The sequence below is a fragment of the Salmo trutta genome, chromosome 10 (genome assembly GCF_901001165.1).
Source record: "Salmo trutta chromosome 10, fSalTru1.1, whole genome shotgun sequence".
In the NCBI taxonomy this organism is placed as follows: domain Eukaryota; kingdom Metazoa; phylum Chordata; class Actinopteri; order Salmoniformes; family Salmonidae; genus Salmo; species Salmo trutta.
In genome coordinates, this window is record NC_042966.1 from 33,152,491 (window position 1) to 33,420,415 (window position 267,925).

Here is a 267,925-nt window from a genome sequence, read left to right on the forward strand (position 1 = left end):
GCCGGAGGTTCCGGGCTGCAGGCTGTCTCAGGAGGTTCCGGGCTGCAGGCCGTCTCAGGAGGTCCCGGACTGCAGGCCGTCTCAGGAGGTTCCCAGACTGCAGGATGTCTCAGGAGGTTCCGGACTGCAGGCCATCTCCGGAGGTTCCGGACTGCAGGCCATCTCAGGAGGTTCCGGACTGCAGGCCGTCTCAGGAGGTTCCGAACTGCAGGCCGGCTCAGGAGGTTCCGGACTGTAGTACGTCGCAGGAAGCTCTGGACTGGGAACTGTCGCCGGAAGCTCTGGACTGGGAACTGTCGCCGGAAGCTCTGGACTGGGAATGCGCACTGGAGGCCTGATGCGTGGGGCTGGCATAGGTGGTGCCAGACTAGTAACACGCACCCAGGGCGAGTGCGGGGAGCAGGAACAGGGCATACCAGGCTGGATAGACTCACTGGAGGCCGGGTACGTGGGGCAGGCACAGGATATACTGGACTGTGGAGGCGCACTGGAGTTCTCGAGCGTAGAGCTGGCACAGCCCGTCCTGGCTGAATGCTCAACCTAGCTCGGCAAATGCGGGGCACGGACACAGATCGCACCGGACTGAATGCGCACTGGCGACACAGTGTGCATCACCGCATAACACGGTGCTTGCTTCTTCACTTGCTCCCCACGGTAAGCACGGGGAGTTGGCTCAGGTCTCCAACCTGACTCTGCCAATCTCCCCGTGTGTCCCCCCCCCCCCCCCTGCCTCTCAGGCTTCTGTCATTGCCGTGACTTCCTCGCTGCCTCCACCTGCTTCCCCGGTAGGCTGTTGTATCTATCCAATACCTGCTCCCAAGTCCAGTCTATTCTTTCCTCCAACACCTCCAGAGGCCAGGATGCCATCTCCTCACTGCTTGATCCAGTCCTCCTGATCACGCTGCTTGGTCCTTATGTGGTGGGTGATTCTGTCACGGGTGTCGAAAGGAGAAGAGGACCAAAGTGCAGCGTGTGTGTCGTTCCACATTTTATTTATACTGTGAAACTATGCAATACATAAATACACTGAATGTAAAAAAATAAAAACGTGACGCAGAGATGAAAACATACACAACTCAAAATAAATCACCCACAAAACCCAGGTGGAAAAACCCCTCTTGTCTAAATATACAAATACTTTTTGAGATCAACTGACACTAAACAAAGAGTTTATCAAATTGAACAACTCCTGTTTAATTTACGTTTTGTTGATCTCCAATTAGAGACAACAAGGACCAGCTGCCTCTAATTGGAGATCATCCCAAACAAAACCCCAACATAGAAATACAAAACTAGAACCTAAACATAGACAGAAAAGATAGGGGGAAAACCTGTCACGCCCTGACCTACTCTACCATAGAAAATAACATCTTTCTATGGTCAGGACGTGACAGATTCCCACCATGAAGCATGGAGGAGGAGGTGTGATAGTGTGGGGGTGCTTTGCTGGCGACACTGTCTGTGATTTAATTACAATTCAAGGCACACTTAACCAGCATGGCTACCACAGCATTCTGCAGCGATACGCCATCCCATCTGGTTTGCGCTTAATGGGACTATCATTTGTATTTCAACAGGACAATGACGCAACACACACATCCAGGCTAAATAAAGGCAATTTGACCAAGAATGAGAGTGATGGAGTGCAGCAATCAGATGACCTGGCCTCCATAATAACCCGATCTCAAACCAATTGAGATGGTTTGAATGAGTAGGGCCGCAGATTGAAAGAAAAGCAACCAACAAGTGCTCAGCATATGTGGGAACTCCGTTTGATACTTTTGGAAAAGCATTCCTCATTAAGCTGGTTGAGAGATTGCCAAGAGTGTGGAAAGCTGTCATCAAGTCAAAGGGTGGCTACTTTGAAGAATCTAAAATATATTTTGATTTGTTTAACACTTTTTTGGTTACTACAGGATTGCATGTGTGTTATTTCATAGTTTTGATGTTTTCACTATTATTCTACAACTTCAATGGGTAGGTGTGTGCACATAAGTGATAATCATCTAGGGACTATGCATTCTATGGAAAATAATGAACGGCATAGAAGGTGTGTTTGACCTTCCACGGAGTTGCGTTATTTTCCAAAGAACGCATAGAGCCGAGGTGATAATCCCTTTTATACCGTGTCTATAATTTAACACATTTGCCACTAGAAATGTGTTCATTTGCCGGAAGAAATGTGTTCAACATCCACTGAAGTAGCTAGCAAGCTTACTAGATAGCTACAGTAGTTGCCGTGGTAACCAAACAAACAGACTTGCTAGTTTAGCTAACCAAACCATCAGCCCTAACAATACCAATACTGTTTTCTATTCAAATTTTGCTTTCAAACGCAGCTCAAACAAAACATGTAAAAATTAAATATAGCCATTGAATTCAACCGTGCAAATATACTGTGTATTATAGGGAAATAATGCACACTTTAGAATGCCCTTCAAGCCAATCAGAAAGGAGTATTCAACAATGCCGTAGTATAATGTCTGATATACACACGTCTGATCAATTGCAGAAGTGTGCAACTCCTAGTTTGGGAAACGTAAGCAATAACGCCCAAAGGGGTGTGGCATGTTGGCCATATACCACAAAACCCTGAGGTGCACCACAAACCCTGAGGTACACCACAAACCCTGAGGTACACCACAAACCCCTGAGGTACACCACAAACCCTGAGGTACACCACAAACCCTGAGGTACACCACAAACCCTGAGGTACACCACAAACCCCTGAGGTACACCACAAACCCCTGAGGTACACCACAAACCCTGAGGTGCACCACAAACCCTGAGGTACACCACAAACCCCTGAGGTACACCACAAACCCCTGAGGTACACCACAAACCCTGAGGTGCACCACAAACCCTGAGGTACACCACAAACCCTGAGGTACACCACAAACCCTGAGGTACACCACAAACCCTGAGGTGCACCACAAACCCCTGAGGTACACCACAAACCCCTGAGGTACACCACAAACCCTGAGGTGCACCACAAACCCTGAGGTACACCACAAAACCCTGAGGTACACCACAAACCCTGAGGTACACCACAAACCCTGAGGTACACCACAAAACCCTGAGGTACACCACAAAACCCTGAGGTACACCACAAACCCCTGAGGTACACCACAAACCCTGAGGTACACCACAAAACCCTTAGGTACACCACAAAACCCTTAGGTACACCACAAACCCTGAGGTACACCACAAACCCTGAGGTACACCACAAACCCTGAGGTACACCACAAACCCCTGAGGTACACCACAAACCCTGAGGTACACCACAAACCCTGAGGTGCACCACAAACCCCTGAGGTACACCACAAACCCTGAGGTACACCACAAACCCTGAGGTACACCACAAACCCTGAGGTACACCACAAACCCTGAGGTGCCTTGTTACTATTATAAAGTGGTTAGTTACAAACAAAAATAGAAGAGTAAACAAGTATTTTTGCATCAAACCCGACCTATATTGTTAATCAAATCCAGTTTCAGCCAATCAGCATCCAGGACCCAAACTACCCAGTTTATAATAGTTTATGACTACCATATCAATGTTCTTTCCCTTGCTCTTAGATCAATCATCCAGAACATCCAACATATCTTTCTAATCACATCTTCCATTCCTATCAAATAAACCGACAATATCCCTTAAAGCTGTGCCTCCTCTCCTCCTGTGTTATTTTCGATACACCACCACAATAGCCCACACCCAAACCACCAGCAAATTCACCACCAGATTATTTTAACTGCAGTCATTTCAAGTCAACCACAACCCTGATTAGTTTTTACACCAGTGTTATTTCATACATGCAGCTAACTTTTCTCTTTCTTTCATTCAGTTTCTTTCGCACTGTTTTTGGTTGCTTTATGTGATGCAATAGATTGAAGATGAACTGCTTTTCTGAACTTACAAGGTAGGCCTACTTCAATGACAGTATCTGGCCATTGGAGGGCATCATATGCAAAGAAATTGTATCGGTGAAGCACAGCGCTGTAAGGCTTACCATCATTGGATTCAGTACCATAACAAAATACAAAAGAATAACCCAATACAGAGACAATCTAAATGCAATGTAATTTCCTGGCGCAGCAGCTGGGTAATTCTGAGGTGGGTGTATGTTTAATTTCCTCTTTCAATCTATCTACCAGTAGCTATGAATTTTACACTGAGTGACAGGTTGAATATTGAATATTCATCATGTCGTTTTCCATTAACGTGTTGGATGCTTCATTTACAGCAAATGTAATAACATGGCATTAGCAAGAGTTTGAAAGGAATTCCTCATGAGATATACTAAACTCAATCAAATGTTGTAGGCCTACTTTGCACATTAAAGTGTGGCCTATTTGAATTGTGTTTCAAATAACATGAGAACATGAAATCCCAAGTTCATCCATATCTGAGAAACATAAGACTATCATTTGATAGATATTGATGAGGCAGTGAGTGTTTAGGCCTGGTCATTTCCACGTAAAAAAGACCTGTGAGCACCAACATGTAAAGTTCTTAGGAGCATGTCAAATTAGATGTCACATGCAAGCTGAGTCTATATAAAAAAATGTGGAATAACCAAAGGAATTTATTTCCTGTCAAACAGGAAAACATCTACCAGGATAAAGTCTTAAAAGTTACTAGAAATACATCAAAACACAATGTTGAAGTCAAGACCCCTGCCAACTAACATCAACACGTATATATGGTTTTTTGATAAAATGTTCTGCCTTCTGTAAACATTGCCTTGTGCCTTGAAATTTCATTTGTGTTTTTACTGATATCAATTTTGTTTTTGAATTATGAAATGATTAAAACTAGAAATTCCATTACTGAATTTCCCCCCAAAAATCAGTAACGGAATTTCTTCAATTGAATTGGCTTCAATGGGAAATCATAGAAGTCACACACCACAGTTGGATTTACAAGTTTGGACAGCACAGTACAGTATATTACTGTAGAGTTCAGTGCAGTACACACCAGAGTTGAGTACACTATAATTTACTGTATTGTACTATATTCTACTTTACTGTACTCTCCTGAACTCTACTCTAGTGTTCTGTGCTATGCTGTACTGTACTCTACTGAGATATACTGTGCTTTACTTTGACGTCCAAACTTGTGAAACATATACCCCTATGATTGGTTCAGATTTAGTCCGGGAACAGACCAACCAAATTGGGTCTTGTTTGGGGGCAGAGCGCATTCAAATAATAGCCAATGTGTAGAATAATACTCAAATATGCAAAGGAGGATATTGAAATGTATACCTTTGCGTACATAATTAGGATATACCACCATGAAGGGAATAACATTTCATATACATAATTAGGCACTTACGTATGTGTAGTGCAGGTGAGGGACCAATGATCAAATTCCGTTACCGGGTGTAAATCAACTTTACTTAGTGTAGTTCAATAACCAAAATTTAGTTTTTTCTAAGTCAATGTGTCATGTCATAGCTGACACCCCGTTCCTTCTGCAGACATCTTTGAATTTTAATTCGGAGCAGATGTTTAATCATTTCACACCACCTTTGATAAGAAAGACACTGGGGCAAGGACCACAAAGCCCCAACTATTAATGTACCAATTATGGTTAGCCCAAGCTACAATCTAGTGCGTTTTCTGATAATCTCCCTCTCGGAAGACATGAAAAGATAAGGTTTCCCTGGGAAGAACCCTCCCTAGATGCAAAGGATTCTACAAATATTTAAGAGTTTGGGGAAAATGTCGACACAAAAAACGGAGGGCGATTTTACAAAAATTCTGTTACCAAACTTAGCATTCTTCCAGTAAATGTGTTTTGTAGAATGTTCAATGTAAGTTGTTAAACTTAGTCCTTGTGCATAGAGTTCCATGGTTTGTTAAAGTTTGAAATCAATGGTTTTTGTTTGGCATACATTCTCGGCGCAATTCCGTTACCATGGAGTTGCCCGCCTACAGAACAAAGACTATAAGAAAAAATACCACATTGACAAATTATTCTCTGGGATTTTCGGGTTGGGTCCAATGTGGAAAATGGCCTAGAAAGATAGAATAGTGAACAACTCTTACTAACATCAAAATTGTGTTGTTTTTGACCCACTTATGAATCCCGCAGTGTAATCTCACTATTCTTTGTTTAATAATGTACAGTAGGTTTATCTCTGACTTTGTTTTTGCTTTGATCCATATTCCCTATCAGATGTGTTCTTAGAAGATGTTCTCAAGTTTACACTAGTCTGACTCCATGCCTCCAGATCAACCAGGACAAAATAAGAATTGAGGCAACACTCAATGGGGGGGAGGGCTTCATTATAAAACATTAAGACACCATGGAGACAGAGATTTGTTTACAAAGGAATACAAATCATTGATTGTGTGTTCTGCGTCTATGCTAAAATTATGATTTTGATTTAATACATTTACATTAACCTAGACACAGCCTACTTATGGGGTATCAAAGTAATACATGCTTATCACAGATGCTGTCACTTTTGGCCAATAAAAGACATCCAAGGTAGGACAAAAATAAACATATTTGGGTGATTGAATGATCCCATTAAAAAAAAGTTTCCTTGAGAGTTGTCTAAATATGATACAAGCAGAAGAGTTCTGCTGCAGAACTTGTGTTTATTTCCAGAAGATGTGGCCATAATCTATTCACATTTTCTGGCAATACTACTGCAATTACAGTCCAATATAATTGTTGGACAGTGCTTTAGGGCATTTCAATTTCAATCTCTTACTAGCGAAGATCAAATGTGAAATTATGGATCTGAGATTCATGTATATTTGATCAAAAGCTGTATGAGCTGACAAGTCTTAAAAATCCTGCCTCTAAGCGTTTATCACACTGCAGAAAAAAATCCTTGTGAATGTTTTTTTTATGCTATAAAAAGAGACCTTTTAATGAAACAATGAATAACAATTATCTAAAGGACCTTTTGTTTCATATCCAGCATTTCGTCTTTACTTCTGATCAAAACAGATACATTTTCTTTCAAATCTTATCAATATGATGAAACGTGTGTAGCAGAACAACATTAATAAATGCAGTAAACATTCAAAACAACATTTGCATATTACTTTCAACTTCCCAATTATATCACCATACACAGAAAATGCAAACATGAATGCATAATGCACATGCTGCTAATCCATTGTAATAGTTGTTCTGACTGAGTAACCTACAGTTAAACAGTTTCAAGTTGGGAGATAAACAGTGACTCACAAAAGTTCTCAGCCTTCCCTGGCAAGACATCAGACTGTGATTTAAACAGTAACTCAAAGAGATGATGGTTATGATATGGCAGCCCCTGAAGGGATAGAGGCAGGTACGTTATCACAAAAACACTGTGCTTAGCTCTTCCACCACCGCAGGCCATGCTTTCAGTGAGATTACTGATAACCTACAGCAGTCTGGGGCCCGCTCTCTCTGCTTACATATGCACCTTTATTTTCCCCATGATCTGGCCAGGTGGAACAACAATGAAAGCCTTTATTTATTTATATTCTTTATTTTGGCTCTGCACAGCTGCCATGACCTGGGGACCAGTAACAGCAGTGGTTGATATCACAGTCTGGAGAACGGGTGCCAAGTGCCTTGAAGATCGTAGCTAGGGAGAGATAGGCATCAGTTATTAGGGGGGTGCCGATGGGTGGCTGACAGGAGAGACAGACAGGAGTAGACATCAGTCACCAAGGCTGTGGGGATGGGTGGCCAAGAGGGGAGACATACAGCAGCAGACATCAGTCACCACCACACAAAGTTTGTTGTAGGCCTATTTTATTTTTCCTCTACATTTGGTCCTTGAAGTGAATGGGTATAGAATAATAATTGCAATGTCAGAACAGTTGATGAAAGCAGCTTTGTTCAGAGTATCCTGGCTGTCTTTACTAACCTTTAGGTGAAACCTCACACATGCTCCCCAAAGTGTCCATTTCCAGAGGAATATAAATACCATCTGACACACAGTCTTTTCATTATTCAAATCAAAATCAAATAACTGTATTTCTCAAATGCTCTGAATACAACAGGTGCAGACTTTACCGTGAAATGCTTACTCTCGAGCCCTTTCCCAACAATGCAGAGTTAAAAAGTAATAAAGGTTTACAAAATAAAGGAAATAGTAACCCAATAAAATAACAATAATGAGGCTATATACAAAGAGTACCAATACCGAGTTAATGTGCAGGGGTACGAGGTAGTTGAGGTGATTGAGGTACTTTATGTAATAGGTACAGGTTGGGTTAAAAGTGACAAGGTAATCAGGATAGATAATAAATAGAGTAGCAGCCGCGTATGTGAAGAGTGAAAGTGCGTCTGTGTGTGTGTGGCGTCAATACGCATGTGTGTGTGTGTGCATTGTGTGTGTGAACATATGTAGTGTGTGTGTGGGGGGGGGAGGGGGGGGGTAGAGTCCAGTGAGTGTGCACAGAGCCAGTGCAAGAGAGTCAGTTAAAAAAAGGGGGTCAATGTAAATATTCCAGGTAGCTACTTAACTAACTGTTCAGTAGTCTTATGGCTTGGGGTTATAAGCTGTTCAGGAGCCTTTTGGTCCCAGACTTGGTCCCGCTAGCCATGCGGGATCAGAGAGAACAGTCTATGACTTGGGTGGCTGGAGTCTTTGACAATTTTTAGGGCCTTCCTCTGACACCGCCTGGTATAGAGGTCCTGGATGGCAGGGAGCTCGGCCCCAGTGATGTACTGGGCAGTACGCACTACCCTCTGTAGCGCCTTGCGGTCCAATGCCAAGCAGTTGTCATACCAAGTGGTGATGCATCCAATCAAGATGCTCTCAGTGGTGCAGCTGTAGAACCTTTTGAGGATCTGAGAGCCCATGCTAAATATTTTCAGTCTCCTGAGATGGAAAATGTGTTGTTGTGCCCTCTTCACTGTGTTAGTGTGTTTGGACCATGATAGGTCCTTAGTGATGTGGACACAGAGGAACTTAAAGCTCTCGACCTGCTCCACTACAGCCCTGTCAATGTGAATGGGAGCATGCTCGGCCCTCAGTGTAGTCCAAAATCAGCTCCTTTGTCTTGCTGATGTTGAGGGAGAGGTTGTTGTCCTGGCACCACACTGCCAGGTTCCTGACCTCCTTCCTATAGGCTTTCTCATCGTCATCGGTGACCAGACCTACCCCCGCTGTGTCATCTAAAAACGTTTGGAGTTAGTGATTAGTGTCCCGCTCCTTGAAAGTGGCAGCTCTAGACTTTAGCTCAGTGCGGATGTTGCCTGTAATCCATGTTTTCTGGTTGGGATATGTATGTACGGTCAATGTGGGGATGACATATTAATGAAGCCAGTGACTGATGTGTTAAATTCCTCAAAGCCATCGGATGAATCCCAGAACATTTTCCAGTCTGTGCTAGCGAAACAGTCCTGTAGCTTAGCATCCGCTTCATCTGACCACTTCCATACTAAGCACTTCACTGGTACTTCCTGTTTTGAGTTTATGATTGTAAGCAGGAATCAGGAGGATAGAGTTATGGTCAGATTTGCCAAATGGAGCGCGAGGGAGAGCTTTGTAGGCGTTCGTGTGTGTGGAGTAAAAGTGATCAAGTTTTTTTTGCCTCTAGTTTCACAGGTGACATTCTGGTAGAAATGAGGTAAAACAGATTTCAGTGTTCATGCATTAAAATCACCGGCCACTAGGAGCGCCGCTTCTGGGTGAGCATTTTCTAGTTTGCTTATGGCCCTATACAGCTCGTTGAGTAAGGTCTTAGTGCCAGCATCGGTTTTTGGTGGTAAATAGCCACCTACGAAATATAGATGAAAATTATCTTGGTAAATAGTATGGTCTACAGCTTATCATGAGGTATTCTAACTCAGGCGAGCAGAACCTCGAGACTTCCTTAATATTAGAGATTGTGCACCAGCTGTTGTTGACAAAGTGACACACACCACCCTCCTTCAGTTTACACGACACTGCCTTTCTGTCCTGCTGATGTATAGAAAAAACAGCTAGATGTGCAGTATATTTATATTTCCCCTGTCCTTCTTCAGCCATGTCCCGGAGAAACATAGGACATTACAGTTCTTCAGATCACGTTGATACGATAGTCTTTAGCGAAGCTTGTCCAGTTTATTCTCCAGTGATTGCACATTCGCCATTAGAATAGAAGATAGAGGCAGTATATCAACTTGCAGACGGAATTTTGTCAAGTAGCCCGCTGTCATAATCTTCTCCTTCATCTGAAGATATCTCAAAGTCAGAGTCAGAATAAAATGCAAGTGGAATGTGGATACTCATCTTTTAATGTAAAGAATAAAGAATACACGGAAAAAACAATAAACACGAACGACTTCCGACAGGCCAACAGGCTATACATACAAAAAGACTAGCAGTGTTAGCACAACCACCCACAAACCCAAGTGACAAACATACTCCTAATTATATGACTCCCAATCAGGAACAACGATCACCAGCTGTCCCTGATCAGGAGCCACACAGACCCACATAGAAATACAACACCCAGAACACACATACACAGACATACTCTGCCACGTCCTGACCAAAACTACACAACAACACCCTCTGCTGGTCAGGACGTGACACCCGCACGCCGGCCTCTATAACGGCGCCTCTTCCTTCTTCGAGTGTCAGTGATTTGGGCCGGGTCCGGTATGAGCAGTACAGTATGTCCTTCGCTGCTGACTCATTGAAGTAGAAATACTCATCCAAATTGAGGTTAGTGATCGTTGTTCTGACGTTCAGAAGCTGTTTTCGGTCATAGGAAATGATGGCAGAAACATTATGTATGCAAAAAGTTAAGATCAGCACAAAAAAAACATGCAAAATAGAGTTGGTCAGGAGCCCGAAAAAAAGCTGCTACTCCCTCCAGCTCCATTCTCCCACGTATGAATCAAGTCTGAAGCAATGTCACACTCCCATGTGATTTTTATTGGCAAAATGTAGAGTGCAAAGCTTTTTTTCTGCAAAAGAGACACTATTTCCACTCCATCGCCACAAAATATACCCAGCTTCAGCTGATAAAAGATTGACTGAGTTTTGTGCAAATGTGTGGAGAAACAACAATAGCAGTCAGCAAGACAATATGCAGTGATGGTGATGCACACTATGTCAGTCTACTGTACTTACAAATAATATGATAATTTAAGGGATACTTCCATTCAAACCAACCTGCATGTGTCTTATCCAGGAATCAAACCCGGATGTTTGATGTTAGTTTGATGTAGTAAAACAACAGATATAAGAACTATGATATAAGAACTATCATATGATGCGTGCAAGAGCAGGTACTGGTCCACAAAAAATACACTAAAGCAGTAAAGAGCCAAAGGTTGTTGGCTACTGAAAGTGAAAAGTGTTGCCTTGCCAACAACAAACCATCCAAATGGCCATCTGGGTAACTATAGAATTGCTCATTATTTAAGTTTAGCACTACCTTCCTCAAAACAAAATAGTCTGTCATTGGCTAGGGACAGGATCAATGAAAACAGAGAGAACAGCAATGGCTTTGAGAAAGAACACCGTCTATAGATCTGACCCATCTGGTTGCCGTAGAGCAATGTCATCCAATTAGTCATAAAAGAGAGTGAGACAACAATCTCCAAAAGAAGAAACAACGCTTAACAAGGGCAGACATTAGCATAAACCCAATGTGAACCCAATCCCAAACTGATTAAGGAAATAAAATCCAGGAGCCGGGGTGTTATCATTCTGATGGATTGCTCTTGTGGAATAAAAGTTCCCCTTTCCTGGTGGACCTTAAGTGGAATGGTGTTTATATAGTGCTTCAGTTGACACCTGGAGTACAGTATGGATAGACATTGTAATATGTGACAGGGATAGAAATTTGTAACTTCATTTGTGTCAAGTTTCTGCAACTGTTCAACTAGGGATGAAAACTATGGATTAATAAATTATGTTAATTTAACCTTCCAAATATGAGTTTGAAAATACGCTGTGTACAAAACATTAGGAACACCTGCTCTTTCCATGACATAGACTGACCAGGTGAATCCAGGTGAAAGCTATGATCCCTTATTTATGTCACTTGTTAAATCCACTTCGATCAGTGTAGATTAAGGGGAGGAGACAGGTTAAAGAAGGATGTTTAAGCCTTGAGACAATTGAGACATGGATTATGTATGTGTGCATTCAGAGGGTGAATGGGCCATTGAATGCGGTATGGTAGTAGGTGCCAGACGCATCGCTTTGTGTGTCAAGGACTGCAACGCTGCTTGGTTTTTCATGCTCAACGGTTTCCCATGTGTATCAAGAATGGTCCACCAACCAAAGGACATCCAGCCAACTTGACACAACTGTGTAGTCGAGATGGGCCAGCATCCCTGTGGAAGGCTTGACACGTTATAGAGTCCATGCCCCAATGAATTTAGGCTGTTTTGAGGGCAAAAGGGGGTGCAAGTCAAATCAAATGTTATTAGTCACATGCGCCGAATACAACAGGTGTTACGGTGAAATGCTTACTAATCAAGAGTGCAGTTAAAAAAAAATACGGATAAGAATAAGAGATAAAAGTAACAAGTAAGTCAATATTAGGAAGGTGTTCCCAATGTTTTGTACACTGAGTGGATACTCAAACTTATCACTATGCTTTGTTGTGATACATTTGTATCTGTTCTATTACAGTCACTGAAGGAGGTCAGGTCAAGGGAGAAACACAAACACGCAATTCAGTATAACCATGTTTGCCAGAAAGTAGAAATGAGTACTGAATCAGTCATGAAACCAGTTATACAGCGAGACTACATATCCAAGGCTACGTATCCAAGGCTACATATCCAAAAGGCAGGCCTTTTGTAACGGGTGTCGTAATGATTGGACCAAGGTGCAGCGGGAACGTGTATACTCATCTTCTTTAATTGGTTAAAAGAAGGAAAAACAAACAAATCACGTATACAAACACAACGAACGACACTAACAGTACTGTCAGGTGCACAGACACTAAACAAGGAAGTAACTACCCAAATCCCATGACAAAAACACCCCTCTTAAATAAGACCTTCAATTAGAAGCAATGAGGAGCAGCTGCTTCCAATTGAAGGTCAACCCCATCAACTAAACATAGAAATAGAAAGACTAGACTAGAACATAGAAATATACTAACATAGAACATTAACCAAAACCCTGGAGCACTCTAAACAAACACCCCTCTACATAAACACATAACATAACCCAACAATCCCCGAACCACATAAAACAAACACCCCCTGCCACGTCCTGACCAAACTACAATAACAAATAACCCCTTACTGGTCAGAACGTGACAGTACCCTCCCAAAGGTGCAGACCCCGGATGCACCTAAACAAAAACACAAAAATAACCCCCCCCACAAAAAAAATCCCAAACTAAAGGGAGGGAAGGGAGGGTGGCCACCGTCACCGACGGTTCTTGTGCTACACCACCCCTCCCCAACCCACCTACTATGGAGGTGGCTCAGGCTCCGGCCTTACTCCCCAACCTAACCTGTCCACCCCCGCTAAATATTTATTACATTTTACCCCTCCCGAAGTCTCTGGGCTATGGCGCATCGCTGAAGACCTCGGGCTGATGTACGTTGCTGGAGACCACGGACTGATGCGCGTCGCTGGAGACCTCGGGCTGAAGGGCGACTCTGGCTGCGCCGATTCCGGACTGTGGGCTGTCTCTCTCGGCTCCGATTCCGGACTGTGGGCCGTCTCTCTTGGCTCCAGACTGTGGGCCGTCTCTCTCGGCTCCAGATTGTGGGCTGTCTCTCTCGGCTCCGGACTGTGGGCCGTCTCTCTTGGCTCCGGACTGTGGGCCGTCTTTCTCGGCTCCGGACTGTGGGCCGTCTCTGCTGGCTCCGGACTGTGGGCCGTCTCTCTACGGGGCACTGTTGCCGGAAGCTCTGGACAGGGCACTGTCGCCGGACACTCTGGACGGGGCACTGTCGCCGGACACTCTGGACGAGGCATTGTCACCGGACACTCTGGACGAGGCATTGTCACCGGACACTCTGGACGGGGCACTGTCGCCGGAAGCTCTGGACGAGGCACTGTTGCCGGAAGCTCTGGACGAGGCACTGTTGCCGGAAGCTCTGGACAGGGACTGCGCACTGAAGGCCTGATGCGTGGGGCTGGCTTAGGACGCGCCAGACTAAGGACACGCACCACAGAGCTAGTGCGAGGAGCAGGAGCAGGACGAGATGGACTGGGCTGACGTACTGGAGGCCTGGTGCGTGGGGCTGGTAGTGGAGGCGCCAGACTGGAGACACGCACCTCAGGGCTAGTGCGGGATGCGGGAACAGGATATACTGGGCCGTGGAGGCACACTGGCGGTCTCGAGTGCACCTCCTGCACAACCCGTCCTGGCTGGATGGTAATAGTAGCCCTGTACGAGCGGAGTGCTGGCACAGGTCGAACTGGGCTGTGCAGAGGCCTGATGGTTGCCGTGCGTAGAGCAGGCGTAGGGTAGCCTGGGCCTAGGAGGCGCACTGGTGGCCAGATGTGCTGCGCAGGCATCCTCCTCCCAGGCTGGATGCCCACTCTAGCATGGCACTTGCGAGGGGCTGGGATCGCTCGCACCGGACTGTGTGTGCGCATGGGCGAGATCGTGCCCCGGCGCTCTCCACTCCATACGCCCCACATAATAAGCACGGGGAGTTGGCTTAGGTCTACGACCTGACTTAGCCATACTCCCCGTGTGCCCCCCCCAAAAAAATTATTGGGTCTGTCTCTCAGGCTTCCTTGCCAGCCGTGTTCCCCTGTAGCGTTCCCGGTCCTCTTCAGCCTCTCGTATCTCCGCTCTCCTGGCTGCCTCAACCTGTTCCGGTGGGCGACGGTGTTCACCAGCCTGGTGCCATGGTCCAGCCCCGTCCAGAATTTCCTCCCATGTCCACGGCTCCCTGTAGTCCACCTGCTGCTCCTTCCTCCGCTGCTTGGTCCTTTGGTGGTGGGTAGTTCTGTAACGCGTGTCGTACGGAGTAGACCAAGGCGCAGCGGGTTGAGTGCTCATATTTACTTTTATTGAGACATGTAACAAAACAAGAAAACGAACGAACGACAAACAGTCTTGCAGGCTACACACAGCAATGCAAAAACAACTTCCCACAAAAGACAGATGAAAAAAGGGCTACCTAAGTATGACTCCCAATCAGCAACAACAATGTACAGCTGTTCCTGATTGAGAGCCCTACCAGGCCAACAAAGAAATACACAACATAGAAAAACCATAGAAATACAAAGACTAGACTAGAACATAGAAATATACTAACATAGAACATTAACCAAAACCCCGGAACACTCTAAACAAACACCCCTCTACATAAACACATAACATAACCCAACAATCCCCGAACCACATAAAACAAACACCCCCTGCCACGTCCTGACCAAACTACAATAACAAATTACCCCTTACTGGTCAGAACGTGACACCTTTCTTCTAACTGATAAATGGACATGTTAACCTATAATGAATACACACACCTTAATTATTGGACACACAGGAATACAGAGGCCAACTTGATATTGATTTCATGTTTTATGTCTCCTTCCTTATAGTCTCTTCTACATTAACCCCTCCCATTGGAGAAACTTGGGCTGATGTTAAACACCTTCCCCTTGGAGAAACCCCCTTGGGTTGATGTTAAACACCTTCCCCTTGGAGAAACCCCCTTGGGCTGATGTTAAACCAATGAACAGTATTTAAGGTTACCGCAGAGACCGCAAGAAGTCTGATTGAATGATTGAAATTAAATAGTTACACACCATCGGTTACACATTTTGCTTCAGACATGGATTAAGCTGCCATGAGGGGAACTAAGGCTAATGACTGGCCTGTGCACCTGACATGAAGGAATGATGAGGCTGTCTGGGCTCATGTGTAGGATTTGTTTCCTTTCCTCCCAGAGTTATTGTAATAACTCAATCATTAGCTAGATATAGACACAGATACATTTGTGTCATTCAGCAGACGCTCTTATCCAGAGCAACTTACAGGAGCCATTAGAGTTAAGTGCCTTGCTCAAGGGCACATCGAGAGATGTTTCACCTAGTCAGCTCGAGGATTCGAACCAGCGACCTTTCGCTTACTGGCCCAAAGCTCTTAACCGCCAGGTTACCTTTGATGTTTGTTTATAATTAACAACCTGATATACTGTATCAGTTATTAATTACTGACATGTATTGTTCAATCATTTAGAAGATGGATGAAAGGATTGATGGGAGGAGCTGATTTATTTAAAATTGCTTTATTGAGGTTCATTTTTTTTCTGCAGGTTGTTATTATTACAAAAACCATATTAATCATGACATTTACGTAAAACAATAAACAAGTTTAAAACTCTTGTTCTCTCAAACTGACCAAGATATTATTACATTTATTTGGTGATAAAATGCCTCAAATGTTTGAAAACACTAAGAGATAAAGATTTCTCTGGTCCTTCGAATACTCTTGTCAACAAATTACAGAAATTATGCTCCATTTGTCAATCTGACACTGTGTTTCACAATAACACTTAATATGATTGTGCCGTAATGGATGGCTGCCATTTTGCGAGGTCCTATACAATGTCTATTTGAACTTTATTTTCATGAAATGTATCCGGTATAATTTCTTATAACCGACAACAACTTTTAAACATCAGATCGGCAGTTACTTACCTCAATTCCAAATTCCACTCATCTGTCCTGGGCGTTTTATGGAATTCCGACCCAAAGTTTGGGATATTCAAGAGAAAAAGCCGTCGTTACAGAGGCAGGAGAGGAGGAGGCCTGGCGAGATTAAGGCGAAGAGAAAACCGGCCACCTCTTCCCTCCATTCTATTGGTCAATGGTCACTTGATAATAAGATGGATGACCTTCAATCACGGATTTGCTCCAAAGGGGCCCTTGTAACTGCAATATTCTCTGCTTGTCTGAAACATGGCTTTCAGACAAGATACCCCCATGGCTATCCAACGTGACTGTTGTATACATTCCATCTCAGGACAAGAAATATAACAAGCTGGCACTTAACGAACTTCATAAGGCTATAAACAAGCAGAAAACGTACACCCGGAGACTAACTTTGTCACGCCCTGATCTGTTTCACCTGTCTTTGTGATTGTCTCCACCCCCCTCCAGGTGTTGCCCATCTTCCCCATCATCCCCTGTGTATTTATACCTGTGGTTTCTGTCTGTCTTTTGCCAGTTCGTCTTGTTTGTTCAAGCCTACCAGCGTTTTGTGTCTCAGCTCCTGCTTTTTCCAGTTTCTCTTTTCTCGTCCTCCTGGGTTTCTGACCCTGTACCCGCCCGCCTGACCACTCTGCCTGAGCCTGCCTGCTGTCCTGTTCCTTGGCCTCTACTCTGGATTATCGACCCCTGCCTGCCTTGACCTGTCGTTTGCCTGCCCCTGTTGTTACAATAAACATTGTTACTTCACACAGTCTGCACTTGGGTCTTACCTTGGTACCTGATAGACTAACTTGTCACCGGCGATTTTAAGACACGTGATGCCCAACTGCTATCAACACGTCTCTTTTGGCACTAAGGGCGATAAAGTTCTAGACCACCCATCAAACAAACAAATGGGCAATATAGGAATAAGGTGGAATCATACTACACAGGCTCCGACGTGGCGCTACAGAGGGTGGTGCGGACAGCGCAGTACGCTGGGCCGAGCTCCCTGCCATCCAGGACCTCTATATCAGGCCCCGAAAATTGATAGACTCCAGCTATCCAAGCCATAGACTCTTTTCTCTGCTTCCACACGGCAAGCGGTACCGGCGCATCAAGTCTGACACCTACAGGATCCTGAACTGCTTCTGTCCCCAAGCCATAAGACTGCTAAATAGCTAACAGAATGTCTACACAGACTATCTGAGTTGACCCTTGTTTTTCATTTGTATTTTTGCACTGTCTCTATTCACACTAACAGGACTCTACACATTCACAGGACTCTACAGTACACACTCATGCACACTGACACTACAACACACACATAACATGCTCACACATTTATTCTGACTCTACACACACGCAGACACACTCACATACAATCATAATATAAACTTCTGCTACTCTGATTATCTTATCTATTTTGATGCCTAGTCACCAAATCCCTATACATACAGGACATTTGGAAAGTATTCAGACCCCTTGACTTTTTCCACATTTCATTACGTTAAAGCCTTATTCTACAATGGATAGAAAAAAACAAATCCTGATCAGTCCACTCACAATACCCCATAATGACATCACAATACCCCATAATGACAAAGCAAAAACAGGTTTAGAGAAATTTTTGCAAATGTATTATGAATAAAAAACTGAAATATGACATTTACATAAGTATTCAGACCCTTTACTCTGGCTGCTGCCTCAAGTCTTCTTGGGTAAAAATTTGGCACACATGTATTTAGGGAATTTCTCCCATTCTTCTCTGCAGATCCTACTTTATCTAGCTCTGTCAGGTTGGATGGGGAGCGGGGCTGCAATGCTATTTTAAGGGCTCTCTAGAGATGCTCGATCCGGTTCAAGTCCGGGCTCTAGCTGGGCCACTCAAGGACATTCAGAGACTTGTCCCGAAGCCACACCTGTGTTTTCTTGGCTGTGTGTTTAGGGTCGTTGTCCTGTTGGAAGGGGAACCTTTGCCCCAGTCTGAGGTCCTGAGCCATCTGGAGCAGGTTTTCATCGAGGATCTCTCTGTACCTTGCTCCGTTCATTTTTCCCTCAATCCTGACTAGTCTCCCAGTCCATGCCGATGAAAAACATCCCCACAGCATGATGCTGCCACCACCATGCTTCACAGTAGGGATTGTGCCAGGTTTCCTCCAGGTGTGATGCTTGGCATTCAGGCTAAAGAGTTCAATCTTGGTTTCATCAGACCAGAGAATCTTGTTTCTCATGGTCTGAGAGTCTTTAGGTGCCTTTTGGCAAACTCCAAGGGGGCTGTTATGCACCTTTTACTGAGGAGTGGCTTCCATCTGGGCACTCTACCATAAAGGCCTGATTGGTGGAGTGCTGCAGAGATGGTTGTCCTTCTGGAAGTTTCTCCAATCTTCACAGAGGAACTCTGGAGCTCTGTCAGAGTGACCATCAGGTTCTTGGTCACCTCCCTGACCAAGCTCCTTCTCCCCTGATTGCTCAGTTTGGCCGGGAGGCTAGCTCTAGGAAGAATCTTGGTGATTCCATGCTTCTTCCATTTAAGAATGATGGAGGCCACTGTGTTCTTCGGGACTTTTAATGCTGTAGAAATGTTTTAGTACCCTTCCCCAGATCTGTGCCTCAACACAATCCATTCTCAGAGCTCTACAGACAATTCCTTTGACCTCATGGCTTGGTTTTTTACATGAACTGTCAACTGTGGGACCTTTTATAGACAGGTGGGTGCCTTTCAAAATCATGTCCAATCAATTGAATTGGACTCCAATCAACATGTGGACTCCAATCAAGTTGTAGAAACATCTCAAGGATGATCAATGGAAATAGGATGCACCTGATCTCAATTTCGAGTCTCATAGCAAAGGGTCTGAATACTTATGGAACAGCGCTATTTCTGTATTTCTGTTTTTTATTTTTTAATAAATTTGCATACATTTCTAACAACCTGTTTTTGTTTTGTCATTATTTGAATGTTTGTATTTGTATTTATTATGGATCCCCATTCGATGCTGCCAAAGCAGCAGCTACTCTTCCTGGGGTCCAGCAAAATTAAGGCAGTTTATACAATTTGAAAACATTACAATATATTCACAGATTTCACAACACACTGTGTGCCCTCAGGACCGTACTCTACCACTAGCACATATCTACAGTACTAAATCCATGTGTATGTGTAGTGCGTATGTTATCATGTGTGTGTGTATGCATGTGTTTGTGTTGCTTCACAGTCCCCCCTGTTCCAGAAGGTGCTTTTTTTTATCTGTTTTTTAAATCTAATTTTACTGCTTGCGTCAGTTACTTGATGTGGAATAGAGTTCCATGTAGTCACGTACTGTGTGCCTCCCATAGTCTGTTCTGGACTTGGGGACTGTGAAGAGACCTCTTGTGGCATGTCTTGTGGGGTATGGATGGGTGTCTGAGCTGTGCGCCAGTACTTCAGACAGACAGCTCGGTGCATTCAACATGTCAATACCTCTCATAAATAAAAGTAGTGATGAAGTCAATCTCTCCTCCACTTTCAGCCAGGAGAGATTGACATGCATATTTTTTTATAATTGCTCTCTGTGCACATCCAAGGGCCAGCCGTGCTGCCCTGTTCTGAGCTAATTGCAATTTTCCTAAGTCCTTTTTTATGGCACCTGACCACACAACAGAACAGTAGTCAAGGTGCGACCTGCCTTGTTGATAGTGTTGTTAAAAAGGTAGAGCATCACTTTATTATAGACAGACTTCTCCCCAGCTACCTCTGCATCGATATGTTTTGACCATGACAGCTTACAATCTAGGGTTATTCCAAGCAGTTTAGTCATCTCAACTTGCTCTATTTCCACATTATTTATTACAACATTTAGTTGAGGTTTAGCGTTTAGTGAGTGTTTTGTTCCAAATACAATGCTTTTAGTTGTGGAAATATTTAGGGCTAACTTATTCCTTGCCACCCACTCTGAAACTAACTTCAGCTCTTTGTTGAGTGTTGTTACGCACGCCTCTAGAAAGAGGGAACGCAACACCCTGCTACAACTTAACTCTCCGTGTTGTGAATAAGGTAGGGAAGTGTAGGTGTGAGCAAGGATGACAAATAGGCAGAGAATACCGTTAACAGGGAATTTATTCCTTCACGCGGTAAGGTTGGGGAAAAGGGGCTGGACGGAACCAAAGCAAAGAAACTAAATATCAAAGCCCCCTCTCCTACCTTACCTGCCTACCCACTACTTACCTATCTAGCACCACCTGGTGCACTAACCAAAATACAGGGGATGGTCCGCCCAGGTCTTTCCTAGTGTGCATAGACAATAAATTACTACGGGTATATGTATGCCCGCGGGCCTCTTGCCTAAGCACTCCCTGGGTGCCTTCCCCTTCCCCCCTGGGAACAAAGGAAACAGAATAACAAACCATTTCACAACTAAACTGAGAAAACCTCAGGACATTAAAGAAGCTCTCTGAGCAACAAACTAACACAGAACATAATAAGGTTTCTCAGCAACAACTAACTAAGTACATACCAAATTCTCTTTCTGAGAAACAACCAACATATATAACCCTCTGCCATCAACCTCCTCTCTCAGCAAATATCTCTCTGCAATCATCTCCGTGTCTCCTCCTCTGAGCAACAGCACACTGGCTTTTATAGCTTTAGGTGGGGTTGTTAATCTTACATCTAGATGTTCCGCTAGCGGAACACCTGCTCCAATATCCAATGATGGACGTGGCGCGAAATACAAACTCCACTAAAATCCGAAAACTTCAATTTTTCAAACATATGACTATTTTACAGCATTTTAAAGACAAGACTCTCGTTAATCTAACCACACTGTCCGATTTCAAAAAGGCTTTACAGCGAAAGCAAAACATTAGATTATGTCAGCAGAGTACCCAGCCAGAAATAATCAGACACCCATTTTTCAAGCTAGCATATAATGTCACAAAAAAACAAAACCACAGCTAAATGCAGCACTAACCTTTGATGATCTTCATCAGATGACAACCCTAGGACATTATGTTATACAATGCATGCATGTTTTGTTCAATCAAGTTCATATTTATATCAAAAACCAGCTTTTTTACATTAGCATGTGACGTTCAGAACTAGCATACCCCCCGCAAACCTCCGGTGAATTTACTAAATGACTCACGATAAACGTTCACAAAAAACATAACAATTATTTTAAGAATTATAGATACAGAACTCCTCTATGCACTCGATATGTCCGATTTTAAAATAGCTTTTCGGTGAAAGCACATTTTACAATATTCTCAGTAGATAGCTCGGCATCACAGGGCTAGCTATTTAGACACGCAGCAAGTTTAGCCTTCACCAAACTCCGATTTACTATTAGAAAAGTTTGATTACCTTTGATGTTCTTCGTCAGAATGCACTCCCAGGACTTCTACTTCATAACAAATGTTGGTTTGGTCCAAAATAATCCATAGTTATGTTCCAACAGCGGCGTTTTGTTCGTGCATTCAAGACACTATCCGAATGGTAAAGAAGGGTCACGCACATGGCGCATTTCATGACAAAAGATTTCTAAATATTTCATTACCGTACTTCGAAGCATGTCAACCGCTGTTTAAAATCGATATTTTCCACCATAATTTGCAAATGAATTCATTAAAAATCCTACAATGTGATTTTCTGGATTTTTTTTCTCTCATTTTGTCTGTCATCGTTGAAGTGTACCTATGATGAAAATTACAGGCCTCTCTCATCTTTTTAAGTGGGAGAACTTGCACAATTGGTGGCTGACTAAATACTTTTTTGCCCCACTGTATACTATATTAGGCCCAGCCTTTGGAACTTTGGTTTTCCTAGATATGGCTACTATATTGTGATCACAACATCCTATGGATTTGGATACTGCTTTAAAGCAAATATCTGCAGCATTAGTAAAGATGTGGTCAATACATGTGGATGATTTAATTCCTGTGCTGTTTGTAACTTCTCTGGTAGGTTGACTGACAACCTGATCCAGGTTGCAGGCACTGGTTACAGTTTGAAGTTTTTTCCTGAGTGGGCAGCTTGATGATAGCCAGTCAATATTTAAATCACCCAGAAAATATACTTCTCTGTTGATATCACGTACATTATCAAGCATTTCACACATATTATCCAGATACTGACTGTTAGCATTTGGTGGTCTATAGCAGCTTCCCACAAGAATGGGCTTTAGGTGAGGCAGATGAACCTGTAGCCATATTACTTCAACATTATTTAACATTAGGTCGTCTCTAAGCTTTACAAGAATGTGGTTCTGAATATAGACCGCAACACCGCCTCCGTTGGCATTTCTGTATTTTTGGTAGATGTTATAACCATGTATTGCTACCACTGTATCATCAAAGGTATTATCTAAATTAGTTTCAGAGATAGTCAGAATATGAATGTCATCTGTTACAAGCAAGTTATTGACTTCATGGACCTTGTTTCTTAGGCTACATATGTTAATATGGGCTATTTTTAGCACTTTTCTGGGAAGCTTGATTGTTTTCATGCTTTTCTGGGAAGCTCATCAGAGTTAGACTTACTCATGTTATGTACATTGGAGCTAATAGTGCAGGGTGAGCGGCATAAAGTGGTCTTCCTACTATTGCACACCACCTCAGTACTAACAGTGTAAGTGTTAGGTTTATAGGCTCATGATTGCTGCTTACAATAACTGTAGGATAAACATATGAATTCAGTGTAATTAGGGGTACATAAATTAAATGACTTACATTGTGTTTGCCAATGCCCCTAAGATCATGTACATTTGATGCAGCATTATGAAAACTCATTGTCACAATGGTAGGGATTAACTGAGCTGGTCTAGGATAATTTACCAGTCATTGTTTCAACACAGCCTTGAAATGCGTGGACAGAGTCCAGGAGCCAAGATGACATCATTCCTGTAGAGTATCTTCTGTTTCCAGAAGGTGTCAAAGTTATATATAAAAGTGACTCTAGCAGAGCTACAGTTGCCTTTTAGCCAGATGTGTAATGCCAGCAGTCTGCTGAATCTTTCACACCCGCGGCCCAACGATGGTACTGGACCTGAAATTATTGCCCTTTTTTTTTTGTCTTTTAATGCCAAAATCAGTTATTTAAAATCCATTTTCAAATGTTCCGAGCTAGCCCTCCTGATGTCGTACGACAGTGTCAGCTCCCGGCATCTGTGGTAGAACAGTCGGAAGCAGCCTTGTTATGTCCTGTACTCGTGCTCCTGTGTAGCACAGGGTTTTTGCCTTGGGGACTGAGATGTTAATCACCATAAAGCTGCCTATGATGACAGCTGGTGATGTTGAATGGGCCATTCTCTCAGGCAGCCTCATGGTCTGGTGTGGCTGAGAGCTCCGAGGATCTGAACCCGAAGTAAAAGCCACCGGAGAGGGAGACAGAGCCGAGGATAAAGGTACCTCCGGATCCGATCTTGATTGGGAAGTCACCAAGGATGAAGGTGCCGGAACCTCTGGATCCAGGGCGGCAAAGCTGTTTCTGGTCTGTGTCAGTTCCGGGCTCAACATCTCCATGCAGACCCCCGTTGCCAGAGGACACCTTCTTCGACTTCCACGGCGAGTGACGTACCTCCATGGCTGGTTGGTTGGGTCGAGATCAGCTCCGTTCTCCAGGGAAGGTTGAGACCCCTTCGGGGATGGAACCCTGCCTAGCACCAGCCAGTCGGCTGTGGAGAACCGGCACGACGGCAAAACTTCCACCAGTCCAGAGCGGCGTCCGGCTACTGGGGTGGAAGAAAAATAAAATGTAGCTGGGCGTGGATTCCCCAGAAGGTTATGTAGGTTTGCTACTTGCTTGCTAAGAGTAGGTACTTCGCTCCTGTAGTCCTCCACAAGCATGCAGTTGCTACATTGAAAGTCAGTGCGGTCCTCATTGTCCCAGAACAAAGCAAACTAAGCACAGCTCCTGCAGCACTGGAAACGTTCAATAGCGACCTCTATTTGAGACCGCCGAGCCAGCTAGGCAAGCTGGGCTTTCGCGTCTCTCCCCCTATACAGAATCTGGCAGGATCCCGGGACAGATAGCAGCGCTCATAGCAATTTAGCCAAACAGAGCTGCAGGATTCAAAATAAAATAAAGTATATAAAAACACTGTCAGCTTTAGTTCAGGTTTTAACGTTTGACAGGTTTCAGTTTTGGCGTTCGACAGCGTTCAACAACAACGCTGGGATATTGTGTGTAGCTTGATGAGGAACAACATTTACTTAATCCATTTAAGAATAAGGCAGTAATGTAACAACATTTGGAAAAAGTTCAGGAGTGTGAATACTTTCCGAAGGCACTGTATCTACCTTTATCACTTCTGAATCCCTGCAGATTATAAATATGGGATTGGAACTGACCCTGTATATATCTTCTTACTTCTCGCGTTTTTCTTATTTCTTTATTTATTGTGTGGTTTTATTGTACCTTATGTTATTTTTAGTGCTACATTGATATTGATTACTGCATTGTTGGATTTGAAGCTTGCAAGAAAGGCATTTCACTGTATTTCTGCACATGACATTATAACTTAAAACTTATTTAAAGTCTATGCCCCCCCCCACCCTAACAAATATAGATTAAGCTGTTATTGTGTTAGTGTCTACCACAGAACCTCTCTCCACTGCTGCCCACGCCATTCACTCTGTGGTGAACTTCTGGTGCAGAGAGACCTCTACAGACTCAGAGAAACCTTTACCTTAAAGTGGAAAGAAAGTGAGGGTTGGTCACACATACAAACAGATTTGATTCTTACTGTAGGGTTCCGTATCGTGTACCATTGCAGGCCTATTCAGATATAACATTCACTTTCATTGAAGTGAAACATAAGCCAGCCTGACACTATTGTCAAAACACATTGTTATGGAAGTTAAAAACAACCCCCTGCACTGATAATAAGGGTGCGAGATCATTTTGTCCATGGGGAGAAATACTTTAGGAGCTAGGCTACTTCTAACCATAAACAACCATAAAAACATTTCCTAATTCAAAGCTTGGAGAAAGGAACGGCACTGTCGCTGTGGACAGTGAAGCCATTTGACGAAGAAGAAAAAACATCTCAGAAAGCGCAGACAGAGCAGACGTTCTTCCCATTTCCCAGAGGACACAGTAACAAACACTGGCCCCACTGAACCTTTTATAGACATTATCTCATTATCAGCCCACTGCAGCCCCATTCTGCTCAGTCACCTCTGTCTACCGCGCGCCAATTAAAAATGATTGGCAATGGCAATGTCAAAACTTCACAGTGTTTGCATTCATTTAACATGGTCACGCACAAGCTGTTTGTGTTAACGTGCAACTCCATGTAAAAAAAAAAGATCCAATGTAACGTTGCTGTGGCGATGCACAACAACAGGTGTCGTTAAGGTAGTTCGGAAGAAATAATGAGCACTGCTTGAAAACAGCACATCATGAAGAATATATTTGCAGGATTCATCTCCTGTCTCTGTGTCCGAGGTTCCATTGCTACATAAGAAAATTGGTGTAAAAGTCCAAGACTATAAGTGACATTTTGAGGACAGGGGAAAAAACAGCAGTGTTGCCAAAACAAAATGCTTTACTTGCTGGATGCATGATCCAACCACGATGGGACTCTGCTGTCGTGTGAGACAGATTGTTAGTCAATTTTACCATAGATTCAATACTGTTAGTCTTTCTCAGAGATCCTATGTTAAATAGAGCTTTGTCAGGTAGAAGTAGGAACCAGACATACAATGGTACATCAATTTGTCTCTTGTATCAGTAGATTATCTATTTGTTCTCCAGTTTCCCAGAGCCTCCAGACATTCTGTTCCTCCAAGACGAGCTGCTAATTAACTATTTAAATGACAAAATTGCTTTAATTAATGGAAGCTATTAAAGAGAGGAGAACGTAACCCAGCCTCATTAACTATTCATTTAACTATTCCTATTGTGACATGTCTGTAATTGACAGCGCATTAGTTTCAAATGCCTCTCAATATCAAATCTGACACTGAACTGTGTTCGCATATGAGTTTTTGGTTATAGAATAATTCGATGTCCTAATGCAAAGACCTGCCACATCCATCACGTCACACTGTCTGGCAAGAGGAGGAGTACCAGAGTGTCTGGCACTTTGCTAATTAAATTGCCAAGAGTAAAGTGGGCCAATTATGTGGTAGGGAAAACTTTCAGCTCATAATCGATCTGATCCACCATTCATTAACCAGACCCAGCAATTAAGAAGTTGATAGTCCAGTCTCAGGATTATCCTTAATTGGCAATCAAAACGATCATCAATAGCAGCAATTTATCAAAGCCTACTCAAAGCCTACCTCACATATCAAAGCGTAGAAATATTCCATTCAATATTAAGATAATTGTGACTATGATAACCATGTGGCTTTGTGAATGATTACAAAGTGCTTCCGATTAGGCTTACATTACCTTGCTCCACGTGGAAGAAGATGAGTCTGTCCGGGGTTACTTTCAGGGTGGACTCTTCATGGCCAATAAAGGATAGCGTACCACTCAGGTTGTCTGCATACCCACCAGACCCTTTTTTACCAGAGACAAGAGAAGGACAAATGAAACTTCAATCAACATTAACTTTTTAGATTAATTCAGTTCAATTATGGCATGAAAGAGGATAGGTTAGAGGAACTCTAACATGATATGTAAAACAGTGCTAACAAGATCAAGGTGTATAACTTCGCAGTCAAACAGGTTGAACAAACTTTTCTGTCAGGCTGGCATTTTTTGGACTGTCCATACAGTATATGCATTTGAACAGTTGGGATAAAGAAAGTGAGCCAAACACAACTGTCAAATTAAATCAATTAGTAAAGTAGAGCTCTCACACCAAATAATAGGCCTTATTACTGAGTGTTCGCCAAAACAATAAACAGCTACTTACTGATGATTGGAGAATCTCCTGCTCTGCCCACCATTTTGTTTCTGATTCCTCCAGTGGAAGTTGCACATCAAATATTACCAGAACAGTCTACAGCAACGGCTCCAACAGTATCAACATTACCAGAAAAGTCTACAGCAACGGCTCCAACAGTATCAACATTACCCGAACAGTCTACAGCAACGGCTCCAACAGTATCAACATTACCAGAACAGTCTACAGCAACGGCTCCAACAGTATCAACATTACCAGAACAGTCTACAGCAACGGCTCCAACACTATCAACATTACCAGAACAGTCTACAGCAACGGCTCCAACAGTATCAACATTACCAGAACAGTCTACAGCAACGGCTCCAACACTATCAACATTACCAGAACAGTCTACAGCAACGGCTCCAACACTATCAACATTACCAGAACAGTCTACAGCAACGGCTCCAACACTATCAACATTACCAGAACAGTCTACAGCAACGGCTCCAACAGTATCAACATTACCAGAACAGTCTACAGCAACGGCTCCAACAGTATCAACATTACCAGAACAGTCTACAGCAACGGCTCCAACACTATCAACATTACCAGAACAGTCTACAGCAACGGCTCCAACACTATTAACATTACCAGAACAGTCTACAGCAACGGCTCCAACACTATCAACATTACCAGAACAGTCTACAGCAACGGCTCCAACAGTATCAACATTACCAGAACAGTCTACAGCAACGGCTCCAACACTATCAACATTACCAGAACAGTCTACAGCAACGGCTCCAACACTATCAACATTACCAGAACAGTCTACAGCAACGGCTCCAACACTATCAACATTACCAGAACAGTCTACAGCAACGGCTCCAACACTATCAACATTACCAGAACAGTCTACAGCAACGGCTCCAACACTATCAACATTACCAGAACAGTCTACAGCAACGGCTCCAACAGTATCAACATTACCAGAACAGTCTACAGCAATGGCTCCAACAGTATCAACATTACCAGAACAGTCTACAGTAACGGCTCCAACACTATCAACATTCCCAGAACAGTCTACAGCAACGGCTCCAACAGTATCAACATTACCAGAACAGTCTACAGCAACGGCTCCAACAGTATCAACATTACCAGAACAGTCTACAGCAACGGCTCCAACACTATCAACATTACCAGAACAGTCTACAGCAACGGCTCCAACACTATCAACATTACCAGAACAGTCTACAGCAACGGCTCCAACACTATCAACATTACCAGAACAGTCTACAGCAACGGCTCCAACAGTATCAACATTACCAGAACAGTCTACAGCAACGGCTCCAACACTATCAACATTACCAGAACAGTCTACAGCAACGGCTCCAACACTATCAACATTACCAGAACAGTCTACAGCAACGGCTCCAACACTATCAACATTACCAGAACAGTCTACAGCAACGGCTCCAACACTATCAACATTACCAGAACAGTCTACAGCAACGGCTCCAACAGTATCAACATTACCAGAACAGTCTACAGCAACGGCTCCAACACTATCAACATTACCAGAACAGTCTACAGCAACGGCTCCAACACTATCAACATTACCAGAACAGTCTACAGCAACGGCTCCAACACAATCAACATTACCAGAACAGTCTACAGCAACGGCTCCAACACTATCAACATTACCAGAACAGTCTACAGCAACGGCTCCAACACTATCAACATTACCAGAACAGTCTACAGCAACGGCTCCAACAGTATCAACATTACCAGAACAGTCTACAGCAACGGCTCCAACACTATCAACATTCCCAGAACAGTCTACAGCAACGGCTCCAACAGTATCAACATTACCAGAACAGTCTACAGCAACGGCTCCAACACTATCAACATTACCAGAACAGTCTACAGCAACGGCTACAACAGTATCAACATTACCAGAACAGTCTACAGCAACGGCTCCAACACTATCAACATTACCAGAACAGTCTACAGCAACGGCTCCAACACTATCAACATTACCAGAACAGTCTACAGCAACGGCTCCAACACTATCAACATTACCAGAACAGTCTACAGCAACGGCTCCAACACTATCAACATTACCAGAACAGTCTACAGCAACAGCTCCAACAGTATCAACATTACCAGAACAGTCTACAGCAACGGCTCCAACAGTATCAACATTACCAGAACAGTCTACAGCAACGGCTCCAACAGTATCAACATTACCAGAACAGTCTACAGCAACGGCTCCAACAGTATCAACATTACCAGAACAGTCTACAGCAACGGCTCCAACACTATCAACATTACCAGAACAGTCTACAGCAACGGCTCCAACAGTATCAACATTACCAGAACAGTCTACAGCAACGGCTCCAACAGTATCAACATTACCAGAACAGTCTACAGCAACGGCTCCAACACTATCAACATTACCAGAACAGTCTACAGCAACGGCTCCAACACTATCAACATTACCAGAACAGTCTACAGCAACGGCTCCAACACTATCAACATTACCAGAACAGTCTACAGCAACGGCTCCAACACTATCAACATTACCAGAACAGTCTACAGCAACGGCTCCAACACTATCAACATTACCAGAACAGTCTACAGCAACGGCTCCAACACTATCAACATTACCAGAACAGTCTACAGCAACGGCTCCAACAGTATCAACATTACCAGAACAGTCTACAGCAACGGCTCCAACACTATCAACATTACCAGAACAGTCTACAGTATCATGGCTCCTACATGGAGAAAGAGTAATATGTTTAGGTGCTAATACAACACATAGTGTAAATCTATTTGTGGAAACCCTGTGGGGAAAAAAATGATCAACACAAAGAAAGAATGTGGTTGACACTATGGTACATTTTGTTTTCTCAAAACCTAATAATGTCCTTTCACAAAAAGAGAAATAACATTGACTATTCTGGTTCTGTACAGGCAGAGGGAACGGCAATACTTTGTTTTTTCCAACAAATATGCAATGGAATTTCAGTTCTGACAAGAAAAATGTTTGCTATGAGTAAGCATTTCCATAAATACTGCCTTACCAAAACTGCAATTCAGAAAGCCTTCCTTTATAAGTCCTATCATCATCTGCCTACATACAAGGTCCTGTATCTTGCCTACTGTATGCATTCGTGCTGCATACCCAGAAATATACTAAACCCATTTAGTGACAACAATAATACAAGCATACAAAAGAAGTGTAAAAATGACACACTAGTAGACGATTGACCTTGACCTTAAAATAATGTATTTTGTATTTTTAATTGCAAGGTGCATGAATGAACGCCATGTTTTCTGTGTAGCTTCAATGTGTTGTTCGTTCATGCACCTTGTAATGAAAAATACGAACTAGATTGAAGTCAGCGTCGGTCATTTTTACACACTTGTTTCAGATACCACACTGAACTAAAATATAAAAGCAACATGTAAAGTGTTGGTCCCATGTTTCATGAGCTGAAATAAATGGTTCCAGAAATGTTCAATACGCAAAAAAAGCTGATTGCACTCAAGTTTTGTGCACAAATTTATTTACATCTCTTTTAGTGAGAATTTCTCATTTGCCAAGATAATCCGTCCACCTGAAATGTGTGGCATATCAAGAAGCTGATTAAACACCATGATCATTACACAGGTGCACCTTGTGCTGGGGACAATAAAAGGCCACTCTAAAATGTGCAGTTTTGTCACACAATACAATGCCACAGTTGTCTTAAGTTTTGAGGGAGTTTGTAATTGGCATGCTGACTGTAGGAATGTCCACCAGACATTGCCAGAAAATTTGAAATTAATGTTTTTCTCTCTACCATAAGCCACCTCCAATGCAGTTGATGAAACTGTGGGTTTGCACAACCAAAGATTTTCTGCAAAAACTGTCAGAAACCATCTCAGTGAAGCTCATCTGCATGCTGGTCATCCTCACCAAGGTCTTGACATGACTGCAGTTTGGTGTCATAACTGACCAGTGGGCAAATGCTCACCTTCGATAGCCACTGGCACGCTGGAGAAGTGTCCTCTTTGCGGTTTCAACTGTACAGGGCAGATGGCATTGTGTGGGCGAGCCGTTTGCTGATGTCAACATTTTTAACAGAGTGCCCCATGGTGGCGGTGGGGTTATGGTATGGGCAGGCATAAGCTACGGACAACGAACACAATTGCATTTTATCGATGGCAATTTGAATGCACAGAGATACCGTGATGAGATCCTGAGGCCCATTGTCGTGCCATTCATCCGGTGCCCTTCATCCGCTGCCATCACCTCATTTCAGGATGATAATGCACTGCCCCAAGGATCTGTACACAATTTCTGGAAGCTGAAAATGTCCCAGTTCTTCCATGGCCTGCATACTCACCAGTGATGTCACCCATTGAGCATATTTGGGATGCTCTGGACTGACGTGTATGACTGCGAGTTCCATTATCCGGCAACTTCACACAGACTTGTTCTCAACTCACAGAACTTGTTATCAACTGGCCAACCTGGTTAAATAAAGGTGAAAATAAAAAAAAACAGACATTGAAGAGGAGTGGGACAACATTCCACAGGCCACAATCAACAGCCTGATCAACTCTATGCGAAGGAGATGTGTCGCGCTGCATGAGGCAAATAGTGGTTACACCAGATACTGACTGGTTTTCTGATCCACGCCTCTACTTAAAAAAAAAAACTTAATTGTGACCATTAGATGCATATCTATATTCCCAGTCATGTGAAATCCATAGATTAGGGTCTATTAATTTTCTTATATGATCTGTAACTGTTCTCCACTAGTCAGTGGAAAAGGTGGAAAGTTTTAAGTTCCTGGGCATGCACATCAATGACAAACTGAATTGGTCCACCCACACAGACACTGTAGTTAAGAAGGCTCAATCGCGCCTCTTCAACCTCAGGAGGCTGAAGAAATTTGGCTTGTCACCCAAAACCCTGACAAACTTTTACAGATGCACAATCGAGAATATCCTTTCGGGCTGTATCACAGCCTGGTATGGCAACTGCACTAGTCACTTTAAACAATGCCACTTTAAATAATGCCACTTTAATAATGTTTACGTATCTTACATTACTCATATCACATGTATATACTGTATTTTATACCATCTACTGCACTTTGCCTATGCCGCTCGGCCATCACTCATCCATATACTTATATGTACATATTCTCCTTCACCCCTTTAGATTTGTGTGTATTAGGTAGTTGTTGGGAATTTTTAGGCTACTTGTTAGATATTACTGCCCTGTTGGAACTAGAAGCACAAGCATTTCACTACACTCGCATTAACATCTGCTAACCATGTGTATGTGACCAACAACATTTGAATAGATTTGATTTTATGTTGCGTTTATATTTTTGTTCAGTGTAGTTTCCTCTGGTTTTAACGATCCTATCACTCCTCTATCTTAGACATATAGGCTGTGAGACCTGGTTAGAACCTGTTCTCATTAATATTATTTTTCTCAGGAAGTGGAGCCAATTACCCCTTATCTCTTTTGTCTGTAAACAGCTCTTTGAGTAGACAAAGTATATAAAGAATGTTTGATTGTAAAATCTTTGAGATCCTTTCCGGTATATCCTGAAGATTATTCTTCAGATTCATCCTAAGAGTGATTTTCCTTGCAATTGCTCAAATAAACCTTTTACTGCTGATAAATGAGGGGCATCAAGTCTATTGTCTATAAAAATTGGCATATAAACTCAGCAAAAAAAGAAACGTCCCTTTTTCAGGACCCTGTCTTTCAAAGATAATTCATACAAATCCAAACAACTTCACAGATCTTCATTGTAAAGGGTTTAAACACTGTTTCCCATGCTTGTTCAATGAACCATAAACAATTAATGAACATGCACCTGTGGAACGGTCATTAAGACACTAACAGCTTACAGACAGTACATTTACATTTTAGATTTAGCAGACGCTCTTATCCAGAGCGACTTACAGTAGTGAATGCATACATTTCATACATTTTTTTTTTTTGTACTGGCCCCCCGTGGGAATCAAACCCACAACCCTGGCGTTGCACACACCATGCTGGCGTTGCAAACACCATGCTCTACCAACTGAGCCACAGTTGGCACGGTAGGCAATTAAGGTCACAGTTATGAAATATTAGGACACTAAAGAGGCCTTTCTACTGACTGAGGGCATGTAGGCCTGTTGTAAGGCAAGTCCTCACCAGACATCACCGGCAACAGCATCGCCTATGGGCACAAACCCACCGTTGCTGGACCAGACAGGACTGGCAAAAAGTGCTCTTCACTGACAAGTTTGCTGTACACCAGCAGGAACTCATCCAACTTGAAGGAGCTGGAGCAGTTTTGCAATGAAGAATGGGCAAAAAATCCCAGTGGCTAGATGTGCCAAACTTATAGAGACATATCCCAAGAGACTTGCAGCTATAATTGTTGCAAAAGGTGGTTCTACAAAGTATTGATTTTCGGGGGGTGAATAGTTACGCATGCTCAAGTTTTTTGTCTTATTTCTTGTTTTTTTCACAATAAAATAGGAAAAGTGCCAAGTGGGGTGAATACTTTTGCAAGGCACTGTAGCACCATAAGGAAATGCTCTGACTTTGTTCAGTGTAGTTGACCCTGCCAAAACCAACACCTGCCACTACTTTAGGATTTTCTATTTCTTTGTTCCAAAGAACATAAAATACTCAAGACAGACGCTATTGTATGTATGACATTGCAAATGTACGGGAAAGTGATATAGGTCAAGCGCAAAACAAAACAAATAACATCCAAACAAATGTTAGGATCAAACAAATGTGAAGTGGGTTACAACCACTTTGAAAGGAATATTTGTTAGGACCAGTTGGGGGAGAATTACTTGTCAGTGTCCTGATGGCAGACATCAATCAAATGTGACAGGTGGCTGATTGCTCCATTAAATCACTACTGATGGCTGGATCTGGCTCATCGGCTCAGGTGAAAACATCTCAGAAAGTGTTTGGTGGGCTCTATTCTCCAACTCCTGTAACTGAAGAGGAGTTCTGTGGTAAATCTTTAAATATATATAAGCAATCTGTTGGAGCATGCAGACACTGGGACCCTCAGGGAAGATTGATGTCTTTATCTGACATGGTACTCTATGAATCAATACTACTTTTGAATCCCCACCCAGCCATTATTCTGGTTTTATTTGAGTATATATACAACTTGAATAATCTAATGTCTGGTGATCTTAGTAGTGACCTCCGTAATAAGTCTAACAATTTATACAAAATCAAAACTGATCCCCATCAACTTCCAACAGGAGACATTGGTGTCTTTAGCCAACAAGGTCATAACGTGACAGGGTTGAACATGATGACCTGTAAAAGAAAAGGAAGACAGTGCTATTCAACCATTGTAATTATTGTGATGAAGCCACAGTTAAGTGTAACGACAACTTGGGGCACCATGATTTCCAGGGGCTGTGTAGCTAGCTGCCTAGCTAGCACATATGGTTCCTTGGAAGTTGTGGCAACTTATTTTTTTTTTCCCCCATTGGGTCTGGGGATGAAGCCATACATTTCCTGACCAGTAAACCAGATTTTTTGTTTTTCTTATGAAAGGGAAAGTTACACCTGTTCTGAAAACGTTTTACTATGGTTCCCTGAAAGTTTTACCTGTTCTGAAAAAGTTTCCCTGAAAGTTTTCCTGGGAAGTTTTATTATCGTTCTGAGAACAAAAATTAACGTTTATTTGAAGGTAATTAAATAACGTTCTGAGAACATGTTTCAATAAGATTTTTAACAACACTGCTAGCTTAGTTGAACTGTTTTGAACTCCAAATGCAGATAAGACAAATGAAAATTCATTTTCTTAGGAATGAATCATGCAAACCTATTTATTTTTTATTGTGGCATGGCGTCAATGAGATTCAAACCTATGATCTTCTGTTCTCTAGCAATAGAATTAGTCCACTGCGGCACAGGATGGAGCTAGCATGCCATGTTTTTTAACTCATACAAAGCTGTTCATTTTTGTCTATTCAAACAGACCCCATTTCAAAAGGAAACAAGAAATCATTAAGATGTTCAGGTGGCCAACTCACCTGAACATACTTAACAAGACAGAGGATAGAGAGAGTTTTATTGATGCTGTGAACGGAATCTAGATGTTTTTAAATAACATTCTTAGAATGTTCTTTGAACATTACTAATGTTTCCTTGTGGTTTTATGTAAAGTTTTCTTAAAGGTAGACTCAGCGATATGACGTAGACGCAGAAAGTAAACAGCATAGTGTCACAGCTGTCGTGGAAGATAGAATGGGACCAAGGCGCAGCGGGTTGCGTGCTCAACATATTTATTATAAAAATGAGAACACCACGAAAAAAACAATAAACAAACTAACGACAGGAACAGAGTAGCAGGCTCAACAAAAAGCAGTGCTAACAAATAACTACCCACAAGTGACAAACAAAACACACACCTACTTATAGGACTCCCAATCAGAGGCAACTAGAAACACCTGCCTCCAATTGAGAGTCCAGCACCCAACCTACACATAGAAAAACTAACCTAGAACATACCCATAGAAATACAAACCTAAACCAGTGACCAAAAAACCCCGTAATACATAAATCAACTACCCTCTGCCACGTCCTGACCAAACTACAATAACAAAATATCCTCTATACTGGTCAGGACGTGACACATAGTGGGTAAATTGCAGCAACAACTAAGAGCTTTGAAGCGTGAGGCTAAACTTCTCCACTGTTTTTGTGCCAAGGCTACCACGCAGTGAACAGCGTAAAGCAAACCTGTGCACGTGTGCAGATACTGTGTGTGAATGGGTGAGAGCGAATTCTTGCATCTCGCTCGTCTCAATATCTGCGGTGCTGCTCGTGGCAATGTAATTTCTCTGAGAATATGACTTCAAATAGAACCATTATGAGAATAGGACTTCAAATAGAACCATTATGCTAAAGTACTGAAATGCTCACCGAAGAATGTTGTTTCTTTTTTTCTTTCTTTTCTTGAAGGGGTAGATCAGCTTTAATATTGCAGATTGATTTCCATCAATGTAATTATCTTCATAATTTCCAATCTCCCATATATTTTTGGGATAAATATATGTATTTATATACACTACTTCAAAAGTTTGGGGTCACTTAGAAATGGCCTTGTTTTTGAGGAATGGAGAGTAAGGTGGGAGGAAACGTGACACCATGTGCTGCAAACCACTCTGGGATGGGCTGCAAACCACTTTGTGACTGCACGGGAGTGGTGAAATGCCACGTTGTCCCATACAATTACGTTGGCCGATTTGGCCTCACTGCAACCCTTTCCTCACCTGGCACAACCCTTCCATAGAAGTCATCCAGGAATGAAATGAGACGCTCGGTTTTGTATGACCCAATTAGCGGTTTGTGTAACAGCAATCCATCAGAGGATACTGCTGCACACATTGTGATGTTGGCACCCCTTTGGCCCAGGACATCCACTGTGACTCTTTTCCCAATCACATTCCTTCCTGTGTTTTGGCCAAGTTGAAACCAGCCTCATCCACAAAGATGAATATGTGGGGTGTTTGCCTTGCTTTGATCTCCATGACTCTCTAAAATAAATCCACAAGGCAACATAAGAGTTAGGCTATTACAGTAGTTTACACTATACCTAAAAGCATGCCATTGTGTGCCTCTGCCCTGTTTGGTTTTGTTCAAAACCAGTTCTGTATTTTATAGTCATCTTACCTGGACATATTGGTTCCTGAGTTGCTTGACTCGTTCAGAGTTCCTCTCAAAGAGGACAGTGTACAACTGCTTCATCCTGACTTGATGTTGTTTCAGGACTCTAGAAATAGTTGTTATGCTTACATTGTGAATATTTCCAAATGTAATATTGTCTGCCAACACTCTGTCCTGAATCTCTGTGAGTTTTATGCCATTGTTTCTGTTGACCACATCAACAATTGCAGTTTCCTGCACAGCAGTGAAAATCCTACCTCTCCCGCCTGTGGGTGGTAACTGTTGGGTCCTAAGTAGATATACAAAAACAATTACACACAAGTGGGTTTGGAGGCTTTGCTCAATTTACTTCTGTAATGTGCAGTTCAGTCAGATGCCCTTGCAAAATGCACATCTTACCTGTTGTTTTCCGGAAATTTCTCAGAATACATGCCACTGTTGAGCGTTGCAGATCGGGCTGCACTCTCAGACCAGTCTCTCTCATTGATAGACCATGATTTATTACATGATCAATTATATTAGCCCTAATCTCATCTGAGACTACAGCTCTTGATCTTCTTCTCAGTCTTCTTCCACCACGCATACGTACTCCTCTCCCTCTCCCATCCACTCTTCTTCCTCTGTCAGCCACTTCTCTATCTCTGGCTGGCTCCATGTTTACATTACAGTACAGCATTATTCTTAAGATGTCCTCTTTTGTAAAGATGGTAATGAATTTGAAAGACTAACACTGTAACGGCTGTCTGAGGAAGAAGTGGACCAAAATGCGGCGGAGTGAGGGTTCGTCATATTTAATTAAACGAACACTATGCAATTTACAAAACAACAAAACTGACAGCCAACACAGTCCTGTCAGGTGCAACCACAATGACAAGAACAATTACCCACAAACCACAAAGAAAACGTAGGCAACTTATGTGTGACTCCCAATCAACCACAACCCTCTACAACTGTGCCTGATTGGAAGTCACACGGCCCAAATCAATGAAACAATAAAAAACACACACTCCCTTCTGCCACGTTCCTGACCCAACTACCCCCTCTACTGGTCAGGACGTGACAGTACCCCCCCCCCCTCAAGGTGCAGACCCCGGGATGCACCTAAAAAAAGAAAACACAAGAAAATCCCCAATACCCCAAACAAAAAATAACCCCTAAACAATAAGGGAGGGAAGGGAGGGTGGCTGCCGTCACCGACGGCACTGTGCTACACCCTCCCTCCCCAACCCACCTATCCTGGAGGTGGCTCAGGTGCAAGACGTGGACCTCGCTCCACCTTCGGCGTCGCCCACTTTGTTGGCGCCGATAGCTGCGCCGGGCAGACGGGCCACTCGGGCTGACCCTGGCAGACGGACCACTCTGGCTGGGTCGGAAGACATGCGGGCCACTCGGGCTGGGCCGGAGGACAGGCGGGCCACTCGGGCTGGGCCGGAGGGCAGGAGGGCCACTCGGGCTGGGCCGGAGGCCAGGAGGGCCACTCGGGCTGGACCGGAGGACAGGAGGGCCACTCGGGCTGGACCGGAGGACAGGAGGGCCACTCTGGCTGGACCGGAGGACAGGAGGGCCACTCGGGCTGGGCCGGAGGACCGGAGGGCCACTCGGGTGGGCCGGAGTACCGGAGGGCCACTCGGGCTGGGCCGGAGAGCAGGAGGGCCACTCGGGCTGGGCCGGAGGGCAGGAGGGCCACTCTGGCAGACCCGGGCAGTCGGGCCACTCTGGCAGACCCGGGCAGTCGGGCCACTCTGGCAGACCCGGGCAGTTGGGCCACTCTGGCAGACCCGGCTCAGGATTCACCAGGCTGGGGAGACATAACGGAGGCCTGGCTCTGGGCGCAGGCCCTGGACTCACCAGTCTGGGAAGACCCGCTGGAGGCCTGGTTTGAGGAGGTGGCACAGGAGAGACCAGGGTGGAGAGACCCACTGGAGGACTGGTCCGTGGAGGAGACACGGGCTTGACCAGGATAGGGAGACCCACTGGAGGACTGGTCCATGGAGGAGACACGGGCTTGACCAGGATAGGGAGACCCACTGGAGGACTGGTCCGTGGAGGAAACACGGGCTTGACCAGGATAGGGAGACCCACTGGAAGACTGGTCCGTGGAGGAGACACGGGCTTGACCAGGATAGGGAGACCCACTGGAGTACTGGTCCGTGGAGGAGGCACGGGCTTGACCAGGATGGGAAGACATGCAGGAGGCCTGGTTCTGGGCGTAGGCACAGGACGTGCAGGGCTGGGAAGACATGCAGGAGGCCTGTTTCTGGGCGCAGGCACAGTCCTTACCAGACAACCAGCACGCACCTCAGGACGAGTATGGAGAGCTGCCTCAGGTGACATCATTCCCACGACACGCTCATTAGGGTGAATGCCGTACTTTATGCACCACACTAGCAGCTCTCTCATCTCTCTCTCTCCTAATTTCCCCATTAACCCCGTCACAGTCTCTGCCTCATATCCCTCGCTCACCTCCAATGTCATCCCGACTGGCTCTGGTTCCGACCTCAGCTCCACCAACTGTCCCGTGTGCCCCCCCAAAAAAAATTATTGGGGTTGCCTCTCGCGCTCGTTGCGCTCTCTTTCCTCGTAATAGCGCCTCTCCGCTCTCGCCGCTTCAATCTCCCACTGCGGGAGGCGATAATCCCCAGCCTGAGTCCATGGTCCCTCTCCGTCCAGGATTTGTTCCCAAGTCCATTTGTCCATAACGCTGTAGTCCTGCTGCTCCTTCCTCTTCCGCCGCTTGGTCCTGGTTTGGTGGGTAATTCTGTAACGGCTGTCTGAGGAAGAAGTGGACCAAAATGCGGCGGAGTGAGGGTTCGTCATATTTAATTAAACCAACACTATGCAATTTACAAAACAACAAAACTGACAGCCAACACAGTCCTGTCAGGTGCAACCACAATGACAAGAACAATTACCCACGAACCACAAAGGAAACGTAGGCAACTTATGTGTGACTCCCAATCAACCACAACCCTCTACAGCTGTGCCTGATTGGAAGTCACACGGCCAAAATCAATGAAACAATAAAAAACACACACTCCCTTCTTCCACGTCCTGACCCAACTACCCCCTCTACTGGTCAGGACGTGACAAACACCTGGGTAGGTGTTCAGCTAAAATGGGGATCAGCTGTGGTTGGTCTAATTGTTTTGATAGTATTTCGTTTTTTAGATTTGGAATATATTTCAATAAGGATTTACTGTAGAAATGTAGCAAATTGCTGTCTTATTCACATTTGTGTTATGTTAGGTTTTGAACTTCAGTTTAACAGTTTTGAAAAGAGTATGTAAACATGTACAAATTTGCCTGTAGGCACATAGAGTTTTGGTGGTGGTTGTGTCTGAGTGAGAAAATAATTCATGAAATTTGAAAGATATAGTCATTGTGATGTAGTCATTTTGTGCCAAAGCAATGAAAAATGATCCACAGTTTAACCCACATAGACTGCTGTTGTGCTTACTGTGTGAAGAGTTTTGAAAAAGTGACCTAAGTATTGAGAAATGGGTCCTAACGATTGTCAAAAACTGTAATATTTAATAATTTCTGCTCTCTGAATTCATATTCATTATATAAATAGGCCCTTTTAATTTTGTCTGGCTTGCCATTCAGGTCGCTAGGTGTATGCAAAACCATAAGCAAATAGGTAAACTGTGATATGACTAGAGAGTTAATCAGGATGTTTTTCCACAAATAGACAGGTATTTTTCTTTCCATGGTAGCAAGATCTTATCTATTTATGCTAATTTTCTATAAAAATGTATTAGAGTGAGATCATTTCTTTCTTTCAGGATATGTATACCGAGTATGTCCACATCCCCGTCAGACCATTTTATTAGTAAACTACACAATAATGTAAAAGTTGTATTGTTTGGTGATCCAATGCGTAATATAGTACACTTAGCATAATTTGGTTGTAATCCAGAGAGGTTAGAAAAAGTATCTCGATCCACTATGTGGCTGTAGAGGGATTCTAATTGTGGATTTAAAAGAAATCAGGAATCATCAGCGTACAATAAGACCTGGATTTCTAATCCCTTAATAATATTGTTGGATCTGATTTTAACAGCTAACATTTCGATGGCAATAATAAATAGATGTGTCGATAGTGGACAACCTTGTATTACTCCTCTTGACAGTTTAACATTTTCTTGAGATGTAGCCATTATTTGCTATTTTACACCTAGGGTTACTATACATAACTTTAACCAATTTTATAAGAGATTCAGTCATACTTTATCAAAGGCCTTTTCAAAGTCAGCTATGAATACCTGGCCTGATTTCCCAGATATTTCATAGTGTTCTATTGTTTCCAGTACTTATATTATCTCCAATGTATTGTCCATGTAAAAAACATGTCTGATTAGGATGAATAATTTCCGACAATACATTTTAAATTCTATGTTGCTTCTTAATGTTCTCTGAACATTCTGCGAATGTGACTTTAATTAAAACCATGTGGAAACCTATAGGAAACCTTATTCTGAAGTACTGAAATTCCCACAGAAAGACGTTGTTTCAGGCATCAGCATGCTTTAGTTCGGCTGTCGTCCAGGTAGTCGAACTGAAGGAGTGTGCTCGCATGCTCCCTAAAAAGACGTTCACTTGAAAAACGAAAAAAGTGTGGGAAAGTGGCAATATTACCCCGGTACAGTAGAGGGCGATGAGCTGGTAATAGCCATCTACGGCCAAACAAGGAAGTGACGACACACCCAAACAAGGAAGACGCGCGGAGAATAAAAGTGTATAGAGAGACACTTGACTGAAATGCAAAGGATATGCGTGAAGAATTGGATAAAGTGGTTGGTGCACAATGACTGACTCGCATGGTAGATGGAGAGTGGAAGCCCACTCCATCCATTCTATTGGAAGAGTCTCTCCCTTCTCACGTTATATGAGATTCCCTTTAAGATCCTTCATGCTCAAACACATGCAGTGTGATGAATGTAAAGTATTTGTTAATGTGTCAAGTGTGTGTAGACGGGAGGAGTATTATATGCCAGCTGAGCCTAAACGCTGCAATTGTGGTGGTGAACATGCACCTGAATTTCTGAAGTGTCCTGTTAGGGTGAAGGAGATGAAGGTGGTAATAATAAGGCCTGTCCAGAATGTTTCCTATCCGGAGCCGTTGAGACGAGTGAAGTTGAAGAATAAATAAATTGTATTAGAAGTAGACACCAGATGATGTTCCTTGTCAACAGAGGATCCTGACATGTTGCATGTTAAGAAGGTGGACTTTGTAGAGATTATTACTTGTCAACAGAGGATCCTGACATGTTGCATGTTAAGAAGGTGGACTTTGTAGAGATTATTACTTGTCAACAGAGGATCCTGACATGTTGCATGTTAAGAAGGTGGACTTTGTAGAGATTATTACTTTGGTTATCAATTGAACAGCGCAAACGGAGAGGACATCTGAAAAATAATCATCATTGTGAGTGCGGCTGAGCATTTTTTGGGACTCTGCACATGCATTACAAGGAATCCTGTCGATGAATGGCCTGTGTAGAGATTTGATTTGAATGTGACCGAAGGAGTGGGATGGTTGTTGATTGAATTAAATATTTTGTATTATCTCGGCCCCCCCCCCCCCTTCCCGCAATGGAATATATTATTTTTGTTTCAATACACTGTACAGTAGGTGGTGGAAATACACCAACAGGTGTAGTCTTCCAATAAAACTTTTAAAAAGAAGAAGACACTTGACTGGCGAGAACATTTTATTTGTGAGAATTGCCCGGGACCAACTAGATTTGATGTGCCTAGTAACACATACAATAGGCGAGATACGGAGACAGAGAAGATGCCTGTTACAGGTTCACAATGGTGGATGAAGGGGCATACGGCCGAGAGAGCTATGGTGGAGTGTTTCTAGAGAGTTCTTTTAGTTCCAAATTGCTGCAGAAGAACCTGGATGTAACACCACCAGCTGTACTGCCACAACGCTAAGTCCTTATGTTTCCTGGGACATGCAGCTTTCCCCCTATATGAGAACCTCATGTGCCCTTATCCAGGTATGTTGATAATAGAATGTTGGAATCAATTTCACTTTTTCTGTTTTTAATTTTCTGTTTCTAAATTTCGCTTGTTACTGCGTACATGTATGCACCTCTATATGAGAAGTGCCATTTTATCTAGGCTTTTGGAATATGGTTTCTGGAAAATGCTATGTTTTTGTTTAGCAAATATATATATATATATATCTCAATGAACCTGGGCATACCTGGAACTACCACCACTCTCGTTATCGCAGAGTCAGAATGCATTCAGCATCATGGCTGCAAGGATGAGGATTCTTGATGGACACAGACTCAATTCTTTGTGTGCATTGTGAACCAGTAGAGTTTTAATCTTGTTTATACAATGAAACCTGATTCTATGATGTCTCAGTGGGCAGTAATTTAAATTAGATTGAACTACACCACAAGTAGAAGAAAGCCCGTAGAGTCTGTGACACACAGCTGTTCTGTACGTTGTCAGCAATTGATATTCAAATATAATGCATTGAAACACCTTGTATTGAGATGAAGAAATGTCAACTGAGCTTTCAGCACACAACAATAAACCTTTATTCTTTCTTCTGGGCTCTGAAATTAAACCACAATAGAAAAGTGTCTGCTGAGGACATACGTAAACAAGTGTCTATGGAATAAAATGTAAGTGTCAGAGTGTATTTACAAATATTTCTAACTATAAATAATTCTAAACAATAGTACAACAGATTCTGCCATGAACAGATATGTAAACAACAAAAGTGTTAAATATAAAGTGTCAATAGTGTAGACACTATTATTTATGAGCAATATAAATATTTTGGAACAATAGTAAAACAGTGTCTTATGTAAATAACAAAATTGTCTATGGAATATAATGAAAGTGTCTGACTTAATTTCACTGTGATCCCAATCGTTCGGTCCATGTCCTCTTCTTGAAGTCATTTACAAACTCATGCAGCTGGTGATCGAAATCCTCCCAGAGTTTTGGCAGGGGTTCATCCAGGAAATCAGCTAGAGGTGCCAGGACCCTGTGGAGAAGATGAGAAGAGGGGGGAAATTAGGAGTGTCTGGAGAGCAGTGTGCATGGTGAGGAGGAATAAGGACAACAGAAGAGAGGGAAGGGGATCAGAGTAAAGTCTGGAATTATTTTTTATTTATTTATCTCTGGGATGAGCTGGTGGCTCGGTGCCTGACGTTCTCCAGATGTTGAGATATGTCTTCAATCATTTGCAATGCCTTTGTGAGTACACATCACTGACAAACTGAAATGGTCCACCCACACAGACAGTGTGTCAGGAGACTGAAGAAATGTGGCTTGGCACCTAAAACCCTCACAAACTTTTACAGATGCACAATTGAGAGCATCCTGTTGGGCTGTATCACAGCCTGGAACGGCAACTGCACCGCCCACAACCGTAGGGCTCTCCAGAGGGTGGTGCAGTCTGCCCAACGCATCATCGGGGGCAAACTACTTGCCCTCTAGGACACCTACAGCACCCAATGTCACAGGAAGGCCAAAAAGATCATCAAAGACAACAACCACCCGAGCCACTGCCTGTTCATCCCGTTATCATCCAGAAGGCGAGGTCAATATAGATGCATCAAAGCTGGGATAGAGAGACTGAAAACAGCTTCAACTATATCTCAAGGCCATCAGATTGTTAAATAGCCATCACTAACACATTAGAGGCTGCTGTCCTATACATAGACTTGAAATCACTGGCCACTTTAATAACTGTAACACTAGTCACTTCAATAATAATGTTTACATATTTTTCCATTACTCATCTCATATGTATATATTGTATTATGTACTATTTTACTGTATCTTAGTCTATGCCGCTCTGACATTGCTCGTCCAAACATTTACATATTCGCAATTCCATTCCTTACTTTAGATTGTGTGTATTGTTAGATATTACTTGTTAGATATTACTGCACTGTTGGAGCTAGAAACACAAGCATTTCGCTACATCCGCAATAACATCTGCTAAAAATGTGTATGTGATAAATAACATTTTATTTTATTTCGATTTGATGTGTCAAGGGCTGAGTCTGCAGCTCTTTTCTCCCATCTTCTCACACCATTGCTACTACTGCTGCAGCTCTGTGGCATTGGTGAGGAACAAGCAAGTGGAGTAGGTCTTGGAGGTGGGCCCAGGATAGAGCTTCCCAGGTCTTGTACAGAGATTGTTTCTAATTCTGCACTGCAGCTCAGTGCGGGAGATAGGCTGGGGTCCGATCACCAGTCAGAACTGGGGGCAGAGGTAGTGCTTTGAGCCGGTGAACAGGCAGTGTTGGGGAACAGAGAACAAAACCAGGTGCTGTCTCCTTTCACTGGTGTTTGTGCCTTGAAAATAAAAAAGTAGAGGGCTATTTAGTACAGATCCAAAACAATAATGAACATCAAATATCATTAACTGAGACTACAATAGATTATATAATGTTGTAAACATTTGAGTGGAGTTGAGTAGGCTTGGCCTGGCCTTCCTACTCAACTCTGTTCAATTGTTTGCAACATTTTGACTAGCTGGACCTTTCTACTAAACTTTGACCTTTCTACTAATCTTGAGTTTGTTGGCTTGCTTTCCCTGCACGAGTATGCTGCTGGGCCAGCTAACCACTTGCCAGCCAAGTAGCTAGCGCTAGCTATTGTTAGCAAAACATGGTTGCTCTTTTCGATGACTACAATAAAAAATACAACAATGTAGCCCATCCTTTGGTGAAGATGGCATGTTGCTTTCAGTTCTTGAAGAACTTGTTGCGAACCCTACCCCACTTTTTTGATCAAGTGGTTGGGTCAGACTCCAGCATCTCCGCAATCTCCCTCCATGAATTGGCATTTACATGCTGGTCTTTATATAATGCATGGCTAGAATCGTACTGGTGAAGGTACTTTTGTACCTCATCGGTCAATCAATGCTCTAAGCTGCCGTTCGCCATGTTGAATCCACACTGAGTTTCGGGCTGAATCGACAAGAAGCAGAAACTAGAGTCACCACTACAGTTGACCAATCATGTATGAAGGGGCGTTGACTTCGGCTTCCGAACTTCGGCTGGCCCTTGAGAAAAATGGTGTGCCCGAACACCTGACAAAACCCTAACCAAACTCCAAAACGAATATATGCACAAATTGTACTGACCTGTTTCGTTTGGGAAGCATGCAGCCGCCTTTAACGTTCTTAGAACTATTTGAGAACATTCCCAATGTCAAACCAGTTGGAGAATATTCCTAGAGCATTACCACGAATGAAATGAAATGTAACCAGTTTAATATTTTAGGAAATGTACTGTTTAAGTAAAGAAATACCAAGAATATTATGTTTTTTGTCAAGTTCCTTAAATGTGCTGAAAGTGGATAGTCAAGCAACTATCCTGAACCATTCCCAAAAAGTTTTGGCAATGTTGTATGCAAAAGAACCAAAGGCCAACAATGCTTTCACCAAGCTCTAAGAAACATATGGTTCTCAGAACGTTAATGCGCTAGCTGGGTGAGGTCCAAATGTTACTGATACAATTTCCCTGAAAGAAAGATTGCTTAATGGGCCCTGAAAGCCACAGCTAATTACCATTGTAGTTTAATACAGCCACGGAGCATTCTAATGGCCTTGCCGACTTCTGTCAGCAGCACACACCTCGCTGTGTGCTGTCATTTCCACTCTACCGATGTTATATATGGACCAGGGTCAATTCGTCTGGGCAAGGGTCTCTGCATAATCGCCCTAAATGAAGGCAGAGAGTAATTGAGTTTCAAGGACTCTGTATTAAAACACATAGAGAGCCAATGCCATGGACTTGAACACCAGGACACCATTAATAACGAAGCAGAGGGTGAGGCAGCGAGAAAGGAAAGGCTGTATCTCAGCCAACTGTCACTTAGCACCTCCAGAGAGTGCACTATTTTTACTGCTTCTTCCCACCGGGCTTTGGGTTGTTGGAGTTAATCCCCGCCATGGCTCCAGTTCCTCTTCCCTTCAGCTCTGCTCCGTGGGAGTAAAGGTGACAACTAGGGGTTTCTGAGGTGTTAGCCATGTTCTGGCTCTGCTAATAAGAGAGCCTCTCATCCAATCACAGGCCCAGCCTGAGACTGGTGGTGGCTGTTGTCTTGCAAGCCCCAGAAGCTCATGTTGGTCACACAGTCAGTTATAAGACCTGAATAACAAGCAGTAATAACACCCCACTGTTACAGTCTGGCTGAATAACAATCAGTTCTTCAGTTCTCACATGGTGAAGATCATGAGAATAAAGCCAAATTAGGCGGAAAACATCAATACATGTCAATTGATTATCAATAAATCTTTGCCTTAGTATTATATCTGCTGAATCAATAATGTCAATCTGCAGAACCCCCAGTGGACTGAGTTTTTCCATATATATTCTCCTCAATGTTAGTTTATAAACCCCAGGCTATGTATACCTCCAACCTCTCAACACACTCACAATTGTCCAATAGTCTAGTGCTTCCACCATGTCATGCTGCCAGAATGACTTTACAGATAACTGCAGACCCTGAGAAATGGTGAGAAAGGGAAATGGGTGTGGAAATTGCAAGGTAGTGAGTCTCTGACCAGACAATTCTAACATCAAACTTTACAACCAGGCTCTTCCCATCTCCTTTAGGGAGGAAGCTATTAATTCAGCATTAAACTAAGGCTTTGACTGGGTTGTGTTGCAGGTGTATTCCTATCCTACTGTTTAGACACATTTACACACAAGACCAAAAACATTCCACAACCACTTTATCTCATATTGTCAGCTTTGAATTCAGGAACATCTCGGATTTCTACTGTACTTGCAGATTTTCTTAAGACCGTTACATTCCCAGCTTCATCTTTCTCCCCCCCCCCTTCTCTGTTGTTTCATTTCTCATACACTAATAAGCGTATCACTCATTGTCAAATGTCAATGGAGTTGTTTAACAATGACTCCATTTTGCAGCGAGTGTTGCTGAGTTTCTTAGCGCTGACATGTTACTCAGTGAGAAGTCTGAGAATGGAAGCCTTCTCCAGGATTACCACACCGTAACTGTCAGATCATCTATCACAGAGTCCACTGCTGCGTCGCTCGCATTCAGCCTGCCTCACAGATTGCTTATCCTACAGTGTCAACTGGTCTTGTCCCTTGGCAGTGTGCAGTGACGGAGCAGCTGTCTCCATAGGGAGGGAGTTCATTTAAAAGGATTTCTGGGTGGTTGTTACACATTTCTTCAGTGATCAGCTGCATGGCAGGAATAATACCTCAGTGATGTTGTTTTGAGTTACTGCTGTTACTTTGTCATCTTTAGGAGGATGAAAAGCCTAAATTAATCTGAGTACAACTCGTCAGAAAGGCTATATCTGGTCTGGCTTTCTTTACAAAACATTAGGAACACCTGCTCTTTCCATGACATAGACTGACCAGGTGAATCTAGTTGAAAGATTTGATCCCTTACTGATGTCACTTGTTAAATCCAATCAGTGTAGATGAAGGGGAGAAGACAGGTTAAAGAAGGATTTTTAAGCTTTGATACAATTGAGACATGGATTGTTTATGTGTGCCATTCAGAGGGTGAATGGGTAAAACAAAATATTGAAGTTCCTTTGAACAGGGCACAGTAGTAGTTACGGTAGGTAGTAGGTGCTTGTAGAGTACATGCCCCAACGTATTGAGGTGGTTCTGAGGGCAAAAGTGGGTGCAACTCAATATTAGGAATGTGTTCCTAATGTTTTGTTCAGTCAGTGTATGTGTCAAAGCCATGGTATAAAAAATGAATGGAGATTGTTCTTACCATTGAGAGTTGAAGAGCTCCTTCACTCCAACAACATACTGCATGGCCTTCTCCCATTCTTTTCTCTCCCTTTCTGTCACCAAGGTCAAACTGGGCACAGACATAATTTCAATGTCTACGTTTAATTTACACTGAACAAAATATCAACGCAACATGCAGCAATTCTGAAGCTTTAACTGAGTCACAGTTCATATAAGGAAATCAGTCAATTGAAATAAATTATTTAGGCCCTAATCATTGGATTTCAAATTACTTGGAATACGGATATGCATCTGTTAGTCACAGATACTGTACCTTAAAAAAAAGGTAGGGGCGTGGATTAAAAAAACAGTCAGTATCTGGTGTGACCAGCATTTTCCTCATGCAGCGCAACACAGTATTGTCCCACTCCTCTTCAATGGCTGTGCGAAGTTGCTGGATATTGGAGGGAACAGGAACACAATGTCGTACACATCGATCCAGAGCATCCCAATAATGCTCAGTGGGTGACATATCTGGTGAGTATGCAGGCCATGAAAGAACTGGTACATTTTCAGCTTCCAAGAATTGTGTACAGGTCCTGGTGACATGGGGCTGTGCATTATGCTGAAACATGAGGTGATGGTGGTGGATGAATGGCACGACAATGGGCCTCCGGATCTCATCATGGTGCCTCTGTGCATTCAAATTGCCATCAATAAAATGCAATTGTATTCGTGGTCCGTAGCTCATGCCTGCCCATAGCATAACTCCACCGTGACCATGGGGCACTCTGTTCAGAACATTTTTATTTTTTCATTTAACCTTTATTTAACTAGGCAAGTCAGTTAAGAACATTTTCTTATTTACAATGATGGCCTACCAAAAGGCAAAAGGCCTCCTGCGGGGACGGGGGCTGGGATTAAAAAAATAAAAATATAAGACAAAACACACATCACGACAAGAGAGATACCACAACACTACATAAAGAGAGACCTAAGACAACAACACAGGATGGTAGCGACACCATATGACAACAACATGGTAGCAACACAACATGGCAGCAGCACAACATGGTAGCAGCATAAAATATGGTACAAACATTATTGGGCACAGACAACAACACAAAGGGCAATAAGGTAGAGACAACAATACATCATGCGAAGCAACCAGAACTGTCAGTAAGAGTGTCTATGACTGAGTCTTTGAATGAAGAAACTGCCCAGTTTGAGTGTTTTTTGCAGCTCGTTCCAGTGGCTTGCTGCAGCGAACTGAAAAGAGGAGCGACCCAGGGATGTGTTTGGGGACCTTCAACAGAATGTGACTGGCAGAACAGGTGTTGTAAGTGGAGGATGAGGGCTGTTGACATCAGCAAACCGCTCGCCCACACGAAGCCATACACGCTGTCTGCCATCTGCCCGGTACAGTTGAAACCGGGATTCATCCATGAAGAGCACATTTCCTGTGCCAGTGGCCATCAAAGGTGAGCATTTGCCCAATGAAGTTGGTTTCGACGCCAAACTGCAGTCAGGTCAAGACCCTGGTGAGGGAGACGAGCATGCAGATGAGCTTTACTGAAACTGTTTCTGTGCAGAAATTCTTCAGTTGTGCAAACCCATAGTTTCATCAGCTGTCCAGGTGGCTGGTCTCAGACGATCCCGCAGGTCAAGAAGCCGGATGTGGAGGTCCTGGGCTGGCATGGTTACACGTGGTCTTCGGTTGTGAGGCTGGTTGGACATACTGCCAAATTCTCAAAAACGACTTTGGAGGCGGCTTATGTTAGAGAAATTAACATTTAATTATTCTCTGACAAAATTTCTGGTAGACATTCCTGCAGTCAGCGTGCCAATTGCACACTCCCTCAAAACTTGAGATATCTGTGGCTTTGGGTTGTGTGACAAAATTGCGCATTTTAGAGTGGCCTTTTATTATCCCCAGCACAAGGTGCACCTGTGTAATTATCATGCTGTTTAATCAGCTTCTTGATATGCCACACCTGTCAGGTGGATGGATTATATTTTGGCAAATTTGAGAGAAATAAGCTTTTTGAGCGTATGGAAAATGTATTATAATTCAGCTCATGAAACATGGGACCAACGCTTAACATGTTGGGTTTATATTTTTGTTAAGTATAATTTTGGTTGAGTTGTCAACTAACGTCAATTCAACAAAACATTTCAACATGACATTGGATTTAAGGTAAAATAATTGTATAATAAAAATATGAAATTCCCTTACGTTGATGACTTTTTGCAAATCCAATCAGTTTTCAACATTGATTCAATGTCATCACATACAGTATACATTTTTGGTTGCAATGACATGGAAACAATGTTGGTTGAATCAGTTTTTTCCCAGTGGGGTGTAGTTGGGACTGAAGGTACAACACTTTCAGCAAAGATGTTTACACCTCTGTCTGTCAACATGATGTGGTCGGTCTGAGTAAATCCCCATGGCAACAAGCACAGAGGATAAACTAGAAACATTTTAAATGACTGTTTAGGTTTTTTAAGCATTAGACATGTTACATGTGTTAGCGTATTTAATTATTGGAGCACGCCCCTATCCACATCGAAAGGGCCACAGTGGAGAAGGTGAAAAGCTTTAAGTTCCTCGGTGTACATATCACTGACAATCTGAAATGGTCCACCCACACAGACAGTGTGGCAAAGAAAGTGCAACAGCTCCTCTTCAAACTCTTGAGGCTGAAGAAATCCGGTTCGGCCCCTGAGACCCTCACAAACTTTTACAGACGGTCCGTTGAGAACATCCTATCAGGCTGTATTACCGCCTGGTACGGCAACTGCACCGTCCTCAACCGCAGGGCTCTCCAGAGGATGGTACGGTCAGCCCAACGCATCACCGGGAGTACACTGCCTGCCCTTCAGGACATCTACAGCACCCGGTGTCACAGGAATGCCAAGAAGATCATCCAGGACCTCAGCCACCCGAGCCACAGCCTGTTCACCCCGTTATCATCCAGAAGGCGAGGTCAGTACAAGTGCATCAAAGCTGGGACTGAGACACTGAAAAACAGCTTCTATCTCAAGGCCATTAGATTGTTAAATAGTCAACACTAGCCGACCTCCACCCAGTACCCTGCCCTGAACTTAGTTACTGTCACTAGCTGGCTACCACCCATTTACTCATCCATGCACCTTAGAGGCTGCTGCCCTATGTAAATAGACATGGAACACTGGTCACTTCAATAATGTAACACTGGTCACTTTAATAATGTTTACATACTGCTTTATCCATTTTAAATGTATATACTGTATTTTAGTCAAGTCTATCCTATTCAACTATTGCTGTACATATACTATTCTATCCACGTATTCATCAGATATACTATATATTCTATCCCTGTACTGTCCATATTGTATATATGTCCCATCACATACTGTATATACAGTATGTACCAGTCAAAAGTTTGGACACACCTACTCATTCAAGGGTTTTTCATTATTTTTTACTATTTTCTACATTGTAGAATAATAGTGAAGACATCAAAACTATGAAATAACATATATGGAATATGTAGTAACCAAAAAAGTGTTAAACAAATCAAAATATATTTTAGATTTTAGATTCTTTAAAGTAGCTACCCTTTGCCTGAATGACAGCTTTGCACACTCTTCGCATTCTCTTAACCAGCTTCACCTGGAATGCTTTTCCAACAGTCTTGAAGGAGTTCCTTCAGTAATTAGGTCTACATTGATTAGGCCCACATTAATTAGGTCTACATTGATTAGGCCTACATTAATTAGGTCTACATTGATTAGGACTACATTAATTGATGCGTCTTGCTTACAAATGTACCTTCTATGCAGCCTGAAAAGTCGGGACAACTGAAATGGGTGTGAAACTGTCACCCTAACACACACTGTCAATTTACTAGTCTGGACTATAATGTGTATTACCATGAACTTCTACTAGGCCTACCGGTAGCCAGTGATGTAGTGGTAAAGAATTGGTGGGTAAACTCTGAATTCCAGTCGCTGTAAAATTAAGTTAGGCTCCCTGTACTTTCAATGGATTTTACTGAAAAAGGTGAGTACTTGCGTTTACCCTCCACTAAGTCTACACCACTGCCTGTAGCCTACCCTCTCAGCTGAGGCAATGTTACATACATGAACACACCCAGAACAGGTAGCCTACAGTACATTCAATATAATACATGAGTTCTTCACCCTAGTTTATGAGTTGTCCATAATTCACAAGTTAATGCTTGGGGTTTTCACAGATCATGTGACATAAAACACTACCTTTATTTTCTTACATTATGACATTTATGACAGTGTTATTTGTAATTATTACGCATTTAACAAATTAATTAGATTTTGAAAATTAACCCTGTACGATACCTGGATCTTTGAGATCTTGGAAAATGCACTATAAGTGTAACTATGCCTACGTAACATTGTATTATGCTTCGCCGTGAAAACAGTTCTCATGGGCACACAAATCCAAAATAATGTAATTCTATACCACTGCAAAACTGAATGCTTCTAACCGAACTTGAACCTCTTCTAACTTAAAGAGTCACCTTGTAGGTCTACTGTCAATAACATGTAACCTACCTTTTGGATGGATTGGATGCACATTTGTGTCTAGCTGTAGGCTGGTTGTCTAGTGATATTGTCGACCATCATCAGCTGATCCAGAAAAGAAAACAAATATTGATAGGAAATAATGGCTAAATAAACGGTCTACTACTTCTAGCCATGGATGGCATGAAGAACACCACTAGCCAACCCGCGCAAAACTGAAAGCAATGAGCGCTCTAAACAGCTGACTGACAAAAGCGAACAACAATAAATCAACAGATAAATCTAATGCATTGGAATGAAGGCTATTTTTATCAAGGATGCATGGCAAACAAATTACATGAATTAGAAAGCAACAAGGAACATCTATGCTTAAAGCTGCAATACATAACTTTTTGGGCAAACTGACCAAAAGCACATAGAAATGTGTGTTATAGATCTGCCACTTTCATTGAAAGCAAGTATAAGAAGCGGTAGATCTGGTCTATGTGCACTATTTCTATGCTTTCCCTTCTTAAGTTTCGTTTTTTGCGTCTTACTTTCCATGTTGAACACAAGCTTCAAACAGCTGAAAATACAATATTTTTGGCTATGGAAAATATATTTCACAGCAGTTTAGATAATACAATGATTCTCTATACTATACTTGCTTGTTTTGTCACACAAACTGAAATTAGGCAAACTATTAGAATTTTAGCAACCAGGAAACAGAGGAGTGATTTCTACATAGTGCACCTTTAAAAGAGCTCAGCTGAGGCCAAAAATCACCATTATTGAGTGGATAGCGCCACCACAAAGAAATAAATTGTTTATACTATGACAGAGTGGTTTCATTTGGAAGCTTTTATTTTCATATTTACAACTGTAAAAAACATATTTACCACTACAATTTAAACAAATAGGAGAATGGTTCAATTAGCATTATTTAGAACCCCCCCAAAGTTAGACTTTTGTTACATTTAAGGGAGCTAACATCTCATTCAGGGGAGTTGAGCCCCCCCTCCCTCCCCCGTAATTCACACCTTGCTGTTAGCCATTATACTAAGTCAACATTTCCCTCAGACCTATCCTGGTGATTTACCGATACCGTATCTTCATTTGATCATCCTGTTGTTACAGGAATTTTTCTGCACTGCAGGAAATGCAAGCTTGTAGTTTATTCAAGGTTTAAAAAGGCTTCCAAAGTTTGTAATTTCCACTTTAAAATGCCAGACTTGATTTGCCATATAATGAGAAATGTATCAAATAATTCACATTTCCTGTTTCTACAGAAATGTATCAAATAATTCAGATTTCTTGTTTCTACAGGAATTTTTTCCTGCTGTAAGAAACTGGGTCAAATGAAGATACGGCATCTGAGGCATCACAGCCCATTTAAGCATACCAGCAAGCCTGGCTCACAAGACTGGCAGGTAACCTTGACCTGCCTGTTATGTGCCGTAACACTATCCATAACATCTGAGCCACATCTGAGCTTAAATCCATACCTGCTGTGTGAATGCCATGAGTCTGACACCTTCCCTTGATACAAAACCGCGAGAGGCCGTCATTCATCCAAAGTGCAATTCCATCTCTTTCAATCTAATATTTATCAGCCTTTCTCTGGGTATTTCCACTGATATAGCTGACATGGCATTTCTATGGACGACAAGGAGGAAAGCAAAACAGCCCATTTCTTTGTGATAATGCGGAGGAGGATGTTGATAAACGTTTATGGGGGATGGAATTGATTGTAATCGTGATGTCTATTTTCATCGTTAGCCAGGAAATTAGGGTTATATTTCTTCAGTGTTTAGCCATTTGCTGCACCTACCAATTTAGCAACATCTATCTTTATATTGTATTGAAACTATGAAAAGAAGTGCATGTTTCTAGAGCCACACTTGTAACCAATGAGGCCAAAGCTGTGCTTTTTTTATTGCTCTCCTACATCTCTCGTTTTCTCTTGCTGACACTGTTTTCATTTCCGGCAATGGAGGGAATGTGAATCTCACACTCTAGAGAGAGACTAAAATTCCAGTACTTTTACTAAGCTGATGCATACTGTACATTCTCAACGGTTCTCAACAAAGCAACGGTCTTAATGCTCTGTTTTGTCCCATGTGTAATGTAATGGGAGATGGGAGAACATCATTAGCCCTATTGAGAATATTAAATATTAAAATGGTTATTCATGTCATTTTTCTCTGTCAGGCCGGGTGCACTCTAGATAACAGGAAAGAACACAGGGTCAGTGAAGCTTGATCGCTGCATTGATCATGCCCTGATAAATGTTTAATTCCAAGCTGTTAAATAGATCTGCCAGTGAGTGCCGAGCAGAGCAGGACCAAGGTCTTTCAGGGTGGTGACAGGTGTCCAAGATCATCTCAGAAATTTGGCCACTGTGTCTTTTGAAGCTTCATTGTGTTTTTTTAGGTTTCATAAAAAATGTGTCCGTATCTTATCTTTAATTGTCAGGGTACCAGAGTACCACAATATGAGTCATAATACCCATAAAACCTAGCGGTCAAACAAGGAAATGGTTCCAATAATCTTTACACCATGAATTTTTCCCATGTGGGATTTTTGAAACACTTAAAACAAAGGCTGTACTTAGTGTAGGCTTACCCTGTAAATCTCTCTAGCACAAGGTGACTTTTATCAATATATTCGCCTGTATTTACCCCCGAAAAATGAAATGTAATTATTTGCTAATGTGGCTAACATAAATTACTATAAATGCCATGACGATCTGGACGAGACTGACTAATCGAGGCAAAGGTAAGAATCTCTGGATTAACTATCTAATATTAGCTACATTTAGCAATTAATAAATTGGCTACATTTCTTTAATTTGACATATCTGTGAACTGTCTTGTGCAAGTTTCAAATTGACACAATACCTATTAGTAAAGGTGTCAGCTGAGAGATGATGTGCAGGAGCTTGCAGGGAGTTTTTCATACTAATTAGCATTTTCGAATGCTAATCGAGCATTTTCGTCCCACCAGGATACACGAAACACAGACCTTATTTTAAGTGCTTCAAAAGGCACCTACGTGAAAAATGAATGGTGGAAAAACGATTGGAACCATTTCCCTGTTTGACCGCTAGGTTTGTTGGTTATTATGACACCTCCAATGTGGGGCTCTATGCAAGGAAAAACAACCACACCTTGAGAATGTAAATCCATGCTGAAAAAAGGGGTAAACTAGGATGGTTGGAATCTCATCGTTATAAACACGCTGTTCTTGCTGGGTGAATTGTCAGGCGAGGTATTAATTCAATGATTTGTTGGGTAGAAACAGGAGACAAAAATACTTTTATTTTTGTCTGGGTTTGCCTAACTTCAGGGACTCAGAAGATTAGATTATTTACAGTGGCTATTCAGAAGACATGTATGGTTATGTTTCGAAGAGTAATTTTCACAGAGGGGACTAATGAGATAAAATAATTGTGTGTGTATTTCACTGCAGCTGAGCAGACTCTGAGCAGAATCTGTATACCGAACAATTAATTATGAAGCCAGTCTTATTTTGAACGAAGTACATGGTACAGATTTAGGATCTTCATTTGATCAGTTTCTCACAGCAGGAAAATAATCCTGAAAGAACAGGTAATGCGAATTATAATGTGGATTATAATGAATGGACATTTTTGTAAGGTTTGATACATTTTTTGTTAGGGCTAACGAAGTCAGAAATGTTGAAGTGGAAATTACAAACTTTAGAAGCCTTTTTAAACCCAGGACTAGGCCTTCATCTCTGTTGTGTTGCCCATCCATTTTCAAATAACATCTTATTGAGTGAGGTATTAGTTGGCAGCATTACAAGATTACCAAGCAGCCAAGTGAGTACAAAGATGTCTCCCAACACATTCTACCTGGTAATAACCCCCTAGCTGTTAGACCAAATCCTTCTGTTTCTTCTGTCCTGTGAAATCAGAAACAAACACTATAATGTGGCCACTTTTCATCACCTTCAGTGCTAAATCAAATAATAGATCTGCATTCTTCAAGGAGCAAGTCCTTACTGTGCCTGAGGAAATAATATAATCAAATGTTCATTCTCTTCACTTGAAAGGATGGAGATTAAAATCAATATAAACCAGCCTCCATTGATTTTCCTTTGATTCCAGCTAAAATTAAATGTTCAAGGATGGCAGTAATATTGTGCAGAGAAGTCACATGGAAGTATTGAAGTCAATACAATTAAATGTTTGTAGGTTCCCACTTTTAGCCAAGAGCTGAGATAAGAACTGCTTTCCGTAGAAAGTAGATCCTGTATAGCCATGCAGCTATTTTATTCATTGCGTTCATACCAAATCCATTCACAAGTAACTGGCCTTCAAGTTTAAAGATGGAATCCATAATGGTGAAACTTCCACGTCTATTGGTGATATTTCAACAACAAAGTTATTGCAAACAACAATCAATGTTTTTCCCTCTGACATCAATGCACGCGCGATCGAACAGCAAAATCAATTTTTTCATACCACATTGCGTGACGCTCCTCACCTCTGCTCGTCAACAAAACAAAAACAATAACAGCGGTGGTGGGGCGGACAGTGGCGATGTTTCCCCTATAATGCGGATTCCATCATTAATGTATTTTACTTTTATAGGTACGTTATTGAATTGCAACCGTAAAACAGGAGAGCTACCAGAAAATGGTATTCACACTGAAAATGGTGTCATTGACAACCATATCAGTTCTATCCAAATTCATAAATATGTAAAGACTCTCCACCTTTCAATCATGTGATGTATCAATAAATCACAATGTCTAACTCTCGTCAATCAGTATGCCTGATCAACGTGATTTATCTACACAGCTTTGCAAACGTTTTCAGAAAATCATTGCCTGGCATTATACCTCTTCCAGGAAATGTTCTGACCTGGCACTTTGCACTTTCAGCAGCTCAGAAGAGTGAAGTGCTATATTTGGTTAGCAGAATAAAATCTATTTGTTACTGAGTGGAAAAGCAGCACAAAAGGTGTTAAAAGTGTGCCATAAACAAAGGTGGGATGTTTCTAAAGATGGTTAATTAACCTGGCATCAGGACAAAGAGGGAACAAAATCCACCATTTCATAGTGTTCTTCCAAACAAACCAAGGCTCCAGCCAGATCAATACTGTACCTAGCATTCCGACTCTTCTAGGAGACTTAACTGACATGCATTGTTCAGCTGAGAGAAAGAGGAAAGAGAAAGAGGAAATAAGAGAAAGAGAACCTTTTCCGTCGCGGCGCGGGCCTGTGATCCAGGGTCCAGCTCCACCTCTTGCCATTAGTGTTCAATACCACTCCATGACGTTAAATGAAAATGATGGGTCACATTCATCAGGGGTCAGGCTCTCTCAGACCCATGACCAAAGGAAAGAGTTGGTCAAGAATTTGTCATGCAACCCCAACATAAATTGTTTTTGTTTTTGCCATTCCTTACTTCAGCCAAAGTGCAAATGTATTGATATTGTGGAAGCGTAGTTGCATATTTTGAAACACTTTATTTTTCTTAACAGTGTATTGATAAAAAAGTTACAATGAGCTGCCCATGGCTGTGTAATATCACAATATCAGTTCTCTTCACTAAACCCAGAGGTCATTCAACCCTGCAGTCTTTCCTCCCAAAGTGAGATTGCATTAGTAGTCTATTGATTAGACCTTGCTCCTGAGTGCCGACTGCTTCAGTGTATACAATTATCGTTTGATGAAGTGCTGATTTTGCTCCAATGCCTTAAAGAGGATCTGGCATTTCACCCAATGTGGCAGTTAGCCATCACAGACGAGATGGGTCCTGACAAGCTGAGTGTGTTAATGAAGTGTCTTGTTGTGCTCCCTATGGTTCGGTGTATCCCAATGATTGCTCCAAACCTTTCAATGCCATCTGATTGTTAAGTCGACTCCTTAGAAGTACAAATGGAAATACAGTGGAACTTGAAAGAGTAGCGGACGTGTGTTACATACAGTACCACTTATCAAATGTCATGATGTCCTTCTAATATGAATACTACCATATTCTACCATTGGAAACTATATCATAAAATGACATGGGAAAATATTCAGGCCCTATGTGAAAAAAATTGCTTAAGATTAAAAGTTAAATAGTGTCAGTGGGTAAAGTGTTTTAAATGTGGCACTTGCTGAAATCCAAGAGACGCGGAACTTGAATTATTGATTAAAAAAATCTCTTATCGGTCCAGAGCAGCTCCCTAACTAAAATGCATCTCAATATGAAATAGAGAGAATTCACTATCCCTAATGGAGTTTGCAAGCTGCATATTTAGAATTGAAGCTTAATTAAAGTTAACGTTTATGTTAAACCAATGTACCAGACAAAATTGTAACACATTTGATCTCTGAAAAAAAATGTTTTGCTACTGTAAGTTTGAAAATAGAACTATGATCATTGGAGATACAATTCAATTCCCAAGACACAGGGCCAAATCAGTCGCCACACCAGCAGCGCAGAGAGATCTACTTGGAGAATAACTGGGTGAGCTCTGAGTCTGAGCAGAGACAGAGCAGTGATTCTGCAAAGCTTACCAGCATCAAATGCTGGGTCATCTTCTAAGGCCCTAACTGCCAGCTCAACAGGATCCAATGTACTGCCCAGGGCCAGCTTAAAACCTCTCTAGGGGGTGTGGGACGGTAGCGTCCCACCTGGCCAACATCCAGTGAAATTGCAGAAATACTCATTATAAAAATTCATAAAACATACAAGTGTTGTACATCGGTTTAAAGATGAACTTCTTGTTAATCCAACCATGGTGTCAGATTTCAAAAAGGCTTTACGGCAAAAGCATACCATGCGATTATCTGAGAACAGCGCCCAGCAGACAAATCATTACAAACAGTTACCAGCCAAGTAGAGGAGTTACACAAGTCAGAAATAGCGATAAAATTAATCCCTTACCTTTGATGATCTTCATATGGTTGCACTCACAAGACTCCCATTTACTCAATAAATGTTTGTTTTGTTCGATAAAGTCCCTCTTTATATCCAAAAACCTGCATTTTGTTAGCGCATTTTGTTCAGTAACCCACAGGCTCAAAGCCAGTCACAACAGGCAGACAAAAAATATGGAAAGTATCAGTAAAGTTCGTAGAAACATGTCAAACGATGTTTATAATCAATCCTCAGGTTGTTTTTAGTCATAATAATCAATAATATTTCAACCGGACAAAAGCTTCATCAATATAAAAGGAAAACAAGAAAGGCGCGCTCTCGGTTGTGCACATGAAAAACCTCTGGGACACTGCAGTGTCCACTCATTCAGAGTGGTCTTACTCCCTCATTTTTCAGAATACAAGCCTAAACAATTCCTAAATGCTGTTGACATCTAGTGGAAGCCATAGGAAGTGCAATTTGAGTCCTAAGTCAATGGAATCTGTATAGGCAGTCTATGGAAAACTACAAACATAAGAAAATCCCACTTCCTGGATGGATTTTTCTCAGGTTTTCGCCTGCCATATCAGTTCTGTTATATTCACAGACATTATTTTAACAGTTTTAGAAACTTTAGAGTGTTTCTATCCAAATCTACCAATTATATGCATAACCTAGCTTCTGGGCCTGAGTAACAGGCAGCTTACTTTGGGCACTTTTTTCATCCGTAGGTGAAAATAGTGCCCTCTACCGTAATGAAGTTAATGCAGGTGCTTACCGGGGCTGAAGACCCTGGACCCAGGCCCGTGGGGGGCCCAAGAAGCATAAAAAAACACAATTAAAATGCATATATACCGCAGTTGTGGGCGGTGCCATTTAAGATGAGGGAGGACGATTCTTTTTTTTATGAGCATGGCCTTATTTAGTATATTACAGCATATTGGATGACTGTCATTCATATTCTATTCCCCCAGCTCAATGTAACATCGATACGTTTAGGCTACTACATGATACTCAAATTTTCCATATACCCATTATGAGGTTGTTACAACATAGCCTATCAAGGAAAGTTTACAATGTAGATGCAGAAGTTGAGAGAAATGTTAGTAATCATAGTGACAGACATTTACACATTCTATACCACCTTGCACATTCTTACCTGCATCTAGCTGATCTAGGGTGTAATCATTAGTTGAACAGCTGCAAGCAAGAGTTTCTATTGGACAAATTCACGTGCGTTTCGTTCCGTTTGCTTCCGTTTAAGAAATGTTTTGAATACACCTCTGATAACATGCAAAAACAGTTCACTTCCATAGCAGCTACATACAAACAGCATGATCCCTTCGATCATTGGATAACTCCTTCTCACATCCACGCGCTCTCCTTCTCTCACTTTTTCCTTTCATTTTTGGACTTCAGTGCACAACAGGCGAAAACTTTTCCAAGCCAAACCTTCATATCATATACGCTAACCACTGCACACAGCCTACATTGTTGTCACCATATTAGCTAACATCAACTCAATATAGCTACTAGAACTAACGCGTTAGTAAACCCGCTACAATCATGCAGTACAGTGTATATTTGGCAAGCAGTTTAGCAGTTACACTGGTGGATGTATTAGTAAAACCAAAAGCTTACCTTGACTTGGAAAGGTTCCAGTGTTAGATAGCCATAGCCAGCTGGGTAACATAGCATCCCTCTCTGTTTGAGCCAGGTTTTTGAGTAGGCTAAACTAGCTAGCTTCATTCACTAGCTAAGTAAGTGAAAGTGAAAAGAAATATAGCTAGCTCTCTCTCTCTCTCTTGCTAGCTGTAGCTTATGCTTTCAGTACTAGATTCCTTCTCTGACCCTTTGATTGGGTGGACAACATGTCAGTTCATAATGCAAGAGCTCTGATAGGTTGGTGGACATCCTCCAGAAGTTGTCATAATTACTGTGTAAGTCTATGGAAGGGGGTGAGAACCACAATCCTCCTAGGTTTGAATTCAAGTCAATGTACTCAGAGGAGAATGGAAACTAGCTGTCCTCTGGCTACACCATCGTGCTACCCTACAGAGTGATATTGAGGCTACTGTCGACCTTCATTGCAAAACAGTGTGTTTTAATCAATTATTTAGTGACGGAAATATATTTTGTATCGTTTTATCTAAAAGGCTAACTTTTTTAATGTTTCACTATTTTTATTTTCATGAAATTCACTGAGGAGGATGGCACTCCCCTTCCTCCTCTAAAGAGGATTCACTGATATACAGTAAATATTAGAAATGTAGTATACATGGCCAAACTGAGCAATCGGGGGAGAAGGGCCTTGTTCAGGGAGGTGACCAAGAACCCGCTGTTCCCTCTGACAGAACTCCAGAGTTCCTCTGTGGAGATGGGAGAACCTTCCAGAAGGACAACCATCTCTGCAGCACTCCACCAATCAGGGCTTTATGGTAGAGTGGCCAGACAGAAGCCACTCCTCAGTAAAAGGCACATGACAGCCCACTTTAAATTTGTCAAAAGGCACCTAAAGGACTCTCAGACCACGCGATACTTTGGTCTGATGAAACCAAGATTGAACTCTTTGGTCTGAATGCCAAGCGTCACGTCTGGAGGAAACCTGGCACCATCCCTATGGTGAAGCATGGTGGTGGCAGCATCATGCTGTGGGGATGTTTTTCAGCGGCAGGGACTGGGAGACTAGTCAAGGTTGAGGGAGCGATGAATGGAGGAAAGTACAGAGATTCTTGATGAAAATCCGCTCCAAAGCACTCAGGAACTCAGACTGGGGCCAAGGTTCACCTTCCAACAGGACAACGACCCTAAGCACACAGCCAAGACAATGCAGGAGTGGCTTCGAGACAAGTCTCTGAATGTCCTTGAGTGGCCCAGCCAGAGCCCAGACTTGAACCCGATCGATCATCTCTGGAGAGACCTGAAAATAGATGTGCAGCGACACTCCCCATCCAACCTGACAGAGCATGAGAGGATCTGCAGAGAAAATACAGGTGTGCCAAGCTTGTAGAGTCATACCCAAGAAGACTCAAGGCTGTAATCACTGCCAAAGGTGCTTCAACAAAGTTCTGAGTAAAGGGTCTTAATACATGGTATATTTCAGTTTTACATTTTTAATACATTTGCTGAAATTTCTAAAAACCTGTTTTTATTTATCATTATGGGTTATTGTGTGTAGTTTGATGTGGGAAAAAAAGCTATTTAATCCATTTTAGAATAATGCTGAAACGTAACAAATACATTTTTTTAATAAAAATAAAAACAAATTTCATAATCCCACCCTGGTACTGCCTCCTCTCTTCACAGCTAGAAAGCCTGCAGAAGCTGCAGACCCTATCCACAGATGCTTTAGCACTCTCATTAGGGGTGAGACTACTTCTGGCTTCATCTTCAAGTCTGACAAAGCCAACAAAAACAAGTAGCTTTTTTGGAAGGTGTTTGAGATTTTTTGAAGTTATGTCTTAAAAAAAAAAAAGACATTCATTAGAGATGTATTTTATAATTTTGATTTTGAACACTATTTTTTACAAATAAAAGCACGGTGGGGGGATGGCTGTAACAATGTTGAGGTGTGAGTATCAGGATAACTTAATGGCATGTCTCAGGCTGGACACATTGGCAGTCAGGATCTACCCCCCATGGTTCCCGTTATCCAACAGTCGGCGGAGAAACAAGCTTTTGAGTGTTCAGAGATAAACCACCTAAGTTCTTCAGACTGGCATGGAAGTGGCTAGATTCTTTAGAGGTTTTAGGATAATTAGGAGTCTGAAACTAGGGTATTTGGTGCAATGTACTCACTTAATGGCTCCGGAACAAAACCGTTTAAATTGAAGGTTTACGGCGCATTTTCACTACGTGAGAAAAATACAGTGGGTGCATTTCATTTAGTTTGCTTGGCACTTCAGCTTGGCAGAGTTCACCAAATCAAACTTGACTTTAGGTTGACAGATTGGCCTGTTCTTGCAGATAATTTTGTTGGTTATAAAACAAATCAAGATTACATCAACTATTTCTAGCTTTTTCAATAATTACAGCTGTACAAAGACCTACATAGGCTTCTCCCAAATGTTTGTTTTAAAAATGATGACATTTAAAATACCCCTATTGAAAAGTCTATACAGAACTTACAATGGCTTTCTCTCCTTTTGAAATAGTGCCTTTAATGTCTCTTTGAGTTTTCACTTCTGAGAGCATCCCTGGGACTGTGAGTAAGAGAAGTGCAAGCAAAGGCATTTTAAAGAGTCAAGTGTCCTACGTGTGCGTTAGCACAATCTCAGTGGGATATGATGAATAAAGGCTTCATATTTCTTCTGGTAGACCTTAGTTATTGATCTAAACCATTCTGCATTTAAGATGCCATCTGGGGGATCAAACACTTAAGCTATGGATTCCTTACGTAGATGTGGTTCTTCTCACTAATGTGTTGAGTAACACAATCTGGTGTTGTTCACAGAGTGACAGTAGACTCATTTCCTACAGCAAGTCTCGGTTGAAAATATACTTTAGACCTAGCAGCAAGTTTCTCCCAGTGAGTATTTGTTATTGTTGTTATTGTTGTATCCAAATACAACGTGATGTATGAGTACTGATACATGGCTCTAGCTGCTCCTTCCAACTCATTTGCACTTCAAAACAATTTGTATGTCAGAATCATTCGCACATTTTCTCAACAGAACCTCTCATAGCACCTGCATGCAATTCATTCTATTGCATTTTGTTTAGGAGTAATAAGACATAGTAAACTAAGTCATGATATTGATCAGGCCATCATCCCTTCGTTTTCCACTTTTCATCATGCATGAGCAAAGAGATTGTACACTCTTAGCAAAAGGATTCCAAAGGGGGTTCTTCGGCTCTCCCCATAGGAGAACCGCTTTTTGGTTCCAGGTAGAACCCTTTTTGGTTCCAAGTAAAACCTATTTTGGTTCCAGGTAGAACCCTGTTAGGTTCCAGTTAGAATCCTCTGTGGAAAAGATGGCACCCATAAGCGTTCTACGGTACATGGAACCAAAAGGATTCTACCTGGAACCATAAAGGGTTCTTCAAAGAGTTATCCTATGGGGACAGCCGAAGAACCCTTTTAGGATCTAGATAGCACATGTTTTTTGTAAGAGTGTAGTAGCTCAAGCTCACTATGTAATTTCATTGAATTCATTGTGTAAGAAATTGAAGAGAATCATGAATCATTGTGTCAAGATGAAGACTACAAAGAAACTGCAAGTGAGAGATACAGCACATTCATTATGTGAAATTGTTGAACCTTCAATGCACAACATCTGTACCCAGGTCATTATGAAATATGTAAAGTAGAGAATAGATAGTGTTCACCTTTTGGATACTGTTAGTCTGTTCTTCAGCTCTTCTTCAGAGTCATCGCAAACACACTGCTTCTTGAAAGGATAACAACTTCTTGAAAGGGCCATACCACTATTTTTCAATGTTCCCATTGCTTTTCATTTCCTGGAAATGTTCATTGGAGTGATTTTTTTACTTTTTCTAAACACGTATGTTTCATGTGGAGATGAGCAGAGATGTTCGGCCTTCTTACCCTAGAAGGACAGATAGAGGATAAACTATGACTGTTTACGCTGTAGAAGTCAGCGAAGATCATACATTTCAGGGAACCAAGTGGTCAGATACATTAGTTTTACTTCTCAATCCATGGCTAAACTGTATATCCCTTAACCTTTATAACCAGAGCAGAACAGCCTTGAAACAACCTTTCATACCTGATTTCATGGCAGCACTAACAACACATGATTGAGTTATATGCTTTAAATTTGATTTAAAGTGTCACAAATCACATTCTAACAGCTGCATTCATATACACTATATATACAAAAGTATGTGGACACCCCTTCAATTACTGGGTTCGGCTATTTCAGCCACACCCGTTGCTGACAGATGTATAAAATTGAGCACACAGCCATGCAATCTCCATAGACAAACATTGGCATTGGAATGGCCTTACTGAAGAGCTCAGTGACTTTCAACGTGGCACCGTCATAGGATGCCACCTTTCCAACAAGTCAGTTCGTCCTATTTTTGGCCTGCTAGAGCATCCCCAGTCAACTGAAAGTGCTGTTATTGTTAAGTGAAAACGTCTCAGAGCAACAAGGGCTCAGCCTCAAAGTGGTAGGCCACACACGCTCACAGAACGGGACTGGCGAGTGCTGAAGCGCATAGCGTGTAAAAATCACCTGTCGTCGGTTGCAGCACTAACTATCGAGTTCCAAACTGGAAGCACTGGAAACAACTAGAAGCAGCGTCAGCACAATAACTGTTAGTCGAGAGCTTCTTGAAATGGGTTTCCATGGCCGAGCAGCCGCACACAAGCCTAAGATCACGATGCGCAATGCCAAGAGTCGGCTGGAGTGGTGTAAAGCTCGCTACCCGCCCCAATGCATAGAGCCAACTGTAAAGTTTGGTGGAGGAGTAATAACGGTCTATAAAGCCTGTTTTTCATGGTTTGGGTTAGGCCCCTTATTTCCAGTGAGGGGAAATCTTAAAGCTACAGCATACAATTACATTCCAGATGATTGTGTGCATCCAACTTTGTGGCAACAGTTTGGGGAAGGCCCTTTCCTGTTTCTGCATGACAATACCCCTATGCACAAAGCAAGGTCTATACAGAAATGGTTTGTGGAGGTCAGTGTGGAAGAACCTGACTGGCCTGCACAAAGCCCAACCCATCAAACACCTTTGGGATGAATTGGAACGCCGACTGCAAGCCAGGCCTAATCACCCAACATCAGTGCCTGACCTCACTAATGATCTTGTGACTGAATGGAAGCAAATCCCCACAGCAATGTTCCGACATTTAGTGGAAAGCCTTCCCAGAAGAGTGGAGGCTGTTATAGCAGAAAGGAGGGGACCAACTCCATATTAATGCCCAGGATTTTGGAATGAGATGTTCAACGAGCAGGTGTCCACATATTTTTGGTCATGTAGTGTACTTCTCCCAAATGGAGGCACAGTTTAACTTAGTTTTACTGACAAAAAATACATCTTGATTTTATTTTTCATTCTCTGATGCTTTATCCAACAATAAACTGGGTAACGCACTGAGCTCATTCCATCTACCACTAATCTGTCAGTTATATTAGACAACATATGGGCTGGGCTTTAAACAGAGTGTTTGTATATCAGTAGCCAACTGGTTTGCACACAGAAAATGTGAAAAACAATTATGCTTTAGGAAAAAATGCCTTATCAAATTCCCTTGCAAGGCAAGGTGTTACCTTTCATTCTCATAGCTGTTTATTTTTCCGTTGCTTCAAAGGAGAAAACAATTTAACACAAAACAAGATACACAGCTTTTGAACAAGGAAATAGAATATGGGAAATGTTTATGCCCTTGAATTTTTTGCCATAAATGGATGGACCATGGTCCATTGTAATTGCTGATATGCAATGTAGCACTCTGAAGTACAATTTTTTTAAAATTTCAATTACCTCTGTGAGGTCTAATATCTTATTATTTCCACATTTTCTGTCTTACCGGAGGCAATTATTAAATTCACTTTTACCAGGTAGCTAGCACTGAAAATAATTGCGGGTCACAAAGGGCATTGGCTTGTCTGAATCCTGCAAGGCTGCACTCCAACTAGAGCTGGTGGTGTTGCCACTTTTAGCCAAGAGCAATAGCAGGGATTATTAGCTCAAGCCTGTACTCTGAACCAGCCTAGATTCAGAGGTATAGCCCTGAATCTTGACCATGTTGCTGTGATTCACAGCACTGTACAATGTAGGCTACTTCCATAAAAAACACCAGCAGAAACAGTGCGGAGCTTGATCCGTATACTGAAGTCTGTTACATTTCATATCACGGTGTAGCAAAGACATTTATTTCAATGCAATGATTGTGTTCCAAAACATTAGCCATTGGTAGCTTACTCTTGATACTTATTGTACAATGCTGTTGATACAACACCTTAGATCACTCCAGAAACCACCTCAGTGATTTAGTCAAATCAAATTAAATAGCATTTGTCACATGCTTTGTAAACAACAGGTGTATACTAACAGTGAAATGCTTACGTACAGGCCCTTCCCAACAACGCCGAGAGAAAAAAAGAGAAATAATAGAACAGTAATACCACAAGGAATAAATACACAATGAGTAATGATAACTTGGCTATGTACACAGGGTACCAGTACAGAGTCAATGATTACTTGGCTATATACACAGGGTACCAGTACAGATTCAATGATAACTTGGCTATATACACGGGGTACCAGTACCGAGTCTATATGCAGGGGTACGAGGTAATTGAGGTAGACATGTACAAATAGGTAGGGATAAAGTGACTAGGCAAAACAGGATAGACAATAAATAGTAACGTATGTGATGAATCAAAAGATTAAGTGCATTTCTCTTGCAAGTGTTTTTCAATTATATAAAAAAAGTGTTTTTAACCTTTATTTAACTAGGCAAGTCAGTTAAGAACACATTCTTATTTACAATGATGGCCTACCAAAAGGCAAAAGGCCTCCTGTGGGGACGGGGGCTGGGAATAAAAATAAATTAAATATACAACAAAACACATCATGACGAGAGAGACAACACAAAACTACATAAAGAGAAACCTAAGACAACAACATAGCAAGGCAGCAACACATGACAACACAGCATCGTAGCAACACAACATGACAACAACATGGTAGCAACACAACATGGTACAAACATTATTAGGCACAGACAACAGCACAAAGGGCAAGAAGATAGAGACAACAATATAACATGCAAAGCAGCCACAACTGTCAGTAAGAGTGTCTATGACTGAGTCTTTGAATGAATGGATTGAGATAAAACTGTCCAGTTTGAGTGTTTGGTGCAGCTCGTTCCAGTCGCTAGCTGCAGTGAACTGAAAAGACGAGCGACCCAGGGATGTGTGTGCTTTGGGGACCTTTAACAGAATGTGACTGGTTGAACAGGTGTTGTATGTGGAGGATGAGGGCTGCAGTAGATATCTCAGATAGGGAGAGTGAGGCCTAAGAGGGTTTTATAAATAAGCATCAACCAGTGGGTCTTGTGACAGGTATACAAAGATGACCAGTTTACAGAGGAGTATAGAGTGCAGTGATGTGTCCTATAAGGAGCATTCGTGGCAAATCTGATGGCCGAATGGTAAAGAACATCTAGCCGCTTGAGAGCACCCTTACCTGCTGATCTTTAAATTATGTTTCTGTAATCTAGCATGGGTAGGATTTTCATCTGAATCAGGGTTAGTTTGGCAGTTGGGGTGAAAGAAGAGCGATTACGATAGAGGAAACAAAGACTAGATTTGATATGCAGCTTTGATATGTGCTGAGAGAAGGACAGTGTACCATCTAGCCATACTCCGAAGTACTTGTATGAGGTGACTACCTCAAGCTCTAAACCCTCAGGTAGTGATCACACCTGTGGGGAGAGGTGCATTCTTCTTACCAAAACACATGACCTTTGTTTTGGAGGTGTTCAGAACAAGGTTAAGGGTAGAGAAAGCTTGTTGGACACTAAGCAAGCTTTGTTTTAGAGCATTTAACACAAAATCCGGGGAGGGGTCAGCTGAGTTTACGACTGTATCATTTGCATATAAATGGATGAGAGAGCTTCCAACTGCCTGAGCTATGTTGTTGATGTAAATTGAGAAGAGCTTGGGGCCTAGGATTGAGCCTTGGGGTACTCCCTTGGTGACAGGCAGTGGAAGAGACAGCAGATTTTCTGACTTTATACACTGCACGCTTTGAGAGAGGTAGTTAGCAAACCAGGCCAAAGACCCCTCAGATACACCAATACTCCTTAGCCGGCCCACAAGAATGGAATGGTCTACCGTATCAAAAGCTTTGGCCAAGTCAATAAACATTGCAGCACAACATTGCTTAGAATCAAGGGCAATGGTGACATCATTGAGGACCTTTAAGGTTGCAGTGACACATCCACAACCTGAGCGGAAGCAGATTGCATACCAGAGAGAATACTATAGACATCAAGAAAGACAGTCAGTTGATTATTGACAAGTTTTTCCAACACTTTTGACAAACAGGGCAAAATAGAAACAGGCCTATAACAGTTAGGATCAGCTTGATATCCCCCTTTAAATAAAGGACGAACCGTGGCTGCCTCCAAGCAATGGGAACCTCCCCAGAAGGTTACAGGTTAATACGGTTGGAGATAGGCTTGGTGATGATAAAGGCAGCAACCTTAAAGAAGAAAGGGTCTAAACCATCTGACAATATCGTTTTTTGGGGGTCAAGTTTCAGGAGCTCCTTTAACACCTCGGACTCATTGACTGCCTGCAAGAAGAAACTTTGTAGTGGGGCAAGGGAAAAAGAGGGAGAAGCATCGGGGATAGTTGCATTAGAAGGGGTGGGAGATGAGGAAATGTTGGACGGGCAAGGAGGCATGGCTGAGTCAAATAGGAATCCTGACTTAATGAAGTGGTGATTAAAGAGCTCAGCCATGTGCTTCTTGTCAGTAACAACCACATCATTTATATTAAGGGACATGGGCAGCTGTGAGGAGGAGGGTTTATTCTCCAGGTCTTTAACCGTTTTCCCGAACTTCTTGGGGTTAGACCCACAGAGAGAGAACTGGTCCTTAAAGTAACTAACTTTGAACTTTTGAAAAAATATGTTTGAAAAAAAGACAAACCATACAGTGAGAAATAAGGTTAAAGTGATTGTAGGACCGTTGTAGAAAGTGAGAAGTTCTTAGAAATAAGGGTCCCAAAAGGGTTCATCCCCATAGATGCGGTGCAGAGGTCAATGGAACTCGACCCAGACAATGGAAATGCATGTGGGAAAGATGACGAATCTCCTCATTACCCCCCAGAAAAATGAGCCTACATTTAGATTACTGTTTATATGTGTATTTCACACTATTTTGAGGTAAAAATGGATGTCAATCCCAATACATGTTCTTGTCATCGTCACTAATCAACTGTATTGCAGTTAAAAATGACTTTGATTACCCTACCACCGATTTCTGTATGCTAGTTATACTACTAGCTTATACTGTACAAACGGTAGTCAGCATTTAGCAGTCACTTCTTCTAGACCTGAAAAGGAACAACTTCTAAATGTTAGAAAACAGCTATATACATCCAAATAGGACTTAGTAACCACATTGTGGATCTGTTACAATACATCAGTCATGACGGAGTTGACGAATATCCACTTTGTTAGATCAGGTGTGTTGAATGGGCGCCAGTCCGGCATCCTTCTTTTATCCCCCACGGTCTGCGTTCCATTGACCTCTTTACCGCATCTATAGGAGAACTCTTTTTGATTCCATGGTAGAACCTTTTTGGTTCTAGATAGAACCGTTTTGGGTTCCATGGAGAACTCTCTGTGGAAAGGGTGCTACATGGAACCCAAAAGGGTTCTACGTGGAACCAAAAGTGTTCCACCTGGAACGAAAAAGGGTTTTTCAAAAGGTTCTCCTATGGGGACAGCTGAAGAACTCTTTTATGTTCTAGATAGCACCTTTTTTTTCTAAGAGTGTAGGAGAGCCATTTGGTCCCAAATTGACCATACCTTAATATTACCTTCCCTTCACTGACCAATTCTAGTTAATAATTCATACACAGGGATATTGGATTTCCACATTCTGGGTCCCTGCTAAAATAACAAATTCATCATCTCCTTTTCTGTTCCATTCACACTGGGTTTTTGACACATATATAAGGTTGCACCAGGTTGCACCTACCTAGTGAGAACATTATGACTTTACAGAGGTTAAAATTATACTGCCAGATCTCATTATAAGATGTCATTTTGTAGTGCTTGTAATCATTTGACATTTTCTTTTACATTTTTAAAAGTGTGCCATTTTTTATTTGCAATAACAGTGGACTTTAATTTGAGGTGTCTTTTATACAATATAATGAAAATACAAGAAGAGTTAAATCAGTTCATAATGTTCAGCTTATAGTAAAAAGAAAATAATTTGGTTTGTGATTTAAAAAATTCGCTGCTGACATGGTTCAGAGCTGTTAGTGCTGTAATTGCAGGCCACAAATGCATAAACTGCCTGTTTCTGAATCTTATGGACAATATAAATGCAAATCATCAATCAATGTGGACTGTCTGTCATGTTAGGACTCTGAATATGCAGTTTTATGTTTTGGCCACCAGAGAGCTGCAAGAATCCATCCATTTCATATGACTATGCAGCTGTGGCAAACTAAAACAGTACATAAATGCATTTTAGACTGTGGCAGTGTAAGTGATTTTCACATACTTTCATGATCTTATTCTTGGAATAACATCCATTAAAAAGTGTTTTTAAAGATACATTTTAACTTTAGTAAAGTATTTGCAATATGTCTGCAACCTTCCTGCCTGCCTAACTTGGCTAACCTGCCTTTGAGCACACTACTGGAATTCGGAGATAATTTTTATACCTTGTAAAAGTTACACCATAGCACACCCTTTCAAGTATTGTACTTTGAAAAAGGCGCACTAAAGGTACTGTTAGATCAAAGTTCAAATAAATTCTTCATTAATGGGTGTTTTTCCTTCTCAGAGATGGTTGTTATAGTCCCTTTTGCTATACTTGACCCTTTCCTCTAGTCTGTGCAATCTTAATGGCCCATTGCAGTCAAAAACATTTCCTGTGGTTTATATATACTTCCACGCTATGAGGTTGGAATAATACTGTGAAATTGTGAAAATGATGATAATGCCTTTTTGGTGTAAGTAAGAGCTGTTTGAAAGGACCTCCTAAATTTGCCGTCTGTTTTGGTGGGATGGAGTTTTGGCCTGGCAGTAAATTAGTAAATAGACCAATAAGACAGAGGGTTCCAAACCTCTCTGCCAATAACAGATCCTTTTCAATTTTCCCCTCCCCACTCAGACAACTCTCAGACAGTCCTAGCAAAATGCTTACTTGAGAAATTGTTCTTTGCTAAGAAGATAGAGTGTTTTTGTTAATTTTTTTTACCATTTGAATTGAAAACAATCACAGTAAGGTACTTAATTGTTACCCAGAAACAGCTCCATTGGACCTTTTAATAAATGTTGGTTCTGTTATTCATATGGTCATACATGTTTTAAAATGGAACATTATATCCCTCCTAACATATATCGTACCACTCTGTCTTTGGACTATACAACCAAGTAGATATTTCACAGGGGAACCAATCAGAGAAAAGATATCGCAGGTATTTTGCTGATATGGTTCATTAGGATAAGTAGCCTGTACTAGAGAACAGTGAAGTTTGAAATGTAATACTTTTGCTAATATGGGTGATTGTTCATGGAACAATAGATGGCTACAGCCATCGCACTAACAGTAGTGGTTTAAGGATAATACAAAAAAATGGTGTCCCACATTAATGTTATAAACTTATCGTTCTATTTATCGTTATCACATCAATTCAGGCAATTTATTGTGATATGGATTTCTGTCCTTATCGCCCAGCTCTAATCAGTACAATCTCAGCAGTCATCTCACAAAATATTCCTTTTTGAAAGCTGCTGACCATTATTCCTAACTTCCTGAGAATATTAATTCCCTCAATCCCACCTGTGGATAATTCTTAGAAATCACCAAATTGGCAATTAGTCTCCCTCCTTTGATTATCCTATCCACCAAACATAGAACGTCAACCAATGTCAGAAAGCATACAGCTTACAGTTTATACCAAAACATAAAGATCAGTTGGGAACAAACAACCACCATTTTGTCACTGCATTGAAATACTGTTATCATTATAATAACAATGCAGGTTGCTACAGTATTTGTTATACCCAGGAGCATGCAAACTACACAACAAATCGACTTGGTCTTGTCGTGCAAATACACATGATAACACTAGCTCTCCCTAAGTAAGCTCTCCCTAAGCTATGAGATCAGACAACCTTTGTGTTTTAGTGAGGATGTCTTTGTCCTTGGGTTATGGAACATTCTCTCTTCCTCTCAGCCTCCCAGAGAGAGCACATCATGTCAAGAAACCAAATCCAATACGACTGAGCCCATCTTGTAATGGACATTGGTATAAGCTGCTGTATATGTGGCCTTGAGGAGGACAAGGATAGCTGTTAAAAGACTAATGCTTCTACCATTTAGAATGTCTATAAGTGTATCCTCTAAGAGGCTGTAGCAGTATGTAGAATGTTTCATAATAGAAGGGTTGAAATTATATGATAGGTGATTATGCTCAGTTACGTTCATGACACGCAGGTCTATAATCCATTCAATCATTAATGAAACGAGCTGGATTTATACAGTTACTAAAGTGTGTGTGTGTGTGTGTGTGCGTGCGTGCGTGCGCACCTGCATGCGTGTGACCCTTCTGGAGGTTTGTTGTCACCACATTCTAATCCAACTTGGCAAGTAGAAGCTCGCAACAAATCCATTGATTAGTATTCATAGGCATACCAAAATAAGCTCACTCAAACCACAAGGCAGGCTTGAGGAAACATTACATGCAACATTATTTTTCACATGTCCTTCCTACACTCTTAGAAAAGAAGGTGCTATCTAGAACCCAAATGGGTTCTTCAGCTGTCCCCATAGGAGAACCCTTTGAAGAACCCGTTTGGTTCCAGGTAGTATAACACTTTTGGGTTCCATGTAGAACTTAAAAAGGGTTCTCCTATAGGGACAGCAGTAGAACCCTTTAGGAACCCTTTTATCTAAGTGTGTACGGATTGACAAAACATTTTCACCCAAGTGTGTGCAGTCTTTGGCCAGCATGTCCCGAGTATTTATGATATTTTCACATATAAAATGGAGATGAACAAACACCTCTTCTCACTTAATGTTTCATTGTGTTGGAACAAAGCAAGTCAAATTTAAATTGTGACAATCAACTTAATGTCTCATTTATATTGTGTAAATTAATTTTAGAAATGCCTTGAGATGTTTGATCTGTACCATCTACTTTATTTCCATTTCAGACCAATTTGTGTAAGACAGCTGTTGCCTTAAAGAGATTCAACCTAATTCCATTTTGGCCATTTTTCTAGCCTGCCACAGATGTATTGTCAAAATACGTTTTGTCTAGTAAAAGGAATAGAGTTGTGACAATACATGGACACTAATGCCCAGTAGCCTAAGACCTTGCATTTCATTCATATTAACAGGTTTATTGTGTTGCCTATCTAACGTCACCGCATTTATGTCCGGTGTAGATCAGTTGGTAGAGCATGGCACTCGCAACGGGAGACCAGTATGGGTAAATATGAAAACGTATGCACTCACTATTGTAAGTCACTCTGGATAAGGGCGTCTGCTAATTGACTCAAATGTGTCTGCTTCTTTCCACACGTGAGAAATGCTCAGCACCAAGGACAGCGGCTGAAGGAAAATATTCGCTGTAGCCTACTACAACAGGGCATTACCATAACAGTGTTGAGATTTGTTGTTTGCGAATAGTCTGTCTCATATGACCAATCGTGTTTCAGAGGGGCGGGGAGCGCCACGCAGTCTCTCTGTAGCTAAGGTGGCTGATTCTCCAGGAGGGAGTGGGATGTGGAGAGATGTGTTTATAGCTCTGAATTTCTTTCAGTTCTCAGTCAAGCATCACGTGTAATTGAAGAGATTACTTACGGATTTTTTTGCGGTAGCCTACCTATAAAGAGAATTACCAAGTGGAAGAGAGACGCGCATTCCGACCCTCATCACTTTTGTCGTCTCACCTGCACAAGCGGTGAACAGGAGAGGTACCTTATCATGGATCAGGAGAAATGCTTACCGGAGCTGATGGCCGAGAAAGATACGCTGGACTCCTCATTTGTTCATGCAATGCGTCTGCTTGCCGAAGGTAACGTGCCATTGTTTTGGCCTGTCTTTATCGCTACAATTATCAATGTGTTGTAGATTATTTTATTGCTTTTGTCTACCAGTTCATTGTGTCCACAGGCATCACATACAGTATGTTGGGAGATGAAGGGGTGGATACCTGTACTGATTAGCTACTGCGTATACAATTACGCACAAGACTGAAAAGTGTGGATTTACTGGTTCAATTGAACCAAAGGTGTGTTAAAATACATTAAAACGAGCTATATAACTTATCTATTCAAATATTCCTTGTTGGTGTTGGTAGTGCCATCCAAGAGAAAATACAAGACACTTTAATCATAGCTTGTGTTACTGGATTTGTAAGGGAGACAGACAGTCAGAGAAACTTTCCCCAATAAAATTCAGCCTCGACCTCAACTCCATTTTACCAAATAGTAGGCTACAAATGTTTCCCCCAAAATTGCCATGCTTGTCACTTCATGTCAGACTATCATTAGCGATCCTCAGATGAAGATAAGACAGGGAATGGTGCGCACACACACGCACGCGCACATACACACACATACACACACAACAATATTTAGAGATTTGACTGTGTGAATAGCAGGTCAGGGTGTTCTTACACCTTGAAAGGGGCGTGGCTTTGTGTTTCTACACAAAGCAAATATGACCTTGGTAGTCCTTTATAGTGGGGCTTCGCCATCCTACATTCCCATCCCTGGACCTGAAATAGCCGAAATATTGCCCCCAAACCATACCCTGGAAGCCAAGCTTTTATGGTTCAGTGATGATGACCGTGAACTTTGGGAGCACAAATTATCTGTTTTAAACTAAATGGAATCAAAGAACATCTACAGAAATATATCGGGAGAGCTTCAGGACTGTATTTTGCTGAGTGGTTTTGACTTCAGTGAAACCGGGCAAGAGGCCAACAATAAAACTATTCAGCTTGTTCAGCTATTTAAAGGTGCACTATGCAGAAATCTCTCTGCCATTTCCTGGTTTCTAAAATGTGAATAGTTTGCATAAATTCAGTTTATTTTACAAAACAAACAACTATAGTGTAGAGAATTATTGTACCATCTAAACCACTGTGAAATACACTACCGTTCAAAAGTTTGGGGTCACTTAGAAATGTCCTTGTTTTTGAAAGAAAAGCTATTGTTTTGTCAAAACAAACAACTATAGTGTAGAGAATTATTGTACCATCTAAACCACTGTGAAATACACTACCGTTCAAAAGTTTGGGGTCACTTAGAAATGTCCTTGTTTTTGAAAGAAAAGCTATTGTTTTGTCAAAACAAACAACTATAGTGTAGAGAATTATTGTACCATCTAAACCACTGTGAAATACACTACCGTTCAAAAGTTTGGGGTCACTTAGAAATGTCCTTGTTTTTGAAAGAAAAGCTATTGTTTTGTCCAAAAATAACATCAAATTGATCAGAAATACAGTGTAGACATTGTTAATGTTGTAAATGACTATTGTAGATGGAAACGGTAGATTTTTTATGGAATATCTAAATAGGTGTACAGAGGCCCATTATCAACAACCATCACTCCTGTGTTCCAATGGCACGTTGTGTTAGCTAATCCAAGTTTATCATTTTAAAAGGCTAATTGATCATTACAAAACCCTTTTGCAATTATGTTAGCACAGCTGAAAACTGTTGTTCTGATTAAAGAAGCAATAAAACTGGCCTTCTTTAGACTAGTTGAGTATCTGGAGCATCAGCATTTGTGGGTTTGATTACAGGCTCAAAATGGCCAGAAACAAATAACTTTCTTCTGAAACTCATCAGTCTATTCTTGTTCTGAGAAATTAAGGCTATTCCATGCAAGAAATTGCTAAAAAACTGAAGATGTCGTACAACGCTGTGTACTACTCCCTTCACAGAACAGCGCAAACTGGCTCCAACCAGAATAGAGTAAGTACATTAGAGTGTCTAAGTACATTAGAGTGTCTAGTTTGAGAAACAGACGCCTCACAAGCCATCAACTGGCAGCTTCATTAAATTGTACTCGCAAAACACCATTCTCAACGTCAACAGTGAAGAGGCAACTCCGGGATGCTGGTCTTCATTTTTAAGTAACCCCAAACTTTTGAATGGTAGTGTATATTTTCAATAACCAAACAAATTGTATTTTCAGCTGTTTGAAGCTGGATTACAAAACCAAAAGTAAAAGACGCAAAAACAAAACTTAAGAACGGAAGCATAGTAATAGCGCATATAGAACAGATCTTCCGCTTTGTATACTTGCTTTCAATGAGAATGACAGATCTACAACTGACATTTCTATGTGAATTTGTCAGGTCACCCCAAAAAGTTACATATTGCAGCTTTAATCAGACAAAAAAGTTGATGTAATTTAGAAGACCTCTAAGCCATGTGTCATTACTGGCTTTAAAAAAGGTTATGCCCCAGTTAACCATGGTACAAAAGTGCTATTACCTCCACTGCTACCACTGTACCAGCAAGCTGCCGCTGCTATAACTGTACCACACCGTAACCACAGCTGCCAATACGACTGAAATTATACCAATGATATCACCAATACTGTCACGGATCCCTCCATAACTTTCATTACGCACACCTGTCCCCTATTCCCACTGATTAGTACTTGTATAAGTGTGCCCTTTGGTTTCCATTGGGCTGTCGACTATTGTTACAATGTCCGTTGGTGCGTGTGAGTACCTGTGCTGTGTGTTTTGGGCTTTCGTGCCCTTGTGGATTGTGCAGATGATTACGGGTCTCGTCCCGTGTGATAATCATTGTGCGCGTGTGTTATTTATTCGAGGTTCTCCTCGCTCTTTTGTTTTGGGTTTCAACCCTGTGTTTTGTATAGTGTTTATTTGGTCTTCGTCCCCGTGCCTTTACACGGCACGCCGTAATTTGGGTGCAATAAAAAACCCTATTACGCATTCCTGCATCTGTCTCCCGATCATTCATACCAACGTGACATATACCTCTTCAGTTATATGTTTTCCTTGCGTTTGTGTAGTTTATGCATTACGAGTATGTGTACATCATGTACATCACTGCACATTTAAAACAAATGCATGCCTAGTCGGAATAATCTATGGGAATTTGTATATTAGACTAGCTATTACTAATGTCTGAAGGGAAGAAAAAAGTCCATATGTGTGTGTAAATTCCTCCTTCCCATTAACTGGTAGAAATAATTAGCCGGTGATAATCTACATGGTTGATTGAGATGATATCTCTTCCCAAGTTGAAGTAATTGAAGGATTTCCACAAGGGTTCTAATCAGTAATTTTCATGGAGGCACCAGTGAAATTAATTAAATTGGCAATTGACATTTGTCTTAAGGTGCATGTGATAAGAGTATATCTCATCATAATGTTTTAAAAGTTTTACTCAAAGGGATATAGACATTTAGGGCTATTTGCTGGTGGAGTTGTTGCATAGAGCACAGGGTTGGTTTTGTTGTGCGTGTCAGGTAGTGGTAGATACTAGTGTCCTACAGATGAGAATGCTGTTGGTTATCTGCCATGTATGTAAGATGTCTTTTCACCTGGACTAGTTTTTTATCAATGCTCACCAGTATTCTTCAGTATAGTCATAGATCTTGTGTGGTATGCTTGTACTGTATCTGTAGGCCAGAGCCTTTGAGAAAATAAGCACTCACATTGAGAGAGCCAGTGTGCATTGTCAATTTCACATTCTCAGGCAAGAGGTCGCATACCTCTCACTGAAGCAGTAAGTGTTTCTATGTTCTTAGCAGAGGACCTGGGGATAGTGTGGCGAGTTATAGTGTATTGAGTTCACAGGAGGCTGGTGATGGGAGGAGGGCTCTTAATAATGTCTGGAATGGAGTGAATCGAGGGGTATCAAACACTTGGAAACCTTGGTGCATTTACAGTGGATGGCTGGCCTGGCATTCAACCGTTTGTGCCCCTATAGACGATGACAAACATAGTGAACCTCAATTACTTAAGGTGTATTATAAACTGGTTCATGACGCACTACTGGCATTTCTGTGAATGAATAATACCAAGTTAGTATTAATTACTGCATATTAGCATGCACTGTGTGTAGTTCTACACTATTATACATGTTTACAGTTATATGCATCATGCCAGGAGCTGCCATTCCCTCTTGTTTGGTGGTCAATGTTTGAAAGAGGTGTGGGAAAAGGTATCATGGAATTCTTACATTTTAGTAATTTAGCAGACACTCCTATCCAGAGCGACTTGTGAGTGCATACATTTTTGTACTTCCCCCCATATTGGTCCCCCATGGGAATCGAACCCAAAACCGTGGCATTGTAAGTGCCATGCTCTACCAACTGAGCCACACAGAACAACAAATTAAAGTACATACAGTGCATTCGGAAAGTATTCAGACCCCTTGACTTTTTCCACATTTGAGAAAATTGTCATCAATCTACACACAATACCCCATAATGACTAAGAAAAAACAGGTTTTTAGACATTTTTGCAAATGTATAAAAAAAAGAAGGAAATATCACATTTACATAAGTATTAAGACCCTTTACTCAGTACTTTGTTGAAGCACCTTTGGCAGCGATTACAGCCTTGAGTCTTCTTGGGTATGACGCTACAAGCTTGTATTTGGGGAGTTTCTCCCATTCTTCTCTGCAGATCCTCTCATGCTCTGTCAGGTTGGATGGGGAGTGTCGCTACACAGCTATTTTCAGGTCTCTCCAGAGATGTTCGATCGGGTTCAAGTCCGGGCTCTGGCTGGGCCACTCAAGGACATTCAGAAACTTGTCCTGAAGCCATTCCTGCATTGTCTTGGCTGTGTGCTTAGGGTCATTGTCCTGTTGGAAGGTGAACCTTGGCCACAATCTGAGGTCCTGAGCGCTTTGGAGCAGATTATCATCAAGGACCTCTCTGTACTTTGCTCTGTTAATCTTTGCCTCGATCCTGACTAGTCTCCCAGTCCCTTCCATTGAAAAACATCCCCACAGCATGATGCTGCCACAACCATGGTTCACAGTAGGGATGGTGCCAGCTTTCCTCCAGACGTGACGCTTGGCATTCAGACCAAAGTGTTCAATCTTGGTTTCATCAGACCAGAGAATCTTGTTTCTCATGGTATGAGAGTCCTTTAGGTGCCTTTTGGCAAACTCCAAACGGGTTGTCATGTGCCTTTTACTGAGGAGTTGCTTCCGTCTTGTCACTCTACCATAAAGGCCCTGATTGGTAGAGTGCTGCGGAGATGGTTGTCCTTCTGGAAGGTTCTCCCATCTCCACAGAGAAACTCTAGAGCTCTGACAGAGTGACCAGCGGGTTATTGGTCACCTCCCTGACCAAGGCCCTGCTCCCCCGAATTCTCAGTTTGGCCAAGCGGCCAGCTCTAGGAAGTGTCTTAGTGGTTCCAAACGTTTTCCATTTAAGAATGAGGCCACTGTGTTCTTGGGGACCTTCAATGCTGCATACATTTTTTTGGTACCCTTCCCAGATCAGTGCCTCCATACAATCCTGTCTCAGAGCTCTAAGGACAATTCCTTCGACCTCATGGCTTGGTTTTTGGTCTGACATGCACTGTCAACTGTTAGACCTTCTATAGACAGGTGTGTGCCTTTCCAAATCATGTCCAATCAATAGAATTGACCACAGGTGCACTCCAATTAAGTTGTAGAAACATCTCAAGGATGATCAATGGAAACAGGTTGCACCAAATCTCCATTTCGAGTCTCATTTTCGCTTTGTCATTATGGGGTATTGTGTGGAGATTGATTAGGAAAAATTTAAGGCTGTAACGTAACAATATGTGGAAAAAAGGAAGGGTTCTGAATACTTTCCGAATGCACTGAAGACCTTTATAGTAACTACCGTATAGGAAATGAGTCAGGATCATTGTGAAATATGTCATTACAAACACTTTGATGTTTCATCTGACTCATGACATCAAGGCATGTAATGGCAGAGAGAAATAGACAACCGCACCTTCAGAAAAATGGAGAACAGTCTGAAAGTGATGGATATTGTTGCTAATTTTGGATGTGCATTTTTCAGGATTAGGCATATAAACCAAAAATCATTGGCATCCTGTCATCTGAGTGCTAGTATTCTGCATTTCTGGGTGACTATTTTGTTTCTGGGAAAATGAAGGTGCAGCTTACCATTAGCCAATAATTATTCGACAACATTTGTATCAGTTGAGGTATTAGCTGAATAATTCACTGTAATATTATCACCAGTCAATTGAACGTGATAGCCAAGGAAATTATTGTAAGATACACCTCTAATGTTAAAGAGCACACATCATCTTTACATAAAACATTTTTAAAAATGGCATTATGGGTTTTGAACATAAACTCATCTTCTTGTCACGACTTTAGTATGCTAATGTTTCAAGTAATAGTCTACTTCTACCTGAGCTGTATGCGCAGTAAACGCTGTAGTATGAGAAGTTGTATAGCGCATGCATGTTCATTTCCTCTGATCTGTAGCTAACTGCTTCTGGAAGAAAACTGTACCTGGAGACAGTTGCTGCTCCATTTGGTGGACAATATATTATGGATTTAACGGGTGACAAGGAGTTATGATAGTCTGTTAAATATTCTGTATTTTGTTTAATTTAGTTTATATGTGCAGTGAAGATTAATCATTATGTCCAGTGATACAATCCAGAAATTTCATAATGCAGCATATTTTAGCAAACCATGAAGAATAATGATCATGTTTTGGGCCAAATTCATTTTCAGGTCCATGATTGTATAGAATGAGTCAGTGGCACAATTACAATCACCCCCCCCCCCAAAAAAAATAAATAAAATAAACTGTATGTGAGCTGTGAGTCACACCAGCATCATGTTGCCAATGGAAATGGTTAATGAGTGTCATTTGTAACTATAGGCTAGATGAAAATGAAATGAATAAGATTCCTCAGTAGTTGATTCACATTTGTACAACCGCAAATACTGTAGGGGAATCACAACACCTGCCTCTCCAAAAGCAACAACAACACCCCAGACAGACCCAGCCATCATTGTCGTCATAAGATGTCTTGAGATGTCTTAAGACATACATTTGAGACATCTTGAGACATTTTGAGACATAAAGCCTTGAAGATGTTTCTTAAGTTGTCTCAAGATGTCTTCACAAATATGTCTTAACCTTTTACCTCAGTGGGCTAAGTCAAGGTCAAACAGTGTTTCTTGGTAGTCTTAAACAAATCCACTTTGAAACAAAAGTATACACCTCACACACATGGTTATGGGCTTAACAGAAAAAGACATCAGATATAGAGTTGAAATGTATTACATTTTGAGTTTGCATTACAATATTATACTTTATATACATCACAGAAGACTGAAATATAACAAAACCGTTTGACATAGAAACAGGATTTTCAGGAGGTTTTTGGAAATAATATTTAGTAATTATGAAATTATGAAAAATGTTAGTAACGTTCTACCCAAGTGTCCACTAGAGGGTGATTTGGTCATTTGACTGCAAGAAAGGTCTACAAGTAGACTCAGCGAAAATACGTTTCCACAAGCAGCACCACAGATATTGAGGTGAGCGAGTGGCAAGACTTTGTTCTCACACAGTCCCACACAGTATCTGTGCATGTGCACAAATTCGCGTCACGCTATTTCAGCATGGTTGCCAGGGCACTAAAACAGAGGAGAAGTTGAGCCTTGTGATTCAACGCTCTTAGTTTTTGTGGAAATTGACCCACTGTGATGTTTACTTTCTGCATCTATGTCATATCGCTGAGTCTACCTTTAAGACCTGTCTCAAGCCATGGTGAGGGTTCCCTTCTTTTCCAGTTCCTCTGTGGCACTAGTGAGAGACCTTGAGCCACATTTACTGTAAATCTAGGCAAAAAAACTGTTAAAATGTTGTATTTAGACTAGAGAATCAGTCAATTATCATTTCCCCCTCATATAAATACAAGGTGTGCAATCCCCGACCTAACTGGGAATTTGAAATTTGACCATTGGTTGTATAGCCTGCAGATATGGAGAATACCTTGGCCTTTAATTTGAACATAAAAAAGTATAACATTTGTAAATGATCTCCATGGATTGAAGTAATCATTTGGAAATGGCACATGCTTAAGGGCATTTGAGCTGTCTGCTTATATTTGTATCTTGCATATTTTACCGACCACGTATCGATCCCAGGTCATTCACTCAAAACCGCATTATCTTACTGTTATCCCACTGGGAGCTAGCACAAGATTTCAGGTCGTAGGTAAGGTCAGGGTTTTTTTCTGGATCAAAATGGGGCTTAGGTGGTGGGCATGGGGGTAGTGGCTAATGATGCGGTTGCCGACCAAACATTTTAGAGGCCCTCCTGTTGGCCGAGAGTGACAAAATGTTGCTTTTTTAAAGCTAATGTCCTGCAATTCAGTATATTTTGCCACGTTGCTGAGATAAAATTGAGAAAAATGTGCAGTTTTAAAGCACATTTCCTGCAATTCTACACATTTTGCCATGGCTTATGTTGTCTGAGTTACTCGAACATTAAAACAAAATCAATGGGGGACCCAGGCCATAACAAAAGCAATCCTTAGATTCTCCATGACTATCTACCTTTTATTTTGGTGATTGTTTTGTTCATATATGATCTTATTTAAAAAATATATAGGTCCATTATCCTTTCTACATACTTTATGTATTACTCTTTAAAAAAAAAATTCTGTTTGGACATAGGTGGCCCGAAAAAACACTTAGGTGGCCTGCCTGCCCAAAACTATTCTGTGCAGAAAAAACCCTGAAGGTTACTTTTCACTAGGACTGCTGCGGTGACCATATTACCGCCACACTGGTGGTCACGAGTCATGAAGGCAGTCAAATTCCATGTGACCGTTAAGTCACGGTAATTAAACTTCTCCAAGCTCTGATGATGCTGATGGTCATTAGTAGCCTACCAAACTTGCAAACCCTCTAATCACTCTGACATCAATGCAAAAGTAATCGAAAATCAAATCAAACACTGAGAGCCCATGAGCTCATGTTGCACAACATTTCTATAGGCCAAGAGAAAACAGAGTGATTGCCTCTATTAAAAAGAGGAGGATCACATGAGTTTTCTATAGGCTAGGCCTACTATGTTTATTTCTCAACTTTCCTAATATTAAGCACATTGCTTATCTTTACAACAGGAGTATAGCCTACCTGGCTGGTGTGAAAATGAACCACAGTAAAAGCATCCTCCATTCTCTGTTTAAGTGCATAGATGACATGTATTTTTTCCCCTGCCCCTGCTTCGAGACAGGTGCATAATAATGGTCCATTCTAAATCCAAACTTATTTCACACATATATTATTTAGTATATGTAAAGACAAGATTAAATCAAGAAGAGTGTGATGGGTGAGAATATTAGCCTATCGCTTGTGAATTATATATTTATCCCTTGTGAATGATGCCCAGCATAAGGCAAGAAACAATGTATTTTTTGTGTGACTTTTTTAATCATAGTAGCACATCTCATGTAGCCTTGCCTATAGGTCTATATGTTTTGATAAGGTTTATAACTAAAGTGGCCAAATAACTTCTTAAAAAGGGGTGTAGAGCCTAACTGGCATACATAAGCAGCGCATGAGTTTCAAGTTTGGGGAAGATCATTTTCACCATAACAATGCACCTTTATAATAAAAGCATTACATGCATAATTGCATTTGCAGTCACTTTTGATAATGGTGTTTTCCCGCTAATGGAAAACTGCAGTGTGCGCATTTCTGTGCTTATAATGTGAAGAAATAGCCTAATAGTTTATCAAATTTTAAAAGCTCAACGTTGTGATCAGTTTGTCAGCCTCATAGCGTAAAAAAGTTTTTTTGAATGTAGTGGTTGTATTAATTTGTAACATTTGTTTCTCGCATAGAATAGAATAGATCAACTTTTGTACTATGGGGATAGTAGATTGACATAGGCTAGCACTTTTGCTGTTCGTTAGACCTACTCATCTTGTGGGCTGATGAAAAGGATGCGCGCTGTTGCGTCCCTGAAGTGTCTGTCTTCACTTGTAGCTTGTGAGAAAGACCCAATCACGTGATGGAGAGCCATATGAGTGAGAGGTGCTTCAGGGCACGCAGCACACAGCACTCAGGGAGAAGGGAACAACAGCCACTGGCCGCAAAAGGCATGGATTTTTTGGGGGTGCATTACGGCCACACAGGGGATGCCGCCAGGAAATTCGAGGCATTATCAAGTGCTTGTCAAATTGTGAATGAGAGACTGATGAAGAGTGTACAGCCTGCCTTCAACCAACTTTTTCAAATCATCATTAGAGTTGCATCATTCAGCCTTTGAATGTATTAAAAATCAAAACATATTGGCCAACGTTTGTAGAACAACTAAAGTTTGATTAATAACTCTAAATTAAGCATATAGGAGTACCTATTTATTTGTTAACCACTCAACATAGAATAGCAGCATGTTCACACTCCCTCAAATTGTTTGGAGAAAATATCCTTTCTATTTTATTCAGCTTTGTTCAACTGTATTCTTCATACTATAAAGTAATGTAAAAGATGCCATGGAATTCTAACCAAATCTTGTCTGCTAAATGAACAAGTGCAGCCTACAACTCAGAGTATGCTATTCTGTTCTTCTGAAATAGACTACATTTTCTTCATGTCATCTTTCTTTAGAAATGTCTAAAATAAATAATGATTGCTTGACAATCACCGGCTGACGAAATTACGTGACTGCCACAGCGTTACTCATCACACAGGTGTAGTTCATCGAACCACCTCCGCCACACTTCCTTACCTGAAAATATAGTATAGTAGATATTGGATATTGTCCATTGAAGCATGTCTCATGTTACACATAGTGTTGCACCTGTTGACGTGTGTAGCCTGTTGTTGAGAGGAAAAGTGTTTTTGGTCCAGAGCTAAATATTGGAGGTCATAAGTGTTTCTGTTGTTTTCTTCTCTGCTACATGATAATGGTTGTACCAGATATTCATCAGGCCAGGAAGATGGATGTGTTCCTGCGCTGTTAAATAAATTATACAGCCATAATGATAGAAGCAGGCACACTGAAATCACACAGGAAATCTGATCAATGGTGATGACAAACTCCCTGGATGTCCTTCCTACAGAAAGTAAAACACTTCATGATCGAATCACTGTCCCTTTTGATATACAATACATGTACTGTATGATATATGAATGAATGGGAGGTGAATGGGAGGTACATGAGACAATACTACCTCTACCTCTCCAATTGTTCAGAAAAGTTATGTTTAGACCAAGATCCCCAAGCAAAGCATAATGCCTGAAATAATTCAATACATTGACTATGCCTGAAAGGCAATCTGTATCATGCCGTCACACAGTAGATGTACACTCTTAGAAAAAAAGGTTGCAAAAGGGTTCTTCGGCTGTCCCCATTGGGGAACCCTTTTTGGTTCCAGGGAAAACCATTATTGGTTCCACGTAGAACCCTTTTGGGTTCCATGTAGAACCTTCTGTGGAAATGGTCCTACATGGGACCCAAAAGGGTTCTACCTGGAACCCTATTAGATTCTAGATAGCACCTTTTTTTTCGATGAGTGTATGACATTTTAACATCGATATGTGAAGTTGCTGAAGTCAATTCACAGCAACTGAAAGCCTAAGTATGTGGATTTGAGGTTAACAATAGTGTTTGCTGAAAGCAGTGACTGAGTGTGCAGACTACACAATTAAGATAATTATTAATTTTGGGAGATTCTTTATCCTCTGGAAAGCTAATAAACGGGAGACCACAATGGACAGGTTCACAATTAGATGTTTCCAATAGGAAAAATATGAGGAGCATATGCATAACCATGGTAGCAATTAAAAGGGAACAATTAGAAGATTATGGGGAAATTCTCAGAACAAAGGTGAGGACGCAACAGTTCACCTGAAACAAGACTGAATTTATGTGCATTTTACTGTACTTTCTGCAGCCATTTGTCGATAACTAAATCTGTAAATACTCTGGATATATTCAGTAACATTACAAGAATATTCATCCAAAATTTGGGGCAGACACAACAATTACAAGGGCTTGAGCAAGTGGTCTAACGGTAAACATAAGCTCATTCTGTTCAGAACAATCCAGAACAATCCTGTGTATGATCATTGTAACTGTGCATAAAACATAGTTATCATGAACATTGATTCTGTAAATTACATTTGTTTTATAATATGGAAATGTGAAGTGCACATTTGGGCTAAACGGGTGTGTAGTGTGCATGTGAGTTTAAAGGGCTACAGCACTTAGGGAAAGCAAATTGGCTTGTCCCAGTAGTGACCCAGTAGAGTTGTAGTGACATGTTTGGGGGATTTAGAAATATCTATTATTTTGAAAGCTAGAAAGTAAACAAAAGTATTTCATATGTTGTATAAATTTATAAAACAAAGAAGGCTATTTTTTTTCACTAGTATAATGTCTGTCCCTCAGTTTTATGTCATTGGTGTTACCACCTTGAAAATCAGGAAGTACAAAGATATACAAGAACCTTTGTCTACTCCCGCTCCTCCTCTCTGGCGCTCGTTGTCGCCAGTTTACTCATTATTACGCACACCTGTCACCATCGTTACGCGCACCTGCGCCTCATGAGACTCACCTGGACTCCATCACCTCCTTGATTATCTTCCCTATATCTGTCACTCCCTTTGGTTCTTTCCTCAGGTGTTATTGTTTCTGTTTCTGTGTTTCATGTCTGTACGCTGCTTGTGTTTGTTTTGTTCCATGTTAGTTTATTTATTATTACATTCACTCCCCGTACTTGCTTCCCGACTCTTAGCGTACACGTTACAAGCTTGAACATTTCCTCCAGTGGCAAACTGTTATGGGGGCGGGGTCTTTATTGAATACAGTTATTAGCTAATCACACCCTTTTAGTATGTCACAGATTTGAGGATTCCATTGATAACTTGTTGCGTCTAAATTCGAAGTGTCATTGGTGATACTCAATTTAAATGAAGGGAAAATACATTGTGAACAAAATTATTAATCATATAACTTAAATAATAGATTTTTAAAGGGTTAATGACATTAGATTTGAGCATCTGTGACCTCCATTTAAGAAAATCCTAAATTACCTCAAATGTGTCATTGGTGTTACCATCATTGGTGTTACTACTACTGGTGGCACAATGTTATCATAATGGTAAAAATAATTAAGTCATTAAGCGAACATATTTAGATGTACCAAAATACACTTTACATTTTTTTAAAATAATGAATCCCTTTTTTCCAAAATGCCATGCCCCAAATGCCACTGCAATTCAATAACGACCCGTAGACAATGTTGTTCTAATGGTACTGCATCTATCCCACACAATAACTTAGCACGTAAATCTAACTGACTAACATAATTAATTGCGGCAAATTGGGTTCATGAAACACCTAAATAGTGTGCTAATAAAACCCCAGAATATTCCTAATTGCAATTCAGAAAGTCAGTTCCGATTTATTTTTCATATAACATACGCTTTTATCCAAAGCGGCTTGCAGTCATGAGTGCAAAAAGCTTTTCACATGGGTGGCCCTTGGAATCAAACCCACCGTCCTGGTATTGCATGCGCCATGCTCTACCAACTGAGCCGTAAAGGACCACCCAGGACCATCATTGGTCAACAACAGCTCCCTTTGCCAAATTTACGCAAGGCTGTTTCATACGCACAGCGTGGGATCGTACCTGTAAATAATGGCATCCTAATGGTGCTGCATATCTACCCCACCCAATAGCTTAGCACCTACATTTGATTGACAAACATAAGTAATGCTGGACGACCCTTTTTCATTACATTTTAATGTTATTGAATTCGAATTTGGATAGATTGTTATTGCCAGTAGATCAAAAGAGTCCGGTGGACATATATCCATGTTTGATTTCTAACTTCAGTCTATTTCATTTATCTGTCATAAATGTGAATACATGGTTTGGATGAAATTTCAGTTCTGTTTTGTTGAATGGTGAAATGGTGTTGCAGAAGGCTCACGGTGGTTCATTTAGCTGCTGGTGGAGTTGTGAAAGCAGGAAATGAAAGTGTGGCTGTGGCTGTAACCTCACATCTGGCAGGGGTACCACCTGGGATGGTGCTGGGCTGCAGGCTACTTCTAGGTAATACATACGGCTCAGTAACGCAGAGCCCACAGTAGAAATGTCTGCTGTGCAACACAGCAGGTTGTAAGCTTAAATCCCTTAGCATGGTCATTTACCTCCAGCAATATGACAGCTCCATGTTTCCCTCTCATCACTCTCTCAGTGAAGCCCAAGGCAATGGTTCAATGAAGGAATTGTATTAAGATGAAGAAAACAATTAGCTCTTGAGGGAGAGAGTACAATGTAATGCTTAAAGTGGTATATGATATTATATGATTTGTTGCTGTTCTTTGTCATACTTTTTTTTTAAATAAATTTAACTAGGCAAGTCAGTTAAGAACAAATTCTTACTTACAATGACGGCCTACTGGAGAACAGTGGGTTAGCTGCCTTGTTCAGGGGCAGAACAACAGATTTTTTGATCCAGCAACACTTTTGGTTACGGGTCCAACGCTCTGACCGCTAGGCTATATTTATATTTATTTAAGTGTTGTGATGTATTCATATCAAAGCAGGTATAATTTACAATTAAATCCGATCCAATATTGGCACTTACTTTATATGGTATATAATCTATGCTTATCAATCTGCATACCTCTACCTACTTGCAAGGTAAATAAAATGGCCTGTTGAATGATAATGCTTTTTGTAAGACAATGAACATATCAGGAGTTATATCTGAATAGGAGGGATGGAAGGAGAAAGGGAGAGAGGGAAAGAGGGGAACAAGGGAGAGAGGTAACTCACATAAGACACATTTTCCACCCACAATAATGTCAAATGAATTATGCAGTATCTTGTTAATGTTGTACATAACTATTGCATGCACAGGTACAGTAATTCACTCAAGTCACCTTATTGGGGTCACTGAGGTTGCATTTACTGTATACTTTGGCATATTCATTTTGACCATGAATTGCTTCATTTTTGGTTTGGTTATATGTTTTAGTGTGGATTCTTTTGTGAGATAATAAAAACGTATGCGTCAAATTGGGTGACTGCTTTTGGACTTGTTCTGGCTGTGTTTGATGCATTGAGGCTGGTCGGATACCATTCCCTTGGGGTCAACTACATCGATTCAGTAACATGCACAAAGACGTGGCGCCATAATAAAAAATGACCTCCAATAGGTAGGAGGCATCAGAAGGAAGACAGAACACTTTAATATGCAGCACAGTGGAACAGTAAGGTGAACCCTGTCGTCTGAAATAGATATTAGGTTATACATATTCATGATTGGGGAAAGAGATGCTCAGTCAGACACTCACACACATGCCAAATGAGTCACAGTTTTCCCAGTGAACATAGTTAGGATGCTTCAAGTGAGAAGAACTGTCAAACACACTATGTGTTTCCCTTCTGACTGGTTACAGATTAGTGTGTCCAACTGTCAAGCACTGTTTCCTAATACACATGTCAGTACAATGTCCTCAGTTCTAAATTCTAATGGTTAAGAGGAAAATGGTAGATTGGAAATTGAGTAACTATCTGGCCTTTTTTCTGGTTTGGTGATTGGACTTATTATCAACAAAGATTGTCATGTTAATGCAGAATTCTTTTCACATTTGACACATGTAACTGCTGCATATGACCTTGTTTTACAAAAATAACAGTGCAAGGCTTATTTGTTTGTTGCTTTCACATTGTGCTTTAAAAAAGGAATAGATAGGCTACAATACTGTACAATCAGAACTAATCCATATTAGGGTTGCACAATATATTATGATCGATATCGCAATGGTTGTTGGTAAAGTTGTTTTCTATAAAATCATTACGACTCAAGAGAGTGGGTGTGTCACAGCTGTCTTCAGAAATGGACCAAAATGCAGCAGAGTTAGTATTCATCCTTCAATTTAATTAGAACGAACACTATACAAAAACAAAAAAACAAGGAAACTGACAGCCAACAGTCCTGTCAGGTGCAACCACACTAAACAAGAAACAATTACCCACAACCCCAAAGAAAAACACACACTACTATATAGGACTCCCAATCAAAGGCAACTCAACACACCTGCCTTCAATTGGGAGTCCAATCACCAACACAACACTTAACACACACAAAAACCCTGCAACGTCCTGACCAAAACTAATACAATTGCTCCCTCTGCTGGTCAGGACGTGACAGTACCCCCCCCCCCCCCTCAAGGTGCAGACCCCGGAATGCACCTTAACATAAAAAAATCTCCAATACCCCAACAAAACCAATAAACAATAACCCCTAAACAATAAGGGAGGGAAGGGAGAGTGGCTGCCGTCAACGACGGCACTGTGCTACACCCTCCCTCCCCAACCCACCTATCCTGGAGGTGGCTCAGGTGCAGGACGTGGACCTCGCTCCACCTTCGGCGTCGCCCACTTCGGTGGTGCCGATAGCTGCGCCGGGCAGACGGGCCACTCGGGCTGACCCTGGCAGACGGACCACTCTGGCTGGGCCGGAGGACAGGCGGGGCACCCTGGCAGATCTGGGCAGGCGGGCCACTCTGGCAGATCCGGGCAGGCGGGCCACTCGGGCTGAACCGGAGGACAGGCCGGCCACTCGGGCTGGGCCGGAGGACAGGCGGGGCACCCTGGCAGATCCGGGCAGGCGGGCCACTCTGGCAGCTCCAGGCAGACGGGCCACTCGGGCTGGACCGGAGGACAGTCGGGCCACTCTGGCAGACCTGGGCAGTCGGGCCACTCTGGCAGACCCGGACTGGCGGGCGGCTCTGGCGGCTCCTGACTGGCGGGCGGCTCTGGCGACTCCTGACTGGCGGGTGGCTCTGGCGACTCCTGACTGGCGGGCGGCTCTGGCGACTCCTGACTGGCGGGCGGCTCTGGCGACTCCTGACTGGCGGGCGGCTCTGGCGACTCCTGACTGGCGGGCAGCTCTGGCGACTCCTGACTGGCAGGCAGCTCTGGCAGCTCCTGACTGGCAAGGCTGGGCTGAAACACTAGACGCCTGATGCGTGGGGCTGGTACTGGACATGCCAGCCTGGAGACACGCACCTCAGGGCTAGTGCGGGGAGCTGGCCTGGGGCTCCATTCTTGCCCCGCAAAACTGCCCTTGTGCCCCCCCCAAAAAAATTCTTGGGGCTGCCTCTCGAGTTTACTAAACTCTTCCATAGCCCTGGAAACGCTCATCCTTATCTCTGCCCACGTCCATCCTTCCTCCTCGTTCCTCTGCTGCTTGGTCCAAGTTTGGTGGGTAATTCTGTCACAGCTGTCTTCAGAAATGGACCAAAATGCAGTAGAGTTAGTATTCATCCTTCAATTTAATTAGAACGAAGACTACAAAAAAAAAAAAAGGAAACTGACAGCCAACAGTCCTGTCAGGTGCAACCACACTAAACAAGAAACAATTACCCACAACCCCAAAGAAAAACACACACTACTATATAGGACTCCCAATCAAAGGCAACTCAACACACCTACCTTCAATTGGGAGTCCAATCACCAACACAACACTTAACACACACAAAAACCCTGCCACGTCCTGACCAAAACTAATATAATTGCTCCCTCTGCTGGTCAGGACGTGACAGGGTGTCCTTGTGTTTATTGTTGTTAAATTCATAGGCTCTTATTCAATGGTTGTTCAATACAATGGCTCATATTCAATGGTTGTTCAATTCAATGCTCATATTCAATGGTTGTTCAATTCAATGGCTCATATTCAATGGTTGTTCAATTCAATGCTCATATTCAATGGTTGTTCAATTCATAGGTTCATATTCAATGGTTGTTCAATTCATAGGCTCATATTCAATGGTTGTTCAATTCAATGGCTCATATTCAATAGTTGTTCAATTCAATGGCTCATATTCAATGGTTGTTCAATTCAATGGCTCATATTCAATGGTTGTTCAATTCATAGGCTCATATTCAATGGTTGTTCAATTCAATGCTCATATTCAATGGTTGTTCAATTCAATGGCTCATATTCAATGGTTGTTCAATTCAATGGCTCATAGGCAGTTAAAAGCTGTCTTTTTTTGGTGAATAACTTTTTATTTAGATTTGTAATTTTTCTTTTTCAGAGTGGGATTACAGGTACATTTCCTCCCTCTCCACCTGGAAATCATGCTTCCCACCCCACATCCCCCCCTTCCCATCCCAACCAGCAAGAGAATAACTACTCAAACCTGTCTTCACAAAGGCCCGCAGCAGGGTATATAGATTGTCCATGCCCTCTTGCCATCTAAGCATGCCTTTTCAAAGATTTCAATAGTTTGATTTCTGTGCGAGACCTTCCTGCTAGCGGGCTGGGGTCACCTGGCTACTTTACTGCATCCTCCGGAGAAGGCAGGTGTCACCGAGCCAGCCACAGCATATGCAGTCAGCAGATGTTAGGGATTAAAGGGACTAGAGAGGTCTTGGAGCAGTTCACCTGGGGGGTCAGTAAGGAGTCTAAGGGGTACAGAGTGGCAGGTGTATGAGTAAGCGTTCTGATTTCACTTAGCAGTGGGTTGCTACATTCAAATCACTATTCTCCCTGTTCAAGGCTTTTCAACTAGGCCTCTGTACGAGTGTGCAAGTGGAGAGGAGGGGATTTAAAAAAAGAAGAAGAAAAAAATAAATCTGGGTACCTCAGCACAATTTCATTTTTGTGGAAACGATCCTATGTAAGTCCCTGGCACAATAAAACGTTCACAGTGTTTAGAAATAATACTATGGACAAGTCTCACTCCAAAGTAGGAAAGATCTCTAAACCCTATTCAGTTTGATACCCAAAGGTAGTTTATAATTGTGGTGTTTGCTGGAGCCTCAACACTCCTACAACTTGACAGTAGCTTCACTGCATCAAATTCACAACATCATTATTAAGTGGCGTTTTCAAAACGACACTCACTGGAAGTGTCTCATTTTGAGTTCAGTTTAGCTCCTTTATGTGAGACTCAGTTGAAAGGAATGAGATTATGGGAACAAGACAGCACCGGCAGTGTGTTCCAATCCAAAGAATCTCAAAGGGAACCTGTCATGTTTGAAAGAACTATGCAGTTCAATCTGCTGAAAATCTCCCTGAATCAACCAAGTTACTGGGACTTTTCTGTCAGTCTGGGAAAGTCACTATCTGCAATGTCGGATAAATGCGTTCAACTAAATCCTAAGTATTACCAACGTTAAATCCACCCTGAATCCAGCCCTTGGTATCTAGATGTAAAGCAACATCAATATTTTTCAGAGGGCATTGATGACTGTAAAGGATCAAGGACTGATGCAAAATATAAGGATCATTAAGCCAAGATGTTTAATATGCAGGGAAGACATCAAGGAAACCCAACTTCCTTGGGACCAGTAGCTGGAAACAAATTGAACCATAATGAGTTGATTTCTTTACAGCCAGACTCTTGAAATTCCATGTGGTTCCTTCTTCACACGGGGAACTGCATAGCCTGAACTAGAGCCAACATTCCAGACTTTGTAAGCTTAGCTTGGCTGTCTCTATGGAGACACAATGTACAACGCTCCCCAAAATACTGTTACACTCGCTAACAGTTAGGGCCACAAGAGGCGCAATTCAATCAAACTTGTTTTTCAACATGTATGCAGTGCCGTGCCCCATGGTCAAACAAAATGACAGTTTGAGAACACAACTAGACACAGGTACTTCTACTTTGTGTGTGTGCTGTGGGCACAGGTAGATTGTGAACATTGGTACGGCATAGCATGAGAGAGGCATTGACTGAATCCACCCCACATGGTCATGCAGTACGTGCTCCAGTATGTATTCCTCTCATGACCATTGTTGTACCCTTACAAGCTGGTAGCCCAGTGCTTAAGAGCACTGGACAAGTAACCAAAAAGTTGCTGGTTTGAATCCCAGAGCAGACTAGTTGAAAAAATCTGTCACTGTGCCCTTGAACAAGGCACTTAACCCTAATTGCTGCTGTAAGTCACTCTGGATAAGAGTGTCTGCTAAATGACTAAGCAATAGGCTATTTTACATTGCTTTCACTATTCATTCTTACATGGATATCATAACTATCATCCTACACAGAGGCTTAAGGCCTGAATGGAATGTAGAATGGGAGCAGCTTTCTGTTGGAGAATTCCTGGAGTTCATTGAAAAGGAACAAAGCCTTTCAGGTTTGCCTGTTATCTGAGACAAACGCAGCAACACATACACAACCAGCCAACAGCCTCCTGCTGTGAAGCTCTGCCAACAGAGTGCACTTTACCCTCATCTTACTCACAGCTTTGTTTGTCATAATGGTGTATAAATAGATAGAGCTGAATCGCTCCAGATCAGAACCGTTGAGAAGGAAAGGAGGGGGCTCTCCGAGTGAGAGATCACCCCCCCCCCCGCGCTGCCTTGTCTTCCTATCTCTCCCATGCCCAGGTCTCTCTAGTATTGTTCTACAAGAGTGGCGCAGGTTCATCATTCTTAATTCTGCGGAGCATTAATTTGCCAGTGACAGAGGGGGATCCCCAGAGAGGACAGGTGACAGCTTAATTTCCAGCTCCTTAATGTTTCCTGGCTGTATGCCTTTCAGTCAACTCTCCCAAGTGCTATAAAATGTATCAATCAACAAATATCATTGTTCGGCGCAGTGGTTCTCCAACTCATGACTGTTTTGTATGCTTAACCTGGCAGCTCATGTCAACTACTCCTCTCACCATTCAGGCACTATAAATAACTTTGATGATGATGATCAGCTGCAAGTTGTGCTTAGGGACTGAATTATCCTGGTTACGCTGTAACAGACCTGGGTTCATATCATTTTACAAATACATTAACTGCACTAGATCGAGCCTGCCTGGCACACTACTTACCTGGAACACTATTGAGCTTGCCTGGCACACTAAAGTTGCTATCTAAAACCCTTTGAAGAACCCTTTTTGGTTGCAGATAGAACCCTTTAAGTTCCAGGTAGAACCCATTTGGGTTACATGTAGAATCTTTTCCACAGAGGGTTCTACATGGAACCCGAAAGGGTTCTCCTATGGGAGAGATGAAAAACAATTGTTTCTAAGAGTGTAGAACCAATGAAAACAAATAAGATAGCATAGGAAACCGGATCTTCTCTGTCAATGACAAGGATGTTGAGGAACCTTTCCTTTGAAGTTCTGTTTCCTGTGGCGTTCTGCATTAGCATCGAATAGCCCCCGTAATATGCAACTTTTCAGGGAAGTTAGGAAGAAATATACACAGGCAGTTAGAAAAGCTAAGGCTAGCTTTTTCAAACAGAAATTTGCATCCTGTAGTACTAACTCAAAAAAGTTCTGGGACACTGTAAAGTTCATGGAGAATAAGAGCACCTCCTCCCAGCTGCCCACTGCTCTGAGGCTAGGAAACACTATTACCACCGATAAATCCACTGTAATTGAGAATTTCAATAAGCATTTCTCTACGGCTGGCTATGCTTTCCACCTGGCTACCCCTACCCCGGTCAACTGCCACAGCAACCCGCCAAAGCCCCCACCATTTCTCCTTCACCCAAATCCAGATAGCTGATGTTCTGAAAGAGCTGCAAAATCTGGACCCATACAAATCAGCCGGGCTAGACAATCTGGACCCTCTCTTCTAAAATTATCTGCCGAAATTGTTGCAACCCCTATTACTAGCCTGTTCAACCTCTCTTTCGTATCGTCTGAGATTCCCAAAGATTGGAAAGCTGCCGCGGTCATCCCCCTCTTCAAAGGGGGTGACACTCTTGACCCAAACTGCTACAGACCTCTATCTATCCTACCCTGTCTTTCTATGGTCTTTGAAAGCCAAGTTAACAAACAGATTACCAACCATTTTGAATCCCACCGTACCTTCTCTGCCATGCAATCTGGTTTCAGAGCTGGTCATGGGTGCACCTCAGCCACGCTCAAGGTCCTAAACGACATCATAACCGCCATCGATAAGAGACATTACTGTGCAGCCGTATTCATCGACCTGGCCAAGGCTTTCAACTCTATCAATCACCACATTCTTATTGGCAGACTCGACAGCCTTGGTTTCTCAAATGATTGCCTCGCCTGGTTTACCAACTACTTCTCTGATAGAGTTCAGTGTGTCAAATCTGAGGGTCTGTTGTCCGGACCTCTGGCAGTCTCTATGGGTGTGCCACAGGGTTCAATTCTCGGGACGACTCTCTTCTCTGTATACATCAATGATGTTGCTCTTGCTGCTGGTGATTCTCTGATCCACCTCTACACAGACGACACCATTCTGTATACTTCTGGCCCCTCTTTGGACACTGTGTTAACTAACCTCCAGATGAGCTTCAATGCCATACAACTCTCCTTCCGTGGCCTCCAACTGCTCTTAAATGCAACTAAAACTAAATGCATGCTATTCAATCGATCACTGCCCGTACCTGCTCGCCCTTCCAGCATCACTACTCTGGACGGCTCTGACTTAGAATACGTGGACAACTACAAATACCTGGCTGTCTGGTTAGACTGTAAACTCTCCTTCCAGACTCACATTAAGCATCTCCAATCCAAAATTAAATCTAGAATCGGCTTCCTATATCGCAACAAAGCATCCTTCACTCATGCTGCCAAACATACCCTCGTAAAACTGACCTTCCTACCGATCCTCGACTTCAGTGATGTCATCTATAAAATAGCCTCCAACACTCTACTCAACAAACTGGATGCAGTCTATCACAGTGCCATCCGTTTTGTCACCAAAGCCCCATACACTACCCACCATTGTGACCTGTACGCTCTCGTTGGTTGGCCCTCGCTTCATACTCATCACCAAACCCACTGGCTACAGGTTATCTGCAAGTCTCTGCTAGGTAAAGCCCCGCCTTATCTCAGCTCACTGGTCACCATAGCAGCACACACTCGTAGCACGCGCTCCAGCAGGTATATCTCACTGGTCACCCCCAAAGCCAACTCCTCCTTCGGTCATCTTTCCTTCCAGTTCTCTGCTGCCAATGACTGGAACGAACTGCAAAAATCTCTGAAGCTGGAGACTCATATCTCCCTCACTAGCTTTAAGCACCAGCTGTCAGAGCAGCTCACATATCGCTGCAGCTGTACATAGCCCATCTGTAAACAGCCCATCTATCTACCTACCTCATCCCCATACTGTATTTATTTATTTATCTTGCTCCTTTGCACCCCAGTATCTCTACTTGCACATTCATCTTCTGCACATCTACCATTCCAGTGTTTAATTGCTATATTGTAATTACTTCGCCACCATGGCCTATTTATTGCCTTAACTTACCTAATTTGCACTCACTGTATATAGAGTTTTTGTTTTCTTTTGTTCTACTGTATTATTGACGGTATGTTTTGTTTATTCCATGTGTAACTCTGTGTTGTTGTGTGTCGAATTGCTATGCTTTATCTTGGCCAGGTCGCAGTTGCAAATGAGAACTTGTTCTCAACTAGCCTACCTGGTTAAATAAAATAAAATAAAATAAATAAAAAATATCTAATCATTTATTCTTGAATACCTTTTCCTACAGAAATTGAAAAGTATGAGGGGGATGAGTTGAGAAAAGACGGTGACGTCAAGAAATACCTTGATGTCATCAGTAACAAAAACATCAAGCTCTCGGAAAGAGTACTCATCCCAGTTCAACAGTACCCAAAGGTAAGACGACCACACCTGCACTGTTTTGTTTGATTTTCTTATTTATTCATCAAATTAAAACAGCCAACAAAGAAGGAATACCAATGCTTTAAAGAAACACCAAATGCATATTTGTTAGAAATTCTATACAACATCAACATGGGGTCTTGGCAGGGGAAAGACACAGATGGAATTGGGACCATTTCGGCCATCTTGAGGGCTAAGAATAAATAATTACTGATGACATGTTGTGGTCCCTACATCTGTGCATCTGGCTGTGCTGTGGGATTGACTGGCCAGTGTGTGTGTGTGTGTGTGTGTGTGTGTGTGTGTGTGTGTGTGTGTGTGTGTGTTTTTGTGTGTGTGTGTGTGTGTGTGTTTTTGTGTGTGTGTGTGTGTGTGTGTGTGTGTGTGTGTGTGTGTGTTGATGATCACATTGCAGTCTTCTGTCAGGAGGAGTGGGACAGTGTGGTGAAAGCTCCAGGGTCTGATCCACCGTGTCTAGCCGCAGATGGTGGGTGTGTTAGGCACGGCGAGAGGAGCATATGATTGCAGCTGACTCATATGGGATCAGGGTGGGTCCTGCCTGCTTCCCTCCTCGCTGTCTCTGTGCTGGAAAATAGAGCTCACTGACTGGGAGACATGCTGAGGCTATTCATTCATGAGTCATCATCATGTTTGTTTGTCGCTTATTGTGTGCTCACCCACAGTCATCATTAGTATGCTGTTGAAAGGCATCTCTTCAGAGATAATGTTGAGAATTGATGTATCTGAGTCAGGGCCGGCTCTAGCCTTTTGGGAGCCCTAAGCGAAATTTGACTGTGGGGCCCCCACACCAAGCAGCCAAAATAAATGTGTGGACCCCTTTTGACTGAAAATGCATGTTTAAAAGTACCTTTCCTACAATTCTACACATTTTGCCATGCTTGGTGTGGGAAAATGTTGCAATTTTAAAGCAGGTTTTTTGACCGCTTGTCGCTTATGGGCTTATGCCCTGATTAGAGTTATGGTTTTAATCCCTTGACATGCATTTATTGTGCATTCAGCTGTACATTTATTGGGTAGAAGAATGTCTGTGCTATGGTCTTTCAGAAACACTCAAGCCTTAGTGTTAATTGGGAAACAAAGTAGAAGGAAAGTCAAACCCTGAAAATTGTGATGGCAGTCTGAAGTAAATTGGGATTTAGTTTTTTTTGTTTTGTTTTGTTTGGCAAAGGATAAACCAACTATTTTAAAATAAAATCTTTGTTCTGATGTGTCACTTTGAGTCTCTGACAAGGAGATATCAGTGTAGTTACATAGCGCCATGATGTTTAAAACATTACAATCCCACCCTATTTTTCATCTGTAGATCAGCTCACTGGAATTTGCTGAAATAAGGCCATACAGATGTAGGATCTTAATTCGATCACTTTTTTGTTGCTGACTTGTAGTGTATTTGAGTTTTAAAAAGGCTTCTAAAGTTTGTAATTTTCACTTTTTAATGTCAGACTTGATTTTCAAAATTCTAGCTTTTTTTTATTTATCCTTTGTTTAACTACGCAAGTCAGTTAAGAACAAATTCTTATTTACAATGATGGCCTACACCAGCCAAACCCGGACGACACTGGGCCAATTGTGCGCCGCCCTACGGGACACCCAATCACAGCTGTTTGTAATACAGCCCGGATTTGAACCAGGGCGTGTATAGTGACACCTCATGAACTGAGATGCAGTGCCTTAGACCACTGTGCCTCTCAGGAGCCCTTACATCAGCTTGCATCCGCTTACATCAATGCACTCTCTACAGATACTAAGCAGTACATTTTTTACAGTTGAAAATAGTAAGTATTATAGTTAAGTAGTTTACTGCCCTTGATACATGCTTTTATGCTACTCTTCCAATATAGAATGAAGGAAGAGGTGCTCAATGGTCACAGATTGGAAATATAATTGATTCTATGAAACATTTTGACCATATCTTTGAAGGACACTAAGACCAAACACCTTTCCTTTCATACTTTTCTTTGTCTGCCACCTGTGACTAAGGGGCCCTCATTCATCCAACTTCTGGGAACTACTGTAGCTGCTGGCAACCAAGATCTTAACCGACTGAAATGAGATTGAGAGTTTGCATTGTGGGTTATTATTCTGTTGCATGTCTTGAAGGTAACTGTACTGAGAATTTTAAATGTAACCTTTATTTAACTAGGCAAGTCGATTGATGTTTTTAAGACTTTTCCCTAAATTGAACAAAGTCTGAATGGTGATTAAGGAGGAATAAATTACAACTTGTCCTTTATCATGTTGTATTTATCAAATTATAACAAAAAAAATCTAAATTGTATATCAACCCATTTTAATTACCACAAGTCATTGAGAGATCTGTTGCCCTAAGTGTATGCACCTGGGCCCAGTTTTTCAGAAGTTATTTATCTAGATTTCGCCTATCGGATAGGGTTAAATGCATAGAAATCAGTGGCGTTCAGTGCCGTTTAAGATAAGGGAGGACAATTTTTTGTTTTCATGAGCATGGCCTTATTTCTATTTCTATTGCAGCATATTGGATGACTGTCATTCATATTTCATTCACCCAGTTCAATGTAACAGTCAGAGGTTTAGGCTTCATGATACTCAAATTTTCCCTATACCCATCATGAGGTTGCTACAACCTAGCCTGCCAATTAAAGGTTACAACATAGGTGTACAAGGTCAAGAGAAACATTTGAGGTGACAGACAGTGACACATGGACAGACAGTGACACATTCAATACCACTTTACACACTCTTTCCTGCATCTAGCTGATCTAGGACGTGAGGCCTGATCACCGACAACGATGAGACAGCCTATAAGGAGGAGGTCAGAGACCTGGCAGTGTGATGCCAGGACAACAACCTCTCCCTCAACGTGAGAAAGACAAAGGAGCTGATTGCGGACTACAGGAAAAGGAGGGCTGAACACGCCCCCATTCACATCGACGGGGCTGTAGTTCAGCGGGTCAAGAGTTCTAAGTTCCCTGGTGTCCACATCACCAACAAACTATCATGGTCCAAACACACCAAGACATTTGTGAAGAGGGCACGACAACACCTATTCGCCCTCAGGAGACTGAAAAGACTTGGCATGGGTCCCCCAAACGTTCTACAGCTGCACCATCGAGAGCATCCTGACCGGTTGCATCACCGCCTGGTATGGTAACTGCCGGCTTCCGACCGTAAGACGTTACAGAGGGTAGTGCGTATGGCCCAATACATCACTGCAGCCAAGCTTCCTGCCACCAAAGACCTATATAGGAATCGGTGTCAGAGAAAGGCCTAAAAAATGGTCAAAGACTCCAGTCACCCGTCATTGACTGTTCTCTCTGCTACTGGATGGCAAGCGGTACCAGAGCACCAAATATAGGTCCAAAAGGCTCCTTAACAGGTTCTACCCCCTACCTCCATGTACAGATTTCCTTGACTAACCTATACCCCTGCACATTGACTCGGAACCGGTAACCCCTGTATATAGCCTCGTTATTGTTAATTTATTGTGTAACTTTTTATTTAATGTTTTTATTTTGTTTATTTAGACAATATTTTCTTAACTCTATTTCTTGAACTACATTGTTGGTTAACCCTAGGATGCATATGCTGGGTCAAAATGATCCGATAATGAAATATCTGTGTTTTATTTATATGGGTCTAAAATATTATCCATTTTGTGGAACATAATTATTTTGCGTAATGATTTGGACCTTTCAATAATTATTCTATTGTTTCAAAGTTTTTAGTCACTATTCAACAATTTGATACACATTTCAAGGAAAACATATTATGAAATTCAGCTATTGAAAATATTATCTTACAATAAATCTTACAATCAAAGTTTCACATTCAACCTTTTAGTGTGAAGAACAAAATAAAATCACCTTAACCTCCCTGGCCAGTGGGACGTTTCAAAAACCAGTGGAATCGCGTGGCGCGAAATACAAATACCTCATAAATGCTATAACTTCAATTTCTCAAACGTATGACTATTTTACACCATTTTAAAGACAAGACTCTCGTTAATCTAACCACACTGTCCGATTTCAAAAAGGCTTTACAGCGAAAGCAAAACATTAGATTATGTCAGGAGAGTACCCTGCCAAAAATAATCACACAGCCATTTTCAAAGCTAGCATATATGTCACAAAAACCAAAACCACAGCTAAATGCAGCACTAACCTTTGATGATCTTCATCAGATGACACTCCTAGGACATTATGTTATACAATACATGCATGTTTTGTTCAATCAAGTTCATATTTATATAAAAAAGCAGCTTTTTACATTAGCATGTGATGTTCAGAACTAGCATACCCACCGCAAACTTCCGGTGAATTTACTAAATTACTCACGATTAACGTTCACAAAATACATAACAATTATTTTAAGAATTATAGATACAGAAGTCCTTTATGCAATCGCGGTGTCAGATTTTAAAATAGCTTTTCGGCGAAAGCACATTTTGCAATATTCTGAGTAGATAGCCCGGCCATCACGGCTAGCTAATTTGACACCCACCAAGTTTGGCCCTCACCAAACTCAGATTTACTATAAGAAAAATTGGATTATCTTTGCTGTTCTTCGTCAGAATGCACTCCCAAGACTTGTACTTCAACAACAAATGTTGTTTTGGTTCGAAATAATCCATAGTTATATTGAAATAGCTCCGTTTTGTTTGTGCGTTGAGGTCAGTATCCGAAGGGTGACGCGCGGGCGCATTTCGTGACAAAAAAATTCAAAATATTCCATTACTGTACTGCGAAGCATGTCAAACGCTGTTTAAAATAAATTTTTATGCGATTTTTCTCGTAAAATCGTGATAATATTCCAACCGGGCGATGTTGTTTTCGAAAGAAAAACATGGAGTCCTCTCGTGCACGCAAGCTCCAGTGTCAGTGTTCCCTGCCTGACCACTCACAAACACTCCTGCTGTTTTTCGCCCAGAGACTGCAGAGCTCTCATTCCACTTTCTGGCGCCTTCTGAGAGCCAATGGAAGCCTTAGAAAATGTCATGTTACAGCAGAGATGCTGTATTTTTGATAGAGATGCCCTAGAAGGACAACAAATTGTCAGACAGGGCACTTCCTGCATGGAATCTTCTCAGGTTTTGGCCTGCCATATGAGTTCTGTTATACTCACAGACACCATTCAAACAGTTTTAGAAACTTTAGGGTGTTTTCTATCCAAATCAAACTAATTATATGCATATTCTCGTTTCTGGGTAAGAGTAGTAACCAGTTTAAATCGGGTACGTTTTTTATCCGGCCGTGAAAATACTGCCCCCTAGCCCCAACAGGTTTAAGCATGTTTTATAATATTTCAAAACATTAATTTGAAAATCCAAAGATCATCATCAATATAAACAACAACACTAACAATTGTGAATTTACAAAACATGAAAACTAAAAGGAACAAAGTGTGCATGTGTGTGATGCTTACTTATGCTGTCTTACTCCATGCATTTGTTACAAACCACAAGCATGTGACTGTGCTCTTTGCAGACGGGTGTTTTGCACTGAGAACACCAGCAGCTGACTTTTCTATCCTTTGCATTTGGGCAGAGCTGGCACCACTTCCTCTTCTGGCCCTGGCTGCTCTGAGTGGTGGTGGTTCTCTTTCATCACCCCACAGCTTTCTGTTGCCTCAGTTCCTCTGTGGAGATGGGAGAATCTTCCAGAAGGACAACCATCTCTGCCGCACTCTAACAATCAGGCCTTTATTATAGAGTGGCCAAACGAAAGCCACTCCTCAGTAAAAGGCACATGACAGCCCGCTTGGAGTTTGCCAAAAGGCACCTAAATGACTCTCAGACCGTGAGAAACAAGATTCTCTGGTCTGATGAAAGATTGATCTCTTTGGATGGAATGCCAAGCGTCATGTCTGGATGAAAGCTGCTCATCCACTGTGACCCAGTCGCTGGGAATGAACCTTCCTCTACAGTTTGCTAGGAAAAGGTCGCACACATACCAGAAGGCTGCCAGGTGATCCGTTGCCTCTCTGAACACTCTGGTCCTCTTGTCATCAAGCCTCAGGCAGTGACGGATATCCTCATATCTTCCGACCGACATGGTGGCCTTATACATTGGATTTTGCAGTGGATCCAAAAATAGCTCCCGTATGGAGACATCCCACCTTTAATTCATGCCGGCGAGGAGGGTTAAGCCAATGAAGGCCTTTAGTTCCTCTTTGTTGCCTTCTCTCCACTCTGTCCCTTTTGCTGTCGCTATTCTCCGTCCTTCTAAATTTGTACACTTTAGGACCTCCTCAATGATGTTGTCACTAATGAACAGCTTCCAGACAACTTTTGGTGACACAACTGTTGACCCCGGCCAGAATGTGCATTGTATCCCGCCACCCAGAATGTTATGGCTTCTAGTCCTGCCTTTAGTGGGCGGGGGGAGGGGGGTCACTCCACTAAGACCCTTTTTTACTCACTCCCCTCCTCAGAGGAGTCCTCCCCATCTGTAGAATCATCTAGGACAGCTGGACTGCCAGGTGCTTCCACAACTCCAACTTCACTCACAGACTATCTGAATTGGATACCTCAGAGGCACCAACGGCTTCCTCATCCAGCATCTGTAAAACCATTTTGGTTGTATATCTGGCAGCATTCTTATGAGCATCCTTATGAAACTCCTTTTACTCAATGAGTTAAAAAGGAGAAATGAAAACGGTGATTAATGAACATTAAAAACAAGATATTTAATAAATATGTTATTCATTACTTTGATTTTATTGTTGTAGCAAAAAAAGGTCAGTTTGACCAGTGCAGTGCAGTGAGTTCCATAGGAAATACATACGGGTCATATTTGACCCACATGTCAAACTTGGGGTAGTGATGCAAAAACAAGTCAATTTGTGACAAGTCAATTTTGATTTGATTTGATTTTGATCATTAGTCCAAAAGTTGCAAACAAAAGTTTCTATTGGAAAAATTCAGGTATGTTCATGTTCCGTTGCCCTCCGTTTAAGACATTTTTTTCAACAGAATCGGCAGAATGAATACACCCCTGTCACGCGTCATCACAGTTACTTTCATAGCAGCCACGTTGTATTCCTCCTCGCATCTATGCACTCTCCTTGTCTTACAAGCATTGTAATTTTGAATTAAAGTCAGTGTGGAAGAGGTGAAAAAAGTATTGTTGTCTATTAACAATGACAAGCCACCGGGGTCTGACAACTCGGATGGAAAATTCATGAGGATAATAGCGGACGATATTGCCACTCCTATTTGCCATATTTTCAATTTAAGCCTTCTAGAAAGTGTGTGGCCCCAGGCCTGGAGGGAAGCAAAAGTCATTCCGCTACCTAAGAATAGTAAAGCCCCCTTTACTGGCTCAAATAGCTGACCAATCAGCCTGTTACCAACCCTTAGTAAACTTTTGAAAAAAATGGTGTTTGACCAGATACAATGCTATTTTACAGTAAACAAATTGACAACAGACTTTCAGCACGCTTATAGGAAAGGACAGCACTTACACAAATTACTGATGATTGGCTGAGATAAATTGATAATAAAAAGATTGTGGGTGGCTGTTTTGTTAGACTTCAGTGTGGCTTTTGACATTATCAATCATAGTCTGCTGCTGGAAAAACACATGTGTTATGACTTTACACCCCCTGCTATATTGTGGATAGAGAGTTACCTGCCTAACATAATACAGAGGGTGTTCTTTAATGGAAGCCTCTCCAACGAGGCAGGTCCTACAGGTCCTAGTTTTGTCACACCTGGACTACTGTTCAGTCTTGTGGTCAGGTGCCACAAAAAGGGACTTAGGAAAATTGCAATTGGCTCAGAACAGGGCAGCAATGGCTACCCGGACTATTTGCATTGTGTGCTCCCCCAACCCCTCTTTTACGCTACTCCTACTCTCTGTTTATCATATATGCACAGTCACTTTAACTATACATTCATATACATATGTACATACTACCTCAATTGGCCCGACCAACCAGTGCTCCCGCACATTGGCTAACCAGGGTATCTGTATTGTATCCCGCCACCCGCCACCCACCACCCGCCAACCTCTCTTTACGCTACTGCTACTCTCTGTTCATCATATATGCATAGTCACTTTAACCAGATCTACATATACATACTACCTCAATCAGCCTGACTAACCAGTGTCTGTATGTAGCCTCGCTACTGATTTTCACTGTCTTTCTACTGTTGTTTTTATTTCTTTACTTACCTATTGTTCACCAAATACCTTTTTTGCACTATTGGTTAGAGCCTGTAAGAAGGCATTTCACTGTAAGGTCTACACCTTTTGTATTCGGCGCACGTGACAAATAAACTTTGATTTGATTTGATTTGATCTCTCCTGGCTCAAAGTGGAGCAGAGATTGATTTCATCACTACTTGTATTTGTGAGAGGTATTGACATTTTGAATGCACCGAGCTGTCTGTTTGAACTACTGCCGCACACCCATGCATATCCCACAAGACATGGGGTCTCTTCACAGTCCCCAAGTCCAGAACAGACTATGGGAGGCACACTGTACTACATAGAGCAATGACTACATGGAACTCTATTCCACATCGAGTAACTGATGCAAGCAGTAAAATAGATTTTTTTTTAAACTGATAAAAATACACCTTATGGGACTTATGGGACTGTGAAGCAACACAAACATAGGCACAGACACATGCATACACACACACAATAACATACGCACTATACACACACGTACAAATGGATTTTGTATTGTCGATATGTGGTAATGGTGGAGTAGGGGCCTGAGGGCACACAGTGTGTTGTGAACTCTGTGAAAGTATTGTAATGTTTTAAAAATGGTATAACTGCCATAATTTTGCTGGACCCCAGGAAGAGTAGCTGCTGCCTTGGTAGCAGCTAATGGGGATCCATAATAAATACAAATACAAATACCCTTTCCCTTCGCTTGTGGACTTCAATGTACACCACATCAGCTGTATGTGACCAGGCGAAAAAACCTTTCCAAGCTAAATCATATCAATACTGCTACACACAGCCCACATTGTTGTCACCATATTGGCTAAAGTAACGTCATAGTCAACATAGGTAATAGAACTAACACGTTAGTAAACCCACTACAATCATGCAGTAACGTTACAGTGTAGAGTCAGTAAGCAGTTAAGCAGTTTAGCACTTACACAGGTAGGCCACGGTGGCAATAAATTAATAAAAACTTAATCTTACCTTGACTTGGAAGAGTTCCAGTGTTGTGTTGGATAGTCATAGCCAGCTAGCTAGCATAGCATCCCTCTGTTTGAGCAGGGTGTTTCAGTAGGCTAAACTAGCTAGCTGCATTTTCTAGCTATGTAAGTGAAACTGAAAGTGAAAAACATTACGAAATCTCTCTTTCTCTCTATTTCTCCCTTGCTTCGCCGTCATTTTATTTTGTTCAAAACTGTTGTCTTCCTCTCTCTTTGAGTCAACTACTCACCCCATGTTATGCACTGCAGTGCTAGCTAGCTGTAGCTGATGCTGCAAGAGCTCTGATAGGTTGGAGGACGTCCTCCGGAACTTGTCATTATTTATTTTTAAGTCTATTGAAAGGGTGAGAAGCATGGGCGTCCTAGGTTTTGTTCCTTAGAGGGAGACGGAAGTTAGCTGTCCTCCAGCTACACCATGGTACTACCCTACAGAGTGCTGTTGAGGCTACTGTAGACCTTCATTGCAAAATAGTGTGTTTTAATCAATTATTTGGTCAAATGTGATTACATTTAGTATAGTTTTATCTAAAAAGGATAACTTTAAATGTTTTACAATTTTCTTTTAATGAAATTCACGGAGTAGGATGGTCCTCCCCTTCCTCCTCTGAGGATCCTCCACTGATGGAAATAGCATCAATAGTACGGACAAATCATTGACTTGAATTGGCACCCCTGTTCTAGTCATTCTATTTCTATGCATTTAATCCTGTATGATAGGCAAAATCCGTAAAGATAACTTTTGAAAAACTAGGCGCAGGTGATTTATGTTAAATTATACTGACTAACTGGAGCCAAAAATGATATTCCAAAACCATTGCCTCAATAATGTCAAAACCACATAGTGTATCTCATTTAATATTGTAACACTTTCTGGGCCTGTCTGGGATAGATAGTAGTAGTGTTAGCATCTGGCTCATCTGTATTAGACACGGTGTCCTGCTATCCAAATCACTGGACCAGCTATTCAATTACCACACAGTTCACCTCTCTAATAGGGGAAACATTTATCAGTCTAAAGAATGGGAATATCATGCAGTAATAAAACACTTGCTGGAGGAAAAGAGGGACTGTTGATAGTCTTGACAATTAAAGCTGCTAGTGAAATATATTGAAATGTTTGGCTTAGGTTTTGAATAACTTGAAAACGTGCAGAGTCTAAATTAATCTATTCAATCAGATCTGTGGAGTTGACAGTTGGTGCAGCTCACTAGCAGAGCTGTGTACTATCTTGACAGGGTGGCTCCTGCAGAGAAGAGGTAACACTGTAGGACTGACCTGGCTCAGTGCTGCTGCTGGGGTCATGCCCTCTTCTAAATAATTGGTGCTGCGAGACAGACAGGTGCTGAGGTGAAGAGGGGGAGGGCGAGACCCAGAGACAGCCAAGTGACCATCAAACACACACACACACACACACACACACACACACACACACACACACACACACACACACACACACACACACACACATGCATGCATGCAAGAACACACACACATGTAGGCACGCATACACATGCTAAAGTGTATTTTTGCTGCATCGTAAGTGTCAACTTTTGACACACTCAACAGCTGCTGGTTAATATTGTCCCTTCTTGCTTCCATCCTTGTGATAGTACTTGAGTATTCCTTGGAACGCTTTAAGGAGAGGCTTGACTGCAAATACTGTTATTAAAGAGCATTATTGGTGATCTATTTAAACATAATGCATATACAGTAGATGGTTAAGGGGCCTTTTCGAAGTTACTTAGAATGTAATTGGTCAATGTATACAACATATGAATGGCCTTTTACACCATGGGTTGATTTGCTTGGTGTGAAACCTTACAGTAACACAGTCATGACTTAGTATAGATGCAGTGTTTCTCATCTTCGGGTTGACCATCTGTGAGAAAGTACATTTTGGCTTGCTCAGGAACTCCTCTCTGTATTTAAACGTGTCTCAAATCTCTGAGAGCGGGAGCCAAGCTGCCCTGTCTCTCAGGAAGTGTAAAATAGAGCTGGCTGTGGAGCAGGCTCTCTCTGGTTCTGCAGTCGGGGACTCAGGCAGAGCTCCAGTTGCATGGGGCCACTTCCTTTGATGTCCTCATTAAAGTAGGTTGATTTTAATTTGTGCATTTGCATAAAGTAGTGCAGGCTGTTCCTGTTTGGGACCCCATCTGAGATGTGCCAAACTGATCAGCTCCCCCACACAGTACTGTATTTCTGGACAGCTGTTTCCACTGAGACATCTTGACTAATTAAAGTAAAAAAAAGTCAGCTCTTTAGTTTTGTCCTTTCATTCATATTATATTACATAAAGGTGAAAAACACAGCTTTAACTTAAAGCATGTATACTCTTCCCAAGCCATATAAAACTGCAGCTGTACAGATGTAGGATCTTAATTTGACATACATCGTCACAGAAGAATTATCCTGCAGCAACAGATTTAATCCATAATGTTGCTTGATCGGTTATTAGGCTATTTCATTGCCAAAAGTAGACTACATGAAAAGTGCAATACTGTTCATTTAACAGTGTTTTAGTGTGGGTTTTCAGTGAATTCATGTAAATCACAAAGCTCATATGCATTTCCTGCAATAAAAGAGCGCACAAATTAAGATCCGACACCTGTACATTGGAATCTCTGGAAAATAAGGTGGGGTCAGATAGGCAAGACATTGATGAGCAGTTCACTAAATACCAGACTGTCTCGAGTTACAGTAGAAAAGGAAATCCTTTTGAGAATTATAAGAATTCCAATAATCTTGGCCAATGGCCAATCCTGCAGCGGATTTACACTCAGAATGAGATAATACAGAATGAACTGCCTGTCCTTACTTCACTCTAAAGTAATCTGTACAGAAGCCCAAAGGAGGAATACGAAAAGCCACTCAATACTATACAGTAGCACAATATCAAATTACTGCCTCCCATTCACCGACCACATTAGAAGATCACATGTGACTTCTTTGTTAACATCCCTCTTTAGCAGCAGCTAGTGTAAGGCTACTATTGAATGTTTTTTGCAGCAGTCTATTTTTCTAAGAATCCCCAAGAAGAATTCTAAGAATTTCTAAGAATTTTTGGTATGCCACTACCAGACTCTGCTGGCTACCACTGGAAGAGATGGTCCCTGCTGACACAGACTCCTAAGGCCTCAGAGGCCTTCGAGCAGAGATATAAGTCAAGGTGAAAGACTTCCCTTAGAGCAGAGATATAAGCTTTCCCTTAGACTGAAACTGGGGCTGAGAAACGAATGTGGCGCACAAACAACTATCTAGTAATTTCAAGAGATAGGGTTTCATTGAAAACACTCATATTACGGTTGGAGATTTAAGAATGTGTAAGGGGCGTGGGGGAAAATCTATCAATCACTGGAGAAGTTCTTGAATATCTCAGTATTTTACCCAAATTGTTTTATTGTATCGTGGTTATCTCAATCCAGGGTAATGAATCTCCTTTGTCACAGTCAGTCATCAGATTATCTGTGTGGGAGATAATTATCTATTTCACTTGCTTTGGCAATGTAAACATATGATTCCCAAGCCAATAAAGCACATTGAATTGAATTGATTATGGGGAATCAAATTTTATGAACTAATTGCCATACTGTTATCTGTGCCTTGATTGGTCGAGCGAACGAGTGATATAGCGTCTGGACTATTTGAATTGATAAAGATTATTATGATACTGCAAGACACCACCACAGATGGAATTTGAGAGAGATTTTAGAACATGTTATCTTTGGCAGTAGGGGTGGCATCAAAGATAACTGGGGTGCCATCTATCACAATGGCTGCATGTAGAGATGCAGCCCAATTCTGATATTTTTTCCACTAATTGGTCTTTTGAACAATTACCTAAGATCTTTTCACTGATCTGATAGGTAAAAAGAACATTTAGTGAACAAAAATATCAGAATTGGGCAGCCTGTCTAAACGCAGCCATAATTTCATCAGCTGTGTCGTGTTGAAAGAATTGTTCAAACATTCCCCATTAGTTATTTTGTTCATGTTAGAATGCCTACTCCACCCTGATGGATACAGTAACATACAGTGCCTTCAGAAATTATTCACACCTTTTTACTTTTTATGCATTTTGTTTTGTTACAGGCTGAATTGAGATTTTGTGTCACTGGCCTACAAACAATACCCCATAATGTCAAAGTGGAATTATGTTCTTAGACATATTTACTGATTAATTGAAGATGAAAAGCTGAAATGTCTTGATTCAAAAAGTGTTCAAACCCTTTGTTATGGCAAGCCTGAATAAGTTCATGAGTATAAATGTGCTTAACAAGTCACATAATAAGTTGCATAGACTCACTCTGTGTGCAGTAATAGTATTTAACATGATTTTTGAATGACTACCTCATCTCTGTACTCCACACACACAATTATCTGTAACATCCCTCAGTTGAGCAGTGAATTTCTAACATCAGATTCCACCACAAAGACCAAGGAGGTTTTCCAAAACCTTACAAAAAAGGGGACCTATTGGTATATGGGTAAAAATAAAACAGCAGACATTGTGACATGGTGAAGTTTTAGACTACACTTGGTAAATCAATACATCCAGTCACTACAATGATACAAGCGTCCTTCCTAACTCAGTTGCCGGAGAGGAAGGAAACCGCTTAGGGATTTCACCATGATGCCAGTGGTGACTTTAAAACAGTTAAAGAGTTTAATGGCTGTGATAGGAAAAAACTGAGGATGGATCAACAACATTGTAGTTACTCCACAATACCAACATAAATGAGAGTGAAAAGAAGGAGGCCTGTACAGAATACAAATATTCCAAAACATGCATCTTGTTTGCAATAAGGCGCTAAAGTAAAACTGCAAAACAAAATTGGAAAATAAATTACATTTATGTCCTGAATAGAAAGTGTTATGTTTGGGGAAAATCCAACACAGCAAATCACCGAGTACCACTTTTCATATTTTCAAGCATGGTGGTGGCTGCATCATGTTATGGGTATGCTTGTCGTTGGCAAGGATTTGGGAGTTTGTTAGTATAAAAAGAAATTAAATAGAGCTAAGCCCAGGCCAAATCCTAGAGGAAAACCTGGTCCAGTCTGCATTCCAACAGACACTGGAAGACAAATGCACCTCTCAGCAGGACAATAACCTAAAACACAAGGCCAAAAATACACTGGAGTTGCTTACCAAGACAACATTGAATGTTCCGGAGTGGCGTAGTTACAGTTTTGACTTAAAAGGGCTTGAAAACCTATGGCAAGACTTGAAAATGACTGTCTAGCAATGATCAACATCGAACTTGACAGAGGTTGAAAATTTTTTAAAAGAATAATGTACAAATATTGTACTGTCCAGGTGTGTAAAGCTCTTAGGGACTTACCCAGAAAGACTCACAGCTGTAACCGCTGCCAAAGGTGATTCTGTATTGACTCCGGAGTGTGAATAATTATGGAAATGAGATATTTCTGTATTTAATTTTCAATAAATTTGAAAACATTTCTGAAAACATGTTTTCACCTTGTCATTACAGGGTATTGTGTTTAGATGGGTGAGAAAAAAAAGATGTAATCAATTTTGAATTCAGGCTGTAACACAAAATGTGGAATAAGTCAAGGGGTATGAATACTTTCTGAAGGTTATATATGTATTGAAAATACCATATGAATTATATCTAAGCCCAAGCAGAAAAAATTACAGTCCCTATGGGGCACTGCATTGTAAGTGAGCACTGTGCATTAGAAGGGGACTGATCACTTGATTGAAAAGTTGTCTAACAACAATTGTTGTACTGCAGAAGAGTTGTCTAGCAACAATTGTTGTACTGCGGAAGAGTTGTCTAGCAACAATGACTGTACTGCAGAAGAGTTGTCTAGCAACAATTGTTGTACTGCGGAAGAGTTGTCTAGCAACAATGACTGTACTGCAGAAGAGTTGTCTAGCAACAATGACTGTACTGCAGAAGAGTTGTCTAGCAACAATTACTGTACTGCAGAAGAGTTGTCTAGCAACAATGACTGTACTGCAGAAGAGTTGTCTAGCAACAATGACTGTACTGCAGAAGAGTTGTCTAGCAACAATTGTTGTACTGCGGAAGAGTTGTCTAGCAACAATGACTGTACTGCAGAAGAGTTGTCTAGCAACAATGACTGTACTGCAGAAGAGTTGTCTAGCAACAATGACTGTACTGCAGAAGAGTTGTCTAACAACAATAACTGTACTGCAAAAAAGTTGTCTAACAACAATTACTGTACTGCAGAAGAGTTGTCTAGCAACAATGACTGTACTGCAGAAGAGTTGTCTAGCAACAATTACTGTACTGCAGAAGAGTTGTCTAGCAACAATGACTGTACTGCGGAAGAGTTGTCTAGCAACAATGACTGTACTGCAGAAGAGTTGTCTAGCAACAATGACTGTACTGCAGAAGAGTTGTCTAACAACAATGACTGTACTGCAGAAAAGTTGTCTAACAACAATTACTGTACTGCAGAAGAGTTGTCTAGCAACAATGACTGTACTGCAGAAGAGTTGTCTAGCAACAATTACTGTACTGCAGAAGAGTTGTCTAGCAACAATGACTATACTGCGGAAGAGTTGTCTGACGACAATTACTGTACTGCAGAAGAGTTGTCTAACAACAATGACTGTACTGCAGAAGAGTTGTCTAGCAACAATGACTGTACTGCAGAAGAGTTGTCTAGCAACAATGACTGTACTGCAGAAGAGTTGTCTAGCAACAATGACTGTACTGCAGAAGAGTTGTCTAACAACAATGACTGTACTGCAGAAAAGTTGTCTAACAACAATTACTGTACTGCAGAAGAGTTGTCTAGCAACAATGACTGTACTGCAGAAGAGTTGTCTGACGACAATTACTGTACTGCAGAAGAGTTGTCTAACAACAATGACTGTACTGCAGAAGAGTTGTCTAGCAACAATGACTGTACTGCAGAAGAGGTGTCTAGCAACAATGACTGTACTGCAGAAGAGTTGTCTAGCAACAATGACTGTACTGCAGAAGAGTTGTCTAGCAACAATGACTGTACTGCAGAAGAGTTGTCTAGCAACAATGACTGTACTGCAGAAGAGTTGTCTAGCAACAATGACTGTACTGCAGAAGAGTTGTCTAACAACAATGACTGTACTGCAGAAGAGTTGTCTGACGACAATTACTGTACTGCAGAAGAGTTGTCTAACAACAATGACTGTACTGCAGAAGAGTTGTCTAGCAACAATTACTGTACTGCAGAAGAGGTGTCTAGCAACAATGACTGTACTGCAGAAGAGTTGTCTAGCAACAATGACTGTACTGCGGAAGAGTTGTCTAACAACAATTACTGTACTGCAGAAGAGTTGTCTAACATCAATGACTGTACTGTAGAAGAGTTGTCTAGCAACAATGACTGTACTGCAGAAGAGTTGTCTAGCAACAATGACTGTACTGCAGAAGAGTTGTCTGACGACAATTACTGTACTGCAGAAGAGTTGTCTAACAACAATGACTGTACTGCAGAAGAGTTGTCTAGCAACAATGACTGTACTGCAGAAGAGTTGTCTAGCAACAATGACTGTACTGCAGAAGAGTTGTCTAGCAACAATGACTGTACTGCAGAAGAGTTGTCTAACAACAATGACTGTACTGCAGAAAAGTTGTCTAACAACAATTACTGTACTGCAGAAGAGTTGTCTAGCAACAATTACTGTACTGCAGAAGAGTTGTCTAACAACAATGACTGTACTGCAGAAGAGCTGTCTAGCAACAATGACTGTACTGCAGAAGAGTTGTCTAGCAACAATTGTTGTACTGCGGAAGAGTTGTCTAGCAACAATGACTGTACTGCAGAAGAGTTGTCTGACGACAATTACTGTACTGCAGAAGAGTTGTCTAACAACAATGACTGTACTGCAGAAGAGTTGTCTAGCAACAATGACTGTACTGCAGAAGAGTTGTCTAGCAACAATGACTGTACTGCAGAAGAGTTGTCTAGCAACAATGACTGTACTGCAGAAGAGATGTCTAGCAACAATGACTGTACTGCAGAAGAGTTGTCTAGCAACAATGACCGTACTGCAGAAGAGTTGTCTAGCAACAATGACTGTACTGCAGAAGAGTTGTCTAACAACAATGACTGTACTGCAGAAGAGTTGTCTAGCAACAATTACTGTACTGCGGAAAAGTTATATAACAACAATTGCTGTACTGCAGAAGTTGAGATTGTTCATATCTCATCACTTCTCAGATTACTGTGAATGTTTTGAAAACAATCAATAGCTGTGGAAAGAGAGATTTAGCTTGTGTTGTATTGACCTTTATTGCATCACCATCAAACCAATTGTTTTCAGAGGCCTTCCACATGATTGGCCAAGCTGTCAGATACACAGCGTGATCAACCAAAAGCTTTTGTAGCTAACGTAGTATGTTATTTCTTTCCCCAACCTTCCTGCACAACAGCGAGAAACAATTATAATGTCAGTGTCTGACGGTCAATCTTCAGCGCGTGAACGGACCAAAATCGTCAAATGAAGCACTTTTCTGTTCTACGAGTGATGTCAGTCTGGGTCTTTGAGAGAAATGAATTACCGCGTTAGCTACCCCTGATTGATTCACTGAAATCTATAAGCATATGGACAGCACTCCCTGAAGATGATGAAAAAATACACCCATTTTACAAGCTGCGTCAGGCATAACAGGCTTGTTTGACTTCTTTGCTGATGCTGCACCTTCCACTAATAAAGCCGCTCTAACTTTCTCATGACATGTGCAGTCTTTTTACAGGTCCCCAAGAGGCAATCCGTCCCATTTGTGAAGTGCTTTTTATTTGTCTTTTCTCTCCAGCCCAGATGGGAGGATGAAGCTTAGGCTTTAATGCTGCAATGCAACAAACAGTCACCACGTACAGATGCTCGGGGCTCTGTCTACACCACATACCTTTGCCATGATAATCAACAGCTCACTGGGCTTAATTGACATTTTGAATGCTGATTATTTATTTCTACCATTGCTTGAATTTAGTTTGTTTTTATTTCCCTTCGCTGTCTTAATGAGATTTAATTGATTCACATCAAATACCCCCTAGGCTTGGAAAAGATTTTCAGGGGCTTTGCTCTCCACGAAATGGTTGATTCTTTATTGTTTTCTGCAGACAGGGTTTTGGTTTGGAAGAGCACACAAACCTTGTATGTCAAACCTAGTATGACATAATATGGATGAAATAATGTATTAGACAAATGTAGATAAATGCAGTAAAACAACTGACAAGCAACACATATTTCTATTTCCTCTTTGATTCAAAATTGTAATATAAACTGGGTGGTTCGAGACCTGAATGCTGATTGTCTGAAAGTCGTGGTATATCAGACTGTATACCACGGGAATGACAAAACATGTATTTTTACTGTTCTACTTTACTGGTAACCACTTTATAATAGCAACAAGGCACCTCGGGGGTTTGTGGTATATGGCCAATGTATATTGGCCATATACCACACCCCGCCTGGCCTTATTGCTTAAATAAACCTGTGGAGTTTTACTGTCATCCTGTATGCAGTTTGATCACAGCAAGATCCCGCTATTCACCTACAGATTCAAGATTCATCCATGTGAATTAGTTCATGCATTAATCTCATCACGCCTGGATAACTGCAATTAAAGCAGCCAAAACAGTAACGAAAGTCTCAACATACACAATGTTGCAGACTGTGTCCACACTAACCACACTGCTACCTATACAATGACACCATACCTGCACTGTTTAAACTCCATTGCGTATGTTACTCAGTTAGGACGTTAACACGGTTAGCCTCATTGTCATACACGTTGCATATACTTCTCCATGTCTGATCGGCTGGTTTATAATTGGCTTAAAAGTGCATATTCCTGATTAGAAACATTCCAGCGTAGAGAAATATAATTATACTGCAGATTAAAAGCTGTAAAACCTGCAATATTAACAAACTGTGGTAGTAGTGATAAAAATGTAACGTGTATTATCTCAAAATTGCATTAACTGTTTGCCATGTGTCATGACTTGACTTTAACATTATTCTGATGACTGTTATTTATCTAATCAACTAACTATGTTTAATTGTTACCCGATTAAAGTAATCATGTAACAATTAACTCATCAGGATCTGGGGCACCACGAGAATGTTTTTTTAAAGAGTTACCATCTCCCAAATTAAACTCTAAAAGGTCTTTACCTATCACATCTATAAACAGTCAACTTATTAATCATAACATTGTATCATATCATCATTCTGAACAGTTGTAACCTCCTTGCATGTTAAAAAAACCAGAGCCTTACTTATGATTCAATACTAGACAAATTGGTTGAATTATTTATGTACTAGCTAATTAATGGTAACACAGGATAAACATACATACTTAGTACATTAAAAACAGGTCCCTAGCAGAATGACACAACATTTGTTACAAAAGAGATGGAGAGGGGGGGCAGAGAGGGACAGAGACACTTAACATTGGTACATTTAGAAACTTCTCTCACTTACAGTAATCATATACTTTGCACACGAACCACCGCCCACTTTGAGTAAGAAATCAAGAATGTATTTACGTGAAATGTCTTGGTTCACCAGATCTCTCTAGGTGGACACGGCCGCCTTGGAAAGGGAGTTGGGCCTTTTCACAGCATGCTTGTAAGGCTCTGATTGTCCAAAATGGTTCTGACAGTTTTCATACTGTTGTCCTTCTTTGTAGTTGTCCGCTATCTGGTGACTTGTTGTGTAGTCCTGAACAGAACTACAGAGTTTATTTTCTTTCCTTTCGCTCCTGAATATGCTTCTTTGAAGATAGGCTAGCCAGCCAGGTCGATGGTTCCCAGTGGGGTGATGAGAGTAGCATAATGCAATGACTTGAGCAGAGTAGGATAGTCCTACTTAAATTCGCTTCCGAAGATACTTTAATCACTAGTACGGCTAATCAGCCGTACTAGTGATTGTCCGGTAGGTGAGATAAACTTCTCTCCCTCGTGTTGAGATTCAAAGTTCAGACCACCTTAAACATGCAGCTGCAGCTTGATGTCTCTCTGGTCTGCTATTTTAGTTTCTTACCCATCATTTATACAGTTTGCAGGAAAGGGACGGACACGCTCTCTGACCTCACTCAGTTGTACAACGTAATGTAAAACAATTATCTCTTATAGTTTCTCAAATCACATCCATCTCTTAACAAAAACACTTTCATAATTTTTCATGTTACATGCACCATGCAGAGTATAGAAACTTTGTACATGTAGTGGGTATACTTTCCAAGTTACAGTATTTCCTTTATAACATTGTTAATGACATCACAAAATAACAAACAAAATGGCACTAATGTTCAATAGATGGCCTCTGACCATTCCCCATATTTTAGGTTATAAATATTGTTCCAGTAGTTGCTTTTAAACGTGTTAGAGTTTCAGCAGGAAAAAGGTCTGTTGAGATAAAGCACATTCCTTTGGTGAATTTGGAGAGAGAGACCTGCATCTTCTCCCCTTGATTTACAACAAGACGTGAGTTGTTAATCCCCCCTAGTTCTCCCCCTGATTGAAGTTATTCATTCCAAACCTGATCTGACCTAATTGAATTCTCATGGACAGCCATGACACATGATAAACAAAAACCCTATCTTCTTGCCCTTGAAGTTTTCCCAGTCATGTGTTTTTGGCTTTTAAATTGCCTTTAAAGTGGCTACATCCATTTTTGGACATAAATTAATTATGATTCTTGAAGACTACAGTACAACTGCTTCACTGCTTAGTTCAATGGTTGTACCCCATGAGAACTCAAAATGTAAACTTGTTTTACTCCAATGTTTGTAAACAATTTAAATGTAAACACTGTATATCCTCAAAACCTGGTTAAAACTCGGCTGGCCATGCTTTCCACCTGGCTACCCCTACTGCAGTCAACAGCACTGCACCCCCCACAGCTACTCGCACAAGCCTTCCCCATTTCTCGTTCTCCCAAATCCATTCAGCTGATGTTCTGAAAGAGCTGCAAAATCTGGACCCCCTACAAGTCAGCCGGGCTAGACAATCTGGACCCTTTCTTTCTAAAATTATCTGCCGAAATTATTGCAACCCCTATTACTAGCCTGTTCAACCTCTCTTTCGTGTCATCTGAGATTCCCATAGATTGGAAAGCAGCTGCTGTCATCCCCCTCTTCATAGGAGGGGACACTCTTGACCCTAATTGCTATAGACCTATATTCATCCTACCCTGCCTTTCTAAGGTCTTCAAAAACCAAGTCAACAAACAGATTACCGACCATTTTGAATCCCACCGCACCTTCTCCGCTATGCAATCTGGTTTCAGAGCTGGTCATGGGTGCACCTCAGCCACGCTCAATGTCCTAAACGATATCGTAACCGCCATCGATAAGAAACAATACTGTGCTGCCGTTTTCATTAACCTGGCCAAGGCTTTCGACTCTGTCAATCACCACATCCTCATCGGCAGGTTCAATAGCCTTGGTTTCTCTAATGATTGCATCGCCAAGTTCACCAACTACTTCTCTGATGGAGTTCAGTGTGTCAAATCGGAGGGCCTGCTGTCCGGACCTCTGGCAGTCTCTGTGGGGGTGCCACAGGGTTCAATTCTTGGGCCAACTCTTTTCTCTGTATACATCAATGATGTTGCTCTTGCTGCTGGTGAGTCTCTGATCCATCTCTACGCAGACGACACCATTCTGTGTGCTTCTGGCCCTTCTTTGGACACTGTGTTAACAACCCTCCAGACGAGCTTCAAAGCCATACAACTCTCCTTCCATGGCCTCCAACTGCTCCTAAATACAAGTAAAACTAAATGCATGCTCTTCAATTGATTGCTGCCTGCACCTGCCCGCCTGTCCTGCATCGCTGCTCTGGACGGTTCTGACTTGGAGTGTGTGGACAACTACAAATACCAAGGTGTCTGGTTGGACTGTGGGCTCTCCTTCCAGACTCACATCAAACATCTCCAATCCAGAGTTAAATCAAGAGTTGGCTTCCTATTTTGCAGCAAAGCATCCTTCGCTCATGCTGCCAAACATGCCCTCGTAAAACTGACCATCCTACCGATCCTCGACTTTGGCGATGTCATTTGCAGAATAGCCTCCAATACCCTACTCAACAAACTGGATGCAGTCTATCACAGTGCCATCCATTTTGTCACCAAAGCCCCATGTGCTGCCCACCACTGCGACCTGTGCGCTCTCGTTGGCTGGCCTTCGCTTCATGGTCGTCGCCAAACCCACTGGCTCCAGGTCATCTACAAGACCCTGCTAGGTAAAGTCCCCCTTTATCTCCGCTCACTGGTCACCATAGCAGCACCCACCTGTAGCACGCGCTCCAGCAGGTATATCTCTCTGGTCACCCCCAAAGCCAATTCCTCCTTTGTCCGTCTCTCTTTCCAGTTCTCTGATGCCAATGACTGGAACGAATTACAAAAATCTCTGAAACTGGAAACACTTATCTCCCTCACTAGCTTTAAGCACCAGCTGTCAGAGCAGCTCACAGATCACTGCACCTGTATATAGCCCATCTATAATTTAGCCCAAACAACTACCTCTTCCCCTACTGTATTTATTTATTTTATTTTGCTCCTTTGCACCCCATTATCTCTATTTCTACTTTGCACTTTCTTCTACTACAAATCTACCTTTCCAGTGTTTTACTTGCTATATTGTATTTACTTTGCCACCGTGGACCTTTTATGCCTTTACCTCCCTTATTTCACCTCATTTGCTCACATTGTACATAGACTTATTTTTTTACTGTATTATTGACTGTATATTTGTTTTACTCCATGTGTAACTCTGTGTTATTGTATGTTGTCGAACTGCTTTGCTTTATCTTGGCGAGGTCGCAATTGTAAATGAGAACTTGTTCTCAACTTGCCTACCTGGTTAAATAAAGGTGAAATAAATAAATAAATAAAAATAAAAAACTATACATTTGATATCATGGATGGTTAGTCCATGCATCCATATCCCTGTCTATGTATTTAAGAGTGTTTACATTTCTCCAGGCCTATCCCTCAGCCTTATACCAAAACAGAAGCAGGGTGACCGCTTTGGCATTTTTTTCAATTAAGGATTCTAGCTTTAAAATACATAAACCTGCAATATAAACAAATGTGGTAAAACTGTAACATATATATTATCTCAAAATTGCATTACCTGTGTGCCCTGATAAGCAAAACCCCAGCTTCTTGCCCTTAAAGTATTCCGAGTCATTTGTTTGGCTTAAAGAGCCTTTGAGGTTTTTTCCAAAGGAGAAGTCTCCCTCCAGGTACACATGCAATGACATTTGGTCCTGTGAGCCTCACCCATTCAGGCTTATCAGTCTTCAGTTCTTGTGACCTTTACATAGCGGTGTATCTGCGCTTTGCACATAGAATAATCCCATTGTATTGCCAAAGAAATCCATTGTCCCAAAGGAGGACCGACCTTGTTGAAAGGTGTTAAACATAGATAAGGCCCTGAACAGGACCTTACAACACATTGTAGGAAAAGTTAAGTGGATGTAAGATGGTATCTTTGGTTTTGCTTCGGAAACCTGCTGAGACAGACCTGTTGGTTACTTTGTTGTACACAAAGCTGTTTATGAGAGAGTATACAAAAGTAATGATACTATGTTTTTGCTTGCTGCAGAGAGGCTTCAGGCATAAATTGTTTTCCTCTGAGAGCAAAGCAGAGGTCTTGAGTGTTTGCTTCTTCCTCCTAGCTTGTAGTTAGCTCAGTTGAACATCTGCCTCCGGCAGAAAACTTGTACGCCCCCAAACATTCTGATCTAAGGAGAAGGGTTGCACTGCAGAGTGTAATCTTTTGACACTGCATAGGATGAATCATTAGTAAGAGCCAGGCAGTTCTTTCTGGATACTAACAGCTTGTCAAAGAACTAGGGCTGCAAAGCTACTGGTAATTTACCAAAGTTTTTCAAATAAAATCTATGGCAATCCATTGTAACTTTGGTCATTTATACTTGAATAACTTATTTTTTTATTCATATATAGTGTTAATTTATTATATCTGTGTCCATATTGTTCAATGGTGTATAGTAGATAGACCATATGGGTCAAGAGAAAATAGCCTAATTCATGAAAAAAGCTGCCACCAGTTTGACCACAAAATATTGACAGCCAGTACATATTGACATAGTAAAATAAATACAAGTTTGTAAAAAAATATATAAAAGGATATTTCATGCTGAAAGTGTAATGAACACGAGGGGAGACAGAGAGCTGGTTTCAAGCGCAGGGCGCAGAAGGTGTTTATTGCGAAGGACCACAGGTGGAGGCAGGTAGCTGGGTCCAGGGGCAGGGAGAAGGTCATACCCAGGGGGTCCAAAAGGGCAACAGTGGTGTGAGCTGGAAAGTGGGCTGGAAAGTGAGCTGCGTTCAGGGGATCTACATGTTTGAGGGTGTGAGTTGGAAACCCTCATATTTAACAGCAATGGTATTCAGTAAGTTGATGGTTTGTGTTTAGGATAATGTTTTAGAGCTTTGTCATTCAATTTTATTTTTAATAAAATGTATCTTATTCTATTATTTCTTATATTTTACATGTGATAAGGCCATACAGTGGGCCAGAGATCATTACAGAGACCTGTGATAATCTGAAGTACCCAAAAGGGCCACTAGATGTCTTGTGATAGATTACATAAAATCCTTGAAAGATACCAAAATTTTGGTAGTTTACTGGTAAACTTTGAAGGTTTCCAGTAATATACCCTCCTTTGCAACCCTACAAAGAACTAGTAAATATACGCAAATGTTGAGATAGAGCAAGTTATAGACACACATTTCATCATCGTGTTTTTTATTTCTCCTTCAGAAAACTGTGTGACTGACTGCTGATCTTAGAGAGCGTAAGACTGTCACGCTTGACTCTGTTTCACGGTCCAGATTAATTTAGTCCAGTCAGACCGGGAGGCAGCAGCATTCACTGTGGGGTTGTTGAGTCTCATCTGTAGGGATAATGGCTTTAATAACCTGTCAGCTATTCTCCTTCACAGGAAGCAGTCCTAATGTCCTGTTTGTTTACACAATATCTGTGCTGCTGGCCCCCTGTGCCAGGGCTCCACGACTATATCTGTGCTGCTGGCCCCCTGTACCAAGGGTGTCTATATCTGTGCTGCTGGCCCACTGTGACAGGGCTCCACAACTATATCTGTGCTGCTGGCCGCCTGTACCAAGGGTGTCTATATCTGTGCTGCTGGCTCCCTGTACCAAGGCTCATGTCTATATCTGTGCTGCTGGCTCCCTGTACCAAGGTTCATGTCTATATCTGTGCTGCTGGCCCCCTGTGCCAGGGCTCCACGACTATATCTGTGCTGCTGGCCGCCTGTACCAAGGGTGTCTATATCTGTGCTGCTGGCTCCCTGTACCAAGGCTCATGTCTATATCTGTGCTGCTGGCTCCCTGTACCAAGGTTCATGTCTATATCTGTGCTGCTGGCCCCCTGTGCCAGGGCTCCACGACTATATCTGTGCTGCTGGCCCCCTGTGCCAGGGCTCCACGACTATATCTGTGCTGCTGGCCCCCTGTACCAAGGCTCCATGTGTATGTCTGTGCTGCTGGCTCCCTGTATGTTAATGCAACAGATTCATCACAAACTTGTTCCTGCTGTGGCTGTGTCTTTACATCCCTGTTTCATTGGGGAACAATGTGTGAAAACGCAGCATCCCCTGAATGTTAAACCACACAAACACACACACATAATCCCCATGATTGTTTAGTTTTTACCATATTTTTTCCAAGTTCAGGATGAAAAGTCATTGAATCTCATTGATTTTCATGATTATTACTTGCACTAAGCATTATTTGAGGCATTTCCATTTGGCTTTTTTTAGTTCTGTTGATAGAATGTAGCCTTCAACTTTCCTTTCAAAATTAATTCCAAGTATAGATTTCAAATATAGTATTGCCAGAACCCTTACAATAGCATTACGCTGTCAGTAACATTTCTCCAAACAAATACAGTACATTTCATCCATTCCCCAAACCCAAGACATTTCTTCCTGGAGGCTCATTAGCCTTGTAGTCTCAGCTATCTCTTCCTGGCCTCCACTTAGCAGAGTGCTTCTCTCTCTCTCTCTCTCTCTCTCTCTCTCTCTCTCTCTCTCTCTCTCTCTCTCTCTCTCTCTCTCTCTCTCTCAATTCAAAGGGCTTTGTTGGCATCGGAAACATATGTTTACATTGCCAATGCAAGTGAAATAGATAATAAATCAAAACGGAATAAACAATTAAAAATGAACAGTAAACATTACACTCACAAAGGTTTTTAAGGAATAGAGACATTTCAAATGTCATATTATGGCTATGTACGGTCTTGTAACAATGTGCAAAGTCTCTCTCTCTCTCTCTCTCTCTCTCTCTCTCTCTCTCTCTCTCTCTCTCTCTCTCTCTCTCTCTCTCTCTCTCTCTCTCTCTCTCTCTCTCTCTCTCTCTCTCTCTCTCTCTCTCTCTCTCTCTCTCCTCTCTCTCTCTCTCTCTCTCTCTCTCTCTCTCTCTCTCTCTCTCTCTCTCTCTCTCTCTCTCTCTCTCTCTCTCTCTCTGCCAGTGTCTAAGCTCTGTGGAACTAATGCCGCTGTCCACTGACGCCCAGTCATCCCTCAGCCATTAAAGTGCAGGCGGGGAGACAGACCTCCGCCTCAGGCTATAATCCCCCTATCAGAACAGAACTGGGTTTACCCAATAGCACAGCTGGCTAAACAAGCAGGGACTTTCTGACTGTCTCAGACCATCTGCAGATCTCATTTGGCCTCACAAAACTGGAGTGGGGGGCTAGGGTGCAGTGCACAAACACACCCCTGAAATCCATCAAAGAGGAACTCCTTTTTTGAGGTGTAATCCTACATTAGGATTACACCTCCAATTGTCTGCTGGTATGCTGTGTGAAATTATGTTGTGTATGTGTATTGTAGCCTAAGTGTGTTGTAGTCTGACTCTCCTCTTTGCTCTCCAACTGAGCGTAATGACAGTTTTAGCTGTCTTTAAAAAACATCCTTCAGCTGAGCGTAATGACAGTTTTAACTGTCTTTAAAAAAACATCCTTCAACCAAGCGTAAAGACAGTTTTAGCTGTCTTTAAGGAGCGTAATGACAGTTTTAACTGTCTTTAAAAAACATCCTTCAGCTGAGCGTAATGACAGTTTTAACTGTCTTTAAAAAAACATCCTTCAACCAAGCGTAAAGACAGTTTTAGCTGTCATTAAGGAGCGTAATGACAGGTTTAACTGTCTTTAAGGAGCGTAATGACAGGTTTAACTGTCTTTAAGGAGCGTAATGACAGGTTTAACTGTCTTTAAGGAGCGTAATGACAGTTTTAGCTGTCTTTAAAAGAGCCTCCTCCAAGGACAGTACTCTCTAATGTTACTCTAATGTTGCCTTGATCTGTTAAGTGTTTCATAGGGTTTCCATTTTTTATTGTTGTTTCTTAAAGATGGAATTTGCAGTAGGGGGAAACAGCGCCACTGGCTGCCCCACCCACCGTTATTATTGTTTTTGTTGCCGAGCTGAGGAGCGCCACAAAAGCATGGTAAAAAAATTGCAGTACATATTGTGCCTTTCTATTGCGCATGCAATGATGTCAGAGGGGAAAAAACTGTGTTCGTTGTTTACAGTAATGATTTTCTTATTGTAATATCGCAAACGGATTAAAATAGTACTCCAGTCTCCTTTTCACCTCATTTAACACATGGTTTACTTAACAAAAGGTACATCATTACATTAATTTTAGTCATTTAGCAGATGCTCTTATCCAGAGCGACTTACAGTAGTGAATGCATACATTTCATACATTTTTTTTCTGTGATGGCCCCCCGTGGGAATCGAACCCACAACCCTGCGTTGCAAACACCATGCTCTACCAACTGAGCTACAGAGAAGGCCGTACATCTCAATAGGTGGTTCAAGTAAGTCATGACATGGCAGTGGGGGGGTGGGCCTTTCCTATTTTGTTCTCTATTGCTCCTCTATTGTTCTTCAGGCAAAGGGGAAGGCTGGTGACATCACAGATTCCCATCAGACCAACTCCTTGAATGCCCCACTCGATTAAGTTTGCAGTTGTGTCTAAAAAACTATAGTTTGATCAAAACATATTTTTGAGGGGCCTTTAGTGTGTGTACTTTACTGTATTTATACTTGTGATATTGCTTTTCAAACAGTAAAAGTTCAAAAATCGCTGGAGGACAATTCCAGCTTTAAGAAGAGGCCTAGTTCAAACCTTTGCTCTTGAATAGGCAAAGAGGATTCGGAATATCAATGACTTCTTCGTAACATTACCATCAGCATTGCAGTGAATTCACTGTTCAACAATACAGTAAGATTAACCACTATATTGTTGTAATATGAGGTAAACAGCTCTTTTGCTAAAGGATAATGCCATTTTAAACATCAACCAATTCACCGGCGAGATGCCGCCACATGTTAAGTAAAAAAATGGGGGGGAAATTGTTGACAGGCGTCTTCTGCTCTAAACAATTTGTAGTCTACACAGAAAGCATAATTTGCATTAATCCAGCTGTAAACATGGGCAATGAACAACAACATGGAACAGCTATTCAGAGAGCAGCAAATGCACTAAAGGCAAGGACAGCAATTTACTGCAGTGGGCTAAACCAGAGTGATTCTTGGTAGTGTTAAACAAATCTACTTTGAAACAAAAATATACACCTCACACATTGTTAAATTACACTGTAAATGCATCACAGAAGAGTGAAATATAACAAAACTGTTTGACATAGAAACACTGAAATTTCTGCGTAAAATAAAATAAAACCTTTATTAATTACGAAATTATGAAAAACATTAATACCATTCCACCCATTAGACCACTAGGCCATTTGACTGCAGGATAGAGAATAACGCATTTCAACTAGTCCAAGTGTGAAGCGCTGAAGTCGGAAGACAAATGTGCTGTACGAGAGGCTCAATAGATTACAGCCATGTAAACTTCCTTTGTGAGCTGCATGACAAGATAGTCATTTGCAGCCGTTTCCGCTCAGTGTGACATTCAGTGGGAAGGTTGCCACAGTGTTTATTGAGGACGTTTCACCTTTTGTTTTATTGAAATCTCAGGGCTTGTCTCTAAGGAGATGTGCTCTAGCTAGTAGTGATTGTCTCGGTTATGTCACTGTGATTCTTTTCTTCATATTTCAAGTGTGTTTAAAGGCCACATCAGTGACTTCTCACAAAGAACATCTGTTGATGTGAGAGCATACATCTCAATCCAGGATCTATGGGCAATTTTAAACTTGCGACATGACACTTGAAATATTCACATTTGTGTTAGATGAAGAGCATGCAGACATTATACTGGTTAAATTACAAAACTAAATGTAAGTGGTGTATTAGCAAGGAGACATAGGATTGTCAATCAAAACATTTTGGATGAATGAAGATGAAGATGAGGGGGGTTCTCGAATAGGCACCAATGTGATAGCAGCTGGGTCTGGTTTGCTTGGTTCATTGACTGTATATGAACCAGAAAAAATGAGGGACTGGGATGTTTCGCTTCCTCTTCAGTCTGTGGTTTAAATTTTTTTTTAGTAAATGGATTCTAATAGATTTGAAAGAAAATCGGCCTGATTCGAGTTGAGTGGTCAAACTGGTTTGCAGCGTACCATCTGTAAAAACATTTAGAAGAACAAAAATGTCACCCACTTAAAAAAAACATATGCCCTCGGAGCAAGTTCTCTGTCATGTGTAAAAAGTAATTTACTCACACATCCACAGGTACTCAGATTCACAGGAGCATGACTGACCTGAGCTGTACACTCTTAGAAATAAAGGCTATCTAGAACCTAAAAGGGTTCTTTGGATGTCCCTATAGGAGAACCCTTTGAGAACCCTTTTTTGTTCCTTGTAGAACTTTTTTGCGTTCCATATGGAACCCTTACCACAGAGGGTTCCACTTGGAACCAAAAAAGGTTCTACCGGGGACTAAAAAGGGCTATCCTATGGGGACAGCCGAGGAACCCCTTTGGAACCCTTTTTTCAGAGAGTGTAGATGCAACACATCCTGATTGCCTAGTCAACATTACCCCTACCCACATGTACATACTCTATTACCTCAACGACCTCAACTACCTCAACTACCTCCTGCACATTGACTCGGTTCCGGTACTCCTTGTATATAGCCTCTTTATTGTTTTGATTGTGTTACAATTTCCTTTTTATTTAGCAAATATTTGTCTTACTTTTTTAACCCTGCATTGTTGGAAATGGGCTCGTAAATAAGCATCTAACCACTATGCTACCTGGGGTGGCAAGTAGCATAGTGGTTAGAGCGTTGGACTAGTAACCAAAAGAGTGCAATATCAAATCCCTGAGCTGACAAGGTAAAAATCTGTTGTTCTGCCCCTGAACAAGGAAATTAACCCACTGTTCCTAGGCCGTCATTGAAAATAAGAATTTGTTCTTAACTGACTTGCCTAGTTAAATAAACATTTAACTGTGAAGTCTAAACCTGTTGTCTCTAGTTGAAATATCCCAAAAAGACCACCATAATTTGTGACGAATGGCCACCAAGCCTTTAATAAAAACTAAGTCTGAAATTGATTTGATTTGATTTTCCCTTACAAAACCCCTACAAAAATGTCCACCTACAATTATAATCCACATAATAATTAATGTCCTGTTGCTGCAAGATTATTATCTTGCTGTAGCAAACCGTCTCAAATTAAGATTCTACATCTGTATGTTGTCTCATGTCTGTCTGTAGGTTGATTGTGGCAGGTCTGTCTGTAGGTTGATTCTGGCAGGTCTGTCTGTAGGTTGATTGTGGCAGGTCTGTCTGTAGGTTGATTGTGGCAGGTCTGTCTGTAGGTTGATTCTGGCAGGTCTGTCTGTAGGTTGATTCTGCTGCTACTATTGGATAGAGCGCACTCAGCGCAGCTGTTTCTCCGTGCATGACCATTCCCCCTAGGCGTTACCATCCTGTGCTAGTGGGCAAGTGGGCATGACTGAGCATGATTGAAATCAAAACCCAACCCTCAAATATCCAATGATTTGGGAACGTCATAGTTTTCCCTAATTCTCGCAAATCTCTGTTTTGGAAGATACTGACTTTATGCCCCAAATTATTCTATATACACTTTGTAGTAAATTCTGGCACTAGAATCAATGTTTCTGACTAAAATCGATGCCACATAGGCCATTTTCAACCAGATTAAAGTTATTTTTTGGTTCAGCTCCTCTTTAAAGGAGCTCAGTCCAACTGCTGTGTCCCTAGTACTTGGTATTTATCATTTTGAACACAGAATTTGAAGACAGGATTTGAAGACAGGATTTGAAGACAGGATTTGAACATAGGATTTGAAGACAGGATTTGAACACAGGATTTGAACACAGGATTTGAACACAGGATTTGTAACGAGTCAGTACTAGAAAGTGGACATAATACTTGTTTTTGTTAACCTGCATCAACAAACGTCACATCCTATGTGCAGAAAATCATAGTCATACTCTTGATATAAACACAATCTTCCCATAATTTTTTTTCATTTGTGCCTGCGTAATTTCCACAAGTAAAAAAATAAAAATCCCCATACAAATTTGCTGCTTTAGCAACACACCCAGTTTCAAACATCCTCAGCCTTATCGGTGTTGGGGCTGCAGGGGGTGGCTTGCATCATTTCAAACCTCATTTAACACTGAACCATGCCCCCTTCTAAAGCCGAAATTGCCCACCACGGAGCCTAAGAGTGGCTCCAGACATTCATTAGCGTAATGAGAACAGGCCACTGTTCTGCTGCCGCCCAGCGAGCTACTTCTCACTGTAGCCGTGGCGACCATCTGCTCCAGGGCTCCCAGCCAGCTGTAGGATATTCCAGTCAAAGCAGCCACAGAGAAGACAGAATACCCACCAGGGTGCTCAACTCAATCACCTTAGAAAGAAGAGATGGATGGAGGTAGAGTGGTGCTCTGTTGGCGATGTATGTTGGAGTCTTCCGAACCGTATCCTTTTGCTTTTCATGCGGTCCTTCATGATGTCAGAGATAAGATAAGCTGAGTACGCAGTCATGTGCCACTTCGGTATCCGTCAGTTGCCCCTGCAATACAGAAAACAGCTGACCATGGCTCCTGGTGGCTGAATAGGCTATAGAGCCTCAGTGGAGGGGGAGGGGGGACATCCTGTAGTGTTATGAATAGGTTATAGTAATTTGTGAGGCCAGGGCAGGAGATGTCTAGATGTGTAGTTGACCAACTGTTCAGCTCTGGAGGAGGTTGAGTTATCAGCTGGTCACAACAAACATTTGAAGGTCAAGTCATTCATTTGAAAATGTTGGCGGAGTGGTCGAGAAATGAGAACAACGGGAGAGACCTCAACAGGATTTTTGGGGATGGCAGTTGTAAATCTAAATGACTTAATAACCCATGGGGTGTTTCAAATTGGTGTTCTGATTGTGGTTTTATTGAATGAATAGTCCGAGAATAATTACTTTTCCATTAGCAAATGACTCAACTAAATTACTTCTATTATGATGTTGAGGGTCACCATTGTGGTCACTGCCAATCTCCAACAGTGACAAAGAAAAAAGACAGTAACAGTAATATCCCGAGGGCTAGTTTTTTGTCCAACAGCAAGTCTACAGTCTGTGAGATGAGTTCTGTTAGCCTGTGCCTGAAGGCAGGCGTTTGATAGTTCCTCATCTGGATAGTGATTCCTTGATTTCCCACTGGGAAGAAAATCATTATTTCTCACTTTCCTGGCTCTGACCTCTGGATCATTCCCAGGAATTTTATTGGCTGGTGCACTTTTTTTATTTCCTCTCCGTACAACATTGATGACCCTGAGCAATAATAAGACATGACTGACTAAGCCTCAGCGGTTTAACTAAGGGATGGAGCTGATAACTGTCTGTGTCTCAAATATTCCCCATATTTCATATATAGTGCACTACCCTATGGACCCTGGTCAAAACTAGTGCACTATAAAGGGAATTGGGGGGCATTTGGGACACAAAGGCTGTTACGTTCTACCTCAGATGAGATTAAGACCCATTCACATGGGTATTGTGCAGCACACATGGCTGAACATTGTTGAATTGTTGCAGTTTTTTCCATGTGTTTTTTTGTTTTATTCAGCAATTGTTAAAACTTCTTCGGGATCGGTGTCCCTTCCACAGGACGGTTGAGCTAACATAGGCTAATGCGATTAGCATGAGGTTGTAAGTAACAAGAACATTTCCCAGGACATAGACATATCTGATATTGGCAGGAAGCTTAAATTCTTGTTAATCTAACTGCACTGTCCAATTTACAGTAGCTATTACAGTGAAAGAATACCATGCTATTGTTTGAGGAGAGTGCACAATTTTGAACATGAAAAGTTATTAATAAACAAATGTGGCACATTTGGGCAGTCTTGATACAAAATTTGGACAGCAATGCAATGGTTCATTGGATCAGTCTAAACATTTGCACATACACTGATGCCATCTAGTAGCCAAAATCTAAATTGCACCTGGGCTGGAATAATACATTATGGCCTTTCTCTTGCATTTCAAACATGATGGTACAAAAACAATACAAAAGAACAGTTGGTTTTTTCTTTGTATTATCTTTTACCAGATCTATTGTGTTATATTCTGCTACATTCCTTTCACATTTCCATAAACTTCAAAGTGTTTCCTTTCAAATGGTACCAAGAATATGCATATCCTTGCATCAGGGCCTGAGCTACAGGCAGTTAGATTTGGGTATGTCATTTTAGGCGAAAATTGAAAAAAGGGGCTAATCCTCAAGAGGTTCTTTTTAAAAAGGTTGATTGTTAGCCAACTGTAATCTATATTTTCCTCTAATCTTTTTTTCCCTTGCAGAATGTAACCTAATTTCCATTTACTTCGGTATATAATAGGTATATAATTGAAAACTGTCAAGGAAGCTGTTTTAGAAACATTGCTTTTCCTCTCCTCTGTTGCAGTTTAATTTTGTTGGGAAGCTGTTGGGTCCTCGGGGCAATTCCATGAAAAGATTACAAGAAGAAACAGGAGCAAAGATGTCCATCCTCGGAAAAGGCTCCATGAGGGACAAAGGAAAGGTATGATGACAACACCTCCTTGGAATGTAGTCACTGACTGTCTGTATGTTTTCACCTTCAATTAAATACCTACTGTATGATGTAGAAAACCTTTTTTGGTTTGTTTTTACCTTTATTTTGACAGGGAGTCATGTTCAGACCAATGTCTCTTTTTCAACTAAGCCATGCAGAATACAAAAATACATTTACTCATGGTCAAAAATGGTAAGAACAAACATCTTTGGCCTCCCGAGTGGCGCAGTGGTCCAGAATATTCTGGTTCGAGTCCAGGCTCTGTCACAGCCGGCCGTGATCGGGAGACCCATGGGGTGGCGCACAATTGGCCCAGTGTCATCCAGGTTAGGAGAGGGTTTGGCCAGCAGGGATGTCCTTGCCCATAGTTCTCTAGTGACTCCTGTGGCGGGCATTCACACTGACATGGTCGCCAGTCGTACGGTGTTTCCTCCAACACGTTGGTGTGGCTGGCTTCCGGGTTAAGCGAGCATTGTGTCAAGAAGCAGTGCGGCTTGGCAGGGTTGTGTTTCGGAGGACGCAGGGCTCTCGACCTTCGCCTCTCCTGAGGCCGTACGGGAGGTGCAGCGATGAGACAAGACTGTAACTACCAATTGGAAACCACAAAAATTGGGGAGTAAAAGGGGGGTAAAAAAAAAACATCTTTTGAATTTTCTGAATGAGGCTCAATGACATTCGTTACATACAGTATATCCCGATATTTTGTCAAATGCTAGCCTGATGCACAATGTTTCAGTGAAAAGTCAACCTTAAATGCATTCAAATACAAAAAGATGAAAGTAACTGTGCCACAGTATGTCTGTATGTTAACGCTACTATAGCCAAGATAAATGTAATAGGGCTTTACGTATAGAGAGCATTTTGCTTCCCAGCCAGGCTATTCATTCTCACTGACTCGTGGTCCCCTGAAACCAGCCTTATCTGAGGATCAACACCGGCCTAGAGAACAAAGTCAAAGGTCTGGGTGGTCCAAGTAGCTCACTCAGGACATTACTGGGGCTTCAGTAGGTCCAAGTGTACTGCTGCTGTATAATGTTACACAGCTATTGTTAGACCTGGACACATGAATACACACATCTATAGAGGATGATAAAAGACCTGCTGAACTGTACAACCTCAGTGATGGAAAAGGAGAACTATGTTCTCTAACACCCTCCACAGTAGACACTTTAATTCTGGTAGCTGTCAGAGTTATTGAGCAAAAACTTCTTTCTACTGAGTATTGAACCTCTAAATGTTTTACGTTTAGTGAATGTTGGCCCCTTATATACTAGCATTTGGTATTTAAAGAATGTATAATAGTCAGAGCATTTTATGAGAGGTTGCCTTCATTTAGATTGTCCGTTATTTGAGACATACTGTACAAGCACGTCATTGAGTTATCTCCTGTATTTCTTACATTTCACATTTTCTTACGTCTTGTGTAGACGACCATCTGTATCACCATGGATATGCACACAGCAAACATGCCTATAAAACAATACACCTGTTGTTACTATTTTCAGTGGTGAAAAATTGACATTGTAGCAAGGCAATGATGATGCCTTTGAGTAAACATGTTTTGCTCTTTTTGGAACAAAATCAAATGTCCCTTCTTTATGAGCACAACATTGCAATAACCTTGCAGACACGTTTACAATTGACTTTATATGAAGTGAGCGTGAATAGAAAGTCTGAGGGAAGGAGGTGAATTGGATTGCGAAAAGCTCACATCTGATATGCTCATATTGCAATGTAAACACCCTTGCAACATATTTGTTTTCACCTCAACTCCAACAATAGGATCATGTATGAATAACCTGATGATTATCTTGGACTTGATCCATCGTTTTGACCACAATCGAAATTGACAGCCTTGATCTGCATTCTTTCTGGTGGTTTTTCCATGGCAGGGCTCAGGAAAGCTTGCCGTGCAGTAGTACACCCTAAAATGTCAACACACACAATGTTTACTGTTCTTGAGACTTGATTTGAACACTGATTTATGTATTCAAAGGAGATGCTGCTTCTTGCCTTAATACTAAACAGTCTGACATCTCTCCGACTCAAGTCTGCAGTGATGCATGCGAAGAGTAGATTGTGAAAGATAACATCAAGGCATTACAGCTCCACACTCATCAGTCCCTGTGTATAAACATGTTGGTTTTGCTTGGTTGTAAGATCATTTCAGCTCCACAACAGAACTTCACAGACATTTTTATTTCATATCTAATTTGATTATTGAGGCTGCACTTGCATATTTTTGCATATATTACCCAGAACAGATCCAGTATCAATTGGTATGTCTCCAGATCAGTTTATTTTGAAAACTTCATTCCGTGTGTACAACAGAGGTGTACTGATTCTCAAGGTGAATATTTGAGCATGCATATATTTGCACAAATAATTATCTTGGGAAATTTCAGACAATCCAACTGACCCTTGTTTGAGTCATGTAATACAAACTAATTTGATTTCAACAGAGACCACTGTGTTGTTATGTCTGAGGAATATGCCGTCTGACTGAGTAAGTATTTTCAAATGGATACAGAAAACTTGAAAATATCAGCTACAATAGTTTTCTTGAATATGTTTCACAACTGTTTCAGGCAAAGTAAATCCAATAGTGAACCAATAGAATCATGAGGGCCCTATTTTGATTGAGTCAATATAAATGGTTCATTCTATAAACCAGGGTACCAGTGAGGATTTTCAACTTGTTACAGCTGTTGATAAGTCATTGATAATAATCTTGCAATATTTTTCACATCATTACATCTGGGTTCTACGCCGTTCTGAAGACAAATTCATTGTACGCCGAGATGTCCAAGATGTTGAAGAATATCACAAGTGTCCAGTGTAGGGTTCTTCTTCTGCAGCTGTAGCCAATCACCAGCTTGTCTAAATTATCCACCACTCCTTTTGTGGCATTGTAATCCATTATGATTTCTGTTTTTTGATGTTCCTGGCCACAGATTCTCCCATCCCTATGCTGCGTACTCACGAGTACCACATTTTTGCCTTTCTTTGGCACGTAGGACACTAGGGACGTGTCAGCTTTGAACACAAACTTAGAGGAATTGATAGGCCCGTGTATTCAACAGCTGAGCTGGGAGCTCTGGCTTGTTTTTTCGTACTGTTCCTACCATTCCAGAGACATTGTTGCATGGAAAAGTTCTCTGCCAGTTTCTGCATCCCGAAGAGATTCTGTGGATTCCCCATTGGATCTGAAAACACCAGTAAGGATAAGAACCCCAAAGTGAGTTTGGTCCATCTCCTTACATCTCTCTCGAAAAATACACCTTCCCTCCAAATTAGTGCAGTCCAGAATGATGTTCTGGATGGTGTCTGGGATGAACAGTTCAAAAGAAGACTTCATGTCCTGCACATGAGCAACCGCCATCCGCGTCGGCCCTGATTGCATCCTTATCACATTGGCAGCCATGTGGGATGGCTCATTCCTTGGGCAAGAAGACTTGCCCATATTTCTCTTCCTGCATGCTGCTGATGAGCTGGTTGCTGACGGGCTAGTCCTGGGGCTGGTTGCTGATGGGCTAGACCTGGGGCTGGATGAGGGTTAATCTCATCCTCTTCTTCCAACTCACTGTCATACTCCGAATTGACAGAGACATGATCCTCATTTTTGGAAAATTCTTCATCTTTCAAAATGGAAGACGTTCCTTACACACTAGCTTCTCTCTCTGCAAAAATTATTTTGAATGCCCTCAGAGCAGAGATTATTTTTACCATACTGATTGATTGTGGTAAGGAGCCACACATGCAAAGCTATTTATTTGTTTTGTCCCTCCACCAATTTGCACCTGGCTGGGCTAGAGTGTGGGAAAATAGATACTTTTTTACAATGTATCGAAATAATGTACCGAAACAATGTATTGTAGTAACATTGTGCAGGTTCCCGCACTACAAAGGGTAAAGAGTGCGAGAAAAGTGGGAGACAGGCAGACAGGCAGGGAGACAGGTTATTGGTGCTATGTGGTAACAGCAGGTCCAGGGAGGAGGAAGACAGAGTGAAGGCACATAGCAAACCTTTTTGTTTCATTTTTACTTTTTTTCACCAACACACACACTTTTCCACACTTTTATTACTGCCGGGTCCAGTGGACCTGAACACCATATATGTAAAATAAATGTGTAGGGGTGTTCTTCACAGAAAATGAGCCAAGGCCAATGAGTCTCAGGTTGAACAAAATAATTAATTGTTTCATTTTCCTTTTAGTAAACATTGAAAATGGGTCCCACAGACCCGAACACCACACAAGGGTTAAGAATGATGGAGGCCACTGTGTTCTTGGGGACCTTCAATGCTGCAGAAATGTTTTGGTACCCTTCCCCAGATCTGTGCCTCGACACAATCTTGTCTTGGCGCTCTACGGACAATTTCTTCGACCTCATGGCTTGGTTTTTACTCTGAAATGCACTGTCAACTGTGGGACCTTAAATAGACAGGTGTGTGCCTTTCCAAATCATGTCCAATCAATTGAATTGACCACAGGTGGACTCCAATCAAGTTGTAGAAACATCGCAAGGATGATCAATGGAAACAGGATGCACCTGAGCTCAATTTCGAGTCTCATAGCAAAAGGTCTGAGTACTTATGTAAATAAGGTATTTATTTTTTATTTTTAATACATTTGCTAAAACAAAATAAAAAATAAAAACTGTTGCTCAGTTATTATGGGGTATTGTGTGTAGATTGATGAGGGAAAAAATATATTTTTATCCATTTTAGAATACGGCTGTAACGTAACAAAATGTGGAAAAAGTCAAGGGATCTGAATACCTTCCGAATGCACTATATGTTTAATCCTTTCTCATGGTGGTTGTCTTGACGGATCCAAAATCACAGGACATAGAGCATTACTTTTCTGTCCTTGCATTTATGGCGGTGTAAGTTGTCATTATATCATATACTAATAATTAATCAGTTAAATTAGACATTGAACTTGAACCTTGTAGAGATCTCAGAAAGGTTGTGTAACTACATAACATTTCAAACCATTTTCATGGGCACACAAATCCAAAATAATGTATGCATTGCAAAATTGAGTGCTTCTAACCAAAAGAGTCACCTTACCTTGATACTTAAAACTTAATTCGATACTGTCATTCATGTGGTTTTTCAATAATTATGCATAACACATGTTGGATGCACATTTGGTGTCCAACTGATTAGTTACGCCCTGATATTTTCACACTGCATCATATGATCCAGGAAGGAATTCTCAGAATGACAGTCAAGTGGTGAACAGCTGTTGTGATAGGATACAACAACAGCCCAAGTGCTGGAAAAAAATGTGTTTGTGAGGCATGTCCAGAATATTTTGGAGTCTCATTAGTTATGCTGGTGAAGACAGTTGTGCCTGGTAGTGGTGCTCGGGTCAGCTTTTTGTTCACCCACACCTGCCTGCAATGTCTAGTAAACCATCCTAAAAAATCCATCCGCAATCGCCAGACTATACAGTGCATTTGGAAAGTATTCAGACCCCTTCACTTTTTCCACATTTTCTTACGTAACTACCTTATTCTAAAATTAATTTTTAAAAGAAACTCATCAATCTACACACAATACCCCATAGTGGCAAAGCGAAAACAGGTTTTTAGAAATGTTAGCAAATTTATAAAACAGAAATAAAACAGAAATACCTTATTAACATAAGTTATCCGACCCTTTGCTATGAGACTCGAATTTGATCTCAGGTGCATACTGTTTCCATTGATCATCCTTGAGTTGTTTCTACAACTTGATTGGAGTCCACCTGTAGTCAATTCAATTGATTGGACATGATTTGGAAAGGCACACACCTGTCTATGTAAGGTTGACAGTGCAGTTGACAGAGCATGTCAGAGCAAAAACCAAGTCATGAGGTCAACATTGAAGGCCCCCAAGAACACAGTGGCCTCCATCATTCTTAAATGGAAGAAGTTTGGAACCACCAAGACTCTTCCTAGAGCTGTCCATCCGGCCAAACTGAGCAATCGGGGGAGAAGGGCCTTGTTCAGGGAGGTGACCAAGAACCCGCTGTTCCCTCTGACAGAACTCCAGAGTTCCTCTGTGGAGATGGGAGAACCTTCCAGAAGGACAACCATCTCTGCAGCACTCCACCAATCAGGGCTTTATGGTAGAGTGGCCAGACAGAAGCCACTCCTCAGTAAAAGGCACATGACAGCCCACTTTAAATTTGTCAAAAGGCACCTAATGGACTCTCAGACCATGAGTAGCAAGATTCTCTGGTCTGATGAAACCAAGATTGAATTCTTTGGCCTTAATTCCAAGCGTCACGTCTGGAGGAAACCTGGCACCATCCCTACTGTGAAGCATGGTTGTGGCAGCATCGTGCTGTGGGGATGTTTTTCAGCAGCAGGGACTGGGAGACTGGTCAGGATCTAGGGAAAGATGAACGGAGCAAAGTACAGAGAGATCCTTGATAAAAACCTGCTCAAGGAGCTCAGACTGGGACGACCCTAAGCACACAGACAAGACAAACTAGGAGTGGCTTCGGGACAAGTCTCTGAATGTCCTTGAGTTGCCCAGCCAGAGCCCGGACTTGCATCCGATCGAACATCTCTGGAGAGACCTGAAAATATCTGTGCAGCTACCCTCCCCATCCAACCTGACAGAGCTTGTGAGGATCTGCAGAGAAGAATAGATGTGACTCCCCAAATACAGGTGTGCCAAGCTCATAGGGTCATACACAAAACATTCTAAAAATTATTTTTTGCTTGTCATTATGGGGTAATGTGTGTAGATTTATGAGGGGGAAAAAAACAACTTAATCAATTTTAGAATAAGGCTGTAACGTAACAAAATGTGTAAAAAATGAAGTGGTCAGAATACTTTCTGGATGCTCTGTATGTGGTTAAGTGAAAATCTGATGCCCGCACCCAACCCTAATCCGATAATATAGAAAATGTGCTATTAGACTACAGTCAAAGATAGAAATGTGCTATAGACTAGGGTCAAAGATAGAAAATGTGCTATAGACTACGGTCAAAGATAGAAAATGTGCTATAGACTACGGTCAAAGATAGAAAATGTGCTATAGACTACGGTCAAAGATAGAAAATGTGCTATAGACTACGGTCAAAGATAGAAAATGTGCTATAGACTACGGTCAAAGATAGGAAATGTGCTATAGACTACGGTCAAAGATAGAACATGCGTTATAGACTACTGTCAAAGACGGCAGAACAATTTTTTGACGGGGTGCAGGATTTGTTTTGCCTGATTTGGATATGTTTCTGCTTATAATTTCCAACATTTTGATAGGCTATTTGTTAGTCAACTTGTCTATAATTAGATCGATGTAGCTTCTCTTCTGTCATCTGTTGCCCTAGAAGATTAAATAAACCCTTCCTCAACAGAATAATGTAATAGATTGATAGAATGAATGCTTCAATCTAGTTGACATCTGTAAAGTTTCGCTGTCATCTTTCGCGAAGCAAAGACTTTTATGGACTGGGAGAAAATACAATAATGCAATTTATTAGTTTTTTTAACTGGAAAGATTTTACTTGCAAAATGACCAAGTGACATCAGATTGACCGGTTGTAAGGTAAAAGAAAGCTGTGGAAACAACCCAATGTGTTTGTGATCAGATTTCAGTTTGGATTCGATCCATATTTGATGTGGTTGAAGTACTATCAGCTTTTATTGTGCTTTTATGTTGAAGACAGCACCTCTAAAGATGGTATCTAACTAAGCATTGCATTCTCTCAATTTGCAGAAAGAGAGAAATCATGTTTCTCCACTCCTCTTCCCAAGACCAAATTTTGCCTACGTTTGGTGTATTGTTTTACAGCAAGAAATGCTTAATTCTACAGGAGTTATTAAGGCTATGTGAGAGCTTATAAACCTACAGTCAGTCTCCATATTTCAGTTTCCACTTAACATATCTAAACAGTAGGCTACAGTTAGTTCCCTTGACATGCCATAGTCCTTTTTAAAGTCCCGTCTTGTGACTGTCGAATTTGTATATAGCGCCTCACAATCATCACACATAGCAGCCTGCTATCATCCTCTTTTACCACTTCACCAAATCTTATCCAAAAATGTATTTCCTGGCCCTCCTTCTCTTTATTTTCAACTCTCCTTTAACCACTTTTGTTTTATTGAATTAAACTTTGACAATGTCATTTTTTTTCCTCTGTGGATTGACGTGAACTTTTTCTGCCCCTTCCCAAAAGCATTACTTGGCAATTGGCTGTGTAGGCTATTTGTTGTGCATAGAGTTAAGCCCTAAAGCTTAGGCTTATGCACTAATACCAAACCTCAAGGTAGCCTATAGATATAAATTGCACAATAATTATGCATTTAAGGATTTTTTAAGGTATTGTTTTCTCTTTATTCAACCAGCCACACAATATTTAATGACCCTAAATCCGTCCACCCCGCTGATATAACCGAGGGGACAGCGGGTTATGGTTCGACCCGCACATCACTAGTGCCTGGATCCATGTTGGACCCAATATCCCTAGTGAATTTATGTTGATCATCTGTTGTTGTCTGATTGATTAATAGCAGGGTCTCGTTAGATTTAACAGAGAAAGCATCAAGGTAATGAGTTCATGTTTTCATGTGTTTTTGTGCCTCGTAGTCTACTGTGGCAATCGAGTAGGATAGACTATTGCCCAACACCCAACACTCTTCCTATTGATTATTCTGGATATAATGACAACAAATTACATAGCTTAGTGGTCTATTCACAACACGATCTGGTAATGATATAACATGACAAATACATTTTGTTTTCCAGGTTACACATGCAATTTTAGACAATACTTGAAGTAGATTACTTGGAGCTCAGAAATTCAAGTACTGGAATAGGCCTACCTTGAAAATGTAATATTTCCTAAATTTGGTGCTTGAGAAGTTATTGTAATTATTGCAACCAATTTATAAGTTCTCCTGCTCCCTTATAATTATTCGTGATTTCATTTTTGATCTGTTTTTGTGAGAGATGTGTCCACTTCAGTTTGTTTCCTGTCACTTCATTTGAAGGATGGTGTTTTGCTACTCTGTTGCAGTGAATCCACATGCGGTTATTACGAGTAAGACATCTGTTGGCTTCAACTTGGCTTTTCCATGCAAATCCTTCCATTAAGAAAGGAACATGGTTTTTGCTCACTTTCTCATTATAAAAACAGTGATGGTGAGATTCAAATAGTGAGATTAATGCTTCCGCTATTCATAGCTTTATCATGTGTGCCTGCGTCAGCCACATGGGGTACAGAAAAATCTCCATGCATCCAATCTATTTAGTCACCATGTCCACATTATTGTTACATATTGTAGAATGTAATAATAATTTGAAAATCAACGCATTGGCAAAGCCCAAAAAATGCACCATTCTTAAAGTGATAATGGCTACTTTTTTGACACTTGTTGCATGCTTTTTGAGGTGGAGGGGTTTTATATTAGGCTCTATATCTACAATTATATAAATGACACAATTGTATAACATTGAGGTCCTTGAAAAGTACAATTAAGTGCTAGAAAAAGTCCTTGAAAGTCCTTGAATTTGACTTGTCAATGTCTGTATGAACCCTGCTTAAAGGATGTTGTTGTATAGATGGAATTATGGGCCAGTTTGCATGTATTCACTTTTATTCCTCTAAGTAAATGTGTAACTGCATGAAAATCCTTTTATTTTTGATTCAAACCATTTTGAAATGTTGATGCCAATGTCACACATTGGCCTCATTATTTATAGAAAGACCCAAATCTGCAACAACCTGCAGATACATAATCTTGTTTTTTTTTCTCTGGGGTAAATACCACTTACTAGGATGATAGTGTGTGTCCCTGCAGTATCTACAGTATCTCTATTTCTAGTACTTCTCTGGTAACATGAGACAAGCTTATTCTAAAGGGAGGAAATCAAAACAGCATGACAATGTAGCCTATCTCAAAACCTATGGGCAGCCACACAAACAGCTATTCATGCATTGTGCTAATAATAATGACTACACACCAGGGGATTCTAGGGTGTCTTGTTTGGTTTTGATGAATATTCTGCAATGAAAGCCATTTTTAATTCCATACAAGTTGCATTATTTATGCTTAAAGTCTTAGGGAAGCATTTTCAAATGCTACTCTCCGAGGCTGACTAATTGGATGTGCGTAGCGTAGATATTTAGAGGTCAGCTGTCGGCCCACTTGTTATATCTACAGTTGAAGTCGGAAGTTTACATACACTTAGGTTGGAGTCATTAAAACTCGTTTTTCAACCACTCCACAAATGTCTTGTTAACAAACTATAGTTTTGGCAAGTCGGTTACGACATCTACTTTGTGCATGACACAAGTCATTTTACCAACAACTGTTTACAGACAGATTATTTCACTTATAATTCACTGTATCACAAATCCAGTGGGTCAGAAGTTTACATACACTAAGTTGACTGTGCCTTTAAACAGCTTGGAAAATTCCAGAAAATTATGTCATAGCTTTAGAAGCTTCTGATAGGCTAATTGACATTATTTCAGTCAATTGGAGGTGTACCTGTGGATGTATTTCAAGGCCTATCTTCAAACTCAGTGCCTCTTTGCTTGACATCATGGGAAAATCAAAAGAAATCAGCCAAGAACTCCACAAGTCTGGTTCATCCTTGGGAGCAATTTCTAAACACTTGAAGGTACCACGTTCATCTGTACAAACAATAGTACGCAAGTATAAACACCATGGGACCACACAGCCGTCATAACGCTCAGGAAGGAGACACGTTCTGTCTCCTAGAGATGAACATACTTTGGTGCGAAAAGTGCAAATCAATCCCAGAACAACAGCAAAGGACCTTGTGAAGATGCTGGAGGAAACAGGTACAAAATAATCTATATCCACAGTAAAACGAGTCCTATATCGACATAACCTGAAAGGCCGCTCAGCAAGGAAGAAGCCACTGCTCCAAAACCACCATAAAAAAGCCAGACTACTGTTTGCAACTGCACATGGGGACAAAGATCGTACTTTTTGGAGAAATGTCCTCTGGTCTGATGAAACAAAAATAGAACTGTTTGGCCATAATGACCATCATTATGTTTGGAGGAAAAAGGGGGAGGCTTGCAAGCCAAAGAACACCATCCCAACCGTGAAGCACGGGGGTGGCAGCATCATGTTGTGGGGGTGCTTTGCTGCAGGAGGGACTGGTGCACTTCACAAAATAGATGGCATCATGAGGAAAGAAAATTATGTGGATATATTGAAGCAACATCTCAAGACATCAGTCAGGAAGTTAAAGCTTGGTTGCAAATGGATCTTCCAAATGGACAATGACCCCAAGCATACTTCCAGAGTTGTGGCAAAATGGCTTAAGGACAACAAAGTCAAGGTATTGGAGTGGCCATCACAAAGCCCTGACCTCATCCTATAGACAATTTGTGGGCAGATGTGAAAAAGCGTGTGCGAGCAGAGGCCTACACTCCTGACTAAGTTACACCAGCTCTGTCAGGAGGAATGGGCCAAATTTATTGTGGGAAGCTTGTGGAAGGCTACCCGAAAGGTTTGCCCCAAGTTAAACAATTTAAAGGCAATGCTACCAATTACTAATTGAGTGTATGTAAACTTCTGACCCACTGGGAATGTGATGAAAGAAATACAAGCTGAAGTGGTCCTGTGTGGCTCAGTTGGTAGAGCATAGTGTTTGCAACGCCAGGGTTGTGGGTTCGATTCCCACGGGGGACCAGTACGGAGAAAAAATGAATGCATTCACTACTGTAAGTCGCTCTGGATAAGAGCGTCTGCTAAATGACTAAAATGAAATAAATAATTCTCTCTACTATTATTCTGACATTTCACATTCTTAAAATAAACTGGTGATCCTAACTGACCTAAAATAGGGAATTTTTACTGAGTTTAAATATATTTGGCTAAGGTGAATGTAAACTTCTGACTTCAACTGTATGTATGAAGTCTTACTACAGTTGTAGGATCTTGATTTAAGCCAGTTTGCTACAGCAGGAATATAATCCTGAGGCAACAGGAAATTTGAATTATTATGTGGATTATAGATTGGAATGTCCACAGTGCAAGGTGTTCTACATTGGACGGACAAAGAGACGCCTTCAAGATCGCCTAGCGGAACACAAGTACGCCATACGGGTAGGCAATGAAGACTACCCCATGGCAAGGCACTACAAGTCCTTACACCATGGCAACCCTGCCTCCCTACAAGCTATGGGTATTGATCATATCCCGGCCTCTATTAGAAAAGGGGACCGCCTTAAACAGTTAAACTAAATGGAACGTTTTTGGATTTACAAACTACAGGCCACTAAATACCCGGGTTTAAATGAAGATATGGATTTCTCACCCTTCCTGTAGGGTTGCGATGGGTACATTTGCTGTCATCTAGTGGATATTTTTGCTCAATTGCCCTCAGCTATGTTTAGACTCTTGTTGTTCATGTTTTGCTGTGTTCTAGTGTACTATGGAATGTATTGCTTTCTTATTCTTGACACTTCGCCCAGACATATTTAAGGTTAGAACTACCTTTCTAAGTGTTCTGATACTTCTAGTTTGGAGTTACATTTTTATGATAACATAGCTACAGCATTTCACTTTAAAGTGTGTATACTATTGCTTACTAGGTGTGTCCAATCAATTTTAACCACTCCCCCTTCTAATTAGGGTTCATTGGAAAAGCTGTTAAACAGAGAACATTGTATTATTTCTTTGTACACCCTGATGAAGGCCATGCAGCCGAAACGCGGCGTTTTTTTAAAAACATTGTTTCTATTGAACATGCCATACTAATAAAGGCATTTTAATTAATTATATGAAGAGTGCCTTGGTCCTCCTTTCTTTTTGAAGACCAACTCAACCCTTTTATCAAAGAGCACCTTCTGTCTACCAACATTTACTATTGTGTACCTTAGTAGCGCTTCCCTTCCTCCTCTTTCTACTAGTTTTAATAGTTACTTTAATTAGCCAGATTAATTTGTTACATTTATAAAATGTTAGCGGGTTGTCTTTTTATTTTGCTCATTCCTGTAATGTTGCATATCAGATCACAGTGAAATTCTTGAGGGAAACCTGTTTCAGTATTCAAGAGATTTGACTGGGACAGAGGTTCACCTTCCAGCAGAACAATGACCCTAAGCATACTGCTAAAGCAACACTCGAGTGGTTTAAGGGGAAACATTTAAATGTCTTGGAATGGCCTAGTCAAAGCACAGACCTCAATCCAATTGAGAATCTGTGGTATGACTTAAAGATTGCTGTACACCAGCGGAACCCATCCAACTTGAAGGAGCTGGAGCAGTTTTGCCTTGAAGAACTTTCAAAAATCCCAGTGGCTAGATGTGCCAAGCTTATAGAGACATACCCCAAGAGACTTGCAGCTGTAATTGCTCCAAACGGTGGCTCTAAAAAGTATTGACTTTGGGGGGTGGATAGTTATGCACGGTCAAGTTTTCAGTTTTTTTGTCTTATTTCTTGTTTCATGTTGTGTAAATCAAATGATACCAACCCCCCAAAAATCTATTTTAATTCCAGGTTGTAAGGCAACAAAATAGGAAAAATGCCATGGGGGTGAATACTTTTGCAAGCCACTGTATGAGACCTATTTATTTTTGCCTTCGACTATCTTCAACTTCAGCTGCACTCAAGACCAGCCATATCCTTAAAGTCAAGACTTTAAAGCTCGTCCTGAAAACTTGTCATTTTGTCATTTCTAAAAGGATTCTGCTGTACTCATATTGAACCACTTCAAAAAAATCATGTTGAAAGACAGGCCCCGGCTTTTAAAACAACAGAGCATTTTGCTCATCGGATTGTCTTAAAACCTCTTACATCTAGACGTTCCGCTAGCGGAACACCACTCTAATATCCAATGATTGGGTGTGGCGCGAAATACAAACTCCTCGAAAATCCGAAAACTTCCATTTTTCAAACATATGACTATTTTACACCATTTTAAAGACAAGACTCTCCTTTATCTAACCACACTGTCCGATTTCAAAAAGGCTTTACAACGAAAACAAAACATTAGATTATGTCAGCAGAGTACCCAGCCAGAAATAATCAGACACCCATTTTTCAAGCTAGCATATAATGTCACAAAAACCAAAACCACAGCTAAATGCAGCACTAACCTTTGATGATCTTCATCAGATGACACTCCTAGGACATTATGTTATACAATACATGCATGTTTTGTTCAATCAAGTACATATTTATATCAAAAACCAGCTTTTTACATTAGCATGTGACGTTCAGAACTAGCATTCCCACCGAACACTTCCGGTGAATTTACTAAATTACTCACAATAAACGTTCACAAAAAACATAACAATTATTTTAAGAATTATAGATACAGAGCTCCTTTATGCAATCGCGGTGTCCGATTTTAAAATAGCTTTTCGGTGAAAGCACAATTTGCAATATTCTGAGTAGATAGCTCGCCATCACGGGCTAGCTAATTTGACACCCACCAAGTTTGGTACTCACCAAACTCAGATTTACTATAAGAAAAATTGGATTACCTTTGCTGTTCTTCGTCAGAATGCACTCCCAGGACTTCTACTTCAACAACAAATGTTGGTTTGGTTCCAAATAATCCATAGTTATATCCAAATAGTGGCGTTTTCTTCGTGCGTTCAAGACACTATCCGAAGGGTAACGAAGGGTGACGCACGGACGCGTATCGTGAAAAAAAATGTCAAAATATTCCATTACCGTACTTCGAAGCATGTCAAACGCTGTTTAAAATCAATTTTTATGCGATTTTTCTCGTAAAATAGCGATAATATTCCGACCGGGAGTCGTTGTTTTCGTTCAAAGACTGAAAAAGGCAAAATGGACTCTTCACGTGCATGCGCACGCCCGTCTCATTGTTCTCAGATCGACCACTATCCAAATGCGCTACTGTTTTTCAGCCATGGGCTGCAAAGTCATCATTCAACGTTCTGGCGCCTTCTGAGAGCCTATGGGAGCCTTAGAAAATGTCACGTTACAGCAGAGATCCTTTGTTTTGGATAGAGATGACAAAGAAGGCCAAGAAATGGTCAGACAGGGTACTTCCTGTACAGAATCTTCTCAGGTTTTGGCCTGCCATTTGAGTTCTGTTATACTCACAGACACCATTCAAACAGTTTTAGAAACTTTGGAGTGTTTTCTATCCAAAGCTACTAATTACATGCATATTCTAGTTTGTGGGCAGGAGTAATAACCAGATTAAATCGGGTACGTTTTTTAATCCGGCCGTGAAAATACTGCCCCCTATCCATAACAAGTTAAAAGGATAGTTAAGGCTTTCAGACAAAATACAGAAAAATGTCACCCAGTTCTTCCTCCATTCACGAGATGAATCACCTGAAAGGCTTTCAATTGTCTGTTTGAGCACAGACCTAGACCAACCACTTACATAAAGACACATATTGACTCACTAATTGAAATGGTGATTACTGTACTTTGAACAAACAATGACCAATCTGAGAAAGAAGGTAGAATTTCCAACCATCCAGCATCCATTCTAATTAAATTCCCTTTCCTTGTAAATTCCATTTAATTCAATTCAAATTCCAGGTCAGTCTTTGAATTCAGAGATGCAGCAATTAAATCCCTCTCAATTCCAATGTTAGGTACATTCCCAAAAAGTAATACTCAATATTTCCCCCCAAAATTTCACAAATTCCAATTTGAATGCAATTCATTCAGGCTTTCAGGCTGATCATGTCACTGTTCAGGCAGCTTACTGTAACATTAGAAATATAAGTTAAATGATTTAAAACAAATCCTGCAGTCCATGTTTGATACTAAGTGCATTAATTATATTAATTGGGAAGTGTACGAATATTTAATTCCAAAGATTAAAGTTTTTACAATTTAAATTCCAATTCAAACGGTTCAAACAGTCTAATTCCAAATCCATAACTTGAAGATTGTTGATATTCAAATTAAATTCAATGTAAATTCTCCACCTCATGAGTGAATTCTAGAATTGAATTGGAACTTCAAATTAATTTGGAATTGACCCCAACCCTGCTATCCATTGTAGTTGGAAATATAAAGATGTTTCAGTGCCAATTGCCATTGTTGTTAGATGTACAGTTGAAGTTGGAAGTTTACATATACCTTAGCCAAATACATTTAAACTCAGTTTTTCACAATTCCTGACATTTAATCCTACTAAAAATCCCCAGTCTTAGGTCAGTTAGGATCACCACTTTATTTGAAGAATATTTAATGTCATAATAATAGATGAGAGAATGATTTATTTCAGCTTGTATTTCTTTCATCACATTCCCAGTGGGTCAGAAGTTTACATACACTCAATTAGTAATTGGTAGCATTGCCTTTAAATTGTTTAACTTCGGGTAGCCTTCCACAAGCTTCCCGCAATAAATTTGGCCCATTCCTCCTGACAGAGCTGGTGTAACTTAGTCAGGAGTGTAGGCCTCTGCTCGCACACGCTTTTTCAGATCTGCCCACAAATGTTCTATAGGATGAGGTCAGGGCTTTGTGATGGCCAGTCCAATACCTTGACTTTTTTGCCTTTAAGCCATTTTGTCACAACTTTGGAGGTATGCTTGGGGTCATTGTCCATTTGGAAGATCCATTTGCAACCAAGCTTTAACTTCCTGACTGATGTCTTGAGATGTTGCTTCAATATATCCACATAATTTTCTTTCCTCATGATGCCATCTATTTTGTGAAGTGCACCAGTCCCTCCTGCAGCAAAGCACCCCCACAACATGATGCTGCCACCCCCGTGCTTCACGGTTGGGATGGTGTTCTTTGGCTTGCAAGCCTCCCCCTTTTTCCTCCAAACATAATGATGGTCATTATGGCCAAACAGTTCTATTTTTGTTTCATCAGACCAGAGGACATTTCTCCAAAAAGTACGATCTTTGTCCCCATGTGCAGTTGCAAACAGTAGTCTGGCTTTTTTATGGTGGTTTTGGAGCAGTGGCTTCTTCCTTGCTGAGCGGCCTTTCAGGTTATGTCGATATAGGACTCGTTTTACTGTGGATATAGATACTTTTGTACCTGGTTCTTTGCTGTTGTTCTGGGATTGATTTGCACTTTTTGCACCAAAGTACGTTCATCTCTAGGAGACAGAACGTGTCTCCTTCCTGAGCGGTATGACGGCTGCGTGGTCCCATGGTGTTTATACTTGCGTACTATTGTTTGTACAGATGAACGTGGTACCTTCAGGTGTTTAGAAATTGCTCCCAAGGATGATCCAGACTTGTGGAGGTCTACAATTTATTTTCTTAGGTCTTGGCTGATTTCTTTTGATTTTCCCATAATGTCAAGCAAAGAGGCACTGAGTTTGAAGGTAGGCCTTGAAATACATCCACAAGTACACCTCCAATTGACTCAAATGATGTCAATTAGCCTAACAGGAGCTTCTAAAGCCATGACATCATTTTCTGGAATTTTCCAAGCTGTTTAAAGGCACAGTCAACTTAGTGTATGTAAACATCTGACCCACTGGATTTGGGATACAGTGAAATAATCTGTCTGTAAATAATTGTTGGTAAAATGACTTGTGTCATGCACAAAGTAGATGTCCTAACCGACTTGCCAAAACTATAGTTTGTTAACAAGAAATTTGTGGAGTGGTTGAAAAACGAGTTTTAATGACTCCAACCTAAGTGTATGTAAACTTCTGATATCAACTGTATGTTCTTTGCACATGATCTGTGGTGAAATAGTGTTTTCAGAGGCCTTTACAGTCATTATTCTTCCTCATATGTGCTCTACCTGTGTAGAATACAGATCATTTCAGGAGTTTATTATGTCATTGCCAACCCTACAGTAGCTCTATATTTATATTCTTTCTCATTAATGATAAGTTTGCCCCATTGACTTAGCAGTAGAGACCTTCCCTTCAAGGAGGCTATGGGTTTCAAAAATATTGTGATTGCTCAAGTACATCCTCCACCTTGGAGCCAAATGAGGTTGTCTATGCCGTATAACATATAGCCTGTCATGTCGTACGGTCTGGAGAAGAGGGCTGATGTGATAAGAGGAGTGCACCACACCACTAATCAAGCATCTGGGAGAATCCCTCACATCAAAGCATCTCCGGTGTCTGAATGTGTGCCAGAGCCCAATGTAATCAACATAAGAAGGTAATGCTGGCTGTCATAATTACCGGCTTTCCAAATTTCTTTTGTAGTGGCGACCTTCAGCAATCAGGCCACTTTGGAAATCTTACCTGGTGTGTTTGCATTGTTGCATATAATTGATTGACATTTGTTTTCTGAGTTAAAACCGAAAAATCAGCAACATGAAAATGGCCTGGGTTTTAAACCCAAAAGAGAAATAGAAAAAGAGAAATAGAAAAATGACCTGTTTTTTGTATATAAACAACAAACTTGATATTTAAATGTTCACGTGGGTGGTTTTAAATGTGGAATGCCTGTCATTGGCCAAATGCACCGCCAACCCTTCCTGTCCCTTCAAAATAGAAGTTCATCCTTCTAACTTCATTCTATTAATCTACTATCTATTTGGTAATCTATTAATAGCTATTAATTAATATATTAATGTCAACATAAAGTGATATTTCTCCATTTCTATTTAGATTCAAGATTATAAGAGAGGGATTGATGGGTGGTGACATGGTGAGAGCTCCACCTTACCCTCTGATAAGCTTGGTGTAATTTTGTTCGTATTGCTTACACGTCTCCAATCCTCTCAGATCTCCACAAGTGTCTAGGGTGTTGGTTGTGTCGGACAGGGCCTGGGTATCACAGCTACTCACTCACTCACTCACTCACTCACTCACTCACTCAGAGCCCCAAAAATTACTACCTGTCAAATCCTTGCTTCCTCTGTCCTTATTTCTTATGTAAGTCGCTTTGGATAAAAGTGTCTGCTAAATGGCTTACAGTGAGGGGAAAAAAGTATTTGATTCCCTGCTGATTTTGTACATTTGCCCACTGACAAAGAAATGATCAGTCTATAATTTTAATGGTAGGTTGATTTGAACAGTGAGAGACAGAATAACAACAACAAAATTTGTAAAAAAATACATGTCAAAAATGTTCGAAAATGATTTGCATTTTAATGAGGGAAATAAGTATTTGACTCCTCTGCAAAACATGACTTAGTACTTGGTGGCAAAACTCTTGTTGGCAATCACAGAGGTCAGACGTTTCTTGTAGTTGGCCACCAGGTTTGCACACATCTCAGGAGGGATTTTGTCCCACTCCTCTTTGCAGATCTTCTCCAAGTCATTAAGGTTTCGAGGCTGACGTTTGGCAACTCGAACCTTCAGCTCCCTCCACAGATTTTCTATGGGATTAAGGTCTGGAGACTGGCTAGGCCACTCCAGGACCTTAATGTGCTTCTTCTTGAGCCACTCTTTTGTTGCCTTGGCCGTGTGTTTTGGGTCATTGTCATGCTGGAATACCCACCCGCGACCCATTTTCAATGCCCTGGCTGAGGGAAGGAGGTTCTCACCCAAGATTTGACGGTATATGGCCCCGTCCATCGTCCCTTTGATGCGGTGAAGTTTTCCTGTCCCCTTAGCAGAAAAATACCCCCAAAGCATAATGTTTCTACCTCCATGTTTGACGGTGGGTATGGTGTTCTTGGGGTCGTAGGCAGCATTCCTCCTCCTCCAAACACGGCGAGTTGAGTTGATGTCAAAGAGCTCCATTTTGGTCTCATCTGACCACAACACTTTCACCCAGTTGTCCTCTGAGTCATTCAGATGTTCATTGGCAAACTTCAGACGGGCATGTATATGTGCTTTCTTGAGCAGGGGGACCTTGCGGGCACTGCAGGATTTCAGTCTTTCACGGCGTAGTGTGTTACCAATTGTTTTCTTGGTGACTATGGTCCCAGCTGCCTTAAGATTATTGACAAGATCCTCCCGTGTAGTTCTGGGCTGATTCCTCACCGTTCTCATGATCATTGCAACTCCACGAGGTGAGATCTTGCATGGAGCCCCAGGCCGAGGGAGATTGACAGTTCTTTTGTGTTTCTTCCATTTGCGAATAATCGCACCAACTGTTGTCCCCTTTTACCAAGCTACTTGGCGATGGACTTGTAGCCCATTCCAGCCTTGTGTAGGTCTACAATCTTGTCCCTGACATCCTTGGAGAGCTCTTTGGTCTTGGCCATGGTGGAGAGTTTGGAATCTGATTGATTGATTGCTTCTGTGGACAGGTGTCTTTTATACAGGTAACAAGCTGAGATTAAGAGCACTCCCTTTAAGAGTGTCCTCCTAATCTCAGCTCGTTACCTGTATAAAAGACACCTGGGAGCCAGAAATCTTTCTGATTGAGAGGGGGTCAAATACTTATTTCCCTCCTTAAAATGCAAATCAATTTATAACATTTTTGACATGCGTTTTTCTGGATTATTTTGTTGTTATTCTGTCTCTCACTGTTCAAATAAACCTACCATTAAAATTATAGACCGATAATTTCTTTGTCAGTGGGCAAATGCACAAAATCAGCAGGGAATCAAATACTTTTTTCCCTCACTGTATATTATTATTTAATTTAATTCATTCCTCACCTTCCTCCCAAAACACATTGGGGTAGAGTATTGAAGGTTCCTCACCTCGGGCCTCCTCCTCCAATGTACTTTGAAAGAGAGGCGAGGAAACAAGGACAGAGGAAGCAAGGATTTGACAGCAAGTGGGTGGGTGGGTAAAATGCAATACAACCGTAAAGAAAGCATGGTGATACAAAAGTCTGACTGCCTTTCTTTTTAAAGATGTGTGTGTGTGTGTGTGTGTGTGTGTGTGTGTGTGTGTGTGTGTGTGTGTGTGTGTGTGTGTGTGTGTGTGTGTGTGTGTGTGTGTGTGTGTGTGTCACTCCTAATTATCATCTCTGCCATTTGAAAGCTTTAAATACCAACAGGGTTCAAATAGACTCCAGGGTTAATTGCTGCTCATTATTGCCATCTAGTGGAATTAAAGATCCTGCTACATACCATTCAATTTATTAAATAGTCCTTTTTCTGAAATGTTGAGTACCCCCTGGACCATTGTTTATATCTATGAAAGCACATCTCTGATTGTCAATACTGATTAGTTTTAGGTCTGCATGATATACAGTGTCATATATAGTTCCATTATATTCCCTATAATAAAATGTTATACACATTTTGGAATAAATAACATGAGCTGGTGCACACCCAGAAAAAATATTTTGTGTGGAGGTGCTGACTAATAGTGAATAAACTATCAAAATAAAGAGAGTTTGGACACAACAATTCAATATAAAGAGAAATAATCTCCACAATAATTCTATTAATGGGCCTTTTCCTATAATGATGGCTCAATCAGAGTCCGGTCCTAAGTGCTGAAATAGAGTCGGCATCTGCTGATTACATGAACAAGGGGAACCTGATCAGTAATCCTAGACCAGCAATGCTACTCTGAAACGCTTGGTGAATACAGACCTAGATCTTCCCTACATTTTAGGTGTGTGAGCAGGTACGTGAGCAGGTACGTGGCAGGCAGGAGAAGGGTACAGGAAGAGGAGTGCACTGCAGATGTATGTGTGGTGGCCTGGCCTGGCCTGGCCTGTGTATGTCATCTCTCTGTAGCCTCAAGCCTTTTGCTCTTAATCTGAATCTCTCAGCATGCTTTTGCCTCTTCATTGTCACTCTGTTGAATGATGTAATTATCTGACTCCTCCATTCACCTCCCATTCTGAGCCCATGCCCTCAACAGACAGAATAGCAACCCCAGCAGAGCTACAGTACCCCGACTTTCTGAAATGACATTGTTAATATGAGCATCGTAGACTATGGTTAACAAGGGAGCTAGGATATGTCAGTTATCTAACCATTTACAGTAACAGCAGTTCATTAATAACTTGATTAACATTGTCATTGTTGTGATCTTATCTTAAATATAAATGGAGAAATATCATGATCTTGTAATTAAGAGACTAATTAATAGCTATTAATAGATTGCCTAATAGATAGTAGATACATAGAATGAGGTTAGGGTGAACTCCTATTTTGAAGGCATAGGAAGTGTTGCCTATGCATTTGGCCAATGACAAGCATTTCACCAGTGGAGGCTGCTGAGGGGAGGACAGCTCATAATAATGGCTGGAATGGAGGAAATGAATGGCATCAAACAAATCAAACGTGGTTTCCATGGACTCCATTCCAGCCATTATTATGAGCCGTCCTCCCCTCGGTAGCCTCCACTGCATTCCACATTTAACCCCACCCACTTGTGAAAATCTAAATATGAAATAGTTTTTTGTTGCTTTGTTTATATCCAAAAAACGAGAACATAAAATAAGCAATTTCTCATTATTTATTTTTAAAACTGTCTGTTTTCACGTTGCCGATTGCTCTGTTTTAACTCTGGTCAAAAGTACATGGACCATTAACACATCATTCAAGTTTGTAGTATCTTGTTTATAATGTAAACCAAAACCTTCAATATGATTCAGCCACAGCTTCATGGTGTAAATCCCAGTGGGTGGTTACAGCCTGACAGGCTGGCTGGCATGCAACTGGGACGTCTCACTCCCAACTTCCCCAATGCTTGAGGGAAGAAGTCAAGACATGCTGATGAGATTTAATTTATTAATAGGCAGCTGTGGGCTACAAATGATTCTTGTTAACCCTTCATGCTTCACTTGATATATCCATCATACCAACTGTACTGTTTGATATCACTTCCTCCTTTCAGACAATAATACTTGACCTGATTTTTCCTTCTCTTTTTCTCCTCAGGAAGAAGAGTTGAGGAAAAGTGGAGAGGCCAAGTATGCCCATTTGAGTAACGATCTCCACGTTTTAATTGAAGCCTTCGCTCCTCCTGGAGAGGCCTATTCCCGCATGAGCTATGCCTTGGAGGAGATTAAGAAATTCCTAGTTCCAGTAAGTTTGTTTAAACCATTTCATTTACTCTAATTGTACATTGAGATGGGTCGGTGCACCTCTGCTCTCGTGGATTCCTCTACCGGGTCTTATTTGCACTTTCAGATGTAATTGAAAGTTGCTACAAGGTTAAGCAAGTGATTAAAACAGCTCCAGACAGACTGATTGAATGTTGGAAGGTCGACACTGACACATTTTGTTACAACCCCAACTGAAATCTCTCAAGAATGACAATGTAGTACTTTTTTTCACATAACTTGCAATATATTCTGGATGGTTGCTATATTACAATGTAAATAAAGCGTTTGCTTTGCTCTGTACCGCCCCCCCCCCCCACTCCATCAACCTAACGAGTGAGTTAATGTATTCCACAATTAACAACAAGTGTGGTATAGAGCAACTTGCAAGGCTCTGCCGACTTTGAGCCTACAGCAGTTAGCAGTAATTAATGTGCATACTGTATAGGCATGCTGAGGCTGAGCTGTAAATATGAATAAAGCGTCTGCCAGTCCCTCAGGTAGAGAGGCTGGATGAGTCTCCTCATGGCATTCCTTGTGCCTCCCCCTTCCTGCCGTAGGTTTTACATCACAGAGTATATGCTTAGCTGGATATGTTTCAGCTTCGGCAGCTGCACTGATCAGGTCAAAGTACCCCCCCAGCCCAGTCAAGAATATATTTCAAATCTCCATTCTGTTCATAATGGCCACCCGACTAGAATTGCAAGTAGAAGGACACTTGTCTACCCCTGAACAATGTTCCCTCTAAGCTGCAATGCAGAATTAATATCAGCTCGGGCAGAGAAGCACAAGATTGAACTTCATTCAACTTTCTAGAGTTTTCCCCATTAGTTAATACTATCAATGGTTCCCTTTACAGTGGGATTTGTGATCAAATCAACGCAATATTAGCCACTTTCAGTGCAACATACCGAAAAACAAAACGAACTATGCAAGACTTAGTATGCAAAACCATGCACAGATTTTGCTATAGGCAAAACGCATCAGAGTAGGATTCTATTGCATGACAGGTACGACTCAGGCCCATACGCCATAATCAATCAGTAGTCCTATATGTGGCCTGGATCTGTGCCATTCACTTTGAACTGATATCCAATTGCGATCCAATTACAATCTTGTCTCATTGCTGGAACTCCCCAACTGGCTCAGGAGAGGCGAAGGTCGAGTCATGCTCTGAAACATGACCCGCCAAACCGAGCACCTTAACACCCGCCCGCTTAATCCGGAAGCAAGCTGCATGTAGGAAACACTGTTCAACTGACAACCGCAGTCAGCCTGCGGGCGCCCGGCCTGCCACAAGGAGTCAATAGAGCACGATGAGCCAAGTAAAGCCCCCCAGGTCAAACCCACGGTCACGGCCGGTTGTGACACATCCTGGAATCGAACCCTGTAGTGACGCCATGCAGTGCCTTAGACCGCTGCCCCACTCGGGAGGCCGTCAAAACGTGCATTTCTATACATCTTTGAAAAGCGACTCAGGTGAAATCCTTTTTTTGTCTTAAAGGGACAGTGTTGTATTTTGAGACAGGCTTGATAAGCTAAGTATCCAATAGGCAGAAGGTAGCATAATTTGACTGATTCTCTGTAATAATGATAAGGGAATAATTATACATTTTATTTTGTAAAGTTGTTTCTTGCATCAAACAACACAACAACATTTTCAGTCACCTGGACAAACAGGTTAATGTCAAGCCCTGCATGTCTTTTTCAAAAGTCTTACATTGAACACCACACATTGGCTGCTATTGTTGGCTGAACGATAGAACCGCTATTTCCATGTTCCATGTAATGGGATGCATTTTCTCCATTGTTTTTGATGGTAGGCCACTCTGGTAGGCCTACATTATGATCAAATAGCCACAGGGCCTAATTAACCACTGTTAAAACTAACTTAAAGCGGGTACAGCCTCAGTGTTAACAGTAAACGCGCACCGGAAGTTGTACAGAAGTTTCACAATGTTCAAGTTTGCTCTCAGCAGACCTGAAATTTGCTCAGTGACGAAAAGAAAATAGAGGTAACATTGCCCCTGAAGTATTACAGCTTTGGCTAGGTTAGAATGAAAATATATTTTGGGGGATTTGTTTTTTCCCAGTCTTTTATCTCCTACATAGAGACTTGCAGTCATACAAGGTTCCAGAGCCTGATGATTAACTCACCTAAATGCAACCTGGTTGGAAGAGGAAGATTTTCTTGTTCAAATGATGTATGGAAGAGGACCAAAGTAGCCAATCCAACGATTGGCATTTTCCTTGGCATGCCCACCCAACCTGTTATTCTCTGTATTCATCTGTCAGGTTAAAATCAATGGACTTCTTCCAAAACTTGCCAAGCAAGCAAACAAAATGTCATGGCAGTCAGAGAATGTGTCATCTGGTCCGGAGGGTTTTCCCCAATAGTGGCATGCGACATCTGTGAAAAGACCATTCACTGTGTGTGAGGACTTGGGACTTGGACCACACACTGCCCCCTAGTACCAGGAGAGTAGTGATTCACATACTGCCCCCTAGTACCAGGAGAGTAGTGATTCACACACTGCCCCCTAGTACCAGGAGAGTAGTGATTCACACACTGCCCCTAGTACCAGGAGAGTAGTGATTCACACACTGCCCCTAGTACCAGGAGAGTAGTGATTCACACACTGCCCCCTAGTACCAGGAGAGTAGTGATTCACATACTGCCCCCTAGTACCAGGAGAGTAGTGATTCACACACTGCCCCCTAGTACCAGGAGAGTAGTGATTCACACACTGCCCCCTAGTACCAGGAGAGTAGTGATTCACACACTGCCCCTAGTACCAGGAGAGTAGTGATTCACATACTGCCCCCTAGTACCAGGAGAGTAGTGATTCACACACTGCCCCCTAGTACCAGGAGAGTAGTGATTCACATACTGCCCCCTAGTACCAGGAGAGTAGTGATTCACATACTGCCCCCTAGTACCAGGAGAGTAGTGATTTACATACTGCCCCCTAGTACCAGGAGAGTAGTGATTCACACACTGCCCCCTAGTACCAGGAGAGTAGTGATTCACACACTGCCCCTAGTACCAGGAGAGTAGTGATTCACACACTCCCCCTAGTACCAGGAGAGTACTGATTCACACACTGCCCCTAGTACCAGGAGAGTAGTGATTCACATACTGCCCCCTAGTACCAGGAGAGTAGTGATTCACACACTGCCCCCTAGTACCAGGAGAGTAGTGATTCACACACTGCCCCTAGTACCAGGAGAGTAGTGATTCACATACTGCCCCCTAGTACCAGGAGAGTAGTGATTCACACACTGCCCCCTAGTACCAGGAGAGTAGTGATTCACACACTGCCCCCTAGTACCAGGAGAGTAGTGATTCACACACTGCCCCCTAGTACCAGGAGAGTAGTGATTCACACACTGCCCCTAGTACCAGGAGAGTAGTGATTCACATACTGCCCCCTAGTACCAGGAGAGTAGTGATTCACATACTGCCCCCTAGTACCAGGAGAGTAGTGATTCACACACTGCCCTCTAGTACCAGGAGAGTAGTTATTCACACACTGCCCCTAGTACCAGGAGAGTAGTGATTCACACACTGCCCCCTAGTACCAGGAGAGTAGTGATTCACACACTGCCCCCTAGTACCAGGAGAGTAGTGATTCACACACTGCCCCCTAGTACCAGGAGAGTAGTGATTCACACACTGCCCCCTAGTACCAGGAGAGTAGTGATTCACACACTGCCCCCTAGTACCAGGAGAGTAGTGATTCACACACTGCCCCCTAGTACCAGGAGAGTAGTGATTCACACACTGCCCCCTAGTACCAGGAGAGTAGTGATTCACACACTGCCCCCTAGTACCAGGAGAGTAGTGATTCACACACTGCCCCTAGTACCAGGAGAGTAGTGATTCACATACTGCCCCCTAGTACCAGGAGAGTAGTGATTCACACACTGCCCCCTAGTACCAGGAGAGTAGTGATTCACACACTGCCCCCTAGTACCAGGAGAGTAGTGATTCACACACTGCCCCCTAGTACCAGGAGAGTAGTGATTCACACACTGCCCCTAGTACCAGGAGAGTAGTGATTCACACACTGCCCCCTAGTACCAGGAGAGTAGTGATTCACACACTGCCCCCTAGTACCAGGAGAGTAGTGATTCACACACTGCCCCTAGTACCAGGAGAGTAGTGATTCACACACTGCCCCCTAGTACCAGGAGAGTAGTGATTCACACACTGCCCCCTAGTACCAGGAGAGTAGTGATTCACACACTGCCCCCTAGTACCAGGAGAGTAGTGATTCACACACTGCCCCTAGTACCAGGAGAGTAGTGATTCACACACTGCCCCCTAGTACCAGGAGAGTAGTGATTCACACACTGCCCCCTAGTACCAGGAGAGTAGTGATTCACACACTGCCCCCTAGTACCAGGAGAGTAGTGATTCACACACTGCCCCCTAGTACCAGGAGAGTAGTGATTCACACACTGCCCCCTAGTACCAGGAGAGTAGTGATTCACACACTGCCCCCTAGTACCAGGAGAGTAGTGATTCACACACTGCCCCCTAGTACCAGGAGAGTAGTTATTCACACACTGCCCCTAGTACCAGGAGAGTAGTGATTCACACACTGCCCCCCTAGTACCAGGAGAGTAGTGATTCACACACTGCCCCCTAGTACCAGGAGAGTAGTGATTCACACACTGCCCCCTAGTACCAGGAGAGTAGTGATTCACACACTGCCCCCTAGTACCAGGAGAGTAGTGATTCACACACTGCCCCCTAGTACCAGGAGAGTAGTGATTCACACACTGCCCCCTAGTACCAGGAGAGTAGTGATTCACACACTGCCCCCTAGTACCAGGAGAGTAGTGATTCACACACTGCCCCCTAGTACCAGGAGAATAGTGATTCACACACTGCCCCCTAGTACCAGGAGAGTAGTGATTCACATACTGCCCCCTAGTACCAGGAAAGTAGTGATTCATGCAGCACAATGTGTAGCATTAAAATACACTGAACAAAAATATAAACGCAACCATTTCAATTTTACTGAGTTACAGTACATATAAGGAAATCAGTCAATTCAAATAACTGCATTAGGCCCTAATCTAGGGGCGCAGCCATGGGTGGGCTTGGGAGGGCATAAGCCCACCCACTGGGGAGTCTGGCCCAGCCAATCAGAATTCGTTTTTTTCCCCCCACAAACAGGCTTTATTACAGATGGAAATACTCTTCAGTTCAATCAGCTCTCCGGGTGGCTGGTCTCAGACGATCCCACAGGTGAATAAGCCAGTGTGGAGGTCCTGGACGTACTGCCAAATTATCTAAACGACGTTGGAGGAGGCTTAAGGTAGATAAATGGACATTCAATTCTCTGGCAACAGCTCAGGTGGACATTCCTGCAGTCAGCATGCCAATTGCACGTTCCCTCAAAACTTCAGACATCTGTGGCATTGTGTTGTGACAAAACTGCACATTTTAGTGTCCTTTAATTGTCCCCAACACAAGGTGCACCTGTGTAAAGATCACACTGTTTAATCAGCTTCTTGATATGCCACACCTGTCAGGTGGATGGATTATCTTGGCAAAGGAGAAATGCTCACAAACAGGGATGTAAACACATTTGTGCACAAAATGAAAAATCTGCTTTTTGTGGCTATGGAACATTTCTGCGATTTTTTATTTCAGCTCATGAAACATTGGACAAACACTTTACATGTTGCGTTTATATTTTTGTTCAGTATAGCAGGTGTATCTGTACTGTCTCAGTCATCAACAGTATGGACCACAGAAGAGTTGTTAGGGAGGCGACTGGTAGTAGAGACGCTCTCGCTGGTTAACGCAGACCCCAATGACAGGGTGCTGTACACCACTACCCACCAACCCCCAATGTAAGAATACTGAAATACTGTATTTCACTGCAATGTCTGAATCCCCTTCGTTTATACTGGAATATTACCTCCACTATTATCTAAAAGTGAAACAATGGATGAAAAATCTTCTGAATGTTTTTAAATTATATTGTTCATCAGGTATTTCGGTTGTCATATTATAGTGGGGAATTGAGCCTCTTTTTTTCTGCCAGTGTTTCATTATCTTCTCTGGAAATAGGCTTCCAACTGGAGCTTAATCACAGTGTTTTCTCCAAGTTGTTGCCTCCTGGTTCAGTTGAAAGCATTTTGACACCAGTTTTCATTCAGAGGCTAATTAGCCTGACCATCCAACAGCCTCTATAGTGATCCCATCAGGCTAGCCATTACATCTATTCATCGCCAAATACATTTCTTTTCTGAACCAATTTAACCCCATCAGGTGATGGCTATGGGCAAACTGGTGCAAATGCAATACAATTATTTCACTTGAAGCTATTCAAGACATTGCTTGCTGTTTTGCAGAGCAAAGCATTTAGGAACAATACTTTGAATTTACTTCATTCACTCGCTAGAATACCGCCATTTTGATTACGTCTGTTTGTACACAAGTCACTGTCAATCAGGTAATGCGGACATTTTACATGAAATGTATCACTGTTTAAAAGGAAAGGCATGAATGAGTGAATCTCATTGACATCGCAAACATGGTCTGTGGGACGATGTTAGCGTTTCCTTTTCAGTGTCCATAAGTGACCGAAAAACAAGTTATCTGCATTCTGTGCAGTCTCTCTGCTGTGTGCACTGTTGTACACCCACCTACTATATAGAATACCATACCACCACCATAGTGCTCCTTTCCATACCATCACCACAGGGCTCCTTTCCATACCACCACCACCACCACAGGGCTCCTTTCCATACCACCACCACCACCACAGGGCTCATTTCCATACCACCACCACCACAGAGCTCCTTTCCATACTACCACCACCACAGGGCAACTTTCCATACCACCACCACCACCACAGGGCTCCTTTCCATACCACCACCACCACCACAGGGCTCCTTTCCATACCACCACCACAGGGCTCTATTCCATACCACCACCACCACAGGGTTCCTTTCCATACCACCACCACAGGGCTCTTTTCCATACCACCAGAATGAATAAATACATCATACATCACTCAAGACATGCTTTTAAATTAGCCTACATCCAGGGTTTTAAGACATTTTTGCTAATCATTTTGACTATTTTCTATAATCTGAAATATCAAATTTACATCAGTATTCAGACCCTTTACTTAGTACTTTGTTGAAGCACCTTTGGCAGCGATTACAGCCCTGAGTCTTCTTAGGTATGACGCTACAGCTTGGCACACCTGTATTTGGAGAGTTTCTCCCGTTCTTCTCTGCAGATCCTCTCGAACTCTGTCAGGTTGGATGGGGAGCGTTGCTGCAGAGCTATTTTCAGGTCTCTCCAGAGATGTTCGATCGGATTCAAGTCTGGGCTCTGGCTGGGACACTCAAGGCCATTCAGAGACTTGTCCCAATGCCACACCTGCATTGTCTTGGCTATGTACTTAGAGTTGTTGTCCTGTTACAAGGTGAACCTTCACCCCAGTCTGAGGTCCTGAGCGCTCTGGAGCAGGTTTTCATCAAGGATCTCTCTGTACTTTTCTCCGTTCATCTTTCCCTCGATCCTGACTAGTCTCCCAGTCCCTGCTACTGAAAAACATCCCCACAGCATGATACTGATACCACCATGCTTCACCGTAGGGATGGTGCCAGGCTTTTGGCAAACTCCATGTGGGCTTTCATGTGCCTTTTGATGAGAAGTGGCTTCCGTCTGGCCACTCTACCTTGAAGTCCTGATTGGTGGAGTGCTGCAGAGATGGTTGTCCTTCTGGAAGGTTCTCCCATATCCACAGAGGAACTCCAGAGCTCTGTCAGAGTGACTATCGGGATCTTGGTCACCTCCCTGTCCAAGGCCCTTCTCCCCCTATTGCTCAGTTTTTGCCGGCGGACAGCTCTATGAAGAGTCTTGTTGGTTCCAAACTTCTTCCATTTAAGAATGATGGAGGCCACTGTGTTCTTGGGGACCTTCAATGCTGCAGAAATGTTTTGGTCACCTTCCCCAGATCTGTGCCTTGACACAATCCTGTCTCAGAGCTCTACGGACAATTCATTCGACCTCATGGCATGGTGAAATCTACATGTAGATTCATATCTACATGTACATACTACCTCAATCAGCCCGACTAACCTGTGTCTGTATGTAGCCTCACTACTGTATATAGCCTTATTTTTCACAGTCTTTTTACTGTTGTTTTTATTTCTTTACTTACCTATTGTTCACCTAATACCTTTTTTTGCACTATTGGTTAGAGCCTGTAAGTAAGCATTTCACTGTAAGGTCTACACCTGTTGTATTCGGCGCACATGATTTTTGCTCGGACATGCACTGTCAACTGTGGGACCTTATATAGACAGGTGTGTGCCTTTCCAAATCATGTTCTATCAATTGAATTTACCACAGGTGGGCTCCAAGTTGTAAAAACATCTCAAGGATGATCAATGGAAACAGGATGTATCTGAGCTCAATTTTGAGTCTCATAGCGAAGGGTCTGAATACTTAACATTTTACATTTACATTTTAGTCATTTAGCTGTTTTTTATTTGTAAGACATTTGCAAAAATTTCTAAAGTCTGTTTTCACTTTGTCATTATGAGGTATTGTGTGTAGTTTGCTGAGGCTTTTAAAAAAAAAATTTTTTAGAATAAGCCTGTAACGTAACAAAATGTGGAAAAAGTCAAGGGGTCTGAATACTTTCTCGAAGGCACTGTATCTACAGTACCAGTCCAAAGTTTGGACACACCTACTCATTCAAAGGTTTTTCTTTATTTTTGCTATTTTCTATTTATTTTTGCTATTTTTGTAGAATAATAGTGAAGACATCAAAACTATGAAATAACACATATGGAATCATGTAGTAACCAAATAAGTGTTAAACAAATCAAATTATATTTTATATTTGAGATTCTTCAAAGTAGCCACCCTTTGCCTTGATGACCGCTTTACACACTCTTGGCATTCTCAAAACCAGCTTCATGAGGAATGCTTTTCCAACAGTCTTGAAGGAGTTCCCGCAAATGCTGAGCACTTGTTGGCTGCTTTTCCTTCACTCTGCAGTCCAACTCTTCTTAAACCATCTCAATTGGTTGAGGTCGGGTGATTGTGGAGGCCAGGTCATCTGATGCAGTACTCCATCACTCTCCTTCTTGGTCAAATAGCCCTTACACAGCCTGGAGTTGTGTTGGGTCATTGTCCTGTTGAAAAACAAATGATAGTCCCATTAAGCGCAAACCAGATGTGATGGCATATCGCTGCAGAATGCTCTGGTAGCCATGCTGGTTAAGTGTGCTTTATATATAAATTATATATATATTTTTTTTTTATGAATCAATGGGGGTGCTTGTGAGCAATGCCTTTTTGTACCCTTTCTTGAAGTTACAGTAGATATGAAAATAATGCACCTTAGTGATCTCATGCCATATGATGAGCATATAAGATAGATGTTTGTGGTATAAAATACATTTGTTTATGCATGATATTGTAAGTTTAATAGATAAAATGTGTGTCTTCCACATCAATCAGCAGTTTAAGCCAAGTAGAGGTTAAATTCTGTGCTCAATGCCACCTCTCATATTTGTTTTAGCCAAGCTGTCTTTGCAAACAAGATGAGGATAAGTGGTTGGAGGAAATGAGGCCCATCTAAGCCCGTTGACAAGATAATAAAATATCTTTGATCCAGTCTGTTATCTGGCCTGTGATTCAGATTCTTGTCATGTTCAATGATTGGCTGAGAAAAACATATACGAATCAAGACACAACAATGCGATATTTCCACGAGGACAATGTTATTTCCACTTTCAATATGGCCTCCCATGCCCTCCCAACCCTGTCTTAGCGTAACTGTAAGTTGTTTTCCCTGGTTCCTTACGTGACTCTCTGAAAATCCTGGGGAGGTCAAAACCATGTAGTGAAAACCCCACAGAGTTTTGAAACCCAGATGCTGAGTGCCTAATAAAGTTGTTTTTACCCATCCAGCCCTTTTATATAATAATAACAACAATAATAATTATTATATATAGATCAGTGGCCTACTTGAGGGAGGAAGAACAGAAGCCGGACATGATGTAGCTAACCAAGGCCATGGACCTTGGATGACTAATGGGGTAGATACATTCACTTATAAGGCATTAGCTATATGTTTATGCCTCATTGAAAGTGTTACTAAATTTCCACTCCATTTTTCTCTATGATGTGTTTTGGAGGACAGTCTGGTGTTATCTTTGAGACTGCAATTTTTTAAAAATTATTATATATATTTTTTTTAATTATGTCCTTGCATCTACCCTCGTCTATGTTCTAACTGTCAGCATACTGAGACTTGTTCCTCTACACTACTCTGACTCGAACATCCTCTAAATTAATATTCAGTGTTAAACTAAATCATGCATTTCCTGTGCATATCAGGATAATTTTTTATTTAGGAGAGCTTTGCCGCAGTTGTGAGCATCTGTTGCGGTCCTAAGACAAATGTCCTCTTTTATTTAATGTGAGGCCTGTTGTATTCTGTTCCCACAGGACTACAATGATGAGATCAGACAGGAGCAGCTGAGGGAGCTCTCCTACTTGAACGGAGGATCAGAGGAGACCAGCAGAGGGAGGACTGTACGTGGGCGGGGCTTACGACTAGCTTCCACCACAAACACACGGTACGTATTTAGATTTCTACCATTTGCCAAGATGAACCATGTTGATTATGATCCGCTGGTTTGTTGGTCTCCATCCCAACTCATTAATGGTCATTGATTGGGTGTATGTGTGTGTGTGTGTGTGTGTGTGGGTGGGTGGGTGTGCATTTGTGTGTGGGTGTGCATGTGTGTGGTTTTGTTTTGTATCCGTGTGAACTTTAACTGCAATCATAATCAAAATGTGATCTTGGCTTCATTGTGTTTAATACTCATACCCCGTTTGATGAATGATTCGTCATTTGTTTCAAGCACATATAGTTAATTATTCATGATGTAACGTTTTCATAATTAATGTAATATTTCATATTTCAGACATGACGTACCTCATAATTCATATTTTATACATCTACCCCGACCATGTCTTCAGTGTGACAGTCGCTCAAGGATTTTGAGTGTACGGTGATGACTTGCACTATTCTACCTCAGCTGGTAATGAAGCTTAAACACAGCCCCTCTTCTCATATGATTCTGATTCTGCCCATTTAGAATCACCACCATGTCCCTCCCCTGATTCACTCCTTATGCCTCCTCGATAAGCCATTACTGTAAATCTCCATGAGAAATATGCACCGGTAATGTGCCTGTGATTCTCCTTGGAGTCTTTGTATTTTCCGATCATAAAGGACTGCTAGCTTTAGTGAAGGATCTGCAGTGCCAGAAGACTGTATCTTCTTCCTCCTCCGTCTTGCTAGTGTTAAAACGTCTGGATATTCTCCAGATGTAGACAGCTTTATGACCTTCCACCCTGAACTCCCTGTGGTGCTCCTCTGGCCCTTCTAGGCAGTAAAGAAGAAAGCACCTCAGCATCCGTCTCCTAACACCCTCATTTCAGTTCAGACACATCAGGGCCCATTTGCGAGTTGTGTGCACAGTCAAATAGCTGTTAGTGAACGCTAACCAATATAGCCTTCCTTGCTGGGATAAGCACAGGGAGTCAGAGGGTCATTTCCCTACCAGGACACAGGTTGACATTCTGGAGGCAGAACTGACCAATTTCCACCAGATGGGACAGCTACAAAGTCAAAATTGGCTAAATCGTAAAAAAAATTATCAAAACAAAAATGTGCTTTTTGGTCTTAATTTAAAGTTGGGGTTAGGCATTAGTGCTACCAGTGTGGCTAATGTTAGGGTTAAGGTTAGGGTTAGGTTTAAAATCTGATTTTATAACTTTGTGGCTGTGCCAGCTATTGACGACACTGCAGAGCTGCCTCCAGTACATGAGTCATCCCAATAAATGCCAACCTGCTGCCAGGGCTGCTTCGGTATGTGAGACAGATGGACATGAGGATTCTCTACAAATACAGGTAGAACCGGTTCCCCAGGTCATTGGAATAACAGTGCAGTGTCCGAATGAATGGCTTGTCTGGAAGAAAAGTGATATGATGCCTGTTCTGCTTCAAACATCATTATGACTGTATCTCTCCAAGCAGAAAATGTTATGCTTCTCTTCCACTTTACAACACTTAAGCTTGTGACCACCACCAGCTGAGGCAGTCGGTATAATATCTGCCCACATTAGAAACAAGTGTTGAAATCAGCTACAATTCCACTTTTGCACATAGTTGTTTGAAATCAAGAAAGCAGCATTTCATTTCCACATTGGATAACAAATATTTTCGAGATGCGATCAATTTTGATCTATGTTGTTCAACATACAGTACTCAGCGTATGCTACGATATAAATGTCCTTAACTTACAGGGACAATATCAATGTTCGAGATGGCCAGACAAGTTATATCATGCTGTGATCCCATCTATGTTCTGTTTTTCTAACAGGGCACGGGGAGGTGCGGCCCCACCCCCTCCACCAGTCAGGGGGGCAGCTGTACCCAGGGGAACAGTGGGTAAGCGGAGTGTCCTGCCACAAGCCACATTAACGAGAGGAGTACCCGCTCCCAGGGCCAGGGGAGCACCAGGGAACCCCGGATACAGACCCCCACTGTTACCCATCACACACGAATCATACGATGACTACGTAAGTCTGACTCACTTTGCCCCACTTGTAATGTTTTATGTTAAGTAAGTACAGTTCCTCTCCCAGTGTCTGGTGGAAAGCAGACTGAATCAAGTGTTCCTCAAGGATTTTGCCTGTGCTTAGCTCTATTCCATTTATTTTTATCCCCCAAAAAACTCCCTAGTCCTTGCCTATGACAAACATACCCATAACATGATTCAGCCACCACCATGCTTGAAAATATTACCAGTGATGCGTTGTGTTGGACATGTCTCAAACACAGGATTAAAGGTTCATTTCTTTGACACTTTTTTTGCAGTATTACTGTAGTCCCTTTTTGCAAACAGAATGCATGTTTTGGAATATTTTTATTCTGTACAAGCTTCCTTCTTTTCACTCAATCATTTATGTTAGTATTGTGGAGTAATACAATGTTGTCGATCAACCCTCAGTTATCTCCTATTACAGCCATTAAACTCTGTGACTGTTTTAAAATCCCCATTGGCCTTATGGTGAAATCCCTGTGCCATTTCCTTCATCTCCGGCAACTGAGTTAGGAAGGACCCCTGTATCTTTGTAGTGACTGGGTGTGTTGATACACCATCCAAAGTGTAATTAATAACTTCCCCATGCTCATAGGGATTTTCAATTTCATAAGTGCCCATCTTTGCAAACAATTGGAAAACCTCCCTTGTCTTTGTGCTTGAATCTGTGCTTGAAATTCACTGCTCGACTGAGTTTATGGTTTTTCATGTTCGCTAGCTGCAGATATTCATAGGCTATACATGACCTCATTTTCCTATTAGTTGACAGCTTAGCTGTCGTGTTAGGGTAGTAGATGCCTGCACAGTGGAGCTCATATGAAGAGTTGGATATTTGTTTACATAGCCAGCTAACAAGTTGCTTTTTTTGTCCTGTTTCTACCGATGCAATTTATTTGGAAACGATCCCAGTTTGGTAACTAATCAGCTAACATTGGCGAACTCTGTAGTTAGTCTATCAGGCCAAAACACAAGAGTTGATTAGTGGATAGAGAGTGTGTGTTTGGAATGGGAGGCGTGTAACTGTATCACACAATTTATTATCGAAACCCCTTATTAGAAAGAGAGTATGTGTACAGTATGTTTGAGAAAAAGAAATAGAGAAAGGAAGAGAGAGACCGTGTGAGAGGAGATAGAAATTATGTTCCTGACTACAATTGTATCATATTTGTTGCTCCTCTCCTCTCCATCTGTTACTCTGTTCCTCTAGGTCAGTGAAAGAGAGGAAGTGGTGTCCATCTGTTACTCTAGGTCAGTGAAAGAGAGGAAGTGGTGTCCATCTGTTACTCTGTTCCTCTAGGTCAGTGAAAGAGAGGAAGTGGTGTCCATCTGTTACTCTGTTCCTCTAGGTCAGTGAAAGAGAGGAAGTGGTGTCCATCTGTTACTCTGTTCCTCTAGGTCAGTGAAAGAGAGGAAGTGGTGTCCATCTGTTACTCTGTTCCTCTAGGTCAGTGAAAGAGAGGAAGTGGTGTCCATCTGTTACTCTGTTCCTCTAGGTCAGTGAAAGAGAAGGAAGTGGTGTCCATCTGTTACTCTGTTCCTCTAGGTCAGTGAAAGAGAGGAAGTGGTGTCCATCTGTTACTCTGTTCCTCTAGGTCAGTGAAAGAGAGGAAGTGGTGTCCATCTGTTCCTCTAGGTCAGTGAAAGAGAGGGAAGTGGTGTCCATCTGTGCCTCTAGGTCAGTGAAAGAGAAGGAAGTGATGTCCATCTGTTACTCTGTTCCTCTAGGTCAGTGAAAGAGAAGGAAGTGATGTCCATCTGTACTCTGTTCCTCTAGGTCAGTGATGTGGAGAGTCAGGACTCAGCAGCAAAAGGCAGGGAGGAAGAGGAGTTAGAGATGATTGGAGGGATAGAGATGTTGTTTGAGGAGTGGAGTGAGAGGAGAGGGGGGAGAGAGGAAGAAGAGAGTGAAGAGGAGGTAGAGTAGAGGAGAGAGGATAATGAGAGAAGAGTGGAGGGAGATGATAAGGAGAGGAGAGTGGAGGGAGATGATAAGGAGAGGAGAGTGGAGGGAGATGATAAGGAGAGGAGAGTGGAGGGAGATGATAAGGAGAGGAGAGTGGAGGGAGATGATAAGGAGAGGAGAGTGGAGGGAGATGATAAGGAGAGGAGAGTGGAGGGAGATGATAAGGAGAGGAGAGTGGAGGGAGATGATAAGGAGAGGAGAGTGGAGGTAGAGAGGAAGAGGAGAGTGAAGAGGAGAGTGGAGTAGAGGAGAGAGGATAATGAGAGGAGAGTGGAGGGAGATGATAAGGAGAGGAGAGTGGAGGTAGAGAGGAAGAGGAGAGTGAAGAGGAGAGTGGAGGTGAAGAGGTGGGAGAAAAGAGGGAGAGAGGGAGAGGAACATTAGGAGCAGGAAGAGGAGGACAGAGTGGAGGGAGAGGACGAAGCAGAGGTAGAGGAGGAAGAAGAGGGAGGGGAAGAAGGAGAGCATACGTTTCCATGGCGTGTATCTGCCCTAAGTCCCACCATTCACTCTTGCAGCACACAAACTGGGCCTAAAGTGACACTGGCAGGGGTTTTAGAGTTGTTTTTAAAAGTGGTAGGAACTTATGTCTGTTCCAGAGTTTGTAATGGATTAAAACAAGAAAATGGGTGGGATTGACCATCTTGAGGAGTTATTACAATGTTGGACACACAGGCAGAAAATGGTGAAAGTATGTGTTTTGGGGAATGTTCAACATTTCCATCATAAATGGGTACATTGTGTGCGGGACCCTGCAAAGGCCCCTTCCCAGAAACTGCAGGCGCTGGTTCCTGAAAGTATCCAAAATGCAGCTCGTGCATTGACTTTGTGATATGGCTACATTGGCAGGACGAGGGGAGACAGGATGTGGCACCAGGGTGTGGTCCAAGTTGTAACTCATTTGAAGCAGGTGAAGTTTGAAGGCCACAAGAGGGTGTGTGGTGTGCATCTGGAGTGAACGCAGGGCATAGAATGGGAGATGTGTAGAAACCTCCTTTGGGTGCTTTAGGTGTTCTGTGCCACTTTGCAGGATGGATTCATGCTTCCAGTGTAGATATAGAGGTCTATAGAGCCTGTCTGCATTCCTTATTTCTGTAAACATTAGCTTACCTGTGTAATATTGACATAATCTCAGAACCACTTGTTTTTCAAACATGGTCCTGTTTTATCAATTGCTGTGCTGAACAATGGACAGTTCATTACCCCTGTCAAATGTCTATGTAGCTTAAAGTTATGTGTGTATGTTTTATTGAAATAAAGATGATGACAGTACATAATACACATTTACAATAGGCTTCTATCTACAAAATACAGTACATACAGCCTAATGATATATACACTATTTTAATAGCAGGACACTGTAAAGTCCATTATCCCTGTGAAGAGTATGAATTAGGCTGCTTGAGAAGGTTTGAATCCTAAGCAACCTGCCTACACATTGTTGGAAGTACAATAGACCAGCATACTGTAGTAGGTCAAAGCTGTGTGCTGGAAAATCATGGTAGAGCATGGGTGAAATACACATTGTGGTGCTCATGAATTTCCTTTCTTTTTTGGCTTCAGACCAGTGCCCACTTCTCACTTAAAACATAGTTGTTTGTTTTTAATAGAATGAAACAATGATGAAGCATAGACTTTAAAGGGTAGACTTAAAAAACACAGTTCATTCAACCCCATCCTTGCTGTGCAAGTTGTTTTTAGTTCATATAACTGAAATCACATTACCACTCGATTAAATAGAAAAAATATGTACTTTATAAAATATAATGATAATGAGTACGTGGCCTACAGATGAAGAACAATTAAAAAATTGTATATAAAATAAATCCCTGCGATTTCGGGACTTTCAAAGGTGAACGCTGAATTGTGACCTCGTCAAAAAAGCTACATTTTTACCAGTCAATTTCCACCGAGCTTTCCCGCTATTCAAAGCCCTTGTGTGTGCTGGCAATTGGCAGATTGGCCTGTTTGCATGGGGAAATGCACAAGCACAGCCTCATTACCAAAACCGAATTGAGTTCTGACGGAGAGCCTGTGTATTTCTTGAGAGGCAAAAATCTGGACATTTTTCTCCCCAGTAATTGGGGGTTGGGAGCGACGATGGGAGCGCAGAGACAGATACCAGGGGATTAAAGAATGAAGGAGTTTGTCCTGAAAATGTTTTCCTCCTATTTTGCCCCCTGTGAATCTCACCTTGCTCTATCCTCTACGCCAGTACTCAATTTTCTCTCAGAGTGTTCTTCCCAGAGTGTAGGCAGACCTCTCTCTCTCTGTAAGGTCGAGGTATTTTCTTCCCCACTGAAGTATACATGATGCTGTGATGCGTTACACTCCCTCCTTCTCCTTGGTGCGGGTGCAGAATCTAGTCACGGTCATGAGGAATCATCAACAAGTGTCAGTGTTTTTTGTTGTTGCTGTCGCTGTCTTCACTTTCTTCTATTTGTCTTTGTGAAGACATACTGTATGTGCTGAATATTGAATATACAGGAAGAACACAGAGCACGCTCCTCGTGGCATGACGGGATTTTCTCCAGAGGAAGCTATGATTGATGGCTTCTGTCAAGTTGTCAGTCTCCCTCATGAAACTGATAGTGTTAAAATGACCATGATCGCACCTGTTAGGGATAGTATTGATTCACAGCTGCAATGCATAGCTACAGAGAGAGAAAGAGTTGTTGAATTTCAAGGTACTATTATTGCTCTTTATACCATGTCATTGTTGAATACTCGAAGGGCATTGTAAAGCATGCATTATTTCCCTATAACGCACAGTATATCGCCACAGTATAATTCAATGTGTATATACGGTATATAGTTCATTCTTATAGTACATGTTTTGATTTAGCTGCTTTTTAAAGCAAAAGTCAAATTGAAAACTTCATTGGTATTGTTGAAATCGATTTTGATAAAAGCAAGGTAGGACTGATGGTTTGGTTAGCTAAACCAACAAGTCTGTTTGGTTACCACGGCAACTACTGTAGCTATCTAGTGAACTTGCTAGCTACTTCAGGGATAATCAACTCGGGCCTTTGGAAAATAATGCAACTCTGTGGAAGGTCAGTTCCACTCAGCTAGCGCATCAACATGCCTGGCTAGTTTTCTCTGTTGAAAATACTGAATCTAGCGGAATCGAAGCTTTACACCCAGAAATGGGAGTCGACACCGGGAGTCGACGGGCAAGTAAAGGGATCCATTTTTTTCTATGTCTGGCTAGTTTTGACAGCACAGATATTCTCTCATTGTTGTGCTTTGTATTTCAGTGCTTTTCTCGAGTTGCAGTCTATTTAATTGATCTGCATATGAATTGTTGTTTTTCTAACCTGTAGATTTATCGGGCTTATGCCGTAACAGAATATGAATAAACATTTACACATCCTATTTGTTTAAACAAATCCACTTGCTGAAATCTAGTTAATCATAGCTCTTCCGTGGATCAGCACAGCTGAAGCCGGGTTATTTTCCTGCTTTCACTGTCACCCACTCCCACTTTCAACCAAACAATAACATAAAATGACTAAATTGATCCTGCTATTTTGGGAATTCACTCACTTCAGAGCTAATGTGGTAGTTTGCTGTTTCATCAAGCTAATTTACTGTCTTGCCAACTATTACAGAACTGACAGTGGCCGAAATGAATTGTTTCTAAACAATTCAGAGCATCACTAAAGTTTTTGGTCAGTGTTATGATTAGGATTCCATGATTTGGGCTTCATAATAGACCCCTTGAGAACCAGAACCACACCAGTACCAGTACACAACAAGATCTAGAGCAGACTTCTTGAGTCCCAGACCAGACCATTTTCAATACTTATTTTCTGTATATATTTTTTTATTCATTTGGCCAAATCATCTACTGCTATCTGAAGTATTTGAAAGTATTTTCATATGTCTTATAAATATTAGTCCATTTTAAAATTGGGTTCAAATTGAAATATTTGTATTTGAAAATGCACTTGTTTGTGTATTTGAGTACTTTCAAATATACTCAACAAAAATATTAATGCAACATGCAACAATTTCAACGTTTTTACTGAGTTAAAGTTCATGTCAGGAAATCAGTCAATTGAAAAATGAATTAGGCCCTAATCTATGGATTTCACATTACTGGGAAGGGGCGCAGCCATGGGTGGGCCTGGGAGCCAAGCCCACCCACTGGCGAGCCAGGCCCAGCCAACAGAATTCGTTTTTCCCAGCAAAAGAGCTTTATTACAGACAGAAATACTCCTCAGTTTCATCAGCTTTCCGGGTGACTGGTCTCAGACGATCCCGCAGGTGAAGAAGCCGTAAGTGGAGTTCCTGGGCTGGAATGGTTACACTTGGTCTGCGGTTGTGAGGCCGGTTGGACGTACTGCCAAATTCTCTAAACAACGTTGAATGTGGTAGAGAAATTAAATTAAATTCTCTGGACAGCTCTGGTGGACATTCCTGCAGTCGGCATGCCAATTGTACGCTCCCTCAAAGCTACAGGCATAATGTTGTGTGACAAAACAGCACATTTTAGAGTGTTCTTTATTGTCCCCAGCACTAGGTGCACCTGTTTAATTAGCTTTCTAATATGCCACACTTGTCAGGTAGATGGATTATCTTGTGTTCATATTTTTGTTCAGTATACATGCCAATGCTTTTGCAAATGATTTCCTAAACCAATATTCAATTACTTGAATTTATCAAAGGAAAACTATCCAAATAATTATTTTGAAATGTATGTGAAATTAATTGAAATACTTAACTGTATTTGAACCCAGGTCTGATCCAGACCTAAACTAAGCTTAACACTTTTGACCAAGACCTAAACCAAGACCACAAGTATAACCTACACTGAGTGTTCAAAACATTAAGAGCACCTTCCTAATATTGAGTTGCACCTGGATTCACCTGGTCAGTCTATGTCACGGAAAGAGCAGGTATTCTTAATGTTTTGTACACTCACCATAGATTTATGCGTGCTTGATAAACGAAATCTAAAACTCTGTCACTTATGGCAAACCACAAATAATATACCTGAAAGAAAAAGGATGAAAGAAAATGTGTTGAGGGCCTCCCGAGTGGCGCAGCGGTCTAAGGCACTGCAGCGGTCTAAGGCACTGCAGCGGTCTAAGGCACTGCAGCGGTCTAAGGCACTGCAGCGGTCTAAGGCACTGCAGCGGTCTAAGGCACTGCAGGGGTCTAAGGCACTGCAACGGTCTAAGGCACTGCAGCGGTCTAAGGCACTGCAGCGGTCTAAGGCACTGCAGCGGTCTAAGGCACTGCAGCGGTCTAAGGCACTGCAGCGGTCTAAGGCACTGCAGCGGTCTAAGGCACTGCAGCGGTCTAAGGCACTGCAACGGTCTAAGGCACTGCAACGGTCTAAGGCACTGCAACGGTCTAAGGCACTGCAACGGTCTAAGGCACTGCAACGGTCTAAGGCACTGCAACGGTCTAAGGCACTGCATCGCTTGAGGAGTCACTACAGACCTGGGTTCGATCCCAGGCTGTGTCATAGCCTGCTGCACAATTGGTCCAGCATTGTCCGGGTTAGGGGAGGGTTTGGCCAGTTGGGACATCCTTGTCCCATCACGCTTGAACAACTCTTTGTGGTGGGCTAGACGCCTGCAAGCTGACTTCAGTTGCCAGCTGGACAGTGTTTCCTCTGACATGTTGGTGCGGCTGGCTTCCGGGTTAAGCGAGCAGTGTGGCTTGGCAGGGTTGTGTTTCGGAGGACACATGGCTCTTGACTTTTGCCTCTCCCGAGTCCGTAGGGGAGTTTTAGCGATGGGACAAGACTGTAACTATCAATTTGGGAGAGAAATGGGTAAAAGTACAATAAAATATAGAATTTCTTAAAACAGAGGCTACACAAACAGAGAATGATGCCCAAATGTGATTAAATGCAGGGCTTGGAGAGGCTTTGAAGAAAATATATATTTATCCAGAACAGAATAGATACAGTATAGCACAAGGTCATACTGTGGAAGTGGTACAGATTCTTTGCTCGAAATCAAATAGTTGTTGTCAAATTCGCCAAATTCCGTGAAATCTTTACTTACAAGCATTTCCAAACAATGCAGAGTTGAAAAGTAAGAAACATTTGCACAAAAAAAGGATATAATAACACAATGAAATATCAATAAAGAGAGTATATACAAGGAGTACCAGTACCGAGTCAATGTGCAGGAGTATGAGGTGTTGAGGTTATTGAGGTAATATGTACATGTAGGTTGGGGTAAATGTAACGAGGCAATCCAGATAGATAATAAACAGAGTAGCAGCAGAGTGTGTGTGTGTAGTGCGTGTGTGTGTGTGTGTGTAGTGTGTGTAGTGTAGTGTAGTGTGCATAGAGCTAGTGCAGAAGAGTCAGGGAAAAAGATAGCAGGTCAATGCAAATAGTCCAGGTAGCCATTTGCTTAACTGTTCATTAGTCTTATGGCTTGGGGTTAGAAGCTGTTCAAGAGCCTTTTGGTCCCAGAGCCTTTTGGCTCCGGTACCGCAGTGTGGAGGGCAGTGTGGAGGGCAGTGTGGAGGGCAGTGTGGAGGGCAGTGTGGAGTGCAATAGAGATAGCACAATCTGTGGATCTGTTGGGGCGCAATATGATCTATTTCATGGTTTTCTAAGATACGTGAAATTCTAATAGTTGAACCAATGTGTGTATTTCTCAAATGTGGTGGCAGATTTTGATGTAGCTCTTTTATGCACACTATGTTGTAAGCTCACTATTCTACATATGGAAAAATCAAGCTCGCCTTCTAGAAACACCATGCATGACAAAATGGAACAAAATAGCTTTTCTTGGGCTACCTAAGGATGGCATGCACATCTGGAGTAATTGCTTTTTAACAATAGGCTTGGTTACACTGCTGAGTTCCCATTTGTGAGATGAACTAATTATGGAAATGTGATTCTCCATGCACAACTCCCTGTTTAATAAAACACAAGTAAGACACACACCTCAGGTACATTGTTTAATAACTTTATATACTGACTTAGAAGTAAGCGGAATACGCAAAAGCCTTGGTATCAGTTGTAATCCAAGGGATTCCTAACAGCCTTAGAGTAGGAAAACTACAAAAGAAACCTAACAATATGCAAATACAGCGTATTCCAATTTTTCTATGAGACCAGTTGTCATATTCGTGTATGTAGGTGGCAGGGAAGTCAGGCGCAGGAGAAACCAAGTTGGTTAAATAAGTATTTAATTAAAACCAAACTCCAAAACAAAATAAATATGGGTAAAGGATACCCGTCGCACACCGATACACAAACCCACGTAACATAACATACAAACAATCACCGACAAGGACATGAGGGGAAACAGAGGGTTAAATACACAAGTAATTAATGGGATTGGAAACAGGTGTGATGGAAGACGAGACAAAACCAATGGATAATGAAAAACTGATCAATGATGGCTAGAAGAGCGGTGACGTCGACCGCCGAGCACCACCCGTGCAAGGAGGGGCATCGACTTCGGCAGAAGTCGTGACACCAGTTATGACCCTATTTGGTTATGAGAATGGTCCTCTCTAAGGCCCTTCATACAGAAGGTGTTTAAGTCTTTGTTATTATGTTACTTTATATTACTAATTTGATTCAAAACTCTCTGAATAACAGCTTGTGAAGTACTCCCTTTTTGTGGGCTCTTTTTCTGTCTTTCATATGCTGCAATAAAAGTGAAATGCGTAAAGCGGAGTGTGTCGCTTGAATATGCATAGGAGTAAAATCAAGTCCGTTCAGCCACAAAAACTGGATTGCAGCAGAAAGACAAAGGAACCCACCACTCATTTCAGGGCTCTGCATTCAGAGGCAGCCCCGTGTGCAGATCAGTCACTGTCAGGGGACGCGCAGGTTGTCAATTGATAATGAAGCATAGAGCTGAAGGCCTTTATCTCCTAATTACAGTGAGCCAGGACTCTCCAGCCCATGTGTTAATACTTGATTTATTTCCTCCTGGCCTGTTCAATAGCACCAGCGTTAATTGGTTTTCCAAATGAGTGTTGAAATATAAGGATCAGGTTTCATTAACAAGAGGGCGCGGCCGACCGCAGCACCCATTATGCATGGCGCCTTGTAAGACATGTTAAGGTCAGCGAGGTGAAAATCCCTGGCTCTGTAAACAAACATGTACTTTATAGATAAGTGATATTGACACAATATACTGTAACAGGACAGTAGCCAATCAATGCTGCTAGAACGTATCTCATCTTTGAAATCCTATTGTGGCCTTAACCGCTCACTTATAAGGCCACAGTTTCACTTTCTATTGTTTTTTTCCCATTGAAAGACTTCAACAATAGTTTGTTCAAACTAAAGAAGTATTATATTATATACTGTTTGTATTGAGTGACAATAATCTGTCACCAAAAAATAGGACCTCAGCATGAGAATAATGTCTAGAGAATGTAGGGACAATTACATTCCATCTTCTCACAATGCAGATACATGATAAGCTTGAAATTGCGGTAATATGTAATTGCAGAATTGACACGATCCTGGACATCTGTCTCCCCTGACTGGTTTACATGTCAGCGGCGGACAGTGCCGAGGCGATGTGGAGAATTCTGTCAGCCGGGTACACTAACAAAACGGTCAATTAGTGAGCTAGGTAGGCCTCTGACCCTGTCATTATGGGAAAAGACTCGTAGAGAGAGGAAGTGGCATAAGATCCCCTGAACAACTTAATCCCTGACACAATTCCTAACTTTAATTAAGTCAAATCCATGTTCATACTCTTATAAAGCCACACAAGAGCCCAAAGCAGAATTTAAATCGGCTTGAGCCAACAAAAGAGGCAGGCGGTATCTCAGTAGTCTGTAGCTTCATTTGGCAACTTTTTCTCTATCTAGCATGGGTTTATAACAGTAATGGCAAAGCCAACAACACCAAATAGAGGATGTTATTTAATATTTATTACAAGCAGCTGCGAGGGAAGGGAATTATTTGATTTGTTTTATGATGACTGTCTCATAAGGCAGCTGTTGAGTATTCTAGCATGGAAGTCTTGGCAGAAATTGTGTTTCCATAACAATAAAGCAGATTTATTCCACATGTTGTTGTGTTACAGCCTGAATTCAAGAAGGATTAAATACACACAATACCCCATAATGAAAAAATGAAACCATGTTTTTGGAAATGTTTGCTAATTTATTGAAAATTAAACAGAAATATCTAATTTATATAAGTATTCACACCCCTGAGTCAATACTTTGTAGAAGCACCTTTGTCAGCGATTACAGCTGTGTGTCTTTTATGGGTAAGTCTCTAAGAGCTTTCCACATCTGGACTGTGCAACATTTGACCATTATTCTTTTCAAAATTCTTCAAGCTCTTGGTAAGCAACTCCAGTGTAGATTTGGCCTTGTGTTTTTTGTTATTGTCCTGCTGAAAGGTGAATTCAGCTCCAAGTGTATGTTGGAAAGCAGACTGAATCAGGTTTTCATCTAGGATTTTGCCTATGCTTAGCTCCATTATGTTTATTTTTTATCCTGAAAAACTCCCCAGTCCTCAACAATTACAAGCATACCCATAACATGATGCAGCCACTACTATGCTTGAAAATATGGAGAGGTACTCAGTAATATGTTATTGGATTTTCCCCAAACGTAACACTTTGTATTCAGGACAAAAAGTGAATTGCTTTGCTATTATTTATTTGCAGTATTACTTTAGTGCCTTGTTGCAAACAGAATGCATGTTTTGGAATATTTTTATTCTGTACAGGCTTCTTTTCTTTTCATTCTGACAATTATGTTAGTATTGTGGAGTAACTACAATGTTGTTGATCCATCCTCAGTTTTCTCCTATCACAGCCATTAAACTCTGTAACTGTTTAAAAGTCACCATTGGCATCAAAATGAAATCCATGAGTGGTTTCCTTCCGATGCGGCAACTGAGTTAGGAAGGACGCCTGTATCTTTGTAGTGACTGGCTGTGTTGATACATCATCCAAAGTGTAATTAATAACTTCACCATGCTCAAAAAATACAGATGGCAGTGACAGCAGAGTGGATTAAACAGCAGTTTATGCTCCAAGGGATGTTCAATCTCTGCTTTTCTTTTTTACCCATCTACCAATAGGTGCCCTTCTTTGTGAGGCATTGGAATACCTCCCTGGTCAACCCTGTGGTTGAATCTGTGTTTGAAATTCACTTCTCGACTGAGGGACCTCATTCAAAAATCATGTTAAATACTATTATTGCACGAAGAGGGAGTTCATGTAATTTATTATGCAACTTGTTAAGCAAATATTTACTCCTGAACTTATTTAGGCTTGCCATAAAAAAGGGATTGAATACTTATTGACTCAAGACATTTCCGCTTTTCATTTTTAATTTGTTTTTAAAGGAAATCGAAAAACATAATTCCACTTTGACATTAAGGGGGTATTGTGTGTAGGCAAGTGACAAAAAACCCCGCAATTTAATCAATTTTAAATTCAGGCTGTAACACAACAAAATGTGGAAGAAGTCAAGGTGTGTGAAAACTTTCTGAATACGCTGTCGTTGGAGAGTATTGTTAGTAATATATATGGAGAAGATAATTGAAGAAGAGTATTGTTATTAATATATATGGAGAAGATTATTGAAGAAGAGTATTGTTATTAATATATATGGAGAAGATTATTGAAGAAGAGTATTGTTATTAATATATATGGAGAAGATTATTGAAGAAGAGTATTGTTATTAATATATATGGAGAAGACTTTGAAGAAGAGCATTGCAGTATTATAATTGCAGCAGCAAACCCTTGTTCTGATAGGTTATTGCAACAGTCAGATGATGCTCATGACTTTCTATGATTCAACTTCGTACTGACAGTGACAAACATTTGCTGTGAATGCAAAGTGTTTATCATTGTCAGTTGAATTTAAATACTTATATTTATAGTAGATCTATAACTACTGTAATAGATCCTCCAACTTCGATGAATTTTGAAGCTATTAAATCGACCAAAAGGAAGAGAGAACTATTTTACTGTGATGGCAGACTATGTTTTGCAATGTCAGAATTTTCCAGTGTACAAGGATTAGAAGACCGGGGAGATTACAGAATGATGATGATTGACATAAATTAGGCACTTTGAACACCAAGCAAAAAGCTTTAAATAAGCAAGATCCAGCGATTAGAATGGCTTCATCTTCAGAAATGTGACAGAGGAGATAGCAGGGCCAAAAATACACATGGCAGTGACAGCAGAGAGGATTAAACAGCAGCTTTGAAATGAGTAGCTCAGCCTGCAGCCTGGGTCTGCTACAACAGACGTGTCATAATATGAACACTGACTGACTGCAGCCAGGCTCATTAAAGGAAGAGATAATGTATGCCTATTTTACGGTCTTCCCCAGTGTCTAGGTATACATTATCATATATATATTAGACCTTAAATAAGAGGACTTGCTGAAACAATCGCTCTCTGGGAATTGTGTGTGTTTTAGACAGTGGAGTCTGAAGAAAGTGTTTCACAATCATGACTCAGGGATGACAAGTGTTGTTTCAACAACTACAGAAAACTGAGAATAGACTTTTGTAGTATGGACTTTAACTAAATAGTCATGAAGGAAATGGCAGTAAATTCCTCCTTTTTGTATGAATTTTCGAAGCTGTCATCGAGGCAAAGGGTGGCTTGTATGAAGAATCTCAAATATAAAATATATTTTGATTTGTTTAACACTTTTTGGGTTACTACATGACTATGGAAATATGTGTTATTTCATAATTTCATGTCTTCACTATTATTCTACAATGTAGAAAATAGTAAAAAATAAAGAAAAACCCTTGAATGAGTACAGTAGGTGTGTCCAAACGTTTGACTGTTACTATATATATATACTGCTCAAAAAAATAAAGGGAACACTTAAACAACACAATGTAACTCCAAGTCAATCACACTTCTGTGAAATCAAACTGTCCACTTAGGAAGCAACACTGATTGACAATACATTTCACATGCTGTTGTGCAAATGGAATAGACAACAGGTGGAAATTATAGGCAATTAGCAAGACACCCCCAATAAAGGAGTGGTTCTGCAGGTGGAGACAACAGACCACTTCTCAGTTCCTATGCTTCCTGGCTGATGTTTTGGTCACTTTTGAATGCTGGCGGTGCTTTCACTCTAGTGGTAGCATGAGACGGAGTCTACAACCCACACAAGTGGCTCAGGTAGTGCAGCTCATCCAGGATGGCACATCAATGCGAGCTGTGGCAAGAAGGTTTGCTGTGTCTGTCAGCGTAGTGTCCAGAGCATGGAGGCGCTACCAGGAGACAGGCCAGTACATCAGGAGACGTGGAGGAGGCCGTAGGAGGACAACAACCCAGCAGCAGGACCGCTACCTCCACCTTTGTGCAAGGAGGAGCACTGCCAGAGCCCTGCAAAATGACATCCAGCAGGCCACAAATGTGCATGTGTCTGCTCAAACGGTCAGAAACAGACTCCATGAGGGTGGTATGAGGGCCCGACGTCCACAGGTGGGGGTTGTGCTTACAGCCCAACACAGTGCAGGATGTTTGGCATTTGCCAGAGAACACCAAGATTGGCAAATTCGCCACTGGCGCCCTGTGATCTTCACAGATGAAAGCAGGTTCACACTGAGCACATGTGACAGACGTGCCAGAGTCTGGAGACGCCGCGGATAACGTTCTGCTGCCTGCAACATCCTCCAGCATGACCGGTTTGGCGGTGGGTCAGTCATGGTGTGGGGTGGCATTTCTTTGGGGGGCCGCACATCCCTCCATGTGCTCGCCAGAGGTAGCCTGACTGCCATTAGGTACCGAGATGAGATCCTCAGACCACTTGTGAGACCATATGCTGGTGCCGTTGGCCCTGGGTTCCTCCTAATGCAAGACAATGCTAGACCTCATGTGGCTGGAGTGTGTCAGCAGTTCCTGCAAGAGGAAGGCATTGATGCTATGGACTGGCCCGCCCGTTCCCCAGACCTGAATCCAATTGAGCACATCTGGGACATCATGTCTCGCTCCATCCACCAACGCCACTTTGCACCACAGACTGTCCAGGAGTTGGCGGATGCTTTAGTCCAGGTCTGGGAGGAGATCCCTCAGGAGACCATCCGCCACCTCATCAGGAGCATGCCCAGGCGTTGTAGGGAGGTCATACAGGCACGTGGAGGCCACACACACTACTGAGCCTCATTTTGACTTGTTTTAAGGACATTACATCAAAGTTGGATCAGCCTGTAGTGTGGTTTTCCACTTTAATTTTGAGTGTGACTCCAAATCCAGACCTCCATGGGTTGATAAATTGGATTTCCATTGATTATTTTTGTGTGATTCTGTTGTCAGCACATTCAACTATGTAAAGAAAAAAGTATTTAATAAGATTATTGCTTTCATTCAGATCTAGGATGTGTTGTTTAAGTGTTCCCTTTATTTTTTTAGCAGTATATATATATAGTTATTTTTACTTCAGTATTACTGTGTACTTCATTGAGCAGCATGTCTATAGAGAAGTTCCTTTATTCTCTGTGTTGATCATTACAATAGTCACTGATCAATAGTAGAGGTTGTATTTGTGTTGGATCACGGTCAGAGGAGAACATTGTCTGGTACACCCTGCTAGCAAGACAGCTTCCCTGCAAACCTTAATCAATAGTCTGTGTTAGACATGATTTAATGTTGTCACCCCTCCCATTCAGGGGCTCTATGTGTAACAGAGATCTTTTGCCAATGTAATTAAGCATTGATTTTTTTTTAAATGTCCCAACCCTAAACAATTAGACTCCTGATAGGTTTGAAAAAGCTGCTTGTACATAGAGTTTTCTTAGGTAGCAATGCTTGACTTTTTCTCTGACCCGCAGGGCTATGATGATGGATATGACGGTGAATATGATGCCCAGAGTTATGATGCCTATGAGGAGAACTACAGCAATCAGTCAAAGAGGTGAGTTAGTGAACAGAAGGCATGCTTTGCTTCCTTAAAGGCCCAGTGCAGTCAAAATTCTGTTTCTCTTGTATTATATTGTACAACAACTGATTAAACTAACTCTGTAAAGGTGTGAAGAAATGGGATCAGTGTTATTTCCTGATAGATAGTTGCTGTTTGAAAATGCAATCTACACAGGACCTTCTAATCAGCAGGTTTGTATGGGTGTGTGTTTTGGCTTTCTATGGTGGCATCAAATCAAAATGTATTGGTCTGTACATATATTTTGCAGATGTTATCGTAGGTGTGTGCTTGTGTTTTTCTAGCGCAAACAGTGCAGTAATACCTAACAATACAAAACAATACACACAAATCCACGAGGTAAATTGGTTAATAGACCAATAACAAAGAGAGTTCCAAACCTCTGCCAATAACAGCTAGTTTTCAGTTTTCCCCTCCCATCTCAGACCACTCCTAGGCAGTCCTTGCAAAATTCTTGCTTGAGAATTATTTTTATTTTTTTACAGTAAGGTATTAATTGTTACACAGAAATGATTTGATATTGATATAAAAACGGCAGAATTTTTCCTTTAAGCATTCCTCTTATTGCAAGGTGAAATTTATTTTGATTAAGTATGAAACTCAGTTGAATAGACATTCACATACTGGGTACACAGACCATTCTCATTCATTTAGAACATTGTCAATTTCTCAGTCTTTGTCTATGCTCTTCCCCAACATATTGATTTTTGTTCTTAGCTGGAGTATTTGCAATATTACTGTGAAACAACCTCTCCCCGAGGGCACTTTGTATTATTCAGAAGGTTTTTGGTGAAGTTTGACAGTTTCAGATAAGCACTTTTAGCACTTTTTAACTTATTGCATATTCATAGAGTTATACCTCTGTGTTTCCTTTATATTTTTTTATATATCCATATACTGTGCTTCACACATTGCTTCAAATTAAATCTACAGCGCAACTCATTCATGGTGATTTAAAGAATGAACACTGTGTACAGTCTGTTTAATCAGAGAATTTTTTAAATTTTCTTTTTGAACTTTCGATTCCATCTGTAAATATTGGACTAACATAACCAGTATTTTTTATCAGCTCTAAAGTATCAGTGCCCCATGTTTCCCTCTTCTAAACAACCGTACCATTTTTAATAGACAGCCAATCAGGATGGCAGTGAATCCAAAAGGATTTTGGAATACAGTATCTTGAGGTGGCATCGCTGCACGGTTTACTGTGAGGCTGCCATAAGAGGTGGTGTAGTTGGTTGTGGTGTTACAATGACGACTCATCCTCATTGAGATGTTCTCAACAAAATATAAACTGTACTGCATTAGTGACAGGCCCATTGCCCTTCGTAAAGAGCTTGACTAATGGAAGTTATTATCCTCCTGTTTGTCTCAACATTGTTTTTGAATGATCTTTTTATCTATTTTAGCATTTCTGAATATTACGAATATGGCCATGGAACCAATGACGAAGCCTACAACAATTACGGTAAAAGCGTAACGCATTTTACTTATTTTATTCATACTTTTCTAATGCCCTGAAATGATTGACACAAACCGACTCAATATCCCTGTGTTATTCCCAAAGCTTGAATATTGATGAGAGCTCTTTAAAACCAAGGCTATCATGGCCTCAATCCACCGCCATTATAAAACCTCTATAGCTTCTCCTTTCCTTAAAGAGGCAGTGCAGTCAAACCTAATTTTCATGTTTTTTTATAATATTTCCACACTATGATGTCAAAATAACACTCTGAAATTATGATAATGCTCTTTTAGTATGAAAGAAATGCCTAGAATTTTTGTGTGTTCAGAGATTTTTGCCCACAGCATGACATCACAATCTGATCTGATTATTCTGACCAATGATCAGTCTCCTCCTCTGTATATGTATCCTCCTACTTTTAAGGGGGTAAGCGAGTAGGCTCTAGTATCTAGACGGTCCTATCCGCCAATCGGGGCTGTGTATGTACATACTGTATATTTAAATGTGTATCAACACGCACACACAACTGAGCATTCTCAATGGTAAAAGGAGGAAAATAAATGATAAATATATTTGAAGTTATTTTCATGAAATAAACACACACAGTGATTTATTACAAGTACAGTGAAGATTTCAAAATACAATTAAAAAGACTGCATGTGGGCTTTAAATTGGACTACCTGCCAGGCTTTGATGAAACACAGTCATGGCTCTGAGCCCTCTCTAGAGAGTACTGGCAGCTCCTCCGTCACTATCCATAGAGGAGATAATGTTTCACAGATGAGTTAAAGAAAGATGCCCCATAGTTTTGGCCTAGGCCTGGTCATTCAGGTCCAAGGACCAGCTTTTGTATGTATTGCCCATTGTACCTTTTGGCTAGCTAGCTAGCTAGCTACAGGCCAGGGTTTGATTGGCGATGAAGCACAGCACAATGTGTGTCAGTGATTGCCCAGAGGGCTGACTGATGCCTATTGAAAAGATGGAGGTGGACGTTCCGCCAGCGTTCTGCTTTTTGAACATGTGCCCTCAATGTGGATTAGATTGGATTCCGGACCAGGGATGTTGCTTCTCTTGGCTCTGAGCCCTCTGCTCTCCACTGAAGCTGGTTCTCTGAGCCCTCTGCTCTCCACTGAAGCTGGTTCTCTGAGCCCTCTGCTCTCCACTGAAGCTGGTTCTCTGAGCCCTCTGCTTTCCACTGAAGCTGGTCCTCTGAGCCCTCTGCTCTCCACTGAAGCTGGTTCTATGAGCCCTCTGCTTTCCACTGAAGCTGGTCCTCTGAGCCCTCTGCTTTCCACTGAAGCTGGTTCTATGAGCCCTCTGCTCTCCACTGAAGCTGGTTCTATGAGCCCTCTGCTCTCCACTGAAGCTGGTTCTCTGAGCCCTCTGCTTTCCACTGAAACTGGTTCTCTGAGCCCTCAGCTCTCCACTGAAGCTGGTTCTCTGAGCCCTCTGCTTTCCACTGAAGCTGGTCCTCTGAGCCCTCTGCTTTCCACTGAAGCTGGTTCTCTGAGCCCTCTGCTCTCCACTGAAGCTGGTTCTCTGAGCCCTCTGCTCTCCACTGAAGCTGGTTCTCTGAGCCCTCTGCTTTCCACTGAAGCTGGTTCTATGAGCCCTCTGCTCTCCACTGAAGCTGGTTCTATGAGCCCTCTGCTTTCCACTGAAACTGGTTTCCACTGTGGGTCTGCTACAGAATGGTCATTCATTATCAGCACCATGAATTGTGCACCAGGGTGCTGAAGTGTGGACGCAACAATAACCAAAAGGGCAATGATTTGATTTTCTGCTCCATCAATACTTTGTGCCATGGAATCAGCACTCTGCACAGCGAAGGACTGTGCTCTTTATATAATTCTAAAAAAGGAGCTACATCCTGAATGAGCCAGAGCTCAGTTTTCAGCCGACAGAGGACAGAACGCTCATGTCATTAATTTACTGTGCTGAGAGCAGTAGCCCCAGTGGTAATGGCAGCAGAAAACAAGGACCTGAGAATGCTCCCATGGACATGCATGCCCTTGTTTAGAACGATTAACGCCCGAGATATGACAAGGATTTTCTATGGTTTGAATAGCCTGTATTAGCGTAACCCATTTCCAGCTCCCCCAGCAGCTGTAGACCGGTATTGCCTTAAACGTGTAATAGTCTCATGTGAATCAGTATTGCCCGTAGAAAAATAATGACTTGGTCTTATTACTTGGTATGAAATGTGGATGAGGGCATACAGGAGTGTCTAGGGGCACACTGCTCTGTATTTTATGTTCTGCGAGCTTCATGGAGCCTTGATCTCCAGCACGATGCATGATGACACCACAGCTGTTATGAAGATGCTAATTGATCATTAAAGGAGTATGACACTGCATACTCAACCATTCAAGTGGAAAGAACAGTGAGCACGAAGCGAAGCAAGTCTTTGGAGGGAGTCATTGAGTTGGTCATTGACCAACGCCAGTTTCTACAGGGAAAATGTCAAAGCTGCTTTATTACTTACCTACAGATACACTTTAGTAAACAAAAATATCGGTCACAATTAAACATGTTGTAGATACAGCCAGGAGTAAACAAAACATTGCTCACACCGATTGGATTGAACCCTTAGTTTGTCTTTGACCTACTATAGTTTGTCTTTAGTGTACCAACAAATATTATAGTAGTTCCTTACTTTTACCTTGGTTTGGGTTCTTATCTTACTATATAATGTTGTCTGAACTCTACCTCTTGCAGAAGAGGAGTGGACTACAACCCGTCCGACACTGAAAGCCCCGACAGCAAGGCTCTCACGCGGGGGCTACAGAGAACATCCCTATGGTAGATATTGAAGGTACTACACATCTGTGACCTCCGACATAAGACAACCTTACGATTGTTTTTTTTGTTTTTTTTACATTCTCCTCCCTCAGGATTTGTCCACAAAGGAAGCACATAGCTACAGTAGATGACCCTTAACCTTTCACACAGTGTCTCTATGATTTTCTTGATAACGTGGGCTCTTTTTTTCGAACAACGAGCAGAGAAAACAAAAGAGAGACACTTGTGTTTCAATAAGCTACATTGTAATGTTGTTCTTGGTTGTCCATAATTGTTTGTCCCTCAGAAAAGAAAAGCATGAAGTTGTCACAGAACTTGATGCTTCATGATACCCCTTAGTGAACTTTGATTTTATCAGGGTGACAATAGGATGCTACTATTCAGTGAAGTTAACCAAGTTTACAAATTATTTTTTAAATATTTGTTATGATGTTAGAATTTGATCTTGTAAAACTAATTTACATTTTTTGTGTTGGGGTTGAAAGCAATCAGCTATGTTTGTAGCTTAATACAAGTGCTCTGTTCTGTGTTTAACTTGTATTTGTAAATAAAACGTATATTAAAAAGACCATAAAGCACCATGTGTAAGCTTCTCTAAATAGGTGGCCATAAATTGGTAAATTTGTTTTTCCATAATTTGTTAATAAAGCTGAAACTTTTGGGTAAAAACAGAAACATTTGAAGTACTTGTTTCTAGCACTAAATGCCTGCTTGGTTTCAGGTCATTGCTAAAAATGTTTGTTTTTTTTATACAGAAAGTCCACAAAAAATGACATTTCGAGACTTTCCCAGGCTTGTCTTTCGTAATTTCTGTGCAACAGTATAGATAACATGCATTAACATGATAAAGAATCTTTTGTTAAATAATTTCAAAGTAAGATATAAATTGTTTCTTGAATCTTGGTTAGTCATATTAAATGTATAATGTTTAGACTAATAAATGGATTTTTAACCTATTCTCTAAGTTTGACCTTATTAAACACAAATTCTGATTGACTTGTTTGCACTAGCATGTCTCTGAGAATGATATGGCGATAAAAGAGGTAAGAAAGTCCCCCTATACCATAATATTGTCTAAATGCCTTCAACCTTTTGAACTTGGCTCGTATACAGTACTCGACATACAGTATGTGAATATTGTAGATATTCACACTCTTATGCCATCACTGAGTGAATGAATGGGATGGACTCAGATTGCCGTGTCTTTTATCAGCAATCCATCAGTGTCTCTGCTATCTCTCTCTTTTTCATTTTTCTTATTCAACCTTAGAAAGCTGCATTTGTACTGTAATTTCCAGTGCTTTTAAATATCACCTCTGCTGAAGGCCATTTAGAGATCTGAATTCTGAAGGCTTATTAAGCGAGTAGATCGTGGGACTCAAAGGATGACTTAACCTTAAGCAGGTAACCCTAATAATAACTAATGTTGCGTTTGCCAATTATAAATGATTATAAAAGTTACTTACACTTAAAAAAGTAAACCTGTCCCTCTTAACCCCCAAATAAGAGCATAGACACTCTAAAACCACTAATTCATGTTAACTAGAGACTTCAAAAATGACTGATCAAAATGAAGAAAATAACACAACGATCCATAAAAGAGACTAAACTAATATTAATGTCTTAACAGCTAAACTTGAGCCATTTAACCAGAAAACCAAACAATGCAATAGTTCTTCTGAAATCAAATTGTCATATTCCTATGGCTTTTGTCCTACCCTGAATTGGTTTACTTTTTTGACAGTAACATACTGTAGGCTATACATCCTGTGTACAGTCCACAATGTTGCATTGCATGCAAACAGGAAGTAGTTCAAATAATTGGTATTTTCCATAGTCTGACACATTTGAATTTCATCATGTTTGATAATGTATGAAATGATTTGTCCAATCTTAATCACATTGTTTTCCCCCTACAGGTGTATCATATTGTGTGAACTGTTCAATAAGGGAAGTATGAGAGGTAAGTTGAACCTCTTAAGACTACAGTGCCCATTTTTTTTGTGTACTAGATTTACTGGTAATTACTGATTTAGATGTTTACATTACTTATTTTATTAATTTCCCACTGTTTTGTAACTTAGAATACATGGTCCTTAGAAAAACAGCTCACCAGATCGACTCGTTTAAGACACAGACATCCCCAGATTTCCTCTCGAGAAGGCACATGGAAATATATAACTTTTATAGCTGTACGATAAAGAATAAACTTAAATCATTTAAACCTAAAGTAAGTAAAGAAGTCATTTTGTGTGGATGCCTGATTTAGACGCAAAGCACAGTAGAGCCAAGAAAAAGCATCCTTTTCACAGCACATCTCCCATTGTCGATAGGATTTAAATGGCCAGAATGTTTAGATTTTCACACATTTGGACATTCACTCATGTAATGATATTTTGAGTAAAGTAATAAAGAAGGTGAAATATTTTGGTTAGATGTTCCTAAAACTGAAACTATATATGGACATATTATAAAGTATGAAAAGGCTGATTCATTCACATGTCATGAATTCACTATGATATCATCATATTTCTATAGGGTTTGTTTTATTTGTATTGTGTACTAGATCATATACATTGAAAAGTTATTTTTTTTCTCAGACAAAAATAAACAATTCCAGGTGAAAGCCAAAGGTCGTAGCTTTCTAGGGAGGGGAAACACTACTACATTATTAAAACATTACCTTTTTGCTAGATTGATGAATACAGCATTAATTCATTTTCTAAACTATCGTTATAAGGGAAGATATATAAAGTACATTGTAATCTGGCGTCCAGTAGTTGCATGAGTAGGCAATTTGCCATGATAAAGAGCTTTGAAGTTGTTTGGCAAGCATCCTATTTCAGTCCCCACTTCGCCCAAGGGAAGGGGATAGTTGTCTCTAGAATAAACATGTTAGTTAGACAGAGTGCAAGCCTGAGAGACCTGAAAGTTCTGTGTTGCTGCTCCGATTTCTTAAAAGGATTAATTCTACCATGATATTGAGTTCTGGGCAGTGCTACTTCAACACAACAAAAGGAGAAAGCAATTAATATGTACATTTCCAATAGTGCAAAGTAAACAGCGCTGAATACTAACGCTAGCTTGTTGTTCCTTGGAAGGGGACTGGTCCATCTGTCTATTATGTGATGGGGAAGCAGATTGTGACCCTGTTTGTTGTTCTGTGCACAATGCTTTGCAGGGATTTTCATCTTAATGCATTTGCTCACTGCATTGTGTACCTTTGGAAATATAGCAAAATACACACATTCAAAACATGACGTTGTACATTAACATAAACTAATACACACACATTCAGAATATGAAAAGTAACATTAACATAACAAAACAAAAAAATACACCTACCATAAACATTACCATAGTAATGACACCTCAATGACAATGTTCATTTTTAGCTACAACATTTTATAATTTCAATTAAACAAGATAGGTTGCTGTAATGATGCTTAGCAAACACAGGAATAGCTTGCTGTTGGACATTTGCAGTTTCTATTGCTAAGTACCATAGCATTCCCTTGACAAAAACCCTCAAATGGAGAAAATGTTTTTCCTTTCTTTTAAATGATAGACTTGGTTTAAAAATCAAGCAAGTAGAAGAACTGCATGTTTGAGTAACACAATACAATGAATCATATACTCAACAGAAATGCATAGCAGCAGATACATGCTCGAAGGTAAAGTCTGTGCTGAAGGATGCAGTCTTGTTGGATAGAATGTACAGATTAATTGCACACGAATGCCAGTCTTTGGGGAGTATCTCTGCTCTAATGGAACTGTGCCCTTCTACTGCAATGCTGAGAACGTCTGGGTAATTAACAGTTCAATAAAAAATGATGCATCCTTTTTCGCTATTTTAGCAAGGCAAATCTAATGGTAAAGTAAAATAATAATATCTAGTTAGACCAGGGGTTTTCAAACTGGGGTCCGCAGACCCCTAGAGGTACTGCAGGGGGTCCACAAATGTTTATATTTTTAGCAAAATTATTTGTTGGGATTTTTTTATGTGAAAAAGTATTATTTCATGAATATCCCTAGCTGCATCAGAATGCCATCGTGGATACCATTTGTATGTCTCTGCGTCCTCCAGTATGAAGGAAGTTAGTTTCACGAGCCAATGCCAGCTAGCGTTAGCACAATGACTGGAATTCTACATGAACACTTATCATGCTAGCTGTTCCTGTTCATTCGACTCTGGGAAGTAGATAAAGGGCAAGATCTCAGACTATCCCTTTAATGTGGAGGAAATTACAGTAATTTTAGCTAATTACAGTTTTGTTCTGTATAGAAAATTCTTAGAAAAAAAGTCTGTGTCAACTTAAATGACCGAAACCAGATAGAAGGCATGCAGACATTGTATTGAGCTATATATATATTTTGACAGTACCATCTTGAAAACTAACAATCAACTAAAAGCTAGACAGTTCCCCCCCCCAAAAAATATGGGCATTCAAGGTACATACATGCCCATTGATTTTGTTATAAAGTTTGAGCAGAGGAACAGCATTAGCCATGACAAAATGCGTAGAATTACAGGAAATTAGCTTTAAAACTGCTAAATGTTCTCTACCGCCAAGATACATTTTGAGCTACTGTAATAAACTATTTTCATACTTCCTCTTCCAACCAACTGTTTACCAAATATCTTAATTTTAAAATGTTGTTTACTTCTACTTGCCATTATCATTCACCTGATGATATGATTGTTTTTTCCTAACATAATGATTGTCTGGGCGTGGTTCTCTGGTCAAGAAAAGTTTGAAAATCCTTTAGTTAGAGAACACTGAACTAAGCATAGGAATTGAGTAAGATTTTTTTAGGTAACTTTTTTTATGGTAGCCTAACTGTTTGCCTATTTTGAAACAGGGTCCCATCGGTAATTAGTCTGGTAAATACGAGGCTACCCTCAACCTAGATTAGACCACAAACATAAACAATAGAGATGTAGGCATCTCTACCCTAAAATAGCTGGGATAGAGTTATTCTCTGGCCTCAAACCGCTGCATTAATATGTGGCTAAACTGCTCTCTGTTCACCATTCATTTCCTCATGATTGGCGTCACTATCATCAAATCTCCCTTAAACAAAGAGATTAAAAAACAGAATGGTGTTTATCTATGTGAACGCAAGGTAATTATTGAGATTGACATTCCATCCGAATTAATTCCATGCTGTTAACCTCTACTTTTTTTCAGGGGGTTTCACGGTATTGAGGGACAGCTGGCTTGGCTTAAATCCCCTGCAGTTTAGAGCATTCCAGTGGATTTATTAACATCTGGTGACTCACATAATACACCCATAACACTTCCCATACCTTTCTGGAGTAGGATCCCATTATATGTCTTACCTGAGGTCATACAAGGAACACGAAGTATAAATGTGTTAATCTTAAATGCCTTAAGGGCTGAGCTGGGATCTTTTTTTACAATGTACAGGTAACTGACAAAATAAAGGAAACACCTTTACATAAAGTGTCTTAGTAAGGTGTTGAGCCACCATGAGCCAGAACAGCTTCAATGCACATTGGCAGAGGTTCTGCAAGTGTCTGGAACTCTATTGGAGGGACGCGACACCATTCTTCCATGAGAAATTCCATCATTTGGTGTTTTGTTGATGGTGGTGGAAAACCCTGTCTCAGGTGTTGCTCCGGAATCTCCCATAAGTGTTCAATTGGGTTGAGATCTGGTGACTGAAACTGCCATGTCATGTGGTTTACATCGTTTTCATGCTCATCAAACCATTCAGTGACCACTCATGCCCTGTGGATGGGGGCATCGTCATCCTATTGGGGCATAGCCATGGTAACCAAAATAATGGCCTGCCCAGAATTTTTATTCATGACCCTAAACATGATGGGATGTTAATTGCTTTATTAACTCATGAACCATACCTTTGTGGAAGCACCTGCTTTCCATATACTTTGGCCTAGATCCAATCAGCTCAGGCATTAACCCGCTATAGCCGACACCCACATAGCGGGTGTTTTGGCAGTGTCGGAGGTGTAACTGCGTTAGAAATGTCCAATCGGTGAGCTGCTGCTCGTGTGGTCATTGTCACGAAGCCACACCCATCCCATTCACGTTAGAAATTCAGAATGACAAAGTGTAGGCTATATAGAAATAATGACACACAAATGTAAAATCATTCAACGAAATAATGAGGACTTCTATCAGCCTAATTGAGGTGTAGATTAGGCTAGCCTACATCTCAGTGTTCAAACTTGTAAAAAAGGCTGTATTAGATTTCTCTTAATGAGACTCTGTGCAGCCAATGGCAATGTCCGCTTTAGGTATAATACTGGGTGCCGCTTGTGGATTTGACTGCTTTTATGCAGTTCCACCTCTCCGATACCGCCAAAACAACCGCTATGCGGGTGTCGGATAGTGCAGATCTGACAGAATCTATCCCTTTGTGTTAGTGTTTCCATTATTTTGGCCATTACCTGTAGATATAAAGAGATGCAGTGATAGTGGCCACTGGCCAGCTCAGATGCTTCCTGTCATTTATGAGTTTCTGAAGCAACGGTGGCGTAGTGGGAAGACTGATCTTGATAAGGACTAGCCACTAAATAGATTTTTCATTTAATTTCTGAACTAGATATTAGATAAACCTCCTGCAAACTATTCTCTATCTATTGATTTCAAAAGTACTGTACTTGCCATTAATTTAATACCGAACTTAATCTGCAGAGCTGATTATTAAGATGTGAACCAGCTGTTGCTATGGCTTCAACTCTGAAAATGAGATCCTTCAATATGTAACATCTATCTGGTTTAAATGCGTATTACTGCAGGTGCAAAGGATCATGAATAATTAACTCTTGCATAGACTTTGTTAAAGCATGTTGCAGTAGCTTCGGGGCATGTGCTTGGTGTAGAAGGCAAGGCAACGTAGCACACTTGTGTCTTATAGAGCATTATCTATAAAGTGATTAGATTACCTTAAATCCTTGTACATCAGTTCTCATTATTATGGAATAAATGAAATGCAATAAAATGCATTTTACCCTTTTGATTAGTTAACCCATGGTCTCTAGTCTTGCTATTTATTATCACAAATGGATGTTCATTGAAATGTCAGTCCATTTTAACAAAACATTTAATAGACAACAGACTACTAATGACGACATTTAACCCTGAGTTGGGCTGAATACAGCGTCTGCGCTCCCTGTAAGCTGGGAGTGGATTGAGCCAAGAGAGGGATTGGACATATATTTTTGACCAGATAGGTTTGACATACAGTACTATACATGGGGCTTTGGGTCTGCTAAATAAAAGTGGCAGTCTGCTCTAATCAGTGTCACACAGGTGGAAACATTTTCATCTTGCAGTCACGCTTCTAGTAAAGCCTTGTCACAGCCACACTTCGAAAACCATTTCCTGAGCATCTAATTTGTCTTCTCTGTCGAGTGCCATGTTAGTCAATGAAGTAGCTACACACAGAACTGGATTACTAAAACCTTGAGGATAATTGCCTTTTTTTTGGCCAAGATAACACAGTTGTGTGAAAACATGGCTCAGAAAAACACGCTCTCTTAATTTAAACAGTCCACAAAGAAACACTAAACTGTGCTATAAATGTCTTAATGTATCTGGGCTATAAGGTAAGATACTTTATTATTTTCAGTATGATGCCAAATTCATAAAAGACAGTTGTGATTAATCTCAGATTCCAGTAAAATGAAAATGCAAGAGATCAAACCGTTGTTTATAGAAAATATCACACCTCATCGAGTGTTAAAAGGATTCTAGTTGAACAGCACGGTTCCAGAGAAGTGTCTTACTGATCCTGTAATTGAATTCAGGAGTGTTTTAACACGGCAGGATAAAAACAGCCCAATCAGCTGATGAGGAGCTGCAGCAGCTCCCAAGGAAGAGGAGGCTGCCACTGTCATCCATAAATTATGCCTTTGGTTGACTACATTCATAAGTCAATTAATGTTAGTTCAAGGGATTCGGGGAAATGCACATTTGCTCATGCACCATAAGGGAATTCACCATTGCACATTTGCTCATGCACCATAATGGAATTCACCATTGCACATTTGCTCATGCACCATAAGGGAATTCACCATTGCACATTTGCTCATATACCACAAGGGGATACATGAACACGATTCTGAAGTAGCACATGAAGTAGTAGATCTCAGATCGCTGCGTTTACAATAGCCTTGAGCACTTTGTCTCCCACATTTCCTTAGGTATGTCCCTTCTTCCTCTCTCTATTTCCTTTAATATGTCCATACCATTTACACATCTGTTTCCTTTCCTGTTCTCAAAACTCTCAGTATGGAACACACAGTAAAGTCTTCCCTGGGGACCGCAGAGTGCCTCCGCGTATCTGAAGTGCTGGGCACAACCAGAAATTAGCCTTGTGCAAATGAGCATGGTAAGTATCTGGAAGCTTTCTTGCACGCCTGCTGTAAAATTAATACATTTTGTCCTCAATACCTGTACAAAGAAACCTTTCGACAAACTATAGGGGTTGGGTTGCCAAAGAATGGGCACAGCCTTTTGTTAATGAACCCTATCAGCCATTCGGAGAGGAAGCCAGTGCTTCTGGCTTTCTGCTCTGAACCATAACTTATATTTGTGCTGCAATCCAAAATCCAAAAAGTATGTGGGCTACAAAATATCTTTAACACAAATAAAAGGCTGTATATGTCACAGCAGTTGTCTCCCAGCAATTAGGGGTTGAATAGGTACATATAAGAGTGAAAACATAACGTACATACAATCAAATGCATATTCAGGTTTCAGTAAAAGGCTACTGATTCATCTGTTGTGGGTTCTTTGTTGATTTTGAAAAGCTTTTGAAACCGTTACATTTAGCCTGTAGGAAGTAAATCCCTCTATCTTTCCACACTCTTGTAACATCAAAAGATTTGCTGAAGGACAACTGCTGAAGGACAATTGGGCCACTTTGAAAGGCTTTTGAATAACTCCCTAAATAGTATTTTTTTTCATGATGAATTGTGTATGTATGTCTGTGGGGTTGGGGGGGGGCATTTGTAGATTGTAATCAAACAAACATTTAGTTTAATTATTTCATCATACCCTCTGTCTGCAATTTTATCTTGATCAATTTGTCTTGATCAATTTGTCTTGTCAATTTTGGGGTATAAAATGGGTAAATCATGAATACTAAGTCTGGTCCACAGGCACTAAGACATGCTTGCCTAATGTTATGTTCTATTACAGCAAAGCTTGAAATTGTCTTTGTGAACAGCTGGCCTCCTCTTTGCCCTTGACTTTGAAAGCCATCTTCTCCCTGAGCCTGAGCCACTTGGCTCTCAGCAGGTGCAGCCTGTTAGGAGTGCCCCAGACCAGATTTGCATGGTGGCTGTTTATTTGCCGTTATGACTAAGGAGTGATTTGTGTTGCTGGGCTGAAAGACGTCTGCCAGTGCCATTCGTGTAGCCTTTGCCAAAAGCCACTCTCAGATCCATTTTCATAACAAGCGTGTTGCCAGCTTGACACAAGCCAAGGGCTCAAATCCCCCAGCCTGCTATGAATGTTGGTGTACATTTCTTAAAGTGTGTGCCATTGTTCAGAGTCGTCTCACATACAGATTACCAATGAGTCATTACCAGAGCTGGATTCCCAAAGACAATAGCATTAGTCATTGTTCGGTTAAATGTGATGCATGCAATTGTCAGAGGCCGAGGTGCTTCAAGGCTTCTCAGATCACAATTTATTTTGTGTAGAAAATTATTGAATACGCCTATAAATTGACCAATGTTGAATAATTGTACCGTGGTGCAATGCAATGAGTCATCAGGTCAGATATGGCATGTTAATTCCTTTAACGTCCCTCAAATGAATCTAATAATTATTGACTTTTCTGAGTGTGTGTAATGTTCAAATGGATAATTATCCCCCATTGGTAGTGGAAAGGAGTTAACAGCACAGGAGAGCAAAGGAGGAGTGTACTTTATGATTGAAGATGAATTATATTAATCCAAGCTGACAGAATGAAAACATTTGACAGTGATATACAATGACACCATCTGTTTGTAGCGCATTGGCACTGGCTTGTTTTCCCCACACAAACACAAACATGACATAATGCACTTGGCTTGGCAGAGTCAACCTGGGGATTTGGGAAGGAATCAAAGACACTTGCAAGTCTTTCAGTCCAAGACTAACCATTGACAGTAAAATAAGTAAACCCATGTTATATTCTGCATGATTATGTTAAAATTCAGTACAGTATATACCATAGTAACACTGAAGTTAACCCTTATTGAACTCAAATGCGCATATGAATGTTCTCCACCATTTTGGTATGCAGAGAGAGATTATTTGGAGCAGATGTAGGGGGTATTACCAGGGAAAGATTCACTCACACAAGTTAATAAGCAACACCAGTTGTTGAGTTTTCAGCTGAGTGCATTACCCAGGCCATGCATGAAATGGTTTCATTTTCCATCACTGTTTGTTTTCCCTGATCATTTCCATGATAGAGAAAGAAAACGGAATTACTGTTGTTGAACCTATTGAGGTGTACAGCTCCCCAGTCCTGCCAGTTCACAAATGAGCTTGGCATCTGGGTCGATTGCATGGCAAGGATGGTGTCTGCATAGGCTCAGCACGCAAGGAAGTGTCTCATGCCAACCACTGCCAAGTGACTGACTGTGTCACGCCTGCTCCCGCCCCCCCTCTATGGCGCTCGAGGGCCATCATTACGCACACCTGTCACCACTGTTACGCGCATCAGCGCTTCATTGGACTCACCTGGACTCCATCACTTATTGATTGCCTCCCCTATATCTGTCTATTCCTCAGTTTCATCCCCGTGTCAGCATTAATGTCGTTTTTGTTCTCCCTGTCCCCCTTGTTGTGTTTCATGTTGGTTATTTATTGAATATTCACTCCCGTCTCCCAGCGTCTGTCCTCACAGAATGCTGACACCACAACATCAGGGAGATTTTTGTTTTTTGTTGGTGACGTCGAGTGCCACTCCCGAAGGAACCGGGGCTGCCTCAGCTGGCTCGTCAGGCTTCCATGCCTTAGCTGGCTCGAGAGGTTTTCTTGCCTCTGTTGGTTCGGCAGACTCCCATCCCACGTCATTCCTCAGCCGGCTCGTCGGGCTCCCGCGCCTCAGCCGGCTGTTTGGGCTCCCATGCCTCGGCTGGCCCGGCACGCTCGCCCAGGTGGGACACCGCGTGGCGCCCCTAGAGGGGGGGGGGGATACTGTCACGCCTGCTCCCGCACCCCCTCTCTGGCACTTGAGGGTGCCAGGCGGCCCATCATTACCCACACCTGTCATCATCGTTACACACATCAGCGCTTCATTGGACACACCTGGACCATCACTTATTGATTGCCCCCACTATATGTCTATTCCTCAGTTTCATCCCTGTGTCAGCACTAATGTCGTTTTTGTTCCCCCTGTCCAGATGCTGTCCTTGTTTTGTTTCATGTCGGTTATTTACTAAATATTCACTCCCTGTACTTGCTTCTCGTCTCCCAGCATCTGTCCTCACAGACTGGCTGACTGGCATGGGGAGGCGAGGGGGAGAAGAGAACGGGTGTGTAGACCAGACAGCAGTCAGTGAGCCTTTGCTCATCACCACAACTGTCTTATTTATTCAGGAAAATCCACAAACTTACAGCACTCAGTAGTTCAATATCAAATTGATTGCAGTTTCAAATTCAAATTGCAAAGAATAGCCACAAAGCCATGTTTTCTAACTTATCCAAAGACTACAATAACACCATCAAGAAGATTGTCAAGCTTTGTCTCTTGCCTGTTTTTCAGATGTGCAAATGGTTCTGTGGATGTGTAGCATCTTCCCTGTCCATGTCAACAAGTCAACTTGGCCAGGTGAATGCCTACACTTTATCATGCATGTATTTTATCATTGTGATTAAGTTAGCCATGTCATACTAGTTTGTTGTGTTTCCATACAACCTTCATTTCCATTGAGTTGCATGCTTATACTGTAGTTTTGATTGGATTTGCCTTTGATACAAGACATCAGCTTTTGTTATTGTTGAAAAGTTGAGCAGAACTTATACTCTTCCCTTGAAGCAACATAAGAGGTTTTCTCAGTTCTCCGGGGTTTTCTCAGTTCTCCTGGGTTTTCTCAGTTCTCCGGGGTTCTCTCAGTTCTTTCTCAGTTCTCCGGGGTTCTCTCAGTTCTCCGGGGTTTTCTCAGTTCTCCGGGGTTTTCTCAGTTCTCCGGGGTTTTCTCAGTTCTCCAGGGTTTTCTCAATTCACCAGGGTTTCACCAGTATCACCTCTCCTACCTTTTCCATCCCAGAGAGCAGATCATTGCTATAGACATGCTATGGTACCCAGTGGAAAGCACAGCCACACATCCCCACTGCCCCTCACCCACAGGCGGACTGCACCCTTGATGTCAAACCCACATTGACAGAGAGTTGCCAGGGGTTGTAGAGACATATGGTCGAAGGGAATACTGGAGGGACTGGAGGGAGACGTACCAGCCATGATGCTCAACAGATAACTTTAAGGCTCATGTTGAAGCACAACAAGGACAAGAGTGTCATCTGCCAAAAAGAAGTGAGGAGGCTTTATTTGTATGTGCTAATTATATATGTCACTTATTTTCTCTGTTTCTAAAGCATCCTGTCTATAATTTCATTTTCTACACAAAAGCCCCCAAAAATGTATTTCGGGTATGCAGAACTAATAGATGTTTACTCAACTGTAGCTCGACCTGAGATATTTCTTTCTTTCTATTTCCCCTCACTACAGGCAGTGAAGTATACGTGCTGTTTCTGTATTGTATTTCCTCTGCTGCCATTCCACTGTGTTGAACAAGGGGACAAACAGGACAAATAAATTCTACATTTGCTTTCACTTAAATGCTGACATTGTATGTGATGAGGTTCGTATGCGATGAGGTTCGTATGTAATGAAGTTCGTAGGTAAACTAAAACTGTGCAGTTAAAAGTGTGCTGTGCCATTGTTCGATTTCAAGGCAGATATCAACACAATAGGTCAAAATGTATAATTCAGCAAATGTTAGTGTATTTACATTAAAATCACTTTTTATCCTACAGAATTTGCCTCTGTATGTTTATTTGCAAGGAGCAATTGGTTTTGTTATACAGTATGTATTATTGTTGAAACTGATATCCTCATTGTTCATATACCGTTGACAAATACCGTTGACAAATACCGTTGACATGGCCTCTTAATTCACAACTCACTCTTGGCAACTATATGCAACAACAAAAAAATGTAATATATTGTCCTGCTTTATACCAAACAGCAGCACAGCACTGCGACCTTGAATCCCGGACAGGCTAAGAGGTATTGTCACCTGGAGCCTGTTGCCCCCTGGGTATGTTCCAGCCAGGTCTGCTAATAAATGATGTGCTTGGTAGTGCCAACATGAGCGTGTTAATTCATTAAGAAAGTCGGGGCCTACCGCTGGCACCCAGGCCAGATGTCACAGGCACATTACTGTAGAGGCCTGTCAGGAAAGTCAAAAATGAGCAAACGACAGTGGCCAGCTACAGTATGGCACATTCCTCAGACTGCTCTCTAAGGGTGGGGGGTGTTTGGGATAATGAATGATGCCGTCTGGACATCTGCATATGCTAAGCCATGATTACTAGTAACTTTCATGAAAAAAATTAAAAACAGATGTTTTAGGCTTAGTTATAATGAAACACATCATTTATGGTCTTCATTTTCACAGTTTGTTGCAAAATATATATATTCTGGTATTTTAGTAGTAAATCTAGCTCTTTTGGCCCCAAGTGGTTCAACTACCATTGAAATCATGATGTAGAGGTCACCAACCTTTTCTGAGTCAAGATCACTTTCACAGTCAAAAAGCTAGCCGAGATCTAACGCTCAGGTTTTGTTTTTAAACATGACTTAAAAAATGTAACATTAATCTAATACAAATGAGGTTTGTGAAGTAGGCCTAATACATTATCACAGCATATTGGCTATATGCCTGGCCTGCCAATATTGTTCCTCTCAGACCATATATTTCAAAACTTGAGCTTTGATAACAAAATAGATCAGTTGTTGTAGCACTTGCAAGGCACAGCTGAGCATAAATTTAAATAATGACCTTTTTATTTTACTGGACTTATCTGTATCTGCATCTGATTAATGGTAATGCTGGGAACTTGGGAATTCCAAATTGGATGACCGTTAAAAAATATTTTTCCCAGTCGGGTCTTGTTTTTTTCCCAAGTTCCCAGTTGTCTTCAACGCACTGAAATCGGAAGTCAGAGATTTTTCGATTTCCTAGTTCCCAGTTGTTTTGAACACAGCATTAGTCTCAGCGAAGGGAGGGAGAGAGCAGCAGAGGGTCCGCCTCTCACGGTCCCTGCTCTCGCCTTCCTTTCCTCCTATGAGACTGATGATGTTGTTCCTATGACAAGAAAATGTGAAATATTCCTTGATATTAAAATAGACACGATGAGCTGCTAATAATAATAAAAACGCAGGGCTATCGATACACTTGGCTACTCCTTCAATGCAGCTGCAGCGTGAGTGGAGGTAGGGAGAAGTGTGTTTTATGTTTTGTAATAGTGTTGAATAAAAAGTGTTGACAGTGCTAAATAAAAACAGTGTTAACAGTACTGAAAAAAAACAGTGTTGATGGTGCTAAATAAAAACAGTGTTAACAGTACTGAAAAAAAACAGTGTTGATGGTGCTGAATAAAAACAGTGTTAACAGTACTGAATAAAAACAGTGTTAACAGTACTGAAAAAAACAGTGTTGACGGTACTGAATAAAAACAGTGTTGACGGTACTGAATAAAAACAGTGTTGACGGTACTGAATAAAAACAGTGCTGACGGTGCTGAATAAAAACAGTGTTGACGGTACTGAATAAAAACAGTGTTGACGGTGCTGAATAAAAACAGTGTTGACGGTGCTGAATAAAAACAGTGTTGACGGTGCTGAATAAAAACAGTGTTGACGGTGCTGAATAAAAACAGTGTTGACGGTACTGAATAAAAACAGTGTTGACGGTGCTGAATAAAAACAGTGTTGACGGTACTGAATAAAAACAGTGTTGACGGTACTGAATAAAAACAGTGCTGACGGTACTGAATAAAAACAGTGTTGACGGTACTGAATAAAAACAGTGCTGACGGTGCTGAATAAAAACAGTGTTGACGGTACTGAATAAAAACAGTGCTGACGGTACTGAATAAAAACAGTGTTGACGGTACTGAAAAAAACAGTGTTGACGGTACTGAATAAAAACAGTGTTGACGGTACTGAAAAAAAACAGTGTTGACGGTACTGAAAAAAACAGTGCTGAATAGAAACTCCCTCATAAAAACAGCAGCTCTTCGCTGTATTCTTTGACAATCCCTCTATGGTCAAGGTTTTAAATGTTATCAAACTTTGCTGTGGCTGGGGTCGTGGAAGCTGTAGGCATGGTGATTTGAGCTATCCGATTGGCCAGCGCAGTAGGCACACTCCATTTAGCTACAGGTCTCCCAGTCTGCCTGGTAGGTGGATTTGTCTTTTCAGACAAATGAAAATGTTCCCATTTTGAACCATCTGCCTACCCGGTGTACAGGGCTTCTGAATCAAGTGCACCTACCGCCAACAGCGCAACACAAATAAAAAAAGGAACGCAAGCCTTTATCACAGACTTTATCGTTGGATTTTCTACAGAAATGTTTGGTGATCAACTAGAAATGCCTTGAAGAGCGACCGCGATTGACCGGTTGGTGAACACTGCTCTACATAATTTCAAGGGAGGGGTTCGATATAAATCCACTCCCTTCTATGTGCTGGGTGGAACCACCTCAAGGGTTACTATGAAGCATGTGACAGCACGCCTTATTTGGCAATGGTCTTGGTAAGTGGGATGTACCAATATATTTTGCATGATGCCTCCTTGACTAGACTACTGACGTTACACAAAATAAAAAAGGCAGTAGGGCACATTTCCGCATATGACCAAATTCAAATTTTTGGCTTACCATTTCATATACATTTATGTGTTTTTACAAAGAAAATAAACATGTAGGCTATGAGGATTATACATGTATATTTGTAGCTACATCCATTGCAACTACTGTAGCCCTTCCCTGTAGCTCAGTTGGTAGAGCATGGTGTTTGCAACACCAGGGTCGTGGGTTCAATTCCCACAGGGGGCCAGCACAGAAAAAAAATGTATGAAATGTATGCATTCACTACTGTAAGTTGCTCTGGATAAGAATGTCTGCTAAATGACTAAAATGTAAATGTAAAAATGTAACTAAGAAATAGATGACAATGGTGGTCATGAATTTTTTTATTATGTTTTCCCCATCTACTATAACTGATTGGTGGTGCAGCCTGCTGCTAAAGCGGTTGGCTAATAGTTCCATGGTTGTGAGTTCTAATCCCACATGAGGCAGTTATCTTTATTTACAATATTCATCCCCTGCTCACACAATTCTAATTGTGAAAAGTGAAAGCATATCTGTGAGAGTGGTCGCCCTGGTATTAGTAGTAGAATTTTATACAGTACCCAAAACCAATCTGTCCAGAGCTGTATTTTCTCATGATACACATTATTTTATTATCAGGGCGTGCCAGTGGACTTCTGGTAAATATGCTTTAGTGAGAAAGTGTTGGGATCACGTACAACTACGTTTACCCACCCCAAAAATGAATATTTATGTGCAATTTCCCCCACCCACAACTTCTCAAATTAGTTCTTTTTTTTTTTTTTACATTTGAAGGGGTTGGACCACAGGAGGTTGGTGGCACCTTAATTGGGGAGAAAGGGCTGGTGGTAATGGCTGTACAGAATGGGTGGAATGGTATCAAATACATTAAACACATGGCTGTTCTACCCTCAGCTTTAAAACAAGCAGCACAGGGAGTGAAGGTACAGCTGGCGCGTTGGGTTTTGACATGTTCTGTACTATAGTACTATAACAACGTTTTCCCTCTCCTGATGCAAGCCGAACAAATCATTCAGACTGTTTATTTCAATGTCTTCTGATTACAGTATTTAACCTTGCCAAGGACTATATATTTTTTATGAAGACTACCACGTGAGCCTTGAAATAGTACCAGGAATTGTGGATAAGGAAAACTGATGCTATTCAACGTGTACAACTATAATAAGGATCTGGATTCTAATTGCGTAACAGAATCCCATTTCACTTAGGTTACACATTTTATAAGCAGAGATTCGCCCCATGAACTGCCAACTGTGGACATCTCCCATAAAGACATTCATAATTTAGACTTTTATTTGATATTGATATGTTCCCTCAATAAAAGCTGATTCACTCCGACTCTACATTTTACCTGCCTTTATATCTCTTGATCTAAATATTGAAAATGCAGAGAGAAAGTGGGTCAGAGAGCAGGCAGATATCCAGAAGAAATGTTCAATGATGCAAAACAGTGCAGGGCGGCAGTTGAAACACACAGCAGCAGTGAATTCCCCCTGCCTGACAGAGACAGGTACCTGAGCAAACCCAGCTTTGTTTAAACAGTTGCTCACGCTTGATGAGCCAGAATGGAAGGGAGCGCTGATCATCACCAGTTGAAAAAGCGCTTCCCCAATGTAGAATTTGTAATGAAGCGAGTTTGCGGAGTATGCAGAGTACTTGACATGTTTTGATGACTTTTCGTCTCTTCTTGATGGCTGGCTGGGATCCAGGCACGGGTGACATAATGTTGGGGTGTTACAAGGTGAGCTGACAGCTCAAAATAAGTTCTGTGCTACTCTGGCTCTGTGCATCAGATGAAGGTTACCTTCTGCACAGGTCTTGCCCTTCTCCAGCTCACCAGGTCTATATTTCACAGAACTGATTGATACTGAGTGTTGACATGTGGGCTATTTGTGCTATTACAGTATACAGCCAGGTCAAATGAGGAAACTTCTCAATAGGATTCTTCTGAGGTGATCTCAACACATTCATGTAGTCTAAAAACATAGGCTTGTATTACTTATGGAAATCTACATAGGGCAATTGCAGAAGAAAAAAAATTGGTCTATAATTTTGGTCACATTTAGGTCACATTTTTAAGGCAGTGCATAATAGAGTGAGTATAGCACAACAGCTGTGCTTTCAAGAACAATAACCATACTGTATAACATACAGTACAACAGGGTTCACCAACTGGCGGCCCATGGGCCAAATATTGCCTGTAGGTGATTTTATTTGGCCCCCCAAGTTTTCTGAGCAACTTTTTTCATTGTTGGACATAAACAAGTGTAAAAAAAACCCTGCAAATCAGCTCCAAGTGATTTGAATTTTGGAAATATGTTCCAAAGTATTCCCACAAATATTAGAGAGATATGTGAGATCGCATACAAATGTAGGCGTTTGAAATATTATGTTTTAGTCAAATAAAACTGTCTGGGCTTCTTGCGGTCAATTTGCAGTCTACGAATGATTTGTAATTATGTTCTGGCCCCCTGACCATCCACTCAAGAAAAAAATAGTCCAGCGGCTGAATCTAGTTGAAGATCCCTGCAGTAGGCCATGTGAAGGCCTGGTTTATCTTTCAATTTCTGGGATAATTGGGTGATTTTGGTTTTCACCTCGGTACCACCATCCTCAAACTGACAACCCAGCTCAGCCTTGCATCATTTGCCAAGATGGCCCTTGCTGTATTTCCCCTGGGCAGTCTCTTTTTCAGCCCGCCGCACCTTCCATCTCGAACACACCAGGTCAAAACACGGCTCAGTGATGTTCACACCAGCTGGCCACAGGTACAGATATAATGAATCCTAAAAATACACGCTCTTATAGAGATAGACTCCAGCCCGAAGTAATGTTCAGCAACAGAAAAATATGTGTGAAATCAACTCGTATTGTTGGCAGAGTTTGTATATGGATGTTCTACCACAACCTGGATAGACTACAGGAAATGTGAATGGGCAGCAGGTAGCCTAGTGGTTAAGACCAGTAACTGAAAGGTTTCTGGTTCGAATCCCCGAGCTGACTAGGTGAAAAACATGTAGATGTGCCCTTGAGCAAGGCACTTAACCCTAATTGCGCCCATAAGTTGCTCTGGATAAGAGTGTCTGCTAAATGTTAAAACCTTTATTAGAAACCCAACAGTATGTATTATCATGTACATTTAACTGGTGCTCACCAGAGCATGACGTTGTCATATTACTCATGAGCCATGCCTCTCATTCACACTTCTGATATGAATAGGATTGAATAGGTCACAAAAGATCAATGAACTGATGGGCTATCACGCCCTCCGGTGAACAGAAATACAGTATGAATGTCAGAGGAGGTTGCTGAGCACGATACCGTTTCACCCCACAGACAAGAGGAGCTCAAAACAAGCTACGTTTCAGATGGCACATCCACCTTTGCAGTCTCACATTGGGATTACTTTCCTGAAACGACAAAGTACAGTGTATCTCAAACCAACAAATGCAGCCTAAATGCAGAATATCAACCACATACCTTGAAACCAAAAAGCTGTTCAACACAGTTACTCCTAATTCGACAGAGGGATATTATAAGTGTGTAAATCTCCACGTGGTTCCTTCCACAAGTCGTTACACCATGGAGGCACATCTGAGCAGGGAGAATATTTATTTAATGAGATTCACCACGGCTCTCACCAGCTGGTCATCATTATGGATTCCCTCTCATATGCCCTGTTGACATCCCATGCTCTGCTGCCCACCACAGCACCACTCCAGTCACCCTTAGCTCACATTCCGCAATTTATCCATAAATTAAGACATGGTTTCAACTGAATTATTCCACAAGGAGAGCAAAAGACAAGAAGAACTTGCCTCAGATACAGTAGCTACAAACGCTGTGCAAGGCAGTTACTGAGCCGACTGCTGATGGTGTACAATGCAGCAAGCAATAAAGACATTTCCAATTCTACAGGGTGCACTTCAGCAACTTGTTATTGTACTAAATTATGACTAAGGCCAGGATTCAATCAGATCAGCAGTAACCCACGGAAGCTGACAAACTCATAGCTTATCATTGCTTTTGTTTAGGCGTGTCGGAGGTGTAACTGGTTGGAGCTGTCAAATCCCAAAACTGATCAGGTTGTTACACCTAGGCAGTGGCGACCCGTCATTCAGGTCACTCCTTGAGCCGTAACATTTTTATTTTTTTTGCCTGTTATGCATGTTATTTTGCCGTTAATATGTGTCACATACCAGTTTGCAAACAATGCAAAAAAAATTATACAGTATATAATTGAGTTAATAAAGACGCATACAAACATGGTCTCTTTTTTGCTTTCTTAAGTAAGGCAGCTCTAAAATGCAGGCGTTTCAGCCTAGCTCAGTGCTTTCTGTGGGGGTGGGGCAGTCAGGATAAAATACGGAGCATAGGGGTTGGTAATGTTCTCTAGTTGCACCGTGATTGGCTCTGTGTTCTGTCACTCATCACTGTACACTACATCACCAAAAAATCTACGGGGAGATCTCAAAAATTCAAGCCCCTTGGGTGCTGCCATAGAGTTACATTCAAAGTGCCCATCCAAGAAGCCTCAAGGTCATTGGCCACATATAAAAAGACATAAAATCACGTTATATCTACAGTAGCTTTGATTGGACTGATCATGTCAACATCATACCTTCAAAATCTTAGCTAGCAAGCTAGCAGTCATCATCATTAATCAAGTCAACAATCTACTGGCAAATCCTTTTCAATCCTTGTCATATGAGGAGAAATTATGGATAAAATGTATTGGTGCTCATCGGCCTTTGGACATAAACATTACCCAACAAGTTGAAAATTGCAAATTCAACAATGAGTGGTTTGGAAGGAATCAGTGTCTTACTGCAAGCATTGAAAAGCAATCACTACTCTGCTGTTCAGTGGAGTGGATGTGTGTTCCAAGTCTGGGTTTAACGGTTTCTTTTCCAAGCTTATACGGATAAACATTCAACATTCTGTCAATCCAGCATGACTTCAGCCACTTTCAAAACAACTGGAAACTCGTAACTGGGAAATCTCCGACATCAGTGAATTCAAGACAACTGGGAACTCTGGAAAAAAATGAGCTCTAACTGGGAAAATATGTTTTGAACGGCCATCCAACTCGGGATTCCACGCCGGAAACTCGGGCCTCTTTCTAGAGCTCCGACCTGAAGATCTCTAACGTCATGATTCAACCTTGTTTTTTCCCAAGTTCCCAGTTGTCTTGAAAGTACCATAAATCCAGAGAACGACAGTTTTGATGACAAAATTGGCCCACAAATGACCGCCGCACCAACTTCCTGTTCAAGTGAGCACAACGCAACAAGGTGAGTCCAAAAATGTATTGTATGCTGCTGCCTATGTTCTCCTCCCGAGTGGCACAGCGGTCTAAGGCACTGCATCTCAGTGCTAGAGGCGTCACTACAGACCCTGGTTTGATTCCAGGCTGTATCACAACCGGCTGTGATTGGATGTCCCATAGGGTGGTGCACAATTGGCCCAGCATCGTTAGGGTTTGGCCGGGGTAGGCCGTCATTGTTAATAAGAATTTGTTCTTAACTGACTTGCCTAGTTAAATAAAGATGAACTAAAATAATACATGATGTAATATGCCAGGGAGATATCTATACTATAGCTAAGAAAGAAATACTAAGTGTATGTTGTTTAGTAAGCTGTAAGTAGCCCATGTGCCTCATCCTAATAATTTGCTCCCTTTTCCACATGTGGCCTACAGCCTGTTTTAGAGAAATATCATCATCAAACATTGTAAGAGCTTTCATTGTCTGCTTATATGCCCCCTTTATTTATCCTATGGTTCTGACTTGGTGTACAAGGAGAACACTGTAAGAACGGCCCATGTTCTGAATTCTGTCGCTGTAAATTTAAAAAAGGGCTGAACAAATAGTTATATTAACTATTTCCATCCTAGCTCGCTCATTAATATCTTAATCAAAACTATGGATTGCCTCATATTTGCTTGTCGTCCCCTTATGCTATAGTTTGTACATCTCAATTGTCAGTAGGAACCACACGTTTAAGCAAGTCAGCCATACCAGCTATGTTTTTTTAATGTCAGTAAATGAGGCTGACTGAACTGTTTCGCTGCCAGACAAGGCTCTGCTGATAGCCAGGTGTAACAGTGGTAAGATGTTGGGACTCTGCTGTTGGGACAGCTTTATGTAGGCCCTAACAGTTTGTGGGAACCATTTGTCACCGTTATAGTCCAATTAATGTATTGTTTAGTGTGTTGTGTTGTGTAGTGGCTTTGCTGGCATGCATAAAAAAAAGTCTAAACCCGCCACTGCACCTAGGGTTGTTAAGGTGACTGTATTACCGCTGCACCGACGGTCATGAGTCATGACAGCTGTCAAATTCCACATGACCGTTTAGTCACGGTAATTAGGCTTCTCCAAGCTCTGATGCTGCTGATGTGAATTAGTAGCCTACCAAACTTGCAAACTGCCTGGTACTCAGCACTATATTGTCCCTCTAACCACTCTGATATCAATGCAGAATGTTATCGAAAATCGAATCAAACATTTCATGATAGCCCATGAGCTCAGGTTGCGCAATAGGCTATGAAATTGCATGAGAAAACAGAGTGATGGCCTCTATTAAAAAGAGGAGGATCCCATCAGCTTTCTATAGGCATAATATATTTATTTCTCAACTTTCCTAATATTAAGCACATTGCTTCTCTTTACAAAAGGAGTATAGCCTACCTGGCTGGAATGAAAATGAACCATGGGAAAAGCGTCCAACCATTTAATTTCTAAGAAGGTATGTATTTTTTTCCGCTGCCCCTGTTTTGAGCCAGGTGCATGATAATGGTCCATTCCAAATCAAAACAAATTTCACACGTATGTAATTTAGTATATGTAAAGACAAGATTAAATCAAGAATAGTGTGATGGGTGACAATATTAGCCGATCACTTGTGAATTATATATTATTCCTTGTGAATGATGCCCAGCATAAGGCAACTGTTTCTACTTTTTCTAATCATAGTCCCACACCTCATATAGCCTAGCCCATGGGCCTATATGTTTTGATAAGGTTTGTACTTGGATTAGCTGACACAACATGCCATTGGAACACAGGAGGGATGGTTGCTGGTAATGGGCCTCTGTACACCTATGTAGATATTCAATTTTTTTTAAATCAGCCGTTCCAGATACAATAGTAATTTATAACATTAGCAATGTCTACACTGTATTTCTGATCAATTTGATGTTCTTTTAAAAGGACAAGAAATGTAATTTTCTTTCAAAAACAAGGACATTTCTATGTGACCCCAAATGGTAGTGTTCATATTTGACACATAATTACATCGTGCATGTGCATTTCTACAGTAATTATTATTCAACATGTCCTCACCTGGGATCTGAAGTCATAATCTCTTGGTTCACAGCATACCAATCTTCCTGCTTCTCTTTTTTCTCGGAATGCCGTTATCGGCCAACTAAACATTTTTAGTTCAGTTAACACTTTAACCAAAAAGTTGAGTAAACTGAAAACGGCTGTGGAACCAGTTAATTAATAATAATTTGTTTAAACAACTATAATTATTTTACATTGCAACTCACCAGTCAGGCCTTGGTGTAACAGACTAGATTCCGAGACAGAGACATCTGCGATAGAGAGATTTATATTTCAACCCTCACAGTTGAAGAAAAGATGCACCATTGTTGGATTTGATCCAAGTCAAGTCTGTCATGCCAAGACGGATGTGTGAAACATCCCTTCCAAAGACGTTTTCACTTATTCAGTTGTTCTATTGCTTACTGACAAACTGGTCACACAGGTGACTACAGTAATATTTATCTCTAGTGTCAAATACTAGGTTGTCTTACTGTAATGAATCAAAGTGATGTCTTCTCCTTTCAAAACAGGACACTAGCCAGGGGGAAAGTATGTTGCCTACATCTATGATGACAAGATGGGCACATTAGCAAGGACTCTATTGTGAATCTGTTTGTTAGATTCTTAACTTGCCTAACCTTGTTGAAACATTCAGTGCCGGTGTCAGGAGCTCAACTGCAATGAAGATGATCAGGCGATGAGCTCACATTTTCTGCATAACAATCATCTCCAGCAGCAAATTTTTACAACTGAACCATGGAGGTAATTGCAGCCTGACAGTCTCACTTCACACACTCATACATAAACAGATGTAAGGTCTTAAGTTGATCACTCTTTTGTTGCTGAGCACAGCAAAAAATGCAAACTTGTAGTCTATTCAAGGTTTAAAAAGGCTTCTGAAGTTTGTAATTTCCACTTTAAAATGCCAGACTTGATTTGCCCTAGTGAAAAATGTATCAACCCTTTCAAAAAAATTCCATTCATTATAATCAACATAAAATAAAAACATTTCCTGTTTCTGCAGGATTCTTTTCCTGCTGTAGCAAACTGTCTCAAAATAAAATCCTACATCTGTAATTTCCTTTCTTTCAGTAACAGTAAATATGCTGCATTAGCATCATCTGTACACCCTGTCCATAGGCAATCAACATGGCAATGAGGACATTATTAATTAGTGATTGACCCATTTCCAAATGGGATCGTGTCCATTAGAACGGACCATGAAACTGCCTTCTCTTTGATGTATGACTACATGAGACAAGAGACTGGCTGCACTAATGCACTAATCACACCGCAGCACATGCTGTAGATTTGAGCCTCAGATCGCTTAAGGCTGCTGCCATTGTATGTAAAGACACAAAAGCAGCCATATGTTTCGAACGGAAAATCTGAGGTTTCATCTGGAAGAGGAACCTTTAGTTAGTGGGGAAATTACTTGACATGTTCCCATTTGTATTTTTTAGATAGAGCTTCAAAGGTTTTACAGTACACCACACATGGTCCTGTACTCCACACATAGTCCATGCAAAACAATGGACGAATGAAACAAATACCAAACGTTTTTAGGTGGAATTTTACTTTAATGTGTAATTCATTGTGGTGTCCAAGCAGTTTGGATACCTCCAGTAAAATGCATTGAACCATAGCAACTATGTAGTTTCTACATTCACAACATGGAATGACTAGTTAACACTGGGCTTGATGACATTTGGGAAGCTGTTTGGGGAAATTTCAATTTGTACTGTAATACCCATGCATTTTGGAAATGTAATAAATCCAATAATTCATAGTGTCAATAAACTGTAACGCTCCACAATCTACTTTCACATTCTTATTTTGCTTCAGAACCTTTTTCCTATTAACAGCCATGGTATTGTCAGTCCCCAGCCCCAGTCCACATATTACTGGATTATTACTTCCATTGCAGTGCTTTGTTTCTGGGCTAGAAATGCCCAGAGGGGTTAGTGCTATAAGCTGTTGAAGTCGATTACCAGCTTACATTGACCTCACCTTATCAATGTGGCAACCTCTGGAGCTGCATGTGCTTTGCTTTGTCTCCAGTGAAAACACTGCACCTCATTTTCTTCGGAAAGAACAAAAGATAAATGTGTGGGAACTGCAAACAGAACAGAAGAACTGACATTTTCTAATGAGCATTTTTTTCCTCACCAGCATCCGTTCTCAGTCCTCGGACTTCAATGTAATATCCATGCCAAAATTCCTGAGTGGTTTCAAAAGGCTAATAGGCTGTGAAAGGGAATATGTCGTGTTGACCGCCTGATTATTGGACAGACCCTATTTCCTCTCCTGGGGTATTCTACAACAGTCACTTTGCTATTGAAATAATTCCAGTCCATACAATGTCCTAGTTGCAGGTTGCCAACGCCCTCCAAACCCTTCTGTACCGGCTGTTAAAATAGTGGAATCAGGCCAAAAGTCCTCTCTATGTACCTCTCCTTCCTACACCAGTGGGTTCCAGAACAGTAAACCACCACCTACTGAGAGGTTCCAGAACAGTGAACCACCACCTACTGAGAGGTTCCAGAACAATAAACCACCACCTACTGAGAGGTTCCAGAACAGTAAACCACCACCTACTGAGAGGTTCCAGAACAGTAAACCACCACCTACTGAGAGGTTCCAGAACAGTGAACCACCACCTACTGAGAGGTTCCAGAACAGTAAACCACCACCTACTGAGAGGTTCCAGAACAGTAAACCACCACCTACTGAGAGGTTCCAGAACAGTAAACCACCACCTACTGAGAGGTTCCAGAACAGTAAACCACCACCTACTGCGAGGTTCCAGAACAGTAAACCACCACCTACTGAGAGGTTCCAGAACAGTAAACCACCACCTACTGAGAGGTTCCAGAACAGTAAAACACCACCTACTGAGAGGTTCCAGAACAGTAAACCACCACCTACTGAGAGGTTCCAGAACAGTAAAACACCACCTACTGAGAGGTTCCAGAACAGTAAACCACCACCTACTGAGAGGTTCTAGAACAGTAAACCACCACCTACTGAGAAGTTCTAGAACATTAAACACCACCTACTGAGAAGAACTATATCATGCAGACCAGGAAGAATCTTAGAGTTTGGTAAGGTTCATCTCTGGGGGACATACTTCCCTAATATTTGCCCATGTTCCTATAATGAATCAGTCACATGGTAATTGCTGCTAGTCTCCCTGCAGTTTCCTTTCACTCTCAAAATATGACCAATTTGCCCGTCACCTAAATGAAATATATGACAGGATTTTTCTTTCTTGAAGGAGACAAGAACACCAACGGAGAGGAATAATTGTGTTCCTCATGGAGCACTTCTAGTGTAATAATCTAGAGACTTCCATGAAACTTGGCTATGAGAAATAATTAACAAATTACATTCAACAAGGGAGGCCAAGCTCAATTGATTGGTAATATATTCTTGTTCAGTTCAGCAAGGATGGATTTGTCTTCCTGACATTGCTGAATGATTTTCCCACCTCGCAATGTCAAAAAGACAATTACTGTTATGAGTGAAATTAAGCTCTGTGAGGTTACACTAATAGTCTACCAAGAGTTCTATTCTTGTTTCAGCATTTGCAATCCCCAAGAACATTCTGGTATGAGATGTATTCTTACCACGATTTAATATTCCCACTGGACACAGGTGTCACTTCAGTTTTGATTCATATTTGAATCATGAATTTGGTGCTGTTGTGCAGTGCAATGAGCACAGGAACTGTGTGCTGGTTTTTCCACTGACCTGACCTACTGCAAATGATACAGTCAATAAATTGAGAATAAGTTCCGGGGATCCTCCAATGGGAGTCTGACAGCATCAGAGACGGTTTTGTATTCTGATATTTGATGTTTGTTTTAAATTCAATGTAGATGTTGGTTGAAGGCTGTACATGTGTACGAGGCATACCGCAGCTCTGACATCAAACTGCACACGACCACACGACTAGGGAACACTGTGGGAACACTGTGAGAGGGAGGGTTTTCTTAAGCCATGGAAGCTCCTCATCGTAATTCTCTGTACCGAGTGCTGCTGGAGTCCCTTGTAGACAGGACAGAGAATGGCCGTCAGAAGTGATAAAGCCATGCTCCCTGAGGAATGGCACAGGGAGCTACTGTATGAACCACAGGATGGAAATTGCCACTGCTGCTGTGTGAGGGTTGAAGGGGGCTTCTACTTTTCAACCGTATCTGTCCCTAAACAGAAATATAAATGTAGGAGAAGGAAAAACATGTTTTCTGTGCTTCTGCCTCTGCGTTGCTTGCTCTTTGGGGTTTTAGGCTGGGGATCTATCTGTAAAGCACATTGTATCTACTGCTGATGTAAAAATGGCTTTAAAAAATGAATGGGATTTATTTATGTTTTCATTCTAGACAGATCAGAAAATATATCGTAGCCATAGCAGTGTACCCAGAGCAACTCAAGTAAGGTAAACAATAATGAAGTATTATCTAACAACTTAGTAACAGCCCTGGTCACTAACAACACTGGCATGGTTCACTCATGTTTCTCACTCACAGTATTCTAATCATACTAGGGAGATGTTGAACAGACAGACTCCTGACTAAAAACAAACAACGTTTATGAGAAATGTGACTTATAAGACTAAAACAAAATCAAATCAATCTGCCTGCATAGGGGTTCCCATGTTAACTAACTTAGTTTGGACTATTACTCCCATAGAGATCCTGTTATATTACTAGAGGGGATATGTCATAAACCCTCAAAGTTCCATAATAGGCTTAAAATAGCAGCCATCTTGGTTAGGGAGAAATCCAAAACAAGTTTAATTGGAATGAATGGCAGTAGAGGAATAGGGTATTACTTTCCTGCTTTTACTTATACAAGAAAATAAAAGTAAGGCATGCGATGTATCATACATTTTCTAATTGAATTATAATCAACCTAAAATATTGTCATATAATTATAAATGCAGTTCATACAGGTTTTATACACTGTTGAGTGCTATTATATGATAACAATCAAATAAAATGTTTATTTTGTCACATGGGCCGAATACAACTGGTGTTGACTTTACCTTAAAATGCTTGCTTACGAGCCCTTCCCTACAATGCATAGTTTAAAAATAGATATAAAATAGTAACGTCAGGATAGATAATAATAAGGTATTTGAGGTAGATATGTACACGAAGGCAGGGTAAAGTGACTAGACATCAGGATAGATAATAATAAGGTATTTAAGGTAGATATGTACATGAAGGCAGGGTAAAGTGACTAGACATCAGGATAGATAATAATAAGGTATTTAAGGTAGATATGTACATGAAGGCAGGGTAAAGTGACTAGGCATCAGGATAGATAATAATAAGGTATTTAAGGTAGATATGTACATGAAGGCAGGGTAAAGTGACTAGACATCAGGATAGATAATAATAAGGTATTTAAGGTAGATATGTACATGAAGGCAGGGTAAAGTGACTAGACATCAGGATAGATAATAATAAGGTATTTAAGGTAGATATGTACATGAAGGCAGGGTAAAGTGACTAGACATCAGGATAGATAATAATAAGGTATTTAAGGTAGATATGTACATGAAGGCAGGGTAAAGTGACTAGACATCAGGATAGATAATAATAAGGTATTTAAGGTAGATATGTACATGAAGGCAGGGTAAAGTGACTAGACATCAGGATAGATAATAATAAGGTATTTAAGGTAGATATGTACATGAAGGCAGGGTAAAGTGACTAGACATCAGGATAGATAATAATAAGGTATTTAAGGTAGATATGTACATGAAGGCAGGGTAAAGTGACTAGACATCAGGATAGATAATAATAAGGTATTTAAGGTAGATATGTACATGAAGGCAGGGTAAAGTGACTAGACATCAGGATAGATAATAATAAGGTATTTAAGGTAGATATGTACATGAAGGCAGGGTAAAGTGACTAGACATCAGGATAGATAATAATAAGGTATTTAAGGTAGATATGTACATGAAGGCAGGGTAAAGTGACTAGACATCAGGATAGATAATAATAAGGTATTTAAGGTAGATATGTACATGAAGGCAGGGTAAAGTGACTAGACATCAGGATAGATAATAATAAGGTATTTAAGGTAGATATGTACATGAAGGCAGGGTAAAGTGACTAGGCATCAGGATAGATAATAATAAGGTATTTGAGGTAGATATGTACATGAAGGCAGGGTAAAGTGACTAGACATCAGGATAGATAATAATAAGGTATTTAAGGTAGATATGTACATGAAGGCAGGGTAAAGTGACTAGACATCAGGATAGATAATAATAAGGTATTTAAGGTAGATATGTACATGAAGGCAGGGTAAAGTGACTAGACATCAGGATAGATAATAATAAGGTATTTAAGGTAGATATGTACATGAAGGCAGGGTAAAGTGACTAGACATCAGGATAGATAATAATAAGGTATTTAAGGTAGATATGTACATGAAGGCAGGGTAAAGTGACTAGACATCAGGATAGATAATAATACGGTATTTGAGGTAGATATGTACATGAAGGCAGGGTAAAGTGACTAGGCATCAGGGTAGATAATAATAAGGTATTTGAGGTAGATATGAACATGAAGGCAGGGTAAAGTGACTAGACATCAGGATAGATAATAATAAGGTATTTAAGGTAGATATGTACATGAAGGCAGGGTAAAGTGACTAGGCATCAGGATAGATAATAATACGGTATTTGAGGTAGATATGTACATGAAGGCAGGGTAAAGTGACTAGGCATCAGGGTAGATAATAATAAGGTATTTGAGGTAGATATGAACATGAAGGCAGGGTAAAGTGACTAGGCATCAGGGTAGATAATAATAAGGTATTTGAGGTAGATATGTACATGAAGGCAGGGTAAAGTGACTAGACATCAGGATAGATAATAATAAGGTATTTAAGGTAGATATGTACATGAAGGCAGGGTAAAGTGACTAGACATCAGGATAGATAATAATAAGGTATTTAAGGTAGATATGTACCTGAAGGCAGGGTAAAGTGACTAGGCATCAAGATAGATAATAATAAGGTATTTAAGGTAGATATGTACATGAAGGCAGGGTAAAGTGACTAGACATCAGGATAGATAATAATAAGGTATTTAAGGTAGATATGTACATGAAGGCAGGGTAAAGTGACTAGGCATCAGGATAGATAATAATACGGTTTTTGAGGTAGATATGTACATGAAGGCAGGGTAAAGTGACTAGGCATCAGGGTAGATAATAATAAGGTATTTGAGGTAGATATGAACATGAAGGCAGGGTAAAGTGACTAGGCATCAGGGTAGATAATAATAAGGTATTTAAGGTAGATATGTACATGAAGGCAGGGTAAAGTGACTAGACATCAGGATAGATAATAATAAGGTATTTAAGGTAGATATGTACATGAAGGCAGGGTAAAGTGACTAGACATCAGGATAGATAATAATAAGGTATTTAAGGTAGATATGTACATGAAGGCAGGGTAAAGTGACTAGACATCAGGATAGATAATAATAAGGTATTTAAGGTAGATATGTACATGAAGGCAGGGTAAAGTGACTAGACATCAGGATAGATAATAATAAGGTATTTAAGGTAGATATGTACATGAAGGCAGGGTAAAGTGACTAGACATCAGGATAGATAATAATAAGGTATTTAAGGTAGATATGTACATGAAGGCAGGGTAAAGTGACTAGACATCAGGATAGATAATAATAAGGTATTTAAGGTAGATATGTACATGAAGGCAGGGTAAAGTGACTAGACATCAGGATAGATAATAATAAGGTATTTGAGGTAGATATGTACATGAAGGCAGGGTAAAGTGACTAGACATCAGGATAGATAATAATAAGGTATTTGAGGTAGATATGTACATGAAGGCAGGGTAAAGTGACTAGGCATCAGGATAGATAATAATAAGGTATTTGAGGTAGATATGTACATGAAGGCAGGGTAAAGTGACTAGACATCAGGATAGATAATAATAAGGTATTTAAGGTAGATATGTACATGAAGGCAGGGTAAAGTGACTAGACATCAGGATAGATAATAATAAGGTATTTAAGGTAGATATGTACATGAAGGCAGGGTAAAGTGACTAGACATCAGGATAGATAATAATAAGGTATTTAAGGTAGATATGTACATGAAGGCAGGGTAAAGTGACTAGACATCAGGATAGATAATAATAAGGTATTTAAGGTAGATATGTACATGAAGGCAGGGTAAAGTGACTAGACATCAGGATAGATAATAATAAGGTATTTAAGGTAGATATGTACATGAAGGCAGGGTAAAGTGACTAGACATCAGGATAGATAATAATAAGGTATTTAAGGTAGATATGTACATGAAGGCAGGGTAAAGTGACTAGGCATCAGGATAGATAATAATACGGTATTTGAGGTAGATATGTACATGAAGGCAGGGTAAAGTGACTAGGCATCAGGGTAGATAATAATAAGGTATTTGAGGTAGATATGTACATGAAGGCAGGGTAAAGTGACTAGACATCAGGATAGATAATAATAAGGTATTTGAGGTAGATATGAACATGAAGGCAGGGTAAAGTGACTAGGCATCAGGATAGATAATAAGGTATTTGTGGTAGATATGTACATGAAGGCAGGGTAAAGTGACTAGACATCAGGATAGATAATAATAAGGTATTTAAGGTAGATATGTACATGAAGGCAGGGTAAAGTGACTAGGCATCAGGATAGATAATAATACGGTATTTGAGGTAGATATGTACATGAAGGCAGGGTAAAGTGACTAGGCATCAGGGTAGATAATAATAAGGTATTTGAGGTAGATATGAACATGAAGGCAGGGTAAAGTGACTAGGCATCAGGGTAGATAATAATAAGGTATTTGAGGTAGATATGTACATGAAGGCAGGGTAAAGTGACTAGACATCAGGATAGATAATAATAAGGTATTTAAGGTAGATATGTACATGAAGGCAGGGTAAAGTGACTAGACATCAGGATAGATAATAATAAGGTATTTAAGGTAGATATGTACCTGAAGGCAGGGTAAAGTGACTAGGCATCAAGATAGATAATAATAAGGTATTTAAGGTAGATATGTACATGAAGGCAGGGTAAAGTGACTAGACATCAGGATAGATAATAATAAGGTATTTAAGGTAGATATGTACATGAAGGCAGGGTAAAGTGACTAGGCATCAGGATAGATAATAATACGGTATTTGAGGTAGATATGTACATGAAGGCAGGGTAAAGTGACTAGGCATCAGGGTAGATAATAATAAGGTATTTGAGGTAGATATGAACATGAAGGCAGGGTAAAGTGACTAGGCATCAGGGTAGATAATAATAAGGTATTTGAGGTAGATATGTACATGAAGGCAGGGTAAAGTGACTAGACATCAGGATAGATAATAATAAGGTATTTAAGGTAGATATGTACATGAAGGCAGGGTAAAGTGACTAGACATCAGGATAGATAATAATAAGGTATTTAAGGTAGATATGTACCTGAAGGCAGGGTAAAGTGACTAGACATCAGGATAGATAATAATAAGGTATTTAAGGTAGATATGTACATGAAGGCAGGGTAAAGTGACTAGACATCAGGATAGATAATAATAAGGTATTTGAGGTAGATATGTACCTGAAGGCAGGGTAAAGTGACTAGTCATCAGGATAGATAATAATAAGGTATTTGAGGTAGATATGTACCTGAAGGCAGGGTAAAGTGACTAGGCATCAAGATAGATAATAATAAGAGTAAAGTAAAGAACAGAGCAGCAGCAGCAAATGATAAGTGTAAAAGTGTGTGAGTGTAACAGTATAGCTTCCGTCCCTCTCCTCGCCTTGAACCAGGGACTCTCTGCACACATCAACAACTGACACCCACGAAGCATCGTTACCTATCGCGCCACAAAAGCCGTGGCCTTTGCAGAGCAAGGGGAACAACTATTTCAGGTCTCAGAGCGAGTGACGTCACCCGATTGAAACGCTATTAGCACGCACCACCGCTAACTAACTAGCCATTTCACATCGGTTACATGAGTGTGAGTGTGTGTAATGTGTATGTACTGTATGTGTGTTTGTGTTGTGTCAGTCTGCGTGTGTGTGGGTTTTGTGTGGGAGTGTCAATGTAGTGTGTGTGAGTGACTGTGTGTGTATATGGTTTGTATATATAGTCTAGTGAGTGTCCAAGATAGAGTCAGTGCACATAGTTTGGGAACCTTTAATTTACTATTTAGCAGTGGCTATTTTGCAGTCTTATGGCTTGGGGGTGGAAGTTGAAGCTCTCGACCTGCTCCACAACAGCCACGTTGATGTGGATGGGGGCGTGCTCGCCCCTCTTTCTCTTATAGTCCACGATCAGTTCATTGGTCTTACTGATGTTGAGGGAGAGGTTGTTGTCCTGGCACCACACTGCTAAGACTGTGATCAGGCCTACCACCGTTGTCATTTTGTCATTTGTCATTTTTATTAGGATCCACATTAGCTAATGCCGTAACGCAAGCTAATCTTCCTGGGGTCCAACACCAATAAACAAGATATTACTAACAACCACAAATCAAGACTTCGCAAACATTCAACAAGTAGACAATACAGACAATTAAAATACCTGACAGGAAACACATTTATACGCTGCACCGGCAAGATAGAACAGCACACTCCGGTAAGACAAGGAGGGGCAGTCTGTGCATATTTCTAAAAAACAGCTGCTGCACGAAATCTAAGGAAGTTTCTAGATTTTGCTCGCCTGAAGTAGAGTATCTTGTGAGAAATTGCAGACCACACTACCTGCCTAAAGAGTTTTCAGCTATACTTTTTGTGGCTGTTTATTTACCACCACAGACGGATGCTGGCACTAAGACCGCACTCAGTCAGCTGTATAAGGAAATAAGCAAACAGGAAACCACTCACCCAGAGGCGGCGCTCCTAGTGGCCGGATACTTTAATGCAGAGAAACTTAAATCAGTTTACCTAATTTCTATCAACATGTTAAATGTGCAACCAGAGAGAAAATAATTCTAGATCACCTGTACTCCACACACAGAGATGCATACAAAGCTCTCCCTCGCCCTCCATTTGATAAATCTGACCACAATTCTATCCTCCTGATTCCTGCTTACAAGCAAAAATTAAAGCAGGAAGCACAAGTGACTCGGTCTATGAAAAAGTGGTCAGATGAAGCAGATGCTAACTACAGGACTGTTTTGCTATCACAAACTGGAACATGTTCTGGGATTCTTCTGATGGCATTGAGGAGTACACCACATCAGTCAATGGCTTTGTCATTAAGTGCATCGAGGACGTCATCCCCACAGTGACTGTACGTACATACCCCAACCAGAAGCCATGGATTACAGGCAACATTCGCACTGAGCTAAAGGGTAGAGCTGCCGCTTTCAGGGTGCGGTACTCTAACCCGGAAGCTTATAACAAATCCTGCTATGCCCTCCGATGAACCATCAAACAGGCAAAGCGTCAATACAGGGCTAAGATTTAATCGTACTACACCGGCTCCCATGCTCGTCTTATGTGGCAGGGCTTGCAAACTATTATAGACTACAAAGGGAAGCACAGCCGCAAGCTGCCCAATGACACGAGCCTACCAGATGAGATAAATCACTTCTATGCTCGCTTCGAGGCAAGCAACACTGAGGCATCCATGAGAGCATCAGCTGTTCCGGACGACTGTGTGATCACGCTCTCCGTAGTCGATATGAGTATGACCTTTAAACAGGACAACATTCACAAGGCTGCAGTGCCAGACAGATTACCAGGACGTGTGCTCCGGGCATGTGCTGACCAACTGGCAGGTGTCTTCACTGACATTTTCAATATGTCCCTGATTGAGTCTGTAATATCAACATGTTTCAAGCAGACCACCATAGTCCCTGTGCCCAAGAACACGAAGGCAACCTGCCTAAATGACTACAGACCCGTAGCACTCACGTCCGTAGCCATGAAGTGTTTTGAAAGGCTGGTAAGGACTCACACCATTATCCCAGAAACCCTAGACCCACTCGAATTTGCATACCGCCCAAACAGATCCACAGATGATGCAATCTCTATTGCACTCCACACTGCCCTTTCCCACCTGGACAAAAGGAACACCTATGTGAGAATGCTATTCATTGACTACAGCTCAGCGTTCAACACCATAGTACCCTCAAAGCTCATCACTAAGCTAAGGATCCTGGGACTAAACACCTGCCTCTGCAACTGGATCCTGGACTTCCTGACGGGCCGCCCCCAGGTGGTGAGGGTAGGTAGCAACACATCTGCCACGCTGATCCTCAACACTGGAGCCCCCCAAGGGTGCGTGCTCAGTCCCCTCCTGTACTCCCTGTTCACCCACAACTGCATGGCCAGGCATGACTCCAACACCATCATTAAGTTTGCAGACGACACAACAGTGGTAGGCCTGATCACCGCCAATGACGAGACAGCCTACAGGGAGGAGGTCAGAGACCTGGCCGTGTGGTGCCAGAATAACAACGTATCCCTCAACATAACCAAGACAAAGGAGATGATTGTGGACTACAGGAAAAGGAGGACCAAGCACGCCCCCATTTTCATTGACGGGGCTATAGTGGAGCAGGTTGAGAGCTTCAAGTTCCTTGGTGTCCATATCAACAACAAACTAGAATGGTCCAAGACAGTCATGAAGAGGGCACAACAAAGCCTATTCCCCTTCAGGAAACTAAAAAGATTTGGCATGGGTCCTGAGATCCTCAAAAGGTGCTACAGCTGCAACATCGAGAGCATCCTGACTGGTTGCATCACTGCCTGGTACGGAATTGCTCGGCCTCTGACCGCAAGGCACTACAGAGGGTATTGCCTACGGCCTAGTACATCACTGGGGCTAAGCTGCCTGCCATCCAGGACCTCTACACCAGGCGATGTAAGAGGAAGGCCCTAAAAATTGTCAAAGACCCCAGCCACCCCAGTCATAGACTGTTCTCTCTTCTACCGCATGGCAACGGTACCAGAGTGCCAAGTCTAGGACAAAAAGGCTTCTCAACAGTTTTTACCCCAAGCCATAAGATTCCTGAACAAGTAATCAAATGGATACCCGGACTATTTGCATTGTGTGCCCCCCCAACCCCTCTTTTACGCTGCTGCTACTCTCTGTTTATCATATATGCATAGTCCCTTTAACCATATCTACATGTACATACTACCTCAATCAGCCCGACTAACCGGTGCCTGTATGTAGCCTCGCTACTGTTATAGCCTCACTACTGTATATAGCCTCGCTACTGTTATTTTTCACTGTCTTTTTACTGTTGTTTTATTTCTTTACTTACCTATTGTTCACCTAATACCTTTTTTGCAGTGTTGGTTACAGCCTGTAAGTAAGCATTTCACTGTAAGGTCTACACCTGATATATTCGGCATATGTGACAAATAAACTTTGATTTGATTTGATTTTAACATTCAGTTGATGCTTTCTATTTCCTGTCCAGTCATATGGTCTGTCGCATTAGATGTGCTTTAATTTTTTTCTTGAAGGTGGATTTACTTTTTTCCTGAGAAATATGGATTGGTAAAGAGTTCCGTTCAGCTATGGCTCTATATCAAATTGTAGATTTAAGGTGATTTGTCCTTGGCTTGGGTTTGTCTTAGCTGCCCTGAATTTGCCTGTCTGGTTTGGTGGATATGCGTGTTGCTAGTATGTACTAACTGGCCTGAAAAATAGTTTTTTGAAAAATAGAACATTCCTAAAGAAAATCGGAAGACTGGATAGTAATTTGTTTTTAATGTGAAGCCGTGAGAGATTCTGATACGTTTTGATAATATTCATACGGAAAGAGCAATGAAGAGCTAATCTGGCAGCCCTGTTTTGAGCAATTTGGAGCTTTCTTTGCTGCAGATGAACGTATAACTGGACAGTACTCTAAGTGTGATAGGACCAGGTATTGAATCACCTTATTCAGTGTGCTAGATGTTACATACACTGAACATTTTCTTGTTACAGCAATTCCCTTACCCATCTTAAAAACAATATTATCTATGTGTTCTGACCATGGTGAAGCTGCATCCAACATGTTGCCTAGTAGTTTTGTTTTATTCACTTGCTCTACATGCGTTCTATTCATCGACAAATTCAATTGGGGATCATCATCACAAAGAACATACAGTTGAAGTCGGAAGTTAACATACACTTAGGTTGGAATCATTAAAACTCGTTTTTCAACCACTCCTCAAATTTCTTGTTAACAAACTATAGTTTTGGCAAGTCGGTTACGACATCTACTTTGTGCATGACACAAATAATATTTCAAACTATTGTTCACAAACAGATTATTTCACCTATAATTCACTGTATCACAATTCCAGTGGGTCAGAAGTTTACATACACTAAGTTGACTGTGCCTTTAAACAGCTTGGACAATTCCAAAAAATATGTCATGGCTTTAGAAGCTTCTGATAGGCTAATTGACATAATTTGAGTCAATTGGAGGTGTACCTGTGGATGTATTTCAAGACCTACCTTCAAACTCAGTGCCTCTTTGCTTGTCATCATGAGAAAATCAAAAGAAATCAGCCATGTCCTCAGAATTTTTTTTTTACACCTCCACATGTCTGGTTCATCCTTGGGAGCAATATCCAAACGCCTGAAGGTACCATGTTCATCTGTACAAACAATAGCATGCAAGTATAAACACCATGGGACCACGCAGCCGTCAGGATGTTAAAGCTTGGTCGCAAATGGGTCTTCCAAATGGACAATGACCCCAAGCATACTTCCAAAGTTGTGGCAAAATGGCTTAAGGACAACAAAGTCAAGGTTTTGGAGTGGCCATCACAAAGCCACTCCAAAAAAGCTTGAAAAGTGTGATAGGACCAGATAGGACCAGGACCAAAAAAGCTTTGAAAAGCTACCATTAAATAACACTTTTTGCATTCTCCTGGATAGATAGCTTTCCATCCAGGATAGAGCTGCAGAATTAAAACCATAACATTTGAGTTTACCTAGTAACAGTTCATGATCAATTACATCAAAAGCAGCACTGAAATCTAGCATCACTGCACCAACTAACATACTGTCATCCATACACTTTAACCAATCATCTGTCATTTGTGCTAAGGCCGTACTCGTAGAATGCCCTTCTTTGTATGCATGCTGGAAACCCGTTATCAGACCATTACATGAGAAATAATCCTTGACTTGTACAGATACAATTTTTCCCAATAATTTACTTAACAGCAATTACAGCTGCAAGTCTCTTGGAGTATGTCTCCATAAGCTTGGCACATCTAGCCACTGGGATTTTTGAAAGTTCTTCAAGTAAAAACTGCTCCAGCTCCTTCAAGTTGGATGGGTTCTGCTGGTGTACTGCAATCTTTAAGTCATACCACAGATTCTCAATTTGATTGAGGTCTGGGCTTTGACTAGGCCATTCCAAGACATTTAAATGTTTCCCCTTAAACCACTCGAGTGTTGCTTTAGCAGTATGCTTAGGGTCATTGTCCTGCTGGAAGGTGAACCTCCGTCCCAGTCTCAAATCTCTGGAGGACTGAAACAGGTTTCCCTCAAGAATTTCCCTGTATTTAGCACCATCCATCATTCCTTCAATTCTGACCAGTTTCCTAGTCGATGCCGATGAAAAACATCCCCACAGCATGATGCTGCCACCACCATGCTTCACTGTGGGGATGGTGTTCTCGGGGTGATGAAAGGTGTTGGGTTTGCGGCAGATTAAGCGTTTTCCTTGATGGCCAAAAAGCTACATTTTAGTCTCATCTGACCAGAGTACCTTCTTCCATATGTTTGGGGAGTCTCCCACATGCCTTTTGGCAAACACCAAACATGTTTGCTGGCTTTTTTCTAGCCCCTCTTCCGTATTCCCAGCGCTGCGGAGTATACGACTTAAAGTGGTCCTATGGACAGGTAATCCAATCTCCGCTGTGGAGCTTTGCAGCTCCTTCAGGGTTATCTTTGGTCTCTTTGTTTCCTCTCTGATTAATTCCCTCCTTGCCTGTCCGTGAGTTTTGGTGGGCGGCCCTGTCTTGGTAGGTTTGTTGTGGTGCCATATGACTTCCATTTTATAATAATGGATTTAATGGTGCTCCGTGGGATGTTCAAAGTTTCTGATATTTTTTTATAACCCAACCCTGATCTGTACTTCTCCACAACTTTGTCTCTGACCTGTTTGGAGAACTCCTTGGTCTTCATGGTACCGCTTGCTTGGTGGTGCCCCTTGCTTAGTAGTGTTGCAGACTCTGTGGCCTTTCAGAACAGGTGTATATATACTGAGATCATGTGACACTTAGATTGCACACAGGTGGATTTTATTTAACTAATTATGTGACTTCTGAAGGTAATTGGTTGCACCAGATATTATTTAGGGGCTTCATAGCAAAGGGGGTGAATACATATCCAAGCACCACTTTTCATTTCTTTAAAAACATTTTTTTTAAACAAGTTCTCGTTTAAATTTCACTTCACCAATTTGGACTATTTTGTGTATGTCCATTACATAAAATCCAAATATAAATCCGTTTGAACTATAGGTCCTAATGCAACAAAATAGGAAAATCGCCAAGGGGGATGAATACTTTTGCAAGGCACTGTATATGACATCGAGCCATCAGATGGAATCATAGCATTCCTCAACTTGTCCACTTTGCCTGTAAAATATTAATTAAAGGAGTTTGCAATGTCATGTGGTTTTGTAATAAATATACCCTCTGATTCAACAAAAGAGGCGGACATGTTCGGATTCCTACCAATAATAGTGTTCAACATTTTCCACAGTTTCTTTCCCCATCACCCTTTACTTCATCACTTTATGCTGATAGAATCCCTTCTTCTTTCCTTTGTTTAGCTTGGTCACATTTACAATAACTTTGCTTATCAAACAGAGTGGCAGATTTATCTGCTACTTTTTTGGCATTATATTGTTGAATCATTACATTTTTCAGCTCATCATCAATCCGCTGTGTCATTGGCAAACTTGATGATGGTGTTGGAGTCCTGTGTGGCCACACAGTTGTGGGTGAACAGGGAGTACAGGAGGGGACTAAGCACACACCCTTGAGGGGCCCCCGTGTTGAGGGTCAGCGTGACGGTGTTGTTGTCTACCCTCACCACCTGGGGCTGGCCCGTCAGGAAGTCCAGGATCCAGTTGCAGAGGGAGGGGTTCAGTCCCAGGGTCCCTGACTTGGTGATGAGTTTGGAGGGGACTACGGTGTTAAACGCTGAGTTGTAGTCTATGAACAGAATTCTCACATAGTTATTTCCCCTCTTGTCCAGGTGAGAGAGGGCAGTGTGAAGTGCAATTGAGATTGCATCATCAGTGGATCTGTTGGGGCAGTATGTGAATTGGAGTGGATTTAGGTTGTCTGATATGAGGGTGTTGATGTGTGTCATGACCATCCTTTCAAAGCACTTCATAATTACAGATGTGCTACAGGTTAATAGTCACTTAGGCAGCTTACCTTGAAGCTCTTGGGAACAGGGACAATGGTGATCATCTTGAAACATGTTGGGATTACAGACTGGGCCAAGGACAGATTGAAAATGTCTGTTTAAACAATTTGCTCACAACGGCCATGGAGAGTGAGATCACACAGTCACCTGGAAAAACAGAGGCTTTCACGCAAGGCACAGTGTTATATTCCTCGAAGCGAGCATGAAAGGCATTTAGCTCGTTTGGAGTTCTGCATCGCTGGGCAACTCATGGCTGGTTTTCCATTTGTAGTCTGTTATCGTCTGCAAGCCCTGCCACAAACAACAAGTGTCGAAGTTGGTGTAGTAGGATTCCACCTTACTCCTATGTTGTCCTTTTGCATGTTTGATGTCTCGTCGGAGGTCGTAGCAGGCTTTCTTGTATGCGTCCATGTCCGTGTCCCATTCGTTGTAAGTGGTAGCTCTAGTATGCTATATACCAGCATGTACTAGCAAAACAGCCTCGCATCTGCTTCATTCAGTTAAATAAAGGTTAAATTATAAAAATAAAACCACTTCTGTATTGAGCGCATCACAGGTACTTCCTGTTTGAACTTTTGTTTGTAAACAAGAAGCAGAAGAATGGAGTCATGGTCAGATTTGCCAAAGGGGGGATGAGGGAGGTCCTTGTATGCCTTTCTGTAGGTAGAATAAAAGTGGTCTAGTCTAGAGTTTTAGAGTCCCTAGTGGCGCAGGAGATGTGTTGTTAGAAGTCAGATAGGAGAGTTTTAAGTCTCCCCAGGTTATGGCCCCTTACAGTTCGTTGACTGCCAGAATGGTGTTGGTTTGGTGAGGGATGTAGACAGCCATGATAATTAATTACTCTCTTGGTAGATAAAAGGGTCTGCAGTTTACCATGAGGTATTCTATATCAGGTGAACAAAAGCTTGAGATTTCCTTCACACTTGAAGCATCACACCAGCTGTTACTGATGAAAAAATACACTCCACATCCTTTCGACTTCTCCGAAGCCGCTGTACATTCCTGCCGCTGCACTGAGAATCCACAGAGTACTACGTGCATGGCAACATTATCTAGCCAGTAACATTATCTAGCCAATATTGCAGCTTTTCAAGTCTCTCTGATAGAAGACTCTCGAACGAAGCACATGCATCTTATTCTCACGTTTCTGGACATTTGCAAATTGAACAGAGGGGAGCACCATTCGATTTTCTCTTCGCCTCTTAACGAGGACTCCACCTCGTCTCCCGCGTCTAAGCCTGTGGCGTTTTGGTAGCTCATGGAACAAAGGAATGTGGTCCGGTATGAACAGTGGAACATCTTAGTCAGAAGTTGGAGTCGTATTTGAAGTGGACATGGAGGTTAGTAACTGTTGATCTGATGTCCAGAAGTGCTTGGCAGTCATGTGTGATAATAGTATAAACTTTCTTTCCAAAAGTAAAGATTAACACGATAAAAGTCACTATATGTACAAATGACCTCTAACCTGTACCCCCGCACACTGATTTAGTACCGGTACCCCCTGTATATAGCCCCGTTACAAGACAGGAACTGCGTCAGCACACGGGTAACACGGACATATGACAAACAATGCAGCAGCGGGGAACAGCTGGGGAACTGACAAATATAAGGGAGGTAATAAACAGGTGATTGAGTGAGTCCAGGTGAGTCCAATATTGCTGAAGCGCGTGACGAGGGAGGCAGGTGTGCGTAAATGATGGTGGCAGGATTGCGTAATGCAGGACAGCCTGACGCCCTCGAGCGCCAGGGGGAAGAGCGGGAGCAGGCGTGACAGAAACTCATCAAAGCAAAATAAATGCTGTTTGTAAAATCCCTTCACACTAGAAATCAGGCCCAGTGATTCTAAACGTAAGCTTGCATCTGGCTGCTTTTTTTCACAACATCATGTGCTATATGGGATTAAATATGTAGAAGTTATTGATAACTAAACAGAGAACACTTGACTCACATGGGGTTGTCAGCATGTCTCTGAGTTTTCTGTGCCTTGGAATGAGTGGTTTATTGGCTATAAATAGCTAAAGTCATCCCTGGATGGTTTATTTTCATGAAACATCAAAGCTTAGTAGGAAAGCAAGGTCCCACTTCATTTGGAAAGTCCATATGTAGATTCTCTACAGATGGTCACACTATCAAAAAACGATTAGTTCATAAGCAACTGCTAGCTAAGGTTACGGTTAGGGTTAGGGTAAGGTTTAGAATAAGGGTTAGGGTAAAGGTTAGAGTTAGAGCTAGGGTTAGGGTTAAGTTTAGGTTTAGGATAAGGGTTATGGTTAGGGCTAGGGTTAGGGTTAGTAAATAGTTTAAATGTTACCAATAGTATGTAGATAGTCTGTAGTGCATCTACAGATGGACTTTCCAAATAAAGTGTTACCCAGTAACTACATCCCACTAATGCACTTTTCCCAGACATAGAACTTTCCCGCACAAGGACTGACCAATGCACACCACTATTACGCTGATACAGATGGCCATAAGGGAAAAAAGGGTTTCTGGTTGTAGCAAGAACGTTTGTAGAAAATGAGGAAGTGTGAGGATGAGACCAGTGTTGTCCCCCCCCCCCAAAAAAGTGACCACATTTCAAGAAGAAAATCAATATGTTTTCCAACTAGAGCTGTGAAATTCTTCTGAAAATTATTTCTTATCCTTAGAACTGAAGATAGCTTTGCTTGTCATTGGCAGTACAGAAAGATGTGAAAACCATTTCCTCTGCTGTTTACTTTGTGAAATGTGCACTTTTGAGACTTAATGTTTTATGTCCAGTACATTGGAGTGGAACACATTTCTCCAATGAGATAGATTTTTCCAAAGCCTTTCAGCTTGGCAACGCTTATCTTGATGTATTCATTTAGAGCGATGAGTCGCGACACTGTCAACACAGAACCAGGAAGTATGTTTTTTAATCTATCAATGTCAGAGGCCAGAGGGATTACTGTGAACTGTGGCTCCCCCACATCGTCCTGGCGCTTATCTCCCATCCACTCAGGGCGCCTTCCAACTCTTTGGCAGCAGCATGGGAAGTCTATAACCTAGCTCAGGTGTTCTGTCTTGATGGGTACACACACCACACACACACACACGCACACACACACACACACACACACATGCTAAAGAAAAAAGAGGAGTACTCTTCTCTCAGCTGGTTGATTGTCAGTGCCATTATGTCCTCCAAGGACTCCCTACTCACGCAATTCACTCTATTAACAAGGGGTTTTGGTTCCCATTTTCCTCTTTGATGTGTCACACTCGGATGTGGACTTGTTTTTAATATGTGTGACAGGATCCACTTATCTGCCACAAGAAGGGGATAGACTTATTTCCCAGATTAATGGAACTCCCTCCTCCTCCCACAATGGCCTTCCTCTCTCAGCTGTGTTCCAGAGAAGACATCTTAGGCAGTAAAGTGTAGATGGAGTTTATAGCTAACACATCATCACAGAAGAGATGATGAATCTATCTATACACGTGTCACACCACGTGGATGAGAACACCGAGCAGACGGGGCCACGACCCACTGATGCCTCCTCCATTGCTATTATGATCTGTTTTTGTCACTTAATATTCTGATTAAAATGAATTACATGCCCAACTTTGTTTCTAATAGGAATGACTGAGCCATGGACCAAAGTGATGAAAAATTCCTTGTGGAAGCCTAAGCTATTTCTCTCCCCCTTTCTATGGAAAATTCTCTGGGGAAACAAATGTACTCAAATCTCACTTTTGGCAAAAATAGATTTCAATGGCACAATGAAGGTCACTGTTTCCTTCTCCAACTATGGTAAGTCTATCTAGAGTACACAGATTATGACAGCACACATGACAGCACACTTCATCTAGTGGTGGTGGTGGTGGAGATAGTAGTGGTGGTGGTGGAGGTAGTAGTGATGGTGGTGGTGGTAGTAGTGATGGTGGTGATGATGGTGGAGATAGTAGTGGTGGTGGTGGTGGTGGTGGTGGTGGTGGAGATAGTAGTGGTGGTGGTGGAGGTAGTAGTGGTGGTGGTGGTGGGTGTAGTGGTAGTAGTGATGGTGGTGATGATGATGGTGGAAATAGTGGTGGTGGTGGTGGAGGTAGTAGTGGTGGTGGTGGAGGTAGTAGTGATGGTGGTGGTGGTAGTAGTGGTGGTGGTGGTGGAGGTAGTAGTGATGGTGGTGGTGGTAGTAGTGGTGGTGGTGGAGGTAGTAGTGATGGTGGTGGTGGTAGTAGTGGTGGTGGTGGTAGTAGTGATGGTGGTAGTAGTGGTGGTGGAGGTAGTAGTAGTGGTGGTGGTGGAGGTAGTAGTGGTGGTGGTGGTAGTAGTGATGGTGGTGGAGGTAGTAGTGGTGGTGGTGGAGGTAGTAGTGATGGTGGTGGTGGTAGTAGTGGTGGTGGTGGAGGTAGTAGTGGTGGTGGTGGAGGTAGTAGTGGTGGTGGTGGAGGTAGTAGTGGTGGTGGTGGAGGTAGCAGTGGTGGTGGTGGAGGTAGTAGTGGTGGTGGTGGAGGTAGCAGTGGTGGTGGTGGAGGTAGTAGTGGTGGTGGTGGAGGTAGTAGTGATGGTGGTGGTGGTAGTAGTTGTGGTGGTGGAGGTAGTAGTGATGGTGGTGGTAGTAGTGATGGTGGTGTAGTGGTAGTGGTGGTGGTGGAGGTAGTAGTGGTGGTGGTGGAGGTAGTAGTGGTGGTGGTGGTGGTAGTAGTGATGATGGTCGAGATAGTAGTGATGGTGGTGGTGGTAGTAGTTGTGGTGGTGGAGGTAGTAGTGATGGTGGTGGTAGTAGTGATGGTGGTGTAGTGGTAGTGGTGGTGGTGGAGGTAGTAGTGGTGGTGGTGGAGGTAGTAGTGGTGGTGGTGGTGGTAGTAGTGATGATGGTCGAGATAGTAGTGATGGTGGTGGTGGTGGGTGTAGTGGTAGTGATGGTGGTGATAGTGGTGGTGGTTGTTTAAGAGACCTTTAGTCATTTCGTCGACGCTGCTTTAAATATCCTTTTTAGAGGTTGTGACGTGTCTCTCCCTGTAATGTGAAGTGACAGCATGTCTGCAGGTGGAGTTTACAGAAAGAGTAGTGAGTTAGGGATAGGAGTTCATCAGATGTGCAATAGTTTCACGTGTCTGCCAGGTTAATGAAGTAAAACCAGACAGAATAATGACAAGTTTACACACAGCCCCAGGAAGTCCACATCCAATTTTACACCCAGCAGGGTTTTCACACAGCCCAGGCTAATTCTGTCCCAGGAAGAAGGACTTTGATGCTAAATGCCACTGTTATTTCATTTTGAAGACGACAAAAACATACGTTACTCTCCCGTAGAGATTATGCACATCGCCTAGTGGTTTAATTGACCCAGCAACATGTAAATTAATATATTTATTTTAGGTGACATACGTGAGAACCAATACAAGGTTAAAATGCTGATGAGAGCATACTGTACATAATGTTTTTGCAATCAATACAATAAATACACTATTGAGAGCAGTAATAGGCATGGTCACCCAATTTCCATCCCATTGAATAATGTCAAAGTAACCATCCTCAATGTACTCATGGGGCCTACTCAGATCCACAGCAACCCTGTCTTTATTTCACTGTTATTACACTAATTCACAGACATGCTAATGCAATGTTAGTAGAGTGTGGAATTTTTCAGATGATGTGCAGTGCCATACAATATATTTTGAAATGGCTCAATGGTCCAATTGACTCCTTGTCAAGTCCCGCCCCAGAATTTTGAGCATTTTATTGACTTGCTGATGAGCCAATCGCAGTGCTCCAGTGGATAGCAACTGTAGCTAACCAAGCTCGAGTAACTGGCTGACCATGGAACATGATATTCACCTGATGACAGCCACCAATGAACAGTTCTACAGAACTGTATGACAACACTGCATGAACAGTTGACTGTGGAGTGGAGTGTCTGTATTTCATTGTTGGTGTGTTGCTGTGTTGCTGTGACTAACAGTACATACCAGGGGCCTCATTTTATCAAGGTGCGTTCACACAGAAAGTACTATAAACCTTGCGTTTGCCAGTTTTCCCGCAAATGTTGGTATTTATCCATTTTGAACTTAATGGGAAAGTGTGTGTATGTCCACACAAATCTCAAACCATGCGTACACACAACTTCTCTTGGTTGATCAACTGTATTACAAGCGAATATTGTTATTTTTGGGGAAATGGAGTTGTTTGATGCGCAGAAATTATAGTAATGGTAGGCTAATAAACATTCAAATGTACGATAGGCTTAATGATAAAACAGATGCATTTGCGTTGGTAAGATCACACAGCAACATGTAGTCTAATATGTTTATAGTACTTTTATTATATAAGCCTAAATCATAATCACATTGCACGACATCTCTCCTTTTCTGACATAACTGGTTTATTCCCGTTTCACAACAAATATTAGGCTACAATTTATCAATTGCTCATTCAATAGCCAAGCATACTCTAAAGTAAATAGACCAGTAGCCTATTTAAAATATTTGACAGTATGGGTATGCTACACTATTGCTGTGTGATAGGAGTGTGACATCATAGCCTATTTAATCACAGACCCTATACCAAGGCAGGAGATAGAAAACACAAATACGTAGCCTATTGATATACAAATTATTGAACACCAATTCGTCTTTTGGATAGAAATGTAGCCTGTAGCATTTTCTTTCAAATTGTTTGAAATGACAATCAATCAAATTTGCTGTTGTTCTTTCTTTTAGAAACTGTCATGGCCCAGTTCCACATCACACAGCAAATGAGAGAGTTGTTGTTACCATAAAAGGTGAATGGAAGCCATTTCCCAGGCAGGGTTGTAGCGCTTGTTCACAACAGCACAAGAATAGTATGGCTCTGATTTATCAATGAAAACATGCGTATATCTTGCAGGTGACAGTTTGGTAATTCCAAATAATTTGTTAAGCACGCAAATCCTAATATCTCCACGTACAGCGCCTTGCAAAAGTATTCATCCCCTTGCCGTTTTTCCTATTTTGTTGCATTACAACCTGTAATTTAAATAGATTTATATTTGGATTTCATGTAATGGACATACACAAAATAGTCCAAATTGGTGAAGTGAAAAAAATTACTTGTTTCAAAAAATTCAAAAAAATCTAAAACTGAAAAGTGGTGCTTGCATATGTATTCACCCCCTTTGCTCTGAAGTCCCTGAATAATATCTGGCGCAACCAATTACCTTCAGAAGTCACATAATTAGTTAAATAAAATCCACCTGTTTGCAATCTAAGTGTCACATGATCTCAGTATATATACACCTGTTCTGAAAGGCCCCAGAGTCTGCAACACCACTAAGGAAGGGGCTCCACCAAGCAAGCGGCACCATGAAGACCAAGGAGCTCTCCAAACAGGTCAGGGACAAAGTTGTGGAGAAGTACAGATCATTGTTGGGTTATAAAAAAATATCCGAAACTTTGAACATCCCACAGAGCACCATTAAATCCATTATTATAAAATGGAAGTAATATCGCACCACAAAAAAACCTGCCAAGAGAGGGCCGCCCACCAAAACTCACGGACCAGGCAAGGAGGGTATTAATCAGAGAGGCAACAAAGAGACCAAAGATAACCCTGAAGGAGCTGCAAAGCTCCACAGTGGAGATGGGAGTATCTGTCCATAGGACCACTTCAAGCCGTATACTCCAACGAGCTGGGCTAACAGAAGAGTGGCTAGAAAAAAGCCATTGCTTACAGAAAACAAATATGCAAACATGTTTGGTGTTTGCCAAAAGGCATGTGGGAGACTCCCCAAACATATGGAAGAAGGTACTCTGGTCAGATGAGACTAAAATGTAGCTTTTTGGCCATCAAGGAAAACGCTATGTCTGGCACAAACCCAACACCTCTCATCACCCCGAGAACACCATCCCCACAGTGAAGCATGGTGATGGCAGCATCATGCTGTGGGGATGTTATTCAATGGCAAGGACTGGGAAACTGGTCAGAATTGAAGGAATGATGGATGGCACTAAATACAGGGAAATTCTTGAGGTCCTCCAGAGATTTGAGACTGGGACGAAGGTTCACCTTCCAGCAGGACAATAACCCTAAGCATACTGCTAAAGCAACACTCGAGTGGTTTAAGGGGAAACATTTAAATGTCTTGGAATGGCCTAGTCAAAGCCCAGACCTCAAGCCAATTGAGAATCTGTGGTATGACTTAAAGATTGCAGTATACCAGCAGAATCCATCCAACTTGAAGGAGCTGGAGCAGTTTTGACTTGAAGAACTTTCAAAAATCCCAGTGGCTAGATGTGCCAAGCTTATGGAGACATACCCCAAGAGACTTGCAGCAGTAATTGCTGCAAAAGATGGCTCTACAAAGTATTGACTTTGGGGGGTGAATAGTTATGCACGCTCAAATTTTCCATTTTTTTGTCTTATTTCTTGTTTGTTTCACAATAAACATATTTTGCATCTTCAAAGTGGTAGGCATGTTGTGTAAATCAAATGATACAACCCCCCCAAAAAATATATTTTAATTCCAGGTTGTAAGGCAACAAAATAGGAATGAATAACAAGTAACGTCTTTATTGTCTCCCCTTGAAGCTCAATACAATATTAAATATACTTTCACAGGCTTGGTTTTAAGGTCATTGTAGATATATCCCTTGGATGTTTTTCAGTTGTGATATTCAGAAAAGAAAATGTAAGGTTTGGAAAATTACAGTGACTTCACAACATGCACAGTCACTCCTGTCACTACAAAGAATTGTAAAAAAATAAATACATGAACAGTTTTAAAGTAAACACAAATTGATGCAGTTCACATACTCCACTTTGTTCTGTTGTAGGTACAATAACATGGCGTAAGTGTTTCAAAGTTTCCAGCTCTGTCTTCTTCATTGTACCGCATACTTTCTTTGTCTCTATTCTGAGTTCATGGTGTCAAACTCACTCTGAGGTCATAGTTCATGGTGTCAGACTCACGCACATTTTCCTGAGAATTGAAAAGTCAAATGGAGCATCACTTACACAGAATAGAGAGACACACCTTTTTTTGCACAACTTTTTGACAGGTGTGCACCCAGCATACCTTTTTATTTGTGCCAGTTAGGGAATAGAATGTGTTGGAAAAGTTAGGTAGAGTGCATTTTCATTAGATTCTCTACAGTTTCAGTTCAAGTGTAAATACACACCAGGTTCAGTGCATGGTCTTGATCTTACTCTGTAACCATCCTGAACAAATTAGCACTAGCATGAGAAATGGAGTAATAAACAAAACAAAGTTCTGCATTCTTTCAAGATATTTTTTGAAGGTAAAACAACTTGTGAGACCTACAACACTGATGACACCGTTGTTTCATATTGGTTCTTACTTCTAATATATACAGTCAAAATGTCCTAAAGGCACCCCAACTTAGGAGACAGTTCAGGTTGCCATGCTCTCGTGAAAATTGTATTATTGATGTTTAACAGATCCAAACATAGCCTCCAAGTTCTGTGTTGAGGGACAAGGAGAGATGCGTATCAGAAGACAATCATTCACAAATCAAACTCCACAAAGGAGTACATTTTTAATCATCAAATTGAGTGAGCAGAAAATTAACCTTGCCATGAAGGCAGTAAGACTAAGTCAGCAATGTGATGATTGTTGAGAGGAGATGATTTTGAATCATGCTGCGGATGATTCTTCCTGCAGGTTACATTCCTATTTTTAAATCAGATTCCCAGTGCCCATCCATTTACACCATAAAGTAATACATACAGAAAGCAGTATGTCATGTAATAATAACACCACAGACTCCAATCACCTCAAACCAGTCTCCTTGTTATTCACTCTCTGGTGTAGATTGGCTGCAATCCCAGAGGTTGTACTATCAGAGCTTACAACGACAGGTAACTGCCAACATCAACATAAAGTGTCTTAACAGGGCATTAGGCCACCACGAACAGCAATAGCAGCTTCATGCGCCTTGGAATAGATTCTACAAGTGTCTGGAACTCGATTGGAGGGATGTGACACCATTCTTCCACGAGAAATTCCATAATTTGGTGTTTTGTTGATGGTGGTGGGAAACACTGGCTCAGGCGCCGCTGCAGAATCTCCCATCAGTGTTCAATTGAGTTGAGATCTGGTGACTGACACACACACAAACACACACCCACACTTTAAACACGCTATGCTCCTTTGAGACCCTTTTTTCAAAGTCACTGATATCTCTTCTTCTAGCCATGGTAGCCAAAATAATGGGCAACTGGGCTTTTTATACATAAACCTAAGCATGATGTGATGTAAACATTTTTATTTTATGAAATTTTTATTTGACAGCACAAACTGGCTCTAACCAGAATAGAAAGAGGAGTGGGAGGCCCCGGTGAACAACTGAGCAAGAGGACAAGTACATTAGAGTGTCTAGTTTGAGAAACAGACGCCTCACAAGTCCTCAACTGGCAGCTTCATTAAATAGTACCCACAAAACACCAGTCTCAACGTCAACAATGAAGAGGCGACTCCGGGATACTGGCCTTCTAGGCAGAGTTCCTCTGTCCAGTGTCTGTGTTCTTTTGCCCATCTTAATCTTTTATTTTTATTGGCCAGCCTGGGATATGGCTTTTTCTTTGCAACTCTGCCTAGAAGGCCAGCATCCCGGAGTCACCTCTTCACTGTTGACGTTGAGACTGGTGTTTTGCGGATACTATTTAATGAAGCTGCCAGTTGAGGACTTGTGAGGTGTCTGTTTAACAAACTAGACACTCTAATGTACCTGTCCTCTTACTCAGTTGTGCACCGGGGCCTCCCACTCTTTCTATTCTGGTTAGAGCCAGTTTGTGCTGTTCTGTGAAGGGAGTAGTACACCGCGTTGTACATGATCTTTCGTTTCTTGGCAATTTCTCACATGAAATAGCCTTAATTTCTCAGAACAAGAGTAGACTGATGCGTTTCAGAAGAAAGGTCTTCGTTTCTGGCCATTTTGAGCCTTTAACCTGTTGAGGATCTTATCCCGATCTTATCCCGGTATTGGGATTCATTGTCATGTGACCATGGCGGGGAATTCAAAACTGCAAGAGTAATCATTTCAAAAAATCAAATAATCAACTATTTTCCTCCATTTGAAAGATATATCTCCTAAATCTAACCACGCTGTCCGATTTTCAGAGGCATTACGGAGAATGCATACAGTTAGGTTATGTGAGGAGAGTACATTGACAATAGCTGCGTGTAATGTTTAGCCAATTCAAAGAAGGGCATCAACAGACAGAAAACTAGCTAGAATTATGCACTTACCTTTGACAATCTGCATCAGATGACACTCATAGGACATTATGTTATACAATACATGCATTTTTAGTTCCATCAAGTTCATATTTATATCCAAAAACAGCATTTACAGTCGCGGTGAAATTCAGAATTTTTTTCGGCTCGAATGCACCCAGTGAATCCAGCATTACAAATCACGGAATTACTATTCGAAAACATTGGTAAATTATAATATTGTCATTCAAAGAATAATATATTATCATCTCGTAATTGCTACCGAAGGGCCAGATCTCAAAATAACTTTACTGGGAAATCACATTTTGTATAAACTGGGTACTATGCTAACAACAATAAGCTATATGCTAAGCTAAGCTAAGCTATACCGTTAGCATTAGCATCATCTAATATCGATAATAACATTCTAAATATCCCCTTACCTTTGATTATCTCCATCAGAAGGCGCTGCCAGAGATCCCAGGTCCAGAACAAATGTGGTTTCTTTTGACAAAGTTCATAATTTATGTCCAAATAGTTAGCGTTCAGTAGGCTCCCACAAAATGAGGTGGGCAGTGTAAAGTCACGTCGAAAAACTAAAGAAAACCTAGTAAATAATCTATTTACGTTTGTTTAAACATGTCAAACGTTGTTTAGCACTAATCTTTTGTTCCATTTTTAACGTGAAACATCAGTAAACATCAGTAATATTTTCACACAACCTATCAAGTGTCTAGAATAAACGATAATGACAAAGGCACTCTTCTCAGATTCATGCGCAGGCGCAAAAAATGAAGTGATGACGTGTCAACTTGTAAGCTTTCTAATTCGGTGTGTATTTATCACAGATGCTTCAAACAACTTTCTAAAGATCGTTGACATCTAGTGGAAGCAGTAGGAGTTGCGAACTGAATCCTTTCTCACTGTGGTATCTTTAAAACAATGACACTAAATAGTACAGTCACAAAATTCTCTTTTTTTTTTATCTATTTTTCACAGGTTTTTGCCTGCAATATGAGTTTTGTTATACTTACAGACACCATTCAAACTGTTTTAGAAAATTCAGAGTGTTTTCTATCCGAATGTGTTAATAATATGCATATCCTAGCTTCTGAGTTGGTGTAGGAGGCAGTTAAAAATGGGCACATATTTCTTTCAAAATTCTCAATACTGCCCCCGTGGCCCGTAGAGGTTAATGAAACCCACAAATGCTGATGCTCCAGATACTCAACTAGTCTAAAGAATGCCAGTTTTATTGTTTCTTTAACCAGAATAACAGTTTTCAGCTGTACTAACATAATTGCAATAGGGTTTTCTAATGATCAATTAGCCTTTTAAAAGTATGAACTTGGATTAGCTAACACAATGTTCCATTGGAACACAGGGGTGATGGTTGCTGATAATGGCCTCTGTATGTCTATGTAGATATTCCATTAAAAATCAGCCGTTTCCAGCTACAATAGTCATTTCAACATTAACAATGTATACACTGTATTTCTGATCAATTTGATGTTATTTTAATGGAGAAAAATGTGCTTTTCTTTCAAAAACAAGGACATTTCTAACTCCAAACTTTTGAACGGTAGTGTATATATAGGAAAAACACATCACGACAAGAGAGACAACACTACAAAGAGAGACAACAACACACAGCATGGTAGCAACACAACATGACAACAACATGGTAGGAACACAACATGGCAGCAGCACAACATCGTAGCAGCACAAAACATGGTACAAACATTAGTGGGCACAGACAACAGCACAAAGGGCAAGAAGGTAGAAACAACAATACATCATGCAAAGCAGCCACAACTGTCAGTAAGAGTGTCCATGATCAAATCTTTGAATGAAGAGATTGAGATAAACTGTCCAGTTTGAGTGTTTGTTGCAGCTCATTCCAGTCGCTAGCTGCAGCGAACTGAAAAGACAAGCGACCCAGGGATGTGTGTGCTTTGGGGATCTTTAACAGAATGTGACTGGCAGAATGGGTGCTTAATTAACTCAGGAACCACACCTGGTGCTTTCAATATACTTTGTATCCCTCATTTACTCAAGTATTTCGTTTATTTTGGCAGTTTCCTGTATGTCTTCCTACTGTTCATTTTACCCTCTAAAAAACCTGAAAAATAAGTATTCATTTTTCTTAGATGTGAGAGGGGGTTTGTGGGAGGTGGGGTTTACACCATGAGAAGAGGAGAGCCAAACAGGATGGGGGGGGGGGCAGGCCTCGTGGGAGAGAGGAATGCTAGCTTCCCCGCTGATGAATGAACAGAAAGGGAGCAGCTCATTTGTTTTCCTGCTGTGTTGCCACAGAAGGGAACCACTGGAGACCGACTGCAGGCTGCAACCACCTCCCTCCCAGTCAATCCTGTTATCCTGCTATCGCTTCACCCACTGACACCTCCACCACACAACTACACTAACTTATCACGGCTTATTTGTTCCAAATAATATAGTCCCAGTCTAAACAATTAGGCTGTGTTCACACAGGCAACACAATTTTGATCTTTTGCCCAATTATTGACAAATGATCTGATCTAATTGGCCAAAAGAACAATTAGTGGCAAAAGGTCAGAATTGGGCTTCCTGTGTAAATGCAGCCTTAGAGTAGTTTATTCTGAATCACAGAGTAAAGTTGGGTCTGCTGAGGGTATGCAAGACAGTGAAGAAGTGGTCTATTGAAATATCATAGGATACTGTAGGTGGTCAGCGCCTGATATACTGGTAGCTTCTCTGTGGAGGGATGCACTACGGACCAAATCCTAACTTGAAAAGAAGAGTGTGTCAAACTTCATAGAAAGTCAAGTATTCAATATTTATACTCAGTTTACTGTAGAGTCTTTCGAATGAATGTTTGTTTATTTTTTAAATTGTATGAATGAATGATAGAAAACATCGGATCAAATTGTCAATTGGCAACCCATCCCTTATGTGATATATTGACACAAACAAACATAATAATTCACTGTGTAATTCAGTGGTAACTCTTCTTCCAGTGTTCTCTGCAGTGTGCATCGCATGAAGAGTAAAAATACAATTAAATACAAATCAATACAAAATAAATAGTAAATAATAATTATAATAACAATAATTATAAATACAGAAAAATTCAACAGAAGGCATTTGAACCCAGTCTGGTCCAAATAGAAGATTCATGTGGGAGACAGGCATACACTTTCTGTGCCACAAACATTTTGTGTCAGATCACATCAGTAACTTTTGGTTCCTGAATTGTTCTCTTTCAGATGAGAGGTAATTTAAATGGGGGAGGGAGAGGTGGGGTCACACTGTAGATTTGATTGGAATCCCCTGAAGACCTGAATAATCTCTTCTTTCCTCCCATTGTAAAACACATTACTCTGTCATTACTGTAGTTTGGAATTTTAATTGAATTTCAATTGCTCATTAAGCTTCCTGCATGCGCACAATCAGTTATTCCATGGTGAAAAATAACCGCAGGATTTATGTCTCTCATTTTTCACAAGCAGCATTCAAACAAAAAAAAACAGAAATGTTTCATCTCTGCCAGCCAATGACTTTCATAAATCGGATCTGAAATGAGGAAGGAGACTATTATCTGGTAAACTGAGGCCATTTTATTACACAAAAGAGAGTGATGACGTCCTGTGGGATACTATGTGATCTTTACACAGAGAAATTGCATACAGATTTATGGGCTAACCAACAGCAGGGATTGCGATGGAACATTTCCATAATTCACAAATTCCTTGTCATTAATGGGGAGGTCGTTTTCCTCAAATTCAGAACATGACCCAGCGACTATTTCACATTACTAGAAGAACATAGAAGACGCTCCTAAGCACAACATGTCTTTCAGATTGACTGTTACAAATATTGAAAATGTGGATGGGTGGACTGGGTGATTCATACTGGAAATTGAAAAGTATGAAAGAAAAGCACCACCCTTAGAATGTGTGAATGTTGTTCAGGGTAGCACACAGCTCTGCTCTAAGCTTGCCTTCACTCATTCCTCATTGTACAAATGTGTATCGTCACATTTTCTAAAACCCCAGCTATTCATCATGTTCTTTCCAACACCTTTTAAAATCTTCTCTTCATGTGTCACTAGGTTGCTGGATTTGTTCAAATGTAGAATTATTACAAGAGAATGTTGTTTATTAAAATAAATATTTGTCCAATGGGACTAAACTTCCTCGGTCTGTGCAAACAAACCGTAGGTTTAAAAGAACAGTGTAACAAGAACTTAAAATCAGCGCTATGTTGTCTTGGTCCATTCATTTTAAGTGTTGAAAGTTAATGGAAAGAAGATGTGGTTTCAAGTAGCTAGAGATGCTTCTGTCAATGTTGAGGACTTGTACACTAGGGAACAAATTAGTATTTGTAATTTAACCAGCTTCAATAGGCTCACTCACATTCAAAATTATAACAGCACTTGTCATCTGTCCCCGAGGCAAGCTAAGACAGTGATTTGATCAATCTATTTATTTATAGCAAATGCAATTAAACTGTCAATTGTTTATATGTAGCACTTGTATAATATTGTTTGCTAAGGAAGTAGAGCAGGAGAAATAGCAAGTGAGGACAGAGTACTAGAATGTTGAACAATCAGTGAACATTTTTAACTAGACCCAGAGGGTAAAAATGTAATAATGCTTTGTTGAGAGACATTCAAGGGTCAACTCATTTCCCTATTAAGCATTGTAAGGAAGCATTTGATAATTACTCTGGTTTCAAACTGTACTCTTGTGGTGTTGTTAACAGAGCCTTGCAACAAACATGCCATTTACTTCATCAGAAGATTTAGCACAAGATAACTTCATGGCATTTTGCCATCTGGGTATTGTGTAATTTAGTACATGTTGTTTTGATGATAAAAACAGACAAAAGGTAACAACAGTTTTGCACTCGCTCTTGTTGAAGGGAGTGCAAAACAGTAGGGTATATGGTAAAAAAGCCCTCTCAAAGTTGGTTATAGGGGAAAAAGGTCCTCTCACAGTTGGGTGGCAGAGGGAAAGATCAGCCCGTTAATCAATTCCTTTCAACCTCAGAGAGTAGGCTAATTTGCATTTCTGGGCCAGGTTATAAACTTCAAGAGATGCCAGCGATCCAAAGTATTATTAAGGCTCTCAACTCCCTCTGGCCTCCTTTTGTCACAAAAATATGCTAACTGCCCTGATGGCCCACTTCCTGTGCTCTGAGCCTGCCATGAAGTCTACTGCCTTGAACAGGTGTGGGGTCAAGGGCTGAAGAATTCACAGTTTTTTTTCTCCGACACTTTGGGAAATGGCTGATTTGCAGAGAAACAGACATACTGTGATTCCTCCCATTCTGCTGTGCTGGGCACAGAAAAGGTTTAACACACAAAGGGACTGACAATGATAACATGATTTTATCATGCATGAATCAACTCAACGTAATAACTGCTTCTTTACTCTCTTTTTGGAAGACTAGAAAATGTGTATAACCCATAATTATTGCGATATTTGTAAATTGTTCTACAATTGTTTTACTCTTTGCCTTTCCAAACAAGCTTGCACCGTTCTGTTAGGAGTTTCTCAATCTCTCCAGTGTCAGAATGTATGAAAAAGTCAAAACCAAATTTGTATTATCTTGGACTGTATGTTTGTAGTAAGCACTTTGGCAGTTGGAACAGTCCAAACATTTGTGCAATTAATAAATTGGGGCAGTTGAGTATTTGGACTGTTTATCCTCCATGGAGTTTTACCAGCTGATCACGAGGGAATTCGCTACTAAAGGTACGAGCCTCATGATTTATTACAGGCTTATGTTTCAGACAAAGCTACTTTTTGAGAAAAATAAAAAGCACATGAAACACAATGTTCTAACATGTTGTTCTACTTAGGCCTATGTGAAACATTAAAAGGGATCTTATTGGTCGCCTTATTGCTAGCACAAGTATTCATTATTTTTGGCATCTTCTCCTCCATACACTTGACAGAGTCAGTCTCTGAGACCTTTTAAGGGTCATTAAGAGTCATGTGAAACGACAGCAGGCCCCTTGCCTTCGAGGGCCACTTGGTTAATGTGTGGCTTACCTTCAAAACAGAGAGCCCAGCAAACCGGGAACATTCCAATAACATTAGCTAAGATTCCCATTAAGTTCTATTTAGGCTTTCATGTAACATTATGATGTTAACATCCCAAAAACATTCAGAGAATATTTTTGATAAAATCTATATATTTATAAAAAATTTTTTTTAGATGAAATATAATTGGAGTGTTCCAACATTCACTCAAATGTTGTACACAACATCTGTAACAACCACCACAGAACATTCCCCAAAAGGTTGTGTGTTTGTATAAAATACATTCCTATAACACATTTAATCTGTTCTTTAAAGGTTCCCAGAATGTTTCATTAGGTTGCTTGCAGTTTGGGGTTTTAGTCGGGGTTCCTGTACAGCACTTTGTGACACTGGCTGATGTAAAAAGGGCTTTATAAATACATTTGATTGATTGATTGATGTTTTTCATCAAATTGTATGATATTTGGATGAAATCAGTTCATAGTAGTTTGACCCAAGTATGAAAACTTATTTTATCTGGTACATTGACAAAGTTGATCATAAAGTTACTGGTCCCCTCCCCCCATGTAAAACACCTGGATTTAGGAGAACATTTTCCAACAATTGTTTACAGACAGATTATTTCACTTATAACTCACTGTATCACAATTCCATTGGGTCAACAGTTTACATACACTAAGTTAACTGTGCCTTTTAACAGTTTGGAAAATTCCAGAAAATGATGTCATAGCTTTTGATAGGCTAATTGACATCATTTGAGTCAATTGGAGGTGTATCTGTGGATGTATTTCAAGGCCGAGAATCAAAATTGTAGACCTCCACAAGTCTAGTTCATCCTTGGGAGCAATTTCCAAACGCCTGAAGGTAACACTTCATCTGTACAAACAATAGTACGCAAGTATAAACACCATGGGACCACATAGCCGTCATACCGCTCAGGAAGGAGACACGTTCTGTCTCTAGGAGACAGAACGCACTTTGGTGCAAAAAGTGTGAAACAATCCCAGAACAACAGCAAAGGACCTTGTGAAGATGCTGGAGGAAACGGGTACAAAAGTATCTATATCCACTGTAAAACGAGTTGTATATTGACATAACCTGAAAGGCCGCTCAGCAAGGAAGAATCTACTGCTCCAAAACCGCCATAAAAAAGCCAGACTACGGTTTGCAACTGCACATGGGGACAAAGATCATACTTTTTGAAGAAATGTCCTCTGGTCTGATGAAACAAAAATCGAACTGTTTGGCCATAATGACCATTGTTATGTTTGAAGGAAAAAAGGGGAGGCTTGCAAGCCGAAGAACACCATCCCACCGTGAAGCACGGGGGTGGCAGCATCATGTTGTTGTGGTGCTTTGCTGCAGGAGGGACTGGTGCACTTCACAAAATAGATGGCGTCATGAGGTAGGAAAATTATGTGGATATATTGAAGCAACATCTCAAGACATCAGTCAGGAAGTTAAAGCTTGGTCGCAAATCGGTCTTCCAAATGAACAATGTCCCCAAGCATACTTCCAAAGTTGTAGCAAAATAGCTTAAGGACAACAAAGTCAAGGTATTGGAGTGGCCATCACAAAGCCCTGACCTCAATCCTATAGAAAATTTGTGGGCAGAACTGAAAAAGCTTGTGCGAGCAAGGAGGCCTACAAACCTGACTCAGTTACACCAGCTCTGTCAGGAGGAATGGGCAAAAAATTCACCCAACCTATTGTGGGAAGCTTGTGGAAGGCTACCCAAAGCGTTTGACCCAAGTTAAACAATTGAAAGGCAATGCTACTAAATACTAATTGAGTGTATGTAAACTTCTGACCCACTGGGAATGTGATGAAAGAAATAAAAGCTGAAATTAATCACTCTCTACTATTATTCTGACATTTCACATTCTTAAAATAAAGTGGTGATCCTAACTGACCTAAGACAGGGAATTTTACCTCGGATTAAATGTCAGGGACATTGTGAAAAACTGAGATTAAATGTATTTGGCTTAGGTGTATGTAAACTTCCAAATTCAACTGTATATAATGCCGGACATTTGTTACACCAATGGTTGCATCTTATAATTTTAACTCATTTAAACTGCTTAAAACATTTGTACTGCTTAAAACGGTCATTGTGTGTGCATCAAATGGCTTTGTTAAAAAATAATTAAGATAGACCGCTGCACCACTTAGCACTCAGGAGGCCCTAAGACACTGCATTGCAGTGCTTGAGGCGTCAGTACAGACCCATGTTCGATCCCAGGTTGTGTCACAACTGACAGTGACCGTGAGTCCCATAGGGCGGCGCACAATTTTCCCAGTGTCGTCCGGTTTAAGGTGAGGGTTTGGCCGGGGGGGACATTACTTGGCTCATCACGCTCTAGCGACTCCTTGTGGCAGGCCGAGCGCCTGCAGGTTGATTTCGTTCGTCAGTTGAACGGTTTTTCCTCCGACACATTGCTAGCTTCCGCATTATGCGGGCTGCTGTACCATCATTAACAGTGGATCAGTGCATCTTGCAAGCGCTGACCATAAATAAATATAAATATCAGAGTTGGGTGAGTCTGACATGGTGGCTGCTGTTGTTCTTCCATCCCTAAGTTCCCTAACATCGAGTCTGAGAACTGCCAGCACACAGCTGACACAAAGCAATGTTGTTCACTATAGTATTTTGCCATTCCATTGTGTGGGTTGTTGTCTTACTGTTGACGTAGCTTGTGTCATTGGAGCCAATCATGATGATTAGGGCCTGTAGTTATTATTATTTTACTTTCCATCTCCTTTTTCTCTCCACTTTCATCAAGCTGTAATGATAGACATGTTAGAAAATCCAACATCTACTCTGTCTGCACAGCTTCCCAGGCATCCACCGCAGCAGGAATGCTGTGAGACAGTATGTAAGGGGGATATGCTGTAAGTCATTGTTATTCATTTGAAATTGGCACTTAAAAAATATCAGAAAACACATTGTAGAATGAGTAGATCACTACATAAACAAATTGATAGCATCATAACAGTAAATACCATTAAATTCACTACCCTTCTAACAGATATTTCCCTTTTCAAAAACATTACCGGCTATGTAGACAGGCTCCTGGATCCTCTTCAACGAGGTCATCCTTGATCCATTGCCGTATGTGGGGAAGCTGAGCGAGCTGTCCAACCCAAGACCCCTGTCTACCCAGTGAGAGAGGCCTGAGCTGTCCATCCCAGGACCCCTGTCTACCCAGTGAGCGAGGCCTGAGCTGTCCATCCCAGGACCCCTGTCTACCCAGTGAGAGAGGCCTGAGCTGTCCATCCCAGGACCCCTGTCTACCCAGTGAGAGAGGCCTGAGCTGTCCATCCCAGGACCCCTGTCTACCCAGTGAGAGAGGCCTGAGCTGTCCAACCCAGGACCCCTGTCTACCCAGTGAGAGAGGCCTGAGCTGTCCATCCCAGGACCCCTGTCTACCCAGTGAGTGAGGCCTGAGCTGTCCATCCCAGGACCCCTGTCTACCCAGTCAGAGAGGCCTGAGCTGTCCATCCCAGGACCCCTGTCTACCCAGTGAGAGAGGCCTGAGCTGTCCATCCCAGGACCCCTGTCTACCCAGTGAGAGAGGCCTGAGCTGTCCATCCCAGGACCCCTGTCTACCCAGTGAGAGAGGCCTGAGCTGTCCATCCCAGGACCCCTGTCTACCCAGTGTGTGAGGCCTGAGCTGTCCATCCCAGTACCCGTCTACCCAGTGAGAGAGACCTGAGCTGTCCATTCCAGGACCCCTGTCTGCCCAGTGAGAGAGGCCTGAGCTGTCCATCCCAGGACCCCTGTCTACCCAGTGTGAGAGGCCTGAGCTGTCCATCCCAGGACCCCTGTCTACCCAGTGAGAGAGGCCTGAGCTGTCCATCCCAGGACCCCTGTCTACCCAGTGAGAGAGGCCTGAGCTGTCCAACCCAGGACCCCAGTCTACCCAGTGAGCGAGGCCTGAGCTGTCCATCCCAGGACCCCTGTCTACCCAGTGTGAGAGGCCTGAGCTGTCCATCCCAGGACCCCTGTCTACCCAGTGAGAGAGGCCTGAGCTGTCCATCCCAGGACCCCTGTCTACCCAGTGAGCGAGGCCTGAGCTGTCCATCCCAGTACCCGTCTACCCAGTGAGAGAGGCCTGAGCTGTCCATCCCAGGACCCTGTCTACCCAGTGAGCGAGGCCTGAGCTGTCCATCCCAGGACCCTGTCTACCCAGTGAGCGAGGCCTGAGCTGTCCATCCCAGGACCCTGTCTACCCAGTGAGCGAGGCCTGAGCTGTCCATCCCAGTACCCGTCTACCCAGTGTGAGAGGCCTGAGCTGTCCATCCCAGGACCCCTGTCTACCCAGTGAGCGAGGCCTGAGCTGTCCATCCCAGGACCCCTGTCTACCCAGTGAGAGAGGCCTGAGCTGTCCATCCCAGGACCCCTGTCTACCCAGTGAGAGAGGCCTGAGCTGTCCATCCCAGGACCCCTGTCTACCCAGTGAGAGAGGCCTGAGCTGTCCATCCCAGGACCCCTGTCTACCCAGTGAGCGAGGCCTGAGCTGTCCATCCCAGGACCCCTGTCTACCCAGTGAGCGAGGCCTGAGCTGTCCATCCCAGGACCCCTGTCTACCCAGTGAGCGAGGCCTGAGCTGTCCATCCCAGGACCCTGTCTACCCAGTGAGCGAGGCCTGAGCTGTCCATCCCAGGACCCATGTCTGCCTAGTGTGAGAGGCCGGACAAGGAAGAGGCCATAGCTGGATTTGTCTCCCGCTTCAATCTTGGGGTTGACTGAAACCAAGTGGGTGACTGAAGCCTGACTGATTGAAGCAGTGTACATGAGTCCCCCTCCTCTCCTGCTCCTCTCCCCATTCATCTCTGTAGTTCATTGCATTTCCTAAAGCCTACACATATTGTGTAACCATGTTTCTCTAGGAAAAAAAAGGGAAATTGAGGCTCAGATATACTCTACTAAAAGAGAGGATGTCATTTATTTTGTCCAGATCTATAAATCCAGTCAGAAATGCTGAATTTTGACTAACTGTAAAAAAAATTTAACATTGTGTAAGAATTCACTGTTCAACTTTATAAAAAAATGCATCCGATATAATTCCTACTTTGAGACGCTTGATATGGTCCCCTCTGGCTTATTTTTCATGATGTGAAAAGTAAAAGTGATCCTAGATCAGCACTCATAGTCTTGGACACCTTGTAAACATGGACCCAGAAGTACACAGCATATAAAGAGGATGGATGAACTGATGGTGAATAACCCAGTTACCAGTATTTCCCTGGGTTAGTTATATTTAAGAAGGCTAAAAACGAAGCATGGAATTCCTGATTAGCATATAGCCATGACAGTATGGTCAAAGAAAACACTGTGAAAGCGAACTTCCCTGGTGGTGCAGAGGATAAAGACTTGGCTTGGGAACCAAACATTGCAGGTTTCAACCCCACATGCAGATTATCAGCATATGAAGGGTAAAAATGGTTGTTTGTATGGTTGTTTGTATGATTAAGTACTGTTCAAATGTCCTATGAATGAAATAATATTGAGATTGCAGATTGTCAACATATGAAGCGTAAAACAAATATGGTTGTGCTTGTATGATTAAATGATGTTAAAATGTCCTATGACTGAAATTAAAATGCAATGTGTCTCTATATCACCTACAATACAGTCCTCAAATGTGGAGTGCCATTCAATCTGGAGAGAAACATAATGGGGATGCATTCCAATCTGCTTTCTTATGATTTAATTTGCATTCTGAGAATGTTGTGGTAACATTCTCAGGTAAAACGTAAATATAACATTTCCTAAATGTTTTGAAGTGTTCTGAGAACCTCCAAGACAAGGTAAACTGTACATTGCATGAACATCAATGGAATATTATGTTAAACCTAAAATAAATATGCCGTGTACTTCATAACTAACTTCAGTCACAAGATTAAGGGAATGTCCTCTGCAACCTAACGTAAACATTGTATGAATGTCATTAGCATATTTAGTGTTCTGGGAACCTCTCTCTTGTAATTTACCCCCACATGTTCTGGGAACCTTTAAAGGACTTAATGGCTGTTTTGTAAACATTCTTGCAACATCAAAGGAATGTTTTGTACACCCTGATAGCAACATTATCTGAATGTCTGCACACTGGACAGTTTTTGCATTTTGGGAACTTATCTCTTGTCAAGTTCCCAATGTTACCACAACCTAATGAAACATTTAGGGAACATTTAAATATCCCGTACAGTCATGCTAACTCCCAAGTAAAAATAGTCTGAATGACCAAAACATCACCCATAATATTTTTACACTATTAAAATGCTCAGAAATTGTACCTTCTCTCATATCTAACTATTACAAGCCTGAAGGAACAGGCTCAGTGGGCTGGGAGCTTATATCCATTCATGAGCTTGCGTTGACTGACAGGCGTTGCCAGGTAACAAGGTAAACAATGGACCACGTCATTGATGACCAGGTAAACAATGAGCCACATGTCATTCCGAGCCTAAATACTGTAGTATACCTCAACCCATTTTCTCTGCAAAATGCTCTCATGGTCAACAGAGCTGATCATGGACTGTTGAATATCAGACAAACAGCAGCAATACACATTTATATTGTTCTGTAACTAATTACAGAATACAGTTCACTGATACACTTCACAAGAATTAGTAAAGCCTGAGTCCCTTTAGAAGCGTAGACATAAGGGAATGTTCATGAAAAGCCAGATAATTAAGTCTCTGCACAAATTTCAAAATCACATTTCAGAAGACTTTCAACACGTGATGAGAAAAGACAATCGTAAAATACAGTTTTACAAGTACACAGCATACGAAGAGGATGGAAGCATTTGAATATCTTATGTATTCTGTGTGCTGATTGACCATATGAAATTAAAATGCTATTTGTCTCTGTCACCTACAATACAGTCCTCACATGTGAATTGCCATTACATCTGGAGAGAAACATAATGGGGATTTTCATGCTGAGAATGTTGTGGTAAAAACATTTCAAGAACATTTCGAAATGTTATTCGGTAAAACTTAAATATAACATTTTCTAAATGTTCTTGAAATGTTCAAAGGAATTCAAAGACGAGGTAAAATGTATAGTGTGAACAATGGAATATTAAAACAAATACGATATGAACATTATAAAAACGGACATTTAATTCTTACGACATTAAGGGAATGTAATGTGCAACCTAACTTAAACATTGTATAAATGTCATCACAACTGAGAATATTTTGTGTTTCGTGAACCCATCTCCTGTAATTTTACATTTGAGTCATTTAGCAGACACTTTTATCCAGAGCGACTTACAGTACTGAGTACATACATTTTCATACTGGTCCCCCCCATGGGAATTGAACCCACAACCCTGGTGTTGAAATTACCATGCTCTACCACGCGAGCCACATGGGACAACCCACACTGTTCGAACAACCAAATGAAATGTCCTGTGAACCTTTAATGAACTCAGAAAGGCTGTCCTGTCAACATTCTTGACATCAAAGGAATGTGTTGTGCACCCTGATACAATGTCAGCACAACTGGACTGTTTTAGTGTTTTGGGAACATATCTCTTGTCATATCCCCGACCTTGAATCACTGGTGGGTAGAGGCTCTTTGATGAATAATGTTGGGTGAGTAGCAATACAGTAGCATCCCTCAAATCTCCTCTCCTTTTGTTCAGCAGGGTGATTAGACCTCTGATCTTTCTATGCCTGTAAACATTACAAGTCCTTCGTTATTCTCCCTTGGTTCGAGGGTGAGGAGATCAGACATTCTGGGCTTCAAGGAACAAATTCATTTCCATAGGTAAGTTGTTTATTTGCTTGATATATCAGGGGAATAGGTCACCGTTTACACTCGGATACTGAATTGACATCTTATCTCCAGGCACAAGAAGAAACCATTCTGAATCATCCTTCAATCATCCTATTCTCCCAATCGCAAAACTTTCTAGCAGCATGTTTGATTACTCTGAAACCACAGGTTCTTTTAGGGAGAATAAAAATGTCTGGTTCTACTCCCAAGCATCAGCAGGCCTCTTAGGACCATGTCGATCGTATGATAATGGAACACCGTCATGTTGAAATTAGCAAGTCCACTGGCACATATGTCTGTGTGTGTGTGTGTCTGTGTCTGTCAGTCTCTCCATTTCTTCTCCCCATCAGCTATGAGCACACTGCAAGTGCAGCATTCACTTTCACCAGTTCTGTGCTGCACAGTCTAATCTATTCCGACTTCCTCCTCCTCCTCAGCAACCTCTAACTTCCCCTCCTCACGTCAACACACAACAAACAAAACTCCCTAACAGAGACCCACACGTTAGTTAACAACAACATTGATGCATTCATTACTTCTCCCCTCTCATTCCTCTGCAAGAAATCCGAGGTTAGGTGAGAAGAAGAAAAGGAGAGGGGGAAGAGAAAAAAGGAGGAGGAAGCGGCCAGGCAGCAGGAGATGAATTGAATCCTCAGCAGGCCAGCGTGTGCACTGGTAGCCCCTGTTAATTAGTCAACGTCAGGACACATTAAGAGAGGGAGCGGGTGTTGGGCTCTGGCTGGATGGGGTTCAATCACTATGACTTTCAGTGTCAGGTAAAAGGAGCAATTTCACAGCAATGTACAACTTTACAATACGCTTTGTACTTTGCAGATAGAAACATTTGATGCACAGGAAGGAAGAAGACCTAAAATGGACACAACACTTGTGTCAGTGAGGAATACAGACCTCTGTTCAACACTGAAGTGTTTCAAAGTGCAAAATGATTCCCTGTGGAACCAAAACAACTGACACTTCCAGTGTACTCTCTGCATGATTAGAGGAGGAATTATACCAAGAGTCGATAAAAGCATCCACAAGATAATATTTTAATCAAGATAACGGAGTCTGGTACTGACATGGCTAAAGAGCAGAAGGTCCTCCCACCCCCCCAGGATCTTTGAGGATTGGAATAGTTTAGAAAAACTGATTCAACATCACCCTTATGTTCATGCTTTAAAAGCCAAACCACAGTGTGTAACTATAAAAACAGGCCACCATTGCATAGAAGATAGAATAACATGTCCAGCGGGTTAAGTAAAAATACTTTAAAGTACTACTTAAGTATTTTTTGTGGTATCTGTACTTCACTATTTATATTTTGACAACTTTTACTTGACTACATTCCTAAAAACAAGAATGTACTTTTTACTCCATACATTTTCTTTGACACCCAAAAGTACATCACATTTTGAATGCTTAGCAGAACAGGAAAATGGTCTAATTCACACATGTATCAAGAGAACAACCGTGGTCATCTCTACTGCCTCTGATCTGGCAGACTCACTAAACACAAATGCTTCGTTTGTAAATTATGTCAGTGTTGGAGTGTCCGCCTGGCTATCAATAAATAAATAAAAACAAGAAAATTGTGACGTCTGGTTTGCTTAATATAAGTAATTAGAAAGAATTAATACGTTTGATACTTAAGTATATTTTAGCAACTACATTGACTTAAGATACTTAAGTATATTTAAAACCAAATACTTTTACACTTTTTCCTCATTGAGTCATTTTCTATTACGGTATCTTAACTTTGACAATGGAGTACTTTCTCTACCACTGAACATGGCAAGCAGAATCTATAGCATTACCTAAAAATCCCATAAGCATAGAGAATAATAGAACCAAACGCACACCAATTAATCTTCCAAACTCGTACAACTCCATACAGTATTAACCTCATGAAAGACTGACAAATGGAACTCATTACCAACCATAAGCTTGAGACTTCACAGCGGACACAGAAACAGGACCTGCTTTCACAGGACATCCTTCCATGTAGCCTACTTCATTTCCTCTCACAAATGTTAATCCTTTGAAGCAAGGAGGACATTAAACAAACTAAGAAGGCATGTTTTACAAATAGGCTAGTAATAAATCGAGGTAAACTTATAGTAAATCGATAGTGTGGGCCTTTACTGATGAATCAGGATATTTCATGTACTGTAGCCATACTACGCCAACTTTTTGTATCATGAAGTGAGGTCCAAGGGTACGTTCAGCAGCTCTAGCCTGTTAGAAGAGCACCCTTATATAAGGGAATGTGTGTACCGGCATATACTGTACATTGCAAATGGGTTTTGAATGGTGTACAACGTCAGCACTGGGATTTGCTGGGGAACCAGACAATATTAAAGCCTCAAATGAAACCCATTTTGGAAAATGTAATTTTGTACACCAAGACGCGCAGCCCAGTATATACATGTAAGACATGGGGCTCCATTCATCTCACTCTCCCCAAGATAAATGGAATGAAATTATCCCTGTGTAGCTGGGTAAGGTGCCTCGGGTTTCAGGAAACAGGGCCTTGCTTTTACGGAATATATTATATATTTCCCATCAGCCTTTTGTAGTGAATGCACCCATTCAACCATCCCCACTAGGCTTCTAGTTCATGTATTGACTAATGGAAGTGAACTAATCACTCTGTGAACCAGTGAAGTTTATAATATGGCTAATGATTGTAAATCCATTTGTCGAGGGGAACGCTGCCCTGGTGAACTGATCCAAGCCGCTAGAGAAGGGGGCAGCTTTGTCAAAAGCAGCGGTCAAGCTCCACCAAATATGAAACATCAAGGTCTTTTGCTGACAGTAGCCTGGCTGTGCACTGTTCATATCTGCTCGCCTTATAATTTGTGCTTAAATCCTCTCTGTCAAGCGCCATGCTCGGATTCCAAAAACTAATTTAATTCCAGCTATGTGGCAGGGTGCAGGCAGGCTCCTAGCAAGCCAAACGTTAATGCTTCAGCATTAAACGTGAGACAGCGATGCACTGTAGCCTGATGAGACACAGCTCCCTTCAAGTATGGGTTCATAAAACAACCAGGGCCTGATTTCCCGACAGCAATGGAACTTAGGCTTATGACTGTTTTAATGATGCATCTTTCCCACAACGGCCCAAGATGTATAATGCATGTTCCAAAACACCACACAGAGCAGCCTGGTCTCAGACTAGATGTAACACAGTAAACTCAAATCTGGGACACTCAAATTAGTACAATATGTTACGTTTGGTATGGTTACATAAGAGAGATGGTTAATTAAGGCAAAAAACGAAAGTAGGGTGGTTGGTCAGGATGGATGGATGTGCGTTTAATGTGAACGTCTAGCATCCCACAGGTTTGCGAGTTCAAATATCATCCCGGACAGCTTTAGCATTTAGCTAATTAGCATTACCAGTAGCAAAATAGGACTACATTTATTGAACATTAAATGTATTTCAATATGATTGAAATAGGCCCATAGCCTACTGTATCTCTACAATAATGCAGTCTTCCTGGTTTTTCATTTGAACCATTTTTTTATACATCGGTTGTTTGTATCAATTGCAAAGACATTGGCAACTTTATAGTCAACATATCGTACGTCACAGAGAGACGGATAAACCATATGATTCTATGTTTAGTGGAGATAGTCTATAAAGTGACTTGGGAGGATGTAAAAGCGTCTAACGATGCACTTCTATGTGGCAGGTGTTAGATTACGAGCGTTTTCAAGTCGAATGCTAATATTGATGGTTTTGGGAAACAGCTCTGAGATTTAACGATGCTCCTACGAAGGTTCTAATGATGAACTTAGCCTTAAGATGCTTTTGGGAAACCGGGCCCAGGTAGACAAACACTTTTAAGTCCAAATTTAAGTGCCACTTTGGTCACACTTTATTTGGATAGTCCGAAGTATGAAAAATGGTCATACTATCAACAAACAATATGTTGATAGGCAACTGCTTGTGAAGTTTAGGTTTAGAATAAGGGTTCGGGTAAGGGTAAAGGTTCGAGTTAAGTTTAGGGTTAGGATAAGGTTAAGTTTAGGGTTAGGATAAGGGTTAAGGTTAGGGATAGAGCAAGGGTTAGGGTTAGTAGATAGTTGAAATGTTACTGATAGTCTGTAGAGCATCTACAGATAGACTATCCAAATAAAGTGTTACTGGCGCTTTTATATACCATTATAACAACAATTGAAAAACAAAAATACATTAAGATTTTTATGCATCGAGATACCAAAGTGAAAAGCAACAGTCTACCACAAAACATTGCACCTAACTCCAAACTTTATACCCAGAGGCACAGCATCCGCTATCAAAAATAAAAGTAAAGTAAGTATGATCTTATTGTACTATTTACCATTAGTCCTTGAACGTTCCATGACTTCAACTGAATTGCATGAGTTCTTTAGACACAGCACACTGCTACAATTTTTTTTCAAAGAAGTATACATTTACACAAAGGTGTAAGCATTTACTAGCTCAATTTGTCCCTTAATGGCCCCATTACTTTCCTGGCCTACCAGGGGAACCATTTGCATTCACAATGCAGGTCCCTCTCCTCTGGGTCTCTAAATTTAGCCAGCAGAGCTTGTTACAGAGCACAGAGGGAGGGGTGAGGAGCTTGTACAGGCCAGGGCAGAGTGAATGAGTGAGAGAGAGGAGAGCTTGTATAGGGCACAGTGAGAAGGATGGAGGAGAGCACAATGCCATTACTGAAGCACCTAGGTAGTGTGGACATGCCATGGGTAGAAGTAAATCCTAAAAGGAAGTAATCACAAGGCACTTACTGTAGTTATAATTAATATTGTGCTGCATTACCATAAGCTATTATCCAATTTGGTCAAGCATTAAAGATGCACTATGTAGAAATTGCTCCGGCATTTCCTGGTTGCTAAAATTCATTGTACCATCTAAACTGCTGTGAAATATATTATGGGAATTTGGTCAGATCACCCAAAAGGTTATATTGCAGCTTTAAATATAGGCCATCTTGACTAGTTTGTACATTAATTACCGACCAATGTATCGATATATACTTTATCTTTTTCAAATTAAACCATCTTACTGAGAGAAAAATAGTTTGGGCATTCATCTTAAGATAAATAGGTGAGACAAACACATATCACAATCATAGTAAATAGATTTTTCTCAACCAAGTAGTTATCAGCAAGAAACGGCTGACACATTTTAAGAGGCGAAAAAAGCTTGACATTGTATAGCTAGCAGTGTGGGCTGTGGAAAACTTCCAGGACAGACCAAAATAAACTGCATGAACACTGACCTTGAACACGTCGACCTTGCTTACCCAAGCCTTCTTCACACACGGGTTTAAATAAATGACTCCACCATGGAAAGCATGTCATAAAGGGTTGTGCCTAACAGTGCAACCCATAACTGGTAAAGATCTCTGGGCCATTTGAGTAGATAGTCACACCAGGTTTGTCTTGACTGCTACAAGGAATAGCCATAGCGTGTAAACTCAACATTTACTAAAATGTTTTTAAATCTTTCAACAATGAGCTAATTTTATTCCCTATACCCGATACTGTAACTTAATTGATCAAGTTTTACTAGTTACACTTTGCAGAATTCATTAATATTGTATGATTTAATGGGGACTGATGTGAATTGAATAATCAATGGAGTAAGTATGTGAGAAACATTTTAAAATATTACAAGTTCACAACACCACTTGAGATATTGGCACCCAATATGTAATTCGGCCAAGAGACCTTGCAAGAATGTTAATATTTCCTGACAGGGTGGGTTTGGTTAAATTGCATTAACAAGAGTATTCCAAACTATTGCAATACAGCAGTGGGAAATGTATTTACTTTTATCCATCCCTTGGGAACAAAAACAATGATTATGCTTCTGGGGCAGCTGGGATATTTTTTGGTCATAGCCCAATGAGGAGGCAAATCCTCGCCAAAGTGTGGAGTCTGGCGATATGCCATCGTTTTTTAAACCTGGCTAGGCCACGAAGAAGAGTACTAACTGAGGAAATACCATTCCCAAACAGATTATTAAAAAAATGGAATTGTAACAAAGTCAAGTTTTAACAAGGAGAGAAAATGAAGATCCATCACAGCAATCTAACCGCTCCAACGTGTTTTAGGTTTGAGGATTGTAGTTCTACTGTCGGTAAATCTAACCGCTCCAACGTGTTTTAGGTTTGAGGATTGTAGTTCTACTATCGGTAAATCCCAAGATTTTGGTTGAGGTCAAGATTCAGCTTTTGATTGGTATTGTATTGCATTTGTCAACCAACAAATAACCACAAAAGAGAAGATCTTCATATTATTACATTTTATGACTACGTACATGTGGAGGTAAAACGGAAGCTAATCAAAACAATTTAAAGAAATATAGAAAGTATTACTCTTGATCAGGGTTGAGTAAGACAATATCAGGCACCTTGGAAGAAAGAATCCAGGTCCTTTGTCATTTCTGCTGCCACCTCCTGAGACAGGTTCCCTGGTCCTGGTGTCTGGCGAGGGGGCGTGTTGGTGGCGGGGTTGTCCTCCCGCTTCACCTCTACCTTCACGCCAGCCACAAGACCACCTAACAGCTTCTGGCTCTCCATGAAGTACTGCTTGGGGTGATTGAGCGATAGCCCAGAGTCCTCAATCTGACAACACAAAACAGAAAAAAGTTTTGTAAGGTGTCAGATGGTAAAATGAATACCGGTTCAAATGTTAATGAGCTAGAAAGAGTAGTGATGGTCAGCTTTGACAGACATGTTAGAAAGAAAAAAAATAAGTTATTTTACAATTTTCATTGAACAAGTGTAGTGAACTGCTGCAATTCCTCCCTCATCTTTCAAGCCTGGCTGTGTGATTGGGATGGAACACACCGGCTTTGAAGTCTCCCTGATTAGTCTCTCTCCTGCCATCATCTTGATCATTGTCCAATTCCTTTGTCTAGCTAGGAAAATGTTAGCTAACTACTAGACTGTATATCTCAGCAGCCCTTCGACGGAAATAGACTTCTTACAAAAACAAGAATCAAAGAAACAAGTTCAGTACTGATCTAAGAAAAAAACTCTCTCTCCTGCTTACTATCCTGTCTCTGTTCACGGTCTGTCCAGCAAACTTTTTTTAACGGTTTTTTTTTAGGAATGGGGGAAAAATCTCAGAGCCACAGGTTGCTGAGTAGAGAGCTTTCCATTACACCCTGATCTGTCTCAGTTTCACCACATTACAGCAAATGGCACTTGGCCTTCTGGCTGTGAAAAATGACAAAATGCATAAACATGAAACAATCCGAAACAGAGATCAGAAACAAATCAATCTTTGAATGATTTCGCTGCAGCCCCCGCCCCTTCCGCCCACTCCCCTATTCCGAGGTGAAGCACATCGGAGGCTCCACTGGACACTATTTCATTACTCTTTCTATTGTTTAATTCATCACCAGTGTAAATATTTGATCATTTAAGTATTATATTTTGACCTTTAATAAACGCTGCCAAGGACGGAGGAACGACTGCGATCTATCTGTACAAACCCACAGATCTGGAACCAGGTAGGACATGTAGCCGAGTTTGAATTCTCCCAGTCGCAGGTACGGGGGAAATTAGTTGGTCGTCTTTGTGTCCCATGATGACTTAGAGATGAGTGGCTGTAGATTTGGGGGATGGCCCAGACCTCCACACAAAACAGCTATGCTTTGCGTATTAATGTCACAAACGTGCAGTTTGGAAGACAGCACAAAAAGATTTGCCATCAATTTCATAAATTCACGAGTCAGTCAGAATTCACTGAAAAACACGTTAGAGGCATTGAAATCATTCTCCATGACAATGTGAGTATATTAGAACAATAAATGAGAGGAGAAACAATCACCACAAATATGAATCATAACCGTTAAGCTTAGTAGCAAAGTGATAAATTGCAATGGTGGACTAGTTTAGGGACATTTATGATACTATCTAGTCTAGATATATTGGTATTGTAAGTAAGGCAACTTTTGTTGTAAAGAAGTTATGTAGAGCTGAAGCCAGTAGGCGGCCAATAATAATTTAGGCTGGTAACCAGGAACAACGTGACCCCCCCCCCCCCTCCCCAAGGGTGTAGCTAGGTCACAACAGACAGTGTCCTTTGCCTGTCCTCTCTTCAAGAAGCAAAGTGGCTTTCATCGGGACCGACTTTCATAGTGACTTACTCTCAAGTAACCAAAAAAGGCTAGGTAGTCTAAAACCTTATTGAATCAGATTGATCAGAAATCTGTCCCATTAAAACATATTGGGGATTAAGGTATAAAGTGTTATACATGTACTCTCTCTGGGTTATCAGATTGAAATGTGATTGAGGATATTAGCTGCATCTGAATAAACTTTTCACCGGAGCGATGGCTAATACATCACATCAAAGACCGCTCCCTTCTCTCCTTCTCAGACTCAAATTAAACTGTCACATAGCAGATAGTCAACATTTATATCTGGGTGCTACGTGCCCACATTCTCACCAGGATTCTGGCACTTCAACTGCGTTGAAAGCTGAGGGACAGGGGCACGTGATAAAGAAATAATCCTGACTGACATCTCTATATTATTGCCTTCTCACCGAAACATTTAAAACACCACCTCTCTCGATTCTGTCAGTTTGCAGAGCGTCCAATTTGAATAGAATAAACAGCGCAGCACGGTAAATCTGACGAATATTGTCAACATGTATTGGAGAGACCAACTTCCCAAACTGCCGCTTTTATGGCTTCCCGAAAATAACACATTACCAAACCCCGAGATTTAGCGGTATGTCAGAGAAATCACTATGACCAACGTGCATAACAGCACAGACATAAAGAACAATGAAAACAAGTTGCCACACAATTTTTTTTACATTCTCCCTCTTAAATAGGGATATTAATAACCTTGAACGTGACTGAAACTGCTGATCCAAAGGTCCTCCACTAAAATACATTAGATCAAATAAATACTCATTAAGGGCTAAATTAATTTAAAATCTCATAATAAACCCATACAACTTAAACGGCTATGACAGCTAATGATGGATGTGATTACAGAGTTTGGTGCTCCTCCAGAGACTTCATGCATGTGCAGCAGGGTCCTCCCCAAGGCCCTCACAAAAGGCGGGCAGGCCGCCCCAATTACATCCGGCCCCGAATGAAAAGCGTCCTTACACTGTGTGACAGCTCAGAGTACTTCTGGCAGGTCAGTGCATTCCCTCGATCAACTCCAGCATGTGAAAACAAGAAAGGAAAGTAGAGCGAAAACAGAGATGAGAGGTGTTGGGAGTTATAAAGAGATCTTAAATTATTATTCGTATAGAACAGGAATGTTGCATAAGAGAGGATTTGACGTTAACCAATAGCATTGGCTAGACGCTATAAGCAGTTGCAGGAATAATTCTAATCAAAATCAAATCAAATGTTATTTGTCACATGCGCCAAATACAACAGGTGTAGGCCTTGCTGTGAAATGCTTATTTACTACAAGCCCTTTCAACCAACAATGCAGTTCAAGAAATAGAGTTAAGAAAATATTTAGGAAATAAACTAAAGTAAATAATACTGAAAAGAATGAACATTGCTATTATAGATGGAGCGTTTGTGTTAAGGTTGCTAATTATGGAGAAACGTCACAGCATTGCATTAACGTGAGGCTCAAAGTATTACTGGAAATAATGCTTTCCATGACACTTAAATACAGCACAGATAAAAAGAGGGAGATAACTAGAAATGATCAAACAAAAATAAGTGATTTACAGGGTTTGTGTTACAATAATGTGAAGCACAAAACCCCAACGATCTTTTTTTATTTTCTTCCTTAAACTATCGACCAGGGCCTGGTTTCTCAAAGCATCTTAAAATCCCCTAGTCTATGGACGCACTGGCGCATCAATCTAAGTAATATAAAAAAAACATGCCATCAAAATCCGTCAGTTTAGCTAGAGATATCTTTTTTGTTGTTGTCTTAATTAATGGAATTATGGAGGTAGTTTTGTGCCTATCTAAACAAAGGTGTTAAATATGTGTAAAAAATAATAATATATACACACATACTGTACCAGTCAAAAGTCTGGACACACCTGCTCATTCCAGGGTTTTTCTTTATTTCTACAATGTAGAATAACAGTGAAGACATCAAAACTATGAAGTAACACATATGGAATCAAGTAGTAACCAAAAAAGTGTTAAACAAATCAAAATATATTTTATATTTGAGATTCTTTAAATAGCCATCCTTTGCCTCGATGACAGCTTTGCACACACTTGGCATTCTCTCAACCAGCTTCATGAGGTAGTCACCTGGAATGCATTTCAATTAACAGATGTAACTTGTTAAAAGTTCATTTGTGGAATTTCTTTCCTTCTTAATGCGTTTGAGCCAATCAGTTGTGATGTGACACGGTAGGGGTGGTATACAGAAGACAGCCCTATTTGGTAAAAGACCAAGAACAGCTCAAATAATTAAAAACCATCAAGCCCTGTGGTGAAACTGGCTCTCATGAGGTCCGCCACAGGAAAGGAAAACCCAGAGTTACCTCTGCTGCAGAGGATAAGTTCATTAGAGTTAACTGCACCTCAGATTGCAGCCCAAATAAATGCTTCACAGAGTTCAAATTACAGACACATCTCAACATCAACTGTTCAGAGGAGATTGCGTGAATCAGGCCTTCATGGTCGAATTTCTGCAAAGAAACCACAACTAAAGGGCACCAATAAGAAGAATAGACTTGCTTGGGACAAGAAACATGAGCAATGGACATTAGACTGGTGGAAATCTTTCCTTTGGTCTGATGAGTCCAAATTAGAGATTTTAGGTTCCACCCGCTTTGTCTTTGTAGGTGAACGGATGATCTCTGCAGGTGTGTTTCCCACCAAGAAGAATGGAGGAGGACGTGTGATGGTGTGGGGGTGCTTTGCTGGTGACACTGTCAGTGATTTATTTAGAATTCAAGGCACAGTTAACCAGCATGGCTACCACAGCATTCTGCAGCGATACGCCTTCCCATCTGGTTTGCACTTAGCAGGACTATAATTTGTTTTTCAACAGGACAATGACGCAACACACCTCCAGGCTGTGTAAGGGCTATTTGTCCAAGAAGGAGAGTGATGGAGTGCTGCATCAAATGACCTGGCCTCCACAATCACCCAACCTCAACCCAATTGAGATGGTTTGGGATGAGTTGGACCACAGAGTGAAGGAAAAGCAATCAACAAGTGCTCAGTATATGTGGAAACTCCTTCAAGACTGTTGGAAATGCATTCCAGGTGAAGCTGGTTGAGAGAATGCCAAGAGTATGCAAAGCTGTCATCAAAGCAAAGGGTGGCTTCTTTGAAGAATCTAAAATATATTTGGATTTGTTTCACACTTTTTTTGGTCACTACATGATTCCGTATGTGTTATTTCATAGTTGTAGAAAATAGTAAAAATAAAGAAAAAACCTTGAATGAGTTGGTGTGTCCAACTTTTGACTGGTACTGTATATACCGTGCCTTCAGACATTATTCAGAAACCCTTGACTTTTTACACACTCTGTTACGTTACAGCCTTATTCTAAAATGGATTAAATAAAAATAATTCCTCAGCAATCTAAACAAAATACCCGATACTGAGAAATTAATAACAAATAAAGAACAGAAATACCTTATTGACGTAAGTATCCAGACTATTTGTTATGAGACTCAAAATTGAGCTCAGGTGCATCCTGTTTCCATTGAGCATCGTTGAGATGTTTCTGCAACTTAAATGGACTCCACCTGTGGTACATAATTTGGAAAGGCACACACTTGTTTATATAATGTCCCACAGTTGACAGTGCATGTCAAAGAAAAAACTAAGCCATGAGGTTCAAGGAATTGTCCGTAGCGCTCCAAGACAGGATTGTGTTGAGGAACAGATCTGGGGAAGGGTAACAAAAAAAGTTTGAGTCAAAAAATGTTCAGTCAACTTACACGGTAAAAGGGTTAAATAAAAAAATTCAAACATTAAAGGTCCCCAAGAACACAGTGGCCTCCATCATTCTTAAATGGAAGAAGTTTGGAACCACCAAGACTCTTCCTAAAGCTGTCAGCCCGGCCAAACTGAGCAATCAGGGGAGAAGGTGCTGGGTCAGGGAGGTGACCAAGAACCCTATGGTCACACTGACAGAGCTCTAGAGTTCCTTTGTGAAGATGGAAGAACCTTCCAGAAGGACAAGCATCTCTACAGCACTCCACCAATCAGGCCTTTATGATAGAGTGACCAGACGGAAGCCACTCCTCAGTAAAAAGCACATGACAGCCCGCTTGACGTTCGCCAAAAGGCACCTAAAGACTCTCAGACCATGAGAAACAAGATTCTCTAGTCTGATGAAACCAAGATTGAACTCTTTGGCCTGAACGCCAAGCGTCACGTATGGAGGAAACCTGGCACCATCCCTATGGTGAAGCATGGTGGTGGCAGCATCATGATGTGGGGATGTTTTTCAGCGGCAGGGACTGGGAGACTGGTCTGGATCGAGTCAAAGCTGAACGGAGTAAAGTACAGCGAGATCCTTGATGAAAACTTGCTCCAGACCTCAGACTCGGGTGAAGGTTCACCTTCCAACAGGACAATGGTCCTAAGCACACAGCCAAGACAACACAGGAGTCAAGGACAGTCTCCGAATGTCCTTGAGTGGCCCAGCCAGAGCCCGGACTTGAACCCAATCGAACATCTCTGGAGAGATGTGAAAATAGCCGTGCAGCATCGATCCCCATTCAACCTGAAAGAGTTTGAGAGAATCTGCAGAGAAGAATGTGGGAAACTCCCCAAATACTGGTGTGCCAAGCTTGTAGCGTCATACCCAAGAAGACTTTGTCATTATGGGGTATTGTGTGTAGATTGATGAAGGAAAAAAACTATTTAATACATTTTAGAATAAGGCTGTAACCTAACATTT

At 41.3% G+C, this 267,925-nt stretch overlaps 1 protein-coding gene and 1 pseudogene across 9 annotated transcripts; one reads left to right on the forward strand and one right to left on the reverse strand.

Moving 5' to 3' along the window:
• Positions 1-75,640: 75,640 nt before the first annotated feature.
• LOC115201586 (KH domain-containing, RNA-binding, signal transduction-associated protein 2) lies at positions 75,641-202,395 on the forward strand. Of its 9 annotated transcripts, XR_003879770.1 has the most exons (15): positions 75,913-76,003; positions 99,425-99,552; positions 133,610-133,726; positions 156,408-156,554; positions 167,076-167,206; positions 169,022-169,220; positions 184,992-185,074; positions 186,508-186,566; positions 189,282-189,378; positions 191,285-191,328; positions 197,650-197,750; positions 200,838-200,895; positions 201,126-201,191; positions 201,591-201,893; positions 202,089-202,395. XR_003879770.1 is itself a non-coding variant. In XM_029765348.1 (10 exons), exons 1-10 carry the CDS (start codon positions 75,913-75,915, stop codon positions 189,481-189,483), a joined length of 1,065 nt encoding a protein of 354 aa, XP_029621208.1. In that variant the 5' UTR covers positions 75,641-75,912; the 3' UTR covers positions 189,484-190,319. The 9 variants fall into 9 exon arrangements, 2 of the variants coding, with proteins under 2 accessions (XP_029621208.1, XP_029621209.1); XR_003879767.1 differs by having other exon boundaries at positions 201,591-202,395; XR_003879769.1 differs by having other exon boundaries at positions 201,631-202,395.
• Positions 202,396-261,258: 58,863 nt separating this feature from the next.
• Positions 261,259-267,925, reverse strand: part of LOC115201587 (DNA primase large subunit-like) — a 104,165-nt pseudogene continuing 97,498 nt past the window's right edge.

What these genes read in the sequence shown, in the direction of transcription:
- LOC115201586 (XM_029765348.1), top strand. Translation starts at nt 75,913, where the DNA reads ATGGATCAGGAGAAATGCTTACCGGAGCTGATGGCCGAGAAAGATACG. An exon ending in AATGCGTCTGCTTGCCGAAG is followed by an intron (nt 76,004 to 99,424) that starts GTAACGTGCCAT and finishes CTTTTCCTACAG; the next exon opens with AAATTGAAAAGTATGAGGGG. An exon ending in CGAAGCCTACAACAATTACG is followed by an intron (nt 186,567 to 189,281) that starts GTAAAAGCGTAA and finishes TACCTCTTGCAG; the next exon opens with AAGAGGAGTGGACTACAACC.